The sequence below is a fragment of the Myxocyprinus asiaticus genome, chromosome 46 (genome assembly GCF_019703515.2).
Source record: "Myxocyprinus asiaticus isolate MX2 ecotype Aquarium Trade chromosome 46, UBuf_Myxa_2, whole genome shotgun sequence".
Lineage (NCBI taxonomy): Eukaryota > Metazoa > Chordata > Actinopteri > Cypriniformes > Catostomidae > Myxocyprinus > Myxocyprinus asiaticus.
Window position 1 is genome coordinate 31051775 of NC_059389.1, and position 219871 is coordinate 31271645.

A 219871-nucleotide genomic window follows, 5' to 3' on the forward strand; every position below is an offset into this window, starting at 1 on the left:
CTGGAAGGCTGTTACTGGACAGTACGCTGTCAAAGCCAAAGCTTCGGATTTAGACCAATTGACTTTGTATCCTGAGAATTTGGAAAAGGAGTTAATAATTCTGTGGAGGCAAGGCATAGATCTAGTGGGGTCAGAGATGAATAATAAAATATCATCTGCGTAAAGCAGAAGCTTATGCGCCGCACCTCCCGCTGTCACCCCTGGAAAATCATCCTCCTTTCTTATCGTGGCTGCTAATGGTTCCAGGGCAAGACAGAACAATAATGGGGAAAGAGGGCAACCCTGTCAGTTGCCCCCTATCCAATTTTATCTGAAATTAACCAATTTGTTTGTACCGCTGCTACAGGGTGTCTATAAAGTAACTTACTCCAACCAATATATGTACTCCCAAACCCATACCTTTCCAAAATCTTAAAAAGATAATCCCATTCTACCATATCAAATGCATTTTCGGCGTCAAGAGAGATGGCAGAGACCGGAGATTGATCATTCGCTACTGACCACATGATATTGATGAGACGCCTAATATTATCAGAAGAGCTACGGCCTTGAATAAACCCCACCTGATCTATATGTATAAGTGATGTCATAACTTAATCGATTAGCCAGAATTTTGGACAAAATTTTTACATCTAACTGGATCAGGGAAATTGGGCGGTAACTTTTACACTCGCTTGGATCTTTGTCCTTTTTTAGAATCAGACTGATCCGGGCTTGTGTCATGGTTGGAAGCAGCTTTCCGTTCTTTAATGATTCCGTATAAACTTCTAACAAAAGTGGAGCCAGTTATGTAGCATAAGATTTGAAAAACTCAGAGGAAAAGCCGTCAGGCCCCGGAGCCTTGCCTGTAGGTAAGGCCTTAATTACCTCATCAAGCTCCTCCAAGTTTATCTCAGAATCAAGAGAATTTTTTTGCACAGTTGTTAGTTTAGGGAGATCTAATGGTTCCACAAAGTTCCTAATATCTTCATTAGTGGATGAAGACATGGAACTATAGAGATCAAAATAGAATTCTTTAAAAGCATTATTAATATCAATGGCTGAGGTAAATATTTACCACCAGCAGATTTCACTGAGGGAATGGTAGAAAAGGTTATGACATCTCTTATACATATAGATCAGGTGGGATTTATTCGGGGCCATAACTCTTCTGATAACATCAGGCGTCTCATCAATATCATGTGGTCAGTAGCGAATGATCAATCTCCGATCGCTGCCATCTCACTTGACGCCGAATATATATATATATATATATATATATATATATATATATATATATATATATATATATATGTATATTATTTTTATATATGTATATATGTGTGTCTGTTTGATTTTTATTTCTATAGATTTACTTTTGTTTGACCACAGGGTTGTTTTTTGGGGGGCGGGGTCGGGGAGGGGGGGTTGTGGGGTTTAAATGTTGATTTTATATATATATCTATATGTTTACATTTCATTGTTATCGTATGATTTAATAAAAAAATGTTAATTACAAAAAAAAACAACTATTGAGCCATCTGTATTCCAGTGCATGCAAGATGCATTAACTGATAATGTGTGGAGCTCACTTACATGCTTAGCTGAAGTAATAGCCAGGAGAAATACAGTCTTCAACAAAAGCCACTTCAGATTACTCTGCTCCATGGGCTCAAAAGGGTGCCATGTAAGCGATCTTTGAGGGCACCCAAAGGGGACCAGAGGGGGCTACAATCACTGAGCACCTCCTAAGAAAGTGAGTACTAAAATGTGGGACCCCAATGGTTGACCATATTCCTTTATGTGTTGAGCCAAAATTGCAGCCACATATACTCTTAGGGTAGAGGCTGTCCTATTGCTTTCTAGCAGGGACTGCAAAAAACATAATACAAGGGGTACGGGACAGTGTTCTGGGACCATTGTTTATTCTGTACACCAATCAGAGAATAGCTTCCAATGAAAAACATAGACAATCCTGGTGGAGGGTACTGTAGAGTTCAATATTTAATTTTGCACATCTTGGTCACAAGCCCTCAACAGTAATTCTGGATCCTCAGAGGCCAAACACAGAGCTGCAGACGGTCTGTGTCTGGGTGCAAAATCTGCCCTTCTAACTGGTGGAGGTGATCCTGCCTCCTGGGATGAATAAAATCCATTTAGCTGTGCCGACCATTTTACTGGTTCTATAGCATCCTTTTCGAGGAGCTGGCTATTTGTTGTGCTAGGGCAATTAAACTGTTGGGGTCTCTGGCTGTGGTGATCTTGACCCATTGAAAGCAGGAGGCCACTGTCAAAATTGCAGCTTGTACTCTTGAGATATCGTCACTATGACCCACTGGTCTGAGGTGGTTGTTCTCCAGTAACTGAGCTGCTGATGTGAAAAGTGTCCAGAGGCCAGCCCCTGACCTTCAGGTCCTACGGCCCTGGCCTTGACCCTCCCTAGGGGTCGCTGACTAAACGCTCTACCGCTTGATGCCTGAAATAATCGTTGTCCCCGTGCCTGGAGGAATTTAATGGATCAGTCTAAGTGCTGTGGCTGTCTCCTATGAACAGCACCTAAGTGTGTTAAAGGCTGAGAGTGAGTCAAGTGTCACCCCACAGGGGGCTGTCGATATTGGAATTGAGGTGATGGAACTCCTCTTAGGTCAGCCAGCTGCTGCCTGCTCTGGCTCATCTGAACACTGCTTGGCCTGGAACTACTGGGAGGTCGTGAAGTGTCCTCCTTCAGGCTTCATACAGTAGTGATTGTGCGAGCCAGACTTGACGGCATGTCTGTGTAAGTGTTGACATAAATCTACCAAGCTCTCTTGACATGAATTTGAATGCCTGCAGTGAATTATTACTTAGGCTCTGGGCTGAAGGATCACTCCTCAGAGACTGGAGAGATTGAGGTAGCACTAACATGAGATGGGAGAGTGAATTACCAATATGACCCATGTGTGCTGCATTATATGCCTGGATAAGGAGATCATCTGAGGTAGCGGGCATATATATAAATATATATATATTTGCAATGCTAAATAATATTCTACTTCCAACCATACGTTGAGTAGGAATGACACTAGCTCATGTCACACACCGCTATACGGAGCGCACACACTCTCACAGTAGAATTGTACAGCTGAAAACACTCTCACTAGCCAATAAAATACCCATCCGGGAGAATGAGAACGAACCCCAAATATATACATACAGAGGAAATGTAGCACAGTTACTCACTTGGATTCCCCATCTGCTGTATCAACCACAGGTGAGTTTTTTAAAATGAATTCAGCTTGAAATCCACCGGACACTCTGGAGGACACGTTACTGCGTGACTCCAACAAAATGTTTGTTTTGAAAGTTTTTTTTTTCTTTGACCTGCAATCCTGCACGTATTTTAGGCATAGTTTGCTGGAAGTCACGGTTAAATAGGGGAGGACGCCGTGTCATCCTGGGTCACAAGGTGACTTTGTTGATATTAGACTTGTCCTGAGCATGAGCGAACAGAGATAATATCCAGTGTGAAGCACTGCCTCTGATGGACAGTAAGAACGAAATAGAACAAGGTGATTTTCCAGGTATTCAAGTACTTACATTTCTAAAAACTAAATTTAAGCACTTCAAGGACCTTGTGAGAATCCTGTAAACAGTGTAGAAAAAAGCACAGTAGGGGTAAAATCAAGCAATAAAAAGATTATAATGTTTGATGTTTGTTGCAAATTTCAAGAAAAAAAAAATTATGAACCATATCAAGCCTCAATATTGTTTGTAATTTTTTTGGTTTGTGATATATCAAATTTGACATATTGTCCAATCCCTAGCTAGCTAGCTAACCCAACTAACATGATAAGTTAAATGCTACTGAACCATTGCTGACATGTAACAGTTAATAATCTCAACATACCTCTATCTGTGGGTTTTCAGATGCCTCACAAAATTGGACGTTGTTGTTAAAGAGTCTGTAATTTTTGAACCACAGGTTCTACATGTCACAATCATTTTGTTGCCTTTGATATTGTATTCTTTATATTGTGGCGGAATGATCCGCCCCTCTGGCTCGTCATCGTCGCCCCGCCTCTTAGGGCCGCCCTTCAGCCAGGCTCACGATGGGAGTTGGGCAGGAGAGCGAGAAGACGTGCATAATTAATAAGCCTCGTTCTGACAATGGTAAATGAAGTACATCTGATGTGAATAATGCTTCATCACTGCAGTCTTTAAAATGCAGAGCACACCTCTTCTCTGGGAGCCGGCTTCAAATCTCCATGTGTGCACACATTGGCATCCTCGCATGCCCAGGACCAGAGCTGGGAGGGTTCGGACAAGCTGATGCACAGCCGGACCCACTCCTCGGACCCCCAGGCCGATTAGATGAGTCGCCGGGGGAGAACTACACACGTCACGGCCGACAGGCTAGAGGCTGGGCCGCCTTCCCCTCTCACCTGCCGCGGGCCTAGGAAGACAGGCCGCCAAGGATGCTGCTGCCCCTCACGCCGTGGACCCTGGAGGGGAGCGTGTGCGGCGATGGACCCAGCTCATACCTGGGCCATTCCATGGACACTACCCCGCCCTTCATGGGGCCCTGTCTCACCACAAGGATGCCAGATTCCCCCTTTATTATGAACACTATTCCCCTTGGACACTTTATTATCCTCTTATAATATCCCATCCCTTCAAGATCTATTTGCATCAATATTCGGCAAAATAAGACTTTGTCCCTGAATTTCAGCTAAAACATTAATGACTAATTTATTATGTTATTAATTTATCTATACTCTGTTTGAGACATTTGCATTGTAGATGTCTACTTATCAGTGTAATGACTCCCCTGCTCTTACTCTAGTCATCACTATAAAAAAAAATGCCCACCCCATATCTTCCTGCAGGGAAAGGTGCGTTTCTTAAAGAAACACTATATCATATTTCTTACACTTAAGAAAAGAAATAACCTTCCTTCTTTTTACGGGGTGCCCCAACCCATTCACATTCCATGTGGAGAGAGACAATCCACTCATATTAATATTTGACATTTTGACATCTAAGAAAAAATAGATTGTGTCAAAAACAGGATTATAAAGAATACATTCTAACATTAGTGCAACAGTCAAACCCTGAACATTCCCCAGAACCAAACAAACATAAAAAAAGAAAAACGTGTGCAATAACCCTGCGCACGACTGCGCCAACTGGCATCCATCCCTCCAAACTCAAAATGTCCATGCATGCATACGAGAACCTCCATGACAACTTTGCTGTCAGATTGCTCAAGTCCGGTGATTCTATACAAATTTTGTGAGAGAGAATTACACAGCAAAAGATAATCTATAAAACAAACTCCAGCCAATAGGCAGAATAAACACAAAGAGCATGTAGCTTCATCCATAAAACTGTCCTAAAGGTGTATTATTCTACAAAATAAACTCCAGCCAGTAGGCGGAACCAGCACAAAAAAGTGCACAGATTCTTCAGACAGTCAAACGAATGTTCAGTGAGCTGGTCCATTCGGCTGCAACATGAGTACAAGCAAATGACTTACTCACTCCAATGACTTTGCAAGAAATACTCAACAAAATAAACTCCAGCCGATAGGCGGCACCAGTACAAAAAAGACGTACAGGTTCCTCAAACTGTCAAGTGGATGTTCATTGATCCGGCCCATTCGGCTGCAACATGAGTGTAAGCAAATAACTTACTCCAATGACTTTGCCAGAAATACTCCACAAAATAAACTCCAGCTGATAGGTGGAATAAGCACAAAGAGTGTGTAGATTCATCCACAAAACCGTCCCGAAGGTGTGTTGCTCTACAAAATAAACTCTAGTCGCTAGGCGGAACCAGCACATAAAGAGCGCTCAGAATCTTCAAACAGTCAAGCGAATGTTCAGTGAGCCGGTCCACCCGGCCGCAACGTGAGCACCACAACATGACCCACTCACTCCATTGACTTTATTAAGGATATCACTTGCTGTGGGCATGTGAATATTTTATGGCCATCCTATTCTTAATTTGGCTAGGAATATCAGTGCAAAAGCGACCTTCCTTTGATGTAAAAGTTTCTTACATTCCTTGAATCAATCACGTTTCTCTCTTGTCGAGTTCGCAAAGTCTGGGAACAAGAAAATGCTGTGGTTGTTCAAAGAAAGCCTTCCTTTACTCCTCGCCTCATGTAACACAAGATCTTTAACGGATGATCTCAGAAATTTGGCCAGAATTGAAACAATCCCTCAGCGGATTGCCGAGCCAGAACCCTGTCAGCTCGCTCGATTTCCAGCTTATGGCCTGCTATGTCGAGCAGACTCGGTAAGAGCTCATCTAGGAATTTCACCATATCTCTGCATTCCACATGCTCAGGAATTCCAACAATTCGGACATTGTTTCGCTGACTATGATTCTCCAAATCCATCTTGGTCGCTAGCGGATTAGCAGCTAATTCCCTCTCCGAAGACTCCAGATAATCGATCCGTCTCTCGATGTCCGACAATCTTGTAACCAACTCAGACAATTTTGTCTCCATGGAAGTAATCGGTCTACATATTACAGCAAGATCTTCCAAATCTGCAACGACTTTCATCAGCATTGCCGACACATTCATCAATTCACGCCGGATTTCTTTCAGTTCACCGTCCGAATTGAGTCTGGGGCTCCAGGGCTGTTGCTTCAGGGAATCAGCCCGAGCACGTAAGTGTCTTTTAATATGTCCAGAGCCTGAGGATTTTTAATTTTTTGACATATTGTCTTCCTAGAACAGTTAAGAATCAGGATGTATCGAATCTCACCGGTTTATGACACAAATAGTAATAAAAATTAGCAAAGTGCGCAGAGCTCGCCTTTCACACGTCCACTCCTCGCATGGCATTATGTGACGTAAATTCAACTCTTTACATGAAGTTTAGCTTTATATAGATTGGCACCACACCTACAATTAAATTACAAAGAAAACATCTTGCCCATAATATCCTAATATTTTACTGTGCATGGTTAAATGTTGTGAATAGGATATATGCTGGAAAATAACATATTTTAAGCATCTTAATGCATTAAAGATATAGTAAATTTATAATGAATATATGTGCTATTTTATTTAATCAGTTTAGAGCTGCATATACATTTACACATTTCACAGATGCTTTTCTTCAAAGCAACTTACAGTGCATTCAATGCATACATGTTATCAGTTTGCGTGTTCCCTGGTAATCAATTTAATGATCCTGCCGTTTCTAATGCTGTGCTCTACCAGTTGAGCTACATGAATCCTGGAACAGTTGCTGTCTGTTTTAGCAATAACGATTTACCCACTGTTTAAAAAGTTAGTTAATTTACTAAGCTATTATAGAGGTACCAGATAGGGCTTCAGTTTCAAGCTGACAATATTGCGTGGACCACAAGAGACTGCAGAAATAATAGCCTACATGTGTGTATACTTTATGCCTAAAAAGACTAAATAGCCTAATATTAATACTATTTTTCTCTGTTTTTATTTCGTGATATGTTGTTTTTAGTAAATACTGAGTGACACGTACAGTCGGTGACTTGGCTCAGTGAAGTTCTTGATTGTAACCCTGATGCGAGTGTGCACATGTGTGTGTGCTCAACACAGTGAAACAAACTGTGGCTACCACATCAGTGCACAGCTGCATGCATTTAGAGAGGAGTTCTTTTTTCATTTTGTAATTTTACTTTTGTATAAATTATTTTTTCTTTTTTTCCTTTTTCAATGCGTCACATATACCATGGACTCGGCTGGTCTCAGAAAGATTTCCCAAGTCTCAAAGGCTTGAGTCGCCCCACTGTGTACAGTTGCCTCACAGCAAGAAGGTCACTGGTTCAAGTCCCGGCTCAACCTGTGCCTTTCTGTGTGGAGTTTGTATGTTCTCTCCGTGTTCACATGGGTTTGCTCCGGCTTCCCCCCACAGTCCAAAGACATGCAGATCAAGTGAATTGGAGTTTCTAAAATTGCCCATAGGTGTGAGTGTGTTTGGTTATGTCTGTGATGGACTGGAATAACCTGAGACACCTGGGATAGGAAAAAAAATGGGTGAAAAAGTCATGACTTAAGGGATATATATATATCCCTTAAGTCATGACTTTTTCACCCATTTCTTTTTATTTATTTTTTTATAAATATTATTTATTTTATTTTTTTTTTTTTGCTTTTAACATTTTTTTTCATTCATCTATTAAAAAGGAACAGCAAAACATATATATATATATATATATATATATATATATATATATATATATATATATATATATATATATATATATACACAGAATCAATATTTAACCCTAACTATCCCCCCCTCCCCAAATCCCTCACCCGACCCTCATCAACACCCCGGTGGTCACATAATTACAGACACACAACAAACAAAAAAAAGTATATAAATACATAAATAAATAAAAATAAAATAAATAATAAACTCACACACATCCCCTACACCTCTCTCCATTGTCCCTCCACGAGAGCCCTCTAAAAAAGACAGATATTTGCCCCATTTCTCCCCAAACAGGTCTAGACTCCCCAGTCTTCTGGATATCCCCTCCTCAAGAGCTGCCACTCTGGCCATCTCTGAACACCACTCCTGAAATGGGGGTGCTCCAGCCGACTTCCAGCTCAACTTAAGGGATATATTTAAGGATATCCCTTAAATATCAGGGATATTGAGTGACTTGTTCATCATGTCTTTATATCTTTACATTTTCATTTAAAAGTAGCGAAATGTAAACTGCATCCAATTTATCAGCACATGAACACAACTCACACGATAACTGCATTTGATCTCGTGGCGATTCACTACGAGAAGGGGGAATTGTCTGACTTGACAGCAGTTATTTCACTCCTCCCCGACTGCAGCCGCTTACTCTCGTCTTCTTTCAAGGTGAGGTGTTTGGCATCTCAAACGAGCATATTGACATATTGATGATGCAGGCAAAAAGTGGCTACGGTGACGTGACCTGTGAGACTGACCTGGTTTTGGAATGAATCAGGTTTTCTTGAAGTATTTGCATGTATGTATACATATTCACCTGTATATTTTAACAAGATGAAAAGTAGCCCCATCCCACAGCATAGCACCACTATTTCATACAGATTGTGTTTTATGAGGTGTGGTCAGTGTTAGATTGGTGCCATACATATAGTTCTCTTCTGAACACAGATTCAACTGGCTCATTGTCATGCTTCTTGAGTAATGTCTTCTTTTAGGCCAGAGCAGATCTTTTCATGTGCTTTATCTTTAAGCTGTTTACAACAGCTGATCTTTGGTCTCTCTCCTAGTTAAGTCCGAGAGTGTTTATTGATCTTTCCTCATCACTGTGATTGTGTACTTTCCCAAGTTGATCCATGAATTTAGCCACCAGTGCCCACTGGGACATCCAAAAATTTAGATATTGTTCTTGTTAGATATTGATGTAGAATTTGTTTTACAGCATTACAAACATCTATGAAATGCTTTTTAGTTTTAGCATTCAAAATTAATGTCATAGTGCTCCACTGGCTAGTGAATGTGGTTAAAAAAAAAAAAAAAAGAGTTCTATTAATGATTAAAAGGAAAACTGTTTTTCATCTGTGTGAACCTTGAAACTCTGCTCCACAGGAACTGAACAGTGATGCATTTTCTTACATTAAACAATGTTACATCACAATATACAGATGATTTTTTTTTAATATAAAGATTTAATAGAAAAGGGAAGCATAACAGACATCAGAGATACATAGAAACAAACAGAAGGAAGCTACAATTTATCCAAAATCATCTTGATTTCATGGGATGTTCTCATAGATTTTGGAGGAAATGTTTTTAAGTGAAGACAGCAGTACACACTCCTGCTAACATTTCTAAACTGGGTTTAGAATGTGATAGGTCATTTTCCCATCATACAAATATACACTCACCTGCCACTTTATTAGGAACACCTGCATCTACTTACTCATGTGATTATCTAATCAGCCAATTGTGTGGCAGCAGTGCAGTGTATAAAATCAGGCAGATATGGGTCAGGAGCTTTAGTTAATGTTCACATTAATCATCAGAATGGGGGAAATAAAATGTGATCTCAGTGATTTAGACTGTGACATGACTGTTGGTGTCAGATGGGCTGGTTTAAGTATTTCTGCTGATCTCCTGGGATTTTCACACACAAGTCTCTAGAGTTTATAAAGAATGGGGCAAAAAAAAAAAAAAAAAAAAAATAGAACCAGTGAGTGGCAGTACTGTGGAGAAAATGCCTTTTTGATGAGAGGTCAGTGGAGAATGGCCAGACTGGTTCGAGCTGACAGAAAGGCTACAGTAACTCAGATAACCGCTTTGTACAATTGTAGTGAGCAGAATAGCATCTTACGGTGTATTCACACTTGTAGTTCGGTCCTCTTTGTCCGGACCAAAAAAGAAAATGATACATTAGTCCTGGTTCGCTTAGCATTCACACTGGCATTTTTAACACCGAACCTAACGATACAAAACCAAAGGCATCAGGAAAAAGTCACAACCTGATTGGACAGCTTTTATGACGTATATTTTTTTGACGGAACTTGCAGAACATCCAAAACAATGCTGGCTGCTGGGCTAAATGCGCTTTATATATGTATATATGGTGGTATTTTTACCAGCCGAAAACAAACAAAGAGCTAATAAAATGTGTAAAGGAGTCAAAACAGCACCAGGAATTCCTCTGTTGCACACACAAACGAGGATATGCTGCAAGGACGGCTGACGGCGTTTCCGACACCTGTACCGAACTGTAATGGGCAACATAGCTCCTATGATGAGAAGAATCAGGTATGCTTTCTTTAATTTCTTTTTTTTTATTGATTCATAAATTAACACAAGAAATACAACAACATCTATATAATGAATCAAAAACTTTAGACATTAAATCCCCACTATATCCCCTCCCCGTACCAAACTCTCAACCCACCCTGACCCCCCCCACGAACACCCCTGTGGTCAATAGAATATAGACACACACAGAAAACTAAAACAACAGCATAAAATATCATACAATAATCAAGTATAATAATAATAAAAATAAAATAAAAAATAAAATAAAAACTCTAAATTACTCCCTCCACCGCCCCACCTCGAGATTCCCTCAAAAATGCAAAATAATTGCCCCATTTCTTATTGTAAGTTTCCCTAACCCCCATCCTAATGCTCGACCCCTCCTCGAAGGCAGCCACCCTCCCCATCTCCGCGCACCACTCCGGGAACGAGGGTGCTCCATCCGACTTCCAACTCCTCAAAATAACCTGCCTACCAATCATCACACCGGTTAAAACCCAGTCCTTCATGTACCTATCCTCCAAATCCATGACCTCCCTATCTCCCAAAATACAGAGTCTGGGGCAGAACGAGATCTGAGTGCCCAACACATCACACACAAAACTTTGCACCTTCAGCCAAAATTCTTGGATCTTAAGGCACCCCCAAAAAACATGAATGGTGTCTCCATCTTCAGTATGGCATCGCCAGCAGATGGGTGTGTCCTTAAGACCAAGCCTATACAATCTAGAGGGGGTCCAATAAAATCTATGTAAAATCTTAAATTGCATAAGGCAAACCCTTGCATCTCTAGATGCAGACTTTATGTTTTTTAGAATCCTTGCCCACACTCCCTCCTCCAGTACCAAGTTTAAATCTTTCTCCCATAATCTTTTAAGAGAATTTAAAGCTCCATCCCCCAGACTCTGAATTAACATGGAGTAATACACTGATGCCTCATGACCCTTCCCAAAAGCAGCAATCACCACTTCCAGAGTATCTGCCGCTCTAGGGGGGTGTATGCTACTCCCAAAAACAGAGCAGAGCAGGTGGCGCAGCTGTAAATACTTATAAAATTGAGATCGGGGAATCCCAAAATGTTGAATCAAATTTTCAAAAGATCTCAATACTCCACCCTCATACAGGTCACCAAGTGTATTAACCCCCCTCACAATCCAATCTGACCAACAGAAAGGGGACTTATTAATACATAGTTTAGGGTTCAGCCATATGCTCGAGGCTACGTTTAAATAAATATCAGAATTAAACACTCTGGACACTTTTGTCCATATCGAGTGCAAATGCAAAATAACAGGGTGTGACTTAACCTCTCCAGCTAGTTTAATCGAAAGGCTTTGCAGTGGTGAGAGGGGCAAGAACTTCCTTTTCAATACAAAACCAGGGAGGAGCTCTCTCAGGTGGAAGCGACCAATGAACCAAATGTCTAAGACTGAATGCATAATAATAAAATAAAATCTTGGGTAGGCCTAACCCACCTTTGTCAATCGGCCTATGTAACTTACTGAAATTTTACCTGGGAGGTTTACCATTCCAAATGAAGGACTTCGCGATGCTATCAAATTGCTTAAAATAAGAGAGAGGGACATCTACAGGGAGAGACTGTAGCAGGTAGTTAAATTTTGGAATGCAATTCATTTTAATAACATTAACCTTCCCAATCATCGATAAGTGTAATGAAGCCCACCTGCCCACATCATTCGAAAACCTTTTTATTAAGGGATCAAAATTAACTCTGACTAAATCAGACAAATTTGCTGGGAATAAAATTCCCAAATACTTAATTCCCTGTTTGGGCCACTGGAAGGCACCATGCTGGAAGGCCGTTACTGGACAGTACGCTGTCAAAGCCAAAGCTTCGGATTTAGACCAATTGACTTTGTATCCTGAGAATTTGGAAAAGGAATTAATAATTCTGTGGAGACAAGGCATCTAGTGGGGTCGGAGACGAATAATAAAATATCATCTGCGTAAAGCAGAAGCTTATGCGCTACACCTCCCGCCGTCACACCTGGAAAATCATCCTCCTTTCTTATCGCGGCTGCTAATGGTTCCAGGGCAAGACAGAACAATAATGGGGAAACCCTGCCGAGTGCCCCTATCCAGAGTAAAATAATCTGAAATTAACCCTTTTGTTTGTACCACTGCTACAGGGTGTCTATAAAGTAACTTAATCCAACCAATAAATGTATTCCCGAACCCATACCTTTCCAAAATCTTAAAAAGATAATCCCATTCTACCATATCAAACGCATTTTCAGCGTCAAGAGAGATGGCAGCAACTGGAGATTGATCATTCGCTATTGACCACATGATACTGATGAAACACCTAATATTATCAGAAGAACTACGGCCTCGAATAAACCCCACCTGATCTATATGTATAAGTGATGTCATAACTTTACTTAATCGATTTGCCAGAATTTTGGACAAAATTTTTACATCTAACTGGATCAGGGAAATTGGGTGGTAACTTTTACACTCGCTTGGATCTTTGTCCTTTTTTAGAATCAGACTGATCCGGACTTGTGTCATGGTTGGCGGAAGCTTTCCATTCTTTAATGAATCAGTCAGGCCCCGGAGCCTTGCCTGTAGGCAAAGCTTTAATTACCTCAACAAGCTCCTCCAAGGTTATCTCAGAATCAAGATAATTAATTTTTTATAAAAAAAAAAAAAAAAAACTGAGTATGCAGTGGGCCTACCATTTGTGTACCTCGGCAGAAATCCAGATTTGTCATACCAAGTGATGTTTTTCCAATCATCTACTTTCCAGCTTTGGTGAGCCTCAGTTTCCTGTTCTAAGCTGACAGTAGCGGTACCCGGAGGGGTCTTCTGCTACTGTAGCCCATCCGCCTCAATGTTCGATGTGTTGTATGTTTAGAAATGCTTTTCTGCATAGCACTGTTGTAACACATGCTTATTTGGGTTACTGTCACCTTTCTCTTGGCTTGGACCATTCTCCTCTGACCTCTATCATTTACAAGCCTTTTTTTGCCCACAGAACTGCTGCTTGCTGGATGTGAGTGAAAATCCCAGGAGATCAGCAGTTGCAGAAATACTCAAACCAGCCCATCTGGCACCAACAATCAATGCCACGGTCTATTTCACTGAGATCAATTTTTTCCCCCATTCTGATGGTTGATGTGAATATTAACTGAAGCTCCTGACCCATATCTGAATGATTTTATACATTACACTGCTGCCACACGATTGGCTGATTAGATAATCGCATGAATAAGTAGATGTACAGGTGTAACTAACAAAGTGGCTGGTGAGAAGTAGAAGTATTGTCTAACTCCTAGTCCTTATTGTCACTTTTACCATTATGGAAAATAACCTGACAGAAATATTAAAAAATATGATAAAACACAAGAAAAATAGATGATTCTTCTAAATAATTTGAGGTAAAACGTTATGTTTGAAGATCAGCTTTTGTGATTTAAAGGCTTATTTGAATTATGTACCCTTCAAGTGGATTCGGAAATATCGTAATTATGAGTTCCGAGCACATAAATAACCCCGCAAAGTCGTATTAACGAGTAGGAAAATTGCACTGCGTCTGAATATCCATACTTTTCTACTATATAGGATGCCAAAAACAGTATGCCAATGGAGTAGTATGTCTGAATCCACAGTATTCATGAAGCAGTAAGCGAGAAATACCCGGATGACCTACTGTTTCTGGTGAGTTTTTGAAGTGCGGATCAACTGGGCACTTAATGGTCCCACAATACTTATACTCGGGAGCTGAGGCGATGCCACGTTCAAAACACTGGATTTAAAGGAACGGCGGTGAATTGTAAGGCAGACGCCTCTTCTCAACTGTAAGTGCTATTTACCAAGATAACTGTTCCTTGTGCTTGAATGGTGCATGTTTAACAAAACCAAAGCAGATAGTTTTGCGGTTGTTGTTATTACATCATATATTCGGGTCACGAGACAATGCCAACGTCCCCGGATGAAGTATGTCCGAAATCTATTCATACTACTGGCATACATACCTAAAAGAACATACTGTTTTGCCGGCAGATAAGTGTGTCCTTCATCAAATACAGTACATACTGTGACAGTACACGATTTCGGACGCAGCATCGGAATTCTAGATGATACACGAGTTTCTGAGTTGGAAGGGGCGTGTCAACATGGAAGATGATAGGAAGTAAAATTATTTCAACTTCTGTAATTTATTTCAGTAATATTAATTTGTTTTATATGTCAACTAATGACACCCTTCATTGTTTGTTTTAAGCTGATTAATTAATAATATGTTTGATACCATGCATTAATAAATCATATATGTCATTTATAAGTGATGCAGGTTTATTCACTAATGTTTATTCACTGGTACAACGGAAAAAAACAACAACAAAAAAACGCTTTGCTGTCATTCATTTCGTAATTGTTTAAATTTGGCTTCTTCCGTATTATTTCCCACTTGAATGCATTACATGTTGTAGTAACGAATGCCCGACTCGGAGGTACGAGCTTCACAGTTGCATGTGAAGGCACCATTAGAGCTTCATATGGAGTCTTGTGCATCAAAAATTACATGAAAGTGCAATAATGTAAATAAGTATCTCATGCAAATATGTAAATTCACTCAGATTGAATTCAATAACTGTACATACCCCTACCTTGCACATATATTAACACTTGCACATGTACATACACCATTCTATGTTATATGTCCTATTGTTTGTATGTCTATTTATACTCTTACCTTGTTTTATATTCTGAGTCTCACTGTAATGTTCTGTGTACACTTGTGTCTCCTATCACCAAACGCGAGAACATTTGGCAATAAAGCTCATTCTGATTCTCATTCTGAAACATCAAATACAGATTTACACACTTCTAAATTTTAGCAATGTTAGATTACTCAAAAATTGTATTATATATTCAGGGTGTGGCATAGAGTATCCCAACATCTAAGCGCAGCACTCAAGCATTTCTGTAACTGGTTGGACGCCTGCATTGTGGCGCCTGTGATAGGCTTATATTATAGGATTGGGTGCTAATTGGCTGCTGTCCTTGACCTCTAAACCAATGAAAACCTTGACAGGAAGAGCCGCTGTTGATAGCCTGTTATCTGTTCTCTCTGAGCCAATGACAGCATTGTCATGGAAGAAAAAGATTGACATAATTCAGTCACAGGCATTAAGAATATGTTGCAATGCATTTAGATCATCACCAGCAGAATCAATACAAGTGGAAGTGGGGGAATTACCATTGGAGTTTAGAAGAATGTAATTAAGAATGGTATATTGGACTACAGTTAAAGGACATGGAAACAGTCACCCAGTAAAGAAAGTACTGGAGAAATGCTGGGAATGCGAGTATTCAAAGTTGGAGAGCTATGGATGGATTGCTGATAAAGAAGCACAGCAAATGGGTATAAGTCATGTGGATGTTAGTCCAACAATAGCAATGCCTGTTATACCACCTTGGTTATTTCCCATTCCTTCAGTCGATCTCCAGTTGAAGAACATAATTATGGATAAACAAAGATGTATTTTGAAGCAGTTGACAGTGATGCAGTACTTAGAACAGAAATACAATCATTGTTTGCAAATATATACTGATGGATCAAAAGATCCAGATTCTGGGCGAACAGCTTCAGCAGTGGTCATTTCCCAGTTTAAATATAAAATAAAAAAGGATAACAAATAATTTATCTGTTTACACAGCAGAAATTATTGCAGTTCTGTTGGCAATTAAGTGGGTGGAGGACACGAGAAATCATCATCAAGACAAGATATATTATTAGAAATTTTACAAACAATATACAGGTTACATTATCAAGGAATAGAAATATTTTTTGCATGGGTACCAGCTCATGAAGAGGTGGAAGGGAATGAGGAAGCAGATGATATAACCAAGAAGACTTTAAAAAATTCAGAAATAGAAATAAGTATACCATTAAGTAAATTAGAAATCAAAGGTTTAATAAAAAGAGCAATAAAAGGAATGTGGCAGGAAATGTGGGATAAGGAGGGAAAAGGAAGGCACTAGAGATCGATTTGTGGTAATAGAAGGGAGTATTTAGTTATATCACGTCTTCGAATAGGGCATACAGCACTTAATCAGTCTTTACATACCATAGGAAAACATGATACATGCTTGTGGACTACCAGAGACAGTGGAGCATGTGTTATTACAGTGCATAAGATATAATAATGAAAGGGGCATGCTTGAAAATCAAATCAAGTCATTAGGTATGAACGGATTGTCACTTCAGAATTTGCTAAGTCACCAGAAGTTTGTAAGGTTTTACTAGACTATTTAAAAGCAACCAATCTAATTAAAATAATTTAGTACAGATATATATATATTTTTTTCCCTCAACATTGATGTTCCACACTCCATCTCAGTAGGTGGCAGAAATGCACAATAAGTTTGTTTGCGAACCGCCACAAAACCGAAAGAAGAAGAAGAAGAGCCAATGACAGCTCTGTGAGGAATCGCGCGGGTTTCAGCCATGTGTGGTTACTAGTGTGTAGGATTGTCATAATCACATTTGAAAAAACCAATAAGTGTGTTTTATTGTTAGTTTGTTTGAGTTGAATAATTACAGCATGTTCAGCGCGACATCAGACATGTTACAGTCAACAAACACCGCAACTGTCTCCTCTCTGCTGGGTAAGACACACACCTAAACATATCAAAACACAGAAAACATATCAATGTAACACATCACCGATTTACAAACACCGCTGCTGTTTATGAATCTTTCATATATTTCAGAGATTGTTATACAGTCTGGGAATACGATTGTATTTTTGTGTTCTTATTATTCATTTTAGTTCAGAGAATATTACTGTATGATTGTTTGTTCAGCGCGCAGATCTGTAAAGAGACTCCGAGATGATGAGAGTGAGAAACAACTACAGGAATCATGCATCAACCTTCTGACAAAACACCAGAACACATCACAACTCGTGCTGGAGATCACGGTCAGTTTCAAGTGAGATTAATACAATAACAGGAAAACAATATATTTACAATCATTTTGGGGTCAAAGCACACATGTACAGTTAATAAGACAGCATATACCTCATATGTTATTTGTTTATTCTTATGTTGGTTTAAACAATATTACTAGTCGAGAATAAAAATGAAATACATGCCACATCCTAGGTTAAGTGAACACAATATTAATACAAGTATGACATGTCAGTGTTAATAATCTGTAAGTAAATGTGCAAGGTGATGTGTGGATTAACATGGCAATACAAACTACCAGCTTCTGTGTTCTATTATGATCTATTCATTTTAAGTCAAGTAAGCATTTCTGCTATACAAAATACTGTATTGTAACTTCAGGTCTTGACAGCAACAGTAGGGAATAATTACTTAGAGATAAAATATGAGAAAGGGAAACCACCCTGTTACCCACACTTACACCAGGCTCCAGATAACCTCTTTTATTTTAGCCATTTTATAATAAAAGTTTCAATGTTACATGAGATGTCATTATATAAAGGAAATGGTTAAAAATACTGGAACTAAAATTAAAAGAGCCAACTAATTTTTGTCTCAGCCTCAGATACCCTTCAAAGAGCCAGGTGCTTATAACAATATGTACTTTAAAACAGGATTAGAAACCACTCTTTTAGTCCCTTCAGCTTTCCATAGTTAAATCACATTGCATACAACAGTGTCAAATTTCAGCACTTTCAAAATTTGCATTTAATCACAGCTATGAAAAAATCACACGATTCATAGTGATTAAATATTTTATTTGACTAACAGATTTACTTCCAATATATTTCCTAAAAATATTTCTAGAAGTAAGGGGGACATATCCCCACACCAGGCTTTAATAGTTGCTACACCCCTGGCTCTAGTATGAAAACTAATTGTTAATTATTGAAAATGTAAATTTTGGTGATATCAGATTTCCATAGCCTATACAAATGGAGTAACATGAGTTTATAAAATTATCAAGGAAATGAAAACAGAAAGGACATATAAAAAGACCATTTTACAACTGTTTTGTTGTATATTTTACAAACAGATAATGATTATAGTACAATCTCGGATTGGGAAAGAAATACCAAAGGTCAGTCCCAACAGGATTTCGCAACACATGTTCTTGATTTTTGTGGCTCACAGTGACTGAATTTGCTGTGGCTTTTCTCAAAAATTGTGTTGCCATTTTTTGTGCTGTTTTGCAGTGAAAACGTACAAATTATCACGGTATACTTGTGTAAATTCTGGATCAAAATGAAATCCTGTTTTTAAAGGGTGCAACACGAAAGGCAAAACCCTTGGGATTAAACAACTTGAGTCTTAACAAAAGTCAAACACAACTCACTTCTACACGCTGTTCTTGTATTCAAATGAGGGGAGGCAAAAGGAGAGAGAGAGATGCGTTATGAGAGGCCATTCAAGGCATGTTTCAAACTTTACTCTCTTATGCACCAACATACTCTCTCTCACACACTATCAAACATCCCTCTCTCTTATGCATATTACCAAACTTTGTTTGATGGTTTGTGTAAGAAAGTTAGTTACTGTGTGTATGAGGCTTAGGTGTGTGTGTGAGAGAGTTTGATGTTATTTTGCGCCATGAAATGAAATATTACCAATATGGCAGGGCCTTGCCATATTGGTAATATAGCGGTTACTCTGCGGCATGCCTAACAACGCCCTGTAGCCATGAATATATTCACAATAAAGCACGGCCTCTCAAACTTTATTGCTTAATTAAATAATAATGTATAAAGCTTCAACACTGTTAAACATTATTGCTTCTGTAATTCACAGTCATGTGGTAAGATTAGAAACATCAGCTGTGACAGACATGAAGAGCCGGAGAAGAACACAGACATTCCAACATCTTTTCTAGGTGAGAAATGTCTGCTGATCCAATCAGTCATCTTACTTTACATTTATGAAAGCTTAATCATATTTGTAAGTAAGGGGTAATGTACAGTTAGTCAGCCGTTTGTTATTGCAAAATAAACCTCCTTCAGGACCCCGACACAGAGCAGAGGGATCTTGAATCACCCTTAAGGGGTTTAATGCCTGGCCGATTGTACATTATCCTGCTTATTACACGGCTAACTAAAAAATGAATAAATAAATGAACAGGACATATTGCTTTGCATTGAAATTTTTTTTACAGCAATTTTTTATGCCGGTGTGACTAAATTAATGCCTGGTGCGACTACACAGTTGGCTAACTATCTTTGATTATGCGCTGTAGTTTTCTATTTCATATGAGAATCATCAAATGACAAACAGCCAAAAAGCAGAATGAAACGATCATGGCTCAATGGATAGAGTGGCGCAAGCGCAGAGCAGGTGCGATTACTCGCGGACCGGTCTCAACTGCAAAGCGCAGATCGTTATAAACAGCACTGCGAGAATTCAACACATAATTCTCTGTTGTGAAAGTGAAACCCCAATGAAAACCCAAAATGTCCTGGTGATTAAACTAGTTTAAAACATTATTTAACAGCCTGCCTTTCTAAACCGCGCTGACAAGGAAAACAGAAGAAAACATTGTGCCATACACAGATATATTGTACTGTACTTTAGAGGGCTTTTAAATCTTCATATCACCACCACCCTTACATAAATGTACCTTAGGGCTGGGAATTGCCACAGACCTCCATATTTGATATTACAACAATATTTAGTTGCCGATTCGATATGTGGTTCTGAAACCTTTGTGATTTGACGTTACGATATATTTAGCTGTTAACCCCTTTTTTCTTAGAAATAAATTATTTAGGAAGTTTTTAAATTGAGTTGTGTCTAACATGACTGTTGTTTCACTCTGTCCGTAATACAGAATTTGCAAGTAAAAGTTAGTGATGTGCACAACTACCAGTTTTCATAATTGACTAGTCAGTGCGTTGTCTGAGCTATTAGTCAATTACTAGTCCATGTTAAGGAACCCACATGTAATTAGGCTGCATTATATTCACATGACCCCAATCAGACGTGTTTCATAGGGATGTATGGATGCTAAGCTCATCCCTTTAACATAGTAACTAACGGATATTCGACAAATAAATAGGTTAAATAACTATAACTTATTATAACACAAAACTATCAAAGAAAACTAAGAAACAAGAAAAACTCCAATACAGAGTGGCACAAAAAAGTTTATACGCATCCCAGACACACAGTGACGTGCTTCAATGTAACCGGAGCACTTGAAATCAAAGAGCAATCCAAGCTCTGCATTCAAAAGCACAAAGCTGTTATACAAAGATTATAAATATTACGGGGTCACAAAATCTTTACGGCATCCAAACAGTTTGATGAGATTTTTTCTGTTAATTTTTTTTTCCTGTGGATTATTTATAATAACAGGATCATTACCCAATGCAAAGGATTTGATGTCCGACAGTGAACAAACGGTTTTTTGACTGTAGCAGCTGAGCATTAAAGGAGTAAACGTAAAGAATTAAAGAGATGAAACTTAACTTTCTATGTCTATCATTGCATTAGCATATTAAGCTAAATGTGTAATTGTTAAAATTATTTAATTTGTTAAAATTAACTTATAAATTGATTTTTCATCAGGAAGACAATTTTAGAATCTTTTGTCTGAAGAATCGCGATTTGTAACGGAATTGATTTTTTTTATTTCTCCACCCCTAGATTTACTAACTGTATTGTACTATGGTATTTTGGCAGAAATGTTGTACATTCACACTAAATATATGATTTAATTTGTAACAGTCAGGGGAGTGATTGTATATATTTGGTTTTTGTTACAACTATGGCATTTTAATTTTTTTTACATTTTGTATTTATAGATTCTAAATGTATTTTGCTTTTTATAACAAAAATGCCAAACAAAAGTTTGTTTTATAGGAGTAACAATGTTAGTGAGGAGCATGTATGTATGTTTTAACCTGTGGTTACTAGGGGTTTAACGGTTCAAATTTCTCACGGTTCAGTTTGTATCACTGGTTTAGGGTCACAGTGTTGGTATGATTCTGTACTTGCTATGTTAAAAAAAAAAAAAAAGCACTACTGCCAAATCCAAAGTATACTCAATTTGGTAACAAACACTTCAACAGGTTTACCTTTACAAAAAATCACAATGGTTTTACTGCAGTAACCATAGTTTCACCATGGTATTTTTAGTAAAACCATAGTAACCACAAAATTATGGATACTACAGTATAACTGTAGTAAACCATGGTAAATTTTAAAAACCATGGTTACAGCAGTCATGGATACTACAGTTAATTTTCGTTTGGTTCCAAAAATCATATTTTTAACTTAATACCTACATTATTATGTGCATTTCAAATTCAACCTATATTCAACATTTGAAAGCTGCACATCACTGTAAAAGAATAATATTTCTTATTTTGTCCCACTGAAATGCTCATTCAACAGTAAGACATTGATTTTGAGTTGGCATGCAGTAGGGCTTTCAGCGGGGTAAAATTCAAATTTTTACATTAATAATTACCAAAACTTGAATTAAATTCAAATTTGAAAGACACCAGGGGCCTCATTTATAAAATGTATGTATGATCAGAATTTATCCTAAATTCCTTGGATTTGATCCTACTTAAAAAATGAGTAACAAAACAAAAGATTGCCTTGACAGTGACATCAAATCTTTTAAAGATATTCAGAGTTTCGTTTGAGGCACGTAGCAGAAACTGAAGCGGATATCTACAAGCAGAGCTGCATTTTCTGCTTTCTTTAATTATGTCTGTGAAATTCTCTATAATGAGTTTTTCTGTGCTGTACTTACTCTACACATTTTTTTATGTTATTCTCCCATGTGTTTTCTGTGCAGTTGCTTGCGGAGACTCTTGCGGCATTATATAAATCGTTTTTTCCCCCTTGTCTGTCTCTTATGATGGTATGATACATCTCCGATAACCCCCACCACGTAATTACAAAACCGACTGTGATTTGTCGTTTAACATGTCAGTTAGATGGCATTTCCCATCTAAATGGACGGTTCTTGGCCAACTGAAGCTGCTATAGATCCCAGACCTGTGCCGTAGCCATAGGTCTGGCTATGCAAGACTTGGGTGTGCACTGACTTGATTTTTTTTTATTTTTAGTGATACTGATACTGGTGTTGCTGCAAGTCGCCAGCTCTCATTAAAAAATGAATGAGATCTAGTCACTTTATCGCTGGAAGTTTCTGCATGTGTGTACAGGGCTTTGGTACATGGGAGTGCACAACGAATACATATAAACCATACAGCACCGTGTTATATTATTGCAAAGAACATTCCTGGCATTTCATTCTAAACTAAAGTGCATAAAAAAAGGTTTAGCCAGTTCATATTCTAAAATCTTAAAGTAAACTGAGTGTGAAAAAAAGCTTCAATAGACAATTCTGTGTGAACATGGTGTTGCACTGGTGCCACAGTACTACCCCACACACGAGCTTTATAATAATGGCAATACCACAGTGTTTTTCATTCATTACAGTTGTATTTACAGTAGTAATCTTCTCAGATAGTAGTGGTATTTGGCTGAATTGGGGTGAAGCAGCTCAGACTATGAGCCCAGGGGCTGTTCAAACAGATGGAGCTCAACAGAAGACACAAGGATCTCGAGGCGCACATTTACAAATTGAACTCCTTTTATGACAAGTGTTTTAAAACCCATTGATTAATCTGTGAAATGCTGATAGGAGATCAAGACAAAATGGCCAAAACCTCCACCGAAGGGGCTGTTCACATCGAATGCTTTTGCAATAGAGATAGACCAATAATTGTTTTTGTCCAATGTTTTTTCTGATATTCAAGCATTTTCCATAACTGGAAATCGTTTTTGTAATATCGGATCCACTCATCTTACCGATGTTGAAATCATTAAAGCCATGCTTACCATGGCAGCAGTAGAAAGTCGCTTTTGCCTAATTAATTGCAATCGTGTGCAATCTGAAATAGCACAAGGCCATTCAAAACCTGAAGGTGAACCGTGGCGCTCATAAGTGAAAGTGATCAGCAATGGAATCATTTGAGTTTGGGAGGGAGATTAATGTAAACAGAGATATCAGATACGAGTCGTGACTTTAGTTAAACAGGTGGGATAATAAATCGGATACAGTCAAAAGACCGGATCTGCGCATTAAGCCTTAGAGTGTAAACACAGCCAAAATGCTGCATGTTCACATGTAAAGTCAAATTAGCTTTTTTCAATGTAACAGTCATTCATACTCAAGTGAGATGTGTTAAATAAATGATTGATTGTGTAGTAAACAAGATCAACTTCTTGAAAATTCCCTAAATTATATAAACATTTACTGTATAACCTTAATTTCGCTATTAATCATCATCTGTGTAATTGTAGCGCTGTGGAAATGAATTTATTATCTCTGCGGCACCGTTAGTTAAATTTTTGTGTAAATGCATAGATATTCATGGGGCAAAATACTCGTGTCACAAACACAATAAACTTGTCTAAAATTGCTTTATGTTGTGTGACAATGAGAGCGTTGATGATGTCATTTGCTACCAGATAGGCTACAAATGGTCTGCTCACTGTGAAACACTAAAATAGCGCTCTTTCAACAGGTATAATCTAGACCAGTGGTTCCCAGCCCTGTTCTTGGAGGCCCCCCAGCACTGCACATTTTGTATATCTCCCTTTTCTTACGCACCCAATTCAGATCTTGGAGTCTCCATTAACGAGCTGATGAGTTGAATCAAGTGTTTTTGATTAGGAAGATATCCAAAATGCGTATTGTTGGGGGGGTTCCTGGAACAGGGTTGGGAACCTCTAATCTAGACGAAAAAATTATTATTAATGAATCTGATGCCATTCGAGATGAACTCTGTAATCGCAACGATGTATTTACTATTTTTCACTTTCATGAGAATGTATACTTATTCCAGTGAACTACTTGTCATCACCTAAACCTTTTAAAACTGTAGTTAAAAATGGACGATTACATTCATGCAATGTTGGTAGACTCTCATTTATTTATATTCTCTGTTTGAAAACATTATACTTTGTCAATTTATTTTGCCAATTATTATAAGGGCCCAAGCACTGAAAGTGTGGAGGCCCTATTGTTCTTCTAAGGATTAATAGGGCCCAAGCACTGAAAGTTCGGAGGCCATGTTGTTCTAAGGATTATTATTATTAAGGCCCAAGCACTGAGAGTGCGGAGGCCCTGTTGTTCTTCTAAGGATTATTGTTCTTCTTCTAAGGATTATTATTATTAAATAATTAGTGCCCAAGCACTGAAAGTGATAAGGCCCTATTGTTCTTCTAAGGATTATTATTTTTATTATTATTATTATTATTATTATTATTATCTGATTTTTTTTTCAAGGTTTCGGGGGCTTTTGGCGCATTCAAAATGCTTAAAACAACTCATGAAATTTTGCACATGCATCAGAGTCGTCGGCCATTAAGGCTTGGCAAAAATTCATACATGGGCGTGTAGAGGGGGCTCTGTAGAGCCACCTTGAAGATGGGCATGTTCGGGGGGCTCTGTAGTACATCCCTTTTGAGCTACAGTCACCAAACTGTCTGTCGCGCTGACAGTCATAAGCTCTGCCCAACAGGAAGTTGGCTTTTTGGATTGTTTGAAAAACGCATTCTCTGGAATTTGAAATACGTGATAAAGGAACGTCAAAAAATGGGAAACAGGAAGTGTCTCATATCTTCTGCATGCATTACATCAAAATTGAGCCGCATGTTTGGCCTTGCGGGCTGATCACATGGGTCACGGGCATAGTGCCACCAACTGGCGTAAGGAAGTGTGGCACTTTTAACAGACTTAGAAATATCCTGAAATGCTTAAAAAAAATGAATAATGTCAAGACAGTGCAGATTTAAAATTCTGAAGGGATTCTTGATATCTTAAATAGTGTTGCCATGACAACGCATTAAATGTCATTATTCCTTTTTATTTATATTCACATGTTTTTGAGGTACTTGGCATACAATTTTCATGATATTTTGCACACACATCTGAGTTGTCGGCCATTAAGCCTGGGAAAAAGTTAAAACATGGGCGTGGCTGGGGAGCTCTGTAGCGCCACCTTTTGACAAATGTGGTGAGGTCAGTTTCTTCTACAGTCACCAGACTTGCTACATATATTGATCTCATCAAGCCGGACAACTTTCAAAATTACATTCATTAACTCCACCCAACAGGATGTCAGCCATTTTGGATTGTATGTGCATTTGTTTGAAAATTGCAGGCCCTGAACTTTTGAATACTACTTCTAGGGGATACATGTGACTGTTACCAAATTTAGGCAACCTTATGCCAAGACATTGAAGATGTTAAATTGCGAACTGATTTTTGATATATCGAATGGTGTTGCTATGGTGAGACAATAAATTAAGGGCAAAAATGTGAAACAGGAAGTACCTTATATCTTCTGTGTGCATTGGATGATTTTGATGAAAATTCAGCTGTATGTTAGGTAATGGGGGCTGATCACATTTATGTGGCTATTATGGGTCACGGTCATAGCAGGGCTCCAGACTAAAAACAGAATGAAGATTTATTGTATTAATATATTATTTAATAAGAATAACAAGTAACGCCCAATGCCCGGTTGCGCAAAACACCTTATGTTTTTCCCTTAAGTATAACACTGAAAGTGTGATTTTTGCTTACCTACCGAAATGACATAAGGGTATTGCATATAATCCCTTCAGTGGCGAGTTCTCAGGGCCAGCAAAGCCTTCTCTGCTGGCCTAACATGTCAAATAAATAAATATTTTTCATCCTTTCATTCTCAATCACCTTTTTGCCTATGTATTTTTATTCGCTTTCCACTCTTAATTAATATACAAACAAATAGAGAAATATTAAGTTTATCTGTGGAGGCAAGGCGAATGGGGTCGGAGACGAATAAGAAAATATCATCTGCGTAAAGCAAAAGCTTATGCGCCACACCTCCCGCCACCACCCCTGGAAAATCATCTTCCCTTCTTATCGTGACTGCTAATGGTTCCAGGGCAAGACAGAACAATAATGGGGAAAGAGGGCAACCCTGCAGGGTGCCCCTATCCAGAGTAAAATAATCTGAAATTTGTTAATCCATTGTTTGTACTGCCGCTACCGGGTGTCTATAAAGTAACTTAATCCATCCGATAAAAGTATTTCCAAAATCTTAAAGATAATCCCATTCTACCATATCAAATGCCTTTTCAGTGTCAAGTGAAATGGCAGTGACTGGAGTCTGATCATTCGACACTGACCACATGACATTGATGAGACGCCTAATGTTGTCAGAAGAGCTGCGGCCCCGAATAAACCCCACCTGATCTATATGTATAAGAAATGTCATAACTTAATTGGTTAGCTAAAATTTTTGACAATATTTTAATGTCTAGATGGATCAGGAAAATTGGACAGTAACTCTTACAGTCGCTTGGACCTTTGTCTTTTTTAAGAATCAGACTGATCTGGGCTTGTGTCATGGTTGGCGGAAGCTTTCCATTCTTTAATGATTCTGTATAAACTTCTAACAAAAGTGGAGCCAGTTCTGTTGCATAAGATCTAAAAAACTCAGCGGCAAAGCCATCTGGCCCTGGAGCCTTGCCTGTAGGCAAGGCCTTAATTACCTCGTCGAGCTCCTCCAAGGTTATCTCAGAATTAAGATAATTTTTTTTGCTCAGTCGTCAGTTTAGGGAGTTCTAATGGTTCCACAAAATTTCTAATATCCTCATCAGTAGACGAAGACGTGGAACTATAGAGATCAAGATAGAATTCTTTAAAAGCATTATTAATATCAGTGGCTGAGGTAAATATTTCACCACCAGCAGATATCACTGAGGGAATGGTAGAAAAAGACTCTCTCTGCTTTATACAATCTAGCCAAAAGCTTCCCTGCCTTGTCCCACGACTCAAAGTATGACTGTCTTGCCCTGAATAACCAAAACTCCACCTTCTGCGACCAAATAGTATTATATCTGTACTTCAATCGGGTCAATTCTCTGAGGCCATCAGACAACATTCAGCGCTTCAGCTCTGCCTGTGCACATTTAATATTCCCTTCCAATTCCATGAGTTCTATGTGGCTTTGGATTTTTTGATGAATGAGGCATACTGTATGATCCGACCCCTAAGAACCGCCTTAAGTGCCTCCCAAGTCACGCCCACAGAGGATACTGCGGACTAGTTGGTCTCCATATAAACATTGATTTCAGCCTTTAACGTTTGTTGAAAATCAGGATTTTGCAAAAGGGATACATTAAAGCACCAACTATAAGATTTATTTTTCTCCATATGTGGCAACACCTCTAAACTCACCAGGGCGTGATCTGAGACTAAGATGTTTCCAATTGAACAGTCAACAACAGATGAAATGAGGGACTTAGATATATATGTATGTATGTATATATATATATATATATATATATATATATAAAATCTATTCTAGAATCAATCTTATGGACTGATGAAAACAATGTATAGTCCCTCCTAAATGGGTTTAAAAATATCTGTAAGACCAAGATTTTTACACATTCTATGAAGCATCAATGTTGCTCTAGGGGGCTTGCACACATTTGCTTCACTATGATCAAAGACTGAGTCCATCAAAAGATTAAAGTCTCCTCCCAATATTATATCATGAGGGTTGCCAGCGGCTTGCAACACCCATTCAAGATCTTAAAAATGCTGATCATCAGCGTTAGGTGCTTAAATATTAGCCAAAATCAACCTTTGCCCCTGAATTTCTGCCAAAACAATAATGACTCTCCCTAATTTATGTTTAATCTGTTTGAGACATTTTAATTGTAGATGTTTACTTATCAATGTAATGACTCCCCTGCTCTTAATTGAGCCAACACTAAAGAAAACATGTCCACCCTGTATCTTCCCAAATTGTTCAGCTTCCTGTGGGGAAAGATGCGTTTCTTGAAGAAACACTACATCATATTTCTTACGTTTAAGAAAATAAATAACCTTCCTCCTTTTTATGGGGTGCCCCAACCCATTCACATTCCATGTGGAGAGACAATCCACTCATATTAACTTTGACATATTGACATATTAGAAAAAATAGATTGTGTGTCAAAAATAAAATGATAAAGACCACATTCCAACATTAGTGCAACAGTCAAACCCTGAACCTCCCCCCGAACCAAACAAACAGAAAAAAGAAAAATGTGCATTAATCCGTGCAAGACAGCGCCAACCGGCGTCCATCTTTCTAAACTCTAACAGTCTATGTATGCCTACGAGAGTCCCCCCGACAACTTTGCCATTGGATTGCTTGAGTCCGGTGTTTCTATACATATTTTGTGAGACAGAATTACATAACAGAAGAAAATCTATAATACAAACTCCAGCCAATAGGCAGAATAAACACAAAGAACGTGTAGATTCATTCACAAAACAAACTCAAGCCGCTAGCGGAATCAGCACAAAAAAACAAAAAAAAAAACCTGTTCAGTTTCCTCGGACAGTCAAATGAATACTCAGTGAGCCGGCTGATCATGAGTGCAGCAGATGACCTAATCCTTCCAATGTCCTGCAAAAAATACTCCACAAAACAAACTCTGGCCAATAGGAGGCATAAACACAAGGAACATGCAGATTCATCCACAACTGTCCCAAAGAAGTGTTATTCCACAAAACAAACTCCAGCCGCTAGGCGGAGCCAGCACAAAATGAAACAAGAAAGGCGCCCAGCTTCCTCAGACAGTTAAGTGTATGTTCAGCGAGTCATGTTCACTTGGAGGCAACGTGAGAAACACAACATGACTTCCTCTGTCCATTTGTCTCTATAAAAGACATCGCTTGTTGTGGGCATGTAAATATTTGCGGCCATCCTTAGTATCTGTTCTCAGTTTGGCCGTAAACATCAGTGCAACAGCAATCCTCCGTCGATGCAAGAGATTCTTGGAGTTTTACTACACAAAACAAACTCCAGCTGCTAGGCGGAACAACACAAAAAGAAACAAAAATGCGCCCAGCTTCCTCAGACAGCCGAGTGTATGTTCATGGAGTCGAGCTTACTTGGGGGCAACATGAAAATCACCAAAATAACTTATTCACCCCATTGTCTTTATGAAGGACAATGCTTGCTGTGGGCATGAAAATATTTTGCGGCCATCCTTAGTATCTATTCTCAGTTTGGCCGGAAATATCTTCTGTTGATGTAAGAGTTTCTTGCATTCCTTGAATCGATCACGTTTCTCTCTTGTCGAATTCTCAAAGTCTGGGAACAAGAAAATGCTGTGATTCTTCCAAGAAAGCTTTCCTTTACTCCTCACCTTGCGTAACATAAGATCTTTATCGGATGATCTCAGAAATTTGGCCAGAATTGATCGGGCCTGTCTCCCTCAGCCGATCTCCGTGCCGGGACTCTGTGAGTCTAATTCCCTCTCCGATGACTCCATATAATCGATCTGTTTCTCAACATCCCCGATTCTTGTAACCAATTCAGAGAATTTTGTTTCCATCGAAGCAATCGATCTACGTATTACAGCAAGATCCTCCAAGTCAGCAACAACCTTCGTCAGCATCACAGACAAGCTCGACTGTTGGCATTGAATTTCTCCTGTCGCACCGTCCAAACCGAGTCCCTGGTCTGCGGCCCTGTCAGGGGTATCCGCTTGAGCACGTAAGTGTCTTTTAATATCTCCAGAGCCTGAGGATTTTGAATTCTTTGCCATGTTGACCTCATAGAACAGTTATGTAGCAGAGTGTATCAAATCTCACCGGTTTATGACATAAAAATAATTAAAAACTAGCAAAGTGCGCAGATCCCGTTGTTCACATGTCCTACCCCTGCATGGCTCCACGCGACTCCCGCACCATCACTATTTGAAAAGTAATTTTTGATCAAATCTAGACAGGCCCCATTTCCAGCAGCCATTACTCCAACACCTTATCCTTGAGGAATCATGCTAATTTGGTACTAGAAAATCACTTGCCATTTTATCAAACACAGTTGAAAGCTATTTGGTTTGTTAAATTAAGCTTAACATTGTCTTTGTGTTTGTATTTGAGTTGCCACAGTATGCAATAGACTGGCATGTCTTAAGGTCAATATTAGGTAAAAAATGGCAAAAAAAAGAAACCGCTTTCTTTAGAAACTCGTCAGTCAATTATTGTTTTGAGGAATGAAGGCCATACAATGCTTGAAATTGCCAAAAAACTGAAGATTTCATACAAAGGTGTACACCAGAGTCTTCAAAGACAAAGGACAACTGGGTCTAACAAGGACAGAAAGAGATGTGGAAGGCCAGATGTACAACTATACAAGAGGATAAGTACATCAGAGTCTCTAGTTTGAGAAATAGACGACTCACGTGTCCTCAGCTGACAGCTTCATTGAATTCTACCCGCTCAACACCAATTTCATGTACAACAGTAAAGAAGACTCGGGTACAGGCCTTATGTGAAGAATTGCAAAGAAAAAGCCACTTTTGAAACAGAAAAACAAAAAGAAAAGGTTAGAGTGGGCAAAGAAACACAGACGTTGGATAACAGATAATTGGAAAAGAGAGTTATGGATCGTAACCACATTGAACTTTTGTGGGATCAGCTAGACTCGTGCCCGACAAGAGAACCACATCTATGGCAGGTGCTACCGGAAGCGTGGGGTGAAATGTCACCTGAGTATCTGGACAAACTGACAGCTGGAATGCCAAGGGTCTGCAAAGCTGTCATTGCTGCACATGGAGGATTTTTTGATGAGAGCTCTTTGAAGTTTTTTTTTTCAAATTGTAATAGTTATTTTTCACATTATTAATTTCCTGACTATACATTGTGATCAGTTGAATGCCACTTTGGTGAATAAAAGTAGCAATTTCTTTCCATGAGAGCAAAATCTGTACATTATTCCAAACTTTTGGCCACCAGTGTAAATCTCCACTTTCACTTTAAATTTCACATTATTTCACATTCTGAATGTATAAGTGCAGATTTATAGTAAAAAAGGATTGAAATATTGATCTGTTTCTCACACAAACTGATTGCTTCGCTTTGGAAGACGTATATTAAAAAGCTGGAGTTGTTTGGATTACTTTAATGCCGGCTTTATGTGATTTTTGGAGCTTGAAATGTCTGGTCACCATTCACTTGGATTGAAAGTATCTACAGAGCTATCCCTTTAGCCGCTAAGATCAGTCATTATTGGGACGACACCCAGAGGGTGTTTGTCTACAGACAAAGGGGTCACTGCTATGGCAGTGACCTACATAAGCATGGATGGAGTAAGTCCTGCATCCAAGTGCTCTAGCAAAAATCAAGAGTATTGTCTGCACAGGGCAACATGCTGGGTCCTCACCAACGGCGGAACAGCATTCAGAAAAGTCACCACTTTAAGGCATAAAGTCACCTCGTTGAGGGGGTTCTGGCTTTGCAGTATGGTCTCGAGCATCGACTGTGACAACCCTAGTGTGTTGTACGAGCCCCGTTTAGGGGCCAAATATGAAGCCTCCACAGCTGCAGCTGTGGATGCCAGATCGTGCCTCGAGCTTGCGAGACGAAATCCCTCCTCAGTGTAGTTTCCCCTGGGAGAGCATCCAATAGCTCTACTAACTCCAGTTGGGCCACTTAGGCACAGTTGGCAGCACAATTTCCCTTTCTTCCTGAACCTTGCACAGCACTTGGTGTAGCAAACAAACAGGAGGGAATGCATATTTGAGTTATGCTGAACATTTGTGTGCTAGAGCAGACAAGCCCAGCGGAGCCTGTGGCATGGAGTACCAGAGGCGACAGCACGTGGTCTCTGGGGAGGCAAACAAGTCTGACTCCGCTTCCCCAAATACCTCTCAAATCCTCTGAACTGTCTGAGGATGGAGTCTCCATGATGGGAAATCAGATCTGCCCCTCAGTTCAGGTGTCCGGGGATGTGCACTGCAAGTATAGATGAGTGATGTGACTCGCTCCAGAGGAGAATTAGGCATGCCAGATCCAACACTGTGCGAGACCGCATTCCTCCTTGGAGATTTATTTGCGCCACAAATGCAGTGTTGTCTGTGATGATTGGTGCATGAACATCCTCCATGTCTGACCAGAAAGCTCTTAGAAACGAAGAGGACTACGAGGAGTTCTAGACAACTTATATGCCACGTTGCTTTTACACTTGTCCAGCTTCCAAAATCCGGACAACCGTCGTACAGGGCTCCCCAGCCTTTGTTGGACACATCCATTGTGGCAACTTTCCATCTGGCCGCTTGGCTGAGTGCTATGGCTTGATGATAAAACAGGGACTTCCTCCAAACAGTGAGCACGGCTAAGAGGCGAAAGTGACCGTGTCACCACTTGTGATGAGGGACCCTTGAGTTGAACCAGCACTGGATAACCCAAACGGGTAGCAGCGGCTATCAAACTTAATGTCATCTGGAACTATCACTGCGGTAGGGCTACCCCCCGTCTTGAAACTGGTCAAGCACTGGAGGATAGAATGAATGTGTTCGTTGGTCAGATGTGCCAACATGATCACCAAGTCAAGTTTCATTCCCAAGACGGAAACTTGCAGACCCCCAACATGTTTTTTGCCCAATCTGACTTGCTCCCAAGTAGTGGGCCAGAGGACACAGAGGCTCGTCTGTGACAGTAGGGGTCTGAATGCTGCCCACCCTTGGGGGGCAGTCCCTCAGTGTAACCGAGTCTGTTAAAGCTGGAGATTTCTCTGTGTATTTTTGAAGAAAAATAGAAAAATATCTAAGCTCAGTAGGTCCTTAAAATGCAAGTGGATGGGGATACAGCCTTTTGAAGCTTCAAAAAGAACAGACAGTCAGCATAAACATCATCCATATGACGACACCGGTTAATGTCTTCTAAAGTGAAGCGGTTGCTTTTGATGCGAAAAATATTAATATTTAAGTACTTTTTAACTATAAAGTATCGCTTCCGGTCAGCAGCAGTACACACATGACTTAATTGCGTTGACATGTTCACGTGAGAACAGACGCACTTGTGACACACCCAGAAGAGCAGCGCTATTTACAACTGAGGAACACCAGAGGGTATGGACAACGTGACATGGAGTTGCAGATTCGGTAAAAAACGCTCAAGTTGAGAACGCTCTGGTGCATCAAGCATGGGCCATTTAAGCGGTGGTTGTGTAGTGGCAAAGAACTTGGGCATCTCGATCCATATACTGAATAAGAAGCTGGCAATTAAGAAGCTGGATTCAGTCTCATCTTTTACAGTGTGTTGTGTCTCGTGAGCATGCACTCTGAAGGAAATTGACGTTATTTGGCTGCAGTGGATCCGGATCTGTTCTGATCGCGCTGTCACCATCTCTTTAGTTCAGCCGTGAAATGGCATTGATATTGCATTTAATGACGTCAACTCTGACTTGGTTAAAGTTTTCCCCGGACTGGTCATTCTCAACTTTCTCCATTTTAAAGCATGGCTACAGACCGGTAACGCGCCTGTTGGATGTCTGTTAGAAGCTAAGTGTTTCAAAACTCTAGAGAGTGTAGATTTAAATTTGAGAACGTGTACAATAAATATTTGTACAAGCAAGTCATATATAATCATTATACAAGTAAAAGTTTTCTTTTTCTTTGTTCTGTGTATTTTGTATCCAAAGACAAGACCCAAGCACTCCATTTTCATTTCATGTCTCTTTTAAAATCCTTAGTGTTATTCATAGTCAGTTGGTGATCAAAAAGATAAACATTATTTCTGTTACATTGCACGGATGAGGGAAAAACCACTGAGCAACTTCTTCTCTCTTAATGTATGATGCACTCATTCAACCATAAACACTAGCTCGAGTAGCAGCCATTCTCCTAAAGAGACAATACCAATTTAGCGCTTGTTATCAGAGCAATGTAAATTGTACAAGTGCATATAAAGAAACATGTTACAAAATGTAGTAAGTGTAATAAATTTGTAAATACATATATATTTAAAAGGCAAAATAAGATGAAATATTTTAACTTCAGAAAACACTGTAAATATGAAAGAATTTAACAAATAGGCTTGTGCCCCATCTATCCAATTTTTTGGATCTATTTTCTGCGCATAGTAGTTTTGATATAATAGCGCTTAAATGATTATTTTTAATATAATTATTAATTCTATTTTCATTAGGTTCCAACCTTGTGAATATTTTGTCAAAAATGTATGACAACACCTTGTGTCATTATTTAAAATGCAATTTCAGGACATCATATAAATGATAGAATATGACATTTGTACACAAGCTAATGTGATTACAAGGATCAAAAGCGAAATATGAAAATAAAATATACAATCTCACATACTATATTGCGTGAAATCATATATATGAAAAGTAATATATATATATAGTATAGATGATGATGCCCCCTTCTCGGTTTTCTTAATATCTTCTTTAATTTTCAGTTGCATTACGCTTACATGTTGTCAAAAGTCTGGTGAGTAAAAACACAAATTTACTAGCCAATGGCAATTCTTTCTCCAACTTGTCCATAGAGGTTGGCTTTACTACTGCTTAAGGTATTGAAACCACCAGTTTGCCTTGCGTGATAGATGTGACTACCCTCAAACTTTCAAAATGCTGTCTAACATGATACGGAAGCAGCTGCATCGATAAGTGTATAAAAAAGGAGAATGTAATGATGTATCATTGAATCAATATTTTGAACACAGCCCTAATGTGATTTTGATTGTGATTTTTATGTTTAATCAGAGGATGAACTGCAGAGGCGATTGCAGCAGATGGAGGTTTCGGTTGGGCTGCAGTCAGTGAGAATTCTGGATGAAAACATTCATGATCTTATCACACAGACTGATACAGACTCAGAATGTGTGTTGCTCAGTGCTAAACAGAGGGTACATCACTGTCCATACATTATGAATTTAATTCAGATTCATTATTATTTTGAACATGAATCTGTTGGATATATTAAGATATAAAATGTGTTTGTGTTTCATCAGGCTGATGTGTGTGTGTTACTGAAGTCCACTCGAGCACTGCTGTCTGTGGGAATATTCAGCCCTGAACTCCTCTGGGAGGAATACTGGAAAATGCAGGTGTGTGTGTATATGCACAGGTGTCTGTATGTTTGGGCGTGTATCATAAGGTTACCTCAATAAAAAAAAAATCTACTGGTCTCAGTACAACACCAGCTCTGGTTCCTCTGTACCGACACTGATTTGATACAATAAGTAAATGGCCTCAAACTAAAGTTGACTGAATTTTTTAACATGGTTTGACTTGATGCAAACTCAAAACAGATGATAGGCAGAGCATTGAATTTAATAGTTGCCTTTGATTGCGGTAACTTCAACGCTGCGTCAACAGCTGACACTATGGGAACTGTCAGGAGTGATGATAACTGAAGCCCTTAGAATCACACCAATTTATTAGCAGATTGCGCTTAAGCTGCAAGAACTGGCAAATCTGGTGCGGTCCATGATGCCCTGCAGTACTTAATGCAGCTGGTGGCCACATCAGATACTGACTGTTAATTTTTGTTTTGTTTTGTTACTTTTGACACATTATTCCATTTCTGTTCAGCTTATGTCTTAGTTGTTGAAACTTTATGTTCATACAAATATTTACACATGTTAAGTTTGCTGAAAATAAAAGCAGTTGAAAGTGAGAGGACTTTTTTTTTTTTTTTTTTTTGCTGAGTTTATGTGAAGATTCCCCCTTCTTGGTTTGCTAAATATCTTTTTCAGTTTTCAGTTGCATTACGCTTACATGTCATCAAAAGTCTGGCGAGTAAAAACTAAAATTTACTAGCCAATTTAGATTCTTTCTCCAACTTGTCCATAGAGGGTTGTTAATATACACCGATCAGCCACAACATTAAAACCACCTGCCTAATATTGTGTAGGAACCCTCGTGCCACCAAAACAACGACAAACCGCATCTCAGAATAGCATTCTGAGATTCTATTCTTCCCGCCACAATTGTACAGAGTGGTTATCTGAGTTACTGTAGACTTTGTCAGTTCAAATCAGTCTGGCCATTCTCTGTTGACCTCTCTCATCAACAAGGCATTTCTGTCCACAGAACTGCCACTCACTGGATGTTTTTAGCACCATTCTGAGTAAATTCTAGAGACTCTTGTTTGTGAAAATCCCAGGAGATCCGCAGTTACAGAATACTCAAACCAGCCCATCTGGCACCAACAATCATGCCATGCTCCAAATCACTGAGAACAAATTTTTTCCCTATTCTGATGGTTTATATGATCATTAACTGAAGCTCCTGACCCATTTCTGCATGATTTTATGCACTGCAATGCTGCCATACAATTGGTTGATTAGATAATCGCATGGATGATTGTTGGTGCCAGACGGGCTGTTTGAGTATTTCTGTAACTGCTGATCTCCTGAGATTATTATAATTATATATAAGCAGTATCAGAAAAGCAAGTTTACTTAATATCAACTGGCTGTGATTCAGCCATAGCAGCTTTGTGTCACAGGTAATCAGTTTTCATTAATGTTTTTATTTATACTGTGAAGCCCTGTTGAAGCTCTAAAAACAAAATTGCAATTGAAAAATGCAGAATTTGTAACTGCAAGACTTTATGCAGTTCTTTTAATCGTCATTTTCTGTGTAATTTCAATGTATTTTTTGCCTAAGTATAGATTTAGTATTGATACCGATGTACCAGGGCTGGTATTGTACTGATGCCAAAATTTTGGTATTGCAGCAATGCTACCACAGAGCCATTATTTTCCCTCTGCCAACAGACCCACTGTTTGCCCACCTACCCTCTAAATGCCACTTTAACATGTAGGGCTGGTTATTGATTCAGATTTGCCGATTCTATTTTGATTAATAAGCTTTCGATTCTGATATCTATACAATATCGATTCATATGGGTATATTTCAGTTACAGTGTCCATTTTGCTGACATATTTTTTTTTTTTTTATCTTAGCTAATGCTGTAAATGATACAGGGGACCTTCTAACTTGGTACATTATGAACAATTTTATTAATTTTTTTCATCATTTTGGTCACATTTTAGCCACAAATTCCATGTATTCCATCAATAAATATTATGTCCTATATAATATATTATAAATTGCATATATTATATTACACACACACACATATGTGTGTGTGTGTGTGTGTGTAATATATACACAACAGTACTGTGCAAAAGTCTTAGGCACATGTTTCACAAAAGCATTTGTCTTAAGATGGTTATTTATATCTTCAGCTTTAGTGTGTCAATAGGAAATATAAATGTTAGACTCCCAAACATTACTTTTGAAAATAGAAAAGATTAGAATAGAAGTACATGGCCCCCACAAAGCCCCCCACTGAACATCGTGTCAGTCTGAGATTACATAAAAAGACAGAAGCAACTGAGACATCCTAAATAGATAGAAGAACTGTGACGAATTCTCCAAGAAGCTTGGAACATCCTATCTGCCAACAACCAAGAAAAACTGAGAATTGGTGCTGTTTTAAAGGCAAAGGTGGTCACTAGGGGTGTGACGAGATCTCGCGATATTAAAATGTGACGATATTTCTCCTTGAGGTGAAAAGCTGTCTCACGATATCAGCATAACGGAGTGTGAGGGTGAAATTAGCATAGAAGATGCCCCCGTCACTTTTAAATCGTTTGTGTGGCAGCATTTTAGGTACCCGGTGGAAACAATAAACGGCGACAGAGTGACAGACAAGACACGAACAAAGGCTGTGTCTCGTTTGGAAGGCTGCGTCCTCCGGATGTCGCATTTGTCGGCTGCATACGTCATCGAGGCTGTCTCATTTAATTTTCTTTCTTTTTTTTATTTTTTTTTAATTATTTTATATCTATTGTCAATGCTTTTTTTGTATTTGCACTTACATTTATACAAATGGTAACCTTTTTTGCATTCCCAATAAAAAATGTAAAAAAAAAAATGAAAAGAGACAGCCCTGATGACGTATGCGGCCGACAAATGTGACCTCCAGAGGACGCAGCCTTCCAAACGAGACACAGCCAATATGTAAGCACTGTAAGAAAATAGTGCCGTACACCGCGGCTAACACAAGCACTATGCAAAGACACCTACAGAACCACCGCAGCTCTCAACTAAAATCAACTAGGTCTGAAGAGACTCATGTGAAATCATACAGGAGAGAAGCCAGTCAGTTGAGTTTGTGGCAAAACCTTTTACAGTGTTGAATATTGTTCTGTCTTTTACTGCATATGATAATTCATACTCAGAAAGTAGAACTGAAGTGACATTCATTACAAGATGATAGTTAAAACATTTCAAAATGCACCTGCATTGTTTTGCATTTTGTGACTTGCAGTCGAATAAAAGATTTTTCCAGTAATATACACTACCGGTAAAATGTTTTGAAACACTTGACTGAAATGTTTCTCATGATCTTAAAAATCTTTTGATCTGAAGGCGTATGCTTAAATGCTTGAAATTAGTTTTGTAGACAAAAATATAATTGTGCCACCATATTAATTTATTTAATTACATAACGAAAATTTATTTTTAAAGAAGTTTTTGAAATTGATGACTTGGACCAAATAATAAAGAAAAGCAGCCAATAAGAGCCCAACATAGATGGGAACTCCTTCAATACTGTTTAAAAAGCATCCCAGGGTGATACCTCAAGAAGTTGGTTGAGAAAATGTCAAGAGTACATGTCTGCAAATTCTAGACAAAGGGTGACTACTTTGAAGATGCTAAAATATAACACAGTTTTGATTTCTTTTGGATTTTGTTTAGTCACAACATAATTCCCATAGTTCCATTTATGTTATTCCATAGTTTTGATGACTTTATTCTAAAATGTGAAAAAAAGATTATAATAAAGAATAAGTGTTTCAAAACTTTTGAACGGTAGTGTATATAGTGTTAAAATATCGTCTTGTATCGTTCTCGTGAACTCAGTATCGTGTATCGTCTTGTCTTGTGAGCTAAGTGTATCGTCACACCCCTAGTGGTCACACCAAATATTGATTTAGCTTTTTTATGTTTACTGGACTTTGTATGACATTAAGTAATAAATGAAAACTATTTATGTCATTATCTTTGAAGACATTCTCACTATGCAACATTTTGTGCCTAAATTTTTTCCACAGTACTGTTGTTACGTCTCCCTTTAGATGTTTTGGGGTATAAGAGCATGTAACATAAGTGATAAGTTTAACTAAATAAATAAAAGAAAAGAAAACGGGTTCAGTTACCGATAACTTGCGTGATGGAATGAATCAGGAAGAGACAGATATGGGTTACTGCTAAATATAATTTATTTCTTTCTGTAACAAATCGTAACAATAATACACCCAATCGTTTTTACAGTGCAATAGTGAAACAACAAATAATTATTTACAGAATATATACAAATGATAAAACAAAGACAAACCGGACACATGAGTGAACGACAATGAGCGGGGCTAAAGCAAAGAAATCAACAAAACAAAACATCGGCTATCTTGCCTCTTAAGTCCTAAGCTAACAAAGAAAATAAAGAAATGAAAACAAACAACCTCCAGCGTCGAAACAATAATTAAACTACACTAACTAAACAAACATAAATACAGAGGGTAGCACCCGCTCCTTACCTGGTGTGTTTAGACAAACTCTACGTAGTGCAGTGTAAATCACATGACATGCTAACCCATCCCTCCTCTCTGGGTCCGGGAAGTTAGCTTCAAATGAGTGATGCAATGTCACAACAAATTAACCAAGCAACATAAACTTAGGAAAGAAAATGAAACCATTGACAAACATAACTTTAACAAAATGGTTGTTTCACTAATAAATCAGAGAGGCTAACACAAAACAGCAAAACAAGTCCGAAGACAACCGAGAGAAACACAAGCCTCTTTCCTCTTAACAGATTGATGTGATGAAAAACCAATCACAAAACCTAAGTAGAGAATGAATGAAGAGGAAAGAAAACACAAGCAAAATACGCCGCAGAACGTAACAGCTGTATATAAACAGTATACACTGATGAGCCAAAACATGACCCCTCACAGGTGAAGCGAATAACGTTGGTAATCTCCTAACAAGGCCACATGTCAAGGTCTGGGTAGATTAGATGGTAAGCGAACAATCAGTTTTCGTAGTCAATGTGTTGAATGCAGGAGAAATGGGCAGGAGTAAAAACCTGGGCTGCATTTCCCAAAAGCATCGTAAGCCTGGGTGCTCCCAGTCAGCAGTGGTGAGTACCTAGCGACAGAGATCCGCGGAGGAACAAACCACAAACCGGTGACGTGTTGGGTGCCCAAGGCTCATTGATGCACGAGGGCAACGAAGGCTACCCCGTCTGGTCCGAACTGACAGAAGGTCTACTGTGGCACAAGTCACAGAAAATTTAAATGGTGGTTACGAGAGGAATGTGTCATAACACAGTGCATCGCACTGTGTATGTGGCTGGTAGCCGCAGACTGGTCAGAGTGCCCTGTCCACCTACGAAAATTAAAAATGGGCACGCGAGTGTCGGAACTGGACCTTGGTGCAGTGGAGGAAGGTTGCCTGGTCCGATGAGTCCGGTTTTCTTTTACATCACGTGGACGGCTGTGTACGTGTGTACCATTTACCTGGTGAAGTGTTGGCACCTGGATGCACTGTGGGAAGATTACAAGCCGTTGGAGGGAGTGTGATGCACTGGGAAATGTTCTGCTGGGAAACCCTGGGTCTGACCATTCATGTGGATGGCAATTTGACATGTGCCACCTACCTAAACATCATTGCAGACCAGGTACACCCCTTAATAGCAATGGTATTCCCTGTTGGCAGTGGCCTATTTCAGCAGGATAATGCGCTCTGCCACACTGCACACATTGTTCGGGAATGGTTTGAGGAACATGATGAAGAGTTCAAGGTGTTTGGCCTCCAAATTTGCCAGATCTCAATCTGGTTTAGCATCTGTGGGATGTGCTGGATCAACAAGTCTGATCCATTGGCACTGTTTTGGTGGCACACGGAGGACCAACAGCATATTAGGCAGGTGGTCATAATGTTTTGGCTCATCGGTGTATATTAATCTTATATGGAGTCTATAGACCATGCCTTGAAAGAACCATCAATTAATTCATTTAACTCATGTATTGATTTAAGAAAGGGGTTATGAAACTTTATATTAATGCACCAGCTTAGCGAGAATCTGTTGTTTTATAATCTGGACGTGTCTCCTCTTGCTTCCTAGGTTTTGGCTGTGCAGTGTGTTGAGGCTCCCTTAGGAACTCTGATTAAGTGTTTTATTTACCCTAGTGGCTGTTTTTTTTCATTCTTCGGCGGCAACAAGCAGTGGTGTGCTGCTGTGGCATTCTGTTCCCATAGCGTTAGCTACTGACATAGCATTGAAGTGACTATTGAAAGGGAATGTTTGGGTTATGTATCCCGTGTTCTCTTCCTGAATAAGGGAACATAGCTCTATCACATTACTTTTTTCTTACTGCTAAGGGTATTGTTCTCTTTACTTCAGTTAAAAATGTAACTATAATAGTGATGAGCTCTTTTTATTTGTGTTCTAAGTTGTGTGCCCAAGTAGTTAAGCGTTATTTCCCAATTAATTGCTGTGAATCTATAAGGGCTTCGTAATCATTACTCTTGACAAAGTTTCCACCTGCTGACACAGTGTCTCATTCCCTTATTTAGGGAACTGAAATTATAAACAGTGGCAAGAAAAAGTATGTTAACCCTTTGGAATTACATGCATTTATAAGTTTGTCTAAAAATCTGTTAGTTAAAATAATGAACAAACACAATCTGTTTTAACTAATAACACAAATTATTGTATTGTTCTTGTACATACTGAATACTTCATTCAAACATTGACAGTGAAGGTTGGAAAAAGTATGTGAACCCCTAGGCTAATGACGTCAACAAAAGTTAATTAGAGTCAGGAGTTGGCAAACCTTGCATCCAATTAATGAAATGAGATTGGTGGTGTGAGTTAGAGCTACTTTGATTCTAAAAACACTCAAACATTTTGAGTTTGCTGTTCACAAGAAGCATACGCTGACTTGGACCATGCCTCGCAAAAAAGAGATCCAGGGATGTGATTCTTCTGGATTAATCTGGAATTCATTTTTTTCCGACCTAAAATGTGACCCCACGTGAATTATGTAAATCTGTAAATAATAATAATAAAAAAAGGGGAGGGGGAGGAGGTTGTTTTTAATATCTCATCAGGGCTTAATATCCTAACCTGTGCATTCTCTAAGCACTTTTCACCCAAGTAAGTGTCATTCAGCCTTCCCTTGGATAGCACCACTGCTGTTTCAGCGCTTGCATGCTGCTTTCCCCTTTGACTCGCGGCGTGCACAGAAAAACATTCTGTCGTACTAGCGAAGTATCAATGAGAATCACTTCAGTGGTGGAGCGGGAAGCAGGTTTCCGAAATGTTGGCTTGCAAGTTGCTACTGTATCAGTATGGATGTTTTCACACTCGAGTCCTCTTAAACCTGTGCGTGCCTGCAACCTCTGTTCCAGCCGAGCTGGCTTTTTTTTTTAGGTGCATGAATTAATTGCCTCAGGTGAGCCAAGTCCCGTCTTTCACTGGACCACGTTGACATTTTTATTTCACTCAACAAAAATGTATGGTCTGAGACTCTAAGTAGTAAATGGCCTTTGTAAGCTATGTACAGTATGCACATTTATTTACTCTGTCAGTTCAATAATAGACTACTTTTCAAAGAAGTGCCTGCTGTTAAATTGGTTAAATATATTGGTTAAAAGTTATTCTGTGAGTGGATGCCATATTTTAGGATAATATATTAGGTTTGTTTCTCATAGGCCAATTTTTCTATACTAGCTTTTTTTATTATTATCTTTTTTACATTGTAACCGTTATAATTTTCTTATTCAAACAGCTGTAATTTTTTGTAGATCATAATGCATGTCGCAAAATAAGCACACATTTTCAGCACATTTTTTAGACTTGGCTTACCTGTTAATTATTTTCAACAATGTGCTGACTGTTATACAGTTGTGCTCAAAAGTTTGCATACCCTGGCAGAAATTGTGAAATTTTGGCATTGATTTTGAAAATATGACTGATCTTGCAAAAAAACTCTTCTATTTAAGGATAGTGATCATATGAAGCCATTTATTATCACATAGTTGTTTGGCTTCTTTTTAAATCATAATGATAACAGAAATCACCCAAATGGCCCTGATCAAAAGTTTACATACCCTTGAATGTTTGGCCTTGTTACAGACACACAAGGTGACACACACAGGTGTAAATGGCAATTAAAGGTTAATTTCCCACACCTGTGGCTTTTTAAATTGCAATTAGCATCTGTGTATAAATAGTCAATGAGTTTGTTAGCTCTCACGTGGATGCACTGAGCAGGCTAGATACTGAGCCATGGGGAGCAGAAAAGAACTGTCAAAAAACCTGTGTAACAAGGTAATGGAACTTTATAAAGATGGAAAAGGATATAAAAATATATCCAAAGCCTTGAAAATGCCAGTCAGTACTGTTCAATCGCTTATTAAGAAGTGGAAAATTCAGGGATCTCTTGATACCAAGCCAAGGTCAGGTAGACCAAGAAAGATTTCAGCCACAACTGCCAGAAGAATTGTTCGGGATACAAAGAAAAACCCACAGGTAACCTCAGGAGAAATACAGGCTGCTCTAGAAAAAGACGGTGTGGTTGTTTCAAAAATATATTTTTATATCCTTTTCCATCTTTATAAAGTTGCATTACCTTGTTATGCAGGTCTTTTGACAGTTCTTTTCTGCTCCCCATGGCTCAGTATCTAGCCTGCTCAGTGCATCCATGTGAGAGCTAACAAACTCATTGACTATTTATACACAGACACTAATTGCAATTTAAATAGCCACAGGTGTGGGAAATTAACCTTTAATTGCCATTTAAACCTGTGTGTGTCACCTTGTGTGTCTGTAACAAGGCCAAACATTCAAGGGTATGTAAACTTTTGATCAGGGCCATTTGGGTGATTTCTGTAACCATTATGATTTTAAAAGGAGCCAAACAACTATGTGATAATAAATGGCTTCATATGATCACTATCCTTAAATAAAAGACTTTAAAAAGTTTTTTTGCATGATCAGTCATATTTTCAAAATCAATGCCAAAATTTCACAATTTCTGCCAGGGTATGCAAACTTTTGAGCACAACTGTAATATGCTCGGTAACTTTTACTTGGTGATTTTCATTTACCAGGCTATTAAGGTTTCTCTTATTGGTCCTCCACTGCCTATTCAATTGTTTTCAACAAACATGCCTATATTGTTTAACGCTGATTTCGTGATTGCCTGTCATTCATTTTAATATTCAATGAAGGCAATATGTCACAAATGTATGCCCTTTATCAGTGGCATTTGTTATTGGATTTAGCTATTGGAATAGATGAAATATTTCAAATGGGTCACACACGTTTTATTTTATATTATTTTTTTGATAGTTTCTTTTTAGACTAGCCGACTACCAAATTTCCATTTAAACTTTAGTGAAATGAGTTGTTGCGCACATCCCTAATACAAAAATAATCTGCGTTGTTCGCTTAAGTCAGCTCTGTGTGAGTGAGTGGCGCCCTCTAGTGGGTGTGTTAGACATACAGGTATGCAGCAAAATTAGATGGTCCAATGTTTACCATATTAAAATTAAAACTGCAAAGCTTGTCTAAGAGATCCCTTCCCAAAAGCTGGCTAGAAATGTAGCAAACTTGAAACAATTCATGGAACAAAACAGATCAAAGCAATCTATCTGAGGCCATGCAGGTGTCAGAAGACAGAATACCAAAAAAGGCATATTAAAGCTTTAATGAAGCTTGCAGCAAAGACTAAAGGAGCTTAAGTTCCCAATTTCATAACTTCTGCATATATTTGGGGTTTTTTTTGCTGACCAATAGCTATGTGTTTCTCAAGAATTAATTTAAGAAAATAGGAAAGAAACTAAACATTTTGTCTGCTATCTTTATTAGTCAGGCGCTTTTCTAGAAACTGGAAAAGGTATCAATGTGTCTTTAAAAAAAAAATTATGGGGTGTCTTTGCCTGGTACTTTTTCCTGCTTTTTTGTCCTTTGCCAATCACATTCCTGGAGATCTTAGAAGATCTACGATCAAGAATTGTTGCTTTGCATAAAGCTGGAAAGGGTTACAGAGTTATCTCAAAGAGCTAAGATATTCAACTGTCCACAGCTAGACAAATTGTCTATAATTGGAGACTATTTATTACTGTGGCTACTCTCCCTAGAAGTGGCCATCCAGCCAATATGACTCAAAGGGCACACAGCAGAATGCTCAATAGCTGCGTTTCCACTAACAGGCCAAATGAGGGCGTTCTTGTGCATGCCAGGGCCAGTTGCATTCCCAACTGTCACTTCCAGGGGTTTCTCACGGCCAATAGCCTTTGGCCTACCGATTACCTGTGGGCCAAACAAGGCCAACCGGGGATTGAGGTGGGTTCAATGTCAAAGGCAGAGTTTCGCAGAACTTGTCAAGATATGTATCCAGTGCACAACGATACAGGTTCAGGAAAAAAAAAAAAACATGCAGGCACAGTACAAATCTGTTAAAATGCACAATGGACAAAGCGGTTCCCAAAGAAATTACTTTCCATGGTTCGGTTAACTTTCATAGACGGTGTGCTGGGACATCGTCCCACTGTTAGTGCAGAGACCATTCGGGTCATCATGGCAGTTACAGTCGGTGAGATGTTATTGCTAATTTATCCTGCTAGCTAATGTTTACATTCAATATAAACTTGATATTCTAGATAACTAGATAACATGATTCCTCAGCTTGAGCTTCCCTCTTGCTTTTGAAATGGCCAGGGTGTGTGACATTGGCACCAGGACGGCATGTTAAGGGCGAGCTTTAGGGCAACGCTGCGGGGCTATTGGCCCGATGGTGGGAACGCAGATCGATTTCGGTCTTGTGGCTCGAGGTCTGAGGCTTTTGGCCCCGGCTGGCCAGTTGATAGGCCTGGCTTGCACTGGCCTGAGTGGCTAATGAGATAAAAATAGTGGAAAAGTGGCCAATGAGGTAAAAAAGCACCTTAGAGCGACTGCTTAAGATGTGACTGAATCATTGGTTAACATCTCTGTTCATGAGTCTACTATACCGAAAACATTAAACATGCATGTGTCCATCGGAGGACACCAGTGAAGGAAGCCACTGCTTTCTGACACAAACATTGCTGCACGCCTGAATTTTGCCAAAGACAACCTTGACACTCAAAATGTTTTGTGGACTGATGAAACTAAGGTTGAATTGTTTAGGAAGAACTACAACTACGTATGGTGTAAAAAGGGCACTGCATACTAGGGCTGGGCCATAGGACGATGTAATCGGATTTCAAAGATGTCTTACAAAGATCCCGATGCCGATTGCCAACAGACGATGACCGACATTATCGGTAAATGGCAAAACCATGGATCTGGGAATTTTTCCTTTTTATCCCCTTTTCTCCCAATTTGGAATGCCCAATTCCCACTACTTAGTAGGTCCTCATGGTGGCGCAGTTACTCACCTCAATCTGGGTGGCGTAGGACAAGTTTCAGTTGCCTCCGCTTCCGAGACAGTCAATCCGTGCATTTTATTGCTTTTTTCGTTTAAAGTGCAATTTGAATTTAGAAATGTCTTTTTACGTTTTTCATGTTTCAATAAATGAATTACATTTTTAAGGCCAAATCAATAACGCAGAAAAATTCACAGACCCTCGGCAGAGGGGTTGACGATGTAATCGGATGTCACAATATTTTTTAAGGCGATTTATGTCTCAAATATTTTTTACAAATCTACTGCATACCAACATGAAAACATCATCCCATCGGTGAAGTACAGTGGAAGGAGCATCATGATTTGGGGCTGCTTTGCTGCTTCGGGCCTGAACCACTTGCCATCATCGACGGAAAGATTAATTCCCAAGTTGATCAAGATGTCCTACAGGATAGTGTCAGGGTGGCTGTGCACCAGCTGAAGCTCAGTAGAAGTTGGGTGATGCAGCAGGACAATGACCCTAAACATCGAAGTAAATCCACTGCAGAATGGCTTCAAAAAAGAAAATCCACCTTTTGGAGTGGCCCAGTCAGAGCCTAGACCTCAGTAGAGGTCTCAATACACTCAATAGAGATGCTGTGGAAGGACCTCAAGAGAGCAGTTCACACCAGACATCCAAAGAATATGGCTGAGCTAAAGCAGTTCCGTAAGGAAGAATGGTACAAAATTCCTTCTGAACGTTGTGCAGGTCTAATCCGCAGCTACTGGAAATTTTTGGTTTAGGTTGTTGCTGCCAAAGGAGGATCGATCAGTTATTAAATTCAAGGGTTCACTTACTTTTTCCACAGCACTGTGAATGTTCAGTTAATACATGAAAGATTATAATTGTTTGTGTGTTGTTAGCTTAAGCACATTGTGTTTGTCTATACTTGTGACTTTAATGAAGATGAGATCACATTTTATGACCAATTAATGTATAAAAACAGCTAATTCCAAAGGGTTCACATACTTTTTCTTGCCACTGTACGTAACTTATAATTTGTGTGTCATTTAACGGGAAGATTTACTTAACCAATAATTGAAATGTACATGAAATCATTGCACAGGCAGTTAAGGCGCACCTTTAAATCAAGGAGGGGCATATAATGGAATATAAGATTCTTATTGAATGAAGGTTGACAAAGTCAGTGAGTGTGTATGAATACTTTACAATTAGATCCAAATATCTACTCCAAATAGTTATGAATATAATCATAATATAGTGTAATTAGACAAGAAAACAACAACAGTTAACTTGCTTTGTTCAAATATGTGAGAAATATCAGGGTTAAGTATGTGTTTTTATGTGAACACAGCCCGTGCTGGAGGTGATGTATCATCTACACACTCACAACATCCTCACACTGGAGTACATGCTGGAAAGGTACGTACACAAACCTGTGTGTAAAAACACAAATCAATGTTTTGCTAATTCTATTTGACATCAATTCAAGTAAAAGCATTACAAATATTATTAAATATAGAAATATTTAATTACAGTTTGTTTTTTAGAAATATTTTAACTAAATGTAGAAAACACTTATTCTAAGTTTGAAGACTGCAGCCCGTTCCACAAAAGTTGGTATGGGACAATGTAAGACCGGGTAGGTTAAGGAATGTTCAAAAAACACCTGTATGGGACATTCCACAGTTAAAAAGTTTCATTGTATCAGGTGATACTGTCATGATGGGGTATAAAATGAGCCTTCACGACAGGCTTGGTTGTTTACAAGCAAGGATGGTTCGAGGTTCATCAACTTTCAAAAGATATTCAAAGTTTTTCAATGTATGAATTGCAAGGAATTTAGAAATTTTACTATCTACAATCAATAATATTATTAAAAAACTGAATCAGAGATTACGAAATCTCTGTGTTTAAAAGACAAGGCCGAAAATCAATATTGAATTTATGCGTTCTTAGAGCCCTTAGAGCCTTAAAAGCTGTTATATTTTTGCTCTGAATATAATCACATGGGCTCAGGAATACTTCGGAAAACTGTTGTCGATAAACGTGGTTTGTCTCAAGTTGGAGAAGTGTGTTTTGGTCTGATAAGCCCACCTTTCAAATTGTTTTTGGATATAATTTATGTTATGTCCTCAGTGGCAAAAATACTTTTTTCCCAGGGTTTTTCCTGGGTCTAAAATGGTCTTTGGTGGTGACTGACGTATACGATCATCCACATGCTTGAAGTTGGTCTATTACATAATTGCATTTAAATAATATACAACAATTATTTAATTGCATATATTATGTTTACATTGGATACAAGTTATTTTTCACCATCTAAGTATATGAAACCTTTTGAATTCAACAGAGTTTTTTCATTTAGATGCTATGTAAAAACAAACAAAAGTTAATTTAACAACTTGTTTCTATAATTTATGTTTTTTAGAAGGACTAGCTACATTGACCTAACTACAGAAACAAGCTGTCATCCATGGTCTTACCTATGCTTATGTTCTAAAATATGTTCTGTTCAAATAATGTTTGATACAAGGAAATAAACTGGCCTTGTTTACCTTCAGATATTCCTAAAGATTACAACATAAAGAACTGTTGAGCAAACTTCAAGGCAACATGATGCAGTAAGTTTTGAGTTCACTCAACAACTGCCTTAATAATTGACCTCAGTAGCATTGCTTTGTTTAGTCAATGTGAATTAGTTTGTTCACTAAATGGAAAATTCCTGTTGAGAAAACAACTTATTTCTTGTTCAGCCAACTGTCAATTCACAATACGAGAACTTTCATTTTGTCATATTTTGAATTACTTTACATTAAGTTTACTGTAATCTTTGCCTCTGAAAAGAGGTGTGTCTTACAAGGCATGATGAACAGTTGATTGATAGACACACAATAGACCTCAACCCTTTACACACAAACTTCAATAACGGTGACAGTTAGCAAACCTAGTTAAAAGAAGACGAAGTTTAAAGATGAGTTCTTAACATCACCACACAACAATTAATTAACAGTGGCAACAAAAAACAACAGTAACAGCATAAAATCAGTAAACAGCTCAAATAAGCCTATAGCACTAACCCAATAATTTATTCATTTTGCAATGCATGCTGCAAACTTGCAAATCAGAAACATTGTTTAATATGAAATTGTTCGTTCAGACAACTTTGGTTAATCGGGACAACATTTGGTCTAACGTGTTTTTACGCAAGATGAATATCATTAATTTTGTTTTGGGGGCCCGAAATTTCACTTGGGTGGCTGCCAAAAAAATTTCAGTGCAGGAAAAACCCTGCAACTGTTACCAAAGCAAAATGTAAAAGCCAGTGTCTGTCATGGTATGGGGCTGTGTTATTAGTGTCCATAGCATGGTTAAAACTTGCACATCTGTGAAAGCACCATTAGTGCTGAAGTGTACATGAAAACTTTGGACCAACATATGCCATCTAGACTAAATCATTTTCAGGGACAAGCTTGCTTATTTGATCAAGACAACAGCAAGCCAAATTCTGCATGTATAACAACAGAGTGGCTTCATAGTTGAAGAGTGCAGGTGGTAGACTGGCCTGACTGCAGTCCAGATCTGTCTTCCATTAAAAACATGTGGCACATTATAAAGCACAATAAATGACAGAAGAGACCCCAGACTGTGGAGCAGCTGAAATCTTGTATCAAACAAAGTTTGGAAAAATTTCCACTTTCAAAACTGAAACACTGTGGTTATGTAACACTGTCGTAAACATGCCCCTATCCCAACTTTTTTGGAATGTGTTTCAGGCAACTAATTATATTTAAATATACTCATATATATGTATACTCTAAAACAGGGATGGGCAACTGGTGGCCTACGGGCCGTATACAGCCCTGTGTATCGTTGAATACGGCCCGTCAGACGAGACTGAGGATTGATTTTATTTCTTTGAAAAAGGGATTATGTAAAGATTGCATTCAGTTTATGATGTTATTACAACTATTGACCAGAAGAGGTCGCTTGTTCTTAGCAGACCTGCTGATCACTCTAGGATTCTAGCATTCAACATCTTACAGTTGCTCATCATTTATAAGGTCAATTGAGTTACATTTTACCTCAGCTTGTCAGCCACATAGTGCGCGCTATTGTTAATGTACGCAGGTGAAACCCATGTCTTTTGTTTGCCTGGATACGAAATCTGTCATTAAAGATTTCAATTTGATTTGCAAATACACCATTGATCAAGTGATCAAAGAGGCGTACAGTATGAGAGATACATACACCAGAGCTGCTCTCCTCACAGATGTAAAGGGTAAATAAAATACAAGGGTAAAAGGCATCAAAAGTTTTTACGAAATCCGTGACAGTGCGGGAATCACCAAAGACATCTAATGCTGTTTCGCCTGTGCTTGCGAAAAGCGAAAAAGTTGTTATAAGAGGGAGAAACTTCGAACAGATGCCTGACTGATTGTTGAAAAGTCTTGCAAATAGAGAGAATGTTCTCTGACGCACGGGACTGTTGAAAATGTTCTTGTAAATGTAAGTCTGAAGTATATTGCTTGTCAATTGAACATGAATTTGTACATGTGAACGGCATGTTTTAGTAAAAACGCAAGTTACAAAATAATTATATTTTTATAAATATTGTTAAATAAAAATGTTAATATAGATAACAAAATCTTTAAAAGAACATTGCATTAGTTGTGCATAGATTACCCACAATAATGAGGAAATTAAGTAAAGGAACATTGTTAGAGTGTGGATTTGTAATCCTGGCCCTCGCCCCCTTCAAAGTTGCCCATCTCTGCTCTAAAAGGTCATGAAACACTACAACACATTTGTAGTGATGTTAACAGATGTTTATGTCTTGCACACAAGGGAAGAGAATTTCAACATTTGTTATTTTTAATTTAAAGAGGAAACGGGTTAATTTAGGGATTTTTCTGGCTATTTTCATCTTTCGGGTTTGAAATGAACATTGAGTCAAAGTCACAGGAAGTGACGTACAAGATTTAAGCTTTCCATTGAATTTCAGTGCCTCTAAGTCACGGGTGTTCTTGATATTATTCATGAGAAGGTGTGGCCTTTGACGAGTGACCACCGCAGGCACTTATATTTGTGAATCAACGTCTTGAAATAAGTCTCAAAAGTTATAAAGTGTCAAACATTTGTGCATTAAATTACAGATATAAAATGACCAGTGTGATTCTGTGTACTGTATTGTGAGCTTACAAAACAGTGTATAATTGATTTGTGCATTCTGTTACGAGTAATTGTGAGAATCGTTGACTCTGTTACCTGTATTAGTGAAATAATAATGAGTGACTAAATCAGACAGTTGTCTTTTTCCCTCAGACGGTGGCGTTCAACATTTTTAGTTGGACTTTAACTTTGCCAGCTATTCAAATCTTACAATTTGTCATAGTTTATTCTGATATTTAGAGAGCCAGAATGGGCAACTGACAGATGACAGATTGCTTACACGCCTCATTCTCCCCTGCCCCACCCACTAGGGCTCTTGTTCTCACATCTGTCCATGCCTAGTTGAGTTGCATTTTTTAAATGAGAGGCAGACTTGAGCTGAAAGAGGAACCTTTAAAAATGTTAAATGTATACTTAAAAAAGAAATCAGTTAAAACATTAATGATCATTGTACTGTTTTCAATTGTATACGGGTAAAAAAGGAAATCCAAATGATTGATTTCTGTCTTTTTTTTTATTTATTTTTTTTACATTTTACACTGTGTCCACTCTTTTGGAATTGAGGTTTGTACAACAGCTACAGATACATTACTCACTCATGATATACAAAAACAGTTACAAAGTTATTATTCAAAAACTGGAATGTGGCACATATGATCACTATATTTATGTCATTGTATTTGTGATGTCATGTTCAGGGATGTGGCCGTGAGCTCATGGATCAGTGAGCAGTTAAAAGCTTTATGTTTCAAGATGATAACAACACCAGAAGACCACCAGATACGACAACAGATTCTGTCCAGTAAGTAACTGACTGTCTCGGCTGATTTTCATGAGCTCTGGATGTGTACACAACAGCACAAAAAAAACAAAGTTTATGGACACATACTCTTACAATAAACAGCTTTCTGGTGTCCAAGGAAACGAGCTCAATGTCACAAAGAAATCCAGTTATTTTTTCCCACTCATGGCAATAATGACAATTAAATCCATGTATTTAATATCATGGACTGATACAAGGAAGACCATTAAAAATGGAAAACATACTTTTTTCCTTTGCTGTATATTCTTAAAGCACATCATTGGTGCGTTGTAGGGTAAAGATTTGCTTATATTAGCCAAAAGCCAGTTTTTACATTTGTAGAGATGTGCAATATTTAAAAAAAAAAAAAAAAAATATATATATATATATATATATATATATATATAGATATATATATATATATATATATATATATAGATATATGTATATTAAAAGTTCTTAGAGCCTGAATGTTATGGTAGCTATGTGTGTTTTCTAAGTTTAATTACTTAGCAAAATTATATAATTATATATCAGGGGTCTTCAGACTTTTTCAGGACTAGGACCCCTTGATGGGTAGAGAGACAGAGCTGGGATCCACTGTTACATATTGTGTTCAATTTAGTGTTACGTTTTATGTCTATAATAACATGAATTAATATATATACTTTATGATGTTTACATTGCAAAGCTATTAAAATAATTGAATGACTATTTTTATTGAACATTAATGATTATTTGTATGCTGTATATTAATTGTATAAAGTCTAAAAGCCTAATTTAAAATAATCATTTTCAGTTTTGGCCAAGATTTTTTTTTTTTTTTTTTTGGTGCATCACTACAGTTAGCCGTTCCGTTTAAGGGCGAGTCCTGATCACCCTGTCAGGGTTTCTATTGCAGCACAACCATCTGGATGTACCCCTTTCATCCCTCACTTAAAACATTAATATTTAGCCTTATGCTGCAACAATGTTGTTTACATTGTTTGTTGTGTGTCAGCTGCAGTGTTTTATGGAATTTATATTGTTGTTTCAGATGTAGTCTGTGTTGATATTGTTGTGTCAGCTCTAGTGTGTGTTGCTGGGGAATACAGCTTAACCCAGTAACTAGTTTACTGAAGACAAAGTTTTTTCCATTTTACATAACTCCAATGGAAAAAATAAGCAAGACAGGTTAAAGATGAGTTCAAGGAGTGAACTAAATGAAAAAAACAAAATGGTAGAAATATTAGGCACATGGAAAATATACTTTTGCTAAAAAGATACTTTATCCTATATCTTTCTGAAATGACTAAATTAAACATGAGCATATAAAAGGTACAACACCAGTGCATATCTATTCTCTGGATAAAGTCGGGCTAAATGAGTAAATACTGTTACTGCATTCCTGACATCGCTTGTGAAATTCATAAATGATTCATTATTGAATATGTTGAAAAATGATTTTTAGTGTCAGCTGTAGTTTGTCATGATATTGATATATTCATGTTGTTGTGTTGCAGCTGTTGCATGTGTTCTGGTGCGGAGAGGTTTTGAAGACTCTGATCATAAACTCACCAATACCTGCTGCTCTATTCTCGATACCATGATTTCATGCAAGTCACCATTCATTAATTTCTACATGAGCAATATTTCATGCATAACAGGAAATTTACGTAGTGTCAGTATATAAATGGGTAGTTGATATGACATGCCAAACAGTGTCCTGTGGTGTGCTATACTACATTTAAAATGATTTTAAACAGCATTTTCCTAAATGTATTATATTAATTGTACATGCACTTTTTGACTGAATTAGAGACTACATTAAATATTGTGTAATGATTAGTCTTAGGTGTGTTGGAGTTGGAACCCAAGTGTGGAGTTTAATAGTATTTACATGTGCAATACAGGACAAGCCATGATGAGAATAATCCAAATAACCAATGACAAAAATAATAAAAAAACAAAGCAAGGCACTGAAGGCAGATAGCACACCAAAAAATGTAACAATGCAAGTTAGAAGAAAGGTGGAGAGGAAACTGGAGGAACGACCGGGACAGGACTCTCGGACTGTAGGGTTCAGACAGTGGAACAGACCTGAGCAGTAATCAAGACAAAGCTTTTGGCCAAAGCCTCTGCCACAGTATCAGCCATGACAGGACTCTCAGGGATGGCTTGAGGACTGGAGGAATGGCTGGGACAGGACTGAAGACAGGAGAGATGGCTGGAAGAAGACTCAGTACTGGACAGGCCATTGGGACAGGATCCAGGACTAAGGGATGGCTGGAACAGGATTTGGGATAGGACATGAGACCCCACCATATAGGAAGGTCTACTCCGTCTCTTAATTACTGTAATTCTGACACGATGTGTACTTGGCATAATATAAAGGAATATAATTTACTTGCACAGCTTCTTGCTGGTGTACAATTCGCAGCAGAGTGATGAAGAGCTCAAGCTCAAATACTCAATGGGTATGCTTTTTTTCTTGTTTTTTAGAAAAAGGTGGTGTGATAATCACACTGGGCACCAATTGAAATGAAGTGGGTCTCACACAAGACACCAAAGTATGTGGTGACTTTTGGTGACGTGTATGTGTGTGTGGGTATGAATATCAGATATCCCCTCCCTCCATCCTTGAGGCACCAGCAAATGGACCTTTTTCTAAATTAGAAATATGTAAATTGTAGTTGGTCATATTATTAATTTGTAGGACTTGTGAGATTTGGCCTAACCTTTAGAGCCCTTACTGTATTATCAACACAAGGAAGTTTATTTACAAAATAATCAGTTTTATTTACAAAAAGATACACAAGAAAAAATAACAACTACTAAATGGTTCTAATATGCTAATGGATAATATCAATTAATACATAAAGTGCATAGGATGGAAAGATGAAAGTGGTTGATTTGGATGTAGCAATGGTAAAATATGACTATTACCTTTTGGAAAGATAAACTGCTGTTTCTCTGTTAATTAACAAGATGAAGACCTTATTTCAAATTTACCAAATAACTCAAAGGTTATTTGCTAGATATTTGAGACATCAGTCATCCAGTCTAAAACAGCGTTTCTCAAACTGGGGTCCACGGACACCAAGGGGTCCTTTTCAAATAGCCAGGGGGTCTGTGGAAAATCCCTGAATTGTGAACATTGTGTTGCAGTGTTAGAATTAAAAATGAATAATAAAAAAAAGCAATAAAAAAAACTACTCAATCTAAAGCTATTGATTAGTATAAAAATACAACATAACAGAGGTTTAGAACAATTTATTCAAACAGCCTATATAAAAAAAAAAAGTTGTATATTCTGGGATAAATATTGGGGAAATCCGCTTATTCCCATGGTAACAGCCGCAGCGACTTCTCTGGTGAATGAATCTTGCTTCAAGATGAATTGGGGGAAATTACCTTTTACACGCATTACCTACAGGAGTTCCTGCTGATGACATTGGACAATATCCATCATAAATTGAGACACAGATCTGTTACTTCATCTAGTACAAAAAGAGAAGGGGTTTAACAATGTGCATTTCAAGTTATATAAACCATTTTGAATATTCACAAGCCACAGCTTTCTGACTGTATATACTTGTAATTATTTTGTTTAATCTTGCTAGATAAAGTATGCTACTGTCATATTATAAGTTAGTATAATATGACGATTGACGATCCAACTTCATGTCAAATGCAATCATATATTTCCTAAAGCAGTGACCCTTACTTTAAACATACCATCTGTCTAATAGTGATGGTCAATATTAGTTCATTTCATTGCATTTATACAGTATATAATTTTCCACTTAAGTATAACTGTAATTTATGTAATGTAACGCTTCTCACTTTTCCTTAACTTTGTTTTCAATTGAATTGGGGTGCCAGACAGTGACCAGCGGTCGACTGTGTGACTGGAAGCTTCTTTCTGTCAGTCAAGTCATTATTTCAGTTACATATGAAAAGTTAAAAACGCACAAAGGGAGTATATGGAAAATTATCACATAAACCACTACCCTTGGAAAAAGTATCACTCTTCACAATAAAAGGAAGGAATAAAGTTCAAAACACTCAGTATTTGCAGTCTTTTTCAATTATATTGTCATCAATTTAAAATACAAAGCAATAATTGTCCCACAAGCATAAGAGTTAAAACGCTCAATAAACAACACATTCCAAAAAATCAAACACAGAGGATCCACCAGAGAATAACAAAGTTCAATAATGGAGTCAAAAAGCAGTCAAAGCAGTTTAGTCAACTTTAGTTGGTGATTTACTTATTACACTGTCGATGCTAGTTCCAGACCAAACTTCTAATTGACTCTTAAAGCTGGACACTGTATTTGTCCATAATACAGGTGTTTACAACTCTGCACTATCCAAATCCTTTACACTCGGGAAGCTCTATTTACACAACCGTAACTTCCTTGCATCAACAGGTTAGATATGTATCTTCCGCTATATTTGACGATGGGGTACTTTAACCAAAAAACAACAAAACACTGTTTTTGTTAGGGTCCAAAAGCATGAGTTAGCTAGCAGAGCTAACATGTGCTGCTTGTCTTTCACACTCTTACATCTGCCATCTTGATTTTCAACATATCCTGGTTTAAAGGTGAAAGTAGGGGCGGAGCTAAGATCGACTCCATCTTGTTCACTTACCACTATAGGATGTTTTTAATGGATGAAGGCAAATTGCATCTTCTCATTCGTTTTTTTATTTTTTATGATATTGACATGAAATAATGTGTTTTGTGATAGTGAATGACAGCGTCACACTGCACCCTCCCTGGAAAAGCCGGCCTAAAAGGGAAGGCGCATAAATACACATTAGTTTTCTTTGAGGTCATGCTCAGTGAATCAGAGAAATTCTTCCTCTTCACTGTCCTCCTAGAATATTTTTAGCACACAACGTCTTTGTTGTGCCTCAGTTTCCTGAGCCGAGGGAAAATAAGGCTTCAGTCTGGAGACGTGAACAACTCTTAAATGCTCTCCGCTTTCCTCTAGAACAATCTTGTAGTTAAGGGGTCCTAACTTCTCCACTATCCTAAAGGGTCCTTGCCATTTTGGAGCAAGTTTGGCAGTAAAAGATTACTCTGTCTTTGAGTAAGGGTGAGTGCATAACCAGACTCTGTTGTTCTCCTCATACACAACTTCTCTCCATCTCTTATCATAATTCCTTTTTTGTTGTTGCCGAGCTGTATTAAATCTTTCCTCAACATATTCCTGCATCTGACTTAATTCTGACATTTTCCCATAGCAAGGATCATCAGGAGAAACATCTCGTGGTTGTAGCAATACATCCTTGTGACTTCTGAGGGAGCGATGAAGATTTAGCTCAGCTGGTATTACTCATGTGGACACATGAACAGCGGAATTAAGTGCAAACCTTAACTCTGGTAGGAGCTTATCCCAGTCCTTGTGATTGTCACCGACATAAGAGGCCACCATAGTTTTAAGAGTTCGGTTGACCCTCTCAGTGAGATTTGTCTGAGGATGGTAAGCAGTTGTCATCAACTGTCCGATGTTCCACTTTTCCTGAAACATGGAAGAGACAAACTGCGATCCTCGATCGGACAAGATGTTATCAGGGACACCTCATCGAGTGAGCATTTCTCTGACGAATACTTTGGAAATTGTTTCAGCTGTAGTTTTTTGTAGACTGAAGAGCTCCACCCATCTGGAATAGTAGTCCACAAATACTAGCAGATACATATTCCCAGATGCACTCCTTGGAAATGGACCCATCATGTCTACACTTAGCATTTCCCAAGGTCATTGTACAAAAGTTTGTTGTAATGAACCAGGTAGTCGACGGCATTCAGGTTTATAACATTGGCAAGTGCTACAGTTTTGTACAAATGACTTGACATCTTGGTTTATATTCATCCAGAACGCAAGGTTTGCAGTCTTTTGAAGGTCTTAAAGCTGCCAAGATGTCCAGCTAAAAGGTCTTCATGGAAGAACTGAAGCAGCTGAGGACAAAGAACTATGGGTATGCATATTTCATACAAATTTTTGTGTGGAAACTGTACAACTTTATAGACTCTGTGTTCTAATATAGTGAATTTGGTTGTCGGATTGACCATGACTGCTCCTGATTTCACTATTTTCTCATACAGTTGTTGAATGTTGGGATCAGCCTGCTGTGCATTTCAGAGGTCATGATCTGTGATAGGCAGAGCTCCCTTTTAATCTGGTTTCTCCTCAGACTTCAGTGATACCATGGTGGAACAAGTTTGAATTGGAGTTTCAGGGTTGTCCACAGGTGCTCTGGACAAGGCATCTGAAACCATGTTATATTTACCTTTCCTGTACTCCACTGTAAATGTAAATTCTTGGAGAAGAAGTGTCCACCGAATTAGGCGAGTGTTGGGCTTCTGAGTGTTAAAGACCCATACCATGGAAGAATGATCAGTGACCACAGTAAAGAATTTTCTTTCAAGGTAATAGCTCCATTTTTGTAGAGCCCACATGACTGCCAAGCATTCTTGCTCTGTGGTGGTGTAATTTCTTTCAACAGGATTTAAGGTATGACTAGCAAAAGCCAAGACTTCCTCTGTGCCTAGTCCTGTTTGCTGCACCAGGACAGCTCCTAAGCTGACCTCACTGGCATCAGTGTAGACGATGAAGGGGGGGATTAAGATTAGGATGTCCCAGCACAAGTGGAGCTACCAGAAGTAGTTTAAGGGCTTGAAAGGAAGTTTGACATTGCAGACTCCACACACATTTAGCTCCTTTCCTTTTTAAAGCATTAAGTTGGAAAAAATGTGGGACGAACCGGTGGGACCATCCAGCCATCCCTAAGAACCTCTGAACCTCCTTGATGTTTTTTGGCACAGGGAATTCCTGATCAGCTTTGGTTTTGTCTGGGTCGGCCTCAATTCCTGAAGCAGTCGCAATGTGACCTAGGAACTTAAAAGAAGTACAGAAAAAGTGAGTTTTATTCATATTAACAGTCACACTGGCTTGTCTCAGTTTATCCAAAACAGCTTGGATGTCCTGGAAATGCTGTTCCCAAGATGGAGAGTAGATAATGATGTTGTCTAGATAAATTAAACAATTCTTGTCCTGCAAATCTCCAAGGACCCTTTCCATAAGCTGTTGGAAGGTGGCTGGGGCATTTTTGAGGCCAAAGGCCATGACCTTAAAATGAAATAATCCCTGACTACATATGAAAGAAGTTTTTTCTTGACTGTCTTCGTCTATTTGCACCTGCCAATAGCCACTTTTCAGATCCAAGGTGGAGAAAACTACAGTCCCACTTAGGGATTCTAAGATTTCCTGGACTGAAAGAAGTGGATAGGCATCTGACAGTGTGACTGAATTTAACTTTCGATAGTCTACACAGAAGTGATATCCTCCAGTTTTCTTTGGTATTAGCACTACTGGGGAAGCCGATGACGAAGAAGAAGGTTATATGACATTTTTAGCTAACATCTCATCAGTGAGTTGCTTAATCACCTTTTGTTCAGTGGGAGAGACACGGGAAGGTTTTTATTTTATGGGAGCATCTTGAGTGGCATAGATTTTGTGTGTCAAAACACTTGTTTGACCCAGTACATCAGTGCAGACATTAGCATTCTCTTTAAGTTGTATTGCAAGAAGTTTCTTTCCACTCTCATCTAAACAAGAGTGTTGACAGGCATTTGCAACAGGACTGGTTCTTCCTTCAAGGTATCAGGGGCCACAGGAGAGAAAAGAGCCAGAGGTGAAGTATGATTCCAATCATAGGTTGGAATGGGACTCTTCAAAAGAGAATATCTTTGTTCGGTTTGGAACCAGTAAATATTACTTCTAACATCCATTTGAAGACCACTGAAGATCATCTAAACCCAATACAACAGGAAAAGCAAGCATTTGTGGGGTGAGAAAGGCAACAGGTATGGGTATTGTCAGTGTCTGCAGAGTAATTTGAACTTCACCTCATCCTACTGGTTTACGGGCTCCACCATCAGCTAGATAGATTGGCCCATCCATCCAAGGTTTGAGTTCTTTGGAATAATGTTCAGCAGTTAACTACATTTTCTCATTCAGCAGGGTATAGGAGGATCCTGTATCCACCAGGGCTAGGCCTTTCCAGGAATCAGTGACTACAGGATCGCTCAACTGCTGAAGAAGAATTGGAGAGGAAGGATGAAGGGGGAAGTGCATGGACTCCATATGAGTGGCAGTGCTAGCAGTAGGATGGTGGCCTTTAGAAGAATTTGAACTTTGTTGGCTTTGGGAGAATTTGAAGCTTCTCCCAAAGACCCACTCTGAGGACAAGTGTCTGGAGAATGAGGACCCTTACACCGCCAACAGAAGGGAGTTTTAGAGGAATTTTGGGTAACTGAGCTGGTACTGGATTATTCAACTGAATAGGAGCAGGGGTAGTCATTCTGAGATTCCAATACGGTTATTTCCGTTGTTCATATTGTAACTGGCTTTCCCTGTCCTTTTCCAGCTGTTGCCCAAGACGGACTAAACCATCAATAGTTGTGACGCTGTTGCTCAGAAGCTGACTTGCCATCTGTGGATTGATGTTTTTCAAAATCAACTTAAAAATGTCCTCTTCCTAGATGTTCGGTTTCCAGTGTTTACACAGAGCACGATACATGTAAACAAAATCTCGTATACTTTCTCCTTCCTTCTGTATACCTGTTCTCACTCTCTCAGCCAGCTCATCCTCATAGTCCTCAGACAAAAAAGAAGAAAGGAATTTCCATTCAAACTCTTGCCAAGTAGTTGTTTCTAGCTGTGCAGCATCCCTCCAGTCTCTGGCAATTCCATGAATCACATTCCTGAGAGTGGCAAATAACTCCTCATCAGAAAGAGCATGAAGAGCCAGGAAATCATGACATTTTTCTTGAAAAAGCAGAAGATTATCACAATCTTCCATTCTTCCAAAACATGGAAACTGGATTTTAATGGCCGTTTTCCCTACATATCATCCTCTACCATCAACAGGGATGACGGTCTCATTCGTGGGATTAAGTTTGTGCTCAGACATTCCATTCTGAAGTGTTGAGCGATGTTGTTGTAATCAGGCACTCACCATCGTAGCTTCCACAGCAGTAGAAGCAGGTGGAAGAGGAGAATGATGATGAAGGTCTATCTTCGGAGAAGGAGAGGTAATAGTTTGCACAGAGATGTTTGCTTTAATTGAGCTGTTATGAGAAGGCTTAAGAGCTTCAGCATCCAAAGCTAATTGATGCAGTTGCTGAGTACATTGGTGGAGTTCTAGTAGAGGGATTTTAGAGCTTGCCTCTACAGTTCGGTTGTGTATTTCTCGAGTACAATGATCAGTAACATTTTGAATGAACTCCAAAGTAGCAGCCATTGATACCATGACAGCATTGAAATCTTTGAATACCTCAGAGTGATGATTTTTAAGGCGCCAGACAGGATCATGTCACTCTCTCCTCCGGCGGTCTGGATCACCCTTTAAATCACTCTGCTCTCACTGCAAACACAAAACAGCTGTTAGAGGTGATTTCCCGCAGGTGCCAACCCTTTCCACACTCGCTCTCTCTGCCTCATTCTCCACAGACGTAGCTTGGCCACGCCTCATCACCACATACCCCCATCACCTGACACCCAGGACCAGGCGACGGCGTGTCTGGTGACCGGCAAGCCACTTTCTCTCTCTCTCTCTTTCTCTGTCTCTCCCCCTCACTCTTTCCCTCTCCCCTCATCCTCCCCTCATCTCTCCCAGGGTCCAAAGAGGCGGGAAAGACCTGCTGGCAGAAGGATGGCCGGAAGGGCAACACCTCCCTTCCAGAAAGGGAGGGGAGTACGTCAAGACGGAGGTTTCCCTGGCCTGAATCAGGTGGTGGAGAAGTGTGACTAGAAGGAGGGCGTGGCCGGGCTGTGAGGATGCATGCCTGGCGCTGAATTGTCCTAATCAGCCGAGAGGGGGAAATGGATGAGCCAGAGACACCAGTTCGACAGAGAGAGGGAGAGACGCATGAAGCTGTGTGTGTTTTGTGTTCTGCTGGAAAGCAGTTTTGTTGTGTTTTGTTCATTTGTTTATTAAAAGTTTACGTTGACTGCTCAGCTGGTTCCCACTGCCTCTTTGCCCATCTGAAGAACCTCGTTACACTGAGTACCCTATTATACAGCTGGCTTTGACGTTCTTGAGCATGGAGCAAATTCTCCTGTGTTAATTGCCCCAATGTGTGGAGTTTTGCTCTCAGGTCAAGAATGTATTAAATTTAGTTTTTGCTGTTTGAAGGTCCCTCCTACCAATTTTCTCAAAGGACGTTGAGCACACCACGCGGTCGATGGCCATACAATAATTATAATGGGGAGAACCCCTTGGAGGCTTGTGGAACCTCTTGTACTGCAAATAATAGGGACTCGAGCCACTTGTCCCAATTTTGAGCATCTTTGTGCACGAATTTACGAATCATCTTCTTTAGGGTCTGATTAAATTGTTCGACCAAGCTGTCCATTTGGGGGTGGTAAACACTCTTCTGAATCGGTTTAATCCCCAATAATTTGTACAGTTCGCTTAACGTACATGACAAACGTTGTGCCCTGATCAGTGAGGATTTCTTTCGGAATCCCCACTCGTGAGATTATTCCGAAGAGTGCCTCCGCTATACTACGTGCTGAGATGTTGCGCAGAGGCACTGCTTCTGATACTGGTATTTAACCAACACAAAGCGATGCCTGTGTGACGTCCGCTCTAATGGCACAACGAGGTCCATGCCAATTCGTTCGTAGGGGCCCTACTTCAAGGGAAGGTGGCGCAATGACACTCTTGGGGTGGCCAGCGGATTCACCAGCTGACGTTCACGGCATGCGGCACACCATCTGCGAACATCCCCGTGAATAGACGTTTCAGTGTTTTTCCTGCCCTAAGTGACCCACCATCCGATTATAATGAGCCGTCTGGAATAACATTTCCCGACGGCTCTTCGGTACTAACAATTGGGTTGTATCTTCCTTTGTCCGAGGGTCCTGTATCACTCGATACAACTGATCCTTGATAATTGAAAAATATGGATATGTGAGTGCAATGTCTGGCTGGAGATGCTGACCATCAATCACTTTCACTTGATCAGAGGTATGCCTAAGGGTCTTGTCTCGCATCTGCTCCAGAGGGAAATCCCTTGCAGGGAATCCTCTAAGGGCTGGGGAAGCCGGCACTTCCCTCTCCCTTACGTTGTCCTGATGCAAAGCTGATGTAGACAGCCCCGGCTCCACCTCCCCAGCCAGTGCATCGCAAACCACACCCCGAGACACTTTTTTACAGGACCCATCCACACAGATTTCCCTCAAAGCAGTAAATGCCGGCAAATTCATACCAAGATTAGTGGATGGGTGAGGTGGGGACTAACCGCAGCCTCGACACTGCTATTGTCCCTGAAATTGAATTATGACCATCAGTAATGGGTAATCGTGAATATTCCTGTGCACACACCTTACCTTCACCCGCCGGGGACCCGGACCAATGTCTCCACCTCCATTGTGGGGCATCGGTCCTGGAAATACCCAGGTTCCCCACAGCTCCAGCAGACCGGCCCAGACTTCACGCCCACACAGCGGATTCACCAGCCTATGAGGTAGAACAGAGAGGATTGGTTAAGCCAACAGGATGAACGGTCCATGGAACCGGGGAATGGGTTTTGGTACAGGAATTTCCCATTTCCGGGGAACAGGAACGGGATGAGGGGGAGAGAAGGGGGAGAAAGAGAGAAGAGGGCTCGCCAGCCCCCGTATATGCCACCATATGGTCCTCAGCCAGCTGTACTGCCCCATCCAGTGACGCCGGTCAGTGGCACTGGATCCACACCGCTGTCCCTTTCGGTATCCAGGTGATGAACTGCTCCAGTACCACCAAATCAAGTAGCTCCTCGGCGTTGCGATATTCAGCTAGCATCCACCCTCAGCAGGCGTCACGGAGCTGTCGGGAGAAGGCGAACGGTTGGCCGTGCTTCCCAAGTGTCAGTGTCCAGAAGCACTGGCGATGCTGCTCCGTGCTACGGCCGACCCACTGCAAGATGGCTCTTTTCATATCCTCGTACACCATGAGGTTGTTGACTGGTAGTTGGTGGGCCATGAGCTGGTTTTCCCCCGACAGCAGTGGCAGAAGCAGACCGCCCACCTGGAGTTCTGCCACTTCCATGCCTCTGCCGTCTGCTCAAACAGCTCTACAAAAGCCTCGGGCTCATCTCGCTGTCCCATCTTCGCGAGTGTGGCTGTAGTCGCTGTGGAAGATCCCTCCTGGAGTACTAAGCACCTTAAACACCTGCCCGTCCTCCGCTTGAGCCTGGACTAGTGCCTGGAATCACCACTCCTGTTCCATGCGTAGCTCAAGCAGGGCCTGATGTTGAGCCTGGTGGATGCTGGCGAGGGTCTTGAAGAGTTCGACCAGTGGTGAGGACTTCATTTCGACGTTTCCTTCAAGCAAATTCCAGGGTTTCGGCACCACTGTGTCAAGTCTCTTGGACTTGGACGGAGGAGGAAGCGGGGCCAGGTGAACAGTTGACGTAAATCTTTATTTTTACGCTCCAGTGCAAATTAATCCACTCTCACTGCAAAACAATCGTTAGAGGTGATTTCCCACAGGTGCAAACCCTTACCATGCTCACTCTCTCTGCCTCGCTCTCCACAGATGTCGCTCAGCCATGCCCCCATCACCACAGTATCCTTCAGACTTTGATGCTGTGTTCTGACAATTCCACTCAATTGTTGAAGAGTAAGAGTATCCATAAATCTGGGAGTCCCTTCTAGTGAAGGTTGTATTGGTGGCTTGAGATTTAAATCCCCAGTTAATTCCAAATCTAGCAGAGAATAACGAGATGGAAGAGCATGAAATACTTCCAGTGTACTGGAAAGTAGTGAGTGCGCTCCATCCCGATCAGAATCCATTTAGATCACAAGATCCTCTTGAGAAGACACCATTTTGTTTTCAGGTTGATTTAAAATTTTCTCCATGGGAAAACTAACTTTTGCAGTGATTTTGTTTGAGTTGAAAGGATTTCCTTTTGTTGTGTTGTGCAGAGTTTGGAGTGATTTTCCTCTTGATCAAGAATAAGTTCAATGTTTGGGTCCTATCTGGGGTGCCATTTTTTATGTAATGCTTCTCACTTTTCCTTAACTTTGTTTTCAATTGAACTGGGGTGCCAGACAGTGAACAGCTGTCGATTGTGTGACTGGCAGGATCTTTCTGTCAGTCAAATCATAATTTTAGTTACATAGGAACAGTTTAAAATGCACAAAAGAAGTATATGGAAAATTATTGTAAAGAATTCTCACATAAACCCCTACCCTTGGAAAAAGTATCACTTTTAACAGGAAGAAATAAAGTAAAAAAAAAAAAAAACTCAATATTTGCAGTCTTTTTCAATTATAACACACAAAGCAATAATTGTCCCACAAGCCTAAGACTTCAAACATTTAATAAATAACACATTCCAAAAAATTAAACATTGAGGATCCACCAGAGAATAACAAGGTTAAATTCTCAATAACAAGACTCAAAAAGCAGTCAGAGCAGGTTCTTGTAATCTGGAATGTGCCCTTCAGTGCCTATATGTCAGTGCAGAAGTTTCTTCATCTGGAACAAGCAGATGCACGAAACTTGAAGAAAAGTGGTTTGCTCGCCTGAGCATAACCTTGTTGCTGGTATTTCTGTTGTTATCTTCCTGGTATGGGGGACTCTTAGCTTGGCATTGTTATACTCTTGTAGTGAGACTTGGTACTTTGTCGATCTTTTCCTGTCTCTCTTGAATGGAGACTCAGAACATTAGATGATCTGGTACTGTCTCTCTCTCTCTGTGAATTGGAGACTCAGAATGTTGGATGGTCTGTTATTGTCTCTCTTACTCTCTCTGAACACAAATTGCTTTGTTACTGCCTCAGAGCTTGAATTGGTATATTCCGCTCGTCTCTGGACAGGAGACTAAGAATCTGCCATATCTGTTGATCTCTCTCATGGAGCGAGACTCAAATTCTGTTATTGCCGCCTGACTTGGCTGCAGGAAACTCAGAACTTGCTGTATCTGTTGCTCTCTATGAGAGAACAAAGAACAAAGGTGTGGCCATCCGGGTGATAGATTTATACATTTCTGATGAGGATGAGATTCTAGATTGGTACCTTCTTGTTTCAGGGTTAAGAGTGGCTGCTGACATCAGAGGGGGCACACACAATGTGGCCCACCATTCCTTCTCTGTGTGGAACTAATTTGCATAGTCTAACATTCACAGTTAGAAAAGTGTCTTTAAAAGTTGTACCAATGCATTGATCACTTTGCAAACCATCTCTGGTGAGGAGACGCTGCCCTTCCGGCTGTTCTGTCAGCCGGTGGCCCACCCCGCCTCCTATGAACCTGGGGAAAGAGATGAGGGGAGGCATGGAGAGAGGGAAAGGGCGAGCGGAGACGCACAGAGAGAGAACTTGCTCGCCGGCTCCCGGACACGCTGTCGCCCAGTCCTCAACCGTTCCTCCGCCCTCTGGCGGACACCAGCTCACGCCTCCCCCTGTGGACGGCAGCGAGTCCTCCGGCCTCTGATGGACGGAACAGCTCCTCCCCTTCTCGGCGGACGGCAGTGGTTCCTCCGGCTCTCGGCGGCCAGCAGCGACCTCTCCGTCCCCAGGCCGACGGCCGCAGCTGCTCCCCTGTTGGATGGCAGTGGCAAGGACTCCACAATAGCGCATCCCTCTTCCTTCACGGATTTTGGCACCCTGTAACAGTTAAAGGACGGGCAAGGAGGAGGCGGGAACTGGCTGAACTGTAAACAAACTTTAATGATATAAATGTACTTGAAACAACATAAAACATAAGGACACAGACACACATGCAGTGCGGCCACATGCGTCGCTCTCCCGCTGATCAGCTGATTCAGCGCCGGCCGTGCTCCATCATGGCCCGGCCATGCCCTCCTCCTCGTCACACCATGCATTAATTTATACCTTAATAGTTTAATTTGTATGAACTATTGTGCTAATCAAACAACTGCAATTTACGTAAACAGTTCTGAGAGCAAGCATCTAGTGGATGTGTTACAGTTAGTGTAAATTTTAGGGCATATGTATGCACATTTTGTCTTTCTTTGTGGCTTATCCATTTCAGCTTCTGCCACATGGCAAGTTAATGCTGCCTCTTGAATTTTTATGTACATCTTAGTGCAAACCTTAGGATGGGGGGTTTGAGATGTTGCACAGGATTTAGGTGATAAAGAGACCATTTGTGTGGCAATGGGCATCCTTTCCACTTTGTTAGAAGATCCTGTGGCTTTCTTTCCTGCACCACCAGTGTGTCTTGTGCTGCTTGTAACCCATTCTGTTGTGGTGACAAGCTCGCTGCACAGCATGCAACAACAAACCGAGCGCGAGCGAGTCGTGACCAAATTATTCTTCTGAAATGGATCTTTTTCATGAATCACCCGAAAAGAACTGAGGGTTTGAACTCATGAGCTTAGGTTAGCAGTTTGAATCAGATTCACTTTTTCAGCGAATCAGCTGTTAGTGAGCTCACAACTGGGAGTGCAAACATTTCAAAATAAGAGTCTCATGTGTATTTCGGGCTTCTTTACAATTAAAAGTCCCGTATTGTGTACCACTTTTTTTCTTCTGTTAATTATTGATTGGGATTGGAGTAGCACAATAAACTGCATCTGGGATTTCATTCAGTTTGCACTCTTGTAGTCTCTGTGTCTGGGCCATCTGGGAACCGTAAAAGACTAAGGCAATATTGTAAAACAATGTATATACTGTGTGTGTGTGTGTATGTGTGTGTGTATATATATATATACACACACACACACACACACACACACACACATATACATTATATATATGAGATCAAGCTTTTGATGCTTAGGACAATTGAGGGACTTGTTCACAACTATTACACAAGGTGAAAACATTCATTGATGCTCAAGAAGACAAAAAAGTACTATATGCATACTACATTTTATGTAATTATCTGTAATGTAGATTGTGAAGAGCAGTATTAAATAAAAAAATCTTATATTTTATCTCTTATATTTGTATAAATTATGAAAGGGGTGTGAACATTTATGAGACAAAAGGGAATGCAAACTTCTCAACTATATATACTGTTTATGAAACCTCCGATTAATGGGTTATCAACTGTCTTCTTTTTCTTTTGCTTTCTATCTTGTTTCTGAACAGCAATCGAAATCAAGCAATTCTGTGATTTGGCGACTTAAAACAGCCATTTGGCTCCTTAGTTATTTTTTTAGACTGGAGCCCTATTATAGATACTGCTGTTGCGGATTTAACAAGTATGAATCCTTGCAACTATCAGTTTTAATTAAAAATTACTCTCGAGTGAAAAAATTATATGAGATGTAAAACGTTCTGAGATTTGAATGCAGATCAATGGAGGATTCAGTTTTGTGGGCCATCTAGTGCCCAATTGTGTAAAGACAGCTTTGTGTCTCACAAAGTAGGTTATTTCTGACAACATTTGGGTCAATATCAAAATATGTTGACAAACATGTCCCTTTACTTTTTTAGTCGTGAAAAAGCTTTCAAATAGCGAAAAAAATAAATAAAAGGTATCATTCTATAACCTAACCTTTAATGATATGAAAATCCTTGTCCCCTTCTTCTGGTACACCACTTCTATGACATGTAAAGTTATTTATGTATTTATTTTGTACTTATTTTAATACAAGCATTAGTACAAGGCCGAACAAGTGTACAAAAAAGCTAAACAAAATTATTAATAATTTAAAAGGAATGTTTCTTGATTTCATGGCATTGTTGTTATCAATGTTAAAATCTTTTTGTTTTAAAAAAACATTTAAATACAAAAAGTTCAAAAATAATGGTCAAAGTTCAGAGGCTACTTAAATATGCATATAGTGATTTTTCCCAGCATGTTAAAAAGTTATTCATTCACATTTTAACTAATATTTTCACACAAAAATATTTGGTGTTGTAACCCATTAAACCCTCAGAATGTGGGGTTGTAACCCATTTAAACCTCATTAGTGTTAACTTGCTTCATTCGTGAAACAAAATTAAATATTAAAAGAACAACAACTTTATAAATAAATATGAATGTCAGCATGTTACAAATGTTTACCCTCAGCGTTTATAGGCAAAAACTGAACAGAACATTTCTATATTTTATAAGTTGGAAAGGCAAAATTTGTTTAGAATGTCCCATTTGCAATTAGGGCCAGTTCCTCACAAAATCTGTTGTGTGACTTTAGAAAACAAGGAACATAGCACATGAGTCATATGGACTACTGTTTACAGTTACTCACTTTTGTTGGAAAGCAAAATGTGTTTTAAGGGAGCACATTACAATTGCACATGAATTTCGTCATGAATGAACCAAGAATTTCTACTGAGAATATGTAGTTAAAGATGCACATTGAGATATGTTGTACTTGTAATAAGTGGTGTTTTATAAAAATAAATTAACTGAATGAATAAAATATGTTGATTTAAAAGTAACAAACAAAGAATTTGTTTGAATGATATCTCAAGCATATTCCTTGAAAATGTAAAAATGAGCTTGAAAAGTCCTTGAATTTAACCCTGCATATAGCCAATGAGAAGACTGTTCCAACCATGTGCAGGATGTTTATGTTCTGCATATAGACATGGAGTTTTTCTTTTTATTCTGAACCAGAGGTTTTTCCATTCAGCAGCGAGCTATCCTGTAATGCACCTGTCATCTACTTTTTACCTCCGCATTTCACTTCACTGCCTCTTTTCCAAACCATTTATTGTTATCTACAGACATAATTCTAATATTGCATTTAGACATGGATCCTGGCCAGTCATGTTTTAGACTAGATCATCTGTAGCAGTGGATGGTTTAGAGGAGAATAAATTCAGCTGTGCTTCTATGTGAGTCTTTCAGTTCTAATTCTGTGAGTTTCTAAACATTTCTTGTACAATTTAGTACTTGTATACAACAGTGAATAACACTATAATTACCAAGTACTTATTCGGATTGCTATATATAAGAAGTGATTGCACAAAAACCAAACTGAAGGAGAAATGCTATCCTAAATGAATAATATAATATATAACAAAACATAAATAACAATAACATTTTGTAGTGCACAGTGCTTACAACATGAAATAATACAATAATTACCTGGCAAAATACAGGACTCCTCTCTGTATGTTTTTTGTTTTGTTTTTTTCAATAGAAATATCCACCTTTTTATATATAACGTTTCCCAACTCAATCCCAAGGGATACCATGCTTCCTCTTTACTACTCTCTCTGCCTGCTATTTCTCTCTCTCACTAGCACACACACATACAGTGTGAGTGCAGAGAGAGCGAGAGCCCAGTGTCTAACGAGTAACTTTACCATGTTAATATGTGATAATGCACTTATCTATTCGGGGATTGCCATCGAAAGAGTATGTCCATGTGCACCTTTCAGTGAGAAAAAGATAGATGTTCAGTAAAGGACTGTTCTGTCTGTTTTGACAGTTAGTGATGTTTCAATTCTTGGTAATTGGTTAACTGGAAAGCTGTAGCATATGCATTGGAAACACGAGCTAATCATAATGTGTAATTTCGCTGTTTAGGAATATTATGCATTACATGTGTACTATGTTTGATGGAAATTATCCACTGTTTTTCATAATAATCACTTTATTAATACCATGCAATTGTGTGTAATAATTGAAAATGTAATAAAGAAAGGTTTAGTAGATGTGGCACATGTAAAAGTAACTATAACAGCTTTCTGTACTCCTCAGATCATTTGGTTACTAAGTGCCCCCCCTCCCAATTCTCCAAGTGGTGTTTTCGGAAATGTGCCTTGACAAATGCGCTTGCAGCAACCTAATGTTTTGAGATATAATCATCAAATTTGAAACATACCTTATTTAGTCTTGTGGCTTAAAGTCTGTGGTTTTTCATTTGGCACTTATTTTGTATAATTGTATATGATAAAAATGTGCGCAAAACATTTCAGTTCCAACAGACTTCAAATTCTTTAGCTTCTTTTTTTTTTTTTTTTCACATATGTTAATTCTGAAACTTGGACAATAAAGCCCCAAGTGTCTTCTTTCAAAAGATAAAACAATTGTTCAGGAATGGCAACCATTTTAATTCAGTTATGTCATTTTCATTATTGGTGCTTAAAAGTTAACTGATTTTTAAAAGTGTGTAAATGTGTTGAAAAATTATAAAAGAACTTGGTGACCAGGTACAGCACCTAAAATATACACTTTCCCTTCTACATTAATTTACATTTTAATCTAAAATCTTGATGTTGAATGAAAACGTTTAATAACCATTGTTTTTTTCCCCAACTTATTGTATACCTATATATAGTGTTCTACATTATCTTTTTGTATTCCAAGACAATATGCGCTGACAATTGTCAAGATGGGTTTGCATGTTTTTTGTAATTTTTTTTACTGTAATTAAAGAATTGATTATTTTCTAATATGTTATGGATAGATCATCAGTTTTATTGTGTTATGGATTGATCTGTTTAATCTGATATAATATGAAGCATAATCAAAGTCAGTATAATCAGTTATATTATTAACATCAGTTAGAGGTTTTATCTTATTGATTGATCTTTATTATCTTTAGGGCTGCTGGACTCATTGGGTGATAAATCCACTGATCAGTCACCAGCCACGGGAGTCTGGTAAACATTCATAACTATTCATTACATTGAGATTATGTAATAAGTTTGGAAGTGTTAATTAGTTGATTGATTGATGATTTAATGTTATATTTTTTGTATGATGAATCTTCATTTTTGTTTTGATCAGGGTTCAAGTGTATGATGCCTCAACTTTTGGTGTGTGTGTTTCTGAAGGCACACTGCAGCAGTTCTTCACACACACACTCATACGTGTTCTTACACACCAACCCGCCTTTAAAGGTGAGCGTTCACTCGTGTTTTCACATTTATTTCATAAAGGGTTTGCTTTCATGTTGTGCAATAGGGATGTGCAAAACTACATGCATTACTACCAGTAAAACCTTTGGGCTCTACTCATTCTTTTTGTCAAGCAGCTTTACAGAGAATAGTGAATTAAAACCCTCATTTTTTACAAATATAATGTTTTTGATAATACACAGTATAAAATAATAATAATAATAATTATATATATATATATATTTAAAAATACTATAGCATTAAAATAATGCTTTAAACATGAAATAAACTACAGAAAATGTAACACAGAAAACGCCAATGTATATACAAAAACTGATATTAAAAATAAGAACATAACTATAGTATTTCCATAAAATCTAATGCGTTGATGGGTCAAGCAGGGACTTCTCAGAACGCCCGATTATTGTTTTTCACTGTAATTTTACCAATAGTTTACCGTAAAATACTTGTAATCTCTTGATAAACATAATATACAGTAATTTTTTTTTATCATTAATAATATGGTAAAATCATTCTTTTTACATCTAAAAATTTTTTTTTTTTTTTTTTTTTTTACAATATCATAAAATTTAATGTATTGTCTTTTTTTTACCATATATTTTAAAGGGGTGATGACATGAGGAATAACATTTTCCTTGACTTTTTTTTTTTTTTTTTTTAACATATAAGAGGTCATTGTACTATAAAATCAGAGCTCAAACCTTTCTCCTCACTGAAAAAAAGAGCATTATTTGAAACCAAGTTGCCAAAACAACTCGTTCTCTTCTTCCTCCACATTGTGATGACACACTGTGGTAGACATTTGCATCTGACCGCCTACACAACACATCAACGCTTACTTAGCCCACACTTTATTTATTTTAAATAATGTCATTGTCAACATGTCAACTTGTCAACTTTTACGCTTTTTTTTTCTCTGAAAGTTTTTGCGGACCTCCTAAAGTTTAGGATTAGGGGTATGGTTAACAGTGTAACTACAGATGTTATTAAATGCAGGTACTTGAAATGTAAGTACAATGCAACTACATGCATGTACATTTAAGTACATAGCATCAAATGCTTAAGTACACAGTAGTTAAATACATCTAATATAAAGTGGGCCCATTGTTGATTTGTGCAGTTTCAGATGCTGTTGCTCTGCAGAGTGAGTGGACGTTTGCTAAAACACCTCCATTACTGACAACTCTTTTCTGTAAGGTAAAGGTCTTTTATACACTTGTTCACACACAGATTAAGCAGTTGTATTTACCTTCACAAACTCATTTAGACTAGACGTTTGACAGGATCTCACTTGACACAATATAATACAAAGGGTGGTATCACGTCGTATAAACTACTAAATGAGACCGAAAACTGTGTAGCCCAAAGGTGGAATTACTAAAGTCCATGGAGCTAGAATAGTTGTGATTTTGTAGTGACAGCCAACATAACAGAAGCCTTCAGGTTATGTCTCTTTGTATCCCTCTTGATGCCAGATGATGTCTGTGGCATTTCTTCACATGTTAAGGATCTAAGGATTTAATTTTAGTTTTTAATGGCAACCTGTGTGTGTAGCTTCAATGGAGAAAACATACATCTGTGTTGTACTTCATTTATGTTCTTTCTTTCTTTTATTGTTACTTCATTTATATTGTTACTTTCTTCTGTAGCAGTAATTTTCCATTGTCTTTGCTTTGTGTAAATAACACTTGTTGAATTTTTGCTGGTCAGGCCACATTGGAAAGACGCATGGATATTCAATTAAATCTACTCATTTTACTGTTACTTTGTCTCCTCGTTTCTTCTCTTCCTTTGCCTCTGTTGCCTTTTGGACCAGTAGAAGAATTAACATGACAAGGAGTTGGCTGGTTTTGAATATCAGATAAAACTCCACTCCTTTTAAACCACCACAGTAGTAGTTGTATAGGGCATCAACTTGTCATAAATAGATTGAGGGATAAGAATGACTGAAAGGTGGGATTGATTAACAGCTGGGGTTTTAGTGACAGGTAGGGCTGCAACTAATGATTATTTTGATAATCGATTAATCTAACGATTATTAGAACGATCATGCAACTATTCAGCGATTATTGCAACAATGAGTCATTAGCTCTTAACCGATTATTCAGCTTGTGGTAATATATTTAGACTTGCTTTAAGAGAATGTATCTTAAATATAAGTGTATTTTGTATATAAGTGTATTTTTTCACTTGGTTATACTTCTGCGAGCGCAGTAAAGACAAACTATACTTATATTCAAGATCCATTCTCTCAAAGCAAGTCTAAATATCTTATATGCTGCTTCTCAGGTGAATGCATCTTTTTTAAAGGATTTTTAGATATTTTTAAATATTTCTATTTTTAATATTATATTCAGCATTCTCAGATAACAATTTTTTCTTCAGTATAGCTGCTAAGGAAAATGTACATTGTTTTAAAGGAGTTTTATATATTTATATTGGAAAACAAGCCAAAACAAAAACTAATCAAAAATGTATTTTGTTTCAGTGTATAATGGGGTAAGACTACCGTCTCTCACCTTTTTGTTCACTTCAATCCATCTTTAACTCACAAAAAAACAAACTCTCCCTAATTAATAAAGCTGCGTATTTCCAATTTTCTTCACGATAACAAATGAACAGTGACATATATTATGATTCAATAGGTCACGAGTCATCACATTATAATTTAGCTGCATTAAGCGTGGGCGCTCGAGGGACGAGTGTCTCCGCAACAGACTGTGCATCAGCCGGGTGCAGTTTCCCTCATACTTTGCGATCTACATCATCTGAAGCTGTTTGGAAAGTTTAGAGTGCATCTGGACTGTGAGCTGGGTAATTCTTTCTCTCCTCAGTCAGGCGTGAGCTGCAGTGCTGCTCTTGCGCATCATTATTAGATTAATGTGATCTCATGTTACATTAAATAAGATCATCTATTCGACAATGAAATTGTTTGTCGACAATTTTTTATTGTCTACGTTGTCGATAACTTCGACTAATTGTTTCAGCCCTAGTGACAGGTGAGTTTGATTGACGTAGAGGATTTAATTGACTGCTGAGTTTTGAGTTACAGCTGTCAAAATGATCACTATGCATGAATCAAAGATAAACTGTTTCACCCTGAGATGTTTGTGCGCAACCACGAAATATTGCACATAATACTGCCCACCTACTACAGTGTTTAAAAAGGGCACGCCACGGCTGCATTCAGCAGTTATGTCTCAAGTCATCGTTTCTACTCCACACCAAATACAGGGATGTGTTGAGTCTGTTCTATGTGAGCATTGTGATGAGCCCTACATCGTAGAGAAGGTCAACGATATTAGAAAGAATCTGGTGGACTAGAGTTGTCAAAAGGCCATTTTATGACTCTGTGGACAGCTGGAAGAACTGCATTACAGAGACTTTGGACTTTGACATTGGCAACATGTGCAACGCTACCATTTTGGCAAATCAACTGGTTGGAAATTGTGTGAAATAGCCAAATTATTGTAAAAAACATTAGGGTTTGTGTTGTTGTTAATGAATGTAATGTAGACGAGAAACGCTTAACCAACCTAAAGAATCAAATGGTTGCAGAAAGAGATTTTTCAGCCGAGTGGAACACTGACTTACACTGGTGGCCAAAAGTTTGGAATAATGTACAGGTTTTGCTCTAATGGAAAGAAATTGGTACTTTTATTCACCAAAGTGGTATTCAACTGATCACAGTGTATAGTCAGGACATTAATAACGTGAAAAATTACTATTACAATTTGAAAAAAAAACTTTCAGAACTTCTTAAACTACTCAAAGAGTTCTCATCAAAAAATCCTCCACGGGCAGCAATGACAGCTTTGCAGATCCTTGACATTCTAGCTGTCAGTTTGTCCAGATACTCAGGTGACATTTCACCCCACACTTCCTGTAGCACTTGTCATAGATGTGACTGTCTTGTCGGGCACTTCTCACGCACCTTATAGTCTAGCTGATCTCAGAAAATCTCTATGGGGTTAAGATCCATAACACTTTTCCAATTATCTGTTGTCCAATGTCTGTGTTTCTTTGCCCACTCTAACCTTTTCTTTTTGTTTTTCTGTTTCAAAAGTGGCTTTTTCTTTGCAATTCTTCCCATAAGTCCTTCACCCCTGAGTCTTCTCTTTACTGTTGTACATGAAACTGGTGTTGAGCGGGTAGAATTCAATGAAGCTGTCAGCTGAGGACATGTGAGGCGTCTATTTCTCAAACTAGAGACTCTGATGTACTTATCCTCTTGTTTAGTTGTACATCTGGCCTTCCACATCTCTTTCTGTCCTTGTTAGAGCCAGTTTTCCTTTGTCTTTGGAGACTGTAGTGTACACCTTTGTATGAAATCTTCAGTTTTTTTGGCAATTTCAAGCATTGTATAGCCTTCATTCATCAAAACAATGATTAACTGACAAGTTTCAAGAGAAAGCTGTTTCTTTTTTGCAATTTTTGTCCTAATATTGACCTCAAGAGATGCCAGTCTATTGCATACTGTGGCAACTCAAAAATAAACACAAAGACAATGTTAAGATTCATTTAATAAACAAAATAGCTTTCAACTGTGTTTGATATAATGGCAAGTGATTTTCTAATACTAAATTAGCAATTTAGCATGATTACTCAAGGATAAGGTGTTGGAGTGATGGCTGCTGGAAATGGGGTCTGTCTAGATTTGATCAAAAATGACTTTTTTCAAATAGTGATGGTGCTGTTTTACATCAGTAATGTCCTGACTATACTTTGTGATCAGTTGAATGCCACTTTGGTGAATTAAAGTACCAATTTCCTTCTGAAGCAGCAAAATCTGTACATTATTCCAAACTTTTGGCTGCCAGTGTATGTGTTTTGACAGGGGTGAGCCAACCTGTGTGACCATTAGAAACATTCTTAAAAAGATGCCTGCATGTGGTAATGCTATTAAAATTGGTAATATAATGTGTTTGTGCACGTATGTAACAGATGTTAAGAAAATAAGAACTTGATGTGCGTCAAGTTGTTAAAATGTTGGTGCATTACATGCTTGATAAAAATATGATCATGTGTATGTTGGGCTGAGCAAAATGGTGGTCTCTTTGGATTATGCATTTGAATTAGATATCTCTTTAACATGATATAGTAGCGCCAGACTGGCACAGAAGACTCATTTGTATGCATATTAAGGACTTGCATCTCCAATTGTCAGCATAGTGTGATCCAATCTGGGAGAGCGGATAGGATCGCTCCCCTTGCCATACACCTGTGAAAGCTGCGACCATTTAGCTACAGGACTAACCTTTCTCACTGTACTCACTGTAATACAACTTCTGTGTCTCAATTGATAAACTTGTCATGTTTAGTCTAATTTTACAGCCAATAAACTGAATAGGAATGTGATGAAGTATATGGAAATATTTGGACATTCTGTAATACTATTTGAAGACTTTCACTTGATCATATGTTTAGGAGAGCAAGGTAATATGCCTCTCCCCGTCCAGACTTGTGACCATTTGCCTCTGTATACAGCAATACATTTGCATATAAGGTTTTGGTTCCTTTCAATTGTCTCAGTGATTGCCTCCCACTCTGATTGCCTTCTCTTTGAAATGTGAACAATATCTTGCTAAGGCTATAAGAAGGAAACTTAGCAGCTGATCGGGGAGACTCGCCACTTCTGCGGAACAGTACGTCAGCTGTTATGGATGCAATTTCCTAATCAACAGATTTTCCATTTTACTGTTTGTATATTAAATTGTATAACTTAATAAATAACTTTACTTGCTCTAAAGGTCTTTGGATCCTTTATTCATTAAGTTTAATCCTACGCTTTCCATCTACTTCTTAGAAGTATTGTTCTTTTAATCAATACAATTCTAAATTTACAACACCTTAAATTGGAGTCAGATTTATTTTAATGGAGTCATGTTAATAATTAAATTAAGAACAAGTCACCCTTCAACTGCTTATTGTTCCGGCTTTTGATTCAAAATAGCAGCCTAGGCTTCTAGCCTTACAGTATTACATTTCTTAACTTTCTTAATGACCTATAATATTTATTCATGACAATCATGTTACATCGTTGTATTTATGGCTGATTTGTCAAATAAAAAAAAGTTTTCTCTAACCAACATCTCATTATATTTGCAACGACTGAAAAAAATATTTGGAAGAAGTCATAAAAAGTGTACTATACACCTCACGCTGGTTCTTTAGGCAGTAAAAACTGCTTAAAAAAGGGGGTGTTAGAGGAAACTGGCGAACGTCCAAGCATTAAAGATGTTACAGCGTGGTTTGCGGCAGAAGATGCGTGCATGCTTTACAGACCAGCTTGTATAAATTACAGACAAATAGAGTTGTGATGTATTGTGTGCAGTTTTTCCACTAAATGCATTCAGCAGCGGCATACTACTGCTACTAAGCACCACTGCTAAATATTTTATTAGACCTCATTTTATAACAACTGTGGCAGTTGTAGTTAAAATTTCCAAATGCATTTAGGCTACAATTAATTTTTTTATTTTTTTTCACCCTGTATCATTATGCGGAAAAACTGTTCAATAGCCAAACAGGTAGTGTAGAAACACAACATAAGCCCGTCTTCTGGGGTGTAAAATAGTACTCAGAAATTGTATTTAAGTGAAATTTGAATAGTTTTCATTTATCAATTAACATCATACAAAGCCCAGTAAACATACAAAAAACCTAAATCAATGTATGGTGTGGCAACCTTTGCCTTTCAAACAGCACCAATTCTCCTAGGTACACCTGGACACAGTTTTACTTGGTTGTTGGCAGATAGGATGTTCCAAGCTTCTTGGAGAATTCACCACAGTTCTTCTATCTATTTAGACTGTCTCAGTTGCTTCTGTCTCTTTATGTAATCTCAGACTGACTCGATGTTCAGTGGGGGCCATGACATCTGTTGCAGGGCTCCTTGTTCTTCTGTTCTAATCTTTTCTTTTTTCAAAAGAAATGTTTGGGAGTCTAACATTTATATTTCCTATTGACACACTAAAGCTGAAGATATAAATAACCATCTTATAACAAATGCTTTTGTGAAACATCTTTAAGTGCCTAAAACTTTTGCACAGTACTGTATTCAAATGAAATTGTACTTAAGTATTAAACAAGTAAAAAGTAACTTTTTTCCTAGCTAGAATGAAATCAAGAGAAGAGATTGTGAGAGAGGATGATGTTAAATTCGACTGGTTTGTTAAGTCGCCTTTTTACTGTCTAACATTTGCAACCTGGTTACAATAACTACATTTTTCAAAATGATTTTTTTGTGGCCTATTGTGCGTAACATTCCAGGTGGAATAAACAATAGAGGCGCTAAAACAACAATGACTTTTATCCCCTTTCACTCAAATCACGAGTTATACAGCAGATTGTTGGTTCTTATACCATGGGTCTGTTGAATGTTTGATTTTTGATTGGTTGACGGATGTTCTAAGGTGTGTCTTTTTTTTTTTCCACGTAAATGCATGGCTATGAAGTTCCAGGTCTTGACCACACAATGGTTCCAAATCACTTCCATATCATTATTTCAGTAATTTCAAAGAGCTTAACAGGCTACCACAACAAAATAACCAATTATAACAAAGGCATTGGATAAGAATGACAAACAATGTCTTCAATATCCTAAATTTATTTCAATTTCGATTGAAAAGCATCCTTGGGCTCCCTCTCTCTCTCTTTCACTGTCATCTCACCCACACACACACACCATACATGCTACCACAGCAAAATAACCCTATAAACAAAGACATTGGTTAAAGTAAATCGGTTAAGACTGTCAAACAATGTCTATAATGTCCTACATCTATTTAAATTTCAGTTGTTGGGCCTCATGTATTCAGATAGAAGACAAAGGCAGGCCTAACAGTCATAAAAAACATTCCTCAAGCCCCCTCCTTCTAAGTCGTAAATCTAACTGATAAAAATCGCGCCAAAATCAAACAAAGGGAGTCCAAAACAGACTACAAATCCATGAAGCCTTGCTCACTAAAGGATCGAGCACTCAACTCCTATTGGATGAGGCACACAACAGAACGTCCCTCAAACATGACATCATCAGGACTTCAAAATAATTCTGAAATGCTTCCAAAGTTGCTTCCAGCGACTTAGTTCACCGAATACGGACGTAGCTTTTTGCTGCTCTCCGGTGCAACCTCGTGGCATAAGGAAGTAATGTCCGACTTGAAACTGTAGCCATACAATCTCCATCTCGCTGGACGAGCTAAGATTACTCTGTGTTCAACCGAACACTCTAACGGATCCGAAGGAGACCGCTGAGCAATTCGCATCTTCATCCGTTGGCCTACAGAAGTGAAGAGATTAAAGATTTCTCTTCCATCTTCAATCAAGTCGACATTTCTGAGTTCTCCGCCAGCCCGCCGAGAATCAACAGCCGTGATAAATTTCCACCACGAAGGGGAGGAAGTCGTCCTCATCGCTATAGCGATCCGAGTGACTATGATGTTTCGGATGACTCGGACGACCCATGGTCATACTGACACCAGCGCTTGCGCATCCGACAACTCGAGTCCCTCGCAGGGGACATAGAATGCTTTGACCCAAATAATCGAGATTCAAACATCGACAATTATCTTAGGGAAATTGAGCACTGCCTGATTGATTTGCCTTACGCTTCCTCGCGCGAAAAACTCAAGCTCATATGGAAGACCACGGTAAGGAGTGTCCATGCGTTCATGGAAACGCTACCGACTAGTACACGAAACCGCTACTCGGCTCTGTGTAAAGCCCTACACGAGGAGTATTCGCTGTATATCGATGAAGCCTCCGCTACCATAGCTGCTTTCGCCATCACCCAGAAGAGGCACGAGCCTCCGCGTGAATATTATAGACGCCTGAGAACCACGTACTTCCAAGGAAGTAATGCACCAGGTCTGGAGGAACGACGAGCTTTCAAGTCTCTTTTCCTTCACAACCTCCACGAGTGCGTGCGATATGACGTCACAATGCACTGCAGAATGGGCAACCCCACCATGCAGGAAATCAGAAAGTACGCGCAACTGGCATGGGAGACATGCGTGCGCCCTGCCCGAGGGCACGAAGGCGACGCCAGAGCCCTGGGGATCCAAGCCTCATATGCAGACCTAGCGCTTGAAGGCAACGAAATGCCTCGCGTTAAGGTGAATGCTAGAACCGGACCCCAGAGGCGCCGATCACCCCGCCAGCAGGGTAAGCAACAGAACCAGGGGGGTGGTAACCAGAACACCCCCAGGGTCACGGCAGGCCTAAACAACAAAACGTTCGCCGGCCGAAAAGAAATGCGCGTTTCGAACGAAAACCCAAACAAGAAGGTGAGTGGGTAGGCAAGGTTTCAAATCCCCTCAGAGAACAAAATTTGAGAGAGGAAATGGAGGATATAAGGAGACGCTTGACTGAGTTAGTAACTAAGCTTGACGTGCTCCGTTGTTCACCAGGTCCGTCGACCTCCTCAAAGGAACACGGCGCTGAAACCTCATCAGTATGACTAGACGATGTACCCCCTCCCGTTAACGCCAAAGTTTACTTTGTAGGTCGGGAAAAGGGGAACAGTGTCCAAGTTGCTCCCCAAAACAGTCACTCCTAACATGCCACACCCTCCTTCTCTGACCTTCTTGGACGATCTGTACCGTAAGGGCAACGCCTGACACGTGGGTCATTCAACTCCCACACACTACTCAACACCGGTTCCGAAATAGTCTAATGGGTTCCAACACCTTCGCAGAGGTGGCTAGAGCAAAGCTCTCCCTTGGCAAACCGTTATAGACAGAGACCTGCAACGTAAGCATCACAAGCTACACGCAAGATAGTTCGTCTATCACAAAACGGGCCTGGATTGACACCTTTCAAGGGATGACGCTAGTACACCCTGTTTACATATGTCCCATTAATACAGAACCACTGTTAGTTGGCCAGGACCTACTGAACCGATTGGCTCCGCTCATTGACTGCCGTCATGCACATGTGGGCTCAGGTTGACATACCGAGACCGCTTGGTCCAGAAAACAGTTCGCCAGCTTCAGATACACACGTCGCCATCGTCCAAAAATCCAGCAGAGACGACGACTCCAATACGAACAATTACAGGGCCTGGGTAAAAGTCACCGAAGTCATACGACTGCCATGATACGGCCACTAAACTAAGGCTACCAAACCAAACGGTGTTCTTAATGGTTCCCCAAAGAGCCATCGTGCACACTGACGATATTGTCCTCCATCATCTCAACGTCAACAAACATGACGCAGAAATTGAGATCATGGACGCATTTAGAGGTCACAGCCTCACCGTTGATGACACCCTTCAACAGCAGCTTCAGGCTGAAGGGATGGAATTAGTGAAGTTCAGTCTCAAACCGACTGGCTTGACCACTATATTTCCTAGTCACATAAGCAGATCGTCATCTTACCGAGAACACCCTATCAGTTTGGTTGCCCTCTGGCTCCTCCTTAGTGGTTGGATCATCATCGCAATTATTGCACACGCCATGTACAGGTACATTCAACACCTACAGGCCAGACTGGACTCACTTCTCATACAGCCGCGTTTTACACACCAGTCTGAGCCCATCACACAGGTTAACTCCATCATTTCCAAGGATAAGCCTTTTAACCTTTAACCCTCCTTTCCTCTAACATTTTGTTCCTAGTAACCAATGTCAGGTTCTACTTTGATTTTGTGTTATGACCAAAGAACAACAAAGGATTGTGTTATGGTTAATGCTGTGCCTTCAAATAACTTGAAATGTTTATGTGTGATGAATGTAGTTTTAGAATTAGCTAGAAGTTCTATGCCCAGATGTGCCTCAATCTCTGTCCAGATGATAAAACCTCTGTGAACTCTAATGAACTGTATGGACTGTGCAACCATTTCTCTTTCCTATCAGGAATACATGGATGGCGTAACCCACAGGTTACTGTGAACCGACAAGAACTGTTCGGCCCTTCAGTTGCTCTAAAGATGCTGGACAACAACCAACTCTTCAGAACAAAGGGGGGAATGTTGGGCCTCATGTATTCAGATAGAAGACAAAGACAGGCCTAACAGTCATAAAAAACATTCCTCAAGCCCCCTCCTTCTAAGTCGTAAATCTTACTGATAAAAATCGCGCCAAAATCAAACAAAGGGAGTCCAAAACAGACTACAAATCCATGAAGCCTTGCCCTCTAAAGGATCGAGCACTCAACTCCTATTGGATGAGGCACACAACAGAACGTCCCTCAAACATGACATCATCAGGACTTCAAAATAATTCTGAAATGCTTCCAAAGTTGCTTCCAGCGACTTAGTTCACCGAATACGGACGTAGCTTTTTGCTGCTCTCCGGTGCAACCTCGTGGCATAAGGAAGTAATGTCCGACTTGAAACTGTAGCCATACAATCTCCATCTCGCTGGACGAGCTAAGATTACTCTGTGTTCAACCGAACACTCTAACGGATCCGAAGGAGACCGCTGAGCAATTCGCATCTTCATCCGTTGGCCTACAGAAGTGAAGAGATTAAAGATTTCTCTTCCATCTTCAATCAAGTCGACATTTCTGAGTTCTCCGCCAGCCCGCCGAGAATCAACAGCCGTACCGCCCGCCGACAGCGCGAGGAAACGCCCCCCCATCATCACCCGAGCCTCAAGGAACCGGGTCAAAGTTAAAGGACAGAGGAAAACGCATTCTACCTGTGTCCTCATGCGATTCAAGTAAGAGGTTTACGTCTGGGCAGAGATAGAATATTATAGCGTGTTATTCTTGTGTTTCAAGGTTTTTGCTTGTACAGTTTACGGACTGCCATGTCCGCTAATTATTAATACCCAGGGTATTAATTATCACGAATTTGTTTTGCTGTATTGTGGTCCAACCAAATTGGATTGTTGTGCATTTTCGCCATCGCGGGTGAGACAGAAACTGAGTTCATCCATTAGAGTCAAATAACAAGGGACTTTTACGAGCCCCGCTCGTAAAACCGCGTCTCTGAGTGATGAACACAGCTGCTTTATCTCCAGCTATCGCGAAATCAGCTTTCGGGCTGTCACTTACTAATCTCTCTCTCTCTCTCTCTCTCACTAACCACACTGACACACACACACACACTGTCACACACACACCTTATGTGTTATAGGATTATTTTTATTTCCATATCTAATCATATCACGGTTTAGTTTGTAGTTGTAAGTCGGAAGTTTATTGACTGCATTGTATTAATTATTAATTGATATTACTGCATAAATAAACTTCGTTTATATTACAAAGAGAAGTGTTTTGGTTTGTTTTGCATACGCCTGTGTCATGCTGACGGGATGTCAGTGCTCGGATTCAAACCTTCATTCATTGTTTTTTTTTTCCGAAAATCGATATTCTTCGGATGTCGATTTTCCTAAGAAAACAATCTAATATTGAGACTGTTTTAATATTCGGTTATTAGTCCCTGATTTCAGGGTGGTGCCCCGTCAATGTTAATTCTTATTAATATTCTATTGATTTTTGATAATTGATAATTATCTTTGATTGAATTTGAATGATCAATAAGCTAGTGTTAATTGTAATTAATGTTTCATCGATGTTAACAATTAACGATTATCTTTGATAAGTGTTGATTTTAAAGGATTAAAAAAAGCTAACATTGATTCTCATCAATGTTCTATTGATTTTTGTAATTAATAATTATCTTTGATAATTATTAATTATTGCTAATAACCAAACTTGCTCCTAAACGTAGCACACTACATTTACTGGAGTCCCATATGAGGTTTTAATGAGTTAGATCCAATTAATTAATTTAAATATTGATTAATAACAACAGAAATAATTACCAATTATTTCTGATAGTAACACTGATCTAAACAACCAGTAAAGCCCTACACAGTTGAAAGTGCCCTCACGCTCCTCATCTCACCCGCACTTACACACGCTCACACACATAAATACGCACACACACACACACACACATTGAGACTTGTGTCGCGACCAACAAATAGAGCCGCACCCCAGACGACTTGATCAATACAACAATCTCTGTTATCCGAATTAACTTTTAATATGTGAACGTTTTTATGTTTCAATGTATTTCGCCCTAATCAGCCTCACATAGCTATAATGGAAAGCAGCACACTACCCCTCTCTCTCGCTCGCTCGCACACACATACACACGTGCCGAAAAGCAGCGCATCCTTTGTTGCTAGTTCTAAAGTGATGTTTTCGAACTAGCAATGAAGGCTTGAGCTGTATCAGAGCAAGATACACTTGATCAATAAAACTTCTATATTCTCTGAAATATCTGTGGGAAGCACCCTCGACCTATCCCCCCTTTACATACAACCTAACCCTCACAAAAACGTTCTGCATTTTTACATTTTCAAAAAAACATAGTTTTTTTTTTTTAAGCGATTTGAATTATGAGGACACTAGAAATGTCCTCATAAACCACATTTATACAAAATACCCTTGTAATTACCAGTTTGTATCCTAAAGAAAATGTCCTCGTAAACCACCCAAACCTTTACACACACACAAACTACCTTATTACTCCAGTAAGTGCTCCAGTAAGTGCACCAGTAGTGCTCCACTGTGCGTCGTGTCCGTTTTCACTCTGTTCCTCACACAATGCTTTCTTATGACATATAAACACTTTTGCTATAATGCATAACTCATTTTACTGTTTGCATAACAGAACCAACAACATTTACAAGCTTGTTTAACTGTGACCAAATTGCATGGTACCTCAACTGATAGAGTGTTGCATATGCAATACAAAGAACCAGGGTACGAGTGCTGAAGAGCACGCGAGTCAAAAGTGTCATAGAAGCATCACAAAATGATGTGGTTGCTTCAGAAATTGTGTTTTTCATCTCACATTTGCTTTTTATAACATTATATGTTAAGTTTAGGGTAGGGAGGTAGGTTTTGTTGATTTAAATCTCGATAGAACATTAACTTAACCTCATCTGTTCAGGAGAATATTTCACTCGCTTTTAGCGCCACACAGTGGACATTTCACTTCGGAACTGCCTTGAGACGTGTAATGAACCACAATTTTATTTTGCAAAAATGTTGCCACAGTCACTTAATGTTTTTTGCTTGGGAGAAGACACTCAAGAATTGCGAAATCAGAGCACCCAGCCCTTGAGACATAGAAAAAGATAACAAAATTCAAATGAAGCTGTGAAATAATTTTGTTGGTTTTGTGAATTGTTTGCTACCAAGCCTTGCTGGTGAGCAGATGGCACATGGCTTCTCCTATCACTGTAACACAGATACGCAGCTCTGTCTGTCATCCCACACTGACAGCCCCACCATCTCAGCTTATATCTCTGCTTGTCTTAGAGAAACCCATGTAAATCAGTGGGTATGGATAGGGTGAGTCATCTCATTGTCCACAAACATCTCTGCCCTGGTCAGAAATGATCATCTGTGCCTTTACTTTTAAATAGGGTTGCAGTGGTATACCGTTTCACCGTATACCACGGTATGAAAATTGACGGTTATCATACCATGTACATTTGCTTATCTACGGTATTGAGAAAAAAACTGGACGGAGAATCTCACCTGCGCGTGCGCATCTCCTTTCCTCCTTGACTGTCAGACTCGTCAACTTGCGCCACAAACACATGCAGCGGAGAAAATGTCAGAGAGAAGAGAGTGTATGTGTGAGTTAGAGCAGTGTTTCTCAACTGGTGGGTCGCAGGTCTATTCGGACTGGGTCGCGGACAGCAGGGAAAGAACAATGACATGGTTCTCCCATTGAAGATATTTCGGCGGCCGCCCAAGTGATAGCCTATTTAGGACTGCCGAGGCAGTGGTGGCTTGGCGGTTAACGCTCTGGGTTACTGATTAGATGATCAGGGGTTCAAGCCCCAACACCGCCACGATGCCACTGTTGGGCCCTTGAGCAAGGCCCTTGACCCCATCTGCTCCAGGGGCGCCGTATCATGGCTGACCCTGCGCTCTGACCCCAGCTTGGCTGGGATATGCGAAAATTAGGGGCAGTGGTAGCTCAGCGGTTAAGGCTCTGGATTACTGATCAGAAGGTTGGGGGTTCAAGCCCCAGCACCGCCAAGATGCCACTTTTGGGCCCTTGAGCAAGGCCCTTTACCCTATCTGCTCCAGGGGTGCTGTATCATGGCTGACCCTGCACTCTGACCCCAGCCTAGCTGGGATATGTGAAAAAGAAGAATTTCACTGTATATGTGCAAATGTATAATGTGTGATAAATAAAGAAAATTATTATTAATTATTATTAATTATTATTATTAATTATTTTTTTATCATGTTTATAATTCGGTTTATTATTATAATTCTGTTAGCTTTCTTATTTTATTTTTTCAAGAGACTTTTTTTTTTTTACACATACTTACATTTAAAAAAATGGTTTCATGTTTCAATTATAAAGTGTTTGCTCAACCAGAAAAAAAATAAAAAACCTTCTGTTTTCACTCCTTTAAGGGTCATTGTAACAGATAATAGTAATTGTGTAATACCGTATACCGTGATACCGTGAAACCGTGATATTTTCTGAGATGGTTATCATACCATGAAAATCTCATACCATTGCAACCCTACTTTCAAAGAAAGCAAAAGAAAAGCTTGCTCACCTATTGTATCACAGTATGATAGAACAGCTGCACATCATCAGACTACAGCGCTACAAAAGCTCTACAGGAGGTAGCTAAAACTGCCCAACATATCATTAACTTACAATTAAAGACCATGGAAGACCTTAACAACTTGCGATCCCAGATCTCTGCACTCTTAGCTACATGATCGAGGACCCCATCCATTCGATTGGCAGACTATTCTTCCTCCTTAATGCCATATGGAAGACAGTACCACTATTTTGTTCCGCATCTGTACCTGCTTTTGCAGTTCTATTCAATTGATTTAAATTTTGCACTTAAATATTTCGCATCTTAAATATTTTGCCACAATTCCTTGGTATACTCTAATAAATGCTAATGTTAAGAGGGTCATCATGAGAAATAGATTTTCCTTTTTATATTTTGAAATAAGAGTCCAGAAGATCCCCTGTATAATTAACAGCATTTGCCGAGAGAGATTTTATTTCATATGTAAGCAAAATGGATGTTATAACTAAAATATACCCAAATTAATCTGAATTGAAGCTAAATCAGAATTGAAACATTGAGAGCCTTTGAATCAGAATCAAATCAGGAAATCTTTATCAGTACCCATCCCTGTTAGGGATGTCAAACCAATACCGAATGTTCAATAATAATCAATATTAATGTTACTGTTAAATTATATTTATTCTTTAGTTCACATCTTTTGATTTGTGTCAATGCATGGGTTTTAGAGCCTTAGTGATGATGCTGTGAGGGTATTTAATGCAGAAAAAGGCTGGAAAACGTTGCAGTACATTTACATGTAAAATTTACATTCACATGTAAAATACCACTACACTTTTGTTTTCTTTTTTGCTAAATGTTGTAAGCTTTGGACAATGGTAAATTAACTGAAGCTGTTTTAGAACATGGAGGGTTGCAGACAATGCAAATTGCATCACTTTCAATTAGTTTTTTGTTGTTTTTTATGGCGTTTGGTCATTGCTTTTCAACAGCAGTGTTGTTGTTTAAGGAATAACATAAAAGTCATGCTATATCATGGCTATTGAGGAGGCTGTGATATGTGTCAGGCCTTGCTGAAGTGCAGCCATGCTGATAACCATGATATAACGTTATTTAGTGCCTCAACGGCTAATTGATAAAGTCGATAATAGTCAATAATGAAAATCATCAATAACGAATTTCATTATTGATTAATTGGATATGTGTGCCGTGCACTGAGAAGCTCCATCAGTGATGTCACCTTACAGTAAAGAAAGCATGATAAAACTCATTGGTGGAGACCAGTTGAAGGGGAAAAAAACACTACCAGTTGTCCAACGCACAGGGGCACTTCATAAACACTTCAAAGAAGATCATAAGCCTGCAGTTTAATGTGGACCTGTTGCTAGGTCAGGTGTGTTGTGCTGTTTGATGTGCTTTAAAGTTGTTTCTCTCCAGTGTGTAACTTACATTTTACTGTTATTTTCTGTTTTATAATGTATAAATGCTATGAATTCAAAAATTAGGTGCGTATATTCCATCTCGCAAAATTGTTTGTCCTTGGCCCTAGTGAGTCTCCGTTAAACTTCAATGAGCAAGCGAGCGCACATGCATCTGCATCAATCAAACCAATTGCAAAAGAAAAAGGGAGCACAATCATTTTGATTAAACTGTGCAGTTTAATAAACATGCTTTTTCCTGCATTTACATTTTTGTGGTGGCCACTCATGCCAAATTTGCGAAGCCGAAATCAAATTTAACGATGTCTGTCTCGCATTCTGCGCTTTATAAGCGCTAAATATGTTTCTCATCTGAAACACGCATATGTGCGTCAGTTTAATTAATGTTTTTTTCTGCATTTATATTTTTTGTGGCAGCTGCCCATGTGAAATTTCGTGAAGCCGAAATCAAATTTAGTGATGGTTATCTTACGTTTTGCAGTTTATAAACGCTAAATATGTTTCTCATTTCATGAAACATGCATCTGTGCATGGCGATTGAAGCCTGACGTCACGTGCATGTTGCGCGATCCACCGCATAAACACATAGGCAAGTGATCTGCTCTGTGCTATGTCTGTGGAGCACCACAGAACTTATGTGACCTGTTTGAATTCGACTGAGAATTTGCTGCTTTAAAGCACTTTGGAGGCAGTCAGAACTCTCAAACGGTTTGACAGCAATGACGAGGAAAAGAGATAACACTGCTGCATGCGGCAACATAAATTGCAAGGCTTTTAATATATTATACAATATTATAGCATTTATATTTTCAACCTTTTTTAAAATGCTATGTATAGCATCAAATTATTAGTATTTTTTTAATAAAGAAATTTTAATAAAATACAGGAAATAAAATGTGGCCTTTTTATGCAAACAAAGAAATAATCGAAGATTAATCGGTTATCAAAATAATGATTAGTTGCAGCTTTAATGTTATTGCTTAACACTTTAAATATGTTGGTCACATAAAAAGTCATGTTTTAAAAAGAGAACTCATCTGTTTTTGAGACGGATCTTTAACAGTCTCTTTGTCTTTCTCTTAAGATCTGTCTTGTCTTCAGTGTGGACTGTGTTTTGAGTCAGCTGCAGCAAGTTCTAGAGACTCATGAGGTGAACTGGTGTCACGTTCTTTCATGTCTGTCAAATCTGCTGATATATCACTCTCAGACGCAGCACTGCCTCACAGGTACATGCAAATGCTCTTCAGATTGATTCATTAATACTGCGAGAATAATCACATCACACCTTGACCCTGTCATGCAGTGCCACTCTGTCTGTTCAGATCTGTTGTCCAGACTGCTGAGAGCTGCGTTTGACAATTATGATGTGGAAAAGATGATCACGTCATTCCTGTTGGCCCGTCAGGCGTGTCTCGAGGGTCCTGCCGTCTTTCCCTCCTATAGTGATTGGTTTAAAGTCCGTGGTTGTCCCTAAACACACATATATTAAACATTAAAGTAGCTTTTACCTGATTCTGCACATCTGAGACGTTTTTTTTGGTTGTTAATTTAAGAATTGTTTTGTTTGTCAGCTGTCATTTGGTGGATCCGGCTCTTATCATGGTAACAGCAAGAAGTCCACTGTCTTTCTCCTGAAGTTCCTGTCAGATCTGGTTCCCTTTGAACCTCCACAGTATCTGAAAGTAAGATCAGTGTTTTTGTGGTCTTAGTGCAACCCAGTTCCAATTACTTGTCGAACAGCTTGTAACATCATTTAGCAAATTAAGTTCATTAAACGTGTGCGTTTGGGCTGATCTCTCCGCACATTTTATTTTTTTCACTCTGATCTTTTTTTTTTTAGGTTCATGTCATGCATGCTCCATGCGTTGGAGGAAAGCATCGTTCTCTCCTGCAGGAGTACATCACCCTCGCCAAGACCCGACTGACAGATTTGAAGGTCTGATATCATGTTGTGTATCTGTTTTTTTTGTTTTGTTTTTTAACCAAGTGCCATTCGAGTTAACAGAGATGTATGTATTTCTGCAGTGAGTAACTGTTGTGTATATTCAGGTGTCGCTGGAGGACACTGGTATATTTGAGGTGGTGAACGGGTCTGCAGGTGTGGTTAATGTAAGTCTTGTGTGAATGCTTGTTCTGTTTAATGTCGCAGATCTGGAATATTTGAATGTTGCAAAGGCAATCATCTCTTCCTGCTTTAGATTAATAAGTTGTTTGTAAATGTGTGTTCAGTGTCCGGCACAGCAGGATGTTGAAAAAGCTATAACACTATTTACGGTCACCAATAAGATCCCAGCAACAGTAATTGAAGCCAGGTACTGTCAGATAACACACAACATCTCTAAAATACACAAACTCATGGAGAAGCTCTATTTTCTGACTGTGGTTTCTGTTTTGTCTTTAGTATTTTTAGGAGACCATATTTCCTGTCTCGATTCCTCCCTGTGCTCCTCTCACCACGTGTAGTAAGTTATGAAAGGACATAATCTTTGAATTAGTTCTCTTCTCCTTTGGACGACTCAGTCAAGATCTCCCTAGGGGATGGGCATCTGCATCCCCATCCATAAAGTCCTGTACCATAACGCCTTTAGGTCACTAGCCATTGCACCAGGGAAACCCTAGTCTCAGCCTAGGACGGCACGCCCACGGACCGCCCACATTTTGTGCACTAACCGCAGTCATAGGTCTGGCTACACGGGACTAGGGAAACCCCACCCTTTCCCTTCATTACCTGCTGTTCAGTCTCAGGACTTCTTTCTTCATATTATGGCATCCCCAAATAATTTTTGTAGTGAATTTTACTGCTTTAGTCAAGTCAAATAATTTTAAAATGTATAGAGCTTTTCACAATACACATGGTTTCAAAGCTTTATAGAAAAACATGTTGTAATACAAGTCATGTATTAATTCTGTAAACTGAGTAGATTTTTTGGTAGGCAGTGTTTGATATTGATTGAACTTTAAGATTACTGATTATGTCCAAACCGAAATGACTGCAGGGGTGCACGGAGGTGCAGCGGCCCTTGCTGTTAGGCCAGCAGCTTTAGTTGGCAGTACTTTTTTGTCTGTGTACTGCATTTTAAGAGAATGAAGTAATGGAAGCAGTGGTCAGTGTAACTCACTGTAAGAGTAGGACATCGGGCTTGACCAAAGCTGGATGTTAACCTGGTGTGTTACTCATTTTTGTGAAGTTCTGTGCTACCTTATCAATTTAGCATTGCATGCTTCTTGCTAACAGAAACGCTACTTAGCTACCAGTGCTAAGCTGTAAGGGAGGTTTGTATTTGGCTTTCCAGTCATATAATCATGGCTTCTGCAAAGAACTGCCAAGAGGCAAAAGCTGCCTTCCCTGCTATAGGACATGTGAGTTTTCCTTTTCAGTGAAAGTCCTGCATGTACATTGGTAATGGCAATACTAAGGAAGCATTAACCCCACTGACTTAGCAATAGATATCTGCAGAGACTTTTTTACTGATTTATCTGGTCAGGCTGAATTAGCTTGTTTGATTAATTGATAGGCTGTGGACTGAGGTCATGAGGGACCCATTTCTGAGTTTGTCATGGTGTCTGGCCCAGTCTACAGGCAGGACTATAAACTAGGGATGGCTCCGATACCTGGACCAGTATCAGGTCCGATACTGATGTTTTTACCCGGATCGGGTATCTTTCCGATGAGCCCTATCCATATCCAATACTGCATGTTGGTCATTGATGTTACTGTCAAGCTCAAATAATGACATAACCTTCAGATCACCATTAAAGTAGTCCATATAACTCGTGCATTTTATTCAGGCACTTACAGTCATCCAAAAGCTTTGTGAATTGCAAAAGTCTGTGTTTAATAATAAATATACAATCAGCATGCACAGCTAAGTATACTTTAGGCACCATACTTTACTGAACAAGCACCATTCTGCCGACACACACACATAAACACGGGCAGAGGCTCGTGATGCGCTGCTCAGCACAATATGTGGTCACTCCACACAAACTCTATCTCAGATGTAGATGATCAGTAGTTCGGTCTGCCTATAACATGCATTGAGAATGGCACCAAACAAGCATTTTACCAGATGTTGAATGAGAAGCGTATTACACTACTGTGAATTAGCCTACAAACAAACATTCAAACACAGACTTCTTGGAGCGCTCAGTGCCGGACTTTCAAAATAAAAGCCATAAGAAATGTATCACCAATGTATAGTATAATAATAATAATAATTATTATAATTGTTGTTGTTGTTGTTGTTGTTGTTGTTGTTGTTGTTGTTGTTGTTGTTGTTGTTGTTATTATTATTATTATTATTATTATTAGAAATTACTATAAAAACAAATTTGGTTCCAAAAATTACTGTGTGATTAAAAAATGGATTGATATACTAATAAAACTTTAGTATAGTATTAGTATTTAGTATTGAAATTACTGTTATTTTTGTTGCTACATCCTGTAGACTAGTTAGCAATAAAGTTTTGCACATGCTCGTAGGTCATTTTTTTTCTTCCTGCTTTATAAAGAATAATGTATTTTTAGAAGTGTTTGTTTCTTTACACAGAGTACTCCCTATCAGTTCCACACAGTGAATTCTAGATGTTCTAAACCCATTAAGAAAAAAACAACACTGGTATCGGATCGGGATCAGTATCAGCCGATACTGATAGTTCAGGTTTTGGAATCGGATCGGAAGAGAAAGAATTGTCGTTCCATCCATTCTTTAAACCCTTCATTGATACACTATGTGGCCAAAAGTTTGTGTACACCATGTATGCTTGATGAACATTTACATTTCGAACCATTGGCATTAATACCCCCTTTGCAGTAACAGCTTCCACTCTTCTGGAAAGGCTTTCCACTGTACTGTATGAAGTAACATGGCTGCAGGGATTTGATGCCAGGCACTGATGTTGGGTGATTGGGGTTACAACCGTAAAGATTTTAATTGTTATCAGTGTTTTATATTAATTGGGTTTTTATTGCAGCTTCCTCTGAAGTCAGATACCAGGATGAGCTTTATTGAGGCCTTAAGAAAGTAGGTATCATTTTATCAGACATTCTAATGATGCATTTTACCTTAAAAATGCACATCAGTTTATTTTTAACAACAGTTTGAATATTGTTAAATAATGTTTTTAGGGCAGATAAGATCCCTGCAGCTCTCTACATGTCATACACAGAGTCCTGTCAGAGAGAGAGAGACAGACAGCAGAAAGGTACTTCATCATACTCTTTATCACATCCTGATGGGTCTTACTACAGTGTGTAGTTATATGCATGTACTTAGCCTACTCTACCCCATAAAGTATTACCAGAATAACTTTTATTCAACTCTCATTACTCTGTGTGTGCTACATTTAAGTATTAAATGTTAAGTAGTAAACCTAGTCGGCTGGCAGCTGCCTATCTATACAGCATTTCTGGGCATTGCCTGCTGTCTGAGATGACTGCTCACAAGGTTTTGACACTTCCGGTATGGAATACATTTATGTTTCTGTTTCCTAGGTTTGTGTGAGTCTGTGAAGGTTGAGGAAGATCATCAGATGGTTCTGCAGGAACAATTCATTTATTTGAGGAGAATGTTGACTGATGGGGCTGCTGACGGTGGTAAATACACATTTACAAGCACATATACACACTGACACATATTTACATTTTATTTAGAGCTGTCAATCGAAAATTTACATTTTTAAGTACATTTATTAAATGATATGCTGATTAATTAATCAAATGTATTGCAATTAATCACATAATCAATCAGTATGAGGTAGACTTAGGCTGTTTTTGTGTTGCATCTGCACTATTTTTAATTGTTGGTCTGTGTTCAGGGTCTCGCTAGTTTTCAGTGTTTTGTGTCATAAACGCTGGATTTTTATACATTGTGTCAAGTTAAGTGTAGTTTGAAAAAAACAAGACCCCTGCATTTCGCTGTTCTTTGTCCAATTGTCTTTTAATGCAAGAGCACGTCCAATGTGAAGGGATCCTTTCTCATTTTGTGCTCTCTGCTCTTGGTAAGTGTGGTTTGGTGAGAGCTGGGTCTGCTACTGTCTAAGACTTTGAAAACCCCTGCCCTAACTCTACCCCTAATTGCCTTCTCTGAACAGTTTTTTGACATTTTAATGAAGACATCACAAACACACACACACACAGCTGTATGTCTTGCTTCCTGTCCTGTGTCAGATGTTTGTACTCAGCTGTCCAGGATCTCTCTCACGATGAGGACTCTGTGTACTGATGAAGAGACAGCAAGCGATGTCATCACACTGAACCTTCAGTTGCCTGATTCAACAAACACTGCAGTATGAACACTTGATTTTTAATGCTGCTGTCTGTGTGCACCGCCTTCATAAATTATTCACACTCCAGCGGTTATCACACATAAAATCTGTTGATACATTTTCACTGTCTGCCCCTCAATATATCAACATGTCGTAATGAAATGTGTTAAAACATTTCAGATCAGATCAGCACTGCTGTTATAAAGATTGAGAAGAAAAACAAACTTTCCTCAAGCACACTGAAGTTAATCTGAACAATCTAAACACAACCCAGACAGAACTAACATCAAGCCATCTTACCAACCAAAGCATTTGGACAAGAAAGCAGATGGCTGGAGGAGTGACCAAAGGAATAGAGCGTTTCAGAGAGAGAAACTGTCCAGACAATCAATCATCTCCTCAGCTGTTCACATATTCAACCTCTTTAGAGAGTCACTTGACAGAATGTTTACTAGATTTACGATGTTACGAGACTAAAGGGATTTTTATCTTTGCTCTTTGGCCCAAATGTATATCCCTACTATCCATCAGATCACACAAAGGAGCAAGTAGGAAGAAATTGCTTCCACAATTTTTATTTCAGCAAACAAAAATGTAAACTAAATCTTAACAGAAATCAAGTGCCAGAGGTGAATGTTTTCTGAAGGCTCTGCACATCTGTTCTGTGTTATTTTAAGTAAGATATGAGATATATTTTTGAGGGACATCTTTATTGAGTCTGTCTGTATGTTTCAGGTCATCAGTTTGATTATGCAAAACTTCTGTCTGTGTTTACTGGCTGCATCTAAACTCAACCCTCCAAACAGGTAAAACATGCATGGAATTCTTGGTAGAAGAATGGTTTAATGTGAATATTATTATTATTAATAATGCATGTAATTATTTATTGACCATTGGTGGCTTTTATAATTTTTCTCTTTACTGTTTTATAAAATCCAGAAGCCTCGAGGCCATTTGTTTTTTAGTTTTTTAACATTCAAACATGTTTTAGGCACTCGTGCCTAAGAACACCCCTTAACCATGGTGAAATCACTGTACACACAGCCTCCTGTGGCTTATTGCTTTAATAAACAGTTGATTAAAATGGATTTCAAAGATGTAGTATTATAACTGATTTCTAATGGATGTTCTCAGGCAAGGCTCATGGGCGAGTGTCTTCCTGAAAATTCTGTTGGGTCACAGAAATCTCTTTTCTGCCCTGATACACAGACTGTGGGATCTGCTTCAGAACCAGGTATCATGTTCTCTTCAGTGCATGTTTTATTGTTCTGTTGTGTTCAGTGTTGCATCATGTGTTTTTAATGCTGTATGTTTGTAGGTGAACACTCTGAGCCTGACTCATGTGCTGGGTTTGGCAGCACTGTTGGTTGAACTGCATTACTACAGACACATGTGTCCTCAGATGCAGGTGATGTGGCCGTCTGCAGCTGCTCTCTCTGTGTCTGAGCTTCTATCTGATGGCCTGATCTGCTCCACACGCTCACACATGGCTTTCTGCCTCAGGTTTGAGTACAGACTGCAAACGTCTTTGAACATGAAATCTATAGAATTGGATTACTGGTTATATGTGTATGATGTAGAGATGGGTTTCTCTTCAGGTTCTGTGTGGCTGTTCTCTCTTATGGGCTGTGCAGAGCCAACACTCAGTCAGAAGAACTCCAGAATTTCATACCAGAAAGACTTTATAAAAAGGTACAAAACCTGATAAATATCTTTTTGACGTGTCATGTTTCATTACTGAAAGCTTAAATCACCACTAATTGTGATGAATAATGTAAGTGGCAGGCTTCCAAACAGATAGGAGGTGTTAAAGTGCTGAAGTGCTTGAATTTAGCTTTTAGAAATTAAAGTACTGGTGATGATGGACCGATGAATACGTGAATACGTACTCAACCGATCTTGCTCATTGTCATATTAGTTCCTCAACATTGACACACTGGACTCATATAGTTGTAATTATAACCTCTTTTGCTACGCTTCGGGAACATTAACGACGGCGAGATGAATAATAAATAATCATCTAGAGGCAACAAAGGCTCGACCAACATGGCGGATTCTGCCAAAGCTAATGCTTGCAAAATGCTACACCTGACGCCACAGGCGACACTGACACTAATCATACCTCAGAGGGCTCCTGGATGAAATCCCTGCCGACGTCGCTGGGATGAAAGACGAGATCTGCTCTGTCAGACTGAAAAGCTATGCTCCTGTCTGGACGATGCCAGCTCCAACCGTAAGACATGGGATACTTCACTGAACACTGTCTGAAACTTGGACTTAAGATGGACTTCACTGCAATTTAATCTGCCTCAAGCTTAAGGCCCCGATATACTTCTGGAGAAGTTCTTCTGCGTTCTTTTTTCAGGGGTAAAAAGAAGTTCTAAACAGCAGAGCAATGGTATGTTTGGGAACATTCAGACACCCGCCACACCGATGTGCGAGGCATTTAGAGGAGCATTTAAATATGAGGATGCTCAGTAAAACCTATACTAATGTAACATTCAAATGTGTTATCAATGACTTTATGCCTCATTCTATGAGTAGAATTCACATGAAGTCAGTAAAAGATGCTTTTTAAACACTCGATGATGATTAAAAGTAATAAATATGCAGTAATGTTTTATTTGTCTTGTTTAGATTCTGAATTCATGATGCTGCGCTAACTCGCTATACGCGGCCATAATATGCGCCAATAACACTGTTATTGTAATTTATGATGACACTGATATTACTGCAAAGATGGGTGTATAAAAGAGAAATGATGGGCAAAATACAAACAAAAGAATGATGATAAGAGAGGCATATCTTACTATGGGCAGATGTGTGAATGGCTTTTGCTGCAGATGGCACATGAGTTAATGGGCACTTGAGAGTATTTGACTTGATTTGATTCCTTTTGTAGACTAATTAAACAAACAAAATAATTGCAAGATGTGGTCTTGCACGCCGGTGAGTTCATGTTAAATACTGACTGAAAAACATAAAGCAGTAGCTGGAGCCTCAGGTCAAACCTACCGATGTCGTGGACCAATGGCAGCAAGGTGTTTAGCAGCCGGTTAGAAGTTTTCCTAAAAGTTCGCCCAGGTGAGCTGTTCTGAACCACTGAAACAAATGCAAAAACACCTTTTTGGCCAGATTTTGTTCTAAATGATGTTACACCCCTTCGTTCTTTGATTTTGTATGAAGTATATCTAGGCCTTTACAGTCGAACTGCAGTGCACCTCACTGATCTCTGCCTGATTCACCTTGGTCAAAAGATTAACTACACACTTAAAATGGAATACATAGTCAATAAATTCATTTTCAACAAAAGCCTTCATCAGCAAAATAACAAAGGACAATGCATCTGTGTGCACTTCCGCAGTTAATTCAGGATGGCCTTACAGTACGTACAAAATCTTTTTGTTAAAACATGCTTTTTGTTTACATGCCCCTAACACTTACTTAGTTTACTAACTTTAAACCATGACTTGTACTAGACATAAATAACTAATATTGGCAATATATTCATGTTGTTTAGCCAGAGGGGAACTGGCCCCCACAGTGAACCAGGTTTCTCCCAAGGTTATTTTTCTCCATTAACCAATATACAGTTGTGCTCAAAAGTTTGCATACCCTGGCAGAAATTGTGAAATTTTGGCATTGATTTTGAAAATATGACTGATCATGCAAATAAAAACTGTCTTTTATTTAAGGATAGTGATCATATGAAGCCGTTTATTATCACATAGTTGTTTGGCTCCTTTTTAAATCATAATGGTTACAGAAATCACCCAAATGGCCCTGATCAAAAGTTTACATACCCTTGAATGTTTGGCTTTGTAACAGACACACAAGGTGACACACACAGGTTTAAATGGCAATTAAAGGTTAATTTCCCACACCTGTGGCTTTTTAAATTGCAATTAGTGTCTGTGTATAAATAGTCAATGAGTTTGTTAGCTCTCACATGGATGCACTGAGCAGGCTAGATACTGAGCCATGGGGAGCAGAAAAGAACTGTCAAAAGACCTGCGTAACAAGGTAATGGAACTTTATAAAGATGGAAAAGGATATAAAAATATATCCAAAGCCTTGAAAATGCCAGTCAGTACTGTTCAATCACTTATTAAGAAGTGGAAAATTTGGGGATCTCTTGATACCAAGCCAAGGTCAGGTAGCCCAAGAAAGATTTCTGCCACAACTGCCAGAAGAATTGATCAGGATACAAAGAAAAACCCACAAGTAACCACAGGCAGGAGAAATACAGGCTGCTCTGGAAAAAGACGGTGTGGATGTTTCAAGGAGCACAGTGTGACGATACTTGAACAAAAATGAACTGCATGGTCGAGTTGCCAGAAAGAGGCCTTTACTGCGCCAATGCCACAGAAAGGATTTTTTGGTTACAATATGTCCGACAACACCTTGACACACCTCACAGCTTCTGGCACACTGTAATTTGGAGTGACGAGACCAAAATAAAGCTTTATGGTCACAACCATAAGCGCTATGTTTGGAGAGGGGTCAACAAGGCCTATAGTGAAAAGAATACCATTTTTTGGGGGTGTGTGAGCTCTAAAGTCACGGGGAATCTTGTGAAAATTGATGGCAAGATGAATGCAGCATGTTATCAGAAAATACTGGCAGACAATTTGCATTCTTCTGCACGAAAGCTGTGCATGGGACGCTCTTGGACTTTCCAGCACAACAATGACCCTAAGCACAAGGCCAAGTTGACCCTCCAGTGGTTACAGCAGAAAAAGGTGAAGGTTCTGGAGTGGCCATCACAGTCTCCTGACCTTAATATCATCAAGCCACTCTGGGGAGATCTCAAACGTGCGGTTCATGCAAGACGACCAAAGACTTTGCATGACCTGGAGGCATTTTGCCAAGATGAATGGGCAGCTATACCACCTGCAAGAATTTGGGGCCTCATAGACAACTATTACAAAAGACTGCACACTGTCATTGATGCTAAAGGGGGCAATACACAGTATTAAGAACTAAGGGTATGCAGACTTTTAAACAGGGGGCATTTCATTTTTTTCTTTGTTGCCATGTTTTGTTTTATGATTGTGCCATTCTGTTATAACCTACAGTTGAATATGAATCCCATAAGAAATAAAAGAAATGTGTTTTGCCTGCTCACTCATGTTTTCTTTAAAAATGGTACATATATTACCAATTCTCCAAGGGTTTGCAAATTTTTGAGCACAACTGTATTATGGAGTTTTGTGTTCCTTGCCACAATCACCTTTAGCCTGCTCACTGGGGGTCTAAATACAAATATTATTTACTTATTTATTTTAAGGCACAATTTATAATCATATTTGCTATTAAACCACACTATTATGACTCTAAGACATTACTATATTACAGCTTCTTTTACCATTAAAGTATATTTTTCTGTAAAGCTGCTTTGAAATTATGTGTTTTGAAAAGTGCTATACAAATAAAAATGAAAATTCTCCCCCAGCCATCCATTCTTATCGCTCGGCCATGTCCTGCTCGCCACAACGTCCAAGTGTTTTAAATTCCCCATCCTTCAACAACAGTTCCTTTGTAAAGCTTGAATCGACCAACAACTAAAAATAGTGCAGATGGGCGAAAGCGTCACATTTATGCTCAAAGCAGGGCAAGCAGATGAATGACAGAGAGCTTCTCCTCTTCAAAGTTGTAACTTGACACTGCGTCTTCTAAAAGTGGCCCGAGATATGTATTAAGCAGTCAAAGACATCTGTCTGTGCATGTTTATGTAGAAAAACATTTAAATCCAGACAGACACATGAAAGTGTCCTGTGTAAGTTCACTTTGGATGAGTCTCCCATGACAGGCCCAGTCTGTCTTCTCTTCACCTGTGTGACTGATTGTGCACCAGTGGGCGGGGCCAAGGATGCAATGACGGAAAAATAGGCGTTGCATATGCAGATGTATTTAGTCCTTGTGATGTCACAAGTTCCACGAATTCCAAATTAGCCATTTTTGCAGCTTGATTTAAATAAATGCTCTTTTTTTGAGGAAGTTTTCAGTTCTGAAAAGATCAAGGAAAATTTGATTCCTCATGTCATGACCCCTTTAAGCGCAACGCAATGCCTTAACTCATAAGCGCAAAGTCAGTGGGCATGGCCACGAAGTGTATATTACCATATATTTCCATGTATATTATGCATAATAACCCTAACTGTAACCCTTGCATCAGAATACCCAAGACAGCAGGCAGTCATGACATGGGGTTGGAGAGATATACTGTAAAAGTTGTCGTCATATAATGAGACTTTGTGAGACAGGCAACTATTTATCCTTTGAAAAGCTGTACAAATGCACAGGGCAATGGCTGAGGGCTCAATGAATAAATGGGGATAGAGTGCCTCCCTGTCTCATTCCTCTGCGAAGAGGGTAATAGTTTGAGCAAATGTCATTAGTGCGGACAGAGACTAAGGTGTAAAGTCATTTTACCCATGATAATAATTTAGGGCCAAATCCAAAACTCTGCAATATTTCAAAAATAAAACTCCATTCCAGCCGATCCAATGCCTTCTCAGCATCTAAAGATCTTACAGATTCAGACACATCAGTACTGGATTTACAAAACAATATATCTAGTAATCAGCGTGTATTTGAAAAGAAGTGCCTGCCTTGGACATAGCCTGTTTGATCCATTAAGATAAGGGAAGGAAGAACCTTCTCAAGACATCTGGCTAAGCATTTGGCATGTACTTTGTAATCCATGGAAAACAATGAAATGGGGCGGAAAGAGCCACATACAGTGGGGTCTTTATCCGATTTTAGTATGAGACGGATAGATGCTTGCCGTAAAGTAGTTGGCAAAAGCCCATTTGATGAGGTGTGGTACAATTCAAGGAGCACAGGTGAAAGTTCTGTGGACAGCTCACTATATAGTTCCACTGGGAAGTCATCGGGCCCCGGAGTTTTCCTAGATTGCATACTTTTGATGACATCTTGAATCTCTTCTCCATCAATGGTCTGTCAAGCATGGCTCTGTCTCTATCATTATAATCATCAGAGCTAGGATTACTCTCAGAAGTAAATAACCTGCTGTAGAATTCCACAAGTGTCATTTATTTGTTTATTGCAGATGGTAAGGGAGCCTGAACTAGTCTTAATTTGTGCTATCTGATGTGATGCATACAGTAAGACTGCTGGCTTTGATGGGCCAATAACCTGCCAACCTTGTCTCCAAATTCATAAACTGAATGCAGGACTTTAAGAAACTGCCATTCTTCCTTTTATGTGAATATTAAATCAAATTCAGTTTGCAAATGCAGTCGTTTTTGATAGATTTCTGGTGAGGGTGAATTAGCATGTTGGCTGTGGAGCTGGGCTAACGTGTCCGAAAGTTCATTAAATTGACCTGATTGCTTCTAATATTCTTTTGCTGAAAAACTGATAATGTTGACAGGCAAAAATGCCTTCCCAAAATGTGCAATACGAGATTTCATCTGATGCATTAGTATCAATAAAGAACTGAAAGTAAATGTTTTGCCCAAAGGATTGGTTAGCCCCCAAGGGTCAAAAAGACTTTAGTGTTCAATGAAATGGTTAATGGCTGCTGCAGTTTTAGAGAGATCTGGGTTAAGAACACAGGTAAAGTCTCCTCCTATTATTAGGAAGTGGCTATCAACATCTGGGAGGGAGGAAATTAATTATTGATAAAAAATATTGTCATCCCAATTAGGTGCAAAAATAACAAGCCAAAATAACACATCTATGTAATAGCTGACCAGTCACAATAACATATCTGCCATTTTTATCTGTGATAACTTTGTCGCTTCAAAAAAAGAAACATCTTTATGTACACAGTCCACTAGCTCAGAATATAAGAACAGATAGCTCCACTCCTAAACAAGACCCCCCCCCTCAACAGGGTGCAAAATGATCATATAAATTATTTCAAACAGTGACAGCTTATCAGTATAATATATGCAATTTCATTACTTCATATTGATTGTACAATTATTATTTTTTTAAAAGCTCAAATGTGATTATAATAATGAAGACAAATTATATATATACTTCTACAGTATACAGAAGTTACACTTTCACATACTATAAACAGTATATAGTGAGTTACATATCAATATATATGAGTTACTTTTCCTGGCCGGAATCCTCTTAATTTGTTAATGGTCCATTCATGCCATGTAGGAATTACTGTAGTTATGAGTTTCTGACTTGTAAATATTGTTCACATCACTTGTAATACAAGTTGGGAACTCAGAATTATATGAAAGCTCTGAATTCTCTTCTGTGAAGTCAGTCAGTCATTCAGTCGTTTTTATTTGTATAGCGCTTTTCACAACATACATCATTTCAAAGCAGCTTTACAGAAAATCATGCTTTAGCAGAAAATGAAACCGTAATATCTATAAAGTCTTAGAGTCATCATTGTGTAGTTTGATGAAATATGATTGTAAATTGAATATAAAAATAAATAATTAAATATTAATTGTATTTAGAACCCCAGTGAGCAAGCCGAAGGCAACTGTGGCAAGGAACACAAAACTCCATAAGATGTTGGTTAATGGAGAAAAATATCCTTGGGAGAAATCAGGCTCACTGTTGTGGCCAGTTCCCCTCTGGCTAACATCATGAATATAATGCTGATATTAGTTATTTATGTGCAGTGCAGGTCATGGTTTAAAATGATTAAACTAAGTAAGTGTTAAGGGCCAGCGTTTAAACAAAGATTTTGTATGAACTGTAAGATTAATGACTAATGTCTTTGAGGTTGAGGTTGAGACAGGGAAACAAATAGAATAATATTAGCGTAGATGCCGTTAAATTTACTGCAGATTTATAGATTATTAGAAATGTTTCTGAGAAATGGCTATTATTCCCCACAAACTTTGGCCGGGAGACACAGACTCGATCGACACCAATTTCACAGCTGATTGCTATTAACAAGTTAATTTAAAAGTTGTGATAACAAAACTTTGTGTCTTACCTAATGTAACGTTAGTAGCCTTCTCCCCTGTGCCTGACCATGACGCATATAATCCATCCTCCTTTCCAAGAAAGTTGGTAAAATACATCCAGGTTTTCTGTGATTCCTCTCTTGCTGATTGAAACAGCATAGCTAATTGAAATCACTCATTATTTCAACTTCAAAAGTCCACTTGCTGTCACGGTGACTGATGACAAACACGACTTGTTTAGAATCAGCTTTGCAGTTCTTTTGTATCTCACATAAGATAACTTGGACTGTTTGCCCTTTTGAACTATAATAACGATTGCTCGTTCATTGCCACAGCTGCTAACGTTAGCATTGCTAATTTGCTATCATGTGCCTTAACTCCGCTCTGCCTCTGATGTCACTCAGCTCATTGTGGCTCCTCTCCGTTTTCACCTTATTTCCTGCTCATCCTAATTTTACAATGTTGCAACTTAGTTACAACACACACACAGCACCATCATCTTCATCACTGTCTGATCACAGCCGGGTGTTCTCAGATCGATTCGGGTATTACACATAATGTTAAACAGACCCGGGACCAGCAGCAATAGAATGGGACCCGACCCAGACCCGGCTGACCGTATAAAACGTGGATCCGAACCCGTACAGGTCCCGGGTCAGGTCTCGGATGTTCGGGTTAGGGTGGACCCGTGAAGACCTCTAATTTATAATAAAGTAATACAAAAATGACTACAAAAGATTTAGAAGTGAGTAGTTTTTCGAGATATAAGATTATACAGTAAATCACTTTCACTAATCAGCCCCCAAATGTAGTCTCCCATCATGTTCTTGTTATACTGTTATACTTATCCTGATGGAAGCGCTCGCCTTGCTCCTCTGAGTACGCTCCCATGTTCTCCTTGAATTTATCAAGATGATCGTCAAGGATATGGACTTTGAGGGATTTCAGAGGTGGAGCTGAGGAAAGAAACCCATACTACCCCAACCAAAAAGACCTCAACGACTTGATTAGAGATCTTGGTCACACCAAGTCCAATGCCAAGTTTTTGACGTCTATGCTCAAGCATTGGAACTTGTTGGATGAAAGTGTGCAAGTCACAGATCTTTTTTTCCAGCTTCTTCACCCGTCAAGATGGGCTCTGTTTCTGCCACAATGTGACCAGTCTGTTCGAGGCAATCGGAATCGCATGTAACCAGAATGAATGTTGCCTCTTCATTGACAGCTCATCCAGGAGCCTCAAAGCTGTGCTGCTCCATAATGGTAACAAGTACCCGTCTCTTCCCCTGGCTCACTCGGTGCACCTCAAAGAGGATTACAACAGCATCAAGACCTTGCTGGACGCTTTGAAGTATGATGAGTACGGCTGGGAGGTCATAGGAGACTTCAAAATGATGGCATTCCTGATGGGTCTCCAAGGTGATTTTATCTAGTTTCCCTGCTATCTTTGACTTTGGGACAGCAGGGACACCAAGGCACACTACCACAGGCGGGATTGGCCACAGCGGACTGAGTTTTCTGTGGGGAGGAACAACGTCAAGTGGGAGCCACTGGTGGACACCCAGAAGGTGCTGATGCCACCACTGCACATCAGATTGGGCTTTATGAAACAATTTGTCTAGATAAGGAGTCGGCAGCCTTCAAGTACCTTCAAGACTTCTTCCCTAAGCTGTCTGAGGCAAAGGTCAAAGCTGGTGTCTTCGTCGGACCACAGATAAAGAAGATTCTGGAGTGGAATGAAGCTCACTGGTAAGGAGAATGCAGCTTGGAACAGCTTTGTCGCAGTGGTTCGGTGCTACCTGGGCAATCACAAGGCCAAAAACTATATGAAGCTGGTTGAGACTCTGGTGAAGAACTACGGCACAATGGGCTGTAGTATGTCCCTCAAAGTCCATATCCTTGATGCTCATCTTGATAAATTCAAGGAGAACATGGGAGTGTACTCGGAGGAGCAAGGCGAGTGCTTCCATCAGGATATACTGGACTTTGAACGCCGCTACCAAGGACAGTATAACGAGAACATGATGGGAGACTACATTTGGGGGATTATTCGTGAAAGTGATTTACAGTATAATCGTAAATCTCAAAAAACGACTCCCTTCTAAATCTTTTAGTATAAAATCTTTATAAATACATGTTCATTTGGATTCATATGTTGTTTTTTCTCACTTTATGTGAACGAAAAGACACAAATTCGCCCGCTTTCTCATTGGAAATAGGTAAATTTCAAAATATCACTGTTCTGGTCACAGATCACTGACTGACTCAAGATGGCGCCGAGTATGGCTGCTGCGTTGCGAGCTCCAACACAACATAGTAATGTTTTGTTTGTTTTGTTCACAATTCTTATGTTTTTTGTCTTGGATGTTGTCTGCCTTATTGTCTACGACAGACAAACACTTTTGGACATTGGTTCAGCAATCTCACACCGTAAACCGGACTTCACATTCCTCAATGCCGACCCGCTGTTTACAAACATGCAAGCAGAGCCCTTTGTCTGGGCAGCACGGCCGCGGAAACACAGGAGGAAAAGGGGAAACCGAGCCGGCGTTCTCATCAGAGTAAGACGCCGCGCAAATCGACCCCCGCTACCCACTATTCTACTGGCAAATGTTCAGTCTCTGGATAACAAGCTCTGCGAGCTGAAAGCACGGATCTCTTTCCAACGAGATACAAGGGACTGCTGCATTATCTGCCTAACAGAAACTTGGATGTCTGCGGAGATTCCAGACTCAGCCATTGAACCCGCGGTGTTCTCCGTGCACCGAGCGGACAGAGCGAAAGACCTCTCAGGTAAAAGCAGAGGTGGTGGTGTATGTTTCATGATCAACAAATCCTGGTGTGATCAGAGGAACGTACATTCTATCAAGTCTTTCTGCTCTCCTGATCTGGAATTTCTTATGCTTCTGTGTCGACCATTCTGGCTACCGAGGGAATTCACAGCGGTCATTATCACTGCTGTGTACATCCCGCCACAAGCCGACACAGACCGGGCACTCAAGGAACTGTATGGGATTATAAGTGAGCAGGAAACCGCGCACCCTGAGGCCGCGTTCATTGTGACCGGGGACTTTAATAAAGCCAGTTTAAAATCAGTCGCACCAAAATATCACCAGCACATTAGTTTCAACACACGAGGGGACCGGGTTTTGGACCATTGCTACTCTCCGTTCCGGGATGGCTACAAATCCCTCCCCCGCCCACCATTTGGCAAATCAGACCACTCTTCCATTTTGCTTCTGCCCGCTTACAGGCAGAAATTGAAACAGGAAGCACCCACCCTCAGAACGATCCAGTGCTGGTCGGACCAATCAGATTCTACGCTACAAGACTGTTTTGATCACACGGACTGGGAGATGTTCCGGTCCGCCTCTGATGACGACATCGAGCTTTACGCTGATAGCGTAATGTGTTTCATCAGAACGTACGTAGAGGACGTTGTTCTGACCAGAACTGTACGAATCTATCCGAATCAGAAACCATGGATCAATAGCGATGTTCGCGCGGCACTTAATGTGCAGACCTCCGCTTTTAATTCCGGGAACTTGGAGGAGCATAAACAAGCCAGTTATGCCCTCCGAAAAACTATCAGAACCGCAAAACGCCAGTACAGGAGTAAGATTGAAGGACAGTTTAACACCACCAACTCTAGAAGCATGTGGCAGGGAATTAACATCACGGACTTTAAAGGGAATAAAAACTCCGCCATGAACACCGCTGCCTCTACCGGATGAGCTAAATACTTTTTATGCTCGTTTCGAGGGAAATAACACTGCCCTCGCGGAGAGAGCTCTCGCGGCTGAAGCTACAGAGGTTAGTTCATTCTCCGTCTCTGTAGCGGATGTAACTCGATCCTTCCAACGGGTGAATATCCACAAAGCCGCGGGCCCAGACGGCATTCCGGGCCGCGTCATCAGAACGTGTGAACCAGCTGGCTGGTGTTTTTACGGACATTTTCAACCTTTCCCTCTCTTTGTCTGTAGTCCCCACATGCTTTAAAACATCCACCATTGTGCCTGTTCCAAAACAATCAAAAATAACTTGTTTAAATGACTGGCGTCCTGTTGCTCTGACCCCCATCATCAGCAAATGTTTTGAGAGACTAATCAGAGATTACATCTGCTCTGTATTGCCACTCTCTCTTGACCCGCTGCAGTTTGCTTACCGCAACAACCGCTCCACTGATGATGCCATTGCATCTACAATACACACTGCTCTCTCCCACCTGGAAAAAAGGAACACTTATGTGAGAATGCTGTTTGTAGTCTACAGCTCAGCATTCAACACCATAGTGCCCTCCAAGCTAGATGAGAAACTCCGGGCTCTGGGCTTAAACAGCTCGCTGTGCAGCTGGATCCTGGACTTCCTGTCAAGCAGACGCCAGGTGGTTAGAATAGGCAGCAACATCTCCTCCTCACTGACCCTCAACACTGGAGCCCCGCAGGGCTGTGTTCTCAGCCCACTACTGTATTCCTTGTACACACATGACTGTGTGGCAACACATAGCTCCAATGCCATCATTAAGTTTGCTGATGACACGACGGTGGTAGGTCTGATCACTGACAATGATGAAACAGCCTACAGAGAGGAGGTGCACACTCTGACATACTGGTGTCAGGAGCACAACCTCTCCCTCAACGTCAGTAAGACAAAGGAGCTTGTGGTGGACTTCAGAAGAAAAGACAGAGAACACAGTCCCATCACCATCAATGGAGCACCAGTGGAGAGAGTCAGCAGCTTCAAGTTCCTGGGTGTCCACATCACTGAGGAACTCACATGGTCCATCCACACTGAAGTCGTTGTGAAGAAGGCTCATCAGCGCCTCTTCTTCCTGAGACGGCTGAGGAAGTTTGGAATGAACCGCCACATCCTCACACGGTTCTACACCTGCACTGTGGAGAGCATCCTGACTGGCTGTATCTCCGCCTGGTACGGCAATAGCACCGCCCACAACCGCAAAGCACTGCAAAGGGTGGTGCGAACTGCCAGACACATCATCGGAGCTGAGCTTCCCTCCCTCCAGGAAATATATACAAGGCGGTGTGTGGGAAAAAAAGCTCGGAGGATCATCAGAGACTCCAGCCACCCGAGCCATGGGCTGTTCTCACTGCTACCATCAGGTAGACGGTATCGCAGCATCAGGACCCGCACCAGCCGACTCCATGATAGCTTCTTCCCCCAAGCAATCAGACTTCTGAACTCTTGATCTCCCACGATCAAAATACATCAGCACTGCACTTTATTACCCTTACTCTTATATCTCACACCGGACTGTCATATATTATATTATTATTATTATATTATGTTCTCTCTTAACAACTGACTATCAACCGACAGCCTGAATGTCAATACAGTACAATACTGTACATTCTATATATATATATATATATATATATATATATATATATATATATATATATATATATATATATATATATACTTCTTTATATATTTTTATTTTTCATTTTTTATTGAATAATGTGTATCTATATAGTGCGTATTGTATACTGTACAGTGTATGTTATTATTTGTATATTGTTGAGTGTAATTATGTGTATAACAGATGTTTAAATTGTGTTGTGTTAATTTGATGTTATTGTAAATTGGTATATGTCTCATCACTGTCACGACTGCTATGTTGATCGGAACTGCACCCAAGAATTTCACACACCATTGCACTTGTGTGTATGGCTGTGTGACAATAAAGTGATTTGATCTGATTGATTTGAAAAGCAAAGTTTGTGGGGAATAATAGCCATTTTCTATACTTTTGAGGCATAAGCAATTAGGAAATAACACGTACTACCCAGGAATAAAAACTGTTACATAGTGTAATCATATTTATTGGTTCTAGTCAGCACTCTGGAAGCTGCATTTGAACCAATTGAAGTTTATTTATTGAACTTGCAGTACATCCTCCCAGTAATGCATTAAAATCTAGTCTTAAGATCATGAACGCATTAATTAGTTTGTCGGCATCCGCAACAGAGAGCACGTGTCGTAACTTAGCAGTATTTCTGAGGTGGAAGAATGCTGTTCTACAAACATTGGAAATGTGATTTTCAAAGGACAGATTGGTGTCAAATATAACACCTAAATTCTTCGCTGTAGAAGATGACATAACAGTTCATCCATTGAGGGTCAAATTATATTTTAGTGGCTTATTTTTTAGAGGTTTTTGGTCCAATAATTTTACCTCTGTTTTGTCGGAATTGAGTAGATGGGAATTTCTGGCCATCCAATCTTTGACTTCATTGATACACTGCTAATTTGGAGAATTGTGAAATTTTGTCGGGTTTCGAAGAAATATAAAGTTGGGTATCTTCGGCATAACAGTGGAAACTTATTACACAATTCCTGACAATATCTCCCAGGGGAAGCATATATAAGTAGAAAAGCAGAGGCCCTAAAACTGATCCCTGTGGCACTCCATACTTAACTTTTGTTTGATTTGTCAATTCCTCGTTTACACATACAAAGTGGTAGCGATCTGTTAAATAGGACCAAAACCATGCTAATGCAAGACCACAAATGCCAACATAATTCTCCAGCCTATTCAAGAGAATGTCGTGATCTATGGTGACGAAGGCAGCACTAAGATCTAGAAGCACTAGAAGAGAAATGCAGCCGTGATCAGATGATAAGAGCAAGTCATTTGTAACTCTGATAAATGCAGTCTCTGTACTGTGATGGGGCCTAAATCCTGACTTAAATTTTTCATATATATACAGTTTCTCTGTAGAAATGAACATAGTTGGGAGGACACTACCATTTTCTAGTATGTTTGTCATAAATGGGAGATTTGAAAAATGGTCTATAATTAGCTAATTCTCCAGGATCAAGTTGTGGCTTCTTAATAAGCAGTTTGATAACTACCATTTTAAAGTTTCTTGGGACATGTCCTGAGGATAGCGAGGAGTTAATAATATTAAGAAGAGGTTCTGAGATTACAGGGAATTCCTCTTTTAAGAGCTTAGTTGGTATTGGATCTTTGGATTGGATGTTGTGACTTTAGATTTTTTGATAAGTTTTGCTAGCTCTTCATGACGTATGACAGCAAAGGATTGAAGTTGCTCGTGAGGAAAATTAGAGACACTGTTTTCTGAGGTGCTGTGACTGTTGATTGCATAATTAAAATTTTATTTCTGATGACTTCTATTTTATCAGTAAAACAATTCATGAAGTCATTACTATTGTGCTGCGATGAAATATCTGGTTCAGTCGAGGCTTTATTTCTAACCAATTTAGCCACAGTACTGAATAAACACATTGGACTGTTGTGGTTATTTTCTATGAGTTTGCTAAAATATGCTGACCTGTAGCTACAGACACTATCCTTCCATGCACCGCGAAATACCTCTAATTTTATATTCTTCCACTTGCACTCCATTTTTTTGAGCTGCTCTCTTGAGAGCACGAGTTTGATCATTGTACCATGGTGCAGGCTTTTTTCTTTAATTGAAGGGGGGCGACACCATCAAGAGTGCTAGAGAAGACTATATTTATATTTTCTGTTATTACATCAGGTTCTTGACTTTTTGGCTTACTGAGTCTATGAGACAAATTTGGAAGATAATTAGTGAAGCTATCTTAAATGGTCGAAAGAATAGTTCTACCTAAGTGATAGCATGGTGTAGATTGAGTGACATTAGCAGATCGCAGCAAACAAGAGATGAGGTAATGATCTGAGATGTCATCGCTCTGCGGTACAATTTCTATAGTATCAACATCAACTCTATATGACAGAATTAAATCTAGCGTATGACTATGGTGATGAGTTGGTCCTATCAATTTTGTCTGACTCCAAGGTAGTTTAGAATATTGATAAATGCTAATCCCAATGTGCCATTTTCATTATCTATGTGAATGTTGAAGTCACCAACAATTAAAGCTCTATCTACAGTAACAACTAGATCTGGTTGAAAATTTGCAAATTCACCAAGGAAATCAGAACATGGCCCGGGTGATCTATATACTGTAGCAAGCGCAAAAGACAACAGAGATTTTTTATTTGTATCTGACTGTCACATTAAGCATTATTAGTTCAAAAGACTTAAACTTATATCCTGTCCTCTGAGTAACACCAAAAACTTCACTGTAAATTGTAGCAACTCCTCCTCGACCCTTCAGACGAGGCTTATGTTTATAACAATAACCTGGGGGAGTAGATTCATTTAAACTAAAATATTCATCTGGTTTAAGCCAGGTTTCACTCAGACATCCATTCAGTGACACTAATCTATTATAAACCTCGTCACCATGACGAGCAAGGAGGGGGCCAGAGCATATTACAGTGTCTGACATCATTTTTGCAAGTTCACACACCTCATTAACATTAACTCTAGTGATCTCCGACTGGTGAAGGCAGACATCCTTGGTACCAACATGAATAAATATTTTAGAAAACCAACATTTAGCATTAGCTAGATGCTCGAGCCCCAGAAATGCATTTAACAATATTGTCTGGAGCCGTTATTTCCACGTTCCTTACAATAGGATCACCTATGACCAAGACTCTTTCAACATGATTCTCAGTGGGTGCATCACTGAGTGGGGAGAATCGATTGGAAACCCTAACAGAAACGGGAGAGTGTTGTCACTGCTGAGAGAGTATGCCGCAAGACGTCACCCAAGCGCCCTCCTGCAGGGGCTCTACAGCTGGAACCAAAGTGTGTGTTGCTCGCTGTTCTACCCGCATCCGAAACAGTATCTACCGACTTCTCTTTCTCACTGTCCTCCACTAGTGTTCAGATGCGTTTCTCTAACTCATTAACCTTCTCTGTCAGCCTGAAAAATTCCTAACATTTATCACATGTAAATCCCTTACTGCTGACAGAAGAAGCTATAGTAAACATGTAGCATGCAATGCAGGAAGAAATAACATGAGCGGATGCCATGACTTACCGTAATTGTTTGTTGTTATTATGGTTGTTCTTGGGCAGCGAGGGTTTGAGATCGATGTGGTTCAATGTTGTTCCTGATCAGCAGAGGTTTGAGATTGATGCAATAATCCATGTAAAACACAGAGGAGAAAACAAATGCACACAGTCGAGATGCTAGATGTAGACAAGCGGAAAAAAATAAAATAAAAAAGAGAGAAAACGGGTGTGCGATGTAAAATACACGCAGTTGAAACGGTAGAAAAGGTGGAAAAAAATAAGCATGCGGTAAAATGGTAAAGGATAAAACGATGAACGGATAAGAAGTATAAGCAATGCTAAGCAGGCTAGCAAGCTACAAACACAGACTCGTGCAGCGTGCCGGCAGCACCCGGAATAGGAAGTCTGTATGACTATGTTGACTATGACTATGTCCTTGAAGTTCTTGAGAGTCCTTGATTTTCATTCAGTCTTGCCTGTATGAACCCTGTAATATGTTCTTTTTGTTATTGTATATGAAAATGCTTATCGGTGTTTATCTTTGTGTTTGCAGGCTCTTTATCTGATCCCCAGACTCATCTTAGAGACTCGAACACACATGAGCGATGAATGTGACTCTGATATGAACACAGATATGTCTGATCTCACTGGAAGAATGAAAGACGCATCTATAGCTCTGTGGCAAAACAAACAGATCAAATCCCTGCAGAAACACTATCAGGTACTTACAAAGCAAAATGATGAAAGAAGTGATGGTGCGATTGAGTGATGTTTTGATGTATGTGGTGCATGCATGATGGGTTGAGTAAAATAGGTGGTAGTAGGATTTTTGATTGTTTGATGGGAGTGGTGGAGTGAGTGATGGTTTGATGGTGTGATGAGAAGAGTGATGGACTAGTGTGGTAGTTTCATAAAGTGATGGATGGATGGATGTAATGGTTTAATTTGATGGCTGGTGGTGTGATGGTTTAATGGAGTAAGTGACTGGATGATTTGTGAGGTGTTATTTGGCTTTTATTACATTCTCATTCTTTCATCAGCTGTCTTTCTCTGAGTGGCTCTCTGCTGAACTTCATGTACTACGCAGCCAAGATGCACTGACAGATCCAGAAAGGTACGGCAGTACACTTTCACAACACACATGCTGGCACATTCACAGACACTATGGCTTGGCTTTGTGTCCAAAGATCAAAAGGGAAGTGTTTTGTTCCCACTATTTGTCCTACTTTTTTGTAACACTCATGCTAATGGATATTGGCTCTGTTTCGTGAGATGTCTCTGAAAGCTGTCTCTTTGTCTGTTTGGCTAAGTTGCACCATTTGTTCCTGTCAGCAGCCCAAGGATCCCATGTTTTTAGGTCGATGTCTGCTGAGAATGGCTGATGTTTTTTTTAGTCTTTGAACAGCTTTTTAGGCCCAATTCTATTTAATCAGAGCTATGCCCTGAGTAAAGCATTATCTTGAGTAGGTTAATGGACTGTAAGCTGTCTTTCAGCTCTCTTCAGGATCTAAAAAATTTGGATATTGTCTTTTCCCACTATGCCCATTATTTATCATAGTCAATGTTGATGAAATCGCTTCTGTAGTTGTTGATGACTTTTGTACAATATTCAGGGTTCAGAGCTCTACAGAAGGTTGGGGATCAAAAATGATCGACAGACCTTGATCTTGGTGGTTGGATTCAGTGAATGGTCTTGCCAGACTCGTTTTTTGTAGATGGCCAAAGAACTGTTGTCCTTTGTGAATCTGTTGTCCGCATTTCTCAAGATGTTGTTCGAGATTAAAAGGATTCTGGGTCAAAGCAGATGGCATAATGGCCCATGTTCTTCACCCAGCACTTTCTTGGGGTTGCCAGAGGAAGAAGATCATGTTTGGCATGCCTCTTTCTGATCTGAACCCTTATTGGCTCTCTGGTAGGATATCTGCTGCTATGGTGGTTATGAGGCTGTTCTGAATATCCGTAGAGACAGTATGTTGCCTGCCATGAGGGATAATCCAGTAATTAACGATCAAATTTTTTCTCTTGTCTTAGCCTTGTCCAAATGGCCATCCACACAAAGTTTGTAGACCTTGATTTGGATCTGGTTGATCCCCCAGGGTTTTTCATATTCTAAGCTATTTGATGGCAGTTGAAACATCATTTTGATTTTGGGTGGGTTGGGTGGGCTGGCTTCATTGTTGTTGAGCTAAGCTCCAGTTTTAAAGTTCCAGTTTTACTTCTTTCTTTTTTCTTTTTCTTTTTTTTTTTTTTTTTTTTTTTTTTGTTGTAAGTCCAGACAGATGACCCTACAACTTTAGCAAACATTTCTGCCTATCTCTCTGACATTATGAACTGGATGAGTGATCAACATCTTCAGCTCAACCTGACAAAGACAGAACTCTTTGTCATCCTAGCCACCCCATCAACTGAATAAAACATCATTGTACAGCTAGGCTCAACAACAATAAAACCAGCCAGGAATCTTGAATTAGTTCTTGACAACCAGCTCAACAAATGAACAGTCATGCAGATTTATGCTCTATGACATCAGGAAAATCAGACCTTAGCTTTGTGATTATGCACAGCTCCTGGTCCAAGCCAGAGGTGTTGCTAGGGTAAATTTTGAATTGCGTTAAAATGTGTAATGAATGATAGTGTAAACTGAACAAATACTTTCAACATTCTGCATTTCTTGCATTTTTAACAAACACAATTATGATTTCCTCTATTGGTTGTAACCTTTCGTACCAAGAAAGTGTGTGGTGCTAAACTTTGTTTCCTCACTATGCCTGAAATAATAGTTTTAACAAGAATACTTGCATAACTTAAGTTAGAATGAGTTTAAGATTTTGATAAATGGCATTATTTAGTTTACTGAATTTGTGCTGGACAGCAACCAGTGAGCTACCTTCTGGATGCTGACCCCTTGCTGACCACATTATTGATGCTTGATCTGACTAAAATAAAATAAGTAAAATAAATTACTGATATTTATTTGTTTACATGGCATGGAGTAAAATGACCAGCTCTAATGTATTTACATTGTATGGGTGACTATTAATTTGTTAAAAAAATCCTGAAATGTTTAAGAAGTTTGGCCCTTTAAATAACTGTCTACATAAATCAATCTACTTCTCATTTACTGGTCTGTGATACCTCTTGAGCTCTCTATCTCCTGACTGGCAGTGTCTGTCTGTTTTCAGAAAAATAAAAATATATATTTTCTGCATGTCTTCACATTTGAAAATATGATTTATAATATGGTTTAAGATGTCAGCCTACATGTACAGTTGAAGTCAGACGTTTACCTACACTTGGGTTGAAGTCATTAAAACCAATTTTTTATAGCAAATTATAGTTTTGGCAAGTCATTTAGGACATCTGCTTTCCAGAAAATGATGTCAAGCCTTTAGACAATTAGCCAATTAGATTCTGATAGGAGGTGTACTCAATTGGAGGTGTACCTGTGGATGTATTTGAAAATCAGCCAAGAACTCAGAAAAAAATTTGTGGACCTCCACATGTCTGGTCCATCCTTGGGAGCAATTTCCAAATGCTTGAAGGTACCACGTTCATCTGTACAAACAATAGTATGCAAGTATAAATACCATTGGACCACGCAGCCATCATACCGCTCAGGAAGGAGACACATTTTGTCTCCTAGAGATGAACGTAGTTTGGCGCGAAAAGTGCAAATTAATCCCAGAACAACAGCAAAGGACCTTGTGCAGATGCTGGAGGAAACAAGCAGACAAGTATCTAAATTCACAGTAAAACGAGTCTTATATCGACATAACCTGAAAGGCTGCTCAGCAAGGAAGAAGCCACTGCTCCAAAACTGCCATAAAAAAGCCAGGCTACAGTTTGCAAGTGCACATGGGGGCAAAGATCCCAAAGAAGGAGAAATGTTTTCTGGTCTAATGAAACAAGAATTGAACTGTTTGGCCATAATGACCATTGTTATGTTTGGAGGAAAAAGGGTGAGGCTTGCAAGCCAAAGAACACCATCCCAACCGTGAAGCATGGGGGTGGCGGCATCATGTTGTGGGGGTGCTTTTCTGTAGGAGGGACCGGTGCACTTCACAAAATAGATGGTATTATGAGGAAGTAAAATGATGTCTACAAACCTGACTCAGTTACATTAGTTCTGCGTGGAGGAATGGGCCAAAATTCCTGCAACTTATTGTGAGAAGCTTGTGGAAGGCTACCCAAAATGTTTGACCCAAGTTAAACAATTTAAAGGCAATGCTACCAAATACTAACAAAGTGTATGTAAACTTCTGACCCACTGGGAATGTGATGAAAGTAATAAAAGCTGAAATAAATCATTCTCTCTACTTTTATTCTGACATTTCACATTCTTTTTTTGTTATTAACATTTTTTATTGATTCCAAGACAGACAAAAATAAATGTAACCAGAAAATTATTCATAAGGAATCAACTTAAAACCCTTTATAACCCCCGCGCACATGTAAATTTAACTAAATACCCTCATATTAACAGACACATAAAAAAAAAGACAAAGTTCAACATATAGGGAAAAGAATTAAATAAAAATAAAAAATTGTCTCCTTCCACTGCCCCACACTAGAACCTCTCCAAATGAGACAAATAACTGAGAAAAAGAATAGATATTTTATTCTAATAGATATTCGAAGATATTTTATTGATATGGTTTAAGTATAGTTGTGTAATCACACACACACACGTCGGTGAACTTTCACTTGCTAGCACGTGTGTATTTTTCTTTATAATGACAATAATTTATATAAATAAATCCTTTAGTCCTAGGCTAGTCAAGGACATGTGAGTCTTGAAATGATGTTGACCACTGGTTGGTAACTATGACAATCTATAAATTAGTTGCTACCATGGTCTATTCGGCCAGAATATCCTGCAGTTATAAAAACGTTACAACGTTTGACCTTATCAGACTAGCAATCGTTATGTCTAATGTTAACGAATGTTGCCTAACTTTTGTAATGTCATTTATTTCAAAACATCAATGTTTCAAATAAGTCAAAACAACAGCATAAGATATGGCACTTACCTGCTCAGATGACATGTTTTCGGATATCCACCTTTTCCTTCCTTTCGTTATTTATTTGTTAATTCGCTCTGATAAGATTCTGTATTCATGTGTACACCATTCCGTCAAACCACATTCATCCACGCAGAGCCGAAGCACAACTTACATCATTACCAAAGCAATTTTTTTCCGCAAGACGCATGCAGTTTTACTTTTTAAAAATAAATAGTGTTAGATAGTGTAGCTTTAAAATTAAGTACAGAAATTCAACTTAAAAAAATATCAGTGCAAACCTAATTTCTTTTGTGCAAACACATCACTTTTTACAGTGTTAATAATCCATAAGAAATATAATAAAATGTAATAATGTTTGAAATGCCACCAGTAGAAATTTGAATTTTATTTATTTCACTATATTTAATACTTTTTCATTTTATGGACCATGGTGCAGAACACTTCATTTCCCAGAATGCTCTAATTTGCTCAATATATTAAACAATCAATAGATTGAAATTTTGAATCTATTTTCTATTTGAAAACAATGTGGTGGATTATTTCTGGTGCTGTACAGCAAAAACAAAGTCTATTTTGATGGCAGTGTTAATTTTAGCTTTATTATTATTACGTTTGAGAAATGTTATGTCTAAAAAGTTAAAAAATTAGGGAATAAAGAGGTACTTTTTCAAAAAATAATGTAATTATTTGTCACAAAATGTGTCTAGGACTAATGAAAGTCCAAGTAGTGACTGTTTTGACAGTGACTGTTTTGAATTTCTTTGAATTGCAATTCAGTAAATTCCACTTCAACTTCCTGTGGGGCGTTGCCAATTCAGTTCAAATTCCAACTCATGAATTAAAAGGGAGTTAATTCTGAATTTTGCACAACCCTGATACACATGCATATTACCTCATAAGTTCTTTGAAACAATGATGGTTTGTTGAAACCTAATGAGTGACAACAGTCCCAACTACTAGTGGGAACAGGAAGTGTTCAATAGCTATGGGCTTTTAAATCCAGCTGACGGTCATTTCTGCAATTAACTGAATGACACAAATTATTGCATTGTTCTTGTACATATTGAATACATCATTCAAACATTCACAGTGTAGGTTGGAAAAGTATGTGAACCCCTAGGCTAATGACATCAACAAAAGCTAATTAGAGTCAGGAGTTGGCAAATATGCATCCAATTAATGAAACGAGATTCAGGGTTCCCACTGTCATGGAAAACCTGGAAATATCAGGGAATTTTAAAATTGTGATTTCCAGGCCCGGAAAAGTCATGGAAATTAATAAAATCTTCGAAGTCTTGGAAAAATCATGGAATTTTTTTATTGTTCATATATTTTTCTTTATTATGCTCTGTCTTAAAATATTTAATCAGGGTGTTGCTTTGCACTGGATTAAAAACACACAGTGAAGAGTTAAAATATATCATGTTATTTAGAATACCTGATCAGTTAGAGACAACGACGTTCCACTAATCCCCGTCCATTTTAGGATTCATGTTTTCAGGCTAATTTTTATTTACCCGCTTATTTCAGTGAAGTGTGTCTCTCTTTGCTAATTTTCATGTAATCTACTTTAGCATGTAAAATTAGCTTTTACAGCTAAGTTTAGCATGCCAGGAAAGTGCACCTTTAACAACGACTTGCTCAGCATGGCCAGGTATGAAAAATGGCTGTCAAAGGATCGGGATCCTTCGGTGCCTGGAAGGGACAGATTCAGTTCACTTAGTTTTGTCATTGCCACATCATAATAATTCATGGGAATGTGATAATATGTTGTGGCCACTAGATATTATGTTGTGGGAACGACATCCTTATTTCATGGCCACAAAAAAATGATCTCATTCCCTAGACAATATATTTGTCCCATGACTTTATGTTGATGTAAAGGGCTAAAAAAAGACCAATATGAAGTGGGGTAAAGTTAGTTTTAGGCTCGATAATCGTTTTCTTTTACCCGTGCTCTCTGAAGGCGACAGTCTTACAAAAATATCGTTCGCACACTTGGCCTAAAGGGTATATAACTGTACTACAAGGGCCATAAAACATTGTACGCAGAACAGTCAGCACCTGGTGTGGCTGCAGTATTATGACTGAACATGCACCGATGTGCTTTCATTGCCTAGCATACTCAAGGGACCATCTGAAAATTCCGCCCACTATGCTGTTGACGTGCAAGTTAACAAAAATAATAAAATTCAGTAAAAGTGCAGTATTTTCAATTTCAAAGGTTGTAGTAAATTCCCAGTGGATAAACTAATTTACTACAGGTGAGATTATTGAAGTAAGTATATGATTATAGTATTCGATTATTTTAGGAAAACAAATCACTAAAATTCCCCAATATGTCATGTTCACATTCCAGAGGATGTCTCAGGTTCCTAGTTGATAGACTTACTACATGTGATATTTTGCCAGCATGCACAATTATACAGATGCAGTTTTCAAATATTACAAACAAAATTCACCTTAATGACAGTAGCACATTCTAAAGGCTTCCAGGTAAACTGGTCTCATAGAGGAGCATGCCAAGGGAGGTTAGTGTTGAGTTAGGGTTAGACTGTGCTCTCTTTGTTTGTAAGAAAAACACTCTAACCATAGAATTATTGTTCCATATAACAAGCATTAACAAACACTATATATAAAAACATTAAACTCAAAACATACTCAATGGGGATCTTGCATAGCTGGGCCTCCGACCTTTAAAATGTGCAAATGTTCCCCTCTTACACGGCTCATATGGGGGGCATTTTGTGCTGTATCCAAGCATGTTAACAGAAAGTTGAGTGGAAGGAAAAAGTGTGGAAGAAAAAGATGCACAACCAACCGAGAGAACCACAGCCTTATGAGGATTGTCAAGCAAAATCTATTCAAGAATTTGGGTGAACTTCACAAGGAATGGACTGAGGCTGGGGTCAAGGCATCAAGACACAGACATGTCAAGGAATTTGGCTACAGTTGTCGTATTCCTCGTTAAGCCACTTCTGAACCACAGACAACGTCAGAGGCGTCTTACCTGGGCTAAGGAGAAGAAGAACTGGACTGTTGCCCAGTGGTCCAAAGTCCTCTTTTCAGATGAGAGCAAGTTTTGTATTTCATTTGGAAACCAAGGTCCTAGAGTCTGGAGGAAGGGTGGAGAAGCTCATAGCCCAAGTTGCTTGAAGTCCAGTGTTAAGTTTCCATAGTCTGTGATGATTTGGGGTGCAATGTCATCTGCTGGTGTTGGTCCATTGTGTTTTTTGAAAACCAAAGTCACTGCACCCGTTTACCAAGAAATTTTGGAGCACTTCATGCTTCCTTCTGCTGACCAGCTTTTTAAAGATGCTGATTTCATTTTCCAGCAGGATTTGGCACCTGCCCACACTGCCAAAAGCACCAAAAGTTGATTAAATGACCATGGTGTTGGTGTGCTTGACTGGCCAGCAAACTCACCAGACCTGAACCCCATAGAGAATCTATGGGGTATTGTCAAGAGGAAAATGAGAAACAAGAGACCAAAAAATGCAGATGAGCTGAAGGCCACTGTCAAAGAAACCTGGGCTTCCATACCACCTCAGCAGTGCCACAAACTGATCACCTCCATGCCACGCCGAATTGAGGCAGTAATTAAAGGAAAAGGAGCCCCTACCAAGTATTGAGTACATATAGAGTAAATGAACATACTTTCCAGAAGGCCAACAATTCACTAAAAATGTTTTTTTTATTGGTCTTATGATGTATTCTAATTTTGAGATAGTGAATTGGTGGGTTTTTGTTAAATGTGAGCCAAAATCATCACAATTAAAAGAACCAAAGACTTAAACTACTTCAGTCTGTGTGCACTGAATTTATTTAATCACGAGTTTCACAATTTGAGTTGAATTACTGAAATAAATGAACTTTTCCACGACATTCTAATTTATTGAGATGCACCTGTATATATACACACACATACACTACCGGTCAAAAGTTTTGAAACACTTGCCTGAAATGTTTCTCATGATCTTAAAAATCTTTTGATCTGAAGGCGTATGCTTAAATGTTTGAAATTAGTTTTGTAGACAGAAATATAATTGTGCCACCATATTAATTTATTTCATTATAAAACTAAACTTTTATTAAAAAAAAAATGTTTTTGAAATTGATGACTTGTACCAAATAATAAAGAAAAGCAGCCAATAAGAGCCCAACATAGATGGGAACTCCTTCAATACTGTTTAAAAAGCATCCCAGGGTGATACCTCAAGAAGTTGGTTGAGAAAATGTCAAGAGTACATGTCTGCAAATTCTAGGCAAAGGGTGACTACTTTGAAGATGCTAAAATATAACATAGTTTTATTTTGGATTTTGTTTAGTCACAACATCATAGTTCCATTTGTTATTCCATAGTTTTGATGACTTTACTATTATTCTAAAATGTGAAGAAAAAAAATTATAATAAAGAACAAGTGTTTCAAAACGTTTGACTGGTAGTGTGGTGTGTGTGTGATATATATATATATATATATATATATATATATATATATATATATATATAGGAACTCCATGCAAATTTAATAAAACAATGCAAAAATAAACATTTAACAATGAACATTAGTCAGCGATATGATTCATACACCAAAAGTGGTTCATGTTCTATAAAATTATTATTATATCATTGATAAAGTTTTCTTTAGCATCAAGGCTATTTAACAAATCTTGATATTTTTTTTAATATTATTATTAACTACGCTAAATTGTAGCATTTGGTATTTTTAGCGCTGGAGCACAACACCAAACTGATGCAGAGCATGAAAAGCAGAGTGCCCGTCTGTGCGTTTATGACGCGAGCATCCGCCACTGACACAGCACCATCTGCACAACGGACAGCAAGAAACAAATAATGTCCAGTGAAAATTCAAATGAAGCTCGCAATGGATATAAACTCAGCAAAAAAAGTAACGTCCTCTCACTTTCAACTGTTTTTATTTTCAGCAAACTTAACATGTGTAAATATTTGTATGAACATAAAAATATTCAACAACTAAGACATAAACTGAACAAGTTTCACAGACATGTGACTAACAGAAATGGAATAATGTGTCCCTGAACAAAGGTAACAGTCAGTATCTGGTGTGGCCACCAGCTGCATTAAGTACTGCAGTGCATCTCCTCCTCATGGACTGCACCAGATTTGCCAGTTCTTTCTGTGAGATGTTACCCCACTTTTCCACCAAGGCACTTGCAAGTTCCCGGACATTTCTGGGGGAATGGCCCTAGCCCTCACCCTCCGATCCAACAGGTCCCAGACATGCTTAATGGGATTGAGATCCGGGCCCTTCGCTGGCCATGGCAGAACACTGACATTCCTGTCTTGCAGGAAATCACACACAGAACAAGCAGTATGGCTGGTGGCATTGTCATGCTGGAGGGTCATGTCAGGATGAGCCTGCAGGAAGGGTACCACATGAGGGAGGAGGATGTCTTCCCTGTAACGCACAGCATTGAGATTGCCTGCAATGACAAGCTCAGTCCGATGATGGTGTGACACATCGCCCCAGACCATGACGGATCATTCACCTCCAAATCGATCCCGCTTCTGAGTACAGGCCTCGGTGTAACACTCATTCCTTCAACAATAAACGTGAGTCCGACCATCACCCCTAATGAGACAAAACCACGACTCGTCAGTGAAAAGCACTTTTTGCCAGTCCTGTCTGGTCCAGCGATGGTGGGTTTGTGCCCATAGGCGACATTGTTGCCGGTGATGTCTGGTAAGGACCTGCCTTACAACAGGCCTACAAGCCCTCAGTCCAGCCTCTCTCAGCCTATTGCGGACAGTCTGAGCACTGATGGAGGGATTGTGCATTCCTGGTGTAACTCGGTCAGTTGTTGTTGCCATCCTGTACCTTTTCCGCAGGTGTGATATTCAGATGTACCGATCCTGTGCAGGTGTTGTTACATGTGGTCTGCCACTGTGAGGACGATCAGCTGTCCTTCCTGTCTCCCTGTAGCGCTGTCTTTGGCGTCTCACAGTACGGACATTGCAATTTATTGGCCTGGCCACATCTGCAGTCCTCATGCCGCCATGCAGCATGCCTAAGGCACATTCACGCAGATGAGCAGGGTCCCTGGGCATCTTTCTTTTGGTGTTTTTCAGAGTCAGTAGAAAGGTCTCTTTAGTGTCCTGAGTTTTTATAACTGTGACCTTAATTGCCTACTGTCTGTAAGCTGTTAGTGTCTTAACGACCGTTCCACAGGTGCATGTTCATAAATTTTTAAGGTTCATTGAACAAGCATGGAAAACATTGTTTAAATGCTTTACAATAAAGATCTGTAAAGTTATTTGGATTTTTACAAAATTATCTTTAAAAGACAGTGTCCTGAAAAAGGGACGTTTCTTTTTTTTAGCTGAGTTGATTTGGAACCATATCAGATTTTTTTTTTCACCGTTAATTTCTGACCCTGGATGGAACTAGAGATTGAGATGAGAGATGTAACAGGTGTTTAAGTGTCTCTCTCTTCACCATGCAGCTGGTACATTACACAAATCATTTTTGCTATTTCTGCCTTTCTTGCAAATGTGCTGCATCATGACTAATGAGGTCATCACCAAGATATGATTTGTGTTCGCCGTCACGCACTTGCAATGTTAACAGCTTTGTTGATTATAAACAGGAACGATAGAGTTTTATCGTGTTGCTCGGTTACGGAGACACGGCATAACTCCATTTGTCAAATGAACAGGTTTAGAAAGGTTTATACATCTGTAGCATCTTAAGTTCAGTAACTGTGCAACAAAGTGCTTCCTCACTGACTGCGCTAGCTCACACTAAATTCAACAAGTGCTCAACGCGAGAGAAGGAGAGACAGTTTGATAAAAAAATAATTTGTTGATTTGTTCATCTGTATCTATTGGTTTACTAATTTGCAGTTGCACTGTAAATAAATAAAAGTGTGTGGGAATTTCCCACATCATGAACCTAGAACGTGGAAAATGATTACAATTGTGTGCAGTACCCTCAATCCCGTGTCAAATTTCAGGCCCTGCAAACTGTATTATATTAAAATATGAAAGTTGCCCTGGTTCCCTTCCTTTATTTAATTATACAAAAAAACATCACTCTGCCTCTCTAGCATGTATATTTTTTTCCTCCACATTTTTCCGCTCTTGTCATATATGGCAAGGTGGGCCAAATCAAAGGTCATCACGGGCCACTGGTTTGGGCATCTCTGGTCTAGACTTAAACTGAGAGAGTGTGTCTGAGTCCCGAACTATGCTAGGAAGACTATTCAGTAGTTTCGGAGACGAGGAGATTTTTTAAATTTAAATCAAACGGTGTCATATCATGTAACACCAAGAGCATCACTGTAAATTGTAGCAACACCTCCTCCTCGACCGTTCAGGCGAGGCTCATGTTTACAACATTAACTAGTAGACTCATTTAAACTGTTATATTCATCCAGTTTAATCCAGGTTTCTGTCAAACAGAGCGCATCCAAACTGTGATCTGTAATTATTTAATTTACAGTTAGTGCTTTGGTTGAAAGTGATCTAATGTTTAGTAGCCCTCACTTTATATTTGTTTATCTTAATTTTTTGTCATTTTCTAATTTGACATCAATAAATCAATGAACCTCGTACACCTGAAAAGTTATAGGTAGGTGTGTAAGACGAGCTATTACACTGTGTAACAATTTATTATTTTTTCCTGGGTAGTAAGTGTTATTTATAATAACACTTATAAATGACACTTACTACCCAGGAACAAAAATTGTGTTACATAATGTTATAAAGACAAAAGAAACTAATCTTATGTATTTTTTTCATAATGAGGTCTTTTCATGAAATCAGTGCCCTTACTGAAAATGTTGCTAGTACATTGGCATTTTCTCAAAAGAGGTTAGCAAAGATTCTGTTTCCAAAAATGGATGTGGACTCTCATATATCAAAGGATGAACACATACTACAATTAGAAACACTGTATCAAAAAGAAACATGGCTTAATATGCATGGATCTACACTTATTGAATATTGGAGGAATAAAAAAAAATTCCCCGGGGTTGGAGAATACCAAAACCTCCTATATTGTATAAAAACAATGAGGCCTTCATAAAGAAATGGGGCGAAATCCTCAACAAATGCTCTCTCGTGCTTTCGATAATAGAACATGTGTCTGTTGATGCTAATAAGACACAGAAGGAGATTTGTACAACTAGAGGATCAAATGAAACGGCAACCTCAAATGGAATTTGATTCCATCCAACAGTCCGTTAAGTCTTCCATTGCAAAACTACATGAAGTAAAGCTTAAGCAGTACGAACGAGACACCGAGGATTATCTTCGAAACAAGGGTAAAGGACGTCACAGCTGCCTTGCATACAAGTGGAACAGAACCTCATAGTGCCATGCAGCCAGAGTTAACTATGCACTCTAGGAATATACAATGATTCCCTAATCCCCGGCGACACACAGGATCCCAAATATACTGAACGCGGACTGATAATTCCACTGATAGTGACTTTACATTGGGCAGTGACTCCAGTGCTTTGCCATCAAACTGTTTTAGGAGCATGACCTCAGCAAATAAGAAATGTGGAAGAGGTTCCTGGACATCAAAAAAGCCAACAGTGCTTTTCAGATGGTAAGGAGACAGTAATCAACATCATCTCAAAAGTACTTTCTGATGATCAGGTCAGTGTTCTGTGAAAAGGGTTATCATTTGTGCCTAGATGTGGTGTGAATGCTTTTGGCCTAAAAGTAGACTTGTTTTAATGTTTCAGTAAAATTAAGTATTTTTCCACCAATGTCTCTCAGTCTTCCACACCCTTCAGGCCCAAGAGTACCTTTTGTCCAAATGTTTCTAATTACTCTATTCATACTTTGTCTCGTGGTTTAACAATATGTCATGAAAACTTTGCATCTAAATTTTCCTAATGAGAAAAAACTGATTAATGATTCTGATGTTGTTATCAAACCTGTGGATAAGGGAGGAGCCATTGTGGTTCAGGATGCAGAAAACATTTGCGCAATGTTTTAAATTAGTTGGTATTACACTCAATGTTTTAAGGAAGCCTGATGAAGCTTTGGTAGTGTGCAGGATTTTTTTCTTTTGTCTCTCTAATTTTACATCAATACATTTTTTCTAAATGACTTATTGAGGGTTTTCTGTTTTGTAGTTCGAGGAACAGACACAGTCTCTATATGATATCTAGGTGATACAGTCTATATTTTGTAGTTTATGTGACCTGTGTGATGTCTCAAGGCAGCTAGCAGATGGTCGGAATAGCCAGTCTGTCTGCTTCCTAACCTGGGCCCCGGTGAGTCAAACACCATCACTTTTAAGACTACGAGCCAAATTACTAGAGAGAAAAGTGGCTCCTCCCCTGGAGGGATGGAGTCCATCTCTCTTTAGCAGGTCAGGTCTACCCCCAAAACTCATCCAATTGTCTATAAATCCTATGCTATTCTCGGACACCACTCTGTTGGGCCTCATGTATTCAGATAGAAGACAAAGGCAGGCCTAACAGTCATAAAAAAATTCCTCAAGCCCCCTCCTTCTAAGTCGTAAAAAAATACTGATAAAAATCGCGCCAAAATCAAACAAAGGGAGTCCAAAACAGACTACAGATCCATGAAGCCTTGCCCTCTAAAGGATCGAGCTCTCAACTCCTATTGGATGAGGCACACAACAGAACGTCCCTCAAACATGACATCATCAGGACTTCAAATAATTCTGTAATGCTTCCAAAGTTGCTTCCAGCGACTTAGTTCACCGAATACGGATGTAGCTTTTTGCTGCTCTCCGGTGCAACCTCGTGGCTTAAGGAAGTAATGTCCGACTTGAAACTGTAGCCATACAATCTCCATCTCGCTGGACGAGTTGAGATTACTCTGTGTTCAACCGAACACTCTAACGGATCCGAAGGAGACCGCCGAGCAATTCGCATCATCATCCGTTTGCCTACAGAAGTGAAGAGATTAAAGATTTCTCTTCCATCTTCAATCAAGTCGACATTTCTGAGTTCTCCGCCAGCCCGCCGAGAATCAACAGCCGTACCGCCCGCCGACAGCACGAGGAAACGGCCCCCGTCATCACCCGAGCCTCAAGGAACCGGGTCAAAGTTAAAGGACGGAGGAAAACACATTCTACCTGTGTCCTCATGCAATTCAAGTAAGAGGTTTACGTCTGGGCAGAGATAGAATATTATAGTGTGTTATTCTTGTGTTTCAAGGTTTTTGCTTGTACAGTTTACGGACCGCCATGTCCGCTAATTATTAATACTCAGGGTATTAATTATCACAAACAGCATTAATGTAATGCCAATATATTGCCAACATACCTGTTCAATTGTGCAAGCTTTGCTGAATATGTCATGTTAATGCTTCAATAAACGGTATCCATTAAAGCTTTTAATCTAATGTTTGCACATTTAGAGAAATATTGATGGATTCTCATATGTTTACTTCAGATTTCTTGAGAAAAAAATATCTTTTATGTTTTCCGGTATATTTTGCGGTCGGAAAAGTGGTGCAATGCTCTCATATGTGCGTTATAATTTTTCAGAAAGCAAGAGCATTATTTTCTGTGAGCATTTAGCTGTCAATCAAAATTTCATTTTATTTCATTGTTCAGTTTTCTTGCTGCCATTTTAATTATTTTATTTGTCTTTAATCCACATTTATTTACTCTTATTATGTTTTAGTTCTTATAGTTCATAAACAGTTTTCTATATACACTGATGAGCCAAAACATTGACCACTCACAGGTGAAGCGAATAATGTTGATCAATTCCTAACAAGGCCACATGTCAAGGTCTGGGTAGATTAGATGGTAAGCAAACAATCGGTTCTTGTAGTCAACGTGTTGAATGCAGGAGAAATGGGCAGGAGTAAAGACCTGAGCAACTTTGACAAGGGCCAAATAGTTATGGCCAGACGACTGGGTCAGAGCATCTCTGAAAAGGCAAGGCATGTGGGGTTCTCCTGGTCAGCAGTGGTGAGTACCTACCAACAGTGGTTCGAGGAGGGGCAAACCACAAACCGGCAACAGGCTCATCGATGCACGAGGGCAAGAAAAGCTATCCCATGTGGTCCGAACCAACAGAAGGTCTACTGTGGCACATGTCACAGAAAATGATGGTTACAGGAGGAATGTGTCACAATACAGAGTGCATCACACACTGCTGCGTATGAGGCTGCGTAGGCGCAGACTGGTCTGAGTCCCAATGACCCCTTAGCCCTGTCCACCATCGAAAGTGCCTACAATGGGCACGTGAGCATCAGAACTGGATCTTGGAGCAGTGGAAGTAGTAGTCTGGTCCAGTGAGTCCCATTTTCTTTTACATCACGTGGCCGGCCATGTACGTGTGCACTGTTTACCTGGGGACGTTAGGGCACCAGGCTGCACTGTGGGAAGACAACAAGCCGGTGGAGGGAGTGTGATGCTCTGGGCAATGTTCTACTGGGAAACCCTGGATCCGGCCATTCATGTGGATGTCAATTTGACATGTGCCACCTACCTAAACATCGTTGCAGACCAGGTACACCCCTGCATGGCAATGGCATTCCCTGATGGCAATGGCCTCTTTTAGCAGGATAATGCGCACTGCACACGTTGTTCGAGAATGGTATGAGGAACATGATGAAGAGTTCAAGGTGTTGGCCTGGCCTCCAAATTTCCCAGATCTTAATCCAATTGAGCATCTGTGGAATGTGCTGGACCAAGAAGTCCAAACCACAGCGGCTCCACCTCGCAACTTACATGACTTGAAGGATCTGCTGCTAATGTCTTGGTGCCAGATACCACAGAACACCTTCAGGAGTCTTGTAGAGTCCATGCCCTGGCAGGTCGGCGCTGTTACGCGGAGGACCAACAGCATATTAGGCAGGTGGTCATAATGTTTTGGCTCATCGGTGTAGGCTATAGTTCACAGCAATTGCTATTTTAAATGTGCTATAGAAATATTTGACTTAATTTAAAAGTCGAAATTAAAATGCAACAGCTGTCATCAATGTAAACTTAACTGATAATATTACTTTGCACTGTGTTAGGCCATTTTAAATGAAATATATATAAAATATCTGCCCTCAGAGACAATTCTCACATTTATTAGAAAGACCAGCAGCACAAGCGCAGACCCTGGTAATGTACAGCTAGCTAAAGCAGGCACAAGTGCAGAGCCCGTTAATGTACAGCCAGCAAGGGCTCTGCCAACTGACCCTGCAGACTGGCCTTATGTTCCTTTTCCTTTTATTTATTGAAATTTGGCACCATTGGCTTATTGTCAGTATAAAAAGTAATGAATAGTAATGTTCTTTAAAATTAACTTACTGTATGTTGTTTGTTTACTATGAAACTGCTCTGTGAGAAAGGGGTGGGAGGATCATTTTGGGGGTTGCAAGAACACTGACAAGGGGTGCCCACACAATGTTTTGCTTGAGCCCCTAAAAGGCTAGGACTGGCACTGAGCGTAACAATTTTATTTAAATTCAATGAAGCCCATCTTACTGATTCTGTGTAATGGGTTGTGTAAAAGTGCATGAAAAATTAATTTTTTTTAAAGGCAGGATCTGTAATGTGTATTCTAGAAAACTGGGTATAACAACAAATTTACTAGTTATTGTTCTGTCCTAGCAAAGTTAGAATTAAAAACTGACCAAACTGAGATACACAAAATCATTAGTATTTCCAAAATTGTCATATTTGACTCTATTTTGTGCACTCTTGATGTTCCAACAGTCTGTAGGTTATTCTTATGTTAGATAATTAGCCAATGCTTACTTATTGCTAAGACAAAACAATCAGATTAAGGCTAAAATAGTCTAGAGCAAGATCACACTTTTCAATTCTTCATGACTAAGTATCTCTCAACAAAAGGCAAATTAACTTTTAGTAATTAGTTGCACAATTTTGTCTCTATTTATTTCCAAACTCCTGATTGTTCAAAAAAGAAAGAAAAAAACCGCTGAATTCACAACTTTCTATATTGGTGTAATGCACAATTTCTTTGTGAATAATTGTAGTATTTGTGAATTTTTAAATCTCTAGCAATTAAAAACGGAATTTGTAGCTACTTCACAGCGAAGAATAAATACACCACAGTACTGAGTTCTGTAAAGACCCTAACTTTTATTTCCTACTGCTTTGCACCCACTCAGGAATCCCAAATTCCTGAATCAATTTCATACTAAACTATCAGTTTATTTCTGTGGCTTCTATAGTCTCTGGATGAACAGACCAAATTGTTTTCTTTAATATTTCCTATAGACTCAAGAGATAGGACCAACCCTTAAATTATCAGCACCACACTCATATATAGCGTTATTTCAGAAAGCTGTTAAGTTTCACTCACCAAATTTAGGATCTTTGTGACAGAGTCCATGTGATACAATAAGTTATGTCCACGGACACAGTCTGTTGATCTTCAACTTCAAATCTTCTAACAACTGTAGAATCTCCAAGACTCCAATGTTCACTTCTTCTAGCAGTTGATGAGTTCTCTTCTTGTCAGTCTCCTGCTGACGCATCGGAGTCTCAGTTACAATGTAAAATCATCTGACTTTTAAGTACACTCAATCCTTTAGTTCCCTCCTGTTCCCCGAGGTCAGGGAATGAGCTACAGTGCCAAAACACTGTGGTAAATGGTCACTTGCAAAAACCTTCACCCTTACTGTCCCTAAGTGGTGGAACTCCCAAGCTTCACACAAACAGCAGAATCCATTGGAATGAAATCTTTAAAAAAATGAAAACACATCTCTTCTGTCAGCTCTGTCACACACACACACACACACACACACACACATCACAAATACACTTACGCTTCTGCTCTAGCATTGTGCTACTCTACTACTTGTGTTGTATTCACAAGCTGTACAACAATGCTACTAGTACTACTACCTGTGTTACTTCACTGACACTCCTCACACACACATACAAACTCAGGTGTGTTTCTTTCAGGCAGGAGTATGAGCAGTGGGCATGCGAACAGTTTTATCTGCCCAAATCTGTGAGTGATGGAGGCTGTGGAGGAGATGTTACGCGAGCCTGCGCTCACATCATCACTGCTGTTCTAGACCAGCACACAGTGTAAGTGTGTGTTTCACTATTCAAGCTGCTCTAGTGTGTTATGACTGTTTCATCAGTGGAGTAAATCAGTAAGATAGAAATAATCTCTAATATTGTCTTTGTAGATCACAGACAGCAGAGAGTTCCTCTGAACACACGGATAGCTGTCTGCCTGACCTGCTGTCTCTCTTACAGGTGATGTTTCATATCATGCGTGTCTGTGTCAGTGAGCCATTGTTTTTTCTTAAATGATGTATTTCTCATTAATGATCTTTGTCCCCCTGACCGTGAGACTGCTTTCTTCTTTAGGTGTTACTGTATGAAGTGGCAGTCACTCAGCAAAACACATCAGACAATGAGGGTCACTTCCTCTGGGACCTGATTGACAGCAGGTGCTCTGTGACCCCTGACACTGAAAGCATAAGATATGAGCTGGAATATCAGAAAACTCTCCAGAATGTCAGCCGGTACAGACATTGGACATCAGCGTAGAGCTCTAGCATCAGATTATGAGTTACAGATGGCGTCTGTGCTGTAGTGAGACACGTTATATTATTATAGTTTATGTTCATATCTTTCAGGGTACTTGTGATGGTTCCTGCTGTCCTTCTGGTGAGAGTCAGAACAGACGGAGCAGGAAGAAAAACTCTGGAATGCTGTCGACTGATGAAACACATTAATGATGCCCAGGTCACAGTCACCATCCCTAAATAACACACACGTGTAATATGATGATGGGCTGTATGAATTTGATTGTTTGTGTTTTCTCTTTCTCAGAGGAGGGTGTGTTTTCCTGCTGATTTCCTGTCTCTTAAGCTCACGGCTCACTTCCTCAAAGTATGTATCTTTGTCTGAACAATTCCCTGCAGATGTCTGCAGTGATGCTCATGTGCTGTATTTGTTCTAAGGATGCATAATCAGATTAAAATCGCTATATGGCCATGTGTGATTATCAAAACACAGAAGGCTGCGATTGGACTATCCACACAATCTCAGGAGTTTTGTTTGCTATAAGTTCACAAAGCACTGCAGGTTCACCTAATTTTTACATTTGTGTAATTACAAACATTTTGTAATATATTAAGCTATGGCTAACTATATACGGATTTATATAGTGCTATGTAAAAGTGACAAAATTAAGGTAGAAATATATCCATGTTGTATAAAGGCACGGTCACATACCTTTGCATGGTGATATTCCACGGGCGAAGGCGGATGATGAGCGCGTGTGAAATCAGCAAACAAATAACTGCCAGTCAGCCTCTTTTTAATGCTTCACTTCATACTCTGGCAGAGTGAAGTTGAAAAGAAATTTATATGCTTGTCCATTGTGAATATTCAGTGTAGTTGTTTAAAAAGCAGAGGTCACTGCCAAACCAAGCAACTTCCTATTGGTAAATGTGGCGAAAGTCCGCCGCATAGTTCACCGAACTTGAAATCCGCGAGGGGAAATTCTTCGCCACCGGAAGTCCATCGCGCAAAATTCAGGATTACGTGGATTCCCAGTGAGATGACTGTATTATGCCATCAGAATTTCGCTGTGCAAAGGGATATGTGACCACGCCTTAATAAAATTAAATATTTAACATAATTAAAGGGATGTTAAAAGTAATGGTACTTGGGGCCTGGGTAGCTCAGCAAGTAAAAACGCTGACTACCACACCTGGAGTCGCAAGTTCGAATCCAGGGCATGCTGAGTGACTCCAGTCAGGCTTCCTAAGCAACCAATTGGCCGGTTGCTAGGGTGAGTAGAGTCATGTTGGGTTAACCTCCTCGTGGTCACTATAATGTGGTTCTCGCTCTCGGTGGGGCACGTGGTGAGTTGTGCGTGGATATCACGGAGAATAGCGTGAAGCCTCCACACGCGCTAGGTCTCGTGATAAGATGCACAGATTGACAGTCTCAGACACGGAGGCAACTGAGATTCGTCCTCCGCCACCTGGTATTTCAGTACCAAGTCCATACTAAATATGTAATGTTTCCACTCTTTCTGTAGTACTGGTGTAACTGAGTCCCAACTGTATTCTGTACTGTACTGTACATACGCTGACGAGAAGAATATACCTGCAGGCAATGATCTAAAAAGGAGCGGGAGATCCAAACCGCCATTTAAAGCTATAGGGAGCCCCTTACCCAACTCTTTCCCTAACCTTAACCATGAGTGGAAGTGATACCCCCTTTTGGATATCCCACCCCCATTTGGAGGTCTCCGGCCTGCAGCTATACCTACTTGCAATCCAGTGGCTTAGATAGAGATGACTATCTAACATATAACTTTTTGACTATGTACCAGTAAACACTGAAACTCTTCTACAGGCTCTCCCCCTACAATAACTGTAGCCTGGCAGAGAAAAATAATATAGGGCAGGGAATGAATACATCGCATGCATGAATTTGTCCCTCATGTTTTTTTTGATTTCCGCCTTTCAGATATTTTCATTGGTCAATGCATGCCTACGTCAGAGTACACTGCAACAAAAGTTGAAATGTTCTCAACTTTTTGTCGCTTGATGGAGCATCACTGTTGCAGCTCCTTGTGTTTTCCCCCCTCTGTCCTTCTGACACACCTACCCTGTTGAAATGTATGAATTTGTTGCGTTCTCTGATGCAGCGTAAACTCTAATGTGTAGGCACACACAAATAAACTTCATAAAGTGTAATAGTGCCTTTGCGAGGCCATTTGATTATGGTTGAATATGTCTAAAGTGACCATGATCAGCGGGACAAAAAATAAATTAAATTTAGCACAATATTGGATTTGTGCATTAGGTGTTGAAGTGTGAATGCAGCCTAATAGACCAGCTGGTTTCTAGTATTTCGTTAATGTTAATCAAACAGCAATAATGAGAAAACATGCACTGTTCTTGGGTGGATAACTTTGGTAGCTTTTAAAGTATAAATGTACAGTATTTAATGTAATTATCATGCAGTGAAGAGTATAGCTATCAGTAATTTAAGTAGTTTTATCTAGTTATAATTTGTTTTTTTATAAATACAGGAATCAAATAATTATCAGTTGTAATTTATAACAAATCTGTATTAAAAATATTGGTTCCTATAACAGTTCTATAACATTTGCTGATGCCTGTTCTGCTATTGGCACCGGAACACCACTATACAGCATCAAACGAACAGTGCAAACAGTGTAGCCCAATTCCTGACGAATGACACATCTGGTATTTTTTGATTAACAAAGAATTGTAATTGTGTTATGTATGTTAAGCTCGTGAGACTTAAATCTGAGTAATTACTGGATGGTTGTTCGTGTGACTGTGTGTAGTCAAAGATAGGCTTCACATTATGATTATTGTTTAAATTAATCTGTTCTGTTGACATCTGAAATGATCTCATAATTTAGCAAAAGGCTGCTGAAGGCAGTAAATGCAGTAAAATTGCATATCTTATTTCCAAATATTTATTCATCAGTAGTTCTAAAATAATTGGTAATGGAATCATTAAGGGTGCTGTAAGTGAATTTTTTTTTTTTTTAAATGACAACTATATTACCTGTCAGATATCATTGAAATAGGTGCCATGAAATATCACACTTGTCTCTGTAACAGCCCTAGGCTTTGTAAACAGAGATGAAAAAGATGTCCACGGGCTGCGGTCAGATTATTTGTTTAGCCAATCAGAAGACTTTCTGCCTGTCAGTCATTGTGTACGTTCACAGAGCAGCCCATATATGCTCGTTCAAGTGCTGGTACGGTGTCCTGCTCCTGTGAAACACTTATTGGTGCAATCCCGCCCTCCATTTGCTCTAATACAATGGTCTCCAAGTACACTTACTGAGCACTTTATTAGGAACACCTGTACACCTACTTATTCGGAATCAGAATCAGCTTTATTGCCAAGTATGCTTACGCATACAAGGAATTTGCCTTGGTGACAGGAGCTTCCAGTGTACAATAATACAAAAATAGCAGCAAGACATAGATAATAATAAAAAATAAAAAATAGTTATACACATACGTACATACACACATACATACACGCATACACATACGTAATGCAATCTAATACAAATCTGTTATCTGTTATGTACAGTGCAAATACAAATCTGTTATTTACAGTGCAAATGTTTTTTTTTGTTTTTTGTTTTTTTCCAGAGGAATGAAATGGCAAAAGAGGTTAGATGTGTTGGATAAATATAAAAAAAGACTAAACACTGTGTATTGCACATAGTTATTGCTCAATGAGTCAATTTAACTGTTCATGAGATGGATAGCCTGAGGGAAAAAACTGTTCCTGTGCCTGACGGTTCTGTTGCTCAGAGCTCTGAAGCGTCGGCCAGAAGGCAACAGTTCAAAAAGGTAGTGGGCAAGGTGAGTGGGGTCCAGAGTGATTTTTCCAGCCTTTTTCCTCACTCTGGAAGTGTATAGTTCTTGAAGGGGGGCAGGGGGCAACCAATAATCCTCTCAGCAGTCCAAATTGTCCTTTGTAGTCTTCTGATGTTTGATTTCGTAGCTGAACCAAACCGGACAGTTATTGAAGAGCAGAGGACAGACTTAATGACCGCTGAGTAGAACTGTATCAGCAGCGCCTGTGGCAGGTTAAACATCCTCAGCTGGCGAAGGAAGTACAACCTCTGCTGGGCCTTTTTCACAATGGAGTCAATGTGTGTCTCCCACTTCAGTTCCTGTGAGATGGTAGTGCCCAGGAACCTGAATGACTCCACTGCTGCCACAGTGCTGTTTAGAATGATGACCCCCTCATCATTCTAAACAGCACTGTCAGTGTTGGGGTGTTCCTCCTAAAGTCCACAATCATCTCCACTGTTTTGAGCGTGTTCAGCTCAAGGTTGTTTTGACTGCACCAGACAGTCAGCTGTTCAACCTCCCTTCTGTATGCAGACTCATCATCATCTCGGATGAGGCTGATGACAGTGGTGTCATCTGCAAACTTCAGGAGCTTGACAGAGGGGTCCTTGGCGATGCAGTCATTGGTGTAGAGGGAGAAGAGTAGTGGGGAGAGCACACATCCCTGGGGGGCACCAGTGCTGATTGTACAGGTGCTGGAAGAGAGTTTCTGCTGCCTGTCTGTCAGAAAGCTGGTAATCCACTGACAGATAGACATGGGAACAGAGAGTTGGTGTAATTTATTCTGGAGTATAGCTGGGATGATGGTGTTGAAAGCCAAACTGAAGTCCACAAAAAGGATCCTTGCATATGTCCCTGGTCTGTCCAGATGTTGCAGGATATGATGCAATCCCATGTTGACTGTATCATCCACAGACCTGTTTGCTTGATAAGCAAATTGAAGAGGATCTAGAAGGGGTCCAGTGATTTTCTTCAGGTGGGCCAACACCAGTCTCTCAAATGATTTCACGACCACAGACTTTTGGGCGGCAGTCCTGTGATTTTTGGTTTCTTTGGGACAGGAATAATGATTGAGCGTTTGAAGCAGCATGGGACTTCACACTGCTCCAGTGATCTATTGAAGATCTGTGTGAAGATGGGGGCCAGCTGGTCAAAGAATCAAAGACACAGCACAGGATCAAAGACACGCTGGTGAGACGCCATCTGGGCCTGAAGCTTTCCTCGTCTTTTGTCTCCGAAAGACCCGGCTCACATCATCTTCACAGATCTTAAGTGCAGGTTGAGTAGCAGGAGGGTGGAGGAGGGGGGTTGCAGGAAGTGTTGGTGTTTGTGTGAAGTGAAGGTCAGAGTGGGTGTGGGGTGTGAGATTGGGCCTTTCAAATCTGCAGTAGAACACATTCAGGTCGTCAGCCAGTTGTTGGTCCACCACAGGGTTGGGGGTAGGAGTCCTGTAATTTGTGAGTTGAAAGTCATGCAATTATCTAATCTGCCAATCGTGTGGCAGTAGTGCAGTGCATAAAATCATGCAGATATGGGTCAGGAGCTTCAGTTAATGTTCACATCAACCATCAGAATGGGGAAAAAATTTGATCTCAGTGATTTAGACCGTGGCATGATTTTTGGTGCCAGACGGGCTGGTTTGATTATTTCTGTAACTGCTGATCTCCTGGGATTTTCACACACAACAGTCTCTAGAATTTACTCAGAATGGTGCCAAAAACAAGAATGTTTTCTTGATATTATTGTCAAATAGGCCTACCTAAAAAAAATTATTTTATTTTAAAGCAATATTCACCCAAAAATGAAATGCTCTTTAAATTTACTCTCATGTCATTCCAAACTTTTTAGCATTGTGTAGTGCTAAAAACAACTCTTCATAAACTTGTGTGCCAATGTGATTGCTTCTCTCATAGCACTCAAGAACGAGAAATGGACGTAAATATTTTCACTGAAACATTACTTTAATTCCAGGTCCTATGCCTTCAGATCAGAAAATAAGATTTTTTTTTTTTTGTTTGTTTGTTTTTTTTTAATGACATTATGACATTGTTTTATTATTATTTATATTCTATTGCTTATATATAAATAAAAAAAAATGTATTGACTGCTAACTTGTCTTGAATAATTACCTGGGAGCAACAAGTAATGTTAAACAAGTAAAATTATTTTGTATTTGTTTTTTGCTGTAGTATAAAAATTGGTATTGAGAATCATGACATTTCATTTGTTGTTGGGACCGACCACTGAAATTTTGATATTGTGACAACCCTACAATAATGTATAGTATATAAGTGGACTAGGTTCTGAAATATAACAGTTTGAATGGAAAGTGTACTGAGACTCACAACTAATGTCGTCCATCAAGAGTTAATTTCCAAGGCCACGGGAGAGTGTGAATGCATTAAGAGATCTGGGGTCTTTTTCAACCGGTTCATTTTTGGATCAACTAAAAGAGGTCTTTTTTGATCTGAACACCCTTAATGAGTATGTCTTTATTGGCAGCAGAACAGGGATGAAAGATGAAACTTTATTTGTAGACAAAAGTCATCACTTGTTAGTTTGTAGTTTTCACAAATCCTGTTGAACCCAAGCTGCTGTTTCATTATTATTTTATGTTTAATTTCTTCCTATCTAAGCAGCAGCAATATGGGATGTTAAGTGTTTATCATATTGCAGTTCACAGTCACAGTATGTCAATTTGTGTTTTTCAGGCGGTTGTGAGTGTGAGCGTGAGCTGTGATCATCCGGCTGACACAGTGAATGCGTCTCTGTCTCTCTTCTGCGCTCAGTGTCCACTGCTGTTGTTGTCAGCTGTGGTAAAACCTCTCTACTCTTGACTACATCACTGTTTTTCAAGTGTATGAGAAGACTGTACATTATGTGTGTTGTGTAACAAAAACAGTGTTGCTCAAAAAAAAAAAATAAACTACTACATATTACTAATTACTTGGCTAAAAATTGCAATCGGACTACTTAATGGGAAAAATAATGACATTACTAATTACTTTTAAGTTACTTTCTAAAACACTTTTCCACTTAAAAAATTCAAAATAATGTCTATATTTCCTTCTTGTTCATTGTTTATATGTACACTGCACACGTTATACACACCTTTCTCCTTCATAATTAGTCATTAGTGACATACATATGAACATAATTTGTTTTAAATGTATTCTACATAAATAATATTATTTTAGAAATGTGTAACCCAGTAAGTACAATACTGTGCAATAGTCTTAGGCCCATTACTTTAGATGTTTCACAAAAACATTTGTCTTGAGATGGTTATTTTATATCTTCTGTTGGGAAATATACATTTTAGATTTCCAAACATTCCTTTTGCAAATCCAATAGAATAGAAGTAGAAGAAGGATGGTATGGCCCCCACAGAGCTCAGATCTCAGCATCATCAGCCACTTTTACACTGTTGGCCAAATGAGGGCATACTTGGGCCAGTTGCATTCCCACTGTCACTTCCGGAGCTTCATCATACTGTCCTCAGGGCCAACCCTTGTGCCAAAGAAGGGCAAATAGGGACTGAGGTGGGGTCAGTGTCAAAGGCGGAGTTTAGCTGAGTCAGGTCAGAACCAAGATACTCATTTCCCAATTTTTCATATCTAGCTATCAGTTTACCTCAACAGATCAACTGAGAATGGAAAACGTCAGTACTGTCAGTAGATGAAATCAGTGCTCTTCTGAATACTTGGGAGGATGAAAATGTGCAACGTCAGATCGATGGCATTGGCCAAAACGAAGATGTGAAGGAAGTATATTGTCGCATGAACATGCCAACTTGTGTATGCAGCACACAACAGGACAGGTTTGGGAAATATTAAAACAATTGCGGGCACAGTAAAAATCTGTGTTCATTTCGAGGGCTAGCTAGTCTCCAGAGTCTGATATCTCTTGAGCTTCACTCTTGCTTGTAAAATGGGCGGGGTGTGTGACGTTGGCACCATGGCGATGTATTAAGGGTGGGTTTTAGGACAACGCTGCGGGGTTATTGGCCCAATGATGGAAATGCAGATTGATTTTGGTCTCGAGGTACGAGGTCCAAGGCTATTGGCCCCAGCTGACCTGTTGATATCCCTGGCTTGTACTGGCCCGATGATGGAAAAGTGGCATAGAGACAGTCTGGGATTACATGAAGAGACAGAAGCAACTAAGACAGCCTAAATACATAGAACTGTGGCAAGTTCTCAAAAATGCTTGGAACAACCAATCTGTCAACAACTTTGAAAAAATGTGCGCAAGTTTTGAAGGCATCAAATGTTTTAAAAGAAAATGTTATGCTCACTGCACTTTGTATGATAGATAAAGGAAAATAATTCATGGCATTATTTTTGAAAACATCCTCACTATTCATCTTACACAACTGCCTAAACTTTTGCACAGGACTGTATGTAAAATTAAATAAATGAATTGTTAGCCATTGTTAGAATTTGAAATGTAATTCTTTACACTACTTTTGACTTTAAAAGTCATTTGATTACAGTAACGTATTACTTTGTAATCAGATTGATTACACCCAACACTGTTTGTGTAGCGCTGGTGGACGCGTCTGTCGTCAGTGTTAAGCTGTCAGTGGAAGCGTTTGACTGGACGAGACACGCTGCCTGAACAGCTGCAGATACTGAGCGATTGTCACAGCTGGAGCAGATGGTAAAATACACAAACTGTAATCAAAATACACACTTCTCAACTATAATTCACCTCAGTTCATTTGATGTTCTGATGCATTTAGGGAATGTTTCATTTATTTCTATTCTCTTTCTCTTTGTGTTGGATGTGTTTTGTAGTGTGAATTGGGAGCTCGTATTGTCACCTCCGTCAGCTCCGTCGTGGCTGCTGGCTGCCTGTCTACACAGTGTTCTGGAGAGATCAACCTGTGAGATTGAGAACATTAAACTAGCATTCAGACAGCTCAAAGAGACAGACAGACAGGTTAGATCAGACCTTAAATCATTATCAGTTGTCACATGAGAACATTTCAGTTCTTTATCTCACAGGTTTCTTGATAACTGATATGTTGTGTGTATTCATATTGTCTGCAGGTTTTGCTCTTCTTGTTTCTCTACAGTGTGATGAAGCTCATCTCTGCTCACCTGGAAACACAGGTATCACACAACTCATGGACATTCATTGGATTCTCATGTTTTCATATTTATGAGGGGAAAAAACAGCAAAGTAATTTCAATGCGCATACAGCAGGACTAATTTAGATGTTGATGTGTGTGAATTTGTTTTCAGGGTGTGGCGTGTTTGAAGCGTGCCAGAGAGTTCAGTGTGAGCATTTTCACTCATCTGATAGATGATTCTGATTGGCTGCAGCTTTTTGATGGGTCTGGATCAGGTGTGAATGCATATTTCTCTCTGAAGTCTCTTAACGGTATGTCTATTATTACTTGCGTCACGTCACAGTGGTTTTGTTTTCTCTCTCCTAGATCACAGACTGTCTGATTTCACGTCTCATGTGATGTCAAACCAGATGATCAGACTGAGGCCGTTTGCCTTTTACAGGTGAGAGAAACACACTCATATTCAGTCTTATCATTGATGTTTTAGTTCTACTGCTGTATGTCCTTTGCTGTCCTCTTTACCCAGCATTCTCTCTGGTGTGGAGTCTGAGGTTCTGATGCGAGCAGTCCGATCCAGTGGATTCCTCTATAGCGCTGCCATATCTTACAAAGAGCTCAATAAACTCTTCCTGAATGCTCAGACCGGTGATGACTCACAGGAGCAGGTCAGATCAGCATCTCACTGTCATCTGTCTGCACATGTGTCAGTCTGTCTGTATGTTCTCACGTGTCTCGTGTGTATCTCAGACTCTGCTGGAGTCTCGGCAGGTTCTGATGAAGTGCATCTCGCTGAGTTCACCAGACATCCTGACGCTAAGCCAGAAAAGAAAGGTACAAACACATTTCTATCAGAGTGGGGAGATTTTTTTTTTTTATATATATATATATATATATATATATATATATATATATATATATATATATATATATATACTGAGCTAACTAGATTTTCTATTCCCCAAACCTAACACTAACACAAACCTATTTTCAACAAGATGTTTTTAGTATGTTTAGTACTGGCTGCTACCCACGGGATATAAACATTTTTATCAACATATTAATTGTAATGATTGAAGAATAGACCACTGAAAAAAAACATTTCCATCAACCACTAATCCGGATAGTCTATAGACCTTATTCACGATAGCGCCATCTTTGCTTTTTAATGGGAATGACAACGAGGCTGTGTGGGATAAACTTACCATCTCTTTAATGGGACGAATGCTATAAAGCTCCTAAAAACATCTGATGTTCCACAACTCATGTTGTCTGGAGTTCTCTGTTTACTGAATGCTCTTGACTAGATGTTTTATCAATGTTTTGTCTGCGGAATGATCCAAAGACACTTTAAACTGCAGTAGAGCCTGTATGTCTGTCCCTCACAGCCTCGTCATTTCCATTAAAAAATCAAAGATGGCGCTAGTGTGAATAAGGCTAATTACAGCGCATCCCACTGTGGTGTTTCTCTGAATCTCACAAACATACTGAATCCAGTGTTTCTGAGTCAAAAGAATCACTGTTTAAACTCATCCTCTGGAAATCTAGCTACTGGATGCTCACAGACACTGAGGGCAAACAATAATTGATTTTTATTGATCGCTTCAGTTTCTGCCAGTCTCTTTTTTGCGCGTATGCTGTCATGCGTGCTCCTGAGCACGGCCGCGTCACCATTGTGCGGCAATGATGGAACATTACCGCGCCCCTGACATGGCAACACGCTAAAGCTTGAGCGCTTAAGATATGGCAATAGCTCAGCAGGCATGAGACTCATTGTACATGTATTTTGTTGTAACGCTCCTCGTAGGCAGGCACTTATCGCACACATGCAAATGGTTAAAATCTGTCGTAGCATATTATAATTTTGAATCACAAATGCGAGTAAAACTGTGGTCAAAATTCTAAATCTGATTTGAATCCTTCACTCGTATCCAAGTTTTCCAGTTATCTCACAACTCCGAAATCCTCTGAGAGGAATGCTCAATCATGCTCAGATATGTTCACTCTTTATCTTGAGGTCTTGCAGAAAAACCAGCAGGGGTTTTCCTGGGCCAAATATGGTCTTCGGTGACTAATGTATACGTTTCATGTTTAGATTAGATGTAAGTTATTTTATTTAAGTATATGGAACCTTTTGAATTCAACACAGAATGTTTTACTTTAAGGTGCTATGTGAAATCAAACTAAACTTTAACACCTTATTTCATAATTATTATTTTTTTAAAGACTAGCTACATTGACCTAACCACAGAAATAAGATCCGTCCATGGTCTTACCTATGCTTATGGCACTGCATTGTAAATATAAGGGTTTTAAAGTCTGGACCTACAAGACTTATCGGCAAATTATGGACAAAGTTCTACTCTTGGGAACAGAATATTATAACTAGTTTTGCTGAATTTATTTATAAAAAATATGTATTACAAAATAGTAGCCTAAACACATTAAGAAACTTTAAGTTCAAATGTCACAGATACTGGTGATGACATGTATTTGAAAAACCTTTATTTTGACGCATGTTAAAATAATCCCTTGCCTTAGTTGTACCCACACCACAATCACACGAAAATTACTTGATAACACCTGGACATTTTGTTCTACAAATCCAGAGGGAGCCCATGACAAATTCTATTCCGGGTGTTTGGACTATAAGCTGAACAGCTCAATGGTCTAATCTGAGAGTCTTGTATTCTCTTCTCTTTTGCTGCAGCAGTAACTCAGACAAGCTCCAGTTTCCCTTTTGCTTATTGATTCACAGCTGGGAGGTCCCATCAGACGCAACAGTGGGAGACTCACTCAACAAAGTTTTAACATAAGCTTATATACTGTACATTACATTGCATGATCACATCCCATAATACATGTTTACTTCATTCTGATTGGTTTAAAGACTATAACTAAGCAAAAGTCTTTTTCTAAGCATATAACATAAGGAGACAGTTCCTGTCTTTGTTAGTCATAAGCATTAAAATGTCAGTATATAATTAATTATCAAGACATTGTTACTTCATCATGTTCTCAAAAACATTTCCTGTTTTTACATGTTTGGTCCAAAAATATCTTATCAAAGATAGAAGGGCTGAAGTCAACTTCTTGTACACACAGCAGGCACTGTATTCAGCAGCACATAATGTTTCTGGTTAGTATATGTACAGTTCCAGTGTCTGTCTATCTGATTCCACTTCGTCTGCAATAAAGAAAGCAAACACCACGCGATTGCAGCTGGCAAACGTACGTGAGAGATGAGCATCCATGTGAGAGAGTGCATCAGCCGGGAGCAGTTTCAATCTCTCTCGCTCAGATTATTTAAACTTGAATAAAGATACATTAAAGATATAACGCTGGGGTGTTTCTTTACTAGACGCTCCGATATTCAAGTTTTGCTCCAGTGGAATGCCAGATCGGATTTATTTCTCGATAACGCTGATTCTGTATTTACTTATTTTGCATTTTTGTATATTTATTTCCCCGATACTGTACTTTGCGTTCTACATCACCTTAAGCTGTATAGAGAGTTTGGAGTGCGTCTGGACTGTGAGCTGAGCGAGCGAGAGACGCCAGTTTACAGCTTTCTTCATTCCTACAATTTTATTTCATTCTGACTGACATTTTTGACTAATCATTATTAAAATAACGGTAAAATATGGTGAGATAAAATCATACAAATACATTTTAAAAATGTATTTATACAGATGAAATCATATAGATGAGTTTAGTGTTGTTTTATTTTGCCATTAAGCTGTTGAGTGGATGATTCAAATATTCGGTTATCACGTGTAGGTTATGATAACTTTTGTGCAGTTTTATGGTTGGATGAGGGCACTATGCACCCATGCTTGTCTCATCTTTGCACCCAGAAAAGCTGCCCAGCCTGGATCGGAATTTAAAGAAACTAAAACATCGTAAATAAATACAATAATGTACGTTTGTTAAAATGTGTTTATTCTTGTAGGCAGTTTTATTAAATCATTATGAACATAAATATTTAAAAAAATTACAAACAGAATGAAGATTTATTGTATTAATATACCATTGAATAAGTATTGTTATTATTTTGCAAAGGAAGGTACATGTAATATAAAAGTACATACTGTATGTGACAAAGTCATTTCTGCGACAGTTCCAGAGCTCTCTTCTACGCTCTGTGTATACATCAGCATCTGAATTCACTCACTCATTTCGTTCACTTCTTGCTAGCACACTCACTGCCATTCACTATGTAGGAAATAGTGAATGAGTGAAAGATTTTGGACACAGAAATGATCTCTCGTTACGTTAAATGAGAGCAAATGACTATTCGACGATGAAAATATTTGTTGAGAATTTTTTGTTGTCGATAATGTCGACTAATCATTTTAGCCCTATTTCTAAAGTAAAACTAGCTTCATACCATGTGACCGTCCTTTTGGTTTGAACATTCTGCAGGGGAAGTTGTTTTATAAACTGTAGCAGTGCTCAGTGCATCATATGATTAACATTATGAACTATCAAACTCAATCAGAAAGTCAACCATTTCTGACACATTTTTTTCCCCCAAAATATTTTATTGATTGTATCCATACGTGAAATCGCTCAGCTTCTCCATCTTGCACTTAGTGTTGCCAGATCTTGCAAGAGAAACAAGCGACCTGATCTAGAAAAACAAAATAAGCGACCCTAATTTTTTTCTTGTTGGGGGAAGAGAAAAGCATATCAATCATATCTCATATCAATCATATCTCCCCAAAAATAATGCAATTTTTTTACAAATACAACTAGCATCTACAAACAATAAATCATCTCTCTAATGTGCTATTAGTGGTGGGTTACATTTTATTGTGCTCTGAGAGCCAATCAGCAGCCAGCCCAAAAAAACATGACTGCCCCCAAAACACAACCCGAGACTGCCCATATTGATAAGTGACTTTTTTTTTTAAAATTAGCCCAAAGTTGCACTCGACAGTATCTTACAGGAAACGGATGATATGAGCTCCACTGCTTTCACTTGCATTGTCACTGCTCATTTGCATGAAGTTAAACTTTTCTCAACTTTATCATGTCACTCACCACAGCCATGTCTTTTTCAACATTTTATAGACTAAAAATATAGTTATACTAACCCTAGTAACAACAGCTGTTGTTACACAGTTTCAAAGCAGCATTACAGAAAATGATGCTGTAATGTCTTAAAGTCCTCATTGAGCATGAATTTCAGCATGAATAAATGAAAAACGTGATTGAAAATCATGTCTTAATATCCATAAGATGTTGATTAATGGAGAAAAATAATCTTGGGAGAAACCAGGCTCACTGTGGGGGCCAGTTCCCCTCTGGCTAACCAGCATGAATATAATGCTGATATTAGTTATTTGTGTGCAGTGCAGGTCATGGTTTAAAATTATTAAACTAAGTAAGTGTTAAGGGTCAGTGTTTAAACTAAGATTTGTAAGAACTGTAAGATTAATGACTAATGTCTTTGAAGTTCATCCTGGATTAACTGCAGAAGTTCACATAGATTCATTGTCCTTTGTTAGTTGGCTGATGAAGGCTTTTGTTGCCAATTAATTGATAGTCTACATATTCCATTTCAAGAGTGAGGTTGATGTATCTTTTATAAATATATTAATAACAATGAAGTAAAACTGTTGAAATTTTGAGAACTGAATTTACTTTAATTTTCAAACTCAGAAAATGAGACATTTCATGCCAAAAGGAAGTTTATCAAGGATATTCAAAAAACAAATGGAATATAGTTTCCTTTTCACCATTATAAAACAAACAACTATAATCTATGTCTTCTCAACAACAGTCACTTGTGTCACCGGAAGTCGCTGTGCTCTTATTGAAAATAAATGAGATCAGTTATAGCCTTATCAACTTTGGAAAAACGACACAAAAAGTGTGGGGTTTTCTCTCTCTCTCTCTCTCCCAATTTTGGACTGATTATATGCAAGGGGTGCTGAAGTCAACTGATTTTAGTCATAGAATTACCCATCTCAGTGTAAGAAGTATAATGATACTGCCACCTTTCAAAAGTAATTCGTTTGACCTGTAGTTTTGTTCCAAAATCATAGGTGGAAATTGTCATTTTGATCCCCATCCACAAAATAATAGATTTTGACAATCATTTAAGTTTATCTTTCACCAGTAAAATACAAAATTATCAAAAAAAAACATTTGGAGCTTTGACCTCTGGTTGAGTTGACACGGAATGCCCCTTTAATGGAATAGTTGACCCATAAATGAAAATGATCATAATTTACTCAGCCTCATGTCGTTCCATACCCGTATGACTTTTTGTAAGTGAGTGAGTACTGGGGCTGTCAATCTCAAATGACAAAAAGCATCATAAATGTGTCATAAAAATAGTTCATTCAACTTGAGCGTATTTTTTTCAACATTTTCTTTAGTCATCAGATAACTTTGTATGAGAAACAGTTATTCACTCATACTCTTCCCTTCTGATGAGCTGTTAACCACTGTGACAGAATCGTTGACAACTCGAGAACCAGACCAATCCGAATTGTGAACAAATCATTTAGACCGATTTTGTGAATTGATTCAACTGATTAATTGAAAAATCCCAACTCAATAGAACGATTTGTTCACTGAACTCACCAAGAAGGGGTTTCTGCCGATTTTCATGTGTGAGCTTCATTTACATAATCACTGGCCAGGCAAAGGGAGACAATACAACTTTATTGTCAAACATAGTTGAAATTTTTCTTTGACCACACCTGTTACAACAGGAAAAAAACAGAATAAAATTAACAAAAGTGTTATTCACCTGAGGATAATTGCATCCTTAAAAACAGATACATAAAATTAGATGATGCGTGCATTAGCGTCTGCCAACAGGCCAGCTTTAAATGTCTGTGTTCCCCACACAAAGCATTGAGTATCACTTGAGTCGTATGGACTACTACTGATAGTTCAGTGGAACAGCATGAAGTTGTATTTTGGAGTGAACTATTCCTTTAACAACTACATAGCAACACCCTGGCAACCACCCACAGCAAACAGCACTTTTATTTCCAGAAAATGTAAAAATCGTATAAATTTTTGTATGTATTTTTGAGAGTTCTGAACACCTACATGTTCATTTGTTTATTAGACACATTAAAACATCAAACACGTGACATTATTTCAACATAGAAGCTTCATGTGTGATGTATTTATTAATCTACATGTGTTGGGTGACACACAGTATTTGTGAGTTCAGAAGACAGACTGAACTATTATTATGAATCTGCGTGTGGTGTAATGCTTGTTTTTCTCCTGTAGCTGCAGTCAGAGTTTGAGCAGCTGGATTCAGAGATTTTAGCAGCATTCATCACCTTCAGCTGCGACACACACTTCACATGAGACTTCCACAGCTGCAGGATGCTTGAAAAACATTATCACATCTACAAGAGACATACACACGTCATATGATAATGAGTAACACACACCTGTGTACTGAACTTTTCATGTAAGCTGTTATTCTCAATAAACAGAAATTCTTCACTTTTGTCAAAGGGTTTAAAGTCTGTTTTACTGAAGATTCAAATAAAAACATGACTGACTGCCATTTTAACATCAAAACTCTGGGTCTCATTCACTAATATTTGGGTACAAGTTGCATACGTGAGCAGAAAAGGTTCTTGCACAAAATTTCTGCTGGATTCAGAACAGGTGCGTACGCACGTAAATGTTCTTGCCCTCTCTCTGCTTTCCATACAACCTCTCCTGTACAGCTATTGGTCACTCTCTGCAAACATATCTCTAAATGTGTGCTGTCACCTGAGACCAAACCTTTCCAAAGTGTGCACAATAAACAACTTTATACAGACCTAGACCACAACTACACGTCAGCTGCTTTTTTATACAGAACCTGTCTAAAATGGTTACGTATCATTTTTGTTACTCTGAAATAAGACACTTCGTTGGGTCACTTAGTTATTCAATTCTAACATATTATCACAGTATAAATAAATATTTAAAATTGAACTCTGCCAGTGATTTCTTTTTGCATATGTGTTTTGGTTCTAGATCCTACATTTAGGAAAAAAAATGTGTGAACTTTGCAAGAAAACATTTGCACACATTAACAGTTTGTGAATGAGACCCAGTGTCTGGACTGACATCATCAGCACACATGTCTATGAAAATCTGTCATTAGCTCTTTTCCAAAACCTAGTGAGCTGCCTACTTAGACAGCAGTGTTGTGTTGTGATTTAAAGATAGGAAGCAACACCATGCCTCATTTTGGTCAAGGTCTAAAGCAGTATTGTGTCCTAAATGGAGATTCTTGCAATTCTAGAACACACTGTGAAGAGCCCAGTGAAAAATACATCAAAGGTTGACTAAACAAGAAATGTTTTCATCCACGTTTCCCACACCTTTTGACCAATGCATTTTCATGACTTTTCCAGTTAGTGAATTTTATATAAATTTTATAGAGATTGGACTCACAAAGAGATATTTCTAGATGATGAAATATTGTAGTGGCGAGCAAAGCTAGAAAATATAAAATTCTATAGTGAATATAGATTTTGTTTTTTAGAATTGTATTAATTTCCATGACTTTTCCATGTCTGGAAAATACAATTAAAAGTTTAGATACTTCAAGGTTTTTCATTACTGTAGGAACCCTGCTTATTCTAAACCGAATTTATTAAACACTGATAAAAATTATTCATTCAATACTGAAAAATATTGATTAAACTAGTTTGACTATTTTGCCTATATTATCAGCTGATCTATGATTTCTACACGTCTATTAGAATAGAGACTTCAACACGTCCAGCTTGGACAGCCAAGTCATTGCGGCACGTCAATGGACGCACATGGTGTAGATAGTAGATTTCATGGCAGCTCACTAGGGTTTTGGATCAAAGCTGTAATCTGTTCGTTTGAGCATGTTTAATTGCACATGTGATGGTTGTAATATTTTTAGACATCATAAATGTGATGAGCTCTGCATCATTAAAACACTGTTCACTTCCTGCTGTACACATGCGATTGAATCAGTCTATACGACGGTGCCATCCATGAGTTTGGACGGAAGATTCTCCTGCACATAGTTCATGTCTGATGGGTTTGAGTCAGTCCTGGTCTGGTCTGATTGGAGGTCAGTGTGTTGCGCTGATGAATTCTGAGGGTCTGACTCTGGAGGGATGGAGAGAACTCCCCCCTGCATGAGTGGATGAACCATCGACATGTGCACGTTCAGATTGTGTGCCTTCTCAAAGCGTTTGCCACATAACGTACAGGCAAACTCCAGGTCTGCCTCGGCCTTGTGTTTGGTCATGTGATACTTGAGAGAAGCTCGCTGACGGCACTGGAAACCGCACACCTCACACCTAAAAAACACACACACCAGCGTTCATACAGACATCACTGAAAGAAAATCAAGGACTTTCAAGTACTTTTTCCATCACCAATTTTTAATTTTCAAGGACTTCACAGAAGTAAGAGAACTCTGAGCTTTTTTAGAGTTCCCAACTATGAGTGACGTGAACAATATTTTCTAGTTGGAGCTTGCAATAACAGTAATTCCAACATGGCATGAATGGACCATTAACAAATATAAGTAACTCACTTTATTTATAGTATGTGAAAGTGTTTGTGTGTGTGTATATGTATATACAGAGGCGCAAAAACCATATGCATTGTATGCAACGCGAACCCAAGAAATTTTAAGCATTTTTCTACAAAACATGATGATTTTCCAGATATTCCAGTACTTACATTTCTAAAAGCTAAACTCAAGTACTTCAAGGGCCTTGTGTGTACCCTGACACACTATAAAAAGGTCTTAAGATGCATCGTTAGATTGAATGAAAGTAAGAGACTCACTGCAGAGGTTTGGCTCCTGAGTGCCGCATCTGATGCACAGACAGATGTTTCCTCTGTTTGAACGTCTGACCGCACTGATCGCAGATGTAGTTCCGCACCTCTAGAACAGGAGTCAGTCACAGTTAACATCACAGCAGTCATGAACGCACTCCTCCTGAGTGATACAAGCTGCAGGGTTACCTGTGTGTATGAGTTTGACATGTCTCTGCAGGTATCTGTCGATCATGAAGACTTTGTTGCAGCCTGGATGTGGACAGGGTCTCTCCCGCACCTCCTCGTGATGCTCCTTGATGTGTTTCTGAGTCAACACATTGACAGGACATTAGGGGCCTCGTGTAGAAATGTTGCTTGGCCATTCACACATACCAGTAAAAGAGTGAGTACGCATGGTCAAGAGTGTGCGGACAGTGCACACATTTAAGTTTTTGTATAAATCCTGATGCATGCATGCTTTTAATGATAGCAATGATTTCTTGGCTTATGACTCAAAGATATTTAATATAAAAAAAAAGTTTAATTTTTTTAAAGCTCTGATACAATGATGTCTTATGTTTTACACTGCATAAATCACTATTTATGTTTTGCTTCCGGTAAAAATACCTAACTTTTAAGGATCTATAAAAACATCCTTGAGACAATTTTTTAAAATGACATGCAAAGCAGAATTGTATAAGTTAAGTTACATTTATATTTACTAGGGGTGTGGATCTTTGGGTTGAAAGTGAATAGATTCGAGTCATGATTCGTAGGTTTCGATTAGATTCAAAAGATTTTTTGCAACAAAAAAATAATTTATTATTAATTTAAAGGATTCTTTAAATACTTTCCCTAATGTGTCTTAGGCAAGAAAAAGAAAGACAAACTACATGTACAGTACCGTGCAAAAGTCTTAGGCACATCAGATGTTTCACAAAAGCATTTGTCTTAAGATGGTTATTTATATCTTCAGCTTTAGTGTGTCAATAGGAAATATAAATGTTAGACTCCCAAACATTTCTTTTGCAAATAGAAAAGATTAGAATAGAAGTACATGGCCCCCACAAAGCCCCCCACTGAACATTGTGTCAGTCTGAGATTACACAGAGACAGAAGCAATTGAGACATCCTAAATAGATAGAAGAACTGTGACGAATTCTCCAAGAAGCAAAGGTGGTCACACCAAATATTGATTTTAGCTTTTTTTATGTTTACTGGACTTTGTATGACAGTGATAAATGAAAATTATTTATGGCATTATTTTTGAAGACATCCTCACTATGCAACATTTTTTACAAGTGCCTAAAACCTTTGCACAGTACTGTACATACAGGCTACTTGGAATACAACAAGTAATGTAATGTGCCAATAAAATATTTTAGAGCTGCGCATAACCAGAAAAGTATTCCATATTAAATATTTTACTAAACATTATCTAGTTTACACTACTGAATATTCTTGTTTGAAATAAAAAAAATAAAAACTAAGTTAAAGGTGCACTCAGTTATTTTTCCTCATTAAAAAAGTTTAACTCCTAAAGACATGAATTGTAATTTTGCAATATATGTAGGAAATCATGACCACTCACATTAAAATGAAGACTCCAGTCATATCAGTAACCTTATAAAAGCTGTTTTATTCTACATGGAGAGGGTCCGCACATGGGGACTGCCATGTTAGAATCACATGACCAGCCGAATACTACTCTCTTAATCTCAGTAACCGTCCTGTTATTTGACACTTTCACTCATTGATTAAAGGAGTTATGGCTGACTGTGAATACTACATTTCTACAATGACATCTGAAACTGAAAAATATTGAGTTTAAATGATGCTGCATCCAAGAGTGTAAGTCCAAGATGACACAAAGACAAAAGTTACTGAGTGCACCTTTAAGTCAATCATTTTTATTTGCTGCTGAAATGGTAAAGATAAATATCAGTGTGTATGTGTGCGTGTGTACACTGCTGTTGTATTTCTGTAATCATTTTAATGTCTGACTGTAAAAAAATAAATGCATCATTTAGTTGAAAAGGACGCTTGAGCAGCTGTTTCTGTGAACTGCATAGTGAGTCTGTTTCTCTCCGTGTCAGCAGTATAGCACGAAAACTGATTTAAAATCTGGGAGCTTGTGATATCATTGTCAAATTTCAAAGGCACACATATGTGATGCTACTCTGCTGGGCACTTAATTGGCGGTCACTAATATGTGATGCTACATATGAAGAGGTGAAAGCATTTTATTTGTGGCAGCTGTATTAATGGTTTGACCACGTCTGACTCAAGAGCACTATTGTGAGTGATTGCCATTTGCTTATGTGATGTCAATGGCCGCATGAGTTTCAATGAGAGTTTCGGAATGAACAGACAGTGGGCGTGAACCTGTGATGGCCGGTGAAAGAGTGCAGAGCTGTGAGGGTGTGCACTCTGAGACAGGCAAGAGAACGAAATCGCACTTGTAACTAATTCAATATTTATACATTTTAAAATATTGTACACTGTTTTGCTGAACTGCGATTCATTCTATTTTTTTGCCTTTTTAATTGATTATTGACCAACACCAAAGATTCTCGATTCAAAAATCATATTTCAAGATCAATACATATGAATCGATGCATCAACGAAACGAGTGAATCGTTACAACCCTAATATTTATTGTTGGGTGTAAACTAATTACAAAGTAATTAGTTACTGTAATCTAATTACTTTTGGTTAAAAAAGTTACTGTAATCTAATTACTTTGACCAGAGCGTTGACAGGCCTTGTTTTCACAGGAGAACTCCAACAAGCTGTGCAGCGGTCCCTCAACAATGCCATGTACCATGTGTTTGGCTTTAACAGCTGGGGATAGTTAAGAATTGATGTGCTTTTGTGGTAAATAAATTCCACTTTACAAAGGCTGCAAAGTACTTTTCAAGCCCCATCTGGGTTTGTTTTGTGCAAAAGATGAGTGTTAAGTGGTCCTAGATCATTGACACAAAATCGCTGTTGTGCGTTTTTGTGGTATGTCAATGTAATGTCTCCAGACACATCACAGAAGGTTCCGCCCGATTTCGACTTGCATTTAGAACTCACACAGAGCTGAATAAAATGTCAGAACCTAATGTCAAAATTGGTAAATGCGTTAGAGTTGTGAGACTTCAGTGTAATTACTCACTCGTTGTTCATAAGACTGCATGCAGTTAAAGATACACATTCATTTTATGGTAATAAATGGTAATTACGGAACCTGAAACATGCAATTCTTTATGATTCTCATCCTTCAGAGCATCTGTCATTATGTGCATGCATGCAGTTCAGATTATGTTGTATACCTTCATGCCGTCAGCTCCTCTGTACACCGCTGTACAGCCTGGGTGAGGACATTTGTAGATGGTGGGCAGCTCCTCTCTAAATGAAACACAAAGTGACTTTTCAATTGCATAAAAAGTTATTTTATTTAATATCATTTTTGTGAATCTAATAACATTTTTGTTTGTATTTTGCTTGACTGTTTAGTGTAGCTGTTTACAGTTGAAGTCAGAAGTTTACATATACCTTAGCCAAATACATTTAAACTCAGTTTTTCACAATTCCTGACATTTAATCGAAGAAAACATTCCCCGTCTTAGGTCAGTTAGGATCACTACTTTATTTTAAGAATGTGAAATGTCAGGATAATAGTAGAGAGAATTATTTATTTCAGCTTGTATTTCTTTCATCACATTCCCAGTGGATCAGAAGTTTACAGACACTTTGTTAGTATTTGGTAGCATTGCCTTTAAATTGTTTAACTTGGGTCAAACATTTTGGGTAGCCTTCCACAAGCTTCTCACAATAAGTCGCTGGAATTTTGGCCCATTTCTTCAGACAGAACTGGTGTAACTGAGTCAGGATTGTAGGCCTCCTTGCTCGCACATGATTTTTCAATTCTGCCCACAAATTTTCTTTCGGATTGAGGTCAGGGCTTTGTGATGGCCACTCCAATACCTTGACTTTGTTTCCTTAAGTAATTTTACCACAACTTTGGAGGTATGCTTGGGGTCATTGTCCATTTGGAAGACCCATTTTGTTTAAACTTCCTAGCTGATGTCTTGAGATGTTGCTTCAATATATCCACATAATTTTCCTTCCTCATGATGCCATCTATTTTGTGAAGTGCACCAGTCCCTCCTGCAGCAAATCACCCCCACAACATGATGCTGCCACCCCCATGCTTTACGGTTGGGATGGTGTTCTTTGGCTTGCAAGCCTCATTATTTTTCCTCCAAACATAACAATGGTCATTATGGCCAAACAGTTCAATTTTTGTTTTATTAGACCAGAGGACATTTTCCCAAAAAGTAAGATCTTTGTCCCCATGTGCACTTGCAAACTGTAGTCTGGCTTTTTTATGGTGGTTTTGTAGCAGTTGCTTCTTCCTAGCTGACCGGCTATCAGGTTATGTCGATATAGGACTCGTTTGACTGTGGATATAGATAATTGTCAACCTGTTTCCTCTGGCATCTTCACAAGGTCCTTTGCTGTTGTTCTGGGATTGATTTTCACTTTTCTCATTAAACTACATTCATCACTAGGAGACAGAATGCGTCTCCTTCCTGAGCGGTATGATGGCTGCATCATGTTTGTACAGATGAACATGGTACCTTCAGGCATTTGGAAATTTAAATCGTCAAACATTCAATATGTAAAACATTCAGGCAAAAGTCATTGCTAAAGGTACAACACATCCTAAATAGGGGCCAGGATGATCAACTACTCGTCCAACCAGCTGGTAATTTTAATATTTTCAGCTGTTGTGCTTTATAGGGCTGAATTTGGAGACAAAACTCTTCAGCTTTAGCGTGCAGTTACTATCAGCATGGTAAACTCACAGAAGTTTTGTCTCAATTGATTCTCTTTAAAGCAAAAATACATTCCAATTTCAGACACTATCAAACTTTAAATTGCCTGTTTTGAGCAATGTTTCTGCTTCAATAAATAGTTGCAGAAGTGAAAAGCCTCAACAAATTGTTGGATGCTATGAACTAGATGTTGTGTACCCACAATAATCTTTTAGTTGAGCACTTTTTAATATGGAGCGATGACTGCCCTGAGACTCCAAGTGCTCCGGTTACATTGAAATGCATCATTCTGCACCCGGGACGTGTTAAAGCAAAAAAGAAAAGAAACGCTTCAGTTAACACTTTCAATTATAATATGATTATGTGGCTTTTGCCACACTACTGTTGCATAATAATTAGCGGTGTAAACACAATGTTTTCTCAGATGGTAACTGTTCAGTCGAAACTGTATCGTTCTCTATATGGCAGGGTTTGATGACATCAGCTGAAAAGGAAAGATGTTTCAGAGGCAGAGCAAGTTGTTTCATTTTAATCAAAGATTATGTTTTTTTTTTTTTTTTTTTTTTTGGAAAAGCACATACAGAGGAATTGTGCAATACAGGGAAAGGAACATGAATTAAGAAAGTACAGAGAGCGAACATTGATTTCATGTTAATGTAAAAATCCTTTTACCGTTCTGACTTGAGGTTCTTCTTCCAGCCAGGCTTCGGTCCAGGCTTCCTCCGGGCTTTGGATTCCAGTGGCTTGGGCTCTTTGCTGTTGTTTCTCTTTGAAGAACTGACACAATTAGAAGAATGTGAGAGGAATTTCTCTTAAGTCTTCTCCATGAATCGCTGATGGAGATACTTTGACTTTGGCAGCTGAAGCAGATGAATGTGAGCTCATGTTTGTTTTACCGTTTGTCTGGGTTCACATCAGAGCTCTCTTCAGATGAACAGCTCTTCGTCTTCTCCTCACACTCATCATCATCACTCAACATGTTCCTGAAAATATAACACTGGGCTTACCGACATTTTGGACTTTATGCTATTATAAATTAATATTGATTCAGAAGTTGTACATTCAAATCATTCTTTTTATTTTAGATATATTTATTGGAATACATAAGTCTTTGATTCGTTAATATCCAGTTAGGTATTTCAATGCAACGATATCTAGTGTGCCTTTCGTGTGAGGTGACGTTGAATGAAAGAGGAGGAAGGTACAACACATTCATGCAATACCATGAAAGAGAAAATATCAACGGTATGAAAATCGTCTGTTTCTAAACCCATGAAACTGTTACATCCCTAGACCACTTATTCTGTAAATAACACTCAGAATTCAACAGTGAGGAGATCAGGAGATGTTACCTGTCTGAGAGCTCACTGTCTGCATCATCTCTGTCTGTCAGCTGTGCCGTCTGCTCACCACACTGCAGGACTGACACATGAACAACACCAGGACATTACTTACACCAACTCTTCATTACAAACATAGTTACACTACCAGTCAAAGGTCTGGACGCACTTGACTGAATTTATGTTTCTCATGATCTTTACAAATCTTATGATCAAAGGCTTGTCTAAGTTTTGTAGACATATATAAATTGTGCCCAAATATGAATTTCTTAAAGTAAAATCAAACTAATTTTATTTAAATGTATGTAATTGGATCAGACTTCCCCCCACCCCACTTTTTTGGACACTAATCCTATTGGTGTTATTTCATAGCTTTTATGACTGTATTATTCTACATGTGGTAAATAGTCCAAATAAAAAATGGGTAGGTGTAGTAGATTGATCCTCAGGCCCATCTCACCTCCAGTTCGGCCTGCAGGAGTGTTGCTGTGAGTTTTTCCGCTCTCAGCTCTGGATGCTGGTTGGTGGTTCTCATTTCTTCTTTCATATGCATCAGATTGAGTGTCAGTGTTTGTCAGGCCAGTGCTGGTGTCCATCACATACCTGTGACCCTCCACACAAGCCCACACAACCTTCAGAGCCCCCCGGCACTGCCCCTCCAGCACCTCTCGCAGGTCAGGACAGGAACGGCAGCCCTCTGCATGATCGTGAGCCCAAGACACCAGATCGTGCAGACACCTGCTGTCTGACTTCATGTGTGACGCTACCAAACACAGGAAATCAAAGACATGAAAACTCACTGAAACGACTAAACCATGATAATAAACATACATGAACGACAAATATCTGCATGAACTTACGGAATAAACTGATGTCATCTTTTGTTGAAGAGTTTTCAGTGCTGTTCCTGAAGGTGACATTATCAGAATTCAGTTTTGTAAGAAATATTTACATTTTTATTATTTTCATAACAAATGAGAACTGGGGGGAGGTCATGTACTTTACTATAATTCAAACAATAGACCGGTGATGTGGTGTATTTAGGGTCCCAAATCAACTTTTAGCCAACCAAGCAAGGTGTGAAACTGTGAAACTTTGTCCAATCAAATGCTTTCTAGAATAAAAACGCCCACTCCCCCTACATCTGTTCAGGCATAGATGATGCCTTCGCAGGGCACCTCAAAGGGAGAACAATCCATGTTGTAGGGTCGTTCCAAACTGAATTTCCAATGAGATTCACTTAAGTGAGTTCTGACCGTCATCGCCTTTCAGCCCTCTGAAGCTCTCACATTGGAGGGTAATTGTCTTCAAAGGGAATAGGGCATAGGAAGGATCATTCTGAATGGGACACAGGAGCTGGATGCGAAGAAAATGGCTGCAGTTTATTCAGATTTTTAATGCAGGCATTTTTCAAAGGTTTCTTGGTATGTACAGCACCTGTAAGTTTTCTTTATACTTTATGTTTAGTGTATTGTTATATTGTTATATTAAGATATTTTACTTGCGTGTTTCTCATTCATCTGCACTGGACTTGCAAAACGGCTCCTATCAAAAAGTATTGTTTACAAATACCATAATTTTGAATATGAATTATATTTGTTGTATCTTATGACGGTTGCATCAAAAGCAGGTTGAAAGACTCATAAACAAAGATGGTTATGTGCTGTGGGCTGATTATGTATCATAGTTATATTGTTACATTATTGTTCGGTTCTCAAGACAGTGGAAAAATGAGGTCAGTATTGAGATGAGTTCTCAGTTTCCCCTGCTAAACACCATGGCGCTTTCACATTAAAAGCTAGGGGAATGATCGCCATTAACACATTCACGCCTTTACAATTGGTGGCGCTAATCGACAAGCAATTTACGGTACGGTAGATGGCGCAAAGAAACTTTCAGTTGGTCTGCACTTAGCTCATCACGGATGATAAGAAGAATAGTAAACAACCATGGAATCAAGCAAGAAAGTTTTCTAGCATGCCGATCGGAAAAAAACCCATCTCTCTACAAGCTGCAGATGTGACGATGAGTTTGTTGTTGATTTGCTCAATGAGAAAGAAAACATTCAAGACACTTTCACAAACTATTTCAGTTCACTGCTGGACAAGTTGACTGACAGTATTATCATGAATACACAGTGTGAGGGGCAAATGTTTTCAACTGGAACAATACTGATTTGTTTGCGCTAAGATTAAATGCAGCTATCATGGGCAGAAACAGTAAGTTGATTTTTTTTTCACGCTTTCTATCCTTTTTTTGTGCTGTGCAGTAAAACAGACTTAATGGTTGATGTATCATGAAATCAGAGACATCCCTGACTAAAATGAATTGGTTCAATAGAGTCAAGTGTTTGGGAATTGGACTTCTCTTGTTGCATTTTATGTTTCACTCTGTAGTTTCAGTAAAGCCGGCTTCACAGTAACCGACAACTTGATTTTGGCTGAGGATGTCCCACTTAACAACTGTTTTGCTGAGATCTCGCTCTCTTCTGTTGGAGGCATGTCACACTTGCCGATTCAGTAGAGGGGTGACAGGCATACAGACTGTCTCTCCGATTCCCTGTCATGTGATGATCCGAGCTACGTCTCTCTCCCACTGGCCGGCGATTATGCAAATGAAGGTTGGAAAAAATCATCTAGCGTGATGCCGGCTTAACCACGCTGAATATGAAATACTCCCTGTGTCCAAATATGCATACTTTCCTAATATATAGTATGCCAAAAGCAGCTGCTGAATGAGTAGGATGTCCGAATTCTCAGTATTCATAAAAAAGTAGCCGAGAAAAACCTGGATGACCTACCACATCCAGCAAGATTCTGAAGTGCACATCCATTGGACACTTTACTATCCCATAATGCCACAGGAATGTGGCATATAAATAAAAATAAAAAGACGGAGAACCGCAAGTCTTGCATTTTTCTATATAGCAAGTATAAATAAATATATATATATATTATTTTCACAGCTGTTATTACATCATATATTCAGGACACGGGACAATGTCCATGTTCCCGGATGAAGAATATCAATGTATTCATGCTCCTCCACTGCATTCCTAAAGAACATACTTTATTACCGGCCAAGAAGTGATGCAGTGTATCTGTACCTGTCTGCAGTGAACGGGTTGAGGTTGACCCTGTTCCTAAAGTTCAGCAGTATACTGTGACACTTGTAGAACTGAGCGTGGCAGTTGTTGCAGATGAACTGGGACAGACTGGGGTCTCTGTTCATGGGAATTCCTAACAGCCGCTGGAAGTCTGTGCAGAAGAGCGGATAAACGCCGCACGACTCTTCCTGCAGCTGCGCAAATGCCTGCCGCAGTCGCCGCGTGGAAAACTTCCCATGACACAATCGACAGAACTCGCTGCTCATTCGGCCTGTGAGTGAAAACAGAGGTCAAAGGTCAACATACTGTCATTAAGCACTTACACAAATATATGAAACATGCACAGCCTCGATTGCCTTATTGCTTTTATAAAACGGTTATCACATAATAAAAAATATTAAGGACAGAAATGTTTCTTAAAATGTTATTTTTCTAAGTAAAATCATTAAATGCCAACCATCCGCTAGACCAGGGGTTTTCAAACTGGAGTCTGGGGAACCCCAGGTGGCCATGGAACATTTTTGAGAAAAAACATTTTTATTAAAAGAAAAACAAATTAACATTTGACCTTATTATTATTTCACTCTGCTTTCTAAAGACTGGTAGGAAATCATAAGACACAAGAGAGAGTATACATGAGTCTTTATACATGAAAATACAGTATGTAACTCTACACACACACAAATATTTATAAAACATTATGAATTAGTGCTTGCGGAAGACGAGTCTTCAGCTCAACACTTACAAAAGAGAAAAACAAGCAGCTGTTGATGTATTGTGGGTATAAATAAAATAAATAATCCTACACAGACAGAAGAGAAAGAAAGAAAAGGATGAATGTGGTGTGTCTCTGAGTGTGTGTGTGTGTGTGTGAGAGAGAGAGAGTGCGTGGCTGTGAGTGTGTGTGTTCAGCTGGAAGTACACAGATATTCAAATGAGCACTATAGTAAACCACTAAATTAGAGAGTAGAGAGTGTAATGTTCTCATTTTGATCTAATTCAGATCTCACCTGTGTGCTCATGTCTGTCTTCTCGAAGTTCATCCACTACTGCAGGTTTTCCTCTGCTTTTACTCGGTCTGCCTCTCCGCGTGTGTCGCACGGCTCTCTTCATCATCTTTAGTTTAATCAATATACTTTAATAATGATCTGATTCGAGGATGTTCAACTGCTGTTATTGAGATTTATAAATATACTCATTACACATCTCCTACTTGACTTGCAGCACGCGCTCTGGAAATCACGAGTTTTTTATATTTTACGCATTGCATAAACAAAATGCAAAATATCGCTAATTTTATTTGATCAAATATTAAATAAGGGAAACCTCGAAAGTGCACTAATGTCAACAACAGCAGCGGATGTGGCGTAACTGTGCGATGACAGCCCACAGCGCCATCTGTGACAGTCAAGAGGACTGCATATTAGCCTTATGTTTATTTGGAGTCCCGAGAGCCTAGACCTACCTCTACCCTTAAACTGTTTAGTTTATAGTTATCTAACCTTAACCAGACATTAACCCAGAGATTATTTAGCAGAGACGGGCCACTTCTATTGAAATGAATGTGAGAAATTGGAACACTCAACAAAGAAGGTCTGAGCGCCCAACGGTCAACGGATGTAGAAAGGAAGTTCCGCCTTACAGTTAAAAGAGCCAATCACCTTTTATATACAGACATGCGCCTTATCTGTACAAGCCTGGAAAATAGTTTTCTAGCGTAATATGAGGTAAAGAATCACAATTTATGATATCATTATTGTCATATTTTATTGTTGATTTGAAATATGTTCTTTGATCGTAATATTGGCCAACTGTTTTTTTAGATTTTGTCCTTTCTCCATTCAAGTAGATAGGAGCTGCACTGTCATGACTGGAAATAACCTCCTGAGATCGTTCCAAAGATGGCCGACAGTGGACTGACTTTATTATTATTATTATTATTATTATTTTATTATTATTATTATTGAACATATACAAAATATACATTTATAATGGCATTCGAATTGTAAAAAAAATAAAAATAAAAAAAAATAACAGTAAAACAAGGCACACAAATAAATTGGGAATAAATAAATAAATAAATAGTAATGTACAGAGAGGGGTCTTTTCATTCATCTTCCAGTAAATCAAAGTCTCTTATCATCCTAACAAGTTTGCAGGCCTGTTTACTCTTCATACATTTTAGTGATGGAAAATAGCTACAAAGAAAATCACTTCTAAATACAGAGAAATAAGGTTATGTCTTCATATACTTACATGTATGGATAAAGAATTTACCCAGAATCAACATAATGAAAAATTCAAATTTTTTGTCATCCAACAACATTCCGAATACAACATGGTTTCTAGAAAAAGTAGGCAGTGACTGGACCTTTGTTTGCAACCAAGACATATCTTCCCAGAAAATATTTGTGTGCATACAATAAAAGAAAAGATGATCAGTTGTCTCTATGTCAATTTGATAAAAAATACAAATGTTGTGATCAAAGTTAAATCGAATTCTTAAAAAGAAACTTGAAGGATATACCATTAAATATTTTAAATTGAGTTTCCTTTGCTTTAGGAGCCACTGGAAAACTAATATACTGGATTCGCAATTTTTGTGCAGTTGGTTTATCATAAACTTGTAGAATATTATTACTGTATAAAAGTGTAGGGTACAATTTAGAATTAAAGGAAGAATGAATATGTTTGTTGGGAAGCATTGTCATAAGGTCATTACCATCAAAGAGAAGGGATGGGAGTTCACATGAGCCATCTAGCACGTGAACAAAAGTGTTTTGTACTAAGCGAATAAAACTTTTTGGAATGGCATTTATAATACACTTAAACTGTTTGCGTTCACAATATAGGTTGTATTTAGTACAAAAATCTTTGAAAGTTAACAGACTCTTAACCCCATCCATTAAGTGAACTACAGACCAAATACCCTTTTCGAGCCAATCAATAATGCATAGAGACTTGTGTCTGGATAAAACAAATCTGTTATTCCAAATGGGGGTTCTATGTGGGGTAAAGTTGTGATTATATAATAACTTCCAATACAGCAAAATCTGTTGGTGAAAAGAAGATTTGACTGGAAGTTTTGAAACAATAAAATCACATTTTAATAGGAAATCAATTCCACCCAATCTCCTAAATATACCCATGGGAATGCAAAACCAAAAACTATTTTCATTAGTTATAAAAAAATGTTAGCTATTTGATCTTCAATATGCCATTTATACACTGAAAGTCAAAGGCTTGTAATCCACCATTCTCGTAATTTTGTATAAGTTGTGCTCTCTTAATGTAGCGTACACGCTTTCTCCATATAAAATTAAAATTAATTTGGTTAATGGTCTTAATAGCTCTATTAGAAATAGAGAGGCAAGATGCAGGGTAGATAGATGCACTTGGCAAGACTTTTCATTTTAGTTAAATAAATCCTTCCAAAAATAGACAAATCCCTTTGCATCCATATATCAAGTCTGCCTTTGCATTCATTCTATTTATTCCAGATATTTAGTTTTTCCTTAATAAACTCATCCTTGGAAATGTGTATATCTAAATATTTAACACTCGATTTGACTGGGATATTATAGCCTATGCAGCTTCAAAGGGGCATTCGTGTATTATGGTGATAATTTCACATTTGCCAATATTACGTTTTAAACCTGAAAATTTTGAAAAAATAATTAATTATTTCAATTGCTTTGGGAATCTGATCAAGAGCTTTTAAAAATAATGTTGTGTCGTCCGCCAATTGACTAATCACAGTTTGCTGTCCAAACACATTTAATCTTTCAATATTTGAATTTTTTTATAAGGATGGCCAACATCTCTGTAGCCATAATAAATAACGAGGGCAAAATGGGGCAGCCTTGTTTAACCCCTCTCTTGATTTCAAATCTAGGTGAAGTACCTGTTGGCAAGGCAACTGAGCTATTAATATCTGTGTAGAAAAACTGAACAACCTTACGAAAATTTTCACCAAACGAGTAGAATATTATTATGTATAGATCGGCCTCTAATAAATCCAGTTTGTGTCTCCCCAATGGTTTTTTGATAAACCAATTTTCAAGCTATTGTTATATATATATATATATATTAATTTTTGCATCAGAAAATTCCACACCATCAGTGATTAAAGTTTTAATGGCTTTTTTTTTCTTGACGCTTTTTTTCTAACCTACAGAAATAAGCTGAGCTTTTCTCCCCTTTTTCCATCCATTTAGCTCTTGATCTAATGTATGCCCCCCTAGCTTTTCTCATACAAATTTCATCTAACTGTGATTGCAGAGATAACAGTCGTGATGTATCTTTCTCTGTCAAACTTAATTTGTTAGAACATTAATTTATTTCTTTAATAAGAGAGGTCTCTTCTAAAAGATAATATCTATTTAGTTGTTTACAGTAAGAAATAGACAATTGACAAAGTTTGTATTTAAAGAATTCCCATTTGCTTATCCAGGAAACCAAACTATCATCTCTAATAATATCTGAAACAATATCTTCCACCACTTTTATATAGTCCTCTTTACCGAGAGAGTTAAACTTCCAATATCCTTTGTTACGGAAAGGTTTATCTGTTTGATTTATCATCAACTCAGTTGAACAATGGTCTGTCAGGGGAGCTGCAGATATGCTAGAGACGGTTTGATAAAGCAAAAATCTATGAGAAATTAACCAAAAGTCAATTCGTGACTTGCTAGAAGCATCACGTTTAAACAAAGAAAACTGTTTTGTATACGGGTTTGATTCACGCCAAGGATCTACTAAGCCTTGGCTATTACAAAAATGTACTAATATTGAGTTATAGTGATGTACATTATACTTAGTAGGTGACCTATCTAACCACTCATCACAGATAGTGGACTGATTTGCTAGAAAGATTTGGATTAACCGCAACAGCAAATGCGACTCTCGCGAGACTTTGGCATCTGGACGGTTACCTTAGGCTCGTTTTAGATGCCAAACATCTCGCCTTTAAAGAAGATGAGAGTAGACGGCTGCAGTCTGGGGAGGAGTGAAATAAGAGCTGTCAAGTCGGACAGTTCTCACTTCTCATAGTGGATCAGCCGCTATGAGATCAAAGGCAGATTTCGCGGGATTCACGTTAATACGCTGTTGCTGATAAAGTGGATATAATTTAAATTCTGTTGATTTAAATTGAAAATAAATATGATGAACAAACACTCAATGTACCTGTTATTTAATTCCCCCATAAGACGTGTCTTCCCATACATTTTTAGTTGAATAAAGACACGTATTTCAGAAATATGATACCAATCACATATCCCATACAGAGATTGAACTGTCAGAGTGTGGGGAATATTCACATATAATTGATACACATTAAAACATGATATTAGAGATAAAAAATAAAATAAAAACTCAAACATTTTAAAAGAGAACAAAACATCACGGTTGTTTAATCCAATGAGCATTAAACTGTGTCATCTGCAAGTCATTTCCCATCATGCCTTTAGTCAGCGCAGTCGGGGAGAGTTTTTTGGCAAATGTCATCATGACATCAGATTAAGTCAGTCATCACTCGGACACATTTTTAACCGGCATGCACCTCGCGGTGATCACCGGTGATCGGCGCTGCGCAGATTCTGCTAATCTCGAACGAGCCTAAACCTACGACCACAAAATGAAATATCGCGATACTGAGATCTGAAACTGCAGGGAAGAGCGTGACACTACGCGATACTCAAATGTGAAACAGCAGAGCGTGATGTCAAACTGAAAGCTGCTTATCCGAGTGTTTGACTTTCCCTGACGCGACGCGTGTGTTTCAATCATAACTGTCAGCATGAATCGTTATTAAACGCATGTAATTTTTTAGCCAGGTTCAGTAATGGAGGTGAATTCGAGCTGTGCGTCTCCTAAAGAAGAGGGCGAGCTGGAGGACGGCGAAATCTTCGACGATGAGCCGCAGACGCAGCGGCAGCAGAATGTTCGGCCTCCGCGACGTTCCCGAACCAGTCGAGGCATGATGAACAAGAGAGCGCGTTTACCCGGACCTATGGTCAAAAACAGTGTTATAGTACCGATAAGAACTAATCTGCCCGGGCCCATGATCCCCACCGCCCCGCACACAGCCTTCCCCCCTGGACTTCGGCCGCTCACAGGGCACGGGCAGGCCGCGCCGCGTTCCGGCTTCTGGGAGCGCAGCCACGGCGCGCTGGGCCGCTTCAGATACCGCATTCACCACGCGTCAGACTGGACTCGAGACTGGCCAGAGCGATTCTCCGAGAACCACAGCGGCAGAACCGAGTCTCCATGCAGGAAACGTATCCTTACAACACACACACGCACACACACACACACGCACGCACGCACACACACACACACCGCTGACTCAGTAAAAACATGGTGATCTTTGTTATTCTAAAAATCTTTTATTTACATGTAAATCATACTATGCCTTATAAATAATGATAATTATAGTACCACGGTGCATATCAACGTACCATATAACTGTGGTTTTGGATATGTATCCTGGTAAATTGGTAATACTATTTTCAGTGGAATACCATGTAATTACCACAGTACATGAATAGGGTAATCATGTAGTACTATACTATTACCATCTGAGTCATTCAGTGTTAAGTACCCCTCTCAAAAATGTGGTTTTGATCATGTTTTATAGGTGTAAGACATAAATGATGATGAAAGCCAAAATATTAAATGTTCTGGTTCAGTATGTACAGAGTAATCCGTTATTTGTTTTCTCCCCCAAAAATGTTTTTTCTTCATTAACTAACATCTTATGGAGTTTTGGGTTCCTTGCCTCAGTCGCCTAAGGCTTGTTCACTGGGCAAAGACAAATCATTTTTAAAGCAGGATTTTGAATCACGTGAGGTTGAGGACTTAAAATCTTTACAGCATCATTTTCTGTAAAGCTGCTTTGAAACGATATGTATTGTGAAAAGCGCTGTACATGGAAAAATAGTCAAGTAATTTTTCTTCCTCTTATTTGGAGCAATCCTAGGAAAGGAGTTCTATCTATATTAAGGCTCTATATATGGTTAAACCCCAAAGATGTGGGCCTTTAAGTGTGACTCCATGCTGATTGATGAATTTGACCAATTTACCTGATTTCACCAATTTAGGTTTTTAATTTGTATTTTATTTTATTTTTTTATTTTAATTTGGGGGCACTGAAGGATTCAGCTGAAAAAATATTTTACAAATATTGTTATTTGTACTTTAGACCTTGTTTTGTTGGACGAGAAAAACTAGCTTCATACCATGTGACCCACACTTTATTTTCGGCCATTGAAAATGAGTAAAATGTAACAATTTATTGATGGACCCACACTGAGATCCCAATATCTCTGGGATTTAACCACATAAGGCCTTAAATATGAGGAAAACAAATGGAAAGTTGATTCAGAACCAGAATTTAAAAGGATATTAAAATATTTAAAACTTTAAAACAGAAACTGTGAACATCAAACTCTATTTCACATACACCCAAAGCCTCTTACACTAACCATCATACAAAAAATGGGAATTTGTGCTGGTAAGAGTGGTTTGATAGTAATGACTCGATGTTAAGTAGTGCTCTTCAACACTTTTGTAACATTTTCCCATTTAGTCCACTTTAGTTTTTCTCAAAGTTTGTTGCACAAAACACATATAATGTAGTTTTTCATGACCATTTTCCACCCTTTCTCTTACCCTTACAATTATTATTTTGCTACTATACCTTGTAAGACCTCAATTATTTATTTATAAATGTTTTAAACAGTAGTGTGCTTCATCAGTAGGTCTCAACCAGGGGGCCTCAGCAATTTCAGAGGGTGAACAAGAGGACTTAATAATAAAAAAATAATCATTTAATGAAACTTAATAAATTGCAAAAAATCAAGATCAATATGGCCTACTATATAACATTCCTCTTCTCAATAACTGTTGTTTTTATTGAAGAACATGAGAGTTCTTGCAGCTTCTTTATACAGAAAATGAACATACTGTGCACAGTACGCAGGCTGCATACTGCAGAAACGGGCCAAGTTATGGAGATCTTAACCGCTGATGTTCAGAGAAAGCAGGTGGCAGATGTGTGGTGAAGTGGACAGTTGCTCCTAAAGCAGAGACTGTGGATGAGAGCTTTGAAGATCTGCTGCTGAAGTACAAACAGATTCAGGTGGAGCTCGAATGCATCCGCAAGGAGGAGCGAATGGCCCTGAAAGACGAGGACACACATGATCAGCGCTCGGCGGGCACCTACAGCGACCTGCCGAGTGTCACGATAGAGGAGACCATTTCTGCTGTGACAGAGCAGAAGAAAATGTTTCAAGCGTTCAACATCAAACTGCTCAGACAGAAACTGTTGAGCCCTGCTGAACGAGATGCTCTCAACAGCAGAAGTGCTCCGGACGTCCAGAGACAGCACAATGATAAGATGGAGAAGGACGCCAGTCAAGATGATGGTATCATTAAGAAAATCCTGATTCAACAGTTCTTCATCAATTCCTGTGTAATTTATATCAGATCAATGTTCTCATCAGATTGTATGTTTTTCTCTTAGATGTGAAGGATGAATCAGAATCAGATCTCAACATCTCTGCTGTGAGTGAAGTGTTCACAGCTGCCCACAACAAGGTACAGATTTATTTTTACTGGTTAAACACTTTACACCAATAGGTGTTGAACATTCTAAAATAATTCACATTTTCAACAGTTAATGAAAGGGGGTTTTTAAAGGAATAGTTAATCCGAAAATGTCAATTTACTCACACTCGTGTTGTTTTAAACCCACGTGGCTTTCTTATGCAGAATACACAAGCAGAACAAAAGTTTAAAGACACCTTTCAGAATTTATACAAATATAAGGGATAAAAGATCATATTTTTTTATTTAGTACTGCCCTTCAGAAGCTACATAACAGATATTGACACATCTAACAAAACAAAATTATAACAATCTACTCAAATCATCCAGTTCAAAAGTTTACATACATTCAAAAGTTTTTTTAGTGTGTGGCCTTCTTGAGCATCAATGAATGTTTGCACCTTTTGTAATAGTTGTCCATCAATTGTCCTAAGTGTCAAAAGCTGGATGTCAGTATCATTTAGCCACTGTTGGGGACAACTCAAATGTGCAGAAGATGCTGGGAAACCAAAGAATGTGCAGTACCTGGTGGATTTTTCTTTAGAACAGCAGACGACTTCACTGCTCAGGATAAAGCAGAGACTCATCAACAACTGTCACAAAAGATACAAACGCGCATCAACACACCGTATTAAGAAACAATGGGATGTAAACTTTTGAAAAGGATCATGTGTGTAAATTCAGTTATGTTGTCTTATGGAATATATGTAAATATCTGTTGTCAAATAGCTTCAAGGAAGTACTCAATAAAAAAACATCTGATCCCTCTTATTTTTAAAATGATAAACATCTTGCAAATTCTGCAAGGGGGATGCAAACGTATGCACTCAACTGTGCGTCATATTATCTCAGATTTGTGTTGTTGTTTATTTTGTGTTGTTGATGCGTGTTGTGTTGTTGGATCAGGTAAAGGAGGAAGAGGACGACCTGTCAGAGCTACAGCTGCGTCTCTTAGCTTTGCAGTCTGCAAGCAGGAAGTGGCAGCAGAAGGAGCAGCAGGTTCTGAAGGAGAGCAGGGAGAAGATCACTAAAGCTGTCAAAGTGTCTCAGGACAAGAGTAGCTCTCCATGTGACAGGAACCAGATGAACAGCAGAGCAAACACTGTAGTGTGCAGATCACAGGACAGAGTCAGACCTGCAGCGAAACCAGCTCCAGACAAGACCAAACCAGTGGCCAGAGCAAAGAAACCTGCACACATGAGTAAGAAATGTACACAGTATATTACACAGTGACATAATTTTGATGGGGCTTCAGTCCCAGTTAATCAGCAGATATTTCCTGATAAGCACGCATGTGTTGTATTGCAGCAAAGCAGGCATGGAGGAAGCAGCAGCTGCGCACGTGGAAACTGCAGCATCAGAGACAACAAGTAGAGCAGAGACACAAACAAGAGGAAGAGGAGGAGAGGAAGAAGAGAGAGGATGAAATCCGGAAGATCAGAGATCTGTCCAATCAGGATGAGCAGTACAACCGCTTCATGAAGCTGGTGGGATCTAAACATCGCTCACGCAGCAAGGTCAGAGTCCTCGGCGCTCATCTGCTATTAATTGGATAAAACATCAAGTTTTAAAAGAAACTGACACAAGCCCACTGAACAATTGTAAATTCTGTAATAAGGGCATCTTTAGACTAATTTATCGATTCCGCTTAATTAAAAGAAAGAAAGAAATGCATAGCTTGTGTTGTGCGCTTCAGAGTAGTGATGTGCCGAAACCAAAAATTCTGGAGACACCGTGCCAAAAACCTGAGCCGAAAGTGCTTTATATACAGTGTATGTATATACAGTTGTGCTCAAAAGTTTGCATACCCTGGCAGAAATTGTGAAATTTTGGCATTGATTTTGAAAATATGACAAATATGAAAATATGTCTTTTATTTAAGGATAGTGATCATATGAAGCCATTTATCATCACATAGTTGTTTGGCACCTTTTTAAATCATAATGATAACAGAAATCACCCAAATGGCCCTGATCAAAAGTTTACATACCCTTGAATGTTTGGCCTTGTTACAGACACACAAGGTGACACACACAGGTTTAAATGGCAATTAAAGGTTAATTTCCCACACCTGTGGCTTTTTAAATTGCAATTAATGTCTGTGTATAAATAGTCAATGAGTTTGTTAGCTCTCACGTGGATGCACTAAGCAATACTTGTTGACCCCTCTCCAAACATAGCGCTTATGGTTGTGACCACGAAGCTCTATTTTGATCTCGTCACTCCAAATTACAGTATGCCAGAAGCTGTGAGGCGTGTCAAGGTGTTGTCAGGCATATTGTAACCTGGCTTTTTTGTGGCATTGGCGCAGTAAAGGCTTCTTTCTGGCAACTCAACCATGCAGCTCATTTTTGTTCAAGTATCATCGTATTGTGCTCCTTGAAACAACCACACTGTCTTTTTCCAGAGCAGCCTGTATTTCTCCTGAGGTTACCTGTGGGTTTTTCTTTGTATCCCGAACAATTCTTCTGGCAGTTGTGGCTGAAATCTTTCTTGGTCTACCTGACCTTGGCTTGATATCAAGAGATCCCCGAATTTTCCACTTTTTAATAAGTGATTGAACTGTACTGACTGGCATTTTCAAGGCTTTGGATATATTTTTATATCCTTTTCCATCTTTATAAAGTTCCATTACCTTGTTATGCAGGTCTTTTGACAGTTCTTTTCTGCCCATGGCTCAGTATCTAGCCTGCTCAGTGCATCCATGTGAGAGCTAACAAACTCATTGACTATTTATACACAGACACTAATTGCAATTTAAAAAGCCACAGGTGTGGGAAATTAACCTTTAATTGCCATTTAAACCTGTGTGTGTCACCTTGTGTGTCTGTAACAAGGCTAAACATTCAAGGGTATGTAAACTTTTGATCAGGGCCATTTGGGTGATTTCTGTTATCATTATGATTTAAAAAGGAGCCAAACAACTATGTGATGATAATGGCTTCATATGATCACTATCCTTAAATAAAAGACAGTTTTTTTTGCATGATCAGTCATATTTTCAAAATCAGTGCCAAAATTTCACAATTTCTGCCAGGGTATGCATACTTTTGAGCACAACTGTGTGTGTGTGTCATATATATATATATATATATATATATATATATATATGGGTGTAACAGAACCGTATGGTTCGCCACCCACGATTCGGTAAGCATTGGCACCGCGGATCATCTCAAGTTTATTGACGCATCTGGAGCACAAGGTTTTGTGAAGAAAATAAAGCGCCAAATAGACACGCACAGTTACAACCTCCGCTAATGCACCTGAATGGATCTGTAGATGGTTACGTTCTGCCTGTGTTTTACATGGGTCAACTTGATGACATCACTGTTCTGCAAGCGTTGTGTGTAGTTGAAAATGGCAAGTGGAGTAAACAAGCTGCTGATAGAGAAGCCCCCTGCATTATTCAGGTCTCCTGTCTGGGAACATTTTCTTTTTGCAGTCAGTTACAACAGCGATGGTCAAAAAACTTTTACAAAACAGGCACTGTTTGCAGACATCGCTTGACACGAGTGCCGTATACTGGTAATACATCGACATGTGATAATTTATGGCAAAATCACCAGGGAAAGATAGCTCGCGGCGCACACCGAGCCTCAGATTAGCCGAAACTGCACACACTCCCTTTTGTTTTTAAGCAAGCACTCAGTGCTGATTCAGACAGGCATAAAACAATAACTAAAGCAATTGGGGTGTTTATTGCCAACGATATGTTTCCCTACTCCGCTAACGAAGATTTGTGATTTCTGTGTATGATTAAAACACTCAAGCTGCATCGCAACATCCCTCGTATCCATTTTAATAGCAAAGTTCCTTCTATAGTGATGTACAGCTTCAGAATATTCAATATGTGCAGTAGAGTTTGAAATGCATTTTGTTACGGTACATGCATGAACATAGTGCAGGTATTAAGTTAAAATGTTGATTTATTAATTAGAGAAGAGGGTTTTTTAAAGACCAAGTGAAAATTAAGCATTGTTTTACTATAGTAATATTGTAGTAACCATGACTGCTGTCTCCATGGTTTTCTTTTCAGAAATCATAGTTTTGATACAAATAACCATGGTTTTACCACAGTAATATTGTTTCCATATAGTAACCATGATTATACTATATATTGTAAACGTGACAGTAACCATTTTGATTATGTGGTTACTCTGTTTTTACTACAAATGCCATAGTTAAACTATGGTTACTGTAAAACAATGATTTTTATTAAGGCAAACCTGCTGAAGTGTTTGTTACCAAACAAACTTTCTTTACTTTGGATTTGGCAGAAATATGTTTTTTTTTCTGCACATTGCAAATACAGAACCGTACCGAAACCTTGACCCTAAAACCGTGATACAAACTGAACCATGAGGAATTTTGAACTGTTACACCTCATATATATATATCAGTTGAAGTCAGAAGAAAAAATTCACTGATTACCAATATGGTGGCCGATATAGTTAATTTTTGAGCTGGAATAAAAACAGACCTTTTTCTATGTGGATTGTTCACCAATTTGATATTGATCAATATGAATATGCAAAGGTACTCAGAAGGCTGCTTTCTTAAATATTTTTATCAAAGAATATTTGACATTATTAATATACATTGTCAACAAATTCTAGAAATGAACACTGAGAAAATAAAGAATAAATAAAAATACAATAAATAGCTTAAACATCAGTACTGTATGTTTGGTATCGGTCAGTTGCTGACCATTTAAAAAATAAATTCAAATAAAATAAATAGCTAAATAAACATCAGTACTGTATTTACATTTACATTTATGCATTTGGCAGATGCTTTTATCCAAAGCGACTTACAGTGCACTTATTACAGGGACAATCCCCCCGGAGCAACCTGGAGTTAAGTGCCTTGCTCAAGGACACAATGGTGGTACTGTATGTTTAGTATCAGTCAAATGCTGACCATTAAAATAAAGAATAAATTCAAATAAAATAAATAGCTAAATAAATATCAGTACTGTTTAGTATCAGTCAGTTGCTGACCATTAAAATAAAGACTAAATAAAAATAAAATAAATAGCTAAATAAACATCAGTAGTACTGTTTTGTATCAGTCAAATGCTGACAAATGTAATACTGCCAGTCAATTAGGGGCAGGTTGTAAAACATAAGCATTTACACCTGCCGAGACAAGAGATAAACAGCGGCAGCAGTGTTACACCATTCTGCAATACAAGTTCAGGGGAAAATTTCAACTGTGGAAAACCAGACTTTTAAATATTACATTTTATAAATGCAATGACTGGAATTGTTCGGTTGAAGGGGGTACCAAATTGCAAATCCTGAACCAGTTTGGTGAATACATGTTTACACATTAGCTTCCACTCAGCTGACAAGCAATGAAAGTAGCTACGTGGTTAGCTAGTTAGCTATAAGCTCATTGTCACGGAGAGTAAAAGATGGACCAGCATTGCGTTTCACCAACTAGGTAACAACATAGCGTGAAATCAGCACTCAACAGACACAATCCACCACCGCACCATTGTCTGCTGAGCAGCAAAAAGATGCTCTGGTGTTTACCTTTCAATCTGCTACATTACTGATTGCACTGACAAACTATAGCTGGCTAACAAAACAAACAGATGTGATAAACATGAGTGACATGGTTGTCAGGGACAGGGTTAACGTTATATTAGTTATGTTGAAAAGGGAAAATGATGGGGTCATTGTTTAATAACTTTTCAGTATGTATTTCACAAACTAGTTAGCAGTTTACCAAGAAGAGACCGCTCAACTCCGCACCACCTAACTCTGCCCTGTCTGCAGAACCACCGTCAGTTCAGAGTCCGCTCTGTAAACAGTGGAGTCGGAGCGCGCTCTGCTGGACAAACTACGTAATGACACCAATTCTAAAGCATTGTTTTCTGCATTATATGTTCTAAAAAACGTTTTCATATCTGAAAAAATTTCTGTGCATCCCTACTTCAGAGTGAACATGTGACGCACTATTCTATGTACATGTGCAGCGCTCGTGATGTTTTCAGTGCTCTCGGAGCGGTTAGTGTGCATTATGAAAGCAATGAGTTGCAGGATCATGCATTTGCACAATTTCAATTATTTGTAACTGCTACAAGTTATTATACAAGTCTAAAGATGCAACACAGTAGATACAGTCCTACTTTCACAGGAAAGTTGATGACAGCATCTCTCCAGATTTGTAATGAGGTAAAAATGTTAAAATACACAGTGCAACTGTGGTTTTCCAAGGCTCTAGGTGAAAGTGCAGTAAATATGTCAGAAATATATTACTAGATTTGTATGAAACAAGTGTAATCCTCAAAATAAAGGTAATAATTCAGTATTGTAATAATATTTAACTTGATCGAGTTGTTAGTTTTTTCACACCCCGTAAAAAACAAAAATAATAATAATAATTTTTTTAGTAGTGCTGTCAGTCGATTAAAATGTTTAATTGTGATTAATTGCATAATTTTTAGTTAATCGCGATTAATTACTGATTTTGAAAATGCTGTAATTTGACTCTATACTTTTCTTATGTTTTTTTTCCATCTTAGGAAAGAAAACAAAACAATATATAACAATATAATTCTTAATTACCATTTTCCAAACAAAACCGTCCACAATATAAAGATAAAAATGCACTAAAATCACAAATTCAAGTAACATTAAATGTTTCCCAAAGTCTAAGTGGGAGTTTGACTAATTGAAAGAACTAGTCTCCACATAGGTTGCATATTCATTGCAATGGGCATTAAATCTCAAACTCTTATCCTCCACAATATAAATCTGCCTGTAGACTGTGGCCATCCGCTTTGTTACAGCAATCGTGAAGCTGCATTCATGATTCCTATCAGAGCATCAATGCCAGTGTCACTTTTAACTCTACATGAAAATGCTTGCAGACGAAACGTCTAATGTGTTTTTGTGATAGTTAAGACTAGCTTCACGTGCTTCTGTGGTAATTAAAATGTGCCTTACATGTGATAGAAATAAAGTATTTTTCAGCCCAAGTCCCATCTGTGCTTATTTTGTACATCAAACAGCATTAAAAGGTCCTTCCTCCATCATCATATTAAACTTTTTTTAATCAAACGCATGCGTTAACATATTAATTCTGACAGCTGTAGTTTGTAGTAAAATATGTTTGTAAATATAGATTTTTATTACTATGTTTTGTTGTATTGGTGCATATAAATGAAAATTGTATTCTTCCTTGGGTATATTTGGTGAAAGACTTGATCTTTATTTCTTGCATTAAACATTTTGAAGCCATTTCTGAGCAAAAACATTAATAGACATATATATTGAATAATATCAATAGGCTGAAAAATATCTAGATATATTTTTTGTTGCCGTTTCGCCCAACCCTAGTACACGGACAAAAAAATTCAGCAGACAGATGCAAGAATGCGTCCTGCTACATAATTTGTCTGCCACAATTATGTAATGTCTTAGAATTATTATATATGTATATTCTTATTTTATTTTTTATTTTTTTTTTATCAAATTGAATAGAGATGAAAAGAATGTGATGTTTTTATGTGACATATCTTCCAGTCTTCAGATGCTGATCAGAGGAAACTGCTTAAACAGAGTCTGGACACATCAGGAAACCTCTACCAGTATGATAACTATGATGAGGTCGCTATGGATACTGACAGTGAAACAAACTCACCAGGTACTGAAGACTAGTAATGTACTAGTTATCAGTCTCATGAGAAACACAATCACAATCAGAAAAATATAGTTCTTATCTAAACTGTTTTCATGCAGAATTTAGCTAGAAAACATCTTTCAAACATGAATCTGAATTTAATTGTTTTGATTGTAGCCACGTCACCAACACATGATGTAATACCTGTGTTTCCTCTGGAGTCCACACCTCTCAGACAGGTACATTAACCCTTTCGTCTCATCTCATCTCAACTCCACATTCTCATTTGTCTGATGGTAATTTTCTGTTGTTGTGTGTCAGGGTTTGGAGCAGCACTATCTGCAGCAGATGGAGTTTGTTCGTTCAGCTCCTTGTCCTCCTTTGCCCCCGCTGCCGCCCCCAGATGAAGCAGAGCCACCGCCGAAGCCTCCGTTTGCTGATGAGGAGGAGGAAGAGGAGATGCTGCTGAGAGAGGAACTGCTCAAATCCCTGGCCAACAAGCGCGTTGTTAAAGCAGAGGTAACAGAGTGTCACAGGACATGGGTTCCTGTGTAATGTAACATATATAACACTGCTGTTCTCTCTGTAGGACGCGTCCAGTAGCAGCGGTCCGCCCTCTCCAGCCCTGAGACCAGCGGTTCAGCCCAACACCCGGAACAACCTCACTGCAGTTAGCCTCAACACCGTCATCTCGCACGCACGAGCGCTCAAGTTTGTGCGGGGTCATCCTGCTCCTAAAGCTCCGTTTGTGGTGAGTGTCACTGTGAAATACCCAGAGATATAACATCAGGCAGGTGCACGTTCAAACTGTAAATTCTCTTTTCTTTTGTAAAGTTGCCCCGGCACAAGACTGTGGTGGTGTGTCTGAACGCGTCTGACGACAGCGACTCTGACGGCGAGAGCTGCAACCCTGCTCAGAGTGTGTTTGGAGGGCTGGAGTCCATGATTAAAGAAGCGCGCCGAACTGTAGAGGTGTGTAAAGTAGCACTTGGGACACTTGAGCACTAAGACAGATTTAGTTGTAAAATCGAAAAACAAAGTGCACAAAAAAAGAAAATGTGGAACACTATACAAAGAGTGCATAAAAAATGTCTCATATGAGTGTATGAGTTGAGAATGAATGTTATGCAAATATAATAAAGCAAATCATTTAGACTGTATGTTTGATCAACTTTAGTCAGCATAACATTTGATCATTTTGATGATATTTTGTTTTCAGGCAGCCAAACCTAATCATTCAGTGTCAGAGAAGAACAACCCAGTGAAGAGTGCAGAAGCACTGCCTGATGTTAAGAAAATGGAGTATCGCTGGCTAAGGGAGGACATGGGCAGGTAAAGCAGACCGTTGTGGTGAAATTTAATTAGGGAAAAAACAGAAGTCCGGTTTTCTCTCTCACATAGTTTATTCGAAATCAAACTGCTGGTAGAGTTCTTATCAGTCTCTCCAAACAAAGTTTACACACACTCACTTAATACCTGGATCGATATCAGCTCTGATACTGAAGCTTTTAGATGGATCGGGTATTGGTCCAAATCCGATACTGTGTATTAGTCATGTTCGTTACTGTCAAGCTCCAAAAATGACATAAAAGAATCATAAAAACACCATTAAAGGAGTTCATATGACTTGTGCATTTTATTCAAAGCCACTTGAAGACGTGCAATAGCTCTGTGAATCACAAAAGGCTGTGTTTAATAAGTAAATATATAGTATGCGCAGCACCAGTGCGTTAGCGAATGCTGCTGCTCTGACACAAACTCACGCACACACTGGTGATGCACTCGTGGCTATTTTTAGCCTTCACCGGGGTGCGCAATATTTGAGCGCTACTCAAGAACAGCATCTCAGATGTAGATGCTCAATAGTTCAGTTCACTTATAATATGCATTTAGAACAGCACTAGAGGTGCATTTTACCAGAATTTGAATAAGAAGCGAATTAAACTACTGTGAACTTGCCTACAGACACATAAAGGACTTCCTGGAGAGTTTAGAATGTCAAAATAAAAGCATGAGAGTTTAAAAAGTGCACGATTTAAATATATTACTGTTGTATTTAAAATTACAATTAAAAGTCAATAATAATATTAAAAACAATTTATTATTATTATTATTATTGTCATCATTAGTATTTGTTTACAATTTATAACAATATTTAAGTTGAATGGGTTCCAAAAAAATAACTGTGAATGAAAAGTGGACTGATGCCTTACAACTAAACTGAACAAAAAAGAGATCTGAAGTCCAGATGCACGTTGAAACATTTTTGGGGGAAATAAAAGGCAAAAATAAAACACTGGTTTCTTTTCTACTGAAGACTTGAAGATTGGAATTTCTGTTAATTTTGCTGCTACATTAACCAGTATACTAGTTAATAATAAAGTGTTTCTTAATAAGCTATATATTTATATTGAAATAATGTGTAGTTAGAGGTTTGTGTTTCTTTACATATTAAAGAGTACTCCCAATTAGTTCCACACAATAATGTAAAGATATTCTAAACTGATTATGCAAAAAAACAACAACACTGGTATCGGCTTGGGATTGGTATCGGCCAATACTGAGATTTCCGATATATTGGAATCGGATCAGAAGGGAAAATGTGGTAATGGTGCATCCCTACTTCATACATTTCCGGTAACCTTGACACACACACGCACGTTAAACAGCTCTTTACTCCCTCATTCCTTCTTTGTTACTTCTTCCAAATTTCGTCCTTGAATACACACTGTATCCTTCATGGTTACACTTCGTACTTACCATGGCCACAAAAAAATGCTAAATCAACTTGAGCAGTTTAAATGTGTTAATTTATTAAGAAGCAATAATTAATGCATGATTAAATAGAAATAATCACTTCCTTCTAAAATGTGAATATTCAGGGAATTAAGAATAAAAATGCACATCTGAATGCTAAAATGAGCATTTGAATTTTGGATCTGTGCCAAGCACTGACAATGACTTACGCCATTCAGGCCGATTGCATTCTTGGGCTAAAACAGATGCAGGGCAATGAATAAAACTGTCTCAAGACATGTTTGAAAGGCTCAGTGTCCATTTAAATTGACAGAATGTCTAAAAATGTATTGCCCCTGCATGAAACGCTGAAAAAAAAAAACCCCAGCGCTACAGTTAAAGACATCATTTAATTATTTTGGACTGTAACGGAAGATTCAATGCATAAAGGGCATCATGGATGAGAGGTTATGAAGTTCTGTTAAACATTGATGTGATTTTCTGAAGTGGGGAGAAGCAGAGATTGATAGTGGCCTCGTCTCCTGTGGGCTCCGACTCAGAGCTGGACATCAGAGGAAGAGCAGCAGACCTGCAGGAGAAGTTAAGTCAACACAAGTGAGTCCATCTCGGTTTTGCAGGTAAAGACACATGCACTCATACTGATGAATGTATGTCTGTGAACATTTCCTGTGTTTTGTATGCAGAGCTCAGCTGAGTCAAGATGAGTCTCTGTTGAAGCAGCTCCTGCAGCAGGAAATGAAGAAGAAAGAGTCTCTGAAAGCAGCAGAGGCAAAAGTGATTCGACTCAAAGAGCAGCTGCTGGCATCTGAGAAGATTGTGAGTGCCAATAGAGTCCTGCTCAAGAAACTACAGGAACAGGTGTGTGTGGGTATTAGATGTCTGTCAGTTGCATTAAGTTCAATCATGCTGCTTGTTCAGGAGAGGTGTGCAATTAGTTTTCTAAGTAATGAACATATAATTTTCACCTGGTGTACAATACAATGGGCAAAGAAAAATAAATAGACTTACAATGGAAGGACTTGATAGTAGGCTCTTTGGACAATCACCCAGAACACCCTAGCAACTGCAAAGCAGTGTTCTAAAAAGCAATGCCCTGGCAACTAGGGGTTGACCGATATGTTTTTTTTCAGTACCCCCAATTCTTTCCACACAATGAGGTAATTATATTCTAAACTAATTATGCAAAAAAACAACAACACTTGGATCGATATTGGCCAGTACTGAGATTTCAAATATCAGAATCGGATTGGAAGAGAAAAATTGGTGTCGGAGCATCACACAAATAAGCAGAGAAATTGAAATTTAAAAGTTTTGGTTGTCTTTCTTGCCATCCATGCCAGAGATTGTTATCTCTGAATAATTTTCACAAAATTTCAACAAAAATCTGTTTATTATCAATAGACCCAAAACATGTTGATTAATAAAGCAAATTTTAGACAGAAAAAAAATCATTTCTAGCCTGAAGTTACTCTTGAACCACGATAAATTTGTGTCAAATTGTGCTGTCACAAACCTTGCTCGGATGAACCGTCGTAGTCATATCAGACACGTGAAGATTGTTTCTGCTTCATTTTCGTTTTCTGCAGTGTATTTTAGCGAAAGATGACGGTATTCATCTAGATTGCTGCTGACTGTATTTCTCCGCTACGGTCTACTGTCGTTAAAATAACAGCGTCCACAGCTCTACTATGCGGCGCCTCATGTTGCGGGCTGATGGAGAGAGGCAATGTATGCAGAGTGCGAAAGGGCATTAATGAAGCGTGTTCGGTGCTAGAGAAAAATATTCAAGGATATAGTGCTGAAAGATTAATGCTATCTACGCCTGGAGCGCTTGCGATGTACACAGCTCCATTGTTTTGTCGCGCTGCTAACCTAAAGTGTAGAAACAGTGAGATGGGGCAACAGTTGTCATAATGGAACAAATCCGCTAATTGGTGACTGCTGGCAGCTTAGAGTATTGTGATGTTTATTGCAACTTCAGTATCTAAATTCTTACCTTTGAAAACAGCTTGTCCTCTCTTTGATGCATGTTTCTCCCACTGCTTACCTCTTTCCAACCTCTCTCCCATGAATACGGAGTACAGTGTTGATTGGCCATTTACTCATGACATATAACCAGTCCGATAATACTGTGGGCGGGACACTGAGCCAGACTACAAGCAGTAACATTTCAGAGAGATGCGGTGGCATCAGAGCCAACGGAGCGCATTTAAAAATGTATCGACTATCAGATCAGACAAAATAACGATTTCAATAATTTGAAAAATTAATATTGGATCCCTACTGATTCCAGCCAGGTCTCCTAAGCAACCAAATTGGCCCGGTTGCTAGGGAGGGTAGACTCACATGGGGTAACCTCCTCGTGGTCGCGATAATGTGGTTCTCGCTCTTGGTGGGGCACGTGGTGAATTGTGCATGGATGCCGCGGAGAATAGCGTGAAGACTCCACATGCGCTATGTCTCCACAGTAACACGCTCAACAAACCATGTGATAAGATGCGCGAATTGACGGTCTCAGATGTGGAGGCAACTGAGATTCGTCCTCCGCCACCCAGATAGAGGCGAGTCACGACGCCACCACGAGGACTTGGAGTGCATTGGATATTGGGCATTCTAAATTAGGGAGAAAAGTGGAGAAAATACAAAAAATATCAGATCCCTATGGTAATCGGTCAACCCCTACTGGCAACCACCCAGAGCTCCCCAGGAACCACCTAGCAACAACCCAAGACATCCTAGCAACGGCAAAGCTACACACTACAAAATACTCAGAACACCTGAGCTACTTGCATAGCAGTGCCCTGGCAGCATTCTAGGAACATGGTGTTCAGTTGCAGTTGAAAACTGAGTGTTTGAGTGTTTGCACTCTGTAAATGTGTGATATGTGAACTCTGTCTAACGTGAGGCGTTATCAACAGATTCAGCGAGTTCAGCACCGTGTGACTGTAAAGCAGCATCAGTCTGAAAAGCTGGAGAAAGATCTTTCTCAAGAAAAGGCTGCCACTGGTCCTGCTGCAGTAAAACGCAGCAAATCTGCCGCAGTCTACTCGGTGAGAGCTACAGATAACACTAAACCAGAAAAGATTGAATGAATCGATTTGAATCTGTCACTGAAAATGTTTGCTTGTTTTGCAGGCGGTAAAGGTTCGGCGTTTGGATTACTCAGACACACATTATGCAGAGCTCATCGCACAGAAGAAGCGTTTGCAGCAGTTGGAGTCTGAATATGCCCTCAAGATTCAAAAACTGAAAGAAGCTCAGGCGTTACGACAGGCTGAGCCGCGACCCACTGCTCCACAGACAGCCAGCGCGCTGTACCCATTACCGCAACCCTCGCTGCATGATCTGACGCAGGATAAACTCACCCTATCCAGCGACGACGTGGAGGCCGAGGACGATGAGCAACAGCAGCAGGTTCCCGTTGCTGCGACGTCCTCGAACCGCCGGCGATCGTTCCACGAATCTGGCTCCTTCACCAAACCCAAATTGTGTCATCTGGACGTGCCCGCTGCATTGCCCGTGCCTGTCAAACACACTAAATTATCTTCATGCAGCACGGCTGATCTGCCAACACTGCTGCTGGGACTGAACGTGCAGGACCTGCGGCAGAGGTACCAGCGCTGTGCTGGACTCTCAGTGCTTCTGCAGGAGGAGATGAGCTCTCTCTGCAGTGTTCTGGACGACAGAAAGCATCTCGGGAAGGTAAAGTCAAAAAACCTAGAAGGCTCACGTTGCTGGACTTTTGATTGTAGCGATATTAAAGGGTACATATTATGCTAAATCCACTTTTAATTTTTTTTTATTATGTGTCCCCAGTGTGTTTAGACAACCACAAAATATGGTAAAAGACCATCTCCTCATTTCTTTCCTTTCCCCATCAATAAAAAACAGTGTCTCCGAACGAGTCATTTGCAGCCCCGTATGACGTCAAAAGGGGGAAGGTACAGCCCACAGCTGGCAAAGAGAGATCCGCCCGAGTAGCTTAGATCCGACCTTATTAAAACCTGAGCGAGCAGCGCACAGTCCGTCATATTTATCTCCTCACTAGAGCCGCTTGTGCTAATTCCATAACAAAGAAGCTGTAGCTCTGTTTCGGTTAAGATATAGACTGAATGATGTCCTCCACAGTCCCGCATGAGTGGTCATGCAATGAAGAATTTCTGTGTAATAAAACAGGTCATTATTTCAAAAATGGTTATGAAACGATAGTGGTATTTGCGACAACTATAGCTGTTTTTCATGGCACCATCAGGAAAGGCACAGCCCACTTCCAGAAAGGGGTGTGGAGAGCAGCAGCTCCTTTGCGTTTAAAGCTACAGACACTAAAACAGCCCGTTTGGAACAGGGCTACAAAACAGCAGTATAAAGGCATGGTAGAATAAACGATCTGTGAGGTATTTTGAGCTGAAACTTGACAGAGACATTCTGGGGACATATGAGACTTATATTACATTGTGTAAAAAGGGGCATAATATGTCCCCTATAAGTAGTGAACAAGTGGCCAACTAGTGTGCATTTTTGCTGACACCAATCTACATTTGTCATGACACAACAAAACTTGATCTTTGCTGCAATTTTCTGACGTCACTACACTGTAGACAGCTAGTTCATTATAATGGAGCTATATAGTTTTGTCCTCTAGTGAAGTGTCCCTTGCTTCTAGCGTAGGCCTATATCTAGAAAACCTATCTAGAAAACCGATCTAGAAAATGTATACCGTTTCTTTGATTATAATGGAAGTGATCTAGAATGCAAATAACAGAAATAAATGAAATAACTGAAATATATCCAAATGAATGTGAATCGCAACAAAATCGGACTTGAATCGAGAGCTTGTGAATCGGAATCTGGAGATCTATATCAACACCCAGCCCTATACAGCATTACCAGTGTAGCCTGATTCACCAATGAATGACTGTTATGAGCCACTTCTTTTTAAAGGAGTAGTTTATCCAAAAATAAAAATTCTGTCATAGGGTTTTTCCTGGTTCAAAAACCAGGTGGTGGCTGATACAGTATATATGGTCATTCACACAAGCAAGGTTTATTTTGAATTTGACTTTTTTTAAGGTTCTATGGGAAATCAAACTAAATTACCTTAATGAGTACTTATGAGTAAAGCTCTTTACTGACTTGTAGTGAAAATGTTCCTCCATTGTGGCATTTGAAATGTCATAACCACAGGTAAGACAATGGATGCTGCCTCTTTACCATGTAATGAGTAATATGAAATCATTAATTATATATTTTATAATAAAAGGAAAATGGTGTCCAATAGATTCTCTCTGAGAGATTATTTAATATGAAACGATAACATTTCTGTTTTAGTTTACCATGATCAATTTTAGCAAGGGTGATGATTTGTAGTAGAGCTGCACAATTAATCGAAATAAAATCGAAATCGCGATATGACCTTTTGCCATTATTAAACCGCAAAGCGCTGCTATTTGAATAAATAAAAAGTCTGCTCGCATCGCTTGCTTCAAAGTTTATGTGCTCTGCTCTGTCCTGTTTGTATTGTGTTAGTGCATTATTACAGTGTGTTCAGATCTCGTGCTCCGAGTAACAGACGTGTGTACACTAACTTTTCATGCAGATGTTCCCAAAATAAAAGCTTGACGATAGCAATCGCATAGTAATGCCTCATGCAAGATTTTATTACAGAAAGATATTACTTTTGTATAATAATAATCAATATACAATTTTAATATTAAAACAGTATAATATTTAAGTTCACTGGGTTCCAAAAATAATGTTGAATAGTGAGCCGTGACCCTATTTCAAAGTGGACAGGTATGTGAATACGAAAAAGTCTTTTTTTTCCTCTTTATTTTATTTGTCGAAGTGAAAAGGGTAGAAGTTTAGTTATTTTTAGAAGGGCTGAAGTGTGAACCCTCAGAAAAGCCAATGAGCAGTAGAACAAAATTTTGTTCAAAAGGAATCACTTACAAGTTTTTTGTTTATCATATCGCAATTCAAATCGTGCAGCCCTAATTTGTACTTTGATACATGGCACAGTGTTGTCTCAACCTCGTCAGTGCTGTTTATTATGTCATGGTTGTCTAGTCACTTCATAGTGCTTTAAAGGTAAAAAAAAAATCTTCTCTGTTCAAATGGGTCTTACAGTTTTGTGGTCTCCGCCGCGATACCAAGGGAAGCGTTGGCTCGCACAAATGATCTGCACTGAGCTACCCTGTGGGGACACCGGTTGACGCTCGTGCATCTGCGTCCTCCAGAGACAGGATAGCGCAGTGAGGATCACTTGTGTGCGTAGTTCTGCAGTGGCTCCAACGACACTCACGTGAATCTAGGCTGCAGTTGCCTCGCAATATTTGTTTTTTTAGATGAGAAGCAAGTTTAGCGGGTATAAAGCGCTGCACACCGTATGAAAATCTTTGTGTTTCCACCAAAACATTTTCAATCATAAGTATAGAGATGATCATGTTTATGTGTTATCACTATAATTACTTAAATTGTGTTTCTTATGCAGGTCGTGCAGGTGGATTTTGAACCAATGTCAGCTCATCAGAACCGAGTGGAACCAAAATCAGAACCACTTGGACCATATCACAGTCCTTTACTAGTCTTTAAATCATACAGGTCTGACGATTGATTCACTCTGACCTTATAAACAATGTTCACTTTCATCAATCAGTTCATTCGTTTTATTCACATGCACTATTAAACATTCAGGTTCAGCCCATATTACCGGACTAAAGAGAAGCTTTCACTGCGCTCTGTGACCTACAGCAATGTTATCGAGCCAAAGAAGTGTTTCTGTCGCTTTGATCTAACTGGCACATGTAACGATGACGACTGCCCATGGTACGTGTGGACACCATCTCACTGTATGAAGGTTTACCGTATTTTCACTCTTGTCACTGAAGTGATGTGTGTTTCAGGCAGCACATGAGGAACTGCACACTGACAGAGAGTCAGTTCTTTCAAGATATCCTTTCCTACAGCCTGCCTCTGATTGGCTGCCTGGAGACCAGCAGCACCAGTGACATCAGCAGCGCCACAGGTAATGTCACATCATGTAATGCCTTTGGGTAAGAGCAATGTATTTTACTATGTAAACATGTATCAAGACTTTAACTAGTCTCAATACGTGTTTTTAAATGGTGCGCTTCTTTTAACTTGAGACAGCATCTTAAAAACTAGGCACTCATGGCACAAGAAGCTAAAAAAAAAAAAGCATTTAGATGTGATGCAGTGGTCAAAGATGTCTGTCTAACGCAGGTTCTCAACCACTGGCATCATTGTCTACTGCAGAGGTACTCAACTTTGGAAGGCCTGGGGTATGCAAATTAGGATCCCTTTAGCTTTGAGGGCCACACTGTTTTTGTTTTGTTTTGTTTATTATTATTATTATTATTATTATTTATTCAGTTCTTAAAGTATACAAAACATGCTGTTTTAATACATTGTGGAAACATGTAATTTACAAGATTAAAATAAAACACATTATAAGTTATATTACTGACAGGGTTCCCACGCGTCCTGGAAAACCTGGAATTTTGTAATGCAGTTTTCCAGTCATGGAAAATTTGAAAAATACCTATCCTGGAAAATAATTGTTTGTCCTGGAAAATATTTTAGTGTAATAAAACTGTTTGTGTCGCTGACAAGGTTTTTGTAACATTTTCAAGTACTGATATAGTGCAAAATGTTTTCGTTCCAACACTGCTGTAGGGTTAACAACAAAAACATTTGAGTTGTAAACTTTAGATAACGACGACAGTCAGACGCAGATTTGAATTCTTTTGATAAAGAATTTACACCCGAGGTGGTAGCAGCGTGGTGATGATGCGGCCTTTACACCTCGGTGTGTAGATTAAGAGTCTGCTTACACCACCGTCACTTATAGGGCCCTATGATTTCTGCAATGTGGAAAACACGGATGGAATTGCTGAATTCAGTCATAAAAGTTGCATTAGCTATAAAATGTGAAATGTCAATGAATATGACATATTTGGGACAAAAGTGAATTTTTTTTAATGCATGATTAAATTAAATACAAAATGTTTAATCTCGATTTCTCCAGGTGTGATTATTAAACCACAAAAGGCTGCAATTTAAATAAATATATAATCTGCATGTGCTGCATGCTTCAAAACGAATGTGTGAAGCAGCTGCTCGTACGCTGAAAACACCTCATCATGAGCGTCACATGTGCTCTGGGTGTGTGTATTTGTGTAGCAAATGACAGTGAGCAGAGTGCTCTGAAGCGTGCAGCACATACAGTCTACGTACTTATTGTAATGAAATCATAGCTTTTTGGGGTTTAATAATCACACTTGGTCATGTAGCCAACTGCTTATCCAGAGGTGCAAAACTACCGTCAAAAACGCACAGAAACACCAAAATAGAAGCTTGTTTTAAATGGACACGTGAAATGGGGAAAAAAGATTGTTTAATGTAATTAAATAATAATAATTAAAATGTATTAAGGCAATATCTCACATCTGTGTTCTGTTGTGCTGCACTTATAATGCAATGTTTAAAAATAATGCAATGTTTAAAAATGTTATTAATTAAAATAATTGTATTTTCATTTGATTAAAGTTTTATATTAATTTGATTAGACACCATTTTGAGGATGACTGCAACAAACATAAAGAGCAGGATTACACATTAATACGAGTGCTTAATGACTGAAAAGGTTTGTCTATTCATAAAATTACTTGGGCTATAAATATTAGGCAATATTATAAGCAAATAGACTAATTAAATCCCTATTAATTTATTTTCCCTCTTGGTGGGGCATTCGATAAAAGTGGGTTGCATTGGGCAGAAGGTTGAGAAACCCTGGTCTAGGGCATGTGTACACAGACTAACAAAAAATAAGTGCAGATGGAATACAAGAACGTGTTCTATGTAAACAGCCCCTAAGACTACCTTAGAAAGGCCTCAGAAATATAATATATTTTCACATCAAATATTGAAGTATGTGATTGTAATTAATTGAATTTGACATTGAATTCTGACCCTTGTGTTTCCAGAGAAATATATGAAGAAACTGTTAGGGGCAAATAAGGATCGTATGGGAACAGACCAGAAGGCCGTTCTCCTCGTGAGCAAAGTCAATGAGAGTTTAAGACACAGTGAGTTCTCGCTGTGCAGTGTTGTTTTTGAGTTGGTATGAGTTCAGTTTGGACTGGTGCTGATGGTTCATTCTGTCTTTCAGTTCCTCCTTTCACCACATATAAAGCTCAGAGGAGATGGAGACCTGAAGCTCAGAGAATGAAGACAGATGATCAGGAAGATGAAGATCAGGCCACTGTAGATGTCACTGTTCCTGTACGACACGGTCAGAATCACATCATCACATTCTCACTATACAGGGATCATGAGACCAATTCAGTTAATGCATTTTGATTTTAATATTAGTATATTATTAATATACTCTCTGTCTGTCTGTCAGATGCTGGTGTGCAGGAGCGCTGGTTGTCCGCTGACATTTGCATCACTCAGGATGATAACAGATATTTTGACAGTGAGACCGATGACATCAGTAACCTGGAGACCAGCGTATTGGAGAGCCCGAACGATGTACAGCTGTGGATCAAACTGGCCTTCAAATACCTCAACCAGAAGGACATGTGAGTCTAGAGCTCTCACCATTATCACATTTTCTCTGACAATCATGTTTGATGATTTGAACTTGAAAACATAAATAAAATGTAAAAAAATGTCCATGAAGGCTTCATAAACAAGTATTGAACAGGGTAAAATGGCATGAATAATAATGTGTTAAATAGGGTTGCAAATTTTCAAAAATAAAATTGATTGACATTCATTAAGATTAAAGGAATATTCCGGGTTCAATACAAGTTAAGCTCAATCGACAGCATTTGTGGCATAATGTTGATTACCACAAAAAAAAATGTGAAGCTTATAATTTTATTAAAAAATGATTAATTCTTCTGTTAAAACGCACGTGTTATTTGAGCTGTAAAGTTGTTTAAATCATAATTTTTGCAGTCGTTTAAGGTTCGTTGACATTATATCTTCATGGCAACGAAGTTGTAAAACTGGCTTTAAATTAATACAGAAAAGGATCTTCTTTATACTGAAGAAGATCCATGAAGCTCTCATGATTGTGTTTGTATTCGCTTTTTAAAGGTAAGGGGCGGCGCTTCACTGCTGCTGGGACGCAGGCAGGATGGATTAGAGTTACACCTCAAATGCGATGTGGTCACATGCGTTTTTGACCACATTCGTATGTACTTTTTGTGATCCAACCACAAAATGAAACGTTTTAGGGCTGACGGGTCAGTGACTATTTTAACGTCTGTAAATTGGCCCAATTACTTCAATTTGTAAGTGCCTCACTGGAACCCAGATTTTTACTGTTTTTAAAAGGAGGGTCAAGTCATTTTTACTTGTATAGCACCTTTCACAACACATCGTTTCAAAGCAGTTTTACAGAAAATCATGCATTAACAGAAAATGAAAACTGTAATATCTATAATGTCTTAGAGTCATCATTGTGTAGTTTGATTAAATACGATTGTGAAGTGTGTATAAAAATAATTAAATAATAATTGTATTTAGAAACCCACTGAGCAAGCCGAAGGCAACTGAGGCAAGGAACACAAAACTCCATAAGATGTTGATTAATGGAGAAAATAACCTTGGGAGAAACCAGGCTCACTGTGGGGGCCAGTTCCCCTCTGGCTAACCAGCATGAATATAATGCCAATATTAGTTATTTATGTGCAGTGCAGGTCATGGTTTAAAATGATTAAACTAAGTAAGTGTTAAGGGCCAGTGTTTAAACAAAGATTTTGTATGAACTGTAAGATTAGTAACTAATGTGTTTGAAGTCCATCCTGGATTAACTGCAGAAGTTCATATTGATGCATTGTCCTTTGTTAAATTGGCTGATGAAGGCTTTTGTTGGCAATTCATTGAAAGTCTGTGTATTCCATTTCAAGAGTGTAGTCCATCAATAGACAAAGGTGATGCAGGCAGAGATCAGTGAGGTGCATCGCAGTTCAACCGGCTGGTAATTTCGGTGAGGTCTATCCTAAGTCCAAGGTTCAGGCAGTGGCATTTGAAGTATCCCATGACTTATGGTTGGAGTTGGCATCAGTTCATCCTCTAAGGTCCATCGTAATAGACTGAAGTGATGTCTGACTGACACTGAGTTTTGTCGTCATCACTCAGACACATAGCAGTGGAGTCCGATACTAAGCAGGAATGGAGCTGGATCCGGCCGGATTTAAACAAATATTTTTATCAAAGAATATTTGACATTATTATTATACATTGTCAACAAATTCTAGAAATGAACACAGAGAAAATAAAGAATAAATAAAAATACAATAAATAGCTTAAACATCAGTACTGTATGTTCAGTATCAGTCAGTTGCTGACCATTTAAAAAATAAATTCAAATAAAATAAATAGCTAAATAAACATCAGTACTGTATGTTTAGTATCAGTCAAATGCTGACCATTTAAATAAAGAATAAATCAAAATACAATAAATAGCTAAATAAACATCAGTACTGTTTAGTATCAGTCAATTGCTGACCATTAAAATAAAGAATAAATACAAATAAAATAAATAGCTAAATAAACATCAATACTGTATGTTTAGTATCGGTCAAATGCTGACCATTAAAATAAAGAATAAATACAAACAAAATAAATAGCTAAATAAACATCAGTACTGTATGTTTAGTATAAGTCAATTGCTGGCCATTAAAATAAAGAATAAGTACAAATACAATAAATAGCTAAATAAACATCAGTACTATATGTTTAGTATCAGTAAATGATGACTATTTTAATACTACCAGTCAATTAGGGGCAGGTTGTAAAACAAGAAGCATTTACACCTGCCGAGACAAGAGATAAACAGTGGCAGCGGTGTTACACCGTATTCTGCTATACAAGTTCAGGGGAAAATTTCAACGGTGGAAAACCAGACTTTTAAATATTACATTTTATAAATGCAATGACTGGAATTGTTCAGTTGAAGGGGATACCAAACTGCAAATCCTGAACAAAACAGTTTGGTGAATCCATGTTTACACATTAGCTTCTACTCAGCTGACAAGCAATGAAAGTAACGACGTGGTTAGCTAGTTAGCTATGAGCTCGTTGTCACGGAGAGTAAATATGGCCCAGCATTGCGTCTCACCAACTAGGTAACAACGTAGCTTGAAATCAACACTCAACAGACACAATCCACCACTGCACCGTTGTCTGCTGAGCTGCAAAAAGATGCTCTGTTTACCTTTCAATCTGTTAAATTACTTACTGGACTGACAAACTATAGCTGGCTAACATAACAAACAGATGTGATAAACATGAGTGACATTGTTGTCAGGGACATGGTTAACATTATATTAGTTATATTGAAAAGGGAAAATGACGGGGTCATTGTTTATTAACTTTCCAGTATGTATTTCACAAGCTAGTTAGCAACTTACAGAGAAGACACCGCTTAACTCCCCTCTCTTAAGAGCATGAGTGTGATCTTTGTACCATGGTGCAGGGCTTTTTTTCTTTAATTTTCTTTAATTGAAGGGGGCGACACTATCAAGAGTGCTAGAGAAGATTGTATTTATATTTTCTGTTATTTCATCAAGTTCTTCTAGTCTTTGGGGCTTACTGAGTGTATGAGATAGGCGTGGAAGATTATTAGTGAAGCTATCTTTAGCGTTCGAAAGAATAGTTCTATCTGAACGATAGCGTGGTATAGATTGAGTGACATTAGCAGATCACAGCATACAAGAGACGAGGTAATGATCTGAGATATCATTGCTCTGTGGTAGAATTTCTATAGTATCAACATCAACTCCATATGACAGAATTAAATCTAGCATATGATTATGGCGATGAGGTGGTCCTGTCACATTTTGTCTGACTCCAAGTGAGTTGAGAATATCGATAAATGCTAATCTTAGTGTGTCATTTTCATTATCTATGTGAATGTTGAAGTCACCAACAATTAAAGCTCTATCTACAGTAACTACTAGATCTGATTTTCACCAGTTTCACCAAGGAAATGATGATCTATATACTGTAGCAAGGGCAAAAGACGACAGAGATTTTTTATTTATATCTGACAGTGTTGCATTAAGCATTATTAGTTCAAAAGACTTAAACTTATATCTTGTTCTGAGTAATGCCAAAAACGTCACTGTAAATTGTAGCAACACCTCTTCCTCGACCCTTCAGATGAGGCTCATTTTTATAACAATAACCTGGAGGAGTAGATTCATTTAAACGTATATATTCATCCGGTTTAAGCCAGGTTTCAGACAAACAGAGCACATCCAAGCTATGATCTGTAATAATTTCATTTACAATTAGTGCTTTGGTTGAAAGAGATCTAATGTTTAGTAGCCCTATCTTTTATATGATGTTTATCTTCAAATTTTCCCAAGTTTGACCTTATCAAAAATGTTTTTTAATAATTTAGTGAAGGGTTTGTGTATGGTAGTTCGGGGAACAGAAACAGTCTCTATATGATACCTAGGTGATGCAGTCTCTATGTGTTGTAGTTTATGTGACCTGTGTGACGTCTCAAGGCAGCTAGCTGACGTTCAGATTAGCCAGTTTGTCCGCTTCCTGACCTGGGCCCCAGTTAGACAAATACTATCACTATTAAGACTATGAGCTTTATCTCTATTACTAGAGAGGAGAGCGGCACCTTCCCTGGAGGGATGGAGTCCATCTCATTTTAGCAGGTCCGGTCTACCCCAAAAACTCTTCCAGTTGTCTATAAATCCTATGCTATTCTCCGGACACCACTCAGACATCCAGCCGTTCAGTGGCACTAATCTACTATAAACCTTGTCACCATGATGAGCAGGGAGGGGGCCAGAGCATATTACAGTGTCTGACGTCGTTTTTGCAAGTTCACACACCTCTTTAACATTATCTTTAGTGATCTCTGACTGGCAAAGCCGGACATCGTTAGTGCCGACATGAATCAAATCAATCAAATCACTTTATTGTCTCACAGCCATATACACAAGTGCAATGGTGTGTGAAATTCTTGGGTGCAGTTCCGATCAACATAGCAGTCGTGACAGTGATGAGACATATACCAATTTACAATAACATCAAATTAACACAACACAATTTAAACATCTGTTATACACATAATTACACTCAACAATATACAAATAATAACATACTGTACAGTATACAATATGCTGTTTTTGTTTTTTGTTTTTTTTGTTTTTTACTATATAGATACTATATAGATACACATTATTCAATAAAAATTAAAAATTAAAATATATATAAAAAATATATATATATATATATATATATATATATATATATAGAATGTACAGTATTGTACTGTATTGACATTCAGGCTGTCGGTTGATAGTCAGTTGTTAAGAGAGACATAATATAATAACAGTAATATAATTTATGACAGTCCGGTGTGAGATAAAAGAGTAATAAAGTGCAGGGCTGATGTATTTTGATCGTGGGAGATCAAGAGTTCAGAAGTCTGATTGCTTGGGGAAAGAAGCTGTCATGGAGTCGGCTGGTGCGGGTCCTGATGCTGCGATACCGCCTACCTGATGGTAGCAGTGAGAACAGCCCATGGCTCGGGTGGCTGGAGTCTCTGATGATCCTCCGAGCTTTTTTCACACACCGCCTTGTATATATTTCCTGGAGGGAGGGAAGCTCACCTCCGATGATGTGTTTGGCAGTTCGCACCACCCTTTGCAGTGCTTTGCGGTTGTGGGCCGTGCTATTGCCGTACCAGGCGGAGATACAGCCAGTCAGGATGCTCTCCACAGTGCAGGTGTAGAACCGTGTGAGGATGTGGCGGTGCATTCCAAACTTCCTCAGCCGTCTCAGGAAGAAGAGGCGCTGATGAGCCTTCTTCACAACGACTTCAGTGTGGATGGACCATGTGAGTTCCTCAGTGATGTGGACACCCAGGAACTTGAAGCTGCTGACTCTCTCCACTGGTGCTCCATTGATGGTGATGGGACTGTGTTCTCTGTCTTTTCTTCTGAAGTCCACCACAAGCTCCTTTGTCTTACTGACGTTGAGGGAGAGGTTGTGCTCCTGACACCAGTGTGTCAGAGTGTGCACCTCCTCTCTGTAGGCTGTTTCATCATTGTCAGTGATCAGACCTACCACCGTCGTGTCATCAGCAAACTTAATGATGGCATTGGAGTTATGTGTTGCCACACAGTCATGTGTGTACAGGGAATACAGTAGTGGGCTGAGAACACAGCCCTGCGGGGCTCCAGTGTTGAGGGTCAGTGATGAGATGTTGTTGCCCATTCTAACCACCTGGCGTCTGCTTGACAGGAAGTCCAGGATCCAGCTGCACAGCGAGCTGTTTAAGCCCAGAGCCCGGAGTTTCACATCAAGCTTTGAGGGCACTATGGTGTTGAATGCTGAGCTGTAGTCTACAAACATCATTCTCACATAAGTGTTCTTTTTTTCCAGGTGGGAGAGAGCAGTGTGTATTGTAGATGCAATGGCATCATCAGTGGAGTGGTTGTTGCGGTAAGCAAACTACAGCGGGTCAAGATTGAGTGGCAAGACAGAGCAGATGTAATCTCCGATTTGTCTCTCAAAGCATTTGCTGATGATGGGGGTCAGAGCAACAGGACGCCAGTCATTTAAGCAAGTTATTTTTGATTGTTTTGGAACAGGCACAATGGTGGATGTTTTAAAGCATGTGGGGACTACAGACAAAGAGAGGGAAAGGTTGAAAATGTCCGTAAAAACACCAGCCAGCTGGTTCGCGCACGCTCTGACGCGGCCCGGAATGCCGTCTGGACCCGCGGCTTTGCGGATATTCACCCGTCGGAAGGATCGGGTTACATCCGCTACAGAGACGGAGAGTGAACTAACCTCTGCAGCTTCGGCCGTGAGAGCTCTCTCCGCGAGGGCGGTGTTATTTCCCTCGAAACGAGCATAAAAAGTATTTAGCTCATCCGGTAGAGAGGCAGCAGTGTTCATGGCGGAGTTTTTATTCCCTTTAAAGTCCGTGATGATGTTAATTCCCTGCCACATGCTTCTAGAGTTGGTGGTGTTAAACTGTCCTTCAATCTTGCTCCTGTACTGGCGTTTTGCTGTTTTGATAGTTTTTCGGAGGGCATAACTGGCTTGTTTATGCTCCTCCGCGTTCCCGGAATTAAAAGCGGAGGTCCGCGCATTAAGTGCTGCGCGAACATCGCTATTGATCCACGGTTTCTGATTCGGATAGATTCGTACAGTTCTGGTCGGAATCACTTCCTCTACGCACGTTCTGATGAAACACATTACGCTATCAGCGTAAAGCTCGATGTCGTCATCAGAGGCGGACCGGAACATCTCCCAGTCCGTGCGATCAAAACAGTCTTGTAGCGTAGAGTCTGATTGGTCCGACCAGCACTGGATCGTTCTGAGGGTGGGTGCTTCCTGTTTCAATTTCTGCCTGTAAGCGGACAGAAGCAGAATGGAAGAGTGGTCCGATTTGCCAAATGGTGGGCGGGGGAGGGATTTGTAGCCATCCCAGAACGGAGAGTAGCAATGGTCCAAAACCCGGTCCCCTCGTGTGTTGAAACTAATGTGCTGGTGATATTTTGGTGCGACTGATTTTAAACTGGCTTTATTAAAGTCCCCGGTCACAATGAACACGGCCTCAGGGTGCGCGGTTTCCTGCTCACTTATACACCCATACAGTTCCTTGAGTGCCCGGTCTGTGTCGGCTTGTGGGGGAATGTACACAGCAGTGATAATGACCGCTGTGAATTCCCTCGGTAGCCAGAATGGTCGACACAGAAGCATAAGAAATTCCAGATCAGGAGAACAGAAAGACTTGATGGAATGTACGTTCCTCTGATCACACCAGGATTTGTTGATCATAAAACATACACCACCTCCTCTAGTTTTACCTGAGAGGTCTTTCGCTCTGTCCGCTCGGTGCATGGAGAACCCCGCGGGTTCAATGGCTGAGTCTGGAATCTCCGCAGACATCCAAGTTTCTGTTAGGCAGATAATGCAGCAGTCCCTCGTCTCTCGTTGGAAAGAGATCCGTGCTTTCAGCTCGCAGAGCTTGTTATCCAGAGACTGAACATTTGCCAGTAGAATAGTGGGTAGCGGGGGTCGATTTGCGCGGCGTCTTACTCTGATGAGAACGCCGGCTCTGTTTCCCCTTTTCCTCCTGCATTTCCGCGGCCATGCTGCCCAGACAAAGGGCTCCGCTTGTGTGTTTGTAAACAGCGGGTCGGCATTGAGGAATGTGAAGTCCAGTTTTCGGTGTGAGATCGCTGAACCAATGTCCAAAAGTGTTTGTCTGTCGTAGATAATAAGGCAGACAACATCCAAGACAAAAAAACATAAGAATTGTAAACAAAACAAACAAACCATTGCTATGTTGTGTCGGAGCTCGCAAGGCAGCAGCCATACTCGGCGCCATCTTGAGTCCAATTTTTGTCTAACATGAATAACAATTTGAGAAAATCTGCGTTTAGCATTAGCTAGCACTTGTAAATTTGATCTGATGTCAAATGCTCTGGCACCTGAAATGCATTTAACGATGGTGGCTGGAGTCTCTATTTCCACGTTCCTTACAACAGAATCACCAATTATTAGGGCTCTTTTAACATGATTCTCAGTGGGTGCATCACTGAGTGGGGAGAATCGATAGTAAACCCTAACAGGAACGGGAGAGTGGTGTCGCTTTGCTGAGTGAGTATGCCACTGCGATGTCACCCAAACGCCCTGCTGCGTGTGCTTTAGAGCCAGAAGCAAAGTGTGTGTGTTGCTTGCTGTATCCAAAACAGTATCTACTGGCTTCTTTCTCACTGACCTCCGCTAGCTTTCGGATACGGGTCTCTAACTCATTAACTTTCTCCGTCAGCCTGACTAATTGTTTACATTTATCACATGTGAATCCCACACAGCTGACGGAAGAAGCTATAATAAACATGTGGCATGTAATGCAGAAAGCAATAATATGAGCGGATGCCATGACTTACCGCAATTGTTTGTTGTTGTTGGTTGTTCCTGAGCGTCGAGGGTTTGAGATCGATGTGAATCCCTCGCTAAATTGTTTGTTGTTATGGTTGTTCTTGATAAGCGGTGCTTTGAGATTGATGTAATAATCCGTATAACACAGAGGAGAAAACGGGTGCACGCTGTAAAATGCACGCAGTTTAATCGCGATAAAACAGAAAGTGGATGCACGTGGAAAATTTTTGTTGAATCGCGATAAGAGAATAATGCAGGAAAAAACCTGATGGGCATTGAAAAATGGCAGATATTAAAGATTAAAAGCTGCAAACAGATAGATAAGTGATGCTAAAAAAAGCTAGCAGGCTACAGACACAGACTCGAGCTAGGCAAGTCCAATTGAATTTTTGTGGTAATCAATATTATGCCACAAATGCTGTCGATTGAACAACTTGTATTTAAACAGGAATATTGCTTTAAGGAATCAATTCATCAATAATTAATTTAACTTATTACACAAATTAATGCATAACTGCTTGCTTGACCAACACTAAATGGGTGTCGTTTTAAAGTTTAGAAGCTGAACTTACTACAAATCATTTAGGCAATATGACCAACTCTAAACAAGTTCTTTTTAAATTGATAAATTAAGCTTATCATTTTCATAATGCTTGAAATATATTTAGTCTGCACACTATGCCAAACATAGTCAAAACAACATTCTTGATCGTTTTAGTCATATGTCGTTGGAAATATCTTAATGGGTAGAATACTGCACACACACACACACACACTATAGGATAGCATAGCTAGCAAAACCATGTATTTGTATTTGAGTTACATCCTATAATATCTTTAGTTGTTAGTTTTTGCTTGCAACTTCAACTTGTGTCTTCATGAATCGTAAATGGAACATGAAATGGTTACTGTACAGTAGTGCCAACCTTAGCCTTCCTATACTGTTTGGTCATATTTAACCGAAATCACTTTTTTTTTATGTAATAACAGTGGTTTCCTTTATCTGAGCAGTGTTGACTTTTCCTCCACTAGCCATGTGAACACACACACATGGTGTAAAAAAAAAAAAAAAAAAAAATGGTCAAAATTGACCGACCATAGGAAATGAATGGAAAAAAAGTGTTTTTGTTTTGTCAAATAGAGTACAGAATTTAAATCAGCCACAATGCGGAACAAACACACACAGAAATAAAGGGGTGAGACTATAAAACATGCAGAGTTAAAAAAAAAAAAAAAAAAAAAATGCTAAACTTTGACAAATAATAGTTTGATAATGTCTAAATATATATCCAAATGCATAACTTGTGATAAAATTTTTGTATTTTCTTTAACAGAATAGGAGGGTTAAATAAAATATTTTCAGTTCTCTCTCTCTTCGGTTCTACTCCTTATATAATGCAGGAATAAAAGGATCACTTTTATTATTATTATGTCTGTCTGTCGGACTGCGTGTCTGACTCTCTGTGGTCTGACTCTCTGTGGTCTGACTCTCTGTGGTCTGACTCTCTGTGGTCTGTCTCTGGTCTGTCATTAGCTCTATGTCGGAGTGCCTGGATGCAGCATTGAACACACTGTCTCGCGCTCTGGAGGATAACCGTGAGCATGCAGAAGTGTGGTGTTACTATCTGACGCTGTTCTCACGGCGAGGTAGTAGAGAGGAAGTTCAGGAGATGTGCGAGATGGCTGTGGAACACGCACCGCATTATCACGTCTGGTGGACCGTGAGTCTCAGAGCTGTCTGTCTGTCTGTCTGTCTGAGGAGCTGTTGTCTTCAAACATTTGAGCTCATGAAGAACTGTGAATGTGTGTTTCAGTACATGGATGTGGAGAGCGGTTTCGAGGGTAAAGATTACGTGTGCAGCCGTCTGATTTCACACCTGTTGGAGACACAGTCACATGACATCAGATCGGATGTGCACTCGTTTCAGCTGCTGGAGTCTGTGATGTTTCGAGTGCAGCTCAGTGTGTTCACAGGCCGACTGCACAACGCTCTCAACATACTCAAGGTCTGCAGTGAACACTATTACAAAACACTTCCAATATGGAGGAGTATAAAAATACATGCTCTGGATTTGATACTATGCATAAAACAGAATTTTTAATTCAAAACATGATCAAATTTAGTTGTCAGTACTTTAAAAAAGTGACCTTTTTCACCTTATAAGTTGACTAATTTAACTAGAAATCTAACCTGTTTATTTAGAGGATCCTGATTTTATTTTATTTATTTATTGATAAATGCAGAGTTCTAAAGTGCAAGTGAATGTGGAAAATTGCAAGTGACATCTGACACACTCAACTAACTTTATAAGAATGAGCCATGCTTTAACGATATTCCTTTATTCGTCAACTGATGTCTGCCTGTCAGCTAATAAGTAATGACAAATGAAAGAATGAAGTGTTCTGTATTTTAATTTAGTAGCTGCTCATAAAGGTGATCAGTCAGGTATGATGTGGTTTAGTGCCGTCTGTAAGTTTAACTGAAAATAAAAACCCTTGAAAAAGGTTCGTTAGCAAAGTGTCCAATGTCAAAGTCATTATCAAGTATATCTTTTGTTTATGAATTCTATAGTAATTCTTGATGTTCGCTTGTATATATGCATTTTTATTATGATAAATTAATAGTTATACATAAGTCTTTCACAAAAAATGTCACTTACTGAGTGCTTCTTAAATGTTAGCCCAGGGCCCTTAAATGTCTGATTTAATGTCTTTCTCATTTTTCAACTTTTGAAGAAGAATGTTTCCAATGAATTTGTGCTGTATTATGTCTGTTTTCACATAGAGCGCGCTGGCTTCAGGCTCTGCATCGAGAGTTGCAGATTGTTTAACTGTGCCGGATCGGTGTTTGATGTGGCTGTCATATATTTACATGACTGAATTCAAACGTCTGCCACCGTGTTTGTACGACCCCTCCAACTCCAACCCCTCTCGAATCATGTGCACAGATCCGTTTGTCATTCCCTGGAGAACAGCTCAAGATATCCACACACCCACTGATGTCATCATCCGTCTGTTTGAAGGTGCAACACCTGTGTGATTCTCTGATAGTAGTTCAAAACAAGTGACCAATTATATAGTTAAAAGAAAGTTAATATTGTATAATGGCAGTATCGGAGAGTTATTTGAGTCATTCCATTGTGCTATTATTGTGTCTGTTTTCTGTAGATGCTGTATCACACTGTACAGATGAGCGTTTGTCCAGCAGTGAACAGATTCAGACCAGTTTTCCTCTTCACTCCAACCTCATTCATTTGCTCCGGCTGCTGGACAGGTACTGTCTTTATTGAGGGCTCTGATCATGTGGTTAGAATGAGTTGAAGTGCTGTGCTGTTTACATGAGTTACATGTGTTCAGACATCAGGAGGCTGTTGCTCTGTGTGAACGTCTGCTGGCAGTGTGTCCACTCTACTGCCCTCTGCTGGACCTCACCAGTGACCTGTACGCCTCCACTGGACACACGGATAAAGCCGTAGACGTTTGGATGCGTGCTCATCACGAGAGCTCCAGAGACGCTCACATATTTTACCAGCTAATCAAGTGTTTGCACACTCGGGTATGATATCCTCTTATCCTGGGGTCTTCAAGGACATATTGGTGGATGGAGAAATGCTGCAGAGACCCCATCTAACATATTGTTGCATTTTAAGCCTGGTCTCTAACATCAGACATACTGTAGTACCATGTTAATGTATTGACTTTATGATGACTGCATGGCAAAGCCACTGAACTTGTGTTACAAATAAGATTATTATTTTAACTAAATGACTGCGCTCCCTTTAATTTGGTTACGCAAGTGCGAGCTGAGCGCATGCATTACAAACAGATGCGTGAGTTATTTGAGCACTCTCTCTTATGTCCTTACTCTCAAGTGGTGCTGAGATGTTTGTGAATAATTTTTTATGTTTCAGTGAAACATCAGAACGAAACAAATCACTACAATTAATTAAACTTCCTGCAGAAGACATTCTAGAAGAGTGAGCTCAGCTCGAGCGTCACTGTGCATGCTCAATAAACTCTGTGCGGTCGCTCGTGCTGCACAATGAATGGCAACTCTACTTAGCTGTACGATGCATGGTATCGGGACATTTTATCAAGAATGTGTACATGAGCAAGTAGTTAGTATCTAACCCGATACCAGTCCTATAACAAACACATAATTATTTTTGCGTGGCGCTTCATCCATGGAAATTTGGAGGATTCCAAACTCTTGAACTTTTAGATGAAGCTGGGCACCATTTAAACACCCCTGCATTAAACCAAAATGAGACGATAATTTAACAGCATGTAATGGACATAAAACAACAAAACACAATACAAAACCTAATCTCTGTATACATTATATACAGATACTGTGTTTCCCTAGATGCAAGTCATTTAATATTTGTCAAATGCAATGTGAAAACAGTAATGGATTTACAAAAAAATTGGGTCCTTTTATTAGTCAGTGACACAATTTACTGCTGGCATCATCTGACAATGTTTACAAACATGGCTACTCAGATCTGACCATGTGTTTGCTGCATTACAGTACATTGTTAAAAAAACAAATTGGCAAGATATACAGAATGAATTCAAAGTGAAGTGCACAAGAAACTGGTCGAACTCTTAATTTTCATTGTAATCGGACAGGAATTGCTTTTCCTAGCTGTACTGTTGGCTAAAATGTACAAGCCTTTTTTATACAGTATACACATAAACGTAGCCTATACCCTATAAATATATAGATATATAAACCATGAGGAACATCTCATGACCTCAAAAAGTCAACAAACTCTTCTTCCTTGTCACTACCTTTTGAAAATACGCGATAAAAAATGAATCCAAAATTCCCACCACTGTAATTCCCCATCCACTGTAACAATGACATAAATGGAAATTAGCTAAACATACACCTGCAATTTTAACGCACGAGTACGCGAATGTTTTCTTGTTTTCCCTTCTCTTTTTATTGAATGCGTATTTGCATTTTTTGTTTGTTTTTCCACAAACAATAGCACAAATTATTCTTTATCAATACAAAAGTGTACAATCACTGTGTTGTCTGTGTAATAAGTCATATTTTCTGTGTTTCTTTGGTAGGGGAGGTCCAGTGTTATGAAGGAACTTTTTGATAAGTTCATGTGCTCGTTCTGTGAAACTGTACCAGATGAGCTGACGTCTCTAGATGTCCTACGGTAACATCACTGATACCATACTCTACAGTGTGTTTAAAGATACTCCTGTTGGGACTTCATATGTTTGTGTGTGCGCGCGTGTGTTTGCGTGTGTGTGTGTGTGAGAGAGAGATACAGTGGACACTTAAGCCACATAAAATGTCTAAATATCGTTGCAATAGATACAGAATATCAAAGCATCATCTTTTTAAAATGAGGATAAACACAAGTACAATTCACAAAATATTTCACAAAATTCATTTGTTTTAAAATTATAAAACAACAGATAGTGTTCAGAATGAAGACAAAGTATTTGGGTGGGGCTGATTAAATATTTATACTAAAACTCTCCTTGACACGTATTGTTCAAGTCAAAAAATTTAGTTCTGAGAAAAGCTGTAGCATCATTTGTTTAATATTGTTATCTAATGCAATTTACATTTAGACATTTAAAGGCATAGTTCACCCAAAAATGAAAATTCTCTTATCATTTACTCACCCTCATGCCATCCCAGATGTGTATGACTGACTTTCTTCTGCTGAACACAAACAAAGATTTTTGGAAGAATATCTCGCTCTGTAGGTCCTTTCAGTGCAAGTGAATGGTGACCAAAACAAAAAAGGAGTTATATTTTGGTCGCTTCTGAAGATAAAGATTTAATCACTGGAGTCGTATGGTTTACTTTTATGCTGCCTTTATGTGCTTTTTGGAGCTTCAACGTTTTGGTCACCATTCACTTGCATTGAAAGGACCAAAAGAGCTGAGATATTCTTCTAAAAATCTTGATTTGTGTTCTGCTGAAGAAAGACAGTCATACACATCAGGGATGGCATGAGGGTGAGTAAATGATGAGAGAATTTTCATTTTTGGGTGAACTACAGTGCATCCGGAAAGTATTCACAGCGCTTCACTTTTTCCACATTTTGTTATGTTACAGCCTTATTCCAAAATGGATTAAATTCATTATTTTCCTCAAAACTCTACAAACAATACCCCATAATGACAATGTGAAAGAAGTTTGTTTGAAATTTTTGCAAATTTATTAAAAATAAAAAATGAAAAAAATCACATGTACATAAGTATTCACAGCCTTTGCCATGACACTCAAAATTGAGCTCAGGTGCATCCTGTTTCCACTGATCACCCTTGAGATGTTTCTACAACTTGATTGGAGTCCACCTGTGGTAAATTCAGTTGATTGGACATGATTTGGAAAGGCACACACCTGTCTATACAAGGTACCACAATTAACAGTGCATGTCAGAGCACAAACCAAGCCATGAAGTCCAAGGAATTGTCTGTAGACCTCCGAGACAGGTTTGTATCGAGGCACAGATCTGGGGAAGGGTACAGAAAAATCCCAATGAGCACAGTGGCCTCCATCATCCGTAAATGGAAGAAGTTTGGAACCACCAGGACTCTTCCTAGAGCTGGCCGCCCGGCCAAACTGAGCGAACGGGGGAGAAGGGCCTTAGTCAGGGAGGTGACCAAGAACCCGATGGGCACTCTGACAGAGAGAGGAGAACCTTCCAGAAGAACAACCATCTCTGCAGCACTCCACCAATCAGGCCTGTATGGTAGAGTGGCCAGACGGAAGCCACTCCTCAGTAAAAGGCACATGACAGCCCACCTGGAGTTTGCCAGAAGGCACCTGAAGGACTCTCAGACCATGAGAAACAAAGATTGAACTCTTTGGCCTGAATAGCAAATCAAATCAAATCAAATCACTTTATTGTCACACAGCCTTATACACAAGTGCAATGTTGTGTGAAATTCTTGGGTGCAGTTCCGATCAACATGGCAGTCATGACAGTGATGAGACAGTACCAATTTACAATAACATCAAATTAACACAGCACAATTTAAACATCTGATATACACATAATTACACTCAACAATATACAAATAATAACATACACTGTACAGTATACAATACGCACTATATAGATACACATTATTCAATAAAAATAAAAAATAAAAATATATAAAAAAGTATATATAGTATATATAGAATGTACAGTATTGTACTGTATTGACATTCAGGCTGTCGGTTGATAGTTGTTAAGAGAGAATATAATAATAATATAATTTAGGACAGTCCGGTGTGAGATATAAGAGTAAGGGTAATAAAGTGCAGTGCTGATGTATTTTGATCGTGGGAGATCAAGAGTTCAGAAGTCTGATTGCTTGGGGGAAGAAGCTATCATGGAGTCGGCTGGTGCGGGTCCTGATGCTGCGATACCGCCTACCTGATGGTAGCAGTGAGAACAGCCCATGCTTGGGTGGCTGGAGTCTCTGATGATCCTCCGAGCTTTTTTCACACACCGCCTTGTATATATTTCCTGGAGGGAGGGAAGCTCACCTCCGATGATGTGTCTGGCAGTTCGCACCACCCTTTGCAGTGCTTTGCGGTTGTGGGCGGTTCTATTGCCGTACCGGGCGGAGATGCAGCCAGTCAGGATGCTCTCTACAGTGCAGGTGTAGAACCGTGTGAGGATGTGGTGGTTCATTCCAATTTTCCTCAGCCGTCTCAGGAAGAAGAGGCGCTGATGAGCCTTCTTCACAACGACTTCAGTGTGGATGGACCATGTGAGTTCCTCAGTGATGTGGACACCCAGGAACTTGAAGCTGCTGACTGGTGCTCCATTGATGGTGATGGGACTGTGTTCTCTGTCTTTTCTTCTGAAGTCCACCACAAGCTCCTTTGTCTTACTGACGAGGGAGAGGTTGTGCTCCTGACACCAGTGTGTCAGAGTGTGCACCTCCTCTCTGTAAGCTGTTTCATCATTGTCAGTGATCATGTGTTGCCACACAGTCATGTGTGTACAGGGAATACAGGAGTGGGCTGAGAACACAGCCCTGTGGGGCTCCAGTGTTGAGGGTCAGTGAGGAGGAGATGTTGCTTCCTATTCTAACCACCTGGCATCTGCTTGACAGGAAGTCCAAGATCCAGCTGCACAGCGAGCTGTTTAAGCCCAGAGCCCGGAGTTTCTCATCTAGCTTGGAGGGCACTATGGTGTTGAATGCTGAGCTGTAGTCTACAAACATCATTCTCACATAAGTGTTCTTTTTTTCCAGGTGGGAGAGAGCAGTGTGTATTGTAGATGCAATGGCATCATCAGTGGAGTGGTTGTTGCGGTAAGCAAACTGCAGCGGGTCAAGAGAGAGAGGCAGTGCAGAGCAGATGTAATCTCTGATTTGTCTCTCAAAGCATTTGCTGATGATGGGGGTCAGAGCAACAGGACGCCAGTCATTTAAGCAAGTTATTTTTGATTGTTTTGGAACAGGCACAATGGTGGATGTTTTAAAGCATGTGGGGACTACAGACAAAGAGAGGGAAAGGTTGAAAATGTCCGTAAAAACACCAGCCAGCTGGTTCGCGCACGCTGTGATGACGCGGCCCGGAATGCCGTCTGGGCCCGCGGCTTTGCGGATATTCACCCATCTGAAGGATTGGGTTACATCCGCTACAGAGATGGAGAGTGAACTAACCTCTGTAGCTTCAGCCGCGAGAGCTCTCTCCGCGAGGGCAGTGTTATTTCCCTCGAAACGAGCATAAAAAGTATTTAGCTCATCCGGGAGAGAGGCAGCGGTGTTCATGGCAGAGTTTTTATTCCCTTTAAAGTCCGTGATGATGTTAATTCCCTGCCACATGCTTCTAGAGTTGGTGGTGTTAAACTGTCCTTCAATCTTGCTCCTGTACTGGCATTTTGCGGTTCTGATAGTTTTTTGGAGGGCATAAATGGCTTGTTTATGCTCCTCCGCGTTCCCGGAATTAAAAGCGGAGGTCCGCACATTAAGTGCCGCGCAAACGTCGCTATTAATCCAAGGTTTCTGATTCGGATTCTGAAACGCATTACGCTATCAGCGTAAAGCTCGATGTCATCATCAGAGGTGGACCGGAACATCTCCCAGTCCGTGTGATCAAAACAGTCTTGTAGCATAGAGTCTGATTGGTCCGACTAGCACTGGATCGTTCTGAGGGTGGGTGCTTCCTGTTTCAATTTCTGCCTGTAAGCGGGCAGAAGCAGAATGGAAGAGTGGTCCGATTTGCCAAATGGTGGGCGGGGGAGGGATTTGTAGCCATCCCGGAAGGGAGAGTAGCAATGGTCCAAAACCCGGTCCCCTCGTGTGTTGAAACTAATGTGCTGGTGGTATTTTGGTGCGACTGATTTTAAACTGGCTTTATTAAAGTCCCCGGTCACAATGAACGTGGCCTCAGGGTGCACGGTTTCCTGCTCACTTATACTCCCATACAGTTCCTTGAGTGACCGGTCTGTGTCGGCTTGTGGGGGAATGTACACAGCTGTGATAATTCCCTCGGTAGCCAGAATGGTCGACACAGAAGCATGAGAAATTCCAGATCAGGAGAGCAGAAAGACTTGATAGAATGTACGTTCCTCTGATCACACCAGGATTTGTTGATCATAAAACATACACCACCTCCTCTGCTTTTACCTGAGAGGTCTTTCGCTCTGTCCGCTCAGTGCACGGAGAACCCCGCGGGTTCAATGGCTGAGTCTGGAATCTCCGCAGACATCCAAGTTTCCGTAAGGCAATTAATGCAGCAGTCTCTTGTATCACATTTGCCAGTAGAATAGTGGGTAGCGGGGGTTGATTTGCGCGGCGTCTTACTCTGATGAGAACGCCGGCTCTGTTTCCCCTTTTCCTTTTGCGTTTCCGCGGCCATGCTGCCCAGACAAAGGGCTCCGCTTGCGTGTTTGTAAACAGCGGGTCGGCATTGAGGAATTTGAAGTCCGGTTTACGGTGTGAAATTGCTGAACCGATGTCCAAAAGTGTTTGTCTGTCGTAGACAATAAGGCAGACAGCATCCAAGACAAAATACATAAGAATTGTGAACAAAACAAACAAAACACTACTATGTTGTGTCGGAGCTCGCAACGCAGCAGCCATACTCGGCGCCATCTTGAGTCCATCTGGAGGAAACCAGGCACTGCTCATCACCTGGCAAATACCATCCCTACAGTGAAGCATGGTGGTGGCAGCATCATGCTGTGGGGATGTTTTTCAGCAGCAGGAACTGGGAGACTAGTCGGGATCGAGGGAAAGATGAATGCAGCAATGTACAGAGACATCCTTGATGAAAACCTGCTCCAGAGTGCTCTGGACCTCAGACTGGGGAGAAGGTTCATCTTCCAACAGGACAACGACCCTAAGCACACAGCCAAGATAACAAAGGAGTGGCTCCGGGACAACTCTGTGAATGTCCTTGAGTGACCCAGCCAGAGCCCAGACTTTAATCCGATTGAACATCTCTGGAGAGATCTGAAAATGGCTGTACACCGACGCACCCCATCCAACCTGATGGAGCTTGAGAGGTCCTGCAAAGAAGAATGGGAGAAACTGCCCAAAAATAGATTTGCCAAGCTTGTAGCATCATACTCAAAAAGACTTGAGGCTGTAACTGGTGCCAAAGGTGCTTCAACAAAGTATTGAGCAAAGGCTGTGAATACTTATGTACATGTGATTTTTATTTTTTTTTTGTTTTGTTTTTTATTTTTAATAAATTTGCAAAGATTTCAAACAAACTTCTTTCACATTGTCATTATGGGGTATTGTTTGTTGAATTTTGAGGAAAATAATGAATTTAATCCATTTTGGAATAAGGCTGTAACATATCAAAATGTGGAAAAAGTGAAGCGCTGTGAATACTTTACGGATGCACTGTATCCCTTTTAAGTGTGACTTCAGTGTCCAAATAACTTTTTTAGGCCAATGTAAAGATTATTGCTTGATTTTGTTTGCACCGTTATTATTTCAGTCATATTCTTGGCATTCTGACTCGAGAGTTAATGAGAGCTCCAACACTCAAAGATCATCTTCAGGATGAGATAAGAGATCAGCTGCCGTGTCTGCATCTCATTCACTGGTACGTCCTCGCTGAGTCTTCTGCTGTAAATGTTTCGAGGTCTGTCCTCTTCCAACCCTGATTCTTGATTTTAATAGTTTTTGGGAGTCTATTTATGGCGGTGTGAGAGAGGCCATTGAAGCATTTGAAAAGGCTTTGGGAACTATTACGAAGCTGGAGTTAATCAACACACTTTGGCTAGAGTAAGTAAGGCCAGTAGTTCATTTTTACCTTATTTACTTGAATTATTAGCTGTTAATTATCACAGCTTTAAAGGGGTGATGACATACTCATATTTTAAAAATTTTATTTATTTATTTTATTTTTTTATTATTGTGTGTGTTTGTGTGTGTGTATATATACACACACACACACACACACAGTTATGTTCCCTGAGGTCCACTTGTAATGTTAGTAAAGTTTTTTTGCTCCAAAACAGTCATAATTTAGTAATATATGATCATTTCCCACCCTGTCTCTGGTCCTCTCTCTGAAATGCTCTGTTTTGGCCTCGGCGCCTCCTTTAAACTTCAGTGTAAACAACCACTGTTATGATTGGCTAAATATGTGAAACTCAATCTTGAAGAGAATGAACAAGCTCCGCTTGTGCGTTATGTGCAAACCTCAATTTCGGGGTTTGCACATAACGCACATCCAACACATTGCGTCTGAATATATTAAACTGTTATAAATTAGACTGTATTAAACAGTCATGACATATGAAACATTCATGAATGGAGTTGGTTATTTACGGTTTTGTGGTCTGGTCCGGTAGTTATTAATTTCCCCCTCTTTCAGTAACAGTTCCTTTGCAAAGCTTGAATCATACTGTGACTGGTTCACAAGCAATCCATGAAATAACATGAGCTGAACAAATAAACAAATAATACACGCTGCAATGTGCTATACAGTCACAAACGTAATACAATCCACTGTGAAACGAGCACACATATCATCCTGCACTGATGTGATTAGGCACTTGGTTAAACTTCAGTTCACTATTGATGTTGAGATGCTTCAACAGAGGCCATAGCAGAGATGCTGGTCTTCACAGGCGCAACATCTTCCATCATCTGTTTACTCTGGATGAGACATGGTTCTCCCAGCCAGTGGCAGCAGTGAAATGGAGCTGAACAGATCATTTTAAAGTTTAAATTGTACCTCTCTTAAAACGCAGGGCACATCGCCGGAAACGCATCAAAACGATCAAAGACGTCTATCTAGTGCATGTTTACATTGACCAGCAATTAAAAATAGCACAGGTTGGTGCAAAAATGAGTCCACAGCACATTTATACTCAAAACAGCAAGATGCAGAATGAGGGTCTCCTTTTAAGAGTTTTAACTTGACCTTGCATCTTTTAAAAGTGGCGTGAGACCCATGATAATGGTCAAAGCCATTTGTCTAATGCATGTTCATGTAGAAAAACATAAAAAAAAATTGTCCAGTTGGCCAGAAGGTGTCCTGTGCAAGTCCCCTTCGGGGTTCAGGAACTGGCCTATCTGTCTTGCATGTGACAAGATCAAGGAAGATTTGATTCCTTATGTCATGACCCCTTTAAATTAATGAGTAGACTTCAGTTTGTTAATTGGGTGGGAGAGGCAAAAACCAAAGATTTTGTTACGTGAGCATCCTGTCTGAATGCAGATCAGTCATTGTGTAGTTGAAGAAACCAGGCATGATCGTCCTGTATTAACAGCTGGTGTTTTTTTCAGCAGTTATCTGTCATTTACCAGCAGTAAGGTGTTGGGGCTGCAGCCCAGTGTTCGTGAGCTGAAGATGTTTACAGGTCTGGTGCATCGTTGCCTGGAAACAGTGCCATCCAGACTGACTCTGCCCTTCAGCTCCTCACAGTATTGGAATTGCTTCAGCTTCCATAACAAGGTACAGCTCCTGTTCCATAGTCACCCACTGATTATGAAGCTAATTTTCAACTTGTATCACTTATTTCTCAGCAAGATTATTGCATGTAAAGCACTCTGGTTCTTGAGGCAAATCTAATTTGAATTGCGTAGCATAGTTGAATGTAGCGTGTTTGTAATTTGTGTCTGCTCTTGCGTTATTTTTTTAAAAAAAATTGTGTATATGGTCCATTTTGAAGCTCCTAACTGTGTGCTTTGCAGGTGATATCCTTCTATTTGGGTTGTTTCCCTCAATCCCAGCATTCCCTTGTCCTGGAAAGACTTCAGCATATCATGCCAAACAATACTGAGCTGGCCATAAGGTACCCAGATGTTTATCCTCCTTCACTGAAGGCGTAACAGTCTATCTATCTACTCTATAATGGAGACATTTTTGATTCTTCAACATCTTTAATTGGTGGCTCTAGAGACAAGTCACAACTTCTAAAGACATAAATGTGCTTGAGTTTTTGTCAATTGTTGTTGTGTAGGTTGCTGCAGCAGGAATGGCAGGATGGAAATGTTGAACATTTTAAATTGCAAAGCAGAATGTTGTGCAGTAGCATACCAACATCTCTGGCCATCTGGAAAATGTAAGTTCACGAACTCCAAACATGTCAAGCTAAACTAATTTTAAGTCTCTAAATTCGATTTATATTTATTAAGGTAGCCGTTACTTTTAAAGTTTAAGATGGCATAGCTTATTTTCAGATCAGGCAATGGTGCAAATGTGCCCACAAAATTTGCTGCTGAGGCATGTGCAATCCCGATCTTGCGGGTTGATTCTTTGCGCTATATAGAGGAGGATGCAGCAGATCACCATGATCTGACACACTTTGCCCTAGGGCAGACCTGGGCAACTTACAGCCCGTGGGCCGGATCCGGCCCTCCACATGGTTTAATGTGGCCCGCAGCTCATTTATCCTAGAAGCGTTTTGTTCATTGGATATTTTATTTTACATTGGGACCTAACGTGCCTCCACAACCGTTTAACATGCTCAGGGTTGCCAGATAAGAGACGGAACACCCCCCAATTTGAGATTTATACTTGCGCAAATTGGAAATATTTCACCTAATGTTATACTTATTTTGTGCAATCTGGCAACCATGCATGCGAGTGCGTCTTTCTAGCTCTCGCTTTCCCCTTTGAACAAACTTGGTAATCTCTAGTGCAATATTCTGCTCAAGGAAAAGTGTTATACAGCCACTCTTTGTCCATTCTTGAGGCTGCTTGTGAAGTTTGGTGCTAATAAGTTTGCAGGTAAACCTCAGTGATGAAATTAAATATAAAAGTAGATATCGGCATCATTGACATACACGGAGGGGGTAATCATTGGCACGTGAGCAATAGCAAGCGAGAGACAAATATGTATATGTATTTTTAATTTGTGGAATTTAAGTCCCCTCGCACCTGTATGTTAATCTAACTCTTGCAGTAATCATTTATCATAGCCATGCAGCCTGTTTTATTCAGCTGTGTGCTGAATGGAATGTCGAACCATTGACGAGACCAGCATCATGACCCTTTTAGCATGTAAACGGGTAATGTTTTGAGAATAAAATAAGTGAACTTGCCCGCTTTGCGACAAACATTAAAGATTCTATAATTTTTTTTTCAATTAAAATAGACCCCTGATGTAGTGTTAAATTGAATAATAAATTAACAGGGAAGAAGAGATGGTAAAATAAATAATTTATAATAAGCTCAGCCTTTATTCAGATTTTACATTCCTGATAAAAAGTATCTACCGTTGTAGAGCAATACAATACTTTAGGCAATTGCAGAATAGTCCCATTAGTCACATATACACTTCAGAAAATTGAATACACAGTTATTTCTGGGCTTAAAAGATACAAAAAAAACAAATTAATGGGAACATTGTATCTCAAAAGGAATACAATGTGGCCCCCTATGCACTACTTAAAGCCCGATGTAGCCCCTTTAGCAAAATTGCTGCCCACCCCTGCTCTAGGGACACCTCATTTACACTGAAAGGAGGCATGTTTACCTCTTGGTCCTTTGCCCCAGGGTTACAGATTGCAATTGTTTTTACTGATTGAGTCTCTTCCTTGATGAGGATTGTTGCTGTCTACATCAGTAGACCCACAGCACTTAGTAGTGCTGTGTGGAGAGGTAGCCATGCTTCTCTCCAAAAGCAGATTTTGCTGGCCAGTTTTTTCTTGACCAGATTGGTCTTGATCAAAGGCTTCTGTGATAGGGTGTCCAGTTGCCACGTTCGTCTCTGTCTACCTTTGCCATGGCCAATGTTATTGGTTAAATGTTGCAGTTAGGGCCTTCTTTGGGCAGTTGGTGCTAAGCACACCTCAACACTAATGTCCTCCTGATCCCCATGTGGGTTGGGCATAATTCTGAGCTAGAGTAGCAAAATAATACAGCAAATTTTTGCTAGTTGCTATAGGGCTGACTAATCGCGATCATTTAAACTATCCCGATATCAATTCTTAATCACAAAATCAATCTGTTAGTCTATGTTAAGAACACTGATTACGTCAATCACAAGACAACCATTGGTTGGAAAAAGCAAAAAAATAAAATTGGGAAATTTGTATTATACTCTGGACTACAGCGTACCTCTTCGGTGTCTTGAGTTTTCCTGTACATTTGGAGTATGTAACGGAGTGGAAAGAGGCTCTTTACTAAGAAAGGTCACATTATAACGTTTACCAACAGTCTTAACCAGATTGATGCATTTTGAGCATTTCATTAAAGGGTCATGAAACCCCCTGTTTTAGCACAGCTCAGCTCTCACCACAGTTTTGAAAAATGCAGAAAGTAGCCATGGTAAGCAGTGGCCTGAGGAGAAGGGGGGTAGAGAGAACACAAACTGTCATTTCTCATCCAGTCAGTTTTATTTCACTTTAATGGAGTAACACACTCACTGTAGTGATGAATGGTGTTTGTGATGGCACCACGTCTTTCAAACAAGCTTTGATCGATCTAAGTGTTCATAAATCTAGAAACTCTGCCGAAAATTTCATGTTGCACACAAGCATGTCGCTGTCAGCTTTTAGAGTGGAAAACATGCAGCTCTCACATACTTTTGCGACCAGTGACTCTGGCTGAGAAAGCACCATCTGATGAATAATATCGAGAGAAACCAATGATGTGTATATGTTCAAATCTTGTGTTAATTTTAAAATGTAAACGTCACAGCTACGTGACGTTTTCTCTACATTGATTCCAAACCAGGAAGTAGAAAATGGCCCAAAAAATTGAATAAAAAAAATCCCTGAATTAACCACTTACCCCATTGTCGTCCATAATGGGCAACACTTGCAAATCTGCTAACATCTAGTTTAAAGCCAAAGTATACTTCGGTTGTCCGCATTGCTGATCCCTCCATGCACAGTATGTGTGACGCAAATTACATCATCCGCACAGCTTGACCGCACGCTGCCTAGATTTTCTTGACTCGCACACGCGGTCCTTGTCCGTGCGTATCGTGTGCACGCACTGGCCATTGACTGTACTAAAAAGAATGTCACAAAGCAGTTGTAGCGCACATGCGTCAAACGCGTTCCTATTTGTTTGCGGTCAGAAAAATATAATCCGAAAGGCAACATGGTTGGCCGGGCGCGATCTGATCTGGAACAAGCAAAAACAAAGTATACCCGGGCCTTAAGTGTTTCATGACCCTTTAAGAACAATTGTATTCAGAAAGAGCAAAGAATTTAGTGTCAAGATATGAAACACATAGACCCAAAGATACCTTGTTGTAATTCTGTTTGGTGAATCTACCATGGTGTTTAATACTTTAGCATAAAATTATCTTCATAACCATGCCACTGTCAGGACAGTAATGCTTGTAGAATAAGTCCCTAAATTTTGAAGCAGAAATTATGTGCGAAATGTGTGACATCCTGTATTGATATATTTCTTGCCAGAGCGATTGCTGTCAGAAAGGAGCAAAGGCAAAAAGCAGAGGTGAGTCAGAGGTCAGGTCAATCATCTGTTTACAGTGTCCGATGTCCATGAGTTTGTACCTTTACTTATCCTGCAGGCCCCTATTTTTTCATTTTGTTGAATCTATAGTTTTTTTTTTCTGCAGGGTATGCTCAATGCACAAATATGTAAGAGCATAACTCGGATGAAGACAAACAGAGTGTGCTTTTGTCTTTGGGGAATGTTTGTTGTTGTGCAGGTGTAAATGTATTTGTGTGTGTTGGACTGAACTGACTGTGTGCTTTTGCTCTGGTGTGTTTTTTTTACCACACATTTGCAGGTCCAGCGGTTCTACCAGCAGGCGCTCCAGAAACTGCCCCTGTCTGCTTCTCTATGGAAAGATGTAAATAACCTCTTGCATTGACTTACTGTTGACCTGTCTTTTTTGCTGTTGACTTCCCTTATGAGTGTAATTTTCATTTTCTTTGTAGTGTTTGCTGTTTGAGGCGGCAGAAGGAGGTAAAACTGACACACTGAAAAAAATAATTGACAAGTGCCAAGAGGTGGGCGTGAGTCTAAATGAGCCACTAGGGTTAGAGCCGAGCCAATCAGAGTGACACGATCACCACATTTCCATAACAAGGGTACATGCTTCCATTAGACCACCCCAAACTTCCACAGATACACAGACACGTGTGTTAGGTTAGATTGCCGCAGGCTGACACGCCTGTAACAGCATACTCAGTATTACTAACAAAGCTAGTGAAGACACTATGAGCTTCAAGTTATCCAGTATGTGGGCCTCTTTTATCATCATGTACGTAAGTATGAATTTGCTGATGGTACCAGTTGCTTCCTCTATTTTTTATTTTATTTTATAATTTTTTTTGGTTTGCGTGTTCCATTTGTACACTAACAAATTGTTTTAATTTGGTTTATCTTTACCATTGCATCATCATTGATGGACTTTGACTGTTTTTAAGGTGGCTTCCTTCCTCTAAAATACTTGATTTTCTCATGGTGTCTCAACCATGTCTTGTGAAGGATTACATTAACTCCATTTGAGAGTTTAAGGGCTCAGCACAGTGTTTTTTTTTTTTTTTTTTTTTTTTTTTCCAACTATGGATTGAAAAGGCCGCTGGAAGTATTTGTTTCACCAGTGTCCGTGTATTGTTGGAAACTTCTCTACGGACTGCCAAATGTTGCTGAAGCTCAGCATGTCTGTAGTCAAGGACTTCAGCAAGACATTAAACTTATTTAAACTTTTTCTTTTCCATTACCAATAAAAAAAAAAAATAATAAAAAAAATCCACACAAACACACATTGATTAACATAAATTGCTGGAATAGTCTTATATGATAATCTGTTTTTCTTTACATTTATAATTGAACAATGTTTCTATTAAATTATTTTGTACAGAAATATGCTGTTGTGTGTTTATTATGGTGACTGACTTTAACGCATGGGGGATATCATATTTAATCTCAAAGAAAAATGTGTTTGAAGTTCATATACGTTAAGCCTTTTTAGTCATACAACCATTCCAGTCCATCTCACCTGTTTATTACAAAAGGTGTTTTTTTTTTTTGCAACCAAAGGGAAAATAAATAAAAATGAATACATTTTACACTTATATTTTCTGATACTACGCTCAAAGTGCTTTACAGAGAACAGGGGAATCTCCTCAATCACCACCAGTGTGCAGCATCCACCTGGATGATTTGATGGCAGCCATAGTGCACCAGTATGCTCACCACATACCAGCTATTGGGGAATAGGAGAGTGATAGAGCCAATTAATGAATGGGAATTAGTAGGAGGCCATGATTGATATGGGCCCATGGGGAAATTTGGCCAGGACATCAGGCATACAGGTGCATCTCAATAAATTAGAATGTCGTGGAAAAGTTCATTTATTTCAGTAATTCAACTCAAATTGTGAAACTCGTGTATTAAATAAATTCAATGCACACAGACTGAAGTAGTTTAAGTCTTTGGTTCTTTTAATTGTGATGATTTTGGCTCACATTTAACAAAAACCCACCAATTCACTATCTCAAAAAATTAGAATACATCATAAGACCAATAAAAAAAACATTTTTAGTGAATTGTTGGCCTTCTGGAAAGTATGTTCATTTACTGTATATGTACTCAATACTTGGTAGGGGCTCCTTTTGCTTTAATTACTGCCTCAATTCGGCGTGGCATGGAGGTGATCAGTTTGTGGCACTGCTGAGGTGGTATGGAAGCCCAGGTTTCTTTGACAGTGGCCTTCAGCTCATCTGCATTTTTTGGTCTCTTGTTTCTCATTTTCCTCTTGACAATACCCCATAGATTCTCTATGGGGTTCAGGTCTGGTGAGTTTGCTGGCCAGTCAAGCACACCAGCACCATGGTCATTTAACCAACTTTTGGTGCTTTTGGCAGTGTGGGCAGGTGCCAAATCCTGCTGGGAAATGAAATCAGCATCTTTAAAAAGCTGGTCAGCAGAAGGAAGCATGAAGTGCTCCAAAATTTCTTGGTAAACGGGTGCAGTGACTTTGGTTTTCAAAAAACACAATGGACCAACACCAGCAGATGACATTGCAACCCAAATCATCACAGACTGTGGAAACTTAACACTGGACTTCAAGGAACTTGGGCTATGAGCTTCTCCACCCTTCCTCCAGACTCTAGGACCTTGGTTTCCAAATGAAATACAAAACTTGTTCTCATCTGAAAAGAGGACTTTGGACCACTGGGCAACAGTCCAGTTCTTCTTCTCCTTAGCCCAGGTAAGACGCCTCTGATGTTGTCTGTGGTTCAGGAGTGGCTTAACAAGAGGAATACAACAACTGTAGCCAAATTCCTTGACACGTCTGTGTGTGGTGGCTCGTGATGCCTTGACCCCAGCCTCAGTCCATTCCTTGTGAAGTTCAGCCAAATTCTTGAATCGATTTTGCTTGACAATCCTCATAAGGCTGCGGTTCACTCGGTTGGTTGTGCATCTTTTTCTTCCACACTTTTTCCTTCTACTCAACTTTCTGTTAACATGCTTGGATACAGCACTCTGTGAACAGCCAGCTTCTTTGGCAATGAATGTTTGTGGCTTACCCTCCTTGTGAAGGGTGTCAATAATTGTCTTCTGGACAACTGTCAGATCAGCAATCTTCCCCATGATTGTGTAGCCTAGTGAACCAAACTGAGAGACCATTTTGAAGGCTCAGGAAACATTTGCAGGTGTTTTGAGTTGATTAGCTGATTGGCATGTCACCATATTCTAATTTTTTGAGATAGTGAATTGGTGGGTTTTTGTTAAATGTGAGCCAAAATCACAATTAAAAGAACCAAAGACTTAAACTACTTCAGTCTGTGTGCATTGAATTTATTTAATACACGAGTTTCACAATTTGAGTTGAATTACTGAAATAAATGAACTTTTCCACGACATTCTAATTTATTGAGATGCACCTGTATACCCCTACTCTTTACTAGAAATGCCCTGGGATTTTTAAGGACCACAGAGAGTCAGGTGCTGAGTTTGGAATGGCATACTACCCATACTATTTCTGCCATATGTGTCTATGGCAGAAAAAGTATTAGTATGTTAGTATGCAAATCCGAACTCAGCCATGACCTCAGTTTAACATGTTATCTGAAGGACTTTTTTTTAAGGGGGCTTTCCATGAAATTGTCAAAAGATTTTATTTGTCATAACTAATGAAATAATTGAATAATTTATTGATGGTGCAGTGATGCATTATTGTTAATCAAAACTCTTACTAGTTAGATTGATTTTCTCTCAGAAACTGATTTAGCCCACTTATGACAAATCAAAAGTTAACATGCAGTTCAGTGATAACTTTCAAAATGCGCCAAATTGGGAAAATGGACAAAACCTTGCCATTGGTGAACCTGCAGTTCTTAATTTAGAAATTGAGGCACATTTCTCAAAAATAAAAAACAACATTGCTTCATTGCACATCAGACACCTGGTGATTTCTATACAGTGAAATAACCGTTTATAGAGAGAGAAAAAATTTAGGAGAAAGAAGGAACCTCTCACTCCAGTTTCCATCAGGGGGGAGGATGTTGACATGGTACAGTCATAAAAATACTTGGGCGTTTACATCAATGGCAGGCTCGACTGGACTACTAATACACAAAAAAAGCCGGCTAAGGTCTTTCTTATAAATGCTCTAATGCTTAGGTCTTTCAGTGTATGCAGAACTTTAGGTTACTCGTGTAACATTAAGTGAGGTATCTCACATCATTGCCCTCCTTGCAGTTCGCACGGAGAAGACATAGCGGAGAACGAGGCAGCAACAGATAGCTGTGATTTATATTAGGGAGGTGGGACTCCTTAAGGGCTGCAGCGATTGGTCTGTCAATCTTGACACGTTGTGTCATTGGAGCTTCCGCAAATCAGTCATGCCTGAGGCGTTTCCTTAGTGAGATACAGAACGAGTGTTAGAAAGAGAACCATGATTAGCATGTTTTATCAGTCAGTGGTAGCAAGTGCCCTCTTCTACTCGGTGGTCTGCTGGGGAAAATAGTATTAAAGGTGTAGATGCCAATAGTTTAAACTCCTGAGAAAGGCAGGGTCTGTCCTGGGGATTAATATGGACCCATTAAATGTGGTAACTGAGAAGAGGTTATTGTCCAAATTTGGGGGTATTTTGGACAACTCTGCATGATACTATAATGAACTATAAGAGCACCT

General features: G+C 39.1%; 3 protein-coding genes and 1 long non-coding RNA gene across 11 annotated transcripts; 3 read left to right on the forward strand and 1 right to left on the reverse strand.

Annotated features, from left to right (window-relative positions):
- Positions 1-17181: 17181 nt before the first annotated feature.
- Positions 17182-149794, forward strand: LOC127435763 (Fanconi anemia group A protein). 2 transcript variants are annotated; one of them, XM_051689437.1, is made up of 42 exons: positions 17182-17375; positions 17574-17689; positions 19506-19587; positions 35303-35445; positions 35551-35646; positions 48375-48442; positions 52891-52994; positions 54497-54589; positions 72516-72573; positions 72701-72813; positions 73952-74028; positions 90897-91038; positions 91135-91268; positions 91384-91494; positions 91653-91748; positions 91862-91921; positions 92042-92124; positions 92214-92274; positions 94787-94836; positions 94941-95017; positions 95307-95408; positions 95982-96100; positions 96815-96885; positions 97214-97313; positions 97398-97582; positions 97678-97771; positions 114424-114591; positions 114911-114984; positions 132808-132936; positions 133041-133110; positions 133225-133382; positions 133497-133605; positions 133693-133752; positions 139946-140050; positions 141781-141896; positions 142034-142178; positions 142289-142351; positions 142485-142587; positions 142679-142754; positions 142839-142977; positions 143060-143143; positions 149573-149794. In XM_051689437.1, the coding sequence occupies exons 1-42, from the start codon at positions 17312-17314 to the stop codon at positions 149651-149653; spliced, it is 4179 nt and encodes a 1392-aa protein (XP_051545397.1). In that variant the 5' UTR covers positions 17182-17311; the 3' UTR covers positions 149654-149794. The 2 variants fall into 2 exon arrangements, with proteins under 2 accessions (XP_051545397.1, XP_051545398.1); XM_051689438.1 differs by lacking the exons at positions 17182-17375; positions 17574-17689; positions 19506-19587; ... (3 more) ...; positions 52891-52994; positions 54497-54589 and adding exons at positions 54888-58744; positions 58864-58965.
- A 146-nt stretch (positions 149795-149940) lies between these two features.
- On the reverse strand, positions 149941-162747 carry znf276 (zinc finger protein 276). Its single transcript, XM_051689449.1, has 11 exons — positions 162384-162747; positions 161374-161644; positions 159128-159174; positions 158728-159030; positions 158280-158349; positions 157824-157910; positions 157600-157704; positions 155419-155494; positions 152309-152426; positions 152129-152228; positions 149941-151632 (listed from the first exon to the last, which is right to left on the reverse strand). Exons 1-11 carry the CDS (start codon positions 162487-162489, stop codon positions 151302-151304), a joined length of 1614 nt encoding a protein of 537 aa, XP_051545409.1. The 5' UTR covers positions 162490-162747; the 3' UTR covers positions 149941-151301.
- A 214-nt stretch (positions 162748-162961) lies between these two features.
- Positions 162962-163455, forward strand: LOC127435784 (uncharacterized). Of its 2 annotated transcripts, none has more exons than XR_007896293.1 (2): positions 162962-163100; positions 163220-163455. It is a non-coding gene; the product is annotated as an uncharacterized LOC127435784 (long non-coding RNA). The 2 variants fall into 2 exon arrangements; XR_007896294.1 differs by having other exon boundaries at positions 163000-163100; positions 163197-163455.
- Positions 163456-166949: 3494 nt separating this feature from the next.
- Positions 166950-216596, forward strand: LOC127435762 (zinc finger C3H1 domain-containing protein). 6 transcript variants are annotated; one of them, XM_051689432.1, is made up of 35 exons: positions 166951-167654; positions 169413-169802; positions 169901-169974; positions 170890-171184; positions 171292-171500; positions 177522-177642; positions 177796-177857; positions 177940-178137; positions 178208-178369; positions 178453-178590; positions 178838-178950; positions 180862-180969; positions 181059-181233; positions 183294-183425; positions 183511-184077; positions 186866-186975; positions 187069-187200; positions 187278-187399; positions 189381-189482; positions 189566-189688; positions 189803-189980; positions 199874-200060; positions 200154-200345; positions 201125-201362; positions 201508-201613; positions 201697-201895; positions 203422-203516; positions 209279-209386; positions 209464-209568; positions 211105-211249; positions 211489-211589; positions 211758-211859; positions 215173-215212; positions 215511-215573; positions 215662-216596. In XM_051689432.1, the coding sequence occupies exons 1-35, from the start codon at positions 167219-167221 to the stop codon at positions 215785-215787; spliced, it is 5754 nt and encodes a 1917-aa protein (XP_051545392.1). In that variant the 5' UTR covers positions 166951-167218; the 3' UTR covers positions 215788-216596. The 6 variants fall into 6 exon arrangements, with proteins under 6 accessions (XP_051545393.1, XP_051545392.1, XP_051545395.1 ...); XM_051689430.1 differs by having other exon boundaries at positions 166952-167654; positions 211081-211249; XM_051689431.1 differs by having other exon boundaries at positions 166953-167654; positions 211084-211249.
- The last annotated feature ends 3275 nt before the right edge of the window (positions 216597-219871 follow it).

What these genes read in the sequence shown, in the direction of transcription:
- LOC127435763 (XM_051689437.1), top strand. Translation starts at nt 17,312, where the DNA reads ATGTTCAGCGCGACATCAGACATGTTACAGTCAACAAACACCGCAACT. An exon ending in AGGAATACTGGAAAATGCAG is followed by an intron (nt 35,647 to 48,374) that starts GTGTGTGTGTAT and finishes ATGTGAACACAG; the next exon opens with CCCGTGCTGGAGGTGATGTA. An exon ending in AACCTCCACAGTATCTGAAA is followed by an intron (nt 91,495 to 91,652) that starts GTAAGATCAGTG and finishes TTTTTTTTTTAG; the next exon opens with GTTCATGTCATGCATGCTCC.
- znf276 (XM_051689449.1), bottom strand. Translation starts at nt 162,489, where the DNA reads ATGATGAAGAGAGCCGTGCGACACACGCGGAGAGGCAGACCGAGTAAA. An exon ending in AAGAACCTCAAGTCAGAACG is followed by an intron (nt 155,495 to 157,599) that starts GTAAAAGGATTT and finishes TGTTTCATTTAG; the next exon opens with AGAGGAGCTGCCCACCATCT. An exon ending in TGTCAAACTCATACACACAG is followed by an intron (nt 152,229 to 152,308) that starts GTAACCCTGCAG and finishes CTCCTGTTCTAG; the next exon opens with AGGTGCGGAACTACATCTGC.
- LOC127435762 (XM_051689430.1), top strand. Translation starts at nt 167,219, where the DNA reads ATGGAGGTGAATTCGAGCTGTGCGTCTCCTAAAGAAGAGGGCGAGCTG. An exon ending in CTAGTCTTTAAATCATACAG is followed by an intron (nt 186,976 to 187,068) that starts GTCTGACGATTG and finishes TTAAACATTCAG; the next exon opens with GTTCAGCCCATATTACCGGA. An exon ending in AACGATGACGACTGCCCATG is followed by an intron (nt 187,201 to 187,277) that starts GTACGTGTGGAC and finishes TGTGTGTTTCAG; the next exon opens with GCAGCACATGAGGAACTGCA.